General features: G+C 45.7%; 2 protein-coding genes and 1 pseudogene across 7 annotated transcripts; 2 read left to right on the top strand and 1 right to left on the bottom strand.

Annotated features, from left to right (window-relative positions):
- Nucleotides 1–16,035: 16,035 nt before the first annotated feature.
- Nucleotides 16,036–34,519, top strand: LOC149328744 (uncharacterized). The gene is made up of 2 exons (XM_089559721.1): nucleotides 16,036–16,336; nucleotides 33,153–34,519. Exons 1-2 carry the CDS (start codon nucleotides 16,055–16,057, stop codon nucleotides 34,314–34,316), a joined length of 1,446 nt encoding a protein of 481 aa, XP_089415847.1. The 5' UTR covers nucleotides 16,036–16,054; the 3' UTR covers nucleotides 34,317–34,519.
- Nucleotides 34,520–56,097: 21,578 nt separating this feature from the next.
- On the top strand, nucleotides 56,098–102,936 carry LOC149328743 (uncharacterized; annotated as a pseudogene). The gene is made up of 13 exons (XR_016285412.1): nucleotides 56,098–56,167; nucleotides 57,716–57,844; nucleotides 65,519–65,575; nucleotides 72,446–72,829; nucleotides 76,011–76,367; nucleotides 77,287–77,372; nucleotides 79,236–79,292; nucleotides 80,475–80,679; nucleotides 82,807–83,100; nucleotides 88,538–88,638; nucleotides 90,561–90,771; nucleotides 99,942–100,118; nucleotides 102,841–102,936. The product of XR_016285412.1 is annotated as an uncharacterized LOC149328743 (transcript).
- A 4,683-nt stretch (nucleotides 102,937–107,619) lies between these two features.
- LOC149328742 (ATP-binding cassette sub-family C member 1-like) lies at nucleotides 107,620–168,823 on the bottom strand. Of its 5 annotated transcripts, XM_089559716.1 has the most exons (30): nucleotides 168,639–168,819; nucleotides 167,888–167,964; nucleotides 161,653–161,829; nucleotides 158,904–159,029; nucleotides 158,334–158,471; nucleotides 156,715–156,852; nucleotides 156,571–156,632; nucleotides 155,165–155,293; nucleotides 151,049–151,213; nucleotides 149,376–149,550; nucleotides 146,712–146,966; nucleotides 144,489–144,692; nucleotides 142,388–142,534; nucleotides 139,927–140,011; nucleotides 139,045–139,238; nucleotides 137,976–138,152; nucleotides 135,826–135,993; nucleotides 134,577–134,821; nucleotides 132,422–132,620; nucleotides 130,978–131,194; nucleotides 130,033–130,177; nucleotides 127,277–127,442; nucleotides 126,475–126,674; nucleotides 122,098–122,224; nucleotides 120,851–120,952; nucleotides 116,805–116,951; nucleotides 114,128–114,286; nucleotides 113,337–113,503; nucleotides 110,406–110,600; nucleotides 107,620–107,820 (listed from the first exon to the last, which is right to left on the bottom strand). In XM_089559716.1, the coding sequence occupies exons 2-30, from the start codon at nucleotides 167,939–167,941 to the stop codon at nucleotides 107,709–107,711; spliced, it is 4,575 nt and encodes a 1,524-aa protein (XP_089415842.1). In that variant the 5' UTR covers nucleotides 167,942–167,964; nucleotides 168,639–168,819; the 3' UTR covers nucleotides 107,620–107,708. The 5 variants fall into 5 exon arrangements, 4 of the variants coding, with proteins under 4 accessions (XP_089415842.1, XP_089415844.1, XP_089415843.1 ...); XR_016285482.1 differs by lacking the exon at nucleotides 113,337–113,503 and having other exon boundaries at nucleotides 168,639–168,821; XM_089559718.1 differs by lacking the exon at nucleotides 120,851–120,952.
- Between the last annotated feature and the right edge of the window lie 112,097 nt (nucleotides 168,824–280,920).

The following is a 280,920-nucleotide window of genomic DNA, read 5'->3' as shown; positions in this document are numbered from 1 at the left end:
CTAGAGAGCATTATTAGTGATAAGCTGCACATATGGTACTGCATCATCATCATCATCATCATCATGAACCTTTCTACGCCCCCTGCAGGGCAAAGGCTTCTCCCGAGTCTCTCCAATTAACCCTGTTTCTCGCCAGTTGCGGCCACCGCATCACCGCAAACTTCCCAATCTCACCCGCCCACCTAACTTTCTGTCGGCCCCTGATACGCGTGCCTTCTCTTGTAATCCACTCCGTTACCCTTAAGGACCAGCGGTTATCTTGCCTTCGCATTACATGCCCTGCGCAAGCCCATTTCTTCATCTTCACTTCGACTAGGTTATTATTATCCCGCGTTTGTTCTCTTACTCTATCCGCCCGCTTCCACTCTCTGAACATTACACCAATCATTCTCTGTCCATGGATTGTTGAGTAGTACTTAACTTAAGCTGAACCCTCTTTGTAATGCAAATAATGGCTAAAAGAAATACTGCTGTTCAGACATAAAGGAAGTTAGAACTGCATGTTTATTTACGACTAGAAGTAAAATTCTTGTACGTTCAGAAATGAACGTGCATGTTGATTTACATTCATTTTATCTTAAGCTATTCTGCGGCACTGATGTAGGCGAGGATCTTATTGTTTTTCGGTATCTCCTGGGCCTCACTCTCCGCGCGGACCCCGTCCACCCAACACGGCTAGGAAAATCCGCGACACGGGACACGTGCCCAGACTTTTCCTTCGCTCGCAACATACGACACTCAGACAGGCTCAACACCGAGGAGACCCTCGGTAGCGACCACTGATCCTCAACACTACACTACGCACGCGCCCCCTCAAACTTCCCAGAACAAAAGCCCGTATCCCAGATTGGACGAAATTCAGGCAAAATTTTGACTCGCTTGATAATTAACCCATTTCTGAGCGAGGCGACCCAGCATGGTCCCAACAGCGGCTGACACACCTTTCCTCGCATGAAACACATTTCCAGCTCTCAGAGGTGGTCACGGACGATGATAGCTACCTTCCACACCTCTGGAAGGCCCGTCGTAGCCTCCTCCACCGTTGGCGACGCCAGAAACACCATAGAAAGCTCAAAGCTCTCATTGCCGAGCTTACCTAGAAAGCGTCAGAGTACGCGGCCCAACTCACTGACTCCAACCGCGTGGATATATGCAACACGGCCGCCTTACAAATGTCCAGCCGAAAGACGTGGCGTCTCATTCGAGCCCTAATCGGCCCAACCCAAACACGAACCGAAACACAAAACATTTGCAGCGAGCCATGCACGCTTTCCCTGGCAACACAACTCAACTCGCATAGAAACCTCGGGACCAGTCTCTGTGTACAACCCAAGACGCTTGTGGATTTGCGTAATCTAAAACAGCCAGAGTAAACACGAAGCTGGATCAACCTTTCCAGCTCCGTGAATACCGGGCAGCTCTCGCCAAAATGAAACACGGCACTTCGCCGGGAAGAGGTAAGGTCACCGCCAAGCTTTTGACGAGCCTGTCACACTCGGCATACCAGTCCCTTCTTGACCACATCAATGCGATTTGGCACCGGGACAGCACTCTGGGAATCGAGTGGAAAGTGGATCTGGTAAGCTCTTTTCCAAAGCTAGCAAACCAATTCACACAGGTAACCTCCACCCCATCTCTCTCACCACCTGTGTGTACAAATTATTGGAGACGATGATGCGGGATCGATTATCTGCATATCTGGAACACAAACATATCATTGCGAACACCATTTTCGGATTCCGCCCACACAGATACGCGTCTGCGTCTGAAGAGAGCTGTCGGTCGACTATTAAGCGCTAAGAGATATGGTGCTCCGAACCTCTTTTTCGGAAGCCTTAGCCACCATGGACGTCTCCATGTGCAGCAGCCCGCCTCTGATGCATCCCATGCATAAGGAGCCTCTCAGTGCAGATACAGCTAAGGTATCCGATGCGGAGGGTTAAGAAAAGATTATTTGGAAAAAGAGAGAAATCAGCGCCCTAAAGACTGCCAATTCACAAGCGGGATTTCTCGGCGGATGGAGTTAAAAAAAGTATTTTTTCAAAGTGGCGGGGCACACAGCTTTTGCACTCGCTACACTTAATGTTAGAGGACTACAAAACCGTCGGCGGCACTACTTGATAAAGCACCTGTTTCAAAGATGCACCCAGTGAATGTCGCTGCAATTCGGGCAACTAAACTCTATTCTGATTAGGAGAAAGAAACTCAAGTTGATCCGTTTGTAGTGGGCTTTAATATCATCGGCACCCATTCCAGACGGTTTTCTCTAGAGTACATGGTGTTTTCGGGTTATATGCTGGATATTACTGACCTCTAAGATTGCATTGAGGACAAGAGAGGAGTCATGTGTTGTGGTGTCACCACTTGGGTCAGCAGTGGCGAGTTACTATTGCGTATACGTCTGTGGACCAGCGAGATATAAAATTCTTCCTGTCACTGGCAAACCTCCTGCGCACGTATGGGAAAATTTTAGCGCCTGACAGATTTCCAATGTGTTCTCGAAAACAAGCATCGATCTGCGTATAACGGACGTTATGACAACACTTCTGCTGCTCTAGTTGACTTAGTGTTTTCAACACGACCTTGCTGACATTGGCTGATTCAAAAGCGGTACTACAGACTTCATGCATTTTCAATGCTCTGTTAATGCTCGATCTCACAGTATCTACGCTTCTTCTGCCGAGTTAACTTCTTTGCATGGCTGTTGGGTGATGCCGATATTTTTCACCGACCACTCCACGGTGTCTGAGGTAGGTACACTCGTAATCTACGCCAACCGTGTTGGATGTATTAGGATGATCTTGAAACCCCCTCAAAAAGAGAAGCGACGAGGAAGAAACCCAACATGGCTGAGTACGGATAGTAAACTAGCCCGCCTTTCTCCGTCATGCACGGTGTGGGGTAAGGAAACGAAATATATTTCCGATCTCTGAGAAAAATTTTCAGCGCGCTCTGGCTCGTTTGCTCGAGGAAACGTGGGTTCTTTCTGGTTTCATATTCTTTCAAAGGTGGGACCTATTTAAGCAGCTGGTTAGGACTTGGTTTCTTGAAGAATCATCGCAGATTTTATTCCTGACACGCGTTCACACTCGTGAATGTGGGTGCCTACGACAAACTGCAGGACTTGGAAAGAATTTTCCCGAAAAAGTATCTTGATGAAATAAAAAGGATTAAAACACAGAGCAGCTCAACGCAGAGAACTATCAGCGTGCCTTTACTAAGTCGCGAACGCGGAGATTCGGTTCGCGGTGTTAGAACTGAAATGAGGTGAAGTTCACAGGCTTCCCTCCTGAAAAACGTTCTGCGAATTTGCCCCGTCTATTTCTCGTCGACAACGTCGTGAATTACGAAGTAAAGGGTACCGATCCGTACATCTCGCAATATTGAATGGGCTTTTGGCAGCGGGAGCGATTGTGAGATTCTGGTGCTCAATTAAAGCTTGTTACCTAAGATCTCCAATCTTAATCTCTATCGCAAGCTTGGAGAACGCTTTCCAATTGTCTGCTCGATATGTCACAATAACATTGCTATTACGATTTCATCGGTAAATTGCGTGCTTTAACTTGATGCAGAAGGCAATAAAGAAAGCTATCCACTTACACTTTGAAGACAGCCTACCATGTGCTGTGTGTGAACACCAAACCTGAAAAAAGTTATTTCAAATATTGGTCATAAAGATGATTTAAACTGCATGTTCTGAATAAGCACGTCGTTACACATCTCCGAGGAAAACATATAATGAGTTACTTTAGAGAACTTTGCAAACTGAATCATATCACTGCGTAGCTTCGCCGTATTCATTAAGAAAAATATCACAGTTGGTTTTGAGCATTTATAATTTTTTTTTACAGGGAATCGAAAGGAATTAATCACGGGGGAGAAGCGAAAAACAGTCGCTTGGTTTGCAGAGGGAGGAATTTTGGGCAAAAAGTGCGCGTGAAAAGGGTGAAAATATCAAGGAAATCTCAGAAAGTGGTTTTCACACCCAAATATGCGAATCTGGTCTCAAGCATCCTTCTTATTTTAGTCAAATCGGCGTTTGTTAGGAGAGAAGAATATAAAGCAAACGTGAGAAATGCGCTTGGGATAACACGTGCTGTGCCCATGGTGTGTTCCTGATGCGAACTTGTTTCGTCTTGCGTCACCAGAACACACTCCAAATTCGCTATATCTGTGTGGATGGAGGTGTCCGGGCACTAACTGCATGGGACTGTCTCGCTAACGAGATAAATATATTCATGCATGTGAGATTTCCTAGAAAGAGCGAAGAGAATATATCTGGTTGTTTTTAAGACAATGGCGGCATTCGAGGTCACACGACCAAGTTCTAGCTTCATATGAATTTTTAAATGAGATAGGCAATTGTGTAACCTCAAAGAAATGGAGCTGAACCTTTGCAAGAAACATAGTTCGTTCGAAAATTCTTGTATAACATAATACTGAAAACGTCCTTTTTCTTACTTCGCAGAATGAAAGTTTGTATCGTCCGGTAGCGAAAAATGCAAGTTTTTGGAACTTGAATACTTATTATTTAAATGAAAGCAAACTATTCCTTAGAAGTGCTGAACAAGGATTTTTTTATGCTGCTGCAATAATTTATAGCAAAAATACAAGCATTCCTAGAAGTGTAATGGAGACAACCGCAGTCGTGGCCCAGTGGTTTGAGCGCCCGTCTCACTGACAACTAAATATATCTGCAGAATCACCTGTCAGGTTGGGATTGATAACCTAGTTAAGAGCGAGTCTTCACCAACCGAGCGTTTTTTTTTTTAACTTAGGAATACCGATAATTTGGTGTCGGCTAGTCTCCTTCCTAAGGCTGTCTTTCCATATTTAGGTCTTGGCGGGGGCTATCATAAGCGCAGACAAGGCAGTGCCTTGACTATAAGGGCCAACTGCTGAAATATCTTTCTCTTTCCGCGGTTTTCGTTAGTTCATTTTGGTCAATGATGTCGCCAGTCACCTTCAATTTCATCAGTATCATGCCTGACAAGACGAACTTTCGTCTAAGCCTAGATTACGTTTGCAGTCAGCGTTCGCTGTTCTCTTGCTTTAACCAAGCATTGACATTTCTGTTCCTAACTAATTGCTGTTCCTAACTAAACCACTGTGATACAATTTGTAGTCATTCTATTCGGATCGCTTCATTCGCCTGTTTGAGCATATGTTTGAACTTACAGCGAAGGCGCGGGCGAAAAATAAAATGCGAGAGCTTTATAATGAAGTTTACACAATACATCGCTCCCTTCATTTCCTAGATGGCTAATCACCACATAGGCACATCGTAATGAGGCATGCTATTACATCAATTTTCCTGTAACTAATGATGCTTTTCAATTCACTTTATATTTTTTCAGGGAAAGAATACGTGCTGGAGAGATTCAAGGGGATAAAAGCAGCTACGAATAGCATCCTTGGGTCTACGAAACTCTAATGGCTGTGCACAGCTGAGCGCACATAAACTGAATGAAGGCCGATAGCGCAAATATGTCTAAAACCAACAAGGTCGAAGTGTCCACTTATTTTTAAGAGCATGGTATAAAATCTGCACCTGTTTGAATTTGCACAACCTAAAATGAGTGAAAACCTACTCCATTGCAAGAGCCGAAGCAAAGACAAGCATTATATATACATGTGTACAAATAACAGTAACCAAGGCACACAACCTAGCTATAATTTTACATAAGATATTTTGAGCCCATTATCGGTAACATTCGCTAGGGAGTCGTATCGATTAAGAACAGACACTAAGTTGTTTAGTAGTGTTTATAGTCTATAATTCTTTGGAGAACATAGTACAAAGCAGAGTTTGGTGTTGCTGGTCCGGCTGGATTTGTTCAGGATCCTAAATGTGCAGTACTTATTAGTAGAATGGTAAAACGAGCGCGAAACTCTGAAGACACACTTCTGTTCTAAGCGAGTTTTTTCTAAATCTGGAAAGCCTTTCTAGCCTGAGAGATGAAAAAAATTTAAAAATGTTTATTTCTTGCGCATAACCTGTATTTTTGTTATATCTGCTTTGGAGGTGGTCTCCCGAACAAAGTTTCCATAATTCAGAACAGAAGCAAACAAAGCAGGTTAAATTTTAACTAACACCTCCGTGAGGAGGAACAAGCATCATGATAGCAATGCTAGTTAAAAATGAACTTTGTAGAAATGTTATTCACATGACGATCCCAATATATGTGAGTTGCGGAGGTAATGTCCAAAATTTTATTGATATTTACAACTTGAATTTCTTCTCCTGCTTGTTTGACAACGTGTAGTAGCTCCGCTAGCTTGTTACTAGAACGGAAAATTATCTTAGTTTTTGTCTGAATAATTTGGAGGTAATTAGATCGCGCTGTTTACTATGATCTACATTGCACCTTCTTTTGAATCTGATTTGATCAGGAACAGGGATATCTATGCTTCTATCATCCGCGTATGTAATAAATATCGCGATATATTCAGTGTGCCTGCCATTCAAGCAGACACCAAACAAATGGCCCGGAATGCTTTCCTGATGCACACCCTTTATTACAGCCAGAAAAAGAACTCATAACTTTCTCTATAGGCAAGTTGTTCCCGATTATTATAGTATGATTCATGAGGCTGAGAAGTGCTCTGCGAAGCTCAAATTCTCAGAAAGTTTATGATTTATTATTTTATGGTTAAGGGAAGCAAAGGCTTTACTGAAGTGAATGAAGAGTCCGAGAGTCAGAATGCCTGTTTCGATATTACGCGCTATTGATTACTTCAGGCATAACAGATCAGTTTTCGCCGACATGCCCTTTCGAAAGGCAAATTGAGAATGAGGAAAGATTTACAGTGTATTAAGCTTTGGTCACAAAATTGGTCTCATATATTATACATCTTATAGAAGCCTTTAAAGGCAACTGTCACCCTTGTCTGCTTCATTTTTTCAGGGACAACACCGGTTTCAACTAGCATATTCATTATACTTATAAGCAGACGCGACTTATGTTTAGTTCATGTTTGACAGCTTTTATTTCCTTAATTTTGACTTGTAATGCCTTCCTATTAGGTGAATTTGTATAGGTACAATGTACTTCCTTTCTATTCGTTAGGTAAAAAAAGGTTTTCAATGGGGCTATGAGATAAAAGAAGTTCGGATGATTGAATGACAGTTAAAAATTACTATTAGAGTGCTCAGCCAGTGCCATGCTAGATAGATCGAGGCTTTTGTTGAACATACACTCAGGGGGAGCATTTTGAGCCCTGCTGCCTAGCAAATTATATAGAATTTTCTATTGAGCGTCTGATTTTAATTCTGGCTTCAGAGAAGAGCTGTCGGCGATATATCATCTTAGGCAGTGTGAGCTCTGTATTCTATTAGTTTCTTCTATTTTTCAAATAGATTCGAATTTCTGGATATCGAATATATGATAGCATGATGAAGCTTGTTCCTGTAATTTTTTGAGTTCCGGTGTGGTCCATGGTTTTCTTATTCTTTTAGATTGCTTGACGCCTCTCAAGTGAAAACGCATAGCGTATATATCATCAAAAAAAGGAATGACCTCTAAATATGCCCCACTACATCTTTAATATTGAATAAAAATGGCCCATCGAGAGCACCATTACCACGCTTGAGAGATTCAACAGGCTCGTTTGTGAGTTTCGTATTGTGCACGATTGATATGTGCGACTTCTGTATTTTGCTTCACCTTGAAAACCATAAGTACAAGACAGCACTCAATAAGGTTATGTGACGGTTCATTTTTGAAACAGCGCAACAAAGACGGGACGTGGAAACCAAGGGCTCGGCCCTTGGGGCTCGGCCGAGTGCAAAAAATGAAAATAAAAATAAAAGGCCGGCAGTGGTTCCATATGCGCACAGCATGTCCCATGGGCTCAAGAAAGTGGCAGGCAGATATGGCGTTGACGTCGTGTTTTCTGCCCCGAAGAAATTAGGCAGGATGTGCAAACAGGTAAGGCAGAGGCAGGAGGGAAACAAAAGGGCTTGTCAGGTGCGCCATGTTTCCCCTTATGTACCTTGCGAGATAGGGGTAGTATACAAAATTCCCTTCTCGTGTGGCGCCACATATATTGGCCAAACAGGAAGATGCATCAACAAGCGACTCATGGAACATGAGAACACCAGAAAAAAAGACCCCCTGTCACACGTGGCGGTCCACTGCAGAAAGTGCAAATGTCAACACGAAAAAGATTACGAAAAAAGAAAATCTGAAGGAGACCCTCTCGCTAAAGGTGCATTCCGTTGCAAGAAATGCAAATGTACCCCCGACTATAAAAACACCAATATCGTGTTCCGCCATTGTGATAAGATGACGCGAGAAGTGATTGAAGCTTTTCTTATACGTGAGAAAGGCGCAACGTGCATTAGTTGCCCATCGGTCGCCCTTTCCGAAGGGGAGATTGGGTATCTGGCTTCACATGTGGCATGAGTTGACTATGGTGGCGATTACTCTTTCCTAACTCTGTCTATATATTTGTGTGTTTTTTTCAATAAACCCAGTTGTTAGTAAACAGCCCCTGTTTGTCTTTACCCCTTAGTTTTCACGTCCCGTCTTTGTTGCGCTGTTTCAAAAATGAATACATACTAACTTGCCCAAATTTCTGCTTTACTCAATATGTGACGGTTGCAGCATTCGAAAGTTCTGATGAAATATTTTTAATCAAGAGATCAAGATAGGACAACTTAGATATAGCATTTTGAGTTGTTTAAGGTATCACTGTTTGAAACCGGTCAACTGAAGCACGGCGGTGAAGTCGCATGCATTCGCGTTTTCCTCTAACAAGACTTAATCAAATGTCCTCTGTAAATTAGGTGTCATTTCTTTGCTTGAACATTATCAAAGTATTTTTCAAGAAGTTTATAAGCACCGCACAGTTCTCGTCCGACGGTTGGTAAGATAATGAAGAAAATATAATTTAAGATATGGTTTATTGTAGGTAGTTTATAGTTCTTAGTCTGTGCAAAACTCAGGAACCATACAGCATTTCGGCATCTTTAAATATAAACAGCAACACACTCCTCCACGTGTTTCTGTGCTTTCAATGAAGAAGTTGTTTCACGTGGAAGGACCAGCATTTTATGTTGTTATTTAAACAGGCTGCAGTTGAACCGCAATCACTATTCTTTGATTCACACTTAAACGCTCGTTCTGGGAAGAATAAAAGCGACGAAATTCTGGTTTTCCCTTCAGCAAATCCATTTAAACCGTAGTATCCTTATGCTGGTGGTTTGGTTTGGTTTTATGCAGTTTAACATCCCAAAGCGATCCAGGCTATGAGGAACACCGTAGTGGAGGGCTTCGGATAATTTCGTCCACCTGGGGCTCTTTTACGTGCACGGACACCGCACAGTACATAGGCCGCTACCATTTCGCGTGAGTCAAAATGTGACCGTTGAGGCCGGGGCGGTCGGTACCACGAATACTGTCGCATAAATGCTTGAGCAATGTCGGTAGTACAAGCATTTAAGCTTCTCTCTGTTGTGAAACTTCGCATGCGCGCAGACTAGAGTGCCTAAGAAAGTGATAATATATTTTAAGTGCATGATTTTCCGCCCCCTTGGTGTCGACAGAGTCAAATAGCCTAAATGAAAAAAGTATCTTTTTGATCACCTTTCTTCTTGCATTTCTTCTATTTGTACACAAGGCACAGGAACAAAATAATGTTTTAACAAAGCTAGTAGGAATCAGTTCTATGTCGAGACAGATAATTATCGTGTTTTAAAAGAAGATCTACGGACGTTTTCTTCTTTAACAGTTGCGCTAAAGAAAGGTGGAACTTTACCGCCAAATAAGGTTGTACTCACAGTGCAGCGACGACAAGGAGAAGCGCAATGAACTTCGAGCACTTCATCTGGATTTGAGCCGCCGCGGTGGCTCAGTGGTTATGGTGCTCGGCAGCTGACCCGGAAGACGCGGGTTCGATCCCGGCCGCGGCGGCTAGAATTTCTTAGGGAGGAGAAATTCTAGAGGCCCGTGCACTGTGCGATGTCAGCGCACGTTAAAGAACCCCAGGTGGTCGAAATTTCCGGAGCCCTCCACTACGGCATCATAGCCTTAGTTGCTTTGGGACGTTAAACCCCATAAACCAAACCAAACCATCATATGGATTTGAAGCTCCAGACCTTTATTTAAATCGGCAAAATATACTGCCGGATTTGGACACATATACTACGAGGAAAAAAAAAAGAAAAATGCAGATAAAGCTAATCAGTGCTTATTCATTGCCGTCATAAAGTCTTTTCGCAGGGCCCGAAAGAATGTTTTCTTAAGTAAATGGCAGGATCGCGTCTAATTTGCATATTGAATACCGACATTTTGATAGGCGATGTGGGGAATAAAAACTTAAATAAGCGTAGAGTATGCGAATTAGCAGCTTTGTTATTGCATGTATAACAAAAACGCAGCGAAGAAATTCCACCTACCTAATTTATATTTTCTTCGCGTGTAGCGCTCATAACAATCCAGTACCAAAAAAGCGCTTATCTCGGAGCCAACACCAAATGAAGACGTCTCGTCGGCAATTAAAGAGGCGCACTTTTGGCAGCGCTTTACCAAGTCGCAGATGAATGCACTGTAACAGGGCCGCAATCCTCCGTATAGAGTACGGTGTCACGTGGTGCTTTTATATTTCACCGGCTTTTATTTTGCCGCCTAAAATGGGGTACGCTAAGCCTATTTCCTCGGAAGAATATAGGTCGGGTCAGTTGCTTCCCGCTAGTCACCTTTCTTTTTCACACATCAGTGTTCGAAGTCGCATTTAAAAATATATTTTTTATTCTTCTGCAACTCATAATATAGGTGGGAAGAAAAATTAAAACTGGTACTTGGCATCAATCATGAAAACATTCGCTTCAATTTATTTTTGAAAAACGCATTTTAAAAAGGTTAACATGAAAAAAATTTTACATGCACCAAGTACGCCTGCAAATACGGCACACATAATAAGGAAATAGTACAGCAGGAAATGTGTAGGTCACGCAAAATTCGACAAAAAAACTGAGGCGTCCGCTCAGTAGGACGAAAAAAGTAGATGTTCTCAAAAACACAATTGTACATTGTGATGAACAGCACATTGTTTTAGCACGCAAGATTTCTTCGAAGGAATAAGCGTTGTTCTACGTATAGTCGAAAAAAAAACCTTTCAAAAACGAATACAGTTTTTACCGTTAGAAGCGCTCTAGTGCACATGCTGCCAACAATAGTTATTTCTCCACTCTATTGTTTTCAAATCATGATATAAGATAAGGTGTAATATCGGATATGTGGTATAAGGCCCAAAAGCTACTCTTTGAATAAGTTATGTGCCAGGCCTGAAAAATCCTGAATAATTTCGGCCGCTTTATTTTTTTAAGGTGTCTTCACACCAGATACCTTAAGCCCACGGTCCATGTGTCACGTGACGTGACATCTCTGCGCCGTAAGGCTTGCCACAACGCCTGCATGATAGTGCTCCTCTCACCTGATCGCTACTTGTAAGGATTTAGGAAGTGTGTTGTTCGGACTATTGCGCATGCTCGCGGCCATTCTCCACGAACAAGCCTGGCGCCGACACCACAGAGAAGTTCAACATCATCTCATGCCTGATACAAGCGGCAACTGTGCGTCGTGTAGATCCACCTTTCTTCTCGAATGGCTGCCGAAAGAACACGGGCGGTTTTCATTTCGCCTCTGGTGGAACGCATGTGCCGCGGCCATCCTTCCTTTCCGTGTCCATCTTGTGAGCAACCGAACATTAAAACGAGTGGTGCACCACAACTGGTGGAGAGGTAAAACATTTTATTATTTCTAGCATCTAATCATTTTAGTGAAATGCGACGCTTAAAATGTTTCCATCTACCAATTGGACTACAGAACAAAGCACGATTTTTTGCACGAGTAGCGACACAATGAAGGCTTGCTAAGGAGCCAATTTTAGGCCTACCTTTTTTGCAGAAAATTTTCCCCAATGCGAATGAATGCATCATACGACAAAGTTTCCCCATGCTCTCACTGTTCGCTGTTGTGAACATTTATCTATTATTGTTTATATTAACGCTATGTCAAGTGGTTTAATGTTGGTCACGGCTGCGAGAGATGGATAGGAGCCTGCCATCGGACATGTGCCGTTAGAAAAGAGTAAAACAATAATTATCCTGGCGTCCGTGTTCCTTAGCATGGTAAACCTGAAAGAGACTCCGCAAATTCAGCTCTTTCGTATCGGGGGCCAACCCAATTTGAAATATATCCGCCTGCAGATGCTTTCTGCATACAGTGTTCACAACGGGGCTCTTTCCACTGAGAGGTCAAGTTGGTGCGATCTAAGCGCCGAGTATGAACCGGCCTACTGCTTTAACTGAAACTTTAAGCGATGATTTGAAAGAAGTTCGCTTCAGATCATTACTGAGGTTTCAGCAAGTCGCTGTTCATCTCTGGCTTTCTTTATTTGCGAGCAACAAGGAAAGGAAAGGAGCATTGCCGCGGGAGGCAGGTTTAATTTATTTGATGTTGGAACGAATCACCGACCGATGGAGGCAATGGTTCTTCCAGAAACCTTACGCTAACAATTTTATTGTAGAAAGGCCAAGTGCCAGGCAGGTGTAAGCGTACACGGAATGCAGTCCTACTGTGGACCAAAGGTGGCTCAGGGAGTGAACACCGTCCGTTTCGCAAGCGAGGTGGACGCTCAAATCATAGGGCCGTTGCTGCTGTAGCTGAGACCCTAATGCTGGCTACAGAGCAGTCATTCTTGCAAAACATTGCAATCACCTTATTCCTCTTCCGTTCAAAAGTGAACTTTAGATTAATTTTCGTACAGTATGATACCTGTGTATTATTCTTATCACCTCCTATCTGTGACACATATTCATTTCAGCATTCTCAAACCATGGCATAATCTATTGCATCTTATCCTGTCGGTATGAGCACAAGCATGAGGTATGAGCACAAGCACAAGCATTTTTCGTCCCTGCTTTCATTTGCGGCGCAGTTGCTCAAACTTTCTTCCGTAATCAAGAAAAGAGCGCTCTCATTTCGAAGACGGCATGCATTAGCAATTGGTTTCGTATATTCTCAAATTTTACTCTGCAACAGCAAAACCGAAATTAACGATTCTATACATGTTTCCTAATTTGCATACAATCTCTATCGCTGATGCTCTACCTCCCTTAACAACACGAACAATGTCGGGCATAGCATAAGTCAAGGCGGTCGGGCGTAATTTGTGTGAATCATGTGGACCGCTTTATTGTGCAAACGAAAAAATCTTCTGGCATAAGCGTTCGACTTTTTGCGAAGGAGAGCCTGCTCCATCAAAAATACGTCGGATACAAAAAGCAGACCGAAATGGCGCTGAATTTTTCTTGATCCCGAAACACACAAACCAGCCGCGCTCTATATACGTCAGGACAGAGCTAGCGCACGAGAAAGTAAGAGAAACGGATGAAAGAGAAAAGGAAAGAGGATAGCGACAGCAATATTACGTTGCAGAACATGAAGGTAATGATATCATTAACCGATACTTCTACCCATGAAAGTATTCTGATTACCTGCGATGAATGCGCTGTGAATAGTGATGGTGAGACCCTGTATCCTTTTCTCTAATCCTTCCTCATACGTATTATATTACTCGCATTGCGATTGACAATGATCGCCGCGCAACTGCTATATACATTTACCAGACGCTGACACACACCTCTTCTGCACAGTGGTTACACTGTGCCTGCATGGCTAGAGAAATTTAGGCTTTGTCATATGTTTGTTCGTAATCTACAGACGCTATATATACAGGATTGCTTTGTTTTCGCTATTTTGTTATTTCACTGAAGACCGCAACATAGTTTTCTAAGCACCAACGTCTACCAAAGCCAGCGTGGTTAGACGGGAACGCGTGAGATGCTGCACCCGGTGATGACGATGGGAATACCTGGCAGAGGGAAATATTTATAAAATTTGCTTCCATAAAGCACTCTTGTATTCATCTAGTAATAAAAAATTGCCTGTCTTGTTCCACTAAACGAAAACAAAGTTTTACAGTGCTCCGCCTTTCGGCTTTTAACTTTTGCACTTTAATCTAAAGCACCGCAAGTGCCCATTGCAACGGAATATTTCCTCTCGCACAAGAAAAGCGCCAACAGCATATTTACTTCCTCATAGCACGCACTTAAGACGCGTCTTTTAAGCATCTTTTCTGCATAGTCTTTCCGCGGATTTTTCACGCTGTAAAAAAAGGTTATGCAAGAAAAAGAATAAAGCATAACACTACTTCGTTTTTGTGCATTGACTAAGCACTACACTAATTGCGGCATATACAGCACAGACTGTAGAGAAACATCATTCCTAACGCACGTGCTAACTATAGTGGCCGAATATTGAACCGCATACTCTCTTCTTTATTAGAGAAATATATGTATAGAGAGGAAAATGGAAGGCAGGGAAGTTAATTAGAAGGGTGTTCTGGTTAGTGCTGCTCAGGCGAAGAGGGATAAAGGGATTTATCAAGGAAAGAAAAACCTGTCGACAAACAAATGTATTGCTTTCGTTAAATGAGATTACTGTATTATTTTCTGACGTCTATTTTGATGCTTCTCATATTATAATATCAATGATATCCTGCTGCTTGAATAGATTGGTGATATCTCATTGTTTGGCCCATGTTTCGGGCTGTATTTGTTAAAATGCCTCAATTATGTTTCAAATGACATGTAGTTCACTTGTGCGATTTGGCGTTTGATTCCCATTTTATCACTCTATTGATTTCACTACAACGGCGACAGGGACAGCGGCAGGACAGCGACTTTTCCGCGGTGTGCATTTTGTATATCTCTCTTTTATGATGCTCATTATAATGTAATTCTTTCCTAAGGTGCAAGATAATTCAAGCCTATTTTTTTCCTTTTAAGGCTTTACAACTGCCACGTTTAGAATTAAATAAGTGTGAGTGAACGCTTGAAATGCGTTAATAAAATCCAGCTGTTGCTCGTGATGGATATGAGCCAGAGGTCAATGAGCCTTGGTTCCCAGGGCTGCTTTTGCTTTTTTTATGTGTGGGCAACACGAGAAGGCTTCCCCGAGGCAACCCGCACGGCAATAGCGTAGAAGCTGTGTAAGGAAGCAGTGCTTTATCGCCCTGCTGAAATATTGTGGGGCCAAGTTTCACGTTGCCTGCTATGCGACGTCATACATGACATGTCGCGATGCCTTTCGTCCTATTTCATATGAGTTAACATATATAGGTCGTGCGGCTCCATTGCTTAAATGCCCTAAAAACAAATACCGCTGGAAAGATAGAATATATGCCATTAAAGTGTGCAATGTGCGCTTGAACTTGTAAACTGTCCACAGCACGGGTGCCCGTGTTCGTTGGACTAAAGTATAAGCCAAATATGCATAGGTACAAAAGGATAAAAATTAGCTCGATACATCTCTTATTCGATGTATAAAAGCCAAGTATATTAGCTCTTCTGTAACTTTGGTCTATGCTAAGGTTACAAACAGGCTAGAGCTATTGAAGCAGCCTGCCGCATTTCTGTGTTGCCGCAATTCCCTTGTAGCAATTGTGAACGCATTTCGTTGGCCGTAGGCGACTACATCTTGAATCCAAAGTGTTCCGTAGCATTCCAGCCAACACGAGTAACTGGATTCTGCCTGGTATGCCCTTTCTATGCAGGCTTTTCTCCGAAGCTCTGCGGTTGATGCTTTCCAAGTACCTTGATTTATTGGCACACACGAAGGCCAAAGTAGAACGCGTCGGTTCCTGTTACGAGGGCGGCTTTCACATCGGTCATGAAGAGTTTAGTCCAAGCGAACTATAGGCGATTCTCTCTCACGGATCGTATGTATCGAAAAGCCGCAATACAGCATTTTAGTTCGAAGAGATAGATCCGAGAAAAAACTCGCTGATGCACTACAACGCTTCACTCTCGCCTCGTGCGCTCACATCTTCAAGCAACGGACAGGAGTACTACGAGATATCTACACGATTGTCGCCATGGCGATGAAAAAAGCAAAAAAGAGAAAGGGACGATAACAACGCCCGCTTGAGGTCTGGAAACGCCATTTCGAAGACTACGCCGCTTACTGAGTGCGCGCGGTGGGCGATGCCTCCTGCATACCAGCATCAGCTCGTAGGGTTCTCCGCAGAACTGGACTGGAGGCCTTTGAAGTTTGTGAAGCCTATTCCTTCATACAGGGTGTGCGGCGCCTGTGGACTGGTTCGTGTTAAAACCGCACTGCTTCCTTGCACGCACACACTGTGCGAATCTTGCTACCAGCAGTGTGCGCAGGACGGCGCCTTCGTCTGTCCTATCGATGGCTGCCAGTTTGAGGAAGGCGACGTCTACCTTAAAAAGTTCTGCGCCGAGGAGCTACTCAGGAGAGAGGTGAGTTGGTTGCGAAGGGAAGAATGGGGCTTTCGCGAATTAATTCCAATTTTTGCTTTTCATCCGGTTGGCGCAACAGGGTATGAGCTGCTTGTGTGCTTAGAATAAAGCGCAATTTCATTTCACATTCTTTGGTTCTCTCAGAATTGTCAAGGTTAGTACGGGTCGAAAAGATCCTGCAGGTGAAACGCCACGCAGAAAACTATAACTTGCGGTTAACTGTGTTGAAACGCCATCCATAGTTAAATAAAATGCAACGAATGTGCATGCCAAGTCAGGCGAACTAAAGGAGGGATAAGCTGCAACTGCAAAAATGATCACTTTCTCTAGCGACCGCAGTCGTAATGTACCCTGTTTTCGGAAATACCAACAGCGACGTAATCAAGCTTTTTTAACGGTCAGCCGCGTATATCTGAATGAAACAATTTAGTCTTTCCAATATTACAACTAGTTGGGAGGAAATGCTTCCAAAAATGTAAATAAATTCTTCGAAGCTTTGAACCTAATTGAGCAGCGCAGTTATGTACACCTAAACGCTAGAAATGGACACCGGTCGGGTTTCCGTGCAGCTAGGATGGGAGCTAATTTTACCTGCTAGGGAAAATAGTCCTGGCGCGCTATGCTGGAAGGCCCGAGTTTGCTGAAACTCGGAATCTTCCCGAGTTCTGGCGACGCCCTCAGATGAGTGAACTAATGGTAGCAAGACAAAATTCCACCCTCGTCACGCCTCCAGCTTCATTGGGTTATCTGGATATATTCCGTGCTTTATCATCGCATCGGCGCCACCTCATGGTCTTCTTGGGCGGTCTACAAAGAACGGGTCACGTGAGCCAACCGCCGGTGCACTTTTCATTTGTCTGTCGCTCCACCAAGTGCATTGCGTGTGCAATTCAACAAACGAGGTTTGTTGAATTTTATAATGCACTTAGTACACCTTTATAAGCATTTTATAGTGCGCAAGATTTGGATTTAAAGCGCTTTAGAGTGATTCATACATTATTAAATTTTCCTTTGTACCGCGAGGGAACGCTACCAACGCTACATCATGTGCAACGCTAGGGCTAGCAACGCTGTGAAGGCTACGGAAGTATACCGCAAATAAAATAAAGAGAGGTGTATCGCTCTGCGCTGTTTTGTGGCCGTGTGGTCTAACGCGTCGCTCCGGAGGGTCGACAGGCAATGGGAGCGCGTGGGTTCGAATCCCGCATAGTTAAACTTTTTTTCCCACATTTTTTTTTCATCGCAAGTTGAATTTCGCGTGAGTTGAATGAGAAAACTCGTTTTGTTCAGAATCGCTTGAATATTATTGCGTGCTCTGAAAGGAACAGGATGCATCTGTTCATTTGATGCATACCGCATACACCATACACCATGCATACACCACCTCGATATGGCCTGTTTTCTCGTGTTAAGTGTTAAATTGTGAACATAGTATTGATTCCCACAGTGACAGCAAATAGTACTGCCTCAAGAGTCAGCTTGGCTCGATTTCCCTGCTCTCCTAGAAGAACAGAAGCTGCTCAGGCAGGATTTTCATGCAGCCAGGTACAAAGAATTCCAAGTTGTGGGAGCGTCAAGTAAGAATGCAGAAAAAGTTGTACAACGCTAGGAAAAAATTTTTCAAAAGAGCAAACAATAAATGAGACAGGACAATAAAGAATGCTGACCCCGCAGTGTTTGCGAGAAATGGTTTATTCTGGAAACAGCCAGTGGCATGGATCACAGTGCACACATATTAAAGGACACGTGCAGTGGATTTACACCAACACACAATCAGTCAAGTGCTCCAAAACTGAAAAAAAAAATGTGGAGCCATCGAACAACACTATTTGATAAAACGAAAACCTGACCAATGTACTAACAAAGACGTGACTCGAAACAAATTCACACTACACTGAGCAAGAGCCAGCTTGAAATCATTCACACCTCCGAAAAATTAAGGACAAAACATACAGTACTGGCTGCCTCAACACAGGCACTGCATAACATGTCAAAACGACCAGAGATTGACGGTAATGCAAGACAGCACCAAACCAGGAATTCCTTTTCAGGACATGAAGATCAGAAACCCATACATATCATTCTCAACCCTCACACACAAAATGAGGCCAATGCCTAGGGGTTTGTGAATGTTCGAACTTTTTGGACAACATAATTGAATAAATTTCTGTTGAGTTAGTCAAACAAATCAAACAGTATATGTTCAAATTTATTTTAAATGAATCCAATTTACTCTCAAATTTTCATATACTTTCCGAATAATTCACACAACGCTTCATTAAGCTCCACCGTATTTTTCTGCAATTAAACTTCCAAAAACTGCACACATTGACGACGTGTACCAGTATACGTATTCTAATTGGAAAACAACTATTTGCTCTCCCTTACAAATTCTACTTCTCTACAGACACTATTAACATGACCACCTCAACACCTACACTACCAGTTACTGCCCAATACAATTTGATGCAACGAATTGCAATGATGCAATGATTTGATGGAAATGTTACAATTTCCTCGGTAGACTGATCGACACACAAACCCACATACACAGATATTTCACATTTCCACCCACACACGCACAAAGGTGATCACAGCAAGCCGATGAGTCCTCTCTCTTTCCTCGGTAGCATATGTATTACACATCAATTCGATGTCAGACAAGTTCCTCGATGCCACTCAAATCTTCATCACTGGAATTGGTGCTCGACTCACCAAAGGAGGAGTTGCACGAGTCGGAAATGCTGAAGACAACCGGTTCAATTTCAGCGTCAACAATCATAGCGCGTTGCCATGCTTCAGCCTTAACTTGCTCCACATGAACACAACAGTTATGCAAGTTTTCCTGGCTTACAGACGCCAGTGCTTCCGGCAGGAGCTTTTCCACTTCAGCCAAAGTCAAACATTTATTGCGACTTACGATTATGAATATTGCATAACAATGCAATCTTCCAAGTGACACAAATGCTACCGTTTAAAAACCCATTAAAATGCATGCATGAAATAGGTGGAAAAGTCCATGCACCTATTACGTGCGCAAACATGAGGTAAAAAAATATTATCTACACTGAGTGTAAAACTGCTCAGTTACTGATAAACGGAAGCGGTTTTTGAGGTTTAATATCCCAAAGTAACTCAAGCGAGGAGGCATGCCATGGTATTAGCATATGTATTACACATCAATTCGAAGTCAGACAAGTTCCTCGGGCTGCCAATAACTTCAACCATATGGGGTTCCTTAACATCCACTGACACTGCACAGTACACGGACCACTATCACTAATAAATGGGAGAACATTCCATTAACCGTGACATGCATGAGAGCAAAAACAGCATTCTTACAACCATTGTGTTCAATACATAATGTGCCTTCCTCGTGAAATAGTAGGCCTTCACCACGTCAGAGCTGGACTTCGAAGGGGCCTTTATGCCAATGTAGGTCCTGTCGACGCATCCCACGACGTCTGTGATGCCGCCGCGCAGAAGGAAACGCTCCTTAACATACGCACGCTCGGCCGCAGTCGTGGGGAAAGCAACATACCGCTTCTGCACAGCAGCGTCGATAAGCGCGTCGGAGACGTCCTTCACACAGCGGCTCACAGTGCTTTGGTGGCGTCCAATAAAACGGTCTGCGCCGACGCTCCCCTGGAAGCTCCCGGTCGCGAAGAACCGGAGGGGGCAGAGGACATGCTGTTCGACCGAAAGCGAATCAGGCCCGGTACGCACTCTCCGCAGGCGTGGGTCGTCGCCTAACTCTTTACACAACCATCATACCGATGTTTTGGAGAGGCGAAAATGCGCTGGAATTCGTCGTCGGCCATGGCAGTAAACGGGTCCATCCGGCCGTACTGACATTTGCCGTCAGAGGAAGCGATGACCCAGGCTGCTGCTGCTGCCGCCATGACAGTCCCGAGATGAATTCGGGGCACTTCACCGTTCACGAGTTTAGCTCCGAGTTCAGCTGTCAATCAAAACCATTGTTCACGCCCCCGGCGTGCCGTACATAAATTATAAGCGTACGCGCTTGGGTGGGCCACTGCCAACATCCCTGCCGGCTACAGGTATGCTGCGCGGCTGTGCTGATTGCTGACAGACATCGACGATGTTGACCATCGAAATATAACAGGCAAAACGGACGTCATCGCTGATTAATCTAAGCACCTCTGCGAAGGACACGCAACGTGGCGACAGCCGCAGATTTCTTCGCTCGCATACCAAGATTGCACAACACTATAGCCTGTTGCAACCACGTAAGACACAGCACAACGCTGACGGCGCGTCACACCTGCTTGCAAGGCGTCAAACACGGACCGCGATGACGAAACGGTGCTGGGAGCACGTCCTACTACAACAACATGGCACCACAGGTGTTTGGCTTGGCCGTGCTTTCATCGGTGATAAAGCTCAGCATCAATGGGTCAAACACATCCGGGATCGACAAACGGTCGCTGTTCTAGACCCAGTGCAATAAAGAGTAATTTCCAGCACGCAAGCACTGCGTATTCACAACCGTAACACCTTTCTCTGTTATAAGTCCGATTCCATTATTACAAACAGGATCCCTCATCTGCCCGAACGATATTATTGCGATGTCACTGCGGTATACAACGGCGATCGACGTTAGTGACAAAACCAGTCCGCAAAACCTTGAAGTGCACGATGTAAACAAATACTACGCAGATACGCGCGCCACCGCCTTCAGAGCTTTTAGTCAGCGTCTAATGACATAGGATGAGTTGTGTCGCAGGGTAGCATGCTCTTCGCATCCGCAGCGCACTAAAGAGGCGTCACACACAACAGGCATACGTAATGAATCATTGAATACAGCCAAACAGCAATTTTTTTCTCACACCGCATCACAGCCGCTCGCACGGCCAATTTCTACCGCTGAGATTCGCCAAGAGCGTACTAAAAGCAATGGTTGGCCACAGCGGGGTGCGGCAGCGGCCGTAGCAGCGGAGAACTCCACCTGAGGTCACTGCAGAGAGCAGCAGTGACGCGAGGGGGGGGGGGGGGGGGGGGTGCAATGCAGTCCAGTTTTTTGTTGTTGTGTATTATGCAAGCCAGAAGATGCATGACTGTTATATTTTGATATACGACACAATAAAACATATTATCGCAATGGCCGAAAAATAAGTCAGATTCAGCGTCTAGCAGTTGCCCAGTCTTTCCAGTCGAAGGCAGCGCTACCGGCGGCGTGTCAGCGCAGGAGCTCTCGTTTGCGGCACGGCCGGCTGCCGCTCTAGTTCGTATGCAAGCCACGCTGCAAGCAATGGTCTCAGTATCGCCACTAGCGGCAGAAACTGTCAAATCTTTGTTAATTTCCTAAAGCTATACTTTTCAACAACGCTTCATTGGATTCAGATTTTAAAATAAATTTGGAAATGAACAAAATGTTCGTAATATTATCTGTTGCCTTTTAACGTATTCGAGAGAAGAGAAAGGATTGATACAAGAGTGCACCTAGTGCGCACTGTTCGTCTTCGGAAATGGAGAGACAGATGGAGCCTGAAAGAGAAGACACGCCTTTGACGCCCCCGAAAAGGCGTGTCAAACAGCTAGCGGTGAGTGTGCAGATAGATAGGAGAGAAGTCACGATTTCGCGATTGCTGACATGGCGCTGATAACTTCAGGTAGCGCTGCGGCCTGGTATTGCGCAGTGTATTGTGTTTGAAGTGTGAAACGGGCGCGCAGGGTGCGCTTGTATCGCCTTTACGTGGCTTTATCTCTACATTTTATTGTCCGCTGCCTGCGCACGTTCCGCGCTATCTTCGTTCACTGACTGCCGTCATCGCAAACTCGGATGAAACTCGGGCGAGCGCCAAACTCTGGCCTTCCGGCATAGCGCCCCTGTTTATATTTATTGCAGCAATCAGCCTGAATGCGAAATCCTGACAGTCTCCCACAGCCGATCGATGTGACAGTGGGCTCATATCTACTGCTAGAAAATGTCTGGCACCCAGCACTAATAAGCACGGCTTGTGCGTTAAGAGAGCGAAATGTGTCAGGCACGGCGTTCAATGGCTGCCGATTTCTTCGTTCAAGAGCGGAATAACGGTCAGATTTTGAGTAGGAGGCGGGTATCTCGGGCTGTGCGCTGGGCTGTGCGGTTGACGTTCATCGCGTGATAAGATGTTGCCGAGGGCAAGGTTCACTGGTATTATCACGAGCTTGACGCCATTGTTCACTCTGCTTGATCTACGAGCACGTTTTCGGTTCGGAAAAATGCTACTCAGTGTTTACTTCGTTATCTTGTGCTTTCGGTGATTGTCTCAACCGTATTAGACTAACATCGCTCCCATGTTCCTTGGTTGATGCGGCCACAACGATGGCTCAACAGCTCTCACCTTCAGCCGCTGATGCAAGGGTATTTGTATGCAAATAGAGTAACCGATATCTGGATGGAAGCGAAGCCGAAAAACGTCAGGGTTGTGTCAGGTGTCTGCGCGTGAACGAATATCAAGTGGTCTGAAGTAATCCGGCTCACTCAACTGCGGCGTCTCTCATAGTCCATGTGTCGCTACAGGAAGTTAATGAGAATAATTTATAACTTAATTGTTGCTCTGTATAACCTCGGGTAGCCAGTTCTCATCCTTTCGAGTTGTTTATATGATCGGGCTCTTCCTCGGCAAGTGGTAATATCAAGCTGGACTGCCAGATGTGGATAAGTTTTTCTAGATTTAAGAAATTGCTGTATAAGCTCTGTATATTTCTTCGTATTCGCATGGCAGCGCTTCGGAGAACGTTAACGACGACAAAATAAGCGGCAGAATATGCGCAGCCTGAAGGAAATGAAGGAACTGGTACTCTAGGCGACCTAGCTCTAGCCAAGTTGGCCAAGTTTGTGGTAGCGTATAGGAGGTTGTCTTAAGTACATGGGCAACTGTGGTGGGAAAATCGGAGCAGGATACATAGGGAAAAGGACGGGGGAGGAGAGTACAGTGTTAAGCGTTTATCGCACGGTGAGACTTACAAGTATCCAGCTGAAGGTACCGTGAGAGAAGGGTACACGGGGAGATAGCGAACGTTATCTCAAGGCCCCCTAAAGTTCTTTGAAGCGCTAATTCATTGTATAGGCTTGTAGCGCTCATCGCTTCAGATATCGAGTACATTGTTTAGTGCATACATTCTAGGCCAAGCTACGGTAGCCTTTTATCGCCAGCGACGGCCTTCATAGCCTTTTCAACTCCAGTTCGTACCTCATCCTTCGTCCTCCTTTCTTCTTTATTCATTTAAGGTCCGAACTTAATCTGCGACGAAGGTTCGAACTGAGTTTGAATCAGTTGTCACGCCATTCTCTTGGTGTTAATTACATCTTCTTCCAAGCAATACGCGGAGAATACAGCCTTCCGATGATTTCCAAAAGGATGTTCTTGCGTATTTCGCTTTTTTAATTCCACTGCATTAGCTGGGTCAAAAAAGGGAAGAAGTGTCCAGTGTAGGTTGCCGCGTCAATCCTCCACCTAACAACTGTGACAGGTGGCACGATTACGGTCGGTAGGACTGTTAGGAATAGCTAAAGCATGGTCGGCAGGCGTAGAGAAGGAACTCCCTATCGCCACTGGTCAGAGAGAGGAGGGAGAAAGGTAATTCGAAATGACTCAGCAAAACTTACAATGATAACGATTGACTGCCCAGAATGGTGTCAAATTGAAGTAGACTGTTGAATGAAGAATATGGAACCGCAAATAGAATCATTAAAACTTTCTGTTGGGCGATTTGGCAGTTCAGCTATTGCTTATGAAGTTCATTTCTTATGCAGTGAACCCTTCTTTCGGTGTTTCTTCATCTTCTTGCATCTCTGACCTTCTACTGAGTCACATCGTTAGCGCTTGTGTCTGCGTTTCGTCTCTCTTGGCCGTGTCCTTCTTTGCGCTATAAAACCCTTCTACATCAAGATAAATATAATCAGTTGGTGGGAGAAAGAACGATAACTAAGGATGACCCGGGACATGGAAAGATGAAGAAGACGGCCTCATCAATAACTAAAGTTGCTCGAGCGGTGCAAACATTATCATATTTCCGCCGCACCAGACCCATTGATCGCGCCTCATTTTCATGTCATCCCTTCTTCATCCTCTCGTGAGCACAGCAATAGGCTTTATCAGCGCGGCCAGATTTTAAAAGGGCTCTAGACCCTCTCTTCATGTAATACATACACTCGCTCAATCGCCTGGTTTTCTTGTCATTAACACCTGAGCTAAATAATACACTTCCACACATGGTTGTGATTACCTGATATGTGACTGAAGATATTCTGATATCCAACTCACTACATCGTCACCCATCATGACCTTCTTCTCTTCCTCTTGCCGAATGGCGAGTAACAGGCTAAATTTTTATCTTTCCGGCCAATCTCTTCGGGTTCTTTTCATTAAACTTATCTCTCTCTCTCACTACACTTCTACACGTGGCAGGAAACAAACAATTGCAGGCAAAATCTGACTCGCCCTTTCTGACTAGTTTTTAATGCCCCCCCCCCCCCCCCCCCCCTCCTCCATCTCACTCTCCTTCATAACGCTGTTAAGAAATGACTATTAGATTCTTTTAGACGTCACGGAGCGGTAATAGCCACTAAATGCTAGCAGCGTCACTACGGCATGTCGGGAAGTTCCGTCCGCCGGGGAACTGCCGCGCACATAGGCATCCGGCGGTTGGCCAGACTAAGTACGGCCGGCGGAAGAGCGCTCAATTTTTGACGTGCCAATAATGCCAAGAGGACAGGAAAGGCGCGAAGACAACAAAATTAAAATTTTTACTGCAGAACACTCAGCTTCTACAAAACGCATTAAAAAATTCTTGCTCAAGGATATTAGCGTAGCGGCCTCCTTTTCCTTCCCAAGAATACCGCACCTTTATTGACACCCGCTTTCAGAACCCCTTTAAAAATAAAACCTTGTTCTTTTGAATTATTGGGTGGTATTTTCAGATATATCGAAATAAAAACATGACGGACAAATATTTGCCCATGAGAGTATGACGTTGTGGCATAATAGGGTGCCTACAGTCGCTTTACGGTCCACTGGCGCACCATTTTGTTGACATTGGCACGGTTGTTGCCGTCAAATGCTGCTTTATAATACACAAATTATTATTATTAATACTAATACAAATAATAATAATAATAATACCTTTGTTTTCCATCATAGTGATGAGGGAGGTAAGGAGAAAAATCTGGGTGATCGGCTTGACGACCTCCCCATCACCCGTACTCTAATTCGTAATGCTGATTAGTAGTCATAATTAACTAACTGCTCCCGTAATGCAACTTGTCTACTCTGCTGTGTGACGCGCTTGTACAATGCCTGCATCTATCCCGCTCAACCAACGTAGATTTAGTACACTCGGCTCCATGCACATAGGACAGTGGCTCGATTCCGCTTGACAGCCTTTTTGTCTTTTCTGGGAAACTGTTTTTCTACCCCTCTACGTTCTCGACCAATCAGTAATCTCCACTCACAACGACGCGTATGGTGGGTGTACCGCCCAGTGAGATTTTTCACTCTATCGCTTTAAAATTTGCAAGGTTAGAAATCTGTTTAAGGAGCGCCGGAGAACTGACGTAGTGTGTTATAGTTATAGGGGGGCGAATTGCTATAACAACCTCGCTAAGATGACATCGGAGAAGTCTGAAAACGATTGTTTTTACTGAACTCAAGCGATCCGTGCCGTGGCTTTCTTCATTTTTCTTGAATTGGCGTTAAGCCTGGCAGAGCTTTGGTGGTCCGGGCACCCTCTCTGTTTCTTTTATGTTTCTTTTTTTATTTTTTCCGAGAGGACCAGTAAAAAGTCTGGCTCCCTAGCAAAGACTGGTTAAAAAAGAGAACATCTGAAAGGAAGGTGTCGACCATGTCCTGATCTTTTAATCAGCCTCGTGTCATGTTAAGCTAGCTATGTTGTCACGCGAACATTTCCGCCTGCAAGTTACACCATCTCTGTATGCACAAAAAAGGGAGCCGGCAGTTGGTAACCGTCATTGTCAGCCTGTGCATCTTGTCCTCCTGTGTTTCGTCAGCACAGGTTAATTTGAATTTTATTTTTAAAAATCGCGCACTTATATTTCGAAGCCTAAACCTACTTGAGGTGCGCTTTCCTGTTTTCGGCACAAATGCTCTGAAGGGGTTTGCTTGCCCACATGTTGCTTTCAGCTCTGTTCGCTATAGCTTAATAACGGCGCCGGTTTAGTTGAAAATGGGCAAGGCGGAGGAACCAGCCTGTTTTATTCTTTTGTGAATGCAGTTGGGGCGTTTTAATTTTCTCTATGGTTGTTATGTTCCAGGCTAGTGACATCATGTCAGCTGATTGGAACGTAGCAAGGAAAATGGTGTCGTTACATCCCCAGACCGGATGTGTTGTCGCTTTCTGCAGAGGATTCAACAACTGCTAATTCCGTCGCATTATCAGCACGCAGTGAAATTAGGTGTCCGAGTGAATTTTTCTTAATGCAACCCAGGGTCTCCACCCTCGCTTCACCGCGACGTGATTTCCGGGTGCGACGTGACTTACGGGTGCATTCATTTCTAGAAGCAGTCGGGTTTCAATCTAGTCCCTCATGGCGCAGCCTTCCTGCTGCAAATCTTTAGCGAAGTGAGCCGTTTACATGGCATGGACACAAGAAAAAACGGTCTCGCTGCGACACTTAAGCTTGGCATGGCTGCGAGAGTGTCGCAGCCATGCCAAGCTTAAGTGACACTATAGGGAAATATCAAGCCCTGCATAGAGGATACATTATTCCTCAGAAACGTTATTGGCATGTTTTTTTTTTGCCCCGAATAGTGGAAATATACCTCAGAAAATCACAAATGAATGTTCGGAATGCATCTCTCATTCAAACGAAATGCGAAAAATGATATTCAGGGACCTCCTTGCTACAACGCATTTGCAACGAAGCTCTGCAACCCATCAGGGGCGCAACTTTCAACGACTGAAAACTCGGCAAGATACCGAAGTCAGCCCACGGGTTCCATGACCTATTGAGCTCGCCCTCACGGTGGCCACGTGCAAGTTCAGGCCGCCTCAGCCGTCCAACTCTGCCCCACCAGCACCAAATGGTGGGTTCTATAGTGTAGAGAAGGCTCCCAGCTCCATTGCGTCCGCCTGCGTCTCGTTGCAAAGCGCGGGAAGGGCAAATGTAGGCTCCGTGTATGCCAAACAAACAACGTAAAGTTAACGAGGGCAGCCTCAGACTGTAAACAAACTGATGATTGCGCTCACGCATGTACAACTTGGCGACGGTAACGCGAGCGTGTGGTTTTCGGTGTGCTGTGTGCCGTCGCTGTCATGAAGTGTACAGGTATGCTGTGAAGTATCCTAAAAGCCTGCGAGCAGCATTCACGCTCTAACGTAATAATTGAAACCACAACACAGTGCAAAATGTAAAGCGTATTTCAAATGAAACGGCTCACTGTGCTGCCAATTATCGCACATTTGTTCTCTAATACGCAGCAAGTGTCATCGCAGACATCTCTTACGATTGACTGTGCTGTCGTTTTTGCGATTTCCACGTTCGTGAATCGCTTCCTGTCGGCTGTAAGGCTTAAAGAACCACGTTATGTTGCGCCCAACTGCAGTCTGCCGCCTGTTGGCTGCAGCTGTCAGCACGAAATACGCGTATTCCTTACGAATATGCTTCAGTTCGTTAAACGCTTTTCTCGAGGAAACGCACGTGCCGTTAATACCAGTTTAACTTAAAATAACATCTGTATGCCACAGCTTCACCCTATAACATGCTCATTAGAATGTGAGGAGCTTAAGTCCTGTCTTACGAGCCGGCGCCTCACGTATTAGATGCATATGGTTTGTTGGCAATAACTTTATATTAGACCCACTTCAGTGGATCAGGTTAGGGTGGTTGAAGAGGCAGGGGAGTTGAACAGGATGTCGACGGGCCCTCGGGCCGCTCTGTATGACTGGACACTGTTGGGCCGCTGCGACCTTCAAGGCCCAGCCCATGATGCCAAGCTGTAGATGCGCCTCTGAGCTGCTCCTCCTGTGATTCCATCCCTTGGAAGCGAGGGTTCGTTTTGTTCTGGTGCTTGCGTATAAGTGACAGGTTGGCGATTTCTCCGCCTTATGCATATGGCCCGTGTTGGGAAACTATTTATTGATTCGAATTGATGTTGCATGCATGTGGTACTTCTGAGGTAATTTTCAGCATATCTCCGTGCATATTCGCCTTACCACTGAGCGCAAAGCATGGAATAGCACGCGCTCGCCACGGGCTTAACACGTCGATGACATGCATGCTTGCGTCTGTGTGCGTCGGAGCATACTAATAAAAAAAAACCCTGCAGTTCAATAACGCGTGCAGCCTGCACAAAGTAGCTGATCTGACAGCTTAACTAAGAGCGATAGCGTTTCACCGGCCACTTAGAAAGCACAATGCAGAACGAATACAGTTGAGAGCTTGCGCTTCTTCACATGCTGCTGCCGACGCTCCAAGCAACCTCAGTCCACAGAATGTGAGACGAAAGATTCAGCTCTCCTTTTTGCGTACAGTTTTTTTCTCCGTCGCCTGTTTTGCACCGTTTTTCTTACGAAACTCTTCTCATTCTTGGCCATACGCTCACACCGCTGCTTTCATATAATACTGACATAAGGTCCCTAATGATTGCGTATAGGAATTGCTGAGAACACGTATAATTACGTAACGCTCTACTATTGTACGAATCATCATGGGGTGGAGCTACATGTACAGTCTTTGTCAAAAGTAACCAGGCTGCATGGTTTGCTTCTAGCTTGCATAGTGGAGCCCTTGTGGCTTTCCTAAAGATGAAAACGTGTTGGAAGGTAAGAAGACTCCCAGTCCTTACCTTTAACGGCCATTTCAGTTTCAGGGAAGCTGTAAGGGCTCCATTGTACGAGCTAGAAGCAAACTATGCAGCCTAGTTACTTTTGACAAAGGCTGTACTTTGCTTTACTCCTACACAATTTTTTGGCTGATTAAGCCCTCGTTTTCAAAAAAAAAATTAATTTTCTATCACGTGAAGCTAGTATTCTGCTTTAGTATCCTTTTGAGAAAAGCGCGCCGCATTCAACATGGCGCGAATTGCTTGGACGTCCGTGCCGCTGTAATGAGGCCCACCCTGCGACCGTCGTACTTAAAGTGCTCACGACCCCATCCAGTGTTGACACCAGCTGTCGGGAGAAGCAGCACTGAGCCTCCACGTATTCAGTCAGAGTGACGCTGTGCAATAGGCCCGAGAGTGGAGCCCAAGCACGGGAGAGGGCTCCGGCAATCTTACAACAGCCGCTTTACAGCACCGTATCATGGGGGCTGCCGTCTTTAATCACGTGATCACGCCGCCACTACACGCCTCCTGACAGCTCGGCGCGCGCCTCGTCGCGACAGCTGCTGTGTCTGATGGATCTGTTCCTACAGACAATATTTCGTCTGGTACGGTTGTAAAATAGTGGGAAGATGACACTACGGATTGGCGAAAGCTTCGAAGGATGTGCGAGAACCCTAATTTGATCCCTTGAGGCGTGAAATTGTGATCGGGCTTCATGCAGCTGAGACCTGCTGAGCGCTCCGCCTCTTCGAGCCAGCGGATTGATCGCCTGAATGCTAGTCTTTGCATCCTCTGAAGGCTTTCCTTATTGATGTTTTAATGTCATTATCTCAAATGGCAAGGCTTAATGCTCCTGCGGCAGCACAGGTTGTTGTACGTATTGTGTACTTGCACGCAGACACCACAAAAAACGCTCACATACACATCGTGCGCAGTTGTTTACAACCTGTTCACAAAGCTTAAGAAGCCCAAAATATTTTCTACCGGTTTGTTTAACATAAAAAAGCGGCAAAAATAAATAGATACACTAATGTGGATTATCATGGTAGCAATACCATGCATCAAGCAGCCTTCACAAGATGGCGTGCAATCGTTTTGAAGGGTTCCACGGTACTGTAAACTAAAATAATTGTTATAACGTATGCATGGCAACGCGTTCATACTACCCGAAGGTCACAATTAAATCAGTCTTACATATAAAATTGTGGTACGCTCGAAGCTCGGCATGCAGACATGAAAATGCTCCAAGTCTCATTTGTTGTAAGTAATCAGCTTCACTCTAAGCCTGCGGAATCACTTTTAGTGAATGTCTCGCATGGACAGCGATGAAGTGACAACTACCCAGCCCAGCAGCCGTAACGCCATTCCTTTATACCGAACATCGTCCACAAAAACCGCGCTACTTCGAGCGAAGCTCAACATTAAGAAGGCGTGTAGTACGCCGACTGACGGTAAGCGTCGTCCGCTCGCATGGCTGCGCACTACACAACAGTAGCGGCATTTAGGAGCGTAAGTCGTTTTTTATCCCGTTTATAATTCGTCCCCGGCCGCGCCTTTTATTAATGACCTCACAACTTAACTTACGAGCAATGGGGTCTCAACACACTGCGCAGCAACTGAAAGCACGAGGTGACAGTTTGTTCATGCGGCTATGTTGTGCGCTTAGTCTCTCAAAATTTCCAAGATCGAAATCTTTCTATATAGGTCATCTAGCGCTCGCAAACGTATCTGTGGAGTTCGCCTGTTTGGAAAGGGTGCCCGCAGGACGGGCGCTAACCGGGGCAACATGGTCCTTGTGCATTTCGTTTCCGTGAAGCTTGCAAAAATCGCATACCACACATCAAAGGTTCAGAAAGAAAACAAACTTTATGCAGAAAAGAGAAGATACAGAGGATTTCACAATCACTCGTACGAGCACACACAAAATGACTAGCAAACCTATGTAATTCGTACAAGTTACACTAGAGAAAGATTAGAATGCAAAAGAATTATTGCACTTCAAGTGGACTAACCAAAAGATAAAGGCAAACAAACAAAGCACAATTTGTTCACCAGGCACACCGACAGCCCGATGAACAGAGGTTCATGACGGTGCTGTCCCGCTGACTAGCGCGTTGCCTCGTTGGACAGTGGCTGGGCGAGTGGTACTGTCCCGGGAGTTGAACGGGCGCGCTTCTCTGAAGCTTAAACGGCGGCTCGTGTTCAGAGACAGCGGTGAACGCCCTTCATATATAGGCAAGCTCCACGTCTGTTCGTTCTCCGCGCCAAAGCAGGAACGCACATACACATAGCACCAGCTGTGCCATTTCCTTCTCTCTTTCGCGCCGGGCGCGCGTCCCCATTTGTCAGGCGCGGACACTGGTTTCGAGATTCTTCGAGATCTTTCTTGTGTTGCGCCGCCTCTGGCACATGAGCGAAGAGAGAGAGGGCATCATTTAGCACACTCAAGGCTAAGCGCTCTCCGTCATCATGAAGTAGAAACTAGCCCGATATTCTAGACGAATCTATGGGGGCGAGGGCAGCAACACACAAAATGCTGGGTGCTCTCCGGGTTTTCCTTCTTCCCTGTTCGAATAGAGCGCGCTGGCGAGATCGCTTCGGCGCGGCGCTGGTTTTTTTCTTTTTCAGAAATGCGCCGAATGCGCCGTGCTCCACTACCACATAATCATGTTAGAAACCTTCAATGCGGCCATGTCCACGTATGTCGCGCAAACTTAGCCGTCTTCTCTCATGACAAAGATGCTATGGCGAGGGGGAGGGTGGCTGTAAACAGCGTCATGTTGGGCGTCTGCGCAGTAGCAGCGGTTCTAAGATTAGTGAAAAAGCTGTCTGAGGTGATCGAGTACATAAATCGCGTTTCGGATGCCTCATATATAAATGCGTCCGGGCTAGAACGTTAGTTCCTGAATGCTACATGGACGACGGAAGTCAGAACCATGCACAAACCCCACAAGTCGTACAAAATAAGAACACCCTCGGGGCGCGCACCACTAACGCGCCACACTCGAACATGGTCCAGTTTCTTCCAAAACTACTTTCACACCGTAGAGCAGTCCTTTCGGCACTCGTAAAGCACAAACACGGTCACCACACACATAGGTGTGTCAATGTGCGCTTAAAATAATCCTGCACTTTCAATATACAATGTGATCTAGTTAGCGCTAGTCAACGGCCTAACAGCCGGTTACCTCACCATATGCCATTTTTTCTCAGTGCGTCACTGACATCAGCGCGCTGCAAGCCTTGGGTATGATGCTTGCGCAAAAGGAATATTTCTTTGCCTTCAGCACTCTACTTATGGTGTGCAAAAGTCATAAAACGCATTATGCTAAAAATCTGTTTCTGCGACTGTATTCTGCAAGACATTCCTTGTAGTTTTATCGTAATTGTTTCAACCAGACTTACAGATGATGGAACGATACGCTTAGGCTTGAAGTGCTGATTTAGACATTAAGCGAGAGCTAGCGTAATCGCTGCGAATTTTTGTTCTTAAACTGATGCCCTTGTTTCCTCTTTGCTCACATATTTTTTTCATGGTTTGTAGGTTCTCACGTCACATTTATCTTTCAAAACTTCCGGAATCATCTCCCGACTGCGCGTCCGATTTGATGAAGATGAATGTTCCCCAAAGTGATGCTTGTGGGGCTTGAAAACTGTGGTCCCGTGATGAAATTAGGCGTTTCTCTAGACTCAGGACCATGAATCTAGCGAGAGGAAGGTGCTGGTTGTAAAGACATTATCTCAGGCTGAATCACGCGTAGTCCGGCGGCGCAAGCTTTCTCATTAGCAGATCTCGCTGAGCAATAGAGATAATCCTACAGTTTCAGCAAAAACCCTAAAATATGAATGTGTTTTATGGGAATTTAAACTAAGCACTCTTCCTGACGGTCAGTTAAAAATGCCTTAGTGGCCCTTTGTATCGGTTATACTAGATGCCTAAATTTTAAAAGACCATCACGACAACCGAGATCATACATCCTTAAATACGATGGCTCTGAAAATTCTCCTTTCTTTTACTCTCGCAGGTGAAGTGTTGGAACGAAGAAAGCGGGTGTGGAGCAGTGCTTCCTGCATCCAAAATCCTGCAGCACTTCCACCGTGAATGTCGACACCACTCTATTGGCTGCCCAAAGTGTTCGAATACAATTCTGTGCTCCCACATATGTGCACACTGGAGGTCGGAGTGTGGCACTGCATCAACGTCTCCCGCATCCGAAAGCGAAGGGGGTGCAAGCCGCGAGGACGAGACTGGAATTTTTACATCCATCCGAAAAGCCTTGCAACTGCAGGGCGGTCAGCTGAAGCAACTTCTGGAGCGGGTGCTCTTTGAAAGTAGCACCAACAGCGACCGACTGAACGAAATCAGTCAAGCGGTGAACAACTGCCGCGAAGCAGTGAGAGAAGTCTCTCAAGGCATGAGTAGCGTGAAGGACACAGTGGGGATAAATATGGCCCAAGGAACGATTCAACAAAGTGACTGCCTGAAAAAATATTCGGATGAAGTGGTAGCGGTTAGCCAAGAAACGAAGGAGCGTTTCATTTCAAGCAGTGATGCTCTCAGCACCATTTCCAACAATATACGTTCACTGGAAACACTACTGAAAGATAGGTGTGCAAAAGTGGCTGGAGAAAAGCGTGGCAACGACTGTCACCTTGCAGGCGACTCCACGAGGGCTACGGAGCAAGTGGCAGAAAGTAACAGTGCAATGGTCTGCGTAGACAAAGTAGTGCCCACATCATCTCCCCTACAGGCATCAGAATGCGAGTTTGTCATGCAACATGTAAAACTGATAACAGATATAACAGTGAAGCAAGATGTGGCTGCTTATAGGAGTGAGGCGGTATACCTCCGAGGTTACTGTATCTCCCCCGGTTTCTTTGTTTGCAATAAGAATGACAGTACAGAGCTGCGTGCACTCTTCATCCTGCACAAAGGCGTCATGGACGACGTTGCTAAGTGGCCGTTCAAGAAGGGGTTCAAACTTCTTGTCATGCATCCAAAGGGAGGCGTAGCACGTGTGCTAGTACGGCAGCGTACCGATGGCTCAGATCTTTGTTGCCAAAGACCGCGGAATGGACATGTACAATATCCATTCATTTCTTCGAAATGGCTGTCCATCCAAGATCTCATCCATGACGGCTACGTGCAAGACGACCAGCTTCGACTGAAGTTCGAGCTTCTACCATGAAATGAGTCTGAAAGTGAGTTGAGGTAATATGAGCATCGTCACACTCAAGCAACTTAAAAATATTAGTTTTCGAGACAGAGTTGTGTGCGTGAAATCACCAGTATTGGCTAAAGCTTTGCAGCCAGTTTCCGTACGAGTTTGTTTCTGGGCGTATTTCCTGTTTTGCTGTACATTAGTTCAGAAATAAAGTACCCTCACCGTACTTTCCAATTGTTGCGAGGATTCTGTTGTTCAATACACGAAGAAGAATTTTCATGATAATAATGATTGCAACTCTCTGTACTGCATGACTAATATGTATATCACTATTATTATGCTTCTGTGTGAAATTGGGCGGGTATTCCTTTGTCTACTAAGGTCTACAGGGAGACCTGGTTATGCAAAGCCAAAAGGGCCCCGCTCTAATTTCGTTGTTGTTGCTTCGTTATAGAGGGACACGACCTTGTTTCGCAACTTTGGTCTAACAATGGGCTTACCTGAAACTGTGTACATTTTTCGATACAATTTCTATGGTGTTTAATCTTTGTTTGATGTGTGTGTTAGAGGCTTGCACGCACGCTTCGAACACCCATGACTTTGTGGAGTTGGCGGGCCCACACAGAATGCGTCACATTTTGGATAGCTTTAGATAGAGGCTGCCGGCAACCGTCCACAAGTCAGTGCACACACATTTCACTGCCAAAAAATTGCAAACATAACAGCAAAAGAAACCAGATTTAACTACGAACCTCTCGGTGGACACCTCAAGCGCACCGTGAGGGAAACGAGCAAGATGGAAGTGAAAGAAGACAAAGACAAAGAGGTGCCATCGTACAAGTCTTTGGAATAACTTCAACCACCTGACGTTCCCTAATGTCGTTGTAACTCTGCATTCACCACCTACGCCGTTATGGCCGAAGCCCTGAGTTACCCAATTAGCCTTCGTCTGCCAGGCCAAGGGGGACCGCCGTCTACAAAGAAACCCCCTACTAGTCTGTGCCCGGGAAGTCCCTGGACCCTCGTAGCACATTGAAGCAGCCACGAAGGTGCCTTCCAAGTCAAGGCTACTCAATGAGCAGAGCACTCTGTAACGCTCAATGGCTGAGGCTGCGCCAGACCACACATGCCCTTCCCACGACACCCCCTGGGTTGGTGGTCTTGCAGCCTCGAGACAGCTCCATTCACCTGCCTGTTTTTTATCAAGATTAACGCCAGATGCTCACACGGAATACTATGCACGCCCATTGATTGTGTGGGGGTCGACGTGAATAAATTATTAAATGCAAATAAAAAGAAAGTATCCCAGCAACAAGCCTTGATATCAGTCGGGTTCAGCGACAAGGCGGCGCCCGTGAGCTCTCTTGCTTACTGGCCGAAATAGGTGCAAAACTGGAAGAATGAAATATATTTAACAGCACCCGCCTGTTTTGTCCGTCGTATTCCTATCATCGTTTTCATATAGCGCGAGAGGGTTAAGGAGCTCGTGTCGCAGGAAATCCGGCGTCCTCGTCGCGGTCGGCATTGGCGTCACTGATCGTGAATAAAAAATCCACGAAAATTTCCAAAAAAAGCAAACTAGGGTGCAGGCGTGCCACCTGGATCACGTACGGTTATGGTCTCATCACAACGTTCTCGCCGGACCTTGAGCAAACAACACACCGTGGTAGATGGCTGTTAAATTGATGATTGGTCGCGAGGGGTTCCCCGGGTAGGCAAACCTGGGGTGCACAACCTTCGACGATGGCAGCAGCGGCCAATACAGGGCAGTGGATCGTCGCTTAACCACTGCACCGCTCCGCCAGGAGTGGTGGGAGGCTTTCCAAGGAGCTATGAACGTAAAGTAGATAATCAACTATTGTGCATATAAGGCCATTGACCTATAAAAGCTATCGCCTTATTTACTTATAGTGGGCTGGTTCCTTCTACTTTATTTTTTACTAGATGTAACTAATGTGCATGTACTTCTTGATTTTTTCTGAACCTTTCTGTTTCCTAGTCCTTAACATGCGGGGAAAACTCTGCGGACCAGAGCCACAACAATTGGTGGCAGTGGTGGGTGGAAGTGGAGGAGTTGAAGTTGAGTCGACGAGAACGACCTCATGAAAGCTGGGAGATCGTTAAAGAAACAGACCAGCTGAGGACGGAAAGCGCCAGCAGGTGTAGGAATAACGGAAGCACAGATTTTCAACTTCGTGAAAAGCAACCTGAGGTGAAAGGCAGTTGAAAATCCAAAAACTCAGTGTAGAGCTCAAGAACTTTGAGCTCCTTGAGGTAACGACAGGGCAGCCCACAGCAGTTACACAGTTTAAATCTCGGTAGGTTGTGAGCAAGGAAACCTGAGAATTGAGAAGAAAATTATCTGATGCTTTTGCTGCAAGGAGCCAAGCCACCTCGCATGTAGCTGCGAAAATGAAACTGTGCAGGAAGCAAGCAGATTTGGTTGCAAGAGCTCGGGAGTGGGGCAACCGGAAAGAGCGGTCGAGAGAAACAAAGTTTTTCAACTGCTTCCGTTGTCGCCTGGGAAGAAATTTCGCATCAGCGTGCGCGAAAAATCCGGAACGCATCGAGCAAAGCACAGAGAAAATACGAAGGTGTAACACCCAAACTCCGGTAAGTGGCTGTCTTGCTGATAAAGTCAAGGGAGACGCTCCATTAAGTGAGTTTCTGAGGCAAGAACCTGCCAAGAGCGATCCATTTAAGTGGATGCAGATAAGCAAGGTACAGGATTAGATGAGCTGCCCGAGTCAGGGTATGTCGTCACGGAAGTAACTCGCACAGTTAGGCTACCCTCTGTTCAGCGTCCTCACTAATCGAATCGCGCCACGCTGATCAGATCAACTTGCCAGCTCAAATCGCATTAAGGAAGCAGCACATGTGCCCACATTCTACCATGACGGGAAAGAATGATCGTCTAATGAAGTGAATGCTTTCAAATGTGGAAGAAAATTTTCCTAGCCAGGATTTTAAATGTGCAACGCTTCTCCAGACGTTGGTGGTGATGAAATGTACTTACAAATGGAGAAAAGAGAAATGAACGTCTAAAATCTTCTGGGACAGAAAACAAGGCGCTAGAGGAGAAGTCGCTCAACATAGAAAGAGTAATGCTTTAAAAAGAAGCAACGGCAGCCTGTGGGAAGGAGCTGGCATCAGGAAATATAAATTAGGATCAGCATCTCCACGTGCAAGCACGCCCCTGAGAGAACCACATTTTGCTTTCGGTAAAAAAGGAAAGACAATAACTGTGAGACGCTTTTACCACATGCAAATTAATGAAGCCAGGAGCACTGCCAAAGCATCTCCGCAAAGGCTTCGTCAGTGTCGCACCGCAGGATCAGCGGTAAAGTGCTCACATCAAAAATGAGCATACACGCCAGGTTCCCTTGTCAAAGCCCGCCGCATAGCGCTTGCAAGTCAGAATGAAAAAGCTGCCATGCACGTTAAGAAAGAGGAGAGAGGGACTTAGGTTTTTGTGCATTCGTTGCCCTCTTTTCCTTTTTACTTGGCTCTATTACCTTGTGATTTCTAGGAGGAAAGAAGCTTAGACCCGAGAAAGGAAGTGACAGGCGAATTGGCTGCGTCTGATTCTGAAGCTTGTACATCCCGAAATGTTGTCAGAACGCGACCAGAGAAAACAAGAATGAAAAGCAGCAAAATCTGGCAGATGCTGACTGCACAGCATTCAGTAAGCAGCTCGAAGCACAACTTTTTCCTATCAATGTTTCTTCTTTTTACGCTGCTAAGAGAGCGAAAACCCTATGTTAAGCTGTTTAGCTGAACTGCTGCATTATTCCAATGTTTTTTTTTTGTCTCTCATGGCGTGAAAGTAATGCATATTTCGTCGCGTTACGTATTAGTTCGAAACTACCCAATCTTTCGAGTGAGAATCACAGAGGCAAAGGGCATTTGAAAGAGTCATGTCGATGCCATGTGTTTCATTTGAAAATATAACATGTTTCGATCGAAGCAATCAGCCACTGTGGTGGCTCAGAGATCATTTTGCTCGGCTGTTGACTCGAAAGAGGCGGATTAGATCCCGGCCACGGCGGTAGAATTTCAACTGTGGCGAAATTTTAGAGGCGCGTGGTCTGTTTGATGTCAGTGCACGCTAATGAAACCCAGGTGGTGGAAATTTTGGGTGCCCTTCATTACGGCGTCTGTCATAGCTAGCGTTGTTTTGGGACGTTAAACCCATCAAACCAAACCACATCGAAGGAATCAGAATTGTAAAAGCTGCCGCAGTGGCTCACTGTTAAGGTGCTCGGCTCTTTATTCAAAAAGGAGGTTAGACCCCAGTTGCAGTCGCATTGCGATGCAGGCGAAATGCTGGAGGCCCGTGCGCTTCGCGATATCTTGCATGTAATGAATTACAGGCTTATTCGCGTTTAGATCTTAAACTCCGCAAAATAAAGCAAAAATAAATTTAAACATTAAAATTGGCTGCACAATAGTCTGTGGTGCGATAGGGCGCTTGAGGTTGAACTGTGCAAAGAAAGAAGTTCATTTGCTGGTTGCGGTTATGTTCGTCCCACACCCCCATCCTGCTCACAAACCACTAGCTCTCCGGTCCGGCCTTAGCCCATGCACTAGCAAACTGAAGAAAAGGATGTGGTACAACTGATTGGAGCCGACGACACCGCTGTTGTCCCGATCAATCTTGGGTAGGCACCACTGACTCCGTTCGGACGCCTTAACTACACAGGAGAGCAGAAAGTTGGACTAGTTGGTTGATATGCATACTGAAAAAATTGCACAGAAACACGAGGACTAAGCAGAGAAAAACACAAGGACGAGCGCTACTCAAAACTGGAGTTTTATTCCCAACTTCAAACAAATGCATCCGCTAGACTTCCGTCTGCTTCTCTGATAGGGAGTTCCGCTTTCTGGCCAAATCACTCGGATATACAAGGGGTGACATGTGATGTTCTTGATGATAGCTTGCTCTGGTCTTGTTTTGTTTTTCCCGTTATATTTTTATGTGTTTGGAATAAAACTTGAGTTGTGAGTAGCGCTAGTCCTTGTGTTTGTCTGTGCTTAGTCCTCGTGTTTCTGTGCAATTTTTTCAGTTAACTACAAAGCTCCACGACTTGTGTTTTACCCTTTCCCCACCTATTCACAACTCATCCTAGATGGCCTCTCCCAATGCGCAGCTCTCTGCGGCGTTCGCACTCTTAGACCACCAATAGGCGCTGTCCCAAAGAACCGCAAATCTAGCTTAGGTGAAAATCAGGCTATATACCCACACTTCTGCAGCCTCTCCTACTGGACAAAGAACACCTTCTAAGCTTCAGAACATGCCACTGTGAAGATAGCATCCTTCATGCATGTTGTAAATAGTCAATTAAAAGTCTACTCCAAAACTGTTGTAAAAAACAGGCCTTCCAAACATACTTCTTATGTCCCTAAGTTCCGGCGCCCGAAGAACCATGGAACGGATAGCTAGTAATCATCTTGAGGCCCATCTTACTGTGCGGATTACTTTTCGATCAACAAATTTATTTTCAGAGACGTCTATCAGATACAGACCTTTTTTTCCCTGGTCAAACAAAAACTTGATCCTCTTCCACTTTCCAGATGCAAACTCCAGTTGTCCGTTATACCCAAAATGCATTCGACAATCTTTTCCATAATACCCTTCAAAACATCATTGCATCTACTGCCTTGATGTCCAAGATGTGCAGCTGTTAATAATAATTGGTTTTTGAGGAAAGGAAATCGCGCAGTATCCGTCTCACATATCTCGGTGGACACCTGAACCACGTCGTAAGGAAAGGGAGGAAGGTTGGAGTGAACCGCGCTGCGTTTCCGTGTGATCAGGCGGTCATATTCCGCCTCCCCGAGACAGGTGCCTGCTCCCTCCCTCTCACACAGAGTACTGCGCAAGGCACCTGAGTAAGGCCACTTTATCTCGTATTCTTGCATCTGTATCACACCTCAAACGTACCTTCTAAGTAGGTGAGCTTGCTGTTTGGTTAGTCTCTGGCTCTCCTATGGCAGTGAAAGGCACAGCAAAGCATCGATGCAATCACTTGTGTGGGCAGTGTAGACCTCTCTCTCGTACCAGGCAAATGCGGTTTACTTCGCATAGAAAAATTGGAGGCTTATCATGGTTAAGCCCAGTGGATGCGAAGCATGTTAAGCAGCTGCCTCAGTGTGGATGGGGCTAAGTAACGGAGACGTGGTTTTATGTTAATCGTCGTACTTTATTCTTTGCAGCCCGACAAACACACTCTTATGGTCCGTAAATGCATCACTCTTGATTTGCACGTCACTTATTCTTCGCGTTCTTCCTCGGTTTCCGTAGCACGCTGCAGCCTTCGTTTTGCATTCCTATTATTAACGTCCTTAGCGTTTGGAGGCATCTTGACCGCATACACGCCCGGCGCAAAGACGCTGGCGCGGTTGCGGGCACAGAGCCTGACGCGACGGCGGGCGCGCGCCGCTTCATCCCTGGCGTGACGTCACATATCACGTGATGCAGCGATGGTGGCGCCACCGCCGCGTCGCACGCGACGGCGCGAACCGCAGCGTGGAGGCCTCCGCCGGGCGACGTCCGACTGCGCGATATGAGGCCCCATCTGCAGCCGGTGTGACGTCATCACGTGACGTCACATCATGTGATCTCACTTCAAGGTCAATGGTGGCCACCGCCGGGAGGCGACCGACGGCGCGTTATGAGGCCCCATCTGCAGCCGGTGTGACGTCATCACGTGACGTCATGTCACGTGACCCCACTTCAGGGTCAATGGTGGCCACCGCCGAGCGTCGCGCGAAGGCCCGAAAGCTACGTTAATATGCTTCGCATAAAAAACAACCGCTAGCAGCTATCAAAAATCAACTATCCATCTCACTATAGGTCCTCCTTTGAAAGGGTGCCATCCTGCTTAATTATCGAGCTTCATACCCACGAAACATCCAAGCAAGACAATTTTCCCACCACCATGAAGTCTGCGATGAACTGCGGCCTCTAATCTGTCACATTGCCAAGAAATGCGTCCGGCTTCACCAGGTCAAGAAGAGCAGCGAGTGTACTTAGCTCTTAATAAAATTCGGTATACAGTTCCACCTCGGTTTCTAGCCTTTTTATCAACATCAGATTTACGTTGCACTTCATGAGTTAAAAACCCCCGTTGATGTTCCCATACACACATCCACAGCACCTGCATTCCACGGAGATTTTGTCCGTGAAAGACTTCCTAAACCTACACTGTCTCTGTCATTTGGCCCATATTTTCCGCACCAAACAAGAGTTCTCGATACTTCAACAGGTAGTTCCTAGTCACATCGAGCCGTAAATAAGTCGCGCCATGCCCTTCTGCCACATAACTGCCGCGTCACGCTATATTTAAAAAAAGAAAGATGCCGCCACCATCTAGAAGACGTTGAAGTAACGAGCATTAGCTGTTGGTAGCGCCATCGATCGTCCATGTGAGGTATTGCCACGTGATTAGGCTACTTTTTATACCTTACGGAGAGCGGGTGCCTACCGCCTTGATGTCGGATATTTTTGACGAGTTTTTCGACTCTTTGTAGAGCCATCTTCCTTACCTCAAGGCGGTTTGTGAACGATAGCCACGAGGTATGAAATTGTGAGCTGCCGAGTGATGACGACATGGCCGCCATGTTAAGCCTAACCATAAGTAAATGTTATCCTAATAACACAATATTGGTGTCTAACCTGTCCTACTCATCGATCCCGTAAGGAATAGCCATTAGTTAGATCAAGACGTTAATGGTTAATTAATTACAAGCAATTAAATATAAGCCTACGTATAACTAAATGTCATCTTCATTAGTTAATCTTGGGGTCTAACCTATTCTACTCATGTAGAGGATTAGAAATATCCAATTCGTTTTATGATGCCTCATTTATTACATAGTTAAAGCGATTAAACAGTCATGTGACTAGTTAATTATGACGACACAAAATTAGTGACGTCACCAATCACCAATTTGATATATTAATGACGTCAGTAATCTATCGCCAATTGTGTTGCTACATAGATTTACTATGAGGGCTGTCATTTTCTTCGGTTTTAGAAAATTTCACGCCGAAGGGAGGTGGTAGCAGACCCCAAGAAATCGAGAAACGTGCTGAATAAGAGCTAACGCTCTTAAAACAAGCTGCGGCCGACGCCCGCTCCGGCGGTCGGGCTCCTCGTGTTACCCAGCACAATAATCAATTTCATTCGATCATCTACACAGACATTTCATATCCTCAGATTGGAGCTGCGGCATAGTCATCTGCGTGTGAGCGCCGCGCATTGACTTACCCTTGGGTCATCTCACTCAACCGCCGCCTATCTCTACCCTGGTAGCCCTTACAATATTCACCGGTATGCGAGACCTCCTTAAGTAGAGATAACCTGTTAGGCTGTGTGATATACAGCGTTCAAGTGCAAGATGTAAGCACAGTTCACACATATTGTATTCGTGCACAGCTCCAAGGTTATCTACAACCGTCCCTTGCGTGAATTCTTCGTCGAACAGGCACACCTATTTTCTTTCATCTATGAGGCAATCTTGAAACCAGAACACTTGGGATACCCCAGCCATATCGACCATCGTGGTACACCACTCACCGTCACAAACATGAAATAAATCTTCACCATAGCAACATTAGGAAAACTGTTCGCATCCTTACTAGTTATTACAAATCCCTCACCACTCCACATTGTGAACTCTACAGCACATACACTAAGCCCAATCCTCACCCCAGCCCGTTCTGTACTCTATTGTGTCCACCCCCGCGTAACCAAACAGCACAAGTTCTACGCTAATCAGTATTCCCTGTTCTCTTGTGCTGCCACTCAACGTTCTTGACATTGAATGAGATACCGTGATCAAGTATTTCTCTGTCTCTCTCTCTCTCTCTCAGAAGCTTCTTACTCAAAGGGCAGAAAAGCGTGACCAAAAATCATACTATATTTCCAGTTCTCTAAAGCGTCTAAGTTTAAGGCCCCAAGTGGCACAATGGTCAACAAACAGTATACGAATTACTGGCGTTTGCCTTTAGTGACGTGTACAACCGGTAGCAAAATAAGTTGGGGCAAGCGACAGGCGGCCCGAATCAAATAGAACTGCATCGCCGCGCCGACTAGTGTGGCTATTCTGACGTCGAGACATCGCAGTGCGCGCCCTTTCATGCTCGCGGCCGTATCTTTTATCTCGCTTGCGTTTGGCTAGCTTATTAGATCCAGCTTTTGGCGTTAGGGTCGCTTTCTTTATTCACTAGGTCACGCTCGCACTTCGGCGGGCGCATGGCAAGGGTGAGGCGAGCTGCGAGCGTCACGCTGTGAATAAAGAAAGTGACGCCTATCGCCAAAAGCTGGATGTAATCAGATAGCCTGCTTCTGACGAGAAAAAAAGACACGGCTGTGAGCATGAAAGGACGCGCACTGCGATGTCTGCACGTCAGAAATGTAACGTCAGATGGCGCGGCGACGCAGTTGTACCTGATTTCGGCTGACTGTCGCGTGCCCCGACTTATTTTGCCGCTGGTTGTAGAAAGAATTTGCTTCCAAAATCATAGCAGCAGCGCAGAATGGGCCCGCACATGCGAACATTATTAGCTGTGGTTTAGCTACTCTTGAATTCGGTTAGACAGAGAAAGCTACGGTGTATCGGCAACTAGACGCGGCTTGGCGTTTGTGTTGTTGAGCGTCTTCTGGACAAGTTGGCTACATGCCAAATTGGAACATCTGTAATTTGACACTCATAATTAAAATTATTTATGAACGCCTCAACACATAACACGAAGATACCTTGCTGAGACCTCTGCGGACGGACGGACGGACGGACGGACGGACGGATGGACGGACGGACGGATGGACGGATGGACGGACGGACGGATGGACGGACGGACGGATGGACGGATGGACGGATGGACGGATGGACGGATGGACGGACGGATGGACGGACGGATGGACGGACGGATGGACGGACGGTTGGACGGACGGATGGACGGACGGACGGACGGATGGACGGATGGACGGATGGACGGATGGACGGATGGATGGATGGATGGATGGATGGATGGATGGATGGATGGATGGGTGGGTGGGTGGATGGATGGATGGGTGGGTGGATGGATGGATGGGTGGGTGGATGGATGGATGGATGGATGGATGGATGGATGGATGGATGGATGGATGGACGGATGGATGGATGGATGGATGGATGGATGGATGGATGGATGGATGGATGGATGGATGGATGGATGGATGGATGGATGGATGGATGGATGGATGGATGGGGCGCCCCCTTTGAAACAGGGTGGTGGCAATTGCCTCCATGCTCAGCTTTTCTTTCTTTACTATTTTTTGTTTACTGTGTTGGCAATTCTCATTCAGATTCGCCATCACCTTTACCTACGGTTTCCTGCAATTTTAACATTTTCCACATCTCTGCTTTTCAGCCACTAATCCTCCAATCGCTTTTTGCCAACTTCCACTGCAGATTTATTTACATGACCATTGTTATCTTTAAACCCTAGGGCCTCAGGAAGAGTGACTGTGCCTGCATCGACATCCGAATGGATACCATCACATTTGATTATGAGGTGTTCAATTGCTTCCACAGATCTACCACACATTGCACATGTGTCATCTTCTTCGTTAAATTTCTTTTTGTTGCTGCGCATTCTAAGACACCCTGACCTAGCTTGAAAAAGTAGGGCACTGCCTCTTGAGTTATCATAGAAAAAATTCTTTCCTTATCTGCCTTTTCCAGTATCGATATAGTTCTACACTATGTTTGTTTTCCATTGAATTCATCCAATTTTTAACTTCCGCATTTTTAACCTGTCGTTTAATGCTCTTTCTTTCTACGTCCTCATGACCGGCATACTTATTGGTTATTTTTCTAGTTCTTTTCCGCCACTGTGGGTCAACGCTCTTTCTGTATAAATATTTAAATACCTTAGCTGCCCACCTGTTATCGTCCAATTTCCTCAGGCGTTCTTCATATAGTATATTACTCTTAGCTTCCCGTGCTTCGAACGATGCCCAACCCATATCCCCTTGTACTGCCTCGTTTGTGGTTTTGCCCTGGGCACCTAGTGCTAATCTTCCAACAGCTCTCTGATTTACGTCTAATCTCGACTGAACTTCTGCCCTTAAGCACAGAACCGCATTCCCGAAAGCAAGTCCCGGCACCATTATTCCTTCCCAGACCTCTTAGTATTTCATATTTGTTGCACCCCCATAATGCCCTATGTTTCATTATCCCGGCGTCTCTTCGTCCTTTTGCCCTAAAAGCCTGTTCATGCTTTTCCGTGTATATCTGCCCTTCGTTTAGCCATATCCCGAGGTATTTGTATTCGGCCACTTTGGGTATTTCGTGGCCTTGTATTGTAAGCAATTGATCAGTTGTATCGTTAAAAATCATCACACCTGATTTAGTTGCGCTAAAAGTGAATCCTGGAGCATCTCCTTCGTCTCCAAAGCAATTAACCAAAGTTTGTAAATCTTCCTGGCTATCTGCTAACACTACAATCTCGTCCGCATACATTAAACCCGGGAGTCGCTGGTCAACTACATTTCCGCCTAATCTGTACGACAGATTATAACCTAGATTACTTTCTTCTAGCCTTTTTTCCATATTTATCACATAAAGCATGAACAGCAGCGGTGATAGAGGACAACCTTGCCTTAATCGTTTGTACACCCCCATAGTTGTACTTTTTTTCCCTTCCCATCTAATTTAAACTTCATTATCTCGGTAGATTTCCAGTAGAAAATCAATTACCTCATGACCGATACCTAAATCTTTCAATATGCTCCACTGTAGTTCCCTGTTCACGTTATCGTATGCACCGCTTATGTCCAGAAAGGCTAAAAACAGAGGTCTGTTTTCCCCCTTAGCTATTTCTATGCATTGGTAAGCACGAACTGGCTATCATCTAAGCGCCTACCCCTTCTGAACCCATTCTGAAGTTCTCCGAGTATCCGATTACCTTCTACCCATGACTGCATTTTTAATTTCACCGCCTGCGTTGCCAGCCTGTATATAACAGATGTTATCGTAATCGGACGGAAGGATTTTATGTTCATCTTATCTCCTTTCCCTTTATAAATCAAATTCATTTTACTCTGTCTCCAGCTGTGCGGAATTTGCTGATGTGTTATGACTGTCTCCAATGCTTTTATCAGCGCTTCCTTGCTTCTTCGGCCAAGTTTATTAATCAGCTTAATTGGAATTTCGTCTATCCCTACGGATGTGGTTTTTGTAATATTCGCTTCCACCTTTTCCCAGTTAAGACTAGTCAGTTGTAAGCTGTTCTCTATTATGTTTCCCTGTGTTGCCGCCTCACTTGGGGAGATTACCCCATTGTCGTTGCTCAAAGACGCAGCTATAAATGACGGAATGTAGTTCACAGCGCCGCCTCCATCTAAACATTTTCCCTCAGCATCTATAATCTGTTCCTGCGTTCTTTGATTTGTTTTTTCCCAACAGCTTATATGATTCCAGAGTTTCCTTGGCCCCCCTTTATTTGCCTCGCGAACTTCAGCCAGCCATTTATCAAAGGACTGCTTCATTTTAGCCTGGACTAGGACCTGAACTTGCTGTTTCTTTTGTCGATAAGATTCCCATTTTTCGCCAATTTCCTCTTCAGATAACTGCGCCTTCTTTGCTTCTCTGTGTTCCCTTGAAGCCACCCGTCGTTGTTCGATGGCCTCCTTAATTTCCATATGCCACCAGCTTCGTGGCTTCTTCTTTCCTCTCCAGCTGTTTACTCCTTTCACTTGTTTCATTTTTGTAGCGATGAGCAGTTCTAACTGATTGTAATCCCACTTTTCCATGGGGCGTTTCTCGATTACTTCTATATCTGCTGATATTAGCGCTATTTGTTCATCGTTTAATTTTGCGTTGCCTTTTTGACTTCACTGCATTTCTCTTTCGACTAGGGCTCCCAACTGTAGGCTAATACGTTCATGATCACTGCCTAGGCTGTACTTCCCCTCTTCGTCTATTTCTATTATTGCGAGCTTGCTATAGATGCCCTGCGACATTAGACAGTAGTCAATGGTTGTTTGCCTGTTACGGAATTCCCACGTGATTTGTCCTTCACATTTAGTTTCTCTATTGACAATAACTAGGTTGTGTCGCTCATACAAGTCTAGCATTAACTTCCCGTTACAAACAATCAATCAATCAATCAATCAATCACTTTATTTCAGCTTTCTTTTTACAAAAACTGAGGGCGGCAAGAAAAAAGCAGTCATTACGACCGCTTGGCAAGCCTCGCCACCCCTACAAAGAGGCAGTTTGGTAGCGACTATGATGGTTACTTCATACACTGGTAACAACGCAAGGTACACGGAAAGACAAGGTGTGTAAATATATGCATAAAAGGAAACTTTTTTTTTAATACGTGCATAAAAAGAAACTTTTTTTTTGAAATACACGCATGAAAGGAAACTTTGTTCTTATTTTGCATGGACAAGTACTAATTCCGCACAACAGAATAAAGGTTTTACACAACATTTAGGGTTCAATGCAATAAAGTTCTATACACGGGTACACACACTGTGGGACCTAACTTGAAAACACATTTCGAATAGCCGAGACAGACATGCTGAGCAACGTGGCGCAAAATGGCGCGTTCAAGTATTTGGGAAGAATGTATTTTAGTGTGGGAAAGCCATAGTTTGTTCTGCATCGTGGTAATGAATAGATCATACGCTGTCGTGTCATATACGGTGTCCGATGTGGTGTAAGTGTCACAATGCTAGAAAAAAATGTGTCGTCTTCGGCTATTATTTTTTTATAGAAGGACGCAAAGCTGTAATCGAACATTCTTGTTACGGGTATCATTCTGTATTGCTGGTAGATAGGACGTGTCGGAGCATCATACGGTACATTAGCAATTACTCGAAGTATTCTTTTTTGCAGCACTAGAAGCTTCTGGATGTTACATGCTGTGGTTTGTCCCCATACAAGGAAGCAATACGATACATAAGAATAAAATAACGCATTGTACACCTTAGTTTTGGCGGGTAAAATATGTTTATTCCGCGAAATTATCCCAATATATCTGGAAAGGGATAGGCACACTCTGCTTACGTGGGCGTCCCACGACATAGTAGCAGTAAATACTACTCCGAGTAATGTGAAGGTTTCCACGTACTCAATGGAGGCGTTGTCGAAATAGAGTAGTGGCGCACTGCCTATATGCTGCCCCTTCGGATGGAACAATAAAGCTTTAGTTTTTAGTTTGTTTATTTTTAATGAGTTCAAAGATGACCACTCAGATAATGGCTACAAAACTGTATTTGCGGTGCTAGTTAGTTCTTTGATGTCAGGTCAGCACAAAAATAGACTGGTGTCGTCAGCATATATGATGTATTTAACTAAATTACTGGTGTTGCATACGTCATTAATATATATGTTGAATAGGAGCGGCCCCAGAAGGCTGCCCTGGGGCACGCCGTTTGTGATTGCGAACAAGTCCGAAGAGCAGTGATTTAAAGCAACATACTGGCGACGAGCACTGAAATACGATTGAATGAGACAGAGGGCGTGGCCACGTATACCGTAGTGGTCGAGTTATTTAAACAGAGTTTCGTGATTCAGTGTATCGAATGCTTTGCTAAAGTCCACAGAGACGCCTAAAGTGAGGTGTTGAGCTTCGAAGTTGTTTAATATGTATTCTTTTTGATCAAGCAGAGCATGCTCAGTTGATCTATGCTTTTTGAATCCATACTGATAGTTGGCTATTACACAGTGCTTCTGTAGGAAATTGTAGTAACGTCGATGCATTATTCGCTCTAGCCCCTTGGAGAAAAAAGGTAGTACAAATATTGGCCTGTAATTTCCTAGAATGTTTTTATCGCCTTTTTTATAAATAACCACATCTTTGGCCACCTGCATGGCAGCGGGAAAACTTCCGGTGCGAAGCGCGGTATTGTAAATATGTGTGAGGCATGGCACGATCAAAGGTAGTGCGTATTTTACAGGTAAACTTTGAATATTACTTGGGTCAAGAGTTGTCGTGTTCTTTACTTTAAACTTTTGCACACCGAGTAAACCTCAGCTTCGTCGGTTGGTTCAAGAAACATCGATTCGATTAGCCTGTTGCCCAAAAATCGACACATACCTGGATTGTACTGACTGCTTCCAACTTCAGTGAAATATTGGTTGAAGGCATTTGCAAGGGACGGCCCAGCGATTTCCTTGCCATGCATAACTAGGTTCGCGAGGTCCTGATGTTGGTTATTTCGATTTAGCAGAATATTTAGGCGTCTCCACTTTTCTTTCGGGCGGTCTGAGATGCGCATTATAGAAGTTATTATAGTAGGCAGTCCTGGATGATTTAATTTCGCTATTTAAGCGGTTCCTTAGCGACTTATAAGTGGCTAACACTGCGGGGGCTCTACTTTTTATGAAAGTCGCGAAGAGCTTGTGTTTCTTTTTTACCAGTCGTACCAAGCGAGCAGTCATCCATGGCTTTCGTGCTTTTTTTGAAGGTTTTATCTCAACGATAGGGTAACACTCATTATAAATTGGGAGAAAAAGCCGAAGGAGCTCACTGTATGATTCATCGGGTGTTGTGTGATGAAAAACAGGATTCCAGTTCACAAGTGAAATACTGTTCCTGAAATGGTCAAGGCGGCTTTGGGAAAGTAGCTGTCGACGGACATTCAAGGCTGTCTTGGCGGAAGGTTCTTTTTGAAGACGGACGAAGATAGGAAGATGGTCGCTAATGTTTGTAGCGATACGACCAGCAAATGACTCATCCTCGCGATCTGTGATTAGTAAATCCAAAGAAGAAGAAGAATGTGAGGTAACACGTGTAGGTCCGCTGATTTCATTTTGGAAGCCAGCTGTTTGTATGGTGACTAACATGCGCTCTTGCACTGAACTGCTTGTGCTCATATCTATGTTGAAATCGCCCCCGATGCACGCCAAGAAGTTTTCAGAAAGAAAAGATAACTCGTGTTCGAAGCTGCCAAAAAAATTGCCTATATTGCAATGTGGGGGACGATAAACAACGCAAAAAGCTTGACCGCCACACCTAAATGTCATCATTTCTATGTCATCGTTACTTAAGCAGTGATCAGATAAAATGTCACAGGAATAGTTTTCTTTGATCAACATTGCTACGCCTCCGACCCGCTTCGTAGTACGATTAAGAAAAAATGATCTGTACCCGGGAAGATGGATGACGTCAACGTCTGTGCGATACCATGTTTCCGTCAATAGAATGACATCGAAGGGACAGGTTAAGCTGCATAAAAAGTATTTTAGTTGGTCAGTTTTATTTACGGCCCATTGCATATTCAAATGTATGATTTGGCATCATTTGTCTTTGTTTTGGGAAAAATATGCGTTGAGCTGTGAAGGTGTTAAAAGTAGCGATTTATCCATTGGCAATGTTAGAAGAGCTATTTCCACATGTGCTGCTTTACGGCGTCCCTAATTTATCTTCGATAATTCTGATTGTGAGTAAATGTGAACCACCGAAGAATCGTCAGTTTGGCGGGTTAGAATAGTGCCGTTCCTCGTCCACACATGTTTCCACGAGACCTCCTTCTTTCTCGCAATCGCAGCGCCTAGAGGCCTTTTGTTGTCTGGTGTCAAGTGTTCATTTACATAACTCGTTGGTATAGGCAAAGAACAATCTACACTGATGTCCTCATTTGTCAGACCTACTTTTTTCGCCTTTTCCAGCACTGCGTCCCTTTTTACACTGGATTTAAATTGAACAACGATGTTTGAATTATTAGGGTCACGAGTGGGCACTCGGTGGCAACACGCTACGTCGGACTCAGTGATAGGTTCATGAATAGCATCTCCAAGGTTTGTAACAAGATTAAGAACATTTTCCTCGTCTTGCTTCAGGACACCTTTAATTTCAATGTTCGACCTTCGTGAATACTGTTCCGCATGATTAAGCTTTCTCTCAAGCTCCTTTGTCTGCTTTTCCAGAGCAGCACACGTCACGCTCAATTCGTTGGTTACTTGCTCCAACTTGGCTTTCTTTTCCTTTTCATTTTTAGTTCAATTTTCAGGTCCTCAATTTCAGCATGCGCGTGGTCAATGCTCTTAATCATCTCAGTTTGCTCATTGCGAACTGTTCGGATTTCATTGCGCAGGTTTCGTTCGACAGATTCTCGTGAAGCTTTCAATTCCTGCTTTATCTCTTCTTTCAACTTTGACAGATCGCCTCGCATTTCATCCTTTACTTTTGCCGTGTATTTTGATATTTTCTGAACAACAGGGCACACACCAGTTGGCAGCAGCGGCGACGGGCAAGAAATGCAAAATTTTGATGTGTAAATGCCAAGCACTAACCTGCGGAACCGGGCAAACGGAGCGTTAGGCGTTGTTTTCCGTGCGTCATCGCTACTGCCAAGTGATGAGGGTAGCCAGCGATAGCGGTTTTATAGCCGGGTTGCGGTACGTCACTGCTGCTGGTGATAGCAGACGCCTCTCGTCGGTGACGATTACGTCCCCTGGTGCCGGTTGTCCGGTAAAGGGCACCGCGTCCAAGCGGGGGGAATGCTCGGTCGGCTAGAAACTGTCGATGCAAAGGGGCGGGAACGACCTGCGGAACCGGGCAAACGGAGCGTTAGGCGTTGTTTTCCGTGCGTCGTCGCTTGCCAAGTGATGAGGGTAGCCAGCGATAGCGGTTAATCTGTGTATCCATCCAGATCCTCGATGTGGGCGTTCATGTCTCCAAGCAAAATAATATCGACACCGTCTCCAATCTGCTTTATATCGTCATTGAGGCACTTAACTAGATCCTTGTTTCCTTGCCTGCATTTGTCCCCGGTCCCTAAATAAGCTACCCCTAGCCATGTCCTTTTGCCAGCAATTGTACCTGATACCGAGACATGTTCTTTGCAAGTTGATTTTATTCTTTGCCAATTTGTTCCGTGATGTATCAGCATACCTGCTCCTCCTTTCTTTTTCTCCGTTGTTGTTCTGTTCCACCCTTCCCAGACATAGCCATCGATTGAAGGTGGATCTTCTAGATCCTTCAGATGTGTCTCGCATAGAGAGTACACACCTACTGCTTCGTCCTTTAACTGCTGTTTCATTTCTAGCCATTTCGCTTTCTTTCTGCCCCCTTTCATGTTTATGTAACTGATCCTGTCGTTAAATTTATTTTTCGTAGTTCATTCACTAGAGGGGCGCCATCTGCTGGACCTTTGCCGTACATTGCGTATTGAGGTTTCAGTGAGTGCCGCATGATGGCGCTAGGACTGAACGCTATGTTGCCATCCTTCAACCAGCCTCAAATAGCAACTCCTGAAGAAATCATCCGCGAGGAAGTGTAACATGCGCTCGGCTCCCCGTCATCTTCGCCTCCAGCTGAAGCTCCAGCCCTCACCTACGCCGCTCCAGTACGTATCCCCAGCCCCAACTACACACCCCAAGTTCGCCTCTTCGACGTGAACTCCACCCCCTTTACCCCGCCCGCCCAACCTGCGAACGACGCTCAAGCCTCAGGAAATGAACGAATGAAGGACTGCCTACAACCGCCCTCTGTGTTTGCATTGCGTTGAAACCGGCCACATTCTTCGTCACTGTCCATACCGCCGTGTCGGTTTTTGTGGCTTTGCGGTTCGCGCACGACGACGGCCAGCCTCCGCAAGAAATCGACGAGCGTCTTCGTCGAGCGGAGTATGCGTCGAACTGCCTTTAGCGCTTGCCATCGCTGTCGGCCTCGCATTTTGTGCCGCCACACCTCAGCTACGCATCCCGAGTACGATGAAGGTCTCCCCGCCTTCGTAGGGGAAAATAAAGACACCAACCTTTGGAGCTAAAGGCGCTCGCTGTCTGAATGCCGAATATCCTCCAACGACCAAGCCGCATGAAGACGCCACCCCCCGCACGCTGACACCGCATGCAATGACAACTTCGGCCACGACGCGAACCCCCTTCATAAAGACTCCGCCACCAAGAAAAGCAGCGACGACATGCCCTATCCGCCATAAACATACCCGACCAAGCCGTGACCCGACACCGAGGCTGACGTTCAACGCAAAACCCAGGACATCTGTCTTAGAAGTGGTTATCGACGGCCGAAAAGTTGCCACTCTAGTCGAGATAGGAGCGGATTATTCGGTGATGAATGGAATATTCGCTGCGCAGCTGAGAACAATCACGACCGCTTGGGACGGCACAAAAATTCGCACCACAGGGGCCACCTCATTACGCCATCTAGACGATGGAGAATGCGAGCGACTTTGCGGGCACATATCTAACCCATGACCCTCGTAACGTCGCACAGGTAAAGTGTTTTGCTAATAAGCCATTTTCACTGTCTTCCTAATTTCCGGACCCACCACTACCTTAGCACATATAATTCATGAAAAATCACCTTATGTTACGCATGCAGATGATGCGAGCTAATTTTTGGAAGGCACCTCTTTTGATTTTTTTTTTCTAGTTAGAAATGATGCACTGGATGGACTAAAAAGTTTGGTGAAATCAATGCACTGCTTTTGAATGCTGAATGAACTAGAGCAGTTCTTGTTCAGACAAGGCACTTAGAAATTAGCCTGAATTTCGACATAAAGATTGGGGAGACCACCATACATTTATAAACATGACGATAACGCTGTTACATAATCCCAAGAGCGGAACCCTCAATTACAACGTGCTGGCGCTCATCTGTCAAAATGCGCTGGCACTGTTGCTAAAATGCTATGGTTCCTGTTTCAGTCGAGGTGTAGATATACAACGTCTTTTTGTGTTTCATGTAAACTTCTGTTAGATGGGTTTTTTCTCTAAAACAGAAACAAATAAGTGCAAAAGCTACATATTGAAAAAAAAACTGCGTTACACAACCAGTGTAGATTAAAATGCCGCCCCCGATTACCTGTTTTCACACTACCAGATTATGCAAGTTCATAGCTTGTATGAATATTATTTAGCAACCAGATACAAAATATATCTCGGAAATATAATAATGAAGAGTCTCTATTCTTAACTTCTCTCACACCAACTATCCCTGCTTATATCCTCCAAAATACAGAAAAATGGTTTATTGCTCTTTGCCACACTAAATGAGGAAAACAGATTATGCGCTGCAACAAGCCGCACTACTAAACCAACTACAGTGTATGAATTTTGATATTACAAAATCATCTCGCGCAAAATTCTAGCCACTTTAACTGTGAATAGAAACGTTGTTCGGATGCAGTTTTTGGTTCATATGTAAAATGTTCTGCATGTGTAAACTGTTTGTAAAAAGTGTTGTGCGTATTGTTAGCCGATCATTTATATGTGCAACGTGCTGTTTCTCATTTTGCTGTGGTACGCCATGTAAAGGGGGTCCGGGAGTACCTCAAGTAATCTTTTTACCCATGCCGACCCTCTATGATGTAAGTAAACAACCTGAAAAATTACTCTCGTGCTGCTGCATGGGTGCCTATTGCACTACCGGGCACGTCTACGGTTCACGGAATCCATGGTAAGCAAGAAGTTTGCATAAAGGCGCTGCAGTTAACACCTGTTTCTATGAGCCCCTACAAAGTGCACCGTGGCCTAGGAACAGAAGCTGCAGTGCTGTGAAGCTAACGACGAAGCCAGTGACTGCGGGCCTCTCGAAGGTTCGCGGAGCGCTGGACACAAAACATGCTGTGTGAAGAAGTTCCGTAAAGAATCAGTTATTGCTGACGTTATGTAGTTCTATGGCAGCTGTGTGGTCGTTATAGGTATCTTGCAGTATTTCACACAATCCCTAAGCATCGTTGCTAAAGTTTCGATTCAGCGAAAGCTTTGTAGTAATAAGGAAAGGTTATATATAGCGGTTGGTTATACTTTGTGCATTACTCTATCACCTGGCTGCAAGTGGGATCATGATATCTTGCCGACTACCCTTAACAAAGGCCTGCCTGAACGTTTGTTTGATTGAAGTATGACGTTGTTACGACTGTATTAGCGATTACCTTAGTAAATAACTTATACGAAACGGTTAGTAATCTGATCGATATTTAATTTTTGAAGCACTTGTCGCCACCTTCCTCATGGATTAAGATCATGTTAGCGTTCTTCCAAGCTTCTGGTACACTCGAGTTCATAAGGCATTGTGTACCCAGGGTGGCTAGTTTTTCTACCACAATTTCCTCTTCGTCTTTCAACAGACGTGTTGTTAACTAATCCTTACCTCCTGCTATCCCACTGACAACAACAACAGCAACAACAACGGCTGTGTTGCAGATTAACGCACGGCGTGATCGGCTGCGACGATACCATAGTGTCTTCACGCAATGATCAGCGTAGCTGCTCTCTTCGCACCGCCACGGATTCAAATCCCAGTCGCGGAAGCGTGCATTTTATTTATTCGTATAATCAAAGTCAAGATAACTGTTTTATTAATGGCTTTTTGCGGCGCTAGTCGTGAACTAGAGATTCCGCTCTAAAATGCATAATATTATGAGATACAGCCACGTTATAAAAGATATAAGATGTTAATTTTCAAACTATAAGTAAAATTCTTGCACAGGAATAAAGTTAGGATAGTTCGCTTGAAAGAAATGAAAACTGACGCGGCAGTAAGCCATAACTACTCCTACTCGTTATAGCAATGTTAGCCGTCGGAAATGCTTGCTTCACGCCTTGTCGTCATGGCCAAAACGGCCGAAACCTCTTTATTCAGAGAACCCCGCCGCAAAAATCGAGTTGGCGTCTCCGCATACACTCCGGGAACTCGAAACCACGAGACCTTATCAGATAGACGTGGGGAGCGTCGGCCGTCGGCACCATATATTTTCCGCCGCTCCCGTGTCTGTCGGACAGTCCTCAACCCCGAAACTAAGCTCAGCACACCCGGAGGAGCGCTGAAGGAAGAGGCAACCGTGGACCGCTGAGAAACATGAAATGTATTCTCATTATCGCGTTCCTGGATGCAGCTATAGGTGAGGTCTTTGTATATTACCGCGTGTTGTTTCTTTTAGGCTTATACAGTGCTACTGAAAAAAGGTTTCATATAGAGGAGCCGAAGAACGAACGTGTTTGAAACATACCCAGGAATTGTGGAGAAAAGCATTCTTAAACGGGAAAGAGTTTAAGAACGCAAATATTTTTCACATCTTGTAAGATTGCACTTTAACAATTAATATATCCCGTCGGCACGCTCATATCTTTTTGCTATTAGCGTTTTTACGATCATCAAAATCGTTCACCATTGGATTGCTAGGGCCATCTTAACTGCCCCATGCGAACGATTGAAAACTATAATAGATAGATTTGGCTACGCATAGGAAGTATGAATCCGTAACTTCAATGTATACGTAACAGTATCTTCAAATAATAATATATTTAAATTGTTGTCCAAGGATGCTGGACATGGTTTTCGAAAAGAGTAATTTTCTGTGAACTGATTATAATCTTCATGCATACAGTTAATCTGCATTAGAATCCATGGTACAGGAGTGTTAGAAACATTCCCACACGCAATTACCCCAGCACTTTCGGCACACTTTGCAATTTATCTAAATTAAGAGCGCTAACTTCATCTGATTATTAGCAGCATTGCTTTACTTAGAAGAACTAAAACGTTTCAAAGTAGTCAGTATCTAGCTCTTTACGGAACAAGAAATACCATAGAAACACCTTGTTTAAAATTTTAGGTTCTAGTTTGACAACTGGCGAAGGCTTTCTTCAACATTTCGATTCCATGCAGTGTCCTGCAAGAACGTCGAGGATGGAAATTTTGTTGCGCTATAAAAATTGCGCTGTGCGATGCAGCAAGCAGCGAGAGGGAAATTGTGGATTTTGCGGTTATTTGATAACATTCAATATTCATTAGCATTAAAAATACGAAATCATTGAATTATCCAAACATTTCTTGAAGTTCCTAAGTTCTCGTCGCCAGAAAACAGACTTTGCGGGAAACTTCCCTTTGGAATAGCACTTTATTATATGTAGTATGCAGCAATGCACAAAAAATTGTGCACTAATAAGCGATACGGCTTCAACTGCGCTAATTTTTTTTTTCGTGTTTTCGCACCTTTAAGAACTGCTTTACGACTGCTTTGTTAAAAATGTTCTGTAGGTATTGCTTTCGATCCTATGATGGGAAAAGACGACTGTTTCACTTGGTGCAGCAATGGCTAGGGCAATAAAGCAGCTGTATGAATGAATGTCAGAGTGTATAGCCCGCTTAACCTAGACAACAACATATATGTACGAGTTGCACCATGGTTGAGCATTCATGGGCTGCTGAACTGGCCTCCTGACCAGCTCTGAAATCAGGTGTGCTGCGCAAGTCGCACCGGGATGATGTACACTTATATCTCGGAAGGATTACTGCGCCGGTCGACAGCTTTCTGTTCTGATTGAAGGTGTTGGTGTAGTGCAGAACGCATGCGTTGCCTGGTGGCAGGGTAAACTTCTGCTGAAAACTGAATAGTTTGTGAAGAAGTGTAAAACTAATACAGAGAAAACTTTTTGCCTCTTTTCAGCCCTCGTATCAAATAGCTGCTCTTATTCTGGTGCCGTAATACCAAAAGAATTTCGGTGCCAAGACGACCGCAAGTACATCCCGGTTTCCAAGGTTTGTGATGGAGACGAAGACTGCAGCCCCAGTAGGAGTAAGAAGGAACTTCTTGTTCGCTTCTGATATATATTCGGAGTGTTTTCTGCACGACCAAAAGTTGTGACCACCAATGGCGCACTTCTTAAGCGCGCATCTCTGGCTCTTCAACACTTCTTCTTCGCAATGAATAAGTTGAGCTATGTGCATCGCCACACGAAACCACATGGAGTGCAAAATGACGTTGTCTTTTGTCAGCGTTAAGTAATGTAGTAAAGAAAGGGAAGGTCTAAAAGACATTCAAAAGCAATATGTTTTTTTTTAGAACATCTCATTCGAACCAGCTCTACAACTAGAAGTTTTCGATTTGGTTCGGTTTGGTTTATGGGGTTTAACGTCCCAAAGCGACTAAGCCTATGAGAGACGCCGTAGTGGAGGGCTCCGGAAATTTCGACCACCTGGGTTTCTTTAACGTGCACTTACATAGCACAGTACACGGGCCTCTAGAATTTCTCCTCCAAAAAATTCAACCGCCGCGGCCGCGATCGAACCCGGGTCTTTCGGGTCAGCAGCCCAGCACCATAACCACTGAGCCACCGCGGCGGCCTAGAAGTTTTCGATTTCGTGGCGATGAAAGAGGTAACCATAAAAGATTTAACAAACATATATTGATTTTAATTTGCCTTCTGGGAACGATAAATGCTTATAGGCCGAGGATGTTAAAATTTCAGCGAAGCGCATGAAAGTTCAAAACAGCAGTTGTATTTTCACATTTCGAGACGAATTGTAATATTAATAAACACTAGAGCAATACTGCAACAAGCTATTCAGAGCGGCTGCCTGAATATAATAACCAGCTTAATACTTGCCGCGGTCGAATCAGAAATAAGCACCTCAATTCAAATCGTCCATTAAAACGAGGTCTTCGGTTATGAGGAGCAAGAAAGTTGCTCCGGATCGCCGATTCGAATGCGCCTTAAGTTTATTTAGACTCAGTATATTTTCGCTTGAAATGTTGTTTATTCTGTTTATTTAAATGCCTGTGGCTCTCTTTTCGCTTCGTTTCCGGTATCTCATAACAGTTAGCGATCTATTCGCTTACGGAATTTGTTCATACTTTTTTTTCTCAATTTCTTCAATCCTATCATCAAAGCTTTCTCTTTCGCTCTTATTCGCATATTGCGATGAGGCGGTCACACTAATCATCATATTTTCAGTGGTCTTGTTTCTATGTTTTTACACGTGTAAATTGCTGCGTGTTTCATCAAAGTTAGTACGCTTATCATTACCTGGGTGGGAGGCTAAAGTTTTTTTGTTTGTGTGTTGGGCAAAAAATTTGCGTGTATATTGTAAAATTGGCTGAACGCTTGAATGCAAGCTTTTGCTTAAGCACCATAAGCAGTTTTTACATTAGAAAATTTTAGCTGTTTCATTTCTGCTCCTAACCTTAAGAAAGCCATTAGTGAGAGCAGAACATAGCTGTAGCTTTAAGACGCGTTTAAGTTTACCAAAAAGAACGTTGGATGCATCACCATCCTCCAAATATTTTTATCAGGGTCATTTATCTCTACAAAAAGTGTTGCATCCATGCTTGCACACTTCACTTGCTATCATCATGCTAAATTTGTGTACGAATAAGTGAAAAATGAGCGAGTAACTTGAACATAAATGACGTAATGACCTATGAAATTTGAAATGAAAATCTGTGAAGCCACCGCTCAGCTGTGCTCTATGCAAGCCGGGCAGTCAGGTCTAGAAACACTTCAGAAAAGTGGAAAAAAGCAGCCTGTGTCCGCCAAAATGCGACAGCACTGTAATGTTTAGCGTTTCTGCAGTGGAAGGCTCCCTCTATCTCCGTCGTTCTTTTATTTTGCCCTGGATGCCTTATTGTTTAGTTTTTTTTTTTTCCTGCCGGTCCCTTACAGCAGAGAGAGAGTGCGAACTCGAGCTGTATCGCCGGTATCGCGCGGAGTGAGCCGCGGACGCTGAACGCTTCGTTCCGCCGGCTGTCCGTAATAATCGTGATAACCCGGCGGCACATCCCGTGCTGTCGAGAAAACGAAACTTTACTCGCGTCGGAGCTGCGTCTCGGACCTTTCGCGACTTGTTTACTTGCCCATCCCGTGCTGCCTCGAAATCGAAACTTTATTCGCGTCGGAACTGCGTCGCGGCGCCTTGGGGAGTTGTTTACTTGCCTTCAAGGTCTTCGCATTTGCTATAGGGTGTCGACACTTTGACCTACGTCGGCCACTGACGGCAAATTGGCATGATGGTCACTGGGTGAACCTACATGCCCTTGCCGCTGCACGATTGTGTGATCGGCCTCACTTGTCAGTGGAAACTGCCGTGTGCTGCAGCCGTTTTGCAGCACCGAAATAACGTGCGGGATACTCGTTGATTTCACTGCCGCGCTGTTTTCTTTTTCTTTCTAACGGATCATGCACCGCGCTGACCCTTTTCGTCGTTGATGGCGTGCCGGTGCGCGCTTCGGCCAATTCACTGACCGTAATTTGCATTCTGTGCGACAGGAATACGCTTCCGCTTTCCACAGTCAGGTTTCGTCCGAAACGTGCGAGGATCCACCGCTGGCGCACACAGGCTCACGCAACGAAAAAATGCGATCTCGCGGAGTAGCAGCTACACACTTCAGAAATGCCGAGAAGTCGGAAAATGCGTGCATGCATTCCGCTGCAGCACACTGACTGATAAACAGGGCCGACGAGCAGCCACACAAAAGACGCGCTGAGCGTCACGTGGCTGGCCAGACCAATCGATGCAAAGCAGCAGCTTCCTGAAGTAATCCTGAAGTAACTTGGCTTGTATCGGACATTTTTCTGTCTATAATTAAAATATCTTATAGATGCTGATATGCTGTTTTCTTAAATCATTTCTTTAGATTTCCACGAATTCATCCTTGCCTCAGCCCATGAACGCTTTTGACTAATTTTATACAGCTTCTATATGTCTATATCAATTATAAATTTATTATGTTGTATTTCCTTTGTGCACATCACATTTACTTACTGTGCCATTTGTGTTTTGCCGCGGGCAAAGGCAGTTGCGGAAGCTACGTTGTGCCAACAACCGCTTTGTGTTTTGTAACAAAAAAAACTAACAATTGTAAACGAGAAGAGAGCCGCATTATTATGAGGAGTTTATTTAACGGCACATGCGCTGTTTTCGAAACCGAATTTCACGTGTGCCCTTGCTAATTCTTCAAGGTATATATTGTTGTGCAGAAAAACCCCACATGCGTGCTAGGACATAAGCGCTTGCCTAATCTTCACAGCTGACTACTGATCAACGTAACGCCATTTTATTTGTAACTACTTGTAAAAAAGACCAGGCGCGGCTCCATTTTTTTCACCTATCAGAGTGGGTGCGAAGTAGGCGCCGGGAGTTGGTCGAAGGCATCGGTTACATAGAACAATGTGGCGTGGCGCGTCTCAGGAGAGCATGAGGATGAGGAATTTGCTCCTTCCCAAGCAACCTGGTGTGCGAAAGTAAGTGGTTCATTCTACTGATACACACACACAAAAAAAACGATTGGGTGCGCCCCCTCCTTGTGCCAGGCCTATGTCGCAAGCACTCCGCCGATAGAACCTCCGAAATGCATCCTTTTTTTATGATTAGCTTCAAGCTGAGTAATGAAAACTTCAGGGGGGCACATTGTTGACCAAAAGTGCGGTGAGGCGAAAGCCTTTAGCGAGGTGGTGAGTCTTGTGTCACTGATGTGTGGTTAAGATGTTAATTAAGTACGCAATTGTTTGTGAATCTTAAAGGCTGGAGACAGTGGGGTGCGTTTGGGAGGCATCTGTCTGATTCGATGCCTTCCAGCAAACACTCTCCAGCGTCCTAGACAAGGAGAACTACATATTCGTTGGCAGGAAGTAGCGCCGCCATTAGCACTCTGGGCTGCGGAACAGAAGGATGGTAGTTCGAATCCCATCGTGCACGAAGATAGTGCTAAAAGATATTGCTACGGTTTCGGACTCCTCGCACCGAGCTTTCCTATGACAACCGTTCAGGCATGCCCCGCCGTTTTCCGCCCCGACTACCTGCTAACCAGTCAGATTCGGCCAACAATCTCGCCAGCTACCGACCACGTCGTTCTTCCCGCTCTCCATCTCCACGAGGCCGTCGTTTCCTATCCCCGCAGCCCCTCGATCCTCGGCTGCAGCCTCATACGACCGCTCTGACATGGAAAACTAGCTGATGCAGCTCCCGGAGGTGACGCTGCATCCACGACCAGGCCCGCAAATCCTTTACATACCTCCCAATTGAACCAACTAGACGTTTGTGTTGATGGTGTTCCCGTGCGTGCGCTTGTCGATACTGCAGCGCATATCTCTGTGTTGAGTGCAAACCTTCGTCGTCGTTTAAGTAAAGTTCTCACGCCTGCTCCGTCTCGGGTGCGTGTCGCGGACGGCGGAACAGTTAGTGTTGACGGACTCTCCACTGCACGCGTTAGTTTTGCTGGCCATGACCTTCCGGTGCAGTTCAATGTTTTGAACCCTTGTGCTCATGACCTCATCCTCGGCCTCGACTTCCTATCAGAACACTCCGCGCTGATAGACTGCTCGCAAGGCGTCCTGCACCTCGACCTCCCAACCATCGATCTTGAACCCTTGCATTCTCCCCGACTGTATTCGCCCGAGCAAGATTCTCTGCTCTCGCTAGCCGCCTCATTCGTTACCTTACGTCCTACCTCATCAGTCGCCGATGGTGAGTACTTAGTTGCACCCATTTCAGATCTCTTGCTGCGCCGCAACGTTGCACTGCCCCATACCGTCGCTACAATCAGGGGAAACAGTGTGTCGCTACCCTTCATCAATTCAAGCTATTCATCCCAAGTGCTTCCACCTGGCATATGCGTGGCAACGTTCTCACCTATTGACTCCTGCCAAGTTGCCCCTTTGGACACTGCCCATGCCACAGCCCGCTTCTTCGTCTTCTTCGTAACAATATTTTTTTCTGGTCTGACTGATGTGACCTCTGCTTAACAACTTTCTGCTGCCAACCTTCTGTCGACAACAATGAGGCATTAAAGGCTTTCCACTTAAAAAAGGCAGGCGCACTATTTTTTGCACCCAAAACTTTGAACTTACGAATGGAAAGCAGTGCTTGCTAAATAGTCAGATTCCCAAAAATGTCGTTTATTTTAAGAACAAGACAGTTCGGCGTTGAAGGTCATTGGTTCTCGGGTTCTTAAAGTCATTTCTTCTTAGCTGCGTCCCACAACAGAGGCAATGTGGCGAGAAAAATTGCATGTGAAGTAATATATTCAAAGCATAAATTGGCATTAACTTTTTTTTTTTAATTTAGAGAGACAAAAATATCTGCTTTCACGGCCTTCAAGGCTTCAAAACATTGCCTTTAATTCCTGGAAACAGACATTAATGATTTCAGTCCCGTGTTGTTCGGAACAAAGCGGCATCAATTCACGGTACAGTATGCCCACGGTGCGAGGAGGTCATTTTCTTTCTTTCTTCCTCATTGTTGCGTCGTGGCCCCACAATTTTCCTTTTTGTGGATCAAACAGTTATGTATGCGGATACAAGGCAGCCTAGACTAAATTTTTGAGAGTCTATGCTTTCAAACGACTGTCAGGGAGCCGCAGTCCGCTAGCCAACATTTCGACAAAAGAACCATTAGGGCTCTAACTCGAGCTCATTGGTGAAGAAAAGTGCCTTTCACTCCAATCGTTAGTTGAATGGTTCTTTCGTCTCGTTCAGTGCCTACGTTAGTGATATATAAATCTGTTCTTGAAATGAACGCAGACACTGCCATATTGAAACATAATCTTTTACTCCATATTCTATTAAAACCATAAAATATACTTCTGTCCTTTCCTTGCTAAAAAGATGGTTTGCTTGTTTTGGAAAATATACGCTAAATGGCTGACCAACTTTCAATTAATGTCTCGGTAAAGGATAGAAAATAGCAAAGACTTGGCATATTGGTCCTTAAAGGTAGTACACACTTCTCACTTATTGCTCCTCTCCACATTCAGAAACTATTCTTGTGATAGTTTCTGCGGTGCACTACCTTAGAAGCCAAACAGCTTTGGTAAGGTGTCTCGCTGGCAAACGCTTTCTGTCTCACCTACAACGCAGCATACGACATGTGGAAGTCGTTTCTTCTAAGCATCTCAACGACATGGGGCTGTCTTTTCAAATGCTATCACCTGATTGAATACTTTCCCATACTTCATCTTTTTATAAAGGGCAAAAACAGAAAAAACTACCGTAACGCTCTTCTATCTATCTCCTTTTTCTAATGTGTGTTGCCTTGTTTTAACTTATCTGCCCCTCGAACCTAATACTCCTATCATTCACACAGTTGCTAGTTCTTGTGCTACTCTGGTGAGGTATTTGGAAACTGCGTCGTCGGGCTACGAATCTTCATCTAGCTCTTTTCTATTGAAAGAAACCCTCCTCTCACTGCACAGGTTGTTTGCGCATTCCACCTTCGGGCGAGGACTCAACGCACTGACTCCATATTCTTGTAGATCTCCCTTCATTCCTAGTGCCTACGGCATCGCTAGATATTTCAGGGCTTAAAGGCAAGCTGCCAGTCATATGCGCCATAAAGTCCAACACAATATCAATGGTCAACCGAGAACATGAAAGGAGAAACCAGATATAGATCAGCGCAGCTGTGTTAATATCCATCACTGTTGTAAACACAACAATTCGCTCTGAATTGCATCCGCGCTAAAGACATCCCATTCAAAAAACAAGTTTTCAAGAATCCGCGTGATAGACCTTCCAGTTCTTATGGGTGATACTGCGTCCAGTTCTTTTGGATGATTTCTGCGACAGCCATGATGGACGCTCGGAATTGTACACAGATGCCGAAATTATGACAACGCTTTAAGTTTGCACGTCGCTAAATTCACATGGTTTGCCATTAGTGCTTCTTCTCACAGCTGGACAAAGCATTAACGCAGTATCATTAAAGGTCCGTTGTTCGGGAAATCTGGTGTCAGCGATGTCGGCGTTCTGAAAGAAAAATCACGGGGATGGCTCTAACAGGTCGGCCCCTGACGGAAACCTAGGGAAGCAGGTAGGCCACTTAGGTCACGCGACCTTGCGGCGTTATCGCAACCTGCCCATCAGATAGCGAGAAAACTGCTCGTCGTGACAGGTGCCAGTCGCAATATTGATTGGCCACTCGGAAAGAGCAACATCGCTCGCACAAGGCCTACCGCTCAGAGCACCTGCGATCGAATGGCAGTAGCACATCACTTGACCACTGCACCACTGCGCCAGGAGGGGTATGAGGACTCCCAGGGATCTATTAATGTAAAGCGAAGAATGACCTGAATATATGGCCGATGCCGCGTCATACCCTTAAGCGGAGCGTAAATGTTTTTTGCAATTTTTATTCGCTGGCTTATTTTCTTTGCTTTCCCCGTCATTACACCTGCTGCTGCTCCTGCCCCTGGCGAACATTGCCGACGGAGTTCAGGAAGTGTGGTCAAATCTCTTCGCCCGTGCACATAAAAAAGAGGTGTAACGTGGTACAGGGTTCTGCATACGGAGACCATTAGGATAGGAAAGCATCTTTCAAATCGAACATCACTGTAGCAGCGCGTTGTGGAGCTGTGTCTTGTCAGGCTGTTGTGGCAGTGAAATAAAATGAGTCGCCAAGTTTTTTACCCACCCTAAAATGATAGCAACATTTAAACGATCCTAAGAATATGTGCACTGCTACTTTCCGGTTTCAGATTATGACCGCTACTCGTGGAGCAGGACAGCGCAGGACGAGGATCCCAACATATGTGGTAAGTCGAACTTCCCCGCAAAGTCACATGCGCGCCTTCTATATCACTCCTTTCTCGATTATACCGAAAGCACATGAATAACTCCAGCACCTGTGAAATTCATTTTTCGACTTATAATGCTTTTCACCGGCAGTCCGGACAGCAAACACCAAAAGAAAAGGTGTACAAGCATGGTTTCACATTCATATGGAGTTTGCATATGTATCTGCACTCGTTTAGCGACAGAATGCCGTTTTTCGAGAACCCTATATTCAAAGCGAAATTATCAGAGCACCTAATCAGCTTCAACAATGCCGCGTTCATTTTGGAATGAGAGCTAATATTTATTGGTTTCTACGCGACCGCCAAAGCGCATTTCAGGACAGCTATTCACGGCAAGTGCTGCCTAGTGTTGTCCGCCCGAATTATTTCTCGTGCAGCTAATTAAATGGAAATGATTTCATTGGTAAGCGTAACCGAGCCACAATCGTTCAGTCGCAAAAGTGGACGTGAATCTTAAGAATATCTGTGTTATTAGACCATGCTATTGCAATTCTCATATATGACAGGCTTTGAGGATTCAGTTAAGGAAGTATATTAAACATTTGTAGGGATATATTGTGCAAAACCTACCCTCCGGTCTCACCGACGTAAATAAACGCAGCAGGAAAAAGGCCCTACAGCAGCGCTGGCCATTGGACAAATTAATTTTCGTTGAACACAACATGAGCTGTTTCTTGAGGAAGTTAGCAAGAAATAAATTCCTACAGTTGAGAAAATCTACAGACATAATCAAGGCCTTTCTAAGGGCGAGCGATGGGGTAGAATAGCCCCGTGTAAAACTGGCATGTAGAGGTATCTGAGCCGGTTTTGAACCGGAGCCATTGATTTTCAAGCATCGGTTATATTATCTTTATACGTTACAGTACTAGGCGTTGGGCCAATATTTCAACCCTAATTTCAGTGTTGCCACTCAGCAAATTAAACAAAATTAATATTGTCACCGACAAACGGGTGAAGAAATAGCCCAGGTTCTAATTAGACGAGGTGGGCGTGCCAGCCAGCAGGCAGCTCGAGCGAGGAAGACGACGATCTTCGATCACCTCGAATGCCCAAGGCTTGGCAAGTCCCTGCTTAAACAGTTCGGCCGCGGTACGGCGCCACTGATTGGTCGGACGGTGGCATTGCTCCCCCTCTCTGAAGGGCACCGACTCGGTGCCGCAGCAATGGGCAGCGCGAAGAGAAGGGACGCTGCATGTGTCCGGCGGCAGGTGTAGACATGCCTGTAGCGCTAGCGGGCGTGGTAGGGCTTCATCCGTGCGACATGGACAACTTCGGAGGTCGGCCGTCTGGAGGAGCGAACTGTTCCTTGGGGAAGGACCTCATAGTTCACCTCACTTACTTGGCGGAGTACTTCGTAGGGGCCGAAATATCGGCGCAGAAGCTTTTCGGAGCGTCCACGCATGCGGATTGGGCTCCAAACCCAGACTTGTTCGCCGGGCTGGTAACTAGCAGCTCTGTGGCGGAGGTTATAGCGGCGAGCGTCGTGGGCTTGCTGGTGCCGGATGCGCTGTCGAGCGAGTTGGCGGGCGGCCTCGGCGTGACGAACGAAGTGGTCAGCACCCACAACAGTTGAGGTAGTACTAGTTGGAAGCAACATTGCATCCAGCATGGTGGTGGCTTCGCGACCATGCACTAAACGAAACGGAGTGAAACGCGTCGTTTCCTGTAGTGCAGTGTTATAGGCGAAAGTGACGTAAGGGAGTATGGCATCCCAGTTCCGGTGGTCTGCGTCAACATACATGGAGATCATGTCGGCGATCGTCTTGTTGAGCCGTTCGGTGAGTCCGTTCGTTTGAGGGTGGTAAGCGGTTGTTTTTCGGTGACTCGTGCCGCTAAGGCGCATAACCTCCTGTGTGAGGGCCGAGGTGAACGCCGTTCCCCTGTCAGTTATAACGACGAGGGGGGCACCATGACGAAGCACAATGTTTTGAACGAAAAAGTTCGCAATTTCGTCAGCGGTACCACGGGGAAGAGCTTTAGTTTCACAGTACCGGCTGAGGTAGTCGGTGGCCACCACAATGTACCGGTTACCCAGCGAGGACTGCGGTAAGGGGCCGAGTAAGTCCATGCCGACTTGGTGGAAGGGGACTTGTGGCGGATCAATGGGCTGTAGTAGTCCGGCAGGCTTAGTCGGTGGCGTCTTGCGACGTTGGCACTCGCGGCAAGTTCGAACGTAACGCTGTACAACTGCCGCAACCCTGGGCCAGTAGTACTTTTGGCGTATCCGCGCCAAAGTGCGAGAAAAACCGAGGTGACCAGAAGATGGGTCATCATGGCACGCCTGCAGGACTTCTTCGCGCAAAGCCGCAGGTACGACGAGCAGATAGACAGCTTCCGTCGGGCGGTAGTTTTTCTTATACAGAACGCCATCGCGCAAACAGAATGACGACAGACCACGTGAGAAGAGTCGCGGGGGCGACTCTGCGCTTCCTTCAAGATACTCAATGAGAGGCCGGAGTTCACTGTCGTCTCTTTGGTGTTGAGTGAGGTCGGACGTGGAGATGGCGCCGAGAAACACAGAATCGTCGTCGGGATCAGCTCGGTTGTCCTCGACAGGGGCACGAGACAGACAGTCGGCATCACTGTGCTTCCTACCGGACTTATAAACGATGGTGACATCGAACTCTTGAAGACGAAGGCTCCAGCGTGCAAGCCGCCCCGAGGGATCTTTCAGGTTCGCTAGCCAACACAGCGAATGGTGATCACTGACAACTCGAAACGGGCGGCCGTATAAATACGGACGAAATTTGGTCACTGCCCACACAATTGCCAGGCATTCTTTTTCAGTAGTGGAATAGTTCGCCTCCGAGCGTGACAAGGTGCGGCTTGCGTATGCGATTACGCGTTCGAGACCATCCTGCCACTGCACAAGGACCGCACCGAGGCCGATGTTGCTGGCGTCTGTGTGCAGTTTTCGGGCTTGAGGGAAAGACCGGCTGAACGAATGGCGGCGAACACGGTGCGCAGGCGCCTCAGGTGCTCTTCGAACGTAGCGGAGAAGATGACAACGTCATCCAGGTAGACGAGGCAGGACTGCCATTTTAGGTCGGCAAGCACGGTGTCCATCATTCTCTGGAAGGTGGCAGGAGCCGAGCACAGTCCGAAAGGGAGCACCCGGAATTCGTACAGACCATCTGGTGTAATAAAGGCGGTCTTTTCCCGGTCGCGCTCGTCCACCTCGATCTGCCAATAGCCACTACGTAAATCTAGTGACGAGAAATACGTGGCGTGGCGTAACCTGTCCAGGGAGTCATCAATCCGCGGCAGAGGATAAACGTCCTTTTTGGTGACTTTGTTGAGACGCCTGTAATCAACGCAGAACCGTAGGGTGCCATCCTTTTTCGCCACAAGAACAACAGGCGATGCCCACGGGCTCGTCGACGGCTGTATCACGTCGTCCTGGAGCATTTCTTAAACTTGTCGGCGAATAGCGTCACGTTCCTTCGAAGAGACCCGATAAGGCGGCTGGTATAACGGTCGCTGGTTTGCGTCAACAATAATGCGATGCTTTGTGAGCGGAGTCTGCCTAACTTTAGAGGTCGAGGCAAAACAGTCGCGGAAAGAGTCGATAATGCTCTCCAGGCAGCGTTTCTGATGAGACGGGAGGTTCGGGTTGACGTCGGTCTTTATGGGAGTGGTCGGTGCCTCCACTGATGCCGGGATTTCTGACAACGCGTGCTGTCCCGCGACCTTCCTCAGGGCCGCGGCTAACCGACTGCTCATTACAGAAAAATCGGCGCCGGTATCCACCAGTGCAGTAACGTCGTGGTTGTCAGCGGATACCGGAATTTCGGCAGAAACCAGTCGGTCGCAGCGCGTCGTTGAGGTCGTCGGGTCAGGTCGTCGTCGGTCGGAGCGTCGCGGCGAATCTTCGAATGGAGGCTCTTGACATGGTCCAGTAGCGGCGGCCCTACCCCCGGAGGACGCCGTCTTCAGTTTTCCCGACGAGGGGACGCACCTCTGAACTGGCCAGAGGTCGATGGGCGGCCGGGCGAAGAGAACCGCCTTGGGGATGGCGATCTGGACTGGCGCCACTGCGGGGTCGAGGACTGCACGTTATCAGCCAGGTACAGCTCGATATCGCGTGGCCTTTCACCGTAGCGCGGTCGAGGTGCGTCTGGTGAAAACCCTCTTAAACCCATTCTGCGGTAGGGGCAGTGGCGGAGGATGTGGCCGGGCTCCCCGCAGTGGTAACAGAGCGGCCGATTGTTTGGCGTACGCCACACGTGCGCTTTGCTCATGCGGGGCCTGTACTCCTGCGGCACAGATGGTACTGCTGCGCTCGGGTACTGCAGTGATGGCATTGACATGGGAACGACGGGGGAAAAGGCTTGCATCGCTGGCCCAGGACTTCGTAGTGCCTCGCTGTACGTCATAACAGAGGGCGCCGGGTGTGGAGCTGGGGGCGGCTGCACAGCTCGTCGGATTTCGTCTCGGACTACGTCCGTTACGGCAGCGACACTGGCCTGTGGAGCTTCCAAGCGAAGTTTCGCCAATTCCTCGCGCACAACGCTTCTTACAAGCTCCCGAAGCTCCTCGGCGGGCAGCGACGTAGGCGTGCACTGGGAAGCGGCTGCTACAGTAGCCTCACGTCCGTAGTGCGCGCCCCGTTCCTGCAGAGAGCGCTCAATACTCGTTGCCTCCCTTGTGAAGTCGGCCACTGTTCTTGGCGGGTCACGGACAAGTCCGGCAAATAGCTGTTCTTTTACGCCGCGCATTAAGTGGCGCACCTTCTTCGCCTCTGGCATAGCAGGGTCGGCCCGATTGAATAGACGCGTCATGTCCTCGACGAACATCGCGACGCTCTCGTTGGACTGCTGGGACCTCGAGTGCAGAGCGCGTTCAGCCTTTTCTTTTCGTTCGCTGGTGGTAAACGTCGCTAGGAGTTCTCGACGAAACACTTCCCAGGTGGTAAAGGAGGCTTCGTGATTTTCATACCATGTTTTGGCTGAGTCCTGCAGCGCAAAGTAGACATTGCGCAATTTGCGCTCGCCGTCCCATTCGTTGAAGCCCGCCACTCGGTCAAAGCTGGCCAACCAGTCTTCTACGTCCTCGAACCTGTCCCCGTGGAACGGCGGCGGCGTCCGAGGTGCGTGAAGGACGAATGGCGGGGCATTCCCGGAATGCTGAGTCGTCTGGCTAGCCACGGTTGAGGTCATTGCTCTTACCGCCCTTACCGGCGCGGTCAGTTGGCTGAACTCCGGTTGTAGGCCTCGCAGACGGCGGCTCGCTTTGTGGACGGGTGTTGTGTCCACGCGTGGAGAACAGGTGTCGAGAGTGTCCTCGCAATCCGAGTACATGGGACGTTACCCCGCACCTCCACCAAATATGTCACCGACAAACGGGTGAAGAAATAGCCCAGGTTCTAATTAGACGAGGTGGGCGTGCCAGCCAGCAGGCAGCTCGAGCGAGGAAGACGACGATCTTCGATCACCTCGAATGCCCAAGGCTTGGCAAGTCCCTGCTTAAACAGTTCGGCCGCGGTACGGCGCCACTGATTGGTCGGACGGTGGCAATATACAGCACGCACGAGCTTGTTTTCAACGAAAAACTTCTTCAGCGCTCAGAAATTTCTGTGATATGGTCTGTTGTAGACAGCGCTCAAATTCAAAACTTTGCGAATATGTATGCTATTCTAATATGGCGAGCTGTCTAATGCCTAACTCTAAACTTTTGTCCATTGTATTCTTAGAAATGGCCAAAGAATGATCAGCAAGCGTTATTTATAGCCGAGGCATCAAAAAAGCATGAAACCGCCAGATTAGTGCGAGACAAATTAGCAGACGCAAATTGATTTCCTGAAATGAAATTCTCCTATTGTATGGTCGTAGCAAAAGAAAATTGAGAGTGCTTCAAGAAGTCTAAGAAGCACGCTTCGTGTCCTGACAAAAAAGACAAGGTATGTTCATAATTTCCGAAATTGTACGCAGAACACTTAGACGATGCTATATCCAAAGCCTTCGCTTTGCAGGGCGAAAGATGAAAGCACTCTAATAAAAACACGAAGATATGGTGATCGTCGGCCACAAAAAGCAAAGCTTTAATACACAGCCAGAACCTTTAACTTTTACATTCATAATAGAAGATCAGTTTTGCATGTTTAGTTTGCATGACTCTATCGTAGATAAAAACACGCAACTCCGTAAGAGATATGAACACAAATACAGCAAGGACGGCGGGAGCATCAAGGCGCTTAGCCACAATTTCGACTGGAGGACTTGCCTCTGTCTTAGCAAAGCGTTTATCATTCACGGGGCTTAAATAGGTCTTTTGCTGCAGGCAGCAAGTTCCTGTGGAGAAGGAGGCAGTGATGTAGGATAGGTGGGGGATGGGGAGCATAGTCGGGCGTGAGGGAAGGTAAAGTCTCACTGCTTGTAGCGTAATGAGCACACGGAGCGTTCTGCTAATGGTGGTAGGAAAAAGTTAATATTTCAACGTCTAATTAAAATACATGTACAGTCGGGGAAAAAAACTCTCTGGGCCGCCTGCTCCGAGAGGGAAGCCAATACCTCTGTTATTAGCCGTCGGCTGTAGACCATATTGGTTGGGGTGGAATAACAAAATTTCTGCTTTCACGTCCACAAGCTTAGTCTCGAGCCGGTGCCTAATAATACAGCTATCGACTTCTGTTACAAATGACGCTGTCCAGAGGACTTCTTCTCCGAATATACATTTTTACTGCATACTGGCGTTTGCGCCATGTTGGTGAGGTGTTCAACAGGGTAAGTACTTTGTTAGGCAAGATCTGTCGTACTCTGTAATACGCTTGTATAACTCGTTTCGTAGTTTATGGGAGCCAACAAAATTTCTTTCATTTTTTCCGAACAGCAAGAATTTTTTTGAGGAAGACACTGGACCTCAGCAGTGAGAAAAATCCCAACGGGTCACTCACGCTATCGTGGACTTGGCGCTACGGCGACTCGCCGAGTATCTACTACCTGGCTGGCTACTACATGATTGGACGCTCTGCGCACCACAACTTCGAAGTCACTCTTTCCCCAGCCCAGACTTCGTACACGCCGGACTGCATGCTTGTGCACACAGAGTACGAGATCTCGCTGTGGCCCTTTTACAAACGGCAACCTGGAGATCTCAGCAGTGATGAGCTACGACGACACATGTCTGGCTTTGACGACCCGCGGTACTTGTCGCTGGTTCAGCTGGGGAAAGTAGGGAAGGCTACTGTGTTTAAAGTTCGAACGCCGGCTTCGGGTGAGTACATTCAAGAGAGATACCTCGAGCGTTTACCAAGAAATTGATAGTGTTTATTGTCGTGAAGACTGCGTGTAAGCTCTATTTGCATTGTAGGAGATGTTTAGCGCATTCTACGGCTGATCACAGTCGGTGGTGCCCGCTTTGGAGTAATGAAGAGCTTTTTTCAGAACCTTTTATTAGGTGGAACGCGCGCTCCTCCTCCTTTCCCGCTTTTTGTGTGTATTGGTGGCAGTCATAGTAACCATTCACGTGCGGAGATGAGTATGTGATGCCAGCATATGCTGCTGCGAACTATTGAACCTTCGCATTAACCGGACACCTCCAATACGTCGATTTCCGCTTTAATGCAACTCCAATATCAACGCGATAGCCTTACATGTCCCGTTCGGCTTGAAACCCGGTGTTAGAGAGGCTACTGATGTGGAAATTCAGCTTAGCTCAAAATAAAATGCTGGCCATGCGGAATCAAACTGCAGCCTTTTGGTTCAAGGCGGGGAACATTGCTTTATTGGAATAAATAGAGACTTTGTACGAGAACGACACACAGCACTGTAGGAGAAGTGCTATCGCGGACAAAATTGGTATACTCCACATGGCGAGAGCCGGAGCAATAGAAAACTGCGTTGCGACGTCATCTACAGACGGAATCTGCGATCGAGACAGCCAATGCGCGACCTTTATTATGGGCAGGTATGTCGCTTGGGTCGTTTCAATGTTTACTTGAAGGAATTGGTGAGCGCTATAAAAACACGGAAAAGGGGACGAACACACAGGACAAAGCGCTTTCTAACAACAAGCGCTTCATCCTGTGTGTTCGTCCCCTTTTCCGTTTTTTTATAGCGCTCACCAATTCCTTCAAGTATGTATTTCCAACTAGCCCCAGTAGTAGCTCTTTTGTTTCAATGTTTCTTGCTTTAGCCCGCCAATATGCCGCAGTTTTCAGTTGCTCCGCATGTTCATTTTTAGAAACGACCGAAAAAATTGCTAAATTGTGGCTTTTCTTCTAGGGTTACATTTCTCAGCTCGCTTTCAAGCACACAAATATTCCTTTCCACACAACTAGCTTGAACTTTTAGGCAAAAGCTTTTTCTACTAAAAGGTAGGAGTTACAAAAAATATTAATTATATTCATTTTCTTTTTGATTTTCATATCTTTCTTAACGACTTCTTTGTATATTTCGAAAATAATTTGTTCTTGTCGCAATATTATAGCGTATAGAGCTTATTTGCTTTTTCAGTACTTCTTTAAACCGCCCCCTAGCACTTCTTCACTTCTTTAAACCGCCCCCTAGTTCATTAAACGCCTCCCCCCCCCCCCCACCCCCCTATAAATCTTAGGGCAGATTTTTCCTGCCAAGGGGCAGCAGCTTGATACGCATTACAAAATATTTTGTTCCTCTCTTGCTCACAGATTTCACGGTGTTATCACGTTTTAAGTGGCTGTATGATTACTGCAAATATAATCTGTGTATTGCAGTTAAGGGCTTCCAAAGGGTTGCATTTGAGATCTGCGATATTGGTAAATGGCATACAGTCTAGCCCGTTTATAACGAAGCCACTTATAGCGAAATAGCGGTTATAACGAAGGGATTTCAATTTCCCATTCTCATTTTTGCATTTTCAATACATTTTGGGTCCGGTTTTAACGAAGTAAATAAGAGCGCGTCAGCGGATATAACGAAGAGATTTAATACCAACCGAAAAATAATCTGCCAATCAACACATTTTTGCGTCCTTGAGGCGATTTTTTCCGCGAAAATAAGAGCGAAATTCGGCTGACGGCGTCCTTTCGTGGCATCGTCTGCTCTCCTGCGGAGCGAAAGGTTGCTTCACTGCATCGCATGGCACGCCGGTCTCGTGTTGCGCCGTCCTTGAACGGCGTCACGGCGTAGAGCGGTAGAGCACGCCGCGCAGGGGAAAAGTGTAAAAAAGCGCGCGCTTTGTTTTATGTCGGTGCCGCGGTGCGCAAGGCAGAGAGAAAGCGCGGCAGCATTGTGCATGTTGGAAGCGTGGCTCATTTTTATCGTTATCGCGGAGTTCGACCAGATCTTTGGTTCCCAGTTGGATGGTATGGAAGCCGCAATCCTGAAGTCCGCACTTGCGAAACGTGTTCAGGGGACGCTGGACGACTTATTTCAGCGGCAATAAATCGGTATGCCGAAGTTTGCATTTTTTTTTCGTAGTCCACATATAACGAAATAGCGGATATAGCGAAGTGATTTCCGATTCCCGCCGACTTCGTTATAACCGGGCTAGACTGTATTAAAATAACTGGGAATAATAGATTATGTGAGTAATGTTTCTCCGCTATCATTAAGATGAAAAATACTCCCGCAAAAAAGAACACGGTTCCTTAGTAGAATGAACTATTTATAAACTGCAGTGTAGAAAGAGAAGGCTTTCCAAAATTCATACCAAAGACAAAAGATTTTGTGAGGTGGAATGATCCCTAGAGCATATCTGAGCTGGGGAGGACAGCGGTGTTAAGAGGCTCATGATAACGAAGGTGGAGTAGAGCCCCAGAATGTAGCACAATGGCTTTCTTTTTTTGAGCCTTTCTTCCCGCGCCACATTTTTATTAAATTGAAAGCATCCTTTCTCACTTTTTGCTTGAATAATACATAGGATACATAGAAGTAAATATAAAAAGTCCTCAGTAATGTTACTTTAATTAATGCTGCAATGTTGGCAAGCTATAAAAAATAACTGTTAAATTCACTGCCGCGTTATTCCGCGCTGCTAAATAGTTAAGCCAATATACTTAGGTTATCCTCAGTTGTACATCTCTATCGATGCGGACCATGCGAGAATGTATGATACTGATATGGGATATGTGTTGTGTGCTATGCGATAGATAGGAAAATGTGAATTGCATTGATATGTGATAGATATTTCAATAGCATACGTATATAAAGAAAGAAATACAGGCGCTCTTAAGAACACCCATTTGGTCATGCGTCCAAGCCCGGTCGGGGGGCGGCGCATTCATTGCGAGCAGTGCTTTGACTAATTTGGCACCTGTCATGGTTGCCCCAAACAGCACAACAACACATAACAGGGAGAGAAAAGAAAGCTTTTAGGAGCGCAAAGAATCAATGTGATTATAGGTAACCATATACAGCTAAAGAGTATTGCTGGTTTGATTTCATCCAAGAATGCCGAGTGCAATTTCTTTCAGCACCGAATGCGGTGGACGAAATCCTTCCACTGCTCACCGAGCACGGCGAGGGTCAATTGGCAGGGAACCTCGTTGTCCACATCCGAGGCCCGGAGGAGTGGAACTCTCAACCCGCCGGCATCCACCTGCGCTGGAAACAAGTTGGAGCTGAAGAGACGGCTGAGAAAGATCTTGAGCTTCCTCGGCTCGCCTATGATGGGTACAGAAGAAGCACGCAATTGATCGACTTGAAAGCCACCTTGTCGCTGAAGCCGGGACGTCAGTACATAGTGTACGCGAGTGCGCGAGGCCTGGTAGGGAGAGGTGAAATCTTTGTGGGACCCGAAACTTCGGCGCTGGTGGAGATTCCTCCTCTAGGTAAGGAAGATGCATAGCAGCAACAAGTTTTTTAATCAAGGCGGAAAGCTGGGCTAGTTGGTTTGACATAGTTAATTAAAAGACTAGCGCAAAAAACTAGGACAAAGACAGAGAAGGAGACAGGACGAGCGCTAAACATCAAGTTTTTTAAGGACGGTGTTGTGTTAAACTTAGGCATGGGGCGAGGAGGAAATAAACTTGAGGAAGACAGACCAGTAGCCTGAAAGAACTTTATTTAGTGACAAGAAATGCGAAGTAAACCTTCTCTTTGGGTGCGTGGCGCCAGCGCAGTAAAGCACTGTTTAATCATACAGCGGATAAATTAAAGGGTTCAAGGAATAATTTGTTTCACAGGTGGTGTTCCCGTTAACAGCCTGATAATTTTATGCTTGCTGTTAGCCTCTTATGTTAGCCTCTTATGGAACTCACTTTTTGATATATGCTCCAGTTACTCGTCGTTAGCAATAGTTTAAATCTAGACCACAAAAAAACATGTACTGCTTAGTAGTGCGGATTTTTATGTTGGATGCTAGACATAGAAAACGCATTTCTTATATGCTGTCCAAATGTATCGGCTGTTTCCCATCTTAGTGCCATTAATTTAAACACCTAAATTCAAAGAAATGCTTCGTGATAATTACGCTCTAGCACCCTGTCGACTGTTTTGGTTTCTTAAAAATTACTGTTATATTGATTTCTGCTCTTCTAGAGTTGGTAGGTAAACAGAAGTTAATAAAGCGAGCAATCTCAAGATCCGACTACATTTTAGTATTTTTATGGAAGCTTGCTATCTTATGGAACCACACCTTCTGTTGAAAAGCGCGAACCGTGAAGATCTTTGTTAGGTTATTCAAACATGTTGCGTTATATATTTTCATAACTTAACTTAAAACGCGCCGTCACACCTTTTTTTTTGCAGTTCCCGTCGACTTGGTAGCCAAAGTAATTGATCCTACCAAGCTTATTCTTTCCTAGCGTGTTGAAAGTCCTACGAAAAAATTTGCTGTAAGTGAAAGTAATGTGAGTCTTCTGAGGGTGTTTTTGCGAGCGAATGATTATTTTGTGACAAGGGCATTATAGTGGCATTAGAGTATTACGAAAAGGGCAATATAGTATACTGGCTAGTTTGCCGAGGGTGCGCGCTCGCGTAGTCACTGTAGTGATGCCTGGCCGCAGTCACCATGAGGTGACGCTGCCGAAGGTGCCACCGCTCCGCGTTCGAGGATTAGTTCCGGCTAATGGGGCAGGCAACTACAATACAAGCACTCTCGCTGCGAAGCCTGTGTTTCTCCTTGCTTTGACAACACGTTTGCCTAAACCTTCATTGACAGGTGGAAAACTTGCGGGCCTAGCACTGTTCGTAGAGAATCCTCGACTGAAATACACGCAATAGCACAAGCCTGACAAAGCGTTTTTCACGTACTACAGGTCCAGTCTGCTAATTTTTGATAATTTGTTTATTGTGTTCAACTCCCCAGGGAGTGAAACACAAAACACAAAGTTCAATCCCCAGTACCCAGCAAGAGACCCAGCTAGCGAACTTCGTATAAGCTACGAAGCTTGACACGTTGGTCGCAATAAGTCATTTTGAACGAACAGTTGAGTTCGATCAGGGCTCGTTTTCCGATTACATGAAAATTTCGATTTCAGTTTTACTCGATCTGGCCCAATCGACTGCAATTCGCGCATTGCGATCCCGCATATTAGTCACAATCGTATGCTGTCGTATGGTCGTCATCCGGACCGAGCACAACCAGAGATATAAGCTGCCATTTTTATTCCGGATGAAAAAATTGACCCGGAAAAGATTGATGAAGATCCAGCAGAAGTGCCTGTGGTACACTGGTATTGAAAAATAGCATTAATAGTTTTTACAAAGGTCATTACATCAGCCTTGAATTCTGTTCGCGTTCTTTTTATGACCCAAGGGATCTCGGATACCAATGCTTGCACCGTTTCAGCAGCCGAACCGTGTTTACTGCAGTGTTGTATCAGTCAAATGACGTTTAATAGCCCCATATATACGCTAAAGTAAAGAAGTGACACTTTTGCTCTTTCCTAACATGTGGCATCTGTTTTGTTTTGTTTGGAAATCACAGCTCAATTCATGCCGAAATATTTATTGCGATTCTTTTTTAAAGAAAAAAGAGGAGGAAAAAAGAAAATAGAAGCTTTAACACTGCTTCTAATCTAGAAAGGTGTTTCATGCAGCCCGAACTTCACAAAAAGTCAAAGCGAAAATAAACAACGAAAACGTTTTCCCGTCATTGCTTAAGGTTTGTAACAAAATAAGCATCACACTGAAATGTTTAATAACGGAAGAAAGAAATATCTGAAGCTAGTTCCTAGAAAAATGACTGCTCCAGTGGCGCGGTCTCTTTTTGGAGAGCTCGTTGACTGGTGAAAGTTTTAAGCATGTCAAGCTAAATAATACCGAAATAAATAAATAAGCTATCGAACTTCGCGAAAGCAGCACAAATGTAAGGTTATTCGTAATGCGTTCAAAAAGTGTGGCATAAGAATTTTTTAATGGAGCTTCAATGTCGCTTCCAAAGACCGTGCAATCAAAGGTGACTTGTTTGGGGGGTTTGTCATGGCAAGTGTTAACCCATACTGAAACATTACGGTCGTGATTTCCAAGTTGCATCTAAAACATCACCGTAAGCTTCGTAAGTTATCGTAAAACAGACTCAGCCAAAGAGAGCTTCCCTTGTCCTATATCAAGCCCCCTATAGAGAGCTAATAGGAGTGCATAGTTCTCAATAACCCACAGTCCCTAATTCGCAACATATTTCTTGAGCGTCTGGTGCGCATTAGTAAAAGGAATCTAGGAGCGTATGAATAAAGTATATCTTTTCATTTTTTCAGGTGACATATAATAGGCGAAGATCATTGGAGCAAAAATGTGTAGAAGAGCTTTGGTCGGTAAGTTACTATGTTTCTGTATGACAGAAGCCAACAGCCACAGAAACCAAGGGGCACAGGGGATTTTTTTTTAATTAATGTATTTATTTTGTGGTGTTGTTCAATTTAGAATATTACTGAATATGTCATCGCTTAAAGCTAATTGATGAGAAAAACAGAAGAAAAAACAACCACACGCCGCCGGTGGGATCCGAACCCACGACCTCCGAATTACGCGTCCGGTGCTCTACCTCTGAGCTACGGCGATTTTTTTTTCTTTATTGTCTGAGCTACGGCGACGGCTGTCAAACCTTCTGCTTTCGGGGGTATTTATGTTTAGCAGTAACCTAACCTTGAGAGTATTCATCAGCGCCACCCACGTTCATAAGCGGCGGACGTAGAACGTCCTGAGTTACCGCAGGTGTGACGTAGAACGTCACCGAACTGAGAGGGTGGAAGCTGTGTGAGAACCCTCTTATGCTTCCTATGGCATCAAGGCTGCCAGAATCGAGGCCCTCGCTAAGCAATTAAGCAAACAAGGAAGGGGAATGAGGGGCTCGTTGTAAATATGACAGAAGCCAACAGCCACAGCTGTGGCTGTTGGCTTCTATGTTTCTGTATGGCATCTGCGGGGCAAAATTTCTAAATCAAGTTCCGTTTTTTTGTTTTGTAAATAATTTCAAGGCAGCTGCGGTTGCAAATGCAAATGTGACAGATGAAACATTGTACAGGGTGAGGGCTCTTTTAAACGCCGGAAACGGGGGTAATATCGATTTAGAATAATATCAAGCGAAGTGTAACGCAAATCACACTTTAAAGCAGAAGTACAGCTTTCCGCCACTTTTGGTATCAATTCTTTAGCAGCAGTCGCTGTGTGAAATTGCACTGAAGAAAGGAATGCGTAGCGGCATAACCATCATCACTATACCGAATAGAATGAATGACAGAGGTCTTCAAAAAGCAGAGTTCACAACACACTCCTTATTGTTTTAATTATGGAGCTTGTAATTTAGCCCCGCTCTACTCAATTCTCTCGGCCGCCTAATCAAAAACAGGTAATAATACACGTTAACGATGAGCAGGTTTAGTAGCGGCCTTTCGGTCCATGTTAGTCAATAAAAATTCTTGTTTTTACGACCGATCAAGGAGAAGTTTGACTGATTAATGAGCGGCGAATAATCGGCCGTAATACTTTCGTCGCAGGAGCTGCCAGGATCACCTTATTGCACTGGCAGCGGTGCTAAAAACATCATCCTCCAACTCCAAGGCAGCGACGAGGAGTCTTCCGCGTACACGCTTCCCGTGTTTGAACTCGACCCGTTCAGCGAGTACGAAGTCCGGGTCAAGGCTTGTGGGGCCTCCGTGTGCAGCCAAGACATGGGCGTCGTCTTTCGGACGCCTCCTTTAGGTATGAAAATCACTCTTTCCAACTCCTTAAGACCCAAAAATTCTCATTCATAGTTCGGTGCATGGTAAAATATTTGCATTTCACGCAAACGTTGTATGCAAACCTCGAATCTTGAAACAGAATACGGCTGGAGGAAAGGAAAAAGAAATATGAATATTTTTTTCTCTAAGAATCACTTCGCATGCAACGCCTACTCTAGCATTATTTTGTACAAATGCCTACCTCAAGGGATGAATAAATTGAGGGCAACCGCTATGGCCTGCCTCTCGCAGATTGCATGCGAGCATTTATACATAACAGCTTTTAGCTTCAAGGGCTCTGTACAGAACCCACAAAGCAGCTGGGCAAGCAACTCTATTATTGAAGACGGTTTGCCTAAAAGTTAAAAAAAAAGTGTAAACACTTGTTCAACTCTTCTCATTCTTCAGGTCTTTATTTGAGTATTTGTTTTTTATTCTTTTTTTGCGGAATCCTGTGCGCTTTTTAAGAAAGACACGTCACTCGCCCTATGTGCTAATGAGTACAAAAACGAATTTATCTCGGATTCGTGCATCAGCCTTCTACAATACTGCCTTTTGGACACACCCTCCGATAGGCTGTCCGGCGTAACTGGCATCGGCATTGAGTATGCGTAAAAGTAATCTCGGACAAAGAGTCAAAGAGCGGAACGCCCATGGGGTCATTCAGTACAAGCATGCGTAACTCCTTCAACATTCGACCGTTCCTTCTATTGGGTTACACCGGCTGGCGAGGCAGAATGCATCGCCACATTGCAGGAACGTCGCGGAGGCTGCGACCATGCAGAATGATCATGACGTCCTGTGTTATCGTTGACGGTAGCCAGTGTGCGCCTAAACATATTTTATAGCGGCTTAGCTTTTCATTATTTATTATGAATTGGTGGTCATAGCATCGAGGTACTGAAAATTTTAAGTCACAGAAAATTGGTCGTAGGTGGCCAACCATTCCACCACAACAAAATAAACTCCCAGAGTAATAGATGTAAGCCCGCCCCATGTAAGAGCGCAAAAGAAAATTCCGTACAACCGCGCCTGTAAGTACATGAACTTTATTGCCGAGTACTCGAGCGATCCTGAACAGTGACAAATCCCACTGTACAGTACAGGTTACACAGAAGAATATGAGCACAGTAGGATAAAATGCGAGCCGTCGGCTAAGACACGCAAGCTGGGACTAAAGCCGTGGCTACGCTGTCGATCTTATGTTGCGAAATGTGCATGTGTAGCAGTGACATGCGTAGTTATTGTTTGGTGTGCGCTGTTTTTGGCGTTGGAGATGGCGGTTAGGGGGAATTCAACAAAATTTGCGATTTCGTATTCATGGTAAATCGAGTGCAAACTGTATGAACCCCCTTATTCTTGTAACTGGACGCGCCAACCACTTCCACGACATCAGCGATTCAAGGCGAGCTGCCAAGAATCCTTCATCGCAGACGTCGTTTTCTTCTTTACATGCAGATATAATTACCTAAACAATTAACTTTGGTCTCTTGATTTCCTGCCACCTCATTAAAGTGATCTACAGAAATACTTACGCTTACAGAGTTACGAACAACCTTGTTTCCATAACTGAACGTGCAGCACTCTTAAAAGACACCCAAACAAAGAACTGAAACCGCATAACTCTTTAGGAATAAAGAGTTAATGAGGAATGAAAAAATGACGCGACAACTGTCGCACTCAAAAAGGATGCTTAATCAGCTCCGTAGCATAAGCCAATAGGAGGAAAGCAACAAGTGCGGGGGAGAATAAGAAACCAAAGTTAAAAGCTTTCCGACAAATGGCTCGAAAACACAATGCATGGAACACTACAAATAGTACAGATTAGAAAGTGTGCACTTTGAACGATTATTTGCCGTTTCCAAGATGTGCAGCCTCGTAAGGAAATGACATGCCTTTTTGTCTGAAGCCTTCAGCCAGCTGACACATTGCATTATAACGACCTCTGAGACTACAACGTATAAAACCAACTAAAATGAGAGAAGTTTAAGGCAATCGGCAAAAAAAGCGGTTTTGAAGAAGAGGTTCTAAGGCTTCAGAAGACGCGTATAATGTGGACGACTCAGCTGTCTTGATTCAGTGCATTTCGTTCTTTGAACCTTTTCAGAAATTCCCTCGCCCGTGTTCACGATGGTCCTATCAAACAACACCAGCTCCGTCTACCTCGAGTGGGAATGCGGGCTCTCTCACGAAGCCCTAGAAATGAACCTCGGATTCGAGTTGGTGCTGAAGACGAATGCCTCCTACAGGATTCTTCCAACGGCTGTCACATCAGTCAAAGTGGATAGCCTGCTTTCAGGAACGGAGTATGATGTAGAGGTGCGCGCATCTTTGGAATACCTACCAGGGAAGAAGGAGTATGGCCCCGCGGCGAAAGCCACCGTCAGCACTTGGCCAGTTGGTAAGAATACCTGTCTCTTCGTCTACATTGTTTAAGTCCGAGAGCGTTGTCACAAATGACTAATACAATATATGAGCTAAAAATTCTTTTAATAAGCACGCTTATATTTGGTCCCATTAGATCGGCAAATATAGTTCAGGTTTGGTAAAATTGTTAGGTAGGGCTTGCAATATGTTCTGTGCAGAAAAGGGTGATGCCTAAGATAACAAGGCGGCGTTACGTCCCCACAGCTGCGGCTTTAGCCTTTGTAATCCTTTTTGACCGCCTTTCGAAATTGCTTAACAAAGTTTGTTTTATACTCTTAATCTACGCTCCAGTCAGTTAGCCTTGGAACGTGATAAAAACCATTTTCCATTATTTCGACGGCATGTCTCAAAGCCTAAGACGTACTTTGGTGGGTTTTCTCTCTTTTTGTCTTCTCATCTCTTTTTAATGTCAAATATTGTGCTTCAAATCATTGTAACATCCATAGTGCTATTCAGCAGGATACGTTGTTGGGCGAGTTGGTTCATGACAAGAGGAGCACTCATCCCGTCCCGTCTCTTCTCTCGTGATCGTCCTTTTTGCGCACTTACCTTCCTACCTTCCCTTCATCCATAATGCTGTTACTGCATTCCTGACCTACGTCATATTATCCCGAAGTTTCACTGCTCAGTAGAAAACCCTTAAGAAATAATGACGATTTGCTTAAATAATACAAGTAGTCACTACCTCCAGTAAGTAGATTTTGTTTGCTATTTCATCTCTTGTGCATTTACCGGGCAACTGCTAGCTTTCGCTCTCAGAAATTACTGATGCTTAATATAGTTAATATAACTCGTGTACCCTTTGGAGATTAGCACTCAGTGCAAAATCTTCTCTCTTCAGAACTTTTGACGCTCGTTGGTATTTTCTTTGAAGCAACCGTGAAATACATTGTAACAGGAACAAAGCATCAAATAAAAAGCTGACCTACCAGAAATATGCGTGAACGCATAACCATGACATGCAAAGGGAACGCATCGACTCTCTTCAAGAGTGAACTGGAGTCGTAGTTGAATTACGCTTGCAGAGAGGCATAGAAAATGACAAAAGTTTGCAAGAGCAGCATGTAGTATTGTGCTCAGAGCATTGTAGGAGTTCATGCCTAATTTATGATGCTTCGTGGAGCGGTAGCCATGAGCTCGCAATTGTTGTAAACAAAGTAAAAGCTGTGTTGCCACCAAATTGTGCGCCAGAGTTGCAGAACAACGTGACAGGGACGTCATAGCAGGGTTGGCGTCATGCTCTCCCAGTATGTAGTTAGACGGTGCCACTCCGATCTGGGATGCTGCTCTGAGTTGCATGTGCCACCGAGAGCTAGACCATTTAGCTCGTATGGATCCGGATCAATGTGCCGCAGAACTTGTGCACCAACGGCGAGCCGCAAAAGCCCGTATATACTCACACGGATAGGCTAACAGCTTCCATTAAATTTACTCATTACGTCTTAAGCAAAAACATTCGTGTTTTCCTTTTTACACCAGAGCACTCGGTGCGCAACTGTCACAGGTATAGTAGCAAAGCAAATCAGGTAATAGGATCGGATAGCGCTCGTCCGCCACGAGGAGATCCCATTGAAATAAACATCGGAGACCCAAATTCAAAGTGAGTGCGCCCGTCCCGACGCGGTGGCTCAGTTGTTAAGGCGCTCGGTTGCTGACCCAAAAGACGCGGGTTCGATCCCGGCCGCGGCGACTGAATTTCGATGAAGGAGAAATTCTAGAGGCCCGTGTGCTGTGCGATGCCAGTGCACGTTAAAGAACCCCAGGTGGTTGAAATTTCCGGAGCCCTTCACTACGGCGTCCCTCATAGCCTGAGCTGCTTTGGGACGTTAAACCCCTATAAACCAAAACAAACCAATCCAAGTGAGTGCGATGGGAGTACGTTGCGATGGGAGAGAGAATGGGAGCTTGCAGCTGCGGGATGGTGCGGCGAGGGGGTGATGGTGTGAAGGTTCGGCGAAAGACGCTCACCTATGCACCAATGTCGAGAAGAAAACGGACGCTACAGGTGCGGCGACCAATGATGAATAAACGGCTGGTCTCCGTGCCGACACCGCTTGCCGCTTCTAGTGGTGCCCGTTGAAATTTCCCTGAAAAGGACAGGGCTGAGCACACCGACGCGCTTCTTCCCAGAGGGTACGCTGGTCAGGTGACTAAGAGAACGAGCGTGATCAATTGACTGTGCGATGAGCTGGTCAGAGAGACGGTCACGCTGGGCATGGAGCTCGTAACGGAGGCCATTCAAAAGGGAAGAGGTAACGGCGGGGTGAGAGGTCACGGGACAGCGCCGAGAGAAACCAGGGAACAAGACACAGGACATCTTCATGCTAGAATCCAAAACTCGGCAAGCTGCTCTATAGACAAACCGTGGGCGGTTACGAGCAGCATGTGGACGGACGACGGAAAACGGTGAAGGAACACATGCAGGAAGGGTTGGTCGAAGGCGGCAGCCTTGTTGCCTAGGAGTTGTTTGAGCCGGCGCAGCATCTGTGTAAGTTTGTGCTCCCCAGTTCTTCTTAGGAGATGATCTCTTGCAGACAGCTTGGATCTCAAGTTCTTGCTCGCTTGATGAGCGAAGTAACAAACGTGCCAAAGGGCGCCGAGGGGGTTGGCCCTATGAGAAGGTGGTTTTGGTGTACATTGGAGGCAATCTCAGGTGGGCGCGACAGAGTGACGTGATGAAACTTGTGCGTCTGGGAGGGGGTGCAGGCAATGGTGAATTGACGGCTTACTTTTGGAGCCACAGTTGACGATCAGCAGCAAAGAACGGAGGAAGGCGAGAGACACAGTAGAAACGCCGCAAGAGCCATTACCAGGCAGGGCGGGAGCGTGGCCATAGGTGTTGGCCTTGCTGCGCGCGGGTGTTGTATTTTACGCCCGGGTCAGCAGCCTCCTCGTAGAAAAGTATGAGGACTGGGGAAACATCGACTGATTTTTTGCCAGTAGGTACAGGGCTCAATGCGCTGCATTGAGCCAGCTAGAACAGACTCGTACGAGGCTCCAACGTGAGGAGGAGGCCCAGCTAGGATGGTTCTAGATGTCGCCATCGGCGACCCCTGCCTGCCACATGTGCTGTGTGAGGCCGGTGCTGTTGCTACATTGTAGTGACTTTTTTTATTCCATGAATAAAGCGAGCGTAAGTCCGCATACACTCTACTAAAATCATCTAATGACTGCCAAAAGGATGATCAACCATGCACTACGACCGAAGCCCTACCCGAGTCACGAATAAGGTAGCAGCTCTCGTGGCGCGCACTGATTCACGTGCACAGCCATTACTTTCCTCCTACCACGCCGGGGTGGTTCCTGACGCGGGGTGATATAATAATTTTGCCTACTGTGCGCAGTTGTGGGGATATCGAAATCAATTCGTTTACACGACTAGATGTCACAGAAAAATATTTTCATGTTGTTTTTCTGCGCTCAGGTTGAACATCGTAAATCACCAGGGAAAAAAAAATGATCAGAATGCGTGCGTGCGTCAACAGCGCGTCAACTACAAAAATTGGGGTCAGGTATTAAAGTTACCAACAGTATTGTGATAAAAACCACAGCGAAGTGCGCACTGCTGCCCATGACGGCTAAATCACTGGATTCTCTTAGCTAAATGTTAATGCTCCTGTTTTTCCAGGCAGGCCCGCCAGTATCGCTTTAAAATAACCATTCGCGATACTACAGACCGTCTGTGCTGCAGCACGGAAGAGCGCAGCGCAGGCGAGGTAGAAAGCCTTACGTGAAATTTGCGGCTTGCTATTACGAGGGCTGATGGGTGTTGCTGAGCGCGCGCCATATACTATCTGGAATAAAAGTACCCTGGACACGCGAAGGGCAACCAATGAGAATCCCTTTGCTATCAGCCGCGTTTTTAAAGCCGCACTTGTGGAGGCTAAGTTTGTGAGGTCACTACTCTGTGGCATTGAAATCAACTGAATATGGGCGCTCTTTGCACATAAGCGCCAAGATCGCCGATTCCGCGTCCTGGAGACTTTTGTCGCCAATATTAGAAGCGGATTTGCAAAGCCGCGTTGAAGGTCAACATTTTTGCGCAGGAAAAACTGAACCAAGTTTTAAAAACCGCCCAGGCTGATCCAGGTATTGCTAGCGGCTAGGTATAAACCTCTATTCTCAACCACGTGCCTTAACTAATTGCTTAAAAATTAAGCGTTAATATTAATTTAATCGGATTACAAGAAAGATGATTCGCTTTTCTTTACCTATATCTGAAATGACGTGGTTTGAAAAATTAGTGCGAGGCTTCCTTGAATCTCCCTGAAGCTACAGCGTCATACCCTACACGCGGAGCTTTAGTGCCCCCTCAAAATTTTTTACGCTGTATACTATTCTTCTGGTTGGTTTATAAGGTTTAACGTCCCAAAGCGACTCAGGCTATGAGAGACGCCGTAGTGAAGGGCTCCGGAAATTTCGACCATCTGGGGTTCTTTAACGTGCACTTACATCGCACAGCACACGGGCCTGTAGAATTTCTCCTCCAAAGAAATTCTAGCCGCAGCGGCCGGGATCGAATCCGCGTCTTTTGGGTCTGCAGTCGAGCACCATAACCACTGAGCCACCGCGGCGGCTACTATTCTTCTGTTCGCAGTTCAATGTTCGACTTGCAACGCTGCACTTGTGACGGCACAGCAATGCCTACAAGCCCAAGCCTGTTGGTTTTCTATAGAATAACACATGCAGATTTTTGGGGTGGGACTTTGAAGACATGTTATGCTTGCGCTTATCACTTGTTATTACCAGTAGGACCATTCACCGCGCGTACGAACGTTCTGCGAAAAATATTTTGAGATTTAATTACTGCCTTACCATCAGACGAGTTCCTTATTCGTTTCTCTGCTGTATGCGTGTTATAATTTGGTTTAGCTTCTGCAAAAAAGTATCACTTTCCAATATTAGAGAGCAAAATGTTAAAAATGCGTACAGTAATCAACTCTCCAGATTCTGAAAAAACCTCCAGTCACCCTTTCATTATGTTGCAGAGCAAAAAAAAAAAAAGGGCTCCTCTACAGGAGGATTTGAAAAATGTGCAGCAGTAGCACAGTGAAAAATCTGCAGGAAAATCTCTATACGCCTAAACTTCTCAAAATTTGGGATCCGTTGATCTTCATGTCGCGCAATTTATAATAAGACCCATATTTCCATGTTTACCTGAAACATGCATTTGGCCTGGACAAAATCTGGGATGCTATTTGTGTCTAGGTGTTAAGAACCTTGCCATAAAAAACTAGCATTATTTCCAGGTGAATCTAAAGAGAAGGTCTGGTCGACTAAATTTTAGGGACACCTTTATGTCTTGATGTCATTGAAGTTGTCAAGAGGAATGTTACGTTTTAGAAATTTTGAAAGAAACAGCATTTTCTGAACGTTCTTGCCTAATTATTTCATTGTGGTACGTCATACAGTTCCGTTGGCTCCAACGCTGTCGACAGAAAGCTTTCAAACTTCTCCGGATATTGCTGTTGTGTTTGGAGAGTTCGTGAACAGCACCGTCACCTACGTCGAGGTAAGCAGTAGACTCGAATATCTATGTGTTCTAGTTCAATTTATAAATCGATGATCCGATAGAACGTATGAAGTATTTTTAGTCGTCCGTGCGACAACAGGCTTACAACCCGACATCCCGTACTTTTTTTCTTTCTGGCCATCTGCTCTGTCAGGGCGCTTGACACCTTTCATGGTATTTCCTTCTCGACCAAAATAGGCACTCGCTCCACGTAGTCTTTATCGTGGCGCATCTCAGGCCGCATTGTGGGGCGGTTCCACTACAGAATTTTTAAACAGAAGACGCTCACAGCTCGAAACAAACACATGAAATAATTTTGTTTAGTCTTCGTTGCCTGCGCTGAAAACAAAGAAAAATTTCAACCTCTAGAATCTATTTCGCTTGCGTGTAGGGTATATTGGGGGCAGGAGCATGCAACCGAAACCTAAAGATTTCCGTGAATAAAATAGAGAGCAAATAACTTCGAGGCACACGTCACAGGCTGTACCCTTCTATAGATACCTGGTGAATGAACACTGCAGCTCTCATTGCGCTGTTCACATTAAGAAGTTGCTATGACAAGACAGGTATAGAAACGAAGAGCTGTCCACCGAACTCGCTATGCTTACGTGCGTGCCTGGTGGAATGCGTCCGATCTTCATCTGGCGGTAAGCATTTGGCGGTAAGCATTTCACTGATGCACATAAAACAAGACCAGCGCTTTCATCGGTGAAGTTCAGTACAGGGCCGGTGTTCTCTATCAAAATCGTTGAAGCTATTGTTCCTCAGGGGATGTTAAATCGAATACACAAGTGGCCTGCTTTTGTACTAGGATGAGTCAGTACTGTGTTCGGCTGCTGATCCTGATCTTGCTGCATGGATGCGAGGTAGCTTAAGGCAGGGCATTGCATTGAGGGCAAAGAAAAAATGCCCTCCTGATGCGCGATACCTGGGCACAGTAACAATTCAGATGCCCTCTATACGACGACTCTCAAGTCCCATCAGAGCCTTTTGGACGCTGACCGCGCGTTCCCTACGAGTGGTCTTGTTCTGCAAGAAAGCTGCACTGCTGAGGAGCTTCAGAGACATATTCACCTTAGGTAAATCAATGCTGAGTGAATGTGAGCACGATGGGAGGCGCACTGCTATATACTGTGGCTCATAACGATAATGTAAGTCGAATGTACGAGTACTTGAAGCGCTAAGAATATCACAGTGGCAATATGTTTCACCACTTTTAAAAATCTCTAAAACGTATAGCACGGTAGAGCGAGCTATGAAAAATTGGTTTGACTGATGCACCATATAGCAAGACAGCATCGTTGGTAAGCGCTACAAGTGTCTTCATTGTCATCTAAATATGCCTTCACGCCATGAGGTTGCTCTGATACGCAAATGAAGTTTACTGATACGTAGAGCAATCAAGACTCAAGGAAATTAAAAGCCGAAGACCGGAAGAGCACATTGGTATTCTGGATTTCCAGCGCAGCCATAACACGTCCCACAAATCGCACGCAAACACTAATTTTTAAATTTTCTCACTACCTGCGTGCCATGCCCAAAACTCAAATGTGATCGTACGGCTTTGTGCAGGAGAATTATGTTTTAATTGCATGCTCCCATTATATGTCAGATGCCGCAGCCCCGACAATTGAGCTTACTGCAAATGAATAGTCATTCAAGTGGCGAACCATGAAGTGCCCTCTGTTCTTTACCTGCAAAGTGACATGACTGTTTAATGAGATCGAAGGTTTACTTTTAGACTCTGAAGACAGGGTATTCTGGGTTAATTTTGCTATAGAGACACAATCGACACTTGAAAATGTGTCATTTTAGACGTCACATCAGGCAAAGATGCAAGAATCGTCGCTTTCGATCCACTATCTGAAGAACTAAGGCTTGATTCTTTCGTCTGAGATTTTTTTTGCATTCTCTCACGATAGGTTGCAACAGACAACGGCGAATGGCTTAGGTGTGGAAGTTCGCCGGACTGCAAGATCGTAGCGCTGGAAGGATGGACACCGAAACAAACAAAGGGTTACGCAATCATATCCGGTCTTGAACCTTACAGAAAATATGAACTATCTGTGAGAGGATGCAATGAAAACGGGTGCGGCAATGTTGCAACAACTTTCATCATGACGGAAATGAGTGGTAAGACACACTGATGCCCATTGGCCAATCAAAACCTCTTTGTTTTCGATCGCACTTAGTAGCGACAGTTTTTCTTAAGGAGAGCTTATGTTAGATATGTTAATGTGAAAATGGGTACTTCATAAAAAAGTAATGTCAGAATTCTCTGAAACGTGTTTTATCCTCACATGTCCAACATGCTTGGCCAAAATTTTTGAATATATGAAAATTGTAGGATACTGTCATGGAAATACTGAAGGTAATGGTCCATTCTTCTGATATGTGTCAAAATCTCTCAAAATGTTTTCATCGATAGCATCGAGCAGTTCAGACTGCCATAGAGAACCAAAGGGGGACGCGTACCCGCATCGTTTGCTCAGTTGTTACGGCGCTCGGATGGTGGCCCGAAAGACGCGGGTTCGATAGAGGCCGCGGTGGCCGAATTTCCATGGAGGCGAAATTCCAGAGGCCCGTGTACTGTGCGATGTCAGTGCACGTTAAAGAACCCCAGGTGCTCGAAATTTCCGGAGCCCTTCACTACGGCGTTCCTCATAGCCTGAGTCGCTTTGGGACGTTAAACCCCAATAAACCAATAAACCAAACCAAAGGTTTGCTTTGGTTTATGGGGTTTAACATCCCAAAGCGACTAAGGCTATGAGAGACGCCGTAGTGGAGGGCTCCGGAAATTTCGACCACCTGGAGTTCTTTAACGTGCACTGACATCGCACAGTACACGGGCCTCGAATTTCTCCTCCAAAGAAATTCAGCCGCCGCGGCCGGGATCGAACCCGCGTCTTTCAGGTCAGCAGCCGAGCACCATAGCCGCTGAGCCACCGCGGCGGCGTTACCAAACCAAAGGGGGCGCTTTTGGCGACAGCAAAAACATTCGCAGAAAAAATTACCGACGATTACGTTACTTCCTAATGCGAAATTTGAGCGCAGCAAATAAGCTGTTTCACCTTTGCGATAGATTGAGGCAAAGAAATCGAGCAACACATGTATGCGCTATCACAGAATTTTTTTTTTTTTTCACACGCATTCCTTTAACAAAGACTCCACTAACAGTTCTTGACAGTCATGAAGGAAGCTTTGTGGTCGGAGAAATAGAGTGATATATGTTCGAATTGGTACACCAATGCTTGATTCTCAAAGACGAGATCTATACAAGTGCCTCGCGAGGTTGTCACAGCCGTGGGACGCGTTACGAGCGAGAGGAACGGGATGTTCTTCCGCATAGGTGTTAGGAAATTGCTGTTTGTCTTTATGTCAACATTAAAGTCCCCCACTACTAACATCGGTGTGGATCGATGGACGGTTAATGCGAGTTGCAGGAAGTGCACGACGTCTTTCGTGAGTGCGGTAGGGGCGAAGTAGGCAGCTACTACCAGCAAGCCGTTGGGCAACTTTGCGGCGCACAGTTCGCCAACTTCATGTGACGTGCCAAACATTTCGACTGGTATTGCAGGGAGACCTGTGCGCAAGTAGATAGCGACTCCCGCCGCTCTGTTGTGGTCTCTGCGAGCACCACAGCAGTATAGGAAATCTATGATTTCGAGAGGCTCTTCGGGATCCATCCAGGTTTCAGCAAAGCAAAGTACACCCTATTGAAAAATCCGGTATCGCGGCAAACCGTATTTTACCGGAACATATCGGTTTCATACCGGTCCGGTATCACTCTCATACCTGCGAGACCCGTCCGGTTTGATGGCTATACCGGTTCATACCGGTCCGGTATCGATCCCAAACCGGACAGACCGCTCCGGTACGGAGCTCATACCGGACAGTCCATTCCCGGTTCGAAGCTCAAACTGGACAGACCAGTCCGGTACGGAGCTCAAACCGGACAGTCTAGTCCGGTACGGAGCTCAAACCGGACATACCAGCCTGTATTCAGAGCGATATGTGCCGCGGTTTTGGTGCTTGGTCTGCAGATTGGTCTGCAGATTGGTCTGCAGCTCGCATGAGGTGGCTGTAACATCAGGGGTGCCTCAGGGATCCGTCTTGGGCCCATTACTGTTCATAATTTACATGAATGACATCTTTTCAGGTATTTCTTCATACATGCGTCTTTTTGCGGACGATTGTGTATTGTATAGAATTATTAACGATCAAAGTGACTGCGATGCATTACAACAGGATTTGTGTAAAGTGGCCCAGTGGTGTGAGAACTGGAGAATGCATATTAACTTACAAAAATCTGTACATATGTGTTTCACTAAAAAGAAGGTTCCCCATATTTTCACTTATAACATAAATAATAGCAGACTGCTTTCAGTGTTGGAATTTAAATATCTTGGTGTATATTTAACAAGTTCAATGTCTTGGCATCGTCACGTGCATTTCGTGACTGCCAAAGCCTGTCGTGTTTTAGGTTTCCTGCGACGTAACGCTAAACTTTTCCCTTTAAAGACTAAAGAACTGCTGTATAATACAAATGTTAGAAGCATACTTGAGTATGCTTGCACAGTCTGGGATCCGAAAACCTTGCTTGACGTTCAAAAGCTAGAAAGAGTTCAGAATTTGGCCGTTCGTTTTGTTTTCAATAACTATGGGCGTTATTTTAGTGTAACGAGCGCGAAAAACTCTTTGGGTTGGGACTCACTTCAAAAACGTAGGAAAGTACTGCGTTTAAAATTATTTCATAATATATTTCATTCTAGAACTGGAATAGACAGAACCAAATATATAGCCAACCCTGATTACGTGTCTTTACGTAGAGATCATTCACTTAAAGTTAAAGAATACAGGTGCCGGACTGACCTTTTTAAAATGTCTTTTTTCCCCAAAACGGTTTCGGAATGGAACAAGCTGCCTGAGGAAGTAGTGTCCATATTATCAAATGATTCATTTTCTTCCATGCTGTGACATTTGTTTGTGTATAATAATTCCGTGTTCTTTCTATCTCATTGTTATCTTCTTTTTTTGTAACCACCTGCACGCGGTGGCATTTGTGTACTTTTTCTTCTACCCCCCCACTGTAATGCCAGCCAATGGCGCTGTGGGTATGATGATAAATAAATAAATAAATAAATGTTGTACGCCAGCAGATATTTTTTAGGGGAAAGGTGGGGGCAGCGCGCGCATAAGTGCGATAATCAACACATACGTGGTTTTGTTGAAAGGGCTAGGAAAAGAAAAGGGCTAAGCGTGAGCTTCGCAGTGGCAAAACATGCAGTTTGTGCATGATTTGGTGATTTGAGGGCAACCGCCATATTGGCTTCCCGTGCAGCACCCTGACAAAGTCAAGGCGGCTGTGTGCGGGCACACGGCTAGTATATATCCGCCAGCAGCCTTCGTAAGTCCTGCGCAGATTACTCTGGATTTCACAGTGCAGAACTTCACGACTGGCTGATAAACATGGCGAGCCTCCGGTGACTGCGCCAGAGGCTCCAAAAGGTTTGTTACTGTCGCGTTCATTGCAGCAGCTGTTCGCTAGCGGCAGCCTGTAGCAACGCATCGATGAAGAAAGAAAATTCTTGGTTTTCGTGCAGGAATTCTTTGCACTTCTTCTTCGTCAAGTGATTGCCCATTGATAACGCAACTTGTCCAATTGCCATCCCGAGCGGCCCCACCCTTCACTTTATCAGGAAGGCATACTAATCACAAATCACCCAGAACATTTCTATCGATGAACAAGATATCAACGGAGCCGGCAGCTTGCGGTGTTCCCTTAAGGGCGACGCTTCGTGCTAGCTAGAAGATACAGCGCTCGAGAGAACAAAATAAAAACAAAAACCACCTGTAGAAACCTTACGCGAGTAACCCGTCTTTACGCAAATTTTTTAAAGCTTTTTTTTTTCTCTCATCACCGCCTTCTCTGTTTTTCCTGGGTCCGTCACAACAAAAAAACCTGCGCATTCCTGGTCTTTCTATCGGGCTTTGTTCCTTCCCCTTGGGCTCCTCTGTGTCTGTCAACCCACGACCGAACATTTTAAGCCGCCCTCCCGACCACGCTTCCAGCGACTTCCATGAAGTGGCGAGGAGGTTCCGATTCTACTTGTTCACTGACCCCGGCAGCTTCGCGGTGACTTTTTGCAAAAGTGCCCCCCCCCCCCCCCCCCCCCGCCTTTCCTGCGTTTGTTTGGAACAGGTTTTTACTTCTCTCCTGCGGCTGGGTTGAGTGTCAAGCGATGAAGGTAGCTGGGAAAACACGCTGGCACTCGCTCGTTGGCGTTGAATTTGTGTTATACAATTTTTTGCGAATTTCTTCGTGTTGCCTTGATCAATCCATGATCAAAGATGACATCGCCTTTCATGCGTACGTCCAGTGCAAATATGGTGGAACCCTATCATCCTTGTCTCAGTGATGAATGACTTCGCTCCGAAAGACGTGAGTGGTGAACATTTGACCGGTGGAGGACGGTGGTGAACATTTGACCGGTGGAAGGCAGATTTTATGACGGCGACGTCGTGCTGCTAGGACGTAAGTACGCATTTTAAATCACTCTGTTCTTTAAGTACTGCCTCCGTCTCGGTTATATGCTCGGCGTCAACAGAAACGTTCTAACTGTTCAGTGTCTTTTTAACTAAAACTTTGTAGACTGCACAGCGTAGAGGGACGAAATAGCGCAAAATTTTCTTTCAGTTACATACCGAAATTGCTTGTCCTTCATGATAGCACGGCTAAAATTAGTTTTATAGTTTGCATTATTTCTTTACAGAGGCACATGGTGTATACGTGCGAGAGCAATCATTGATAAGCGTCCTGATGGGGAGCGGCTCAAGACCTTGAACAAACATCACGCATCGCATCAATGCTGCGGTATGTGCCGTAAATAATGGAGGATGACCACGCAAGCATCGCAATCGTCTGAGCAACCTGTTTACACACCAACAATGTTACGACGCAGATTTGCAATACATTATTGATTCAAATATGGAAGGCGGTAGGTGCATTCATGATACTGAGCATTGCCAATGCTCAGGGCCTGGCGTCTTGAGACGCCTGGCTTGTCTGTGGCTTGTCTGGGCCCACGGGGGCCCGCAATTCAGAGCCCCGTTTGTGCTACTGGGGTATGCATTTGTTATTGCATACAGGTCCACCTCGGGAATGGAATTTTTATTCCTTCGGCAACGTGCGCAGCAGTTATGGTGGCACCCAAAGATTCGCGTTTCTGTAAAGACGCAGCCTTTGGACGACTCCACAACTCCTGGAAAGGGGCGTTACAGGGCAAGCTTGCCATCGGAACCTGAAGTCAGAAGCCTCCACAGTGGGCAGAAAGCCAATGACCCCTGAAAAGCTACAAGCCATTGGCCGTAAGTTGCATGTCACAGTGCTCAATGCATTATGTTGTGTGTCAGTGCGCAATTAAATGATAAGCTGGGGGCATTATGTACTACCAATCATATTTTCTTTTCTGCAGGTGCTTTTGACTACTTCATTGGCCAGCACCCTGTAGAGACCCCAGCGCCGCTAGATCGTCGCAAAGAGTTAAATTATTACCTTAGTGAGCTGGTTCAAGACATGCGGCAAAAATAAACATCTTTTGGAGTTTTTGATGCATTATAATACTCACCAAGCTACCAATACTTTGGTAAAAGGTGGGAGAAAATAACACAATGGCACATCGACTGCAATGCGAGTTGCTGATAATCGCAGATTACCAGTTTCTGAGGCTCTGTATATTTCAGCATTTGGCATGTACACTTATGGCCCCAGTTTTTGGGCAGATTTAGTCCAAGTGGGATATATTTGAAGCATTTTATTCTGCCTTTGTCCTGTGATACAGGGCCCTCCTGTATAATACGGGCCTAGGCTGTTTAATACAGGACTGTCCTGTATTCCGGTATGAATTTTAAACCGGAACCGCATACCGGGCTATTGTACAGGATTTGCGATACTGGAGTATCCTGTACAAAACAGGAGAGTCCTGTATTATACAGGACTGTCCTGTTTTATACAGGATATTCCAGTAATCCGGTATCGCAAATCCTGTACAATAACCCGGTATGCGGTTCCGGTTTAAAATTCATACCGGATTTTTCAGTAGGGCAGAGGAATGGCGCAGAATGTGATCGTGGTGTACGTCCTTGGCATGTGCGGCAAGGGAGCGTACGTTAAGAATGTGGTTGTGAATGATGAATCAAGTGCTGCCAGCGAATGACGCGTCCATTGACTGTCTGCGTGTGTTACTGATGTGTGGTTAACATGTTAAGCTTCGCCTGTAAGAGTGGAACGCGACAGCGTCTTGCAACGCTGCCAGGGAGTCCACAGAACGCCATCGCCAAATCGGCTGTACGCCTTGCTGGACGGTAAATTTATTTTTTGAGGAAAGGAAATGTATCTCTCTTGCATATCTGGGTGGACACCTGCCCCTCGCCTTAAGGGAAAGGGGGAAGATGGGAGTGAACGAAGACGCCGTATTAGCTAGACGCGCCTTTGTTCATTCCAAACCATTCAGCTGGCATTACAGAGTGGCTAGCGTGCTCGCATCGCACTCCGGAGACCCTGGTTCGATTCCCCAACTCGACCAATTTCGTTCTCGGTTTTATTGATTTATGCGGTCTAACTAGAAAGGTTAATTAGGCTATTTCATATTTATATTATTGTATTTCTATCCATCGTGTTCTGTCATTAACCTGTCAATTGTTGGAACTGTCTAGGATGTTCGACACAACGTATACGAAACGAGCAACGTCTTACTGAGTGGGGAAGTGCGTGGTGGTGGAGGGAACGCGGCTTCGTACTTATCTGTTTTTTTCAGCAGCGTCTCCTTCCGCGGACGCTGTTGTCGCTGCGGCGCGCGTCTTTCTTTTCCTTTCTTCTGACCTCTTCATTCTCCTCTATATTAATTAGGCTAATTGATTAATTAAGCATTTAACTAAACTGAGTCCAACTTAGTTGCAGCATCACTATACGATCCCTTTGATTGGTTGCATGGTTACTAGCCAAAGTACAATTGGCCCCATTTGAAATTCGCGCACTGTGACGTCACGAGCATTTCGACCAATTGAAAAGCGTGACATTGAAGGCGGAGCTGGTTACGAGGCCGACGACGACTCGAAACCCAGGAACGGACGCCAAAGAGCTGCGCTCTAAAAAGGCAAAACTGCCGTTGGGTGATCTGCGGGTATATTGAGTGTTCTAGTGAAATCGTCAGTTACAATAAAAACTTGCGGTTGTCATAAACTGCTTCTCTCTCAAAAATGCTTTTGTCCAGAATTTTTGGGTATGAACATGCTCGTTATCTGGTGAGCAATTTCTTGCATTGCATTTTGTCGCCTATAGTAATCCTCTATAGCAACCGCATATAGAACACTGAAAATAAGGAATTTTCTGAATAATCACTAAATTTTTAAAAAATGAATCAAGCTGGAATGTTGGGACAGCTCAGATCATTTTGACAATGAAATAGATGCAAATTCGAACAGATATTTAGTTTATAGGGCTTTAACGTCCCAAAGCCACTCAGGCTATGAGGGACAGAACAAGTATTTAGCAGCAGGGAATAAACGCAGCTGAAAATCTTTCACTGAGCAAAACATGCTTAAAAAGCAGAAGAGCAATGCCTACGAGCAAAGCCCTTGACACAGGAATTAAAACATATCGTTAACTTCTTAGTTCCCCATCAGAAGGAAACAAAAATTTCTACCTTTAGATGGCAAACTTGAACTTGAAATCAGCATGCTTGAGTAAAAATGGGATAAATGTGATTTCTGCATGAAGCTTGTTCTGTTTCGCAGTCGTTTACGCTGCAAGAATTTTTTTCATGGCAGAGAATATAAATTTAGCACCTCAAAAATTGCAAGGCGTGCCTCCATGGCTCAAGCCGGGAGCAACGCTAACACCTTCACGAAGTGCTTTTAGGGCTGATTTGTAGGTGACTGCGTTACATGTAGAGTGGGTAAGAGCCACTTAATACAAGACAGCCTGAGGAGTCCTCTTCGAACGTATTGGCATTTCTCAGATCTTTCTTCAAAGGGCACTTCCACCTCCGAACTAGCTTAGGACTCTAGAAGGAACCTCGTTAACGCGATGCCAATAGTGGAAGACAAGAAGGGATCTCCATACCTTTGAAAAATTCTCGACCCTCCGCTTCTATGCTAGTCTAATGCTGGAATATTTTTGCATCATTGAGGAGGTCAGCCGCTTTTGAGAATTCTCAGAGGTGGTAATACGTGCAAGTTTTGCCTTGTGAAGCTTGAGCAGCCATGTTTTAAATCCTTACACCCTGTATCCTAGAAACAACACGCTCCCGTGCACGGAGCAGATAGCTGGGCAGGCTCAAACGAAATACAAGATCTCTGTTTTAGGTAGCACTCAAAATAAATTGTTGTAAAAATTCAGGAGCACGACGAACACAGTCGTTTCAACTACTTTGAATGCCGCCACCATCTCAACATATTTTCTGCAGCACTTACTTACGAGTACTGCGTTGACATGCATTTCAGTCGATTAAGACAAAATTGCTTTTTATTGCATTGCGCGGTATCAAATTAAGCGAATCTGACAGGAAAGATCTTCTCCGCTACGTACACCGGCCTTTGGAAATCTAAACACCAGACTGCTTTTGCACAGAGTCTATTTGATGTCTCCTGGTTTATATATAAAATAAAAGGTAATCTCTACAAATCAAACGTGAATTATTTACATCTCGCTGTATATCCACCGAACGTTCATAAATTTGCCGTTTCTTACAGTTCAGAAAAGTTAAGGGCATTGCTTAGACCTAGGCATTGCTGATTCAGAGTCCGCCGTTCGAATCAGAAATGTTGTTATGACATCATTCGCGAAGTTGCTCGCTGTACCTTCTGATTCACACCTGCAGTAATGCATGGGATCGTTAGACCTTAGCCACTAGTCCCTGTCACCGCCACGAATTATTAGGTAAACTTTTCGCGAGCATCTAAGACACCATAATTACTGCAAGAGAACGTCTGTCCAAGTAATCTCCAATTACCTCTTGCGGCTGCCGGGTTTTGTCCCCAGAGACATGCTAATGACTGCTGCTTGAACGACTGGCGCCGTGCGAAGTATCCCGATCACTTTTAACACCCCTTCGCCTGAGAGACCTATAACTTGCTCTCAGGAGAAAAGGTGCTGTCAGCAAGTGCTCTCAGAGGAAAGCAATATATCGCTTCTTAGCTCTGCGTATAATTATCACCTGCTCAGTTTACTCAGTAGGAAGCGCAACACATTTATTGAACTCATTCTGATACGAGCACACTGTTGTATCTTGGCTTCCGTTCAGAACCAAGCGAGCCTGCATACCTTTCTATGAATTCTACGGAAGAAGGAACAGTTACCCTTCACTGGGATGTTCCAGTGTTGCCCGCTGGCCCGCTCACTGGTTATGCCGTGTTTGGAGAGTGCGACAACGCAGGATACATGGCTACGACAACGGTGGAGCGTTTCGTCGATCTTTCTGGTGAGAACTGCTTGCCGCCGATGGCATCTACGCATCAAAGAACACGCCTTCTAGCCGTAGGCACAAAATTGAAACACGTAATTCCAAATGCAGAGCCAAGATTTCAGTTTATCGGAGTTCAAACAAAGTTTTCCATATAATGCTCTTGTTAATCGGTTATTGCTCTTTCAAGTAAATATGACCTTCTCAAAACCTCCAGCTCCAATGCGAGAACGGCTGGTTGGTGACTGAAAACAAATTTTGGCGCATTTCATTCAATTCGGTCCTATTAATTTGTGTCTATAAACGAAAAGTTCGTGAGCACTCTGAAATGAACCTAGAGGGTTCTAACAAGCACTGAGTATCCTCAAAACCACGTAGTTGAGTCAAAAGCCTGACGGAAATTTTTTTGTCGGAAAATAGAAATCAGCGTAAAAGACGTTTAAAATGAGCCTACTTCCATTGCCTTTTCGAAAGGGAAGTTTACTCTATAAGGCTATGGAGTGTTGTCGACTTTACCAGAAAGTTGTCAGTCCACTTTACCTACCCTAGCTACATTCTGTGCTCTGTATTTATTTTCGGCGCATTTATTTCCTTTCTCTACAATTTCGTTTCATTCTCCGTTCCGCTCATAGCGTAGTTAAAGCCTCGTGAATTAAATATCTACCGCGTCAATAATGTCATCGGAACAATTTGCTCTCACCTCCCAAGTCCGCAGTCAACCCTATAAAAAAAATAGAGCAACTGCTGTTTCCTTAAGTAAAGGTACAGAGGGCAAAACGCTTGCCTAGAACACGTTCTGGGCGTGTTTTGAAGCGAACACTCTCTATCTGGCAATAACATTTGGTTTAAATTACTATGGATATAAGCATGTGCAATAAACGTCATAAGATTTAATCGTTATTTTTTTCCTTCCTTGTCGCATCGGCTTTAGGAGCTGGGGAAAACTTAGTTCGGTCGTTCTAGACATGTGTTTTGCATTCTGTACATACTTAACCATGAATTTCTTATGCTCCGCTTTAGGAAAAGTTGCCGTTTGAAGCGGCTTCACCGCTTCTTAGTATGAAGTCTTTGCTTGAAACGTTCTAGTATTTATAGTGTTCAGATATGAGGCTGTCATTCCATGCGTGCTTTTTCATGAAACTAAAAAGAATTGGGGTAAGGTGTCTTCGTTCAAACTTCCTTGAGCTGCTGTGTATTTGGTGAACAGCTCGAAGGCTGACCTCTGAGGTCGAGTGACACGTACAGTCAGCACGAGATTAAAGCGATCTTTGCGTGAATATTTTTGTCCTTGAACATGTCTGTCGAATGTTCCCGTCCTATATTCCTGTGGAACAGCCTTTTGGATGCGAACAATTTCAAATTACTGATCTTTCGGGATCCAGGTATTTTCTTGATTCACGGCGTAAATCAGCGTCTGAAGAAGCAGTTATCAACTTCTAAACTTTCTTGATTTAGCGCTTTAGATGTAACGGTTTCGCATCATATTTACCGGGCCAGGAACCAGGCTCTTCAGTTTGCACAGGCTTGTTCGAGGTCGCTGTTTAGCATGACAGCATTTACAGCATGGCAATACGGATACTCAGTTTGGTAACATTACAAAATATTTCCCACCAGAAATGCTAGCAATCGAAGGTTAATGCACATTGCATACAGCATCCTTGCAGAGCAGACGTCTTTCAAATAAAACAGCGGTTTTAATCATCCCTGTAAACTGAAGCGCTGCCATGGAGGACACCTGTTTTAGTATTGATCATAGGACACACAAATTAAATAAGCGTAGAAATTAAAGGCATGAAGAAATAAAAATTGGAGGCTTATCAAGGTTAAGCCCAGTGGATGGGAAGCATGTTAAGCAGCTGCCTCAGTGTGGATGGGGCTAAGTAACGGAGACGTGGTTTTAGGTTAATCGTCGTACTTTATTCTTTGCAGCCCGACAAACACACTCTTATGGTCCGTAAATGCATGACTTGGTTTGCACGTCACTTATTCTGTATTGTCTTTGAGCACTTCTACACAACACCAAGTCTAAACTGTTTCCCCACTGATTCGTTTTGCATTCCTATTATTAACGTCCTTAGCGTTTGGAGGCATCTTGACCGCATACACGCCCGGCGCAAAGACGCTGGCGCGGTTGCGGGCACAGAGACTGACGCGACGGCGGGCGCGCGCCGCTTCATCCCTGGCGTGACGTCACATATCACGTGATGCAGCGATGGTGGCGCCGCCGCGCATCGCGCGCGACGGCGCGAACCGAAGCGTGGAGGACTCCGCCGGGCGACGTCCGACGGCGCAATATGAGGCCCCATCTGCAGCCGGTGTGACGTCATCACGTGACGTCACATCATGTGATCTCACTTTAAGGTCAATGGTGGCCACCGCCGGGCGTCGCGCGAAGGCCCGAAACCTAGTTAATATGCTTCGCATAAAACTACAATTACAGCAGGTCGCTCACAAAGACCAGGAGGTAACTATGGCTGAAAGTAGGGACCGCTGAAAAAAAACATTCCTCGCTCAGTTGCGGGCACGACTGTTAAGAGCAATGTAATGGATTTTCCAGCACCCTTCCAACACTGCAGTTTGTTGGACCATTTGGTGCATAAGGTTAAGCGAAGGAAACCGCTCAAATTATAAATATTTCACACGACTACACAAGCTACAAAGTGCCTGTGTAGTCGTCTCGTGTCTCTGGTTTTCCTTTCTTTCCTTCCCTTAGCACCTTTCTGACTTCTTCACTGCGCAGGTCTTCCGTCTGCAGCGAAGGAGTGCACATTCAATGTCAGCGCTTACAACGTGAACAGTAATGGCAGACAACTGCGTGGACCAGCTGCTTCGATAGTGACGTCGCCATGGCCCCCAGCGCTGTAACTGTCACACTTCACTGGGACACGAACTGGTGTGTGGCAAGCTGCAAGCTGCCGCTAAAAAAACAGCGAATCGTTAAGCTGCTCTGTATAACAAGGCATTTAGGCTACTTTATTTTATAAACGCACTTCATTTCAAGAAAACCCCTTGTTAGCCTCTCCTTGCGCCTTCTCTTTATGCCATCTCTTTCGTTCGTATACTCCTTGCGCCACCGAGTCCGTGGAGGCGCGTACAACGAGGTTCCTCGGAAAGCTTTCTGACCACAAAATTACTTCTGCATCAAAGCCCATGAAACTTTTTTTTCCACATAGCGTTTGCTACATAAAGTTCTGCATGTCCATAAAGGGGTTATATACAGATCATTTTCAACGCACTATGCTAGTGACGGCACTTCGCTAGCTTGACAGAAAACAACGCATCTAAAAGGGTGCCAAACAAAGGCACCGCATCAACACCGTAAGGCGGTCCGGTAGAAAGTCCTTCTCGTCATGAATGTCTCTTAGTTGGCGCATCATTCGACTGAAATGTCTAATGGCAGAAACAAGAGGTTTATAGCGTTGCGGTCCTGCATGCGCGTTTTTCGCAGGCTATGAAGTCCAATGAGGAAAAACATGACATGTGGTTCGCAATCAGGTTGAGTAGCTACAAGGTAAGGAACACTGGAGGATTTTAGAACAAAGTCTTCCTTTATCGCCCTCTGCAACACATCTAAAAAAAATCGCAGCCTTCCTGTTAATAAACCACTGTTAGATGGTTTTAGGTACATTGCAGAGGCGACAGTTAACAGAGGGTGCAAAAATAACTTTCCTATAGAGTCGCGTGTTAACAGTTAGAATTTTGATGTATGATTTGTAAAAAAATGTTTTAGTCTATGGAGGCACAGCCATCTTGTACACTCCCGTTAACACATCATGACCCTTGAGGCTAAAGTACACATAACTATACAATGGCGGCAGAAAGAGCACCTTTATCAAATTCATGTACAAACTCTTACGCGAAACAGAACATACGCACTCGTTGGAAAATCGAAAGATCCAAAACCCCACAGAAGCAAACTTCCTGCATAAAGCCTAGTAAAGAGGGGCGCTCAGTGAAATTTCAAGATGCCACTAAGTATGGAAACAGGGTCCTGAATACAATATGCCAGACACGCCACGTCACATCGACATTTGAAACTCAATAAAAGTGCGTGCAGAGAATGCAGACTTTGAAATAACTCATGTTCGAAATACGTACTAAGGCCTACATGAGTAATTATGAGCATGTTAGATGAGTAGCAAACAAGCGAGAACAACATTTCCTCCGTTTCCGGTAAATTTCCTCCGTGCTTGGCGTGCAGTCGTAGCGCCATCATGCGGCATCAACTGAAAACCCCTCTCCCATTGTACGGCGCTGATCCAGCAGATGGCGCAGGTGGCGGACCTCTCGCAGCTCTCGCATTTCACATTTCCGCGTGTGAGGAGACTTAATTGCACCTCGTAACATTTTTGTAGCAGAAAATCTTCACGTGAGTTTTATTTCTGGTCGATGTCTCTTTAGGATAGCGTCGCATTCTGTTATCTGTGTTTTCCGGATACTGCATTTCATCTCTAAAAGTCCCGACTTGAAAAGTTCGAGCTGTTAGGCTTTTGTAAAACGGCATAGTCAATGGCAATTTAAAATGATCGTATAAAAATCGTAAGCGTGCCTTGTGCGTCAGATACTTGCGCAAAAGATTATATTACGGTTGACGACAGACATCAGCATCAGAAAATAAATGCATTATGTCAGCTGTAAAAATCCCTACTTAATTTTAACACTCGGCTTATGATTTTACTTAATTCTAACACTCGACTTATGGTTTTTTACACTTTCAGAACTCGATCTGATTAGCGCTGTACATCTCGGGAAAAGTGATTTCGGTATGTTTTGTTGAATTCCTATTGTATTCGGATCATAATGCATTCTAGGTGTTACAGCTCATAAAACAAAATGCGACGATGTGGAGACTTCGTTCGGAAAATGGAATGTGAAGTCCATCTACTGCTCTTAGGTATAGGCAGGCCACCGCAAGCAAATTAAGGTAGAATCTTGAAATTAAAAAAAAAGGGACTGGAAAGTATTGAAGGAAAGTAATGATGAAATATCATCTCGTCGAAGTGAGCGCCAGCGGCTTATTTAGCCCAAACGCTCCTCACAAAACTTGGTTTGGAGCGTCTATGTACCAGAATGGCGCTACTGCGTGTTTTTTCTTTAATATATTTGAGTGGGACTCTTCAAGTCGCACAAAAGAGGACTATGAAAAGGTACTATGATTCAAGAAACTGGACCGGCTGAACCGCCCTTCAGTTTTACGACACGCGCTAGGGCCAAAAATAAATACAAAGTTTTCGCACAAATATTTACAACTTTTGAACTAACTATGCGGAGTTTAAACAGCTATGTGAATTTTCCCAACATCACGGCGAGCAATATAAATATGACCGCCTATCTGCACCGCGGTGCTTTCTTTAAATTCACTGCTCAAGTTACTTTTTGCGCCCTGCAAATGTGGATAGCTATCAACGGTGCCAGTGTCGCCGTTTTTAGTACGGAAAGCACTAATTGTTCACAGCTGGCCTACTGCGAGCGCTCCGATGATGATGATGATGATGATGATGTCCTCAGGCTGAATGGCATATACCCACGGCGGGGGATTGGCCCCGCGGCATTGCCTGCTCATCGTCTTTTTCAACGTTGCAGTAATCCGGCGGTTCTGATCGCAGCAAAACCGTCTTTTGCGTGTCAGTCGTTGTACTAGCGCAAGCGCTCCGTCCAGCGGCACTGTACGCTTATCGTCATCTTTTACTTAGCAAAAATCTGTGCTTTCGCAACGATTCGAATGTAGTGAATATTGCCACGTATCATTGTAGCGTCCGTTCGTTCACGCACGGCCGCAGTAAAGAGGTGTTATCATTTTTGTTCGTGACGCGAGAAGCGACCGGACTAATCTCGATTGATCACAGCCATGCCGAGCTGCATTTACGTGTTTCCAGATTACTCTAGATGATCTCGACCTGTTATCTCGAAGTTTCCTTGCCGGCTTTAAATTGAACGATGCCGCGAGCAGCGGGTATTCGTAGTTCGACGACTGAGGAGCACGTTTGTTGCTTACGCCGCGGCCGAGTGATTCAGTTCTTTTCCGGGCGCAAGTCAGCCCAAATACAGAGCTTCGTTTGCAAGAATGGTTGGTGTCTTCCTGACCGCTGGACTGCCGTCACTACAACGTGAAAATATTCTCTGCAGTTTATCTGTTATTAGAGTGCAGAAATTAAATATGCTGGCAGGAATGAGCATAGCAATAGAACATTTTAAAAGTGTTCTAACTGCTAGCCAGCTCCTCGAAAAACGCAATTCGCCTAAACAAAATACTGGAAATGTTGAATCCACGGCTTCCGCGTAATCACAGCTCAAAACACTTTGTCAGCCTGCCTACGAGATCCACTTGAAATAAAGAGGAAGTCTTACTAAAGGTTAGTGATTAAAATCCTTACAAGACAGTGGAAATAGCATGTTGACATTAATAGCGCAACAAATACATGAGAACAATAGATAAAACAGCAGGCAAGAATTGTTCCCTCCGTTGTTCAATTGTGTTTACTGCGCTATAATTGTTAGCACTTAATGACAACTCACCCGGACCCTAAAACAGCTATACAATAGGATGTGAAGCAAGTTCCCAGCCTTATCGGCGGCATTTGTTTGAAAATAAGTACTGCCATCACAGCAGAAGAAAATCCAAGAAAAACATGGCACCAACTGTAAATGCATCATCACCTACTGAAAGTCGAGCGTAAACCGTACAGTGCAAGACAAAAATATGCCGAAATTTTAACGAAAAATTCTCACGATAACCGCTTCAATGCAGTGCTCTCAACAACAGCAACATACCACCGTGCCGCTAATACTGAACCCACATATGCAAATGCGCCCAATATTGTTGAGATAGCAGTGTTAAACACGGCTACAAGGAAGGCTGCTTCGATGCCCGCTCTTTCCCTTGCTGCATAGGGTACAATTAAGCTCCCCAGGCAACGTGGCCCGGAACGTATTGCGCCACGCGACTGTGCCTCGCTGTTACCAGCGCTACGACTACAGACGTGAATAATCCGGGTTCGAGCGCTACACGGTGTTAGCTAGGCGGCTTGCGTTATTCCAACGAAAACGTTTAAAGTTTATGCAAATCATCCTGCACGCTGGAGCACCGATGGGTGCACCGAGCAGTGCATTAGCCAGCCACAGTTTCCATCCGAAACAGTCAGAAAATTCGATTTGCTTCCATTATTATCTCAAACACACTGGTCATGGAAATTAACGCGAGAGATGGGCATGACAGATGTACTGTATTAGTAACTCGTTTCTCATTCAACGCTTGGAAAATGACTGTCGATAAATGTAGTCACCCCCCACCCCCTCCCAGCCTCCGTTGTACGCCCACGTTAAAACATGTTCATATAGCTCCTGTAAAGACGTATCAATTGTACAAATTGATGAACCCAGAACCGGACGAACACTCTATTTTCCTTTTATGCTTTTCAGAGTGGTCGTACTTGAATACAGAATATTTTGAAAACACAATTTCAAAAAAAACTAGAGCACAGCAGCGCCGCGATGCATAGTTTGTCTAGATTGACCAATATTTGCATCATGTTTCGTCTTTAATGTAAGCAATAATCGCCACAGGCAGTCCGGGCCAGCAAAAAAAATAAAGCGTTCTCGAGGTGGCAATCAAACGAGGTTAGCATCCTTGGCCAGCTGGTAGAATACCGACGTCTCCCGCTTGAGCAGTTCGCGCGGTTCTTCGAACTCCACAATGCGGCCACGGTCGAGTACCATGATCCTGGAAAAAGCACAAATCCGAGAAGTATGCTTTCTTCTTTTTTCAGTGAAGCATAATTGACAAAGACCCGAAGTCACTATTACACGCCGTTCCGATTAGAAGCGCTGATTGTCGCGATATTTTGTGCCTGCTGGTGTACACAAATGTTTGTACAAACAGCTAAAAAGGCCCGATAAGGGCTACAAGCATCACGAATCAACTTGCTGACCTTCCCGTTTTATTCCAGTACACTAATGTAACATAAACATTTTTTCTCTTCAGGCCTACGCCGTGTTCAATATTACTTTATTATTACTGAATTATTCCTTCTAGTGTTTTTCATGTGGACAGCCTGGGAAAAGCCCGCACCTCACTAAACCGCGAAGGTGAAGTATGCCTCGAAAAGTGAAAACTGAAAATGACTTAACCGCACGTGGAAACACAAGCGCGAAATAATAAAGTAGGAAGAAGATAGATGTTTGCAGAAAATTATAAGGATGATTTCGATACTTCATAATCCAAAATTCGATTGCAGCTCTTTCTGCTTCAGCGGCTGGAACGGCAGGTTCCTCTCGGCCGCGGCGCCCAGCCCCTGCTCGGACAGCTCATTTAGCAGTAGCGGAAAACAAAGTATTCCCACCGGGTGCGTCGCTCATTCTTCAGAATAAACTGGCCGAGGCTATTAAAGACAAACCAATACTTGCACCATAGAGCGAAAGCCTGCCTGTGTGATTGAGAACTCTCGCTGGAACCGGTAAAGATCTGGACCTGTCTACCTTCTATGAAGCCTATCCAAGAACCGCATAATAGCGTACATCATCATCATCACCAGCCTGACTACATCTACTGCAGGGAACATACCTCTGACATGTCTCTCCAATTAACCCTGTCCTTTGCAGTTGCGGCCACCGTATCCCAGCAAACTTCTTAATCTCATCCACGCACCGAACTTTCTACCGGCCCCTGCTATGTTTGCCTGCTCTTGAAATCCAATCCGTTACCCTTATGGACCAGCGGTTATCCTGCCTTCACATTACATTCCCTGTCCAAGCCCATTTCCTCCTCTTTATTTCGACTAGGAAGTCATTAACACGCCTTTGTTCCCTCACCCACTCCGCCCGCTTTCGATCTCTTAACGTTACACCTATGATTTTCGTTAGTGACTGCGACATTGCAACTAGCGTGGAAAGCACAAGGACAGCGACAAAAGGAACGGACGGGACAGCACGCTTCGTTGCATAGCTCGCTGTGTTGTCCTTAGCTTATGCTTCTAGTTATTTCCCTCTCATGGTCCGGACCAGCGGTCACTACCTGCCCTAAGTAGACATATTCTCTTACTACTTCCAGCACCTCGCTTTCGATTGCAAACTGCTGTTCCCTTGACAGACTGCTGAGCATGACTTTGGTTTTCTGCATGTTAATCTTTAGCGCCACCGTTCTGCTCTGCCTGTCTAACTAATTGATCATTCTTTGCAGTTATGTCCTGAGTGACTTAGCAAGGCGATGCCGTCAGCGAATCGCATATTACTTAGGTATTTTCCATTAACTCTTATCGCCAACTCCTCTCAATTCAGGACTCAAAATACCTCCCCTAAATATGCGGTGAATAGCGTAGGTGAGATCGTGTCTACCTGCCTGACACCTTCCCTTATTGGACTTTTATTGCTGACTTTAACGAAGACTATGGTAGCAGTGCACTCGTTATCGATATCTTCCAACATTTTCACATAACACTCTTCAACACCCTGATTGCTCAATGCCTGCATGTCAGCTGAGTTTTCCACTGAGTGAAATGTTTTCTCGTAATCACTGAAGGCTATATATAGGCGTTGGTTATATTCTGCGTATTTCTTTAGCCCCTGACTTATAGCGTGAATATGGTATAGTGTCGAGTATCCGTTACAAAAGCCTGCCTGATCATTTAGTTGACTGAAGTCTAAGGTTGTCTGGACTCTATTAGCGATTACTTAGGAAATACCTTTTAGGCAGCGGACAACAAGCTGATGAGTGTGTAATCCTTCCAGTCTTTGACGTTAGCATACAAAACGCGTAAAACATGCATAGCATACATGCATGCACACTTGCATAGCATACAATAAGCTCCTAAATAACCAACTCCAAAAATTGTACAACCAGGAGGCAGCCTTGAGAGAGTAAGGAGGCGCCGCACCCAGCGTTGTGGTGAGTCACTCTACCCGTGTGTTCTCGAGAGGGCTCACACCTTCTTGAACGTCTGTCCACGCACGCCGCCTCACCAAGGTGGCGAAGAGAGGATGGCCGGGGCCTTGCACTGTGACACGCCAGCGGGAGGGAGCACCTCCCGTACACATCTCGCACTCCTCACCTTCGACGCCGATGCGGCTCAAACCACAAACCGGTGCCTAATAGCTGCACTCTAAAACAGTCTTTCTTGTACGTTCCTTGTCTGCTATTATGCAGTCCGCGATCATGGAACCTCAATTACAGTGACTTGGAGGGTACTGCGGCGCTCAGAGTTGTGCCTACAGGTACCGCTTGCACATGCCAAGAATTGTTGGGTTAAAAGATTTGACATTACCTGAGAGGCTTGCGTAAATCGATACCTTAGAAAATCCGGCCACACTCACCTGTCGTAGTCTAGGATGGTGTTGAGACGGTGCGCGATAGTGATTACGGTGCAGTCACCGAATTCTCGCCGTATTGTAGCCTGAATGAGGTCGTCAGTCTCCATGTCAACGGCCGCCGTCGCTTCGTCCAGGACCAAGATGCGTGACTTTCGCAGAAGGGCTCGTGCGAGGCACACAAGCTGGCGCTGGCCGACACTGTACAAGCGCGATGGCATGAAGTGAAAGCTTGCCTTGAAAAGTTCGACAGTAATGATTATGCATGAGATCTTTCAGATCTAGACCCTTGAACATACAGCTACTCCATTCGTAATTTCCTAACAGGCTGCCAGTAAATTGTATTACATATTAGGAACAAGCACATGAAATGGCATCAGAAAAAGATGCACACAACGCTCTACTGATACACTCGATTTTCTTCGCACCTAACGCGGTACAGCTTTTCACCCTATGCGTTATGGTCATGCCATTACGTAGGCGATTCCTGGCTACTGAATGAAATAGGTATTCTAAGAAACCCTCAGAGCGCCTTAAGCAAAAGAAAGTTAGCAGATAAATTGCTCGTAGACGATGCTCACATGTTAACAATTTGCACTAAGGAAAACTGACGCAGTAATGGACCAGCTACTGCCCATCCTCAGGTGAAAAGGAATTTCCTTGCACCTAAAAGCGGATAACATGACCTAGTCCAAAATACTCATTTCAGTCAAGCTTTGCGAACCATTTGATAAAATTTGTGTTTTTGGATATAGTATTTGGTCTCTTTGCATTAGTAGTGAAATTTGTTAAGCAGACAACGCATGGTGTGAAACTTTCCACCCAACGAGACCCGCTCTCTGCAAGCTTTGATAGCATATGCATTACCTTGCTGCTCCACTTTTCCGTACAGTGCACATTAAGCATGTAAGAGTCAGCGACTACGCATAGATATTGCTCATTACTTGGATGTTACAAATGACCGCTCCAACTAATGGCGTTATCAGTTATATAGTTCAAAATGTGAGCTTTCAGTTTCGATGAAATTCGTAACTAAACTACGAAGCGGTTTAGATTGGCGAGGGACAAAAGAGCGATATGCGATACTTTGCTTAGCATGCAAAAATTCTTTCTTATTCAGACCGTCTTGTAAAGTCTCTCGGTTTCGTGTATATTTTTTTCTGGGGGGGAGGGGTGGAGGGTGGTGGAGGCCTGTGGCGTTTATTTCTAATGCTAGTAGTTGGAGTGAGCTGGGGATGACGTCAAATAGTATAGGTATAATGTTTGCGATGAATGCCTCAATAAACCAGCCCGGAACATCAACAGTTGTCGTCCAGGGGCCATTCGTGTCTACCTGCTACCGCTGTACTAATATTCCCGGCCACCTAAGATGTTATAAAGGTGTTTAGAATTCTACTCATCCATATCTGCCACCTGTCTACATTACATGACCAAGTTTTAGTACCACCATCTGTAAAGATACCACCATTTTGTCAGAAAATTAAAAGAATCTTAATTAAGTTGTCTTGAGAATGAGTAGGTTTTGAGACACCGGATGTTCGGCGCAGTCCGCATCTCGCGCGCCATTTCATGGCGCAGTGGCGTACTCTGCGACGCCTGTAGTTTTAGCGGCCGCCACATGTCGGCGCCACTTGGACTTTTCAAGGGACTTTTTTCTGCCCCAAAAATGAACCCGACTCCCATAGCCACGTCATGTCACTGTGCAGTGAATACAATTGCACCCGTGCGGTGAAGAAGGCTGGATATTTGTTGACGAGATGTAGTGATGTTATGGGTCTCTTCTTAAGAACAACGTGGTAAGTTTTCAGGCACTTCAATAAATACGTCTGGATGCTAATCTCGAAAAAGGAAACTCGAAACCAATATAATGACCCATAAAAGAAGTTGCAAGTGCAGAGGTGCTTAGTTCAATCCGCTGCTGATTGCCAACAAAATTGTCGAGATCTTATTACTGAATTCCATCTGGGGTGATGGCAGCTTAGTTGCTGGTCGTTTCTTGCCAGGGTATTTTCCACGAAGAATTTTACTTGCCTTCAGCGCTTACTGGATGTTTTTACGCGTCTTTCAGCATTAAGGACCTATTTCGCGCAACGGCACATGAGCCATTGTTAATGAAGGTGTTCTTTTGTAGCTGAAGACAGAATCAGTGCGCAACTTTATTTTATGCGGAACATTTACTCACTTTAATTGGAATCATTTATGCACACAGGATGCAAATTTGCTAGTCTTCCTTTAACTACATTCCATTTCATCCTAACTTTTGTTCTAATCTTCGTTAGATTTTTCCGTTCTGGAATTTATCTTGTTATTACTATACCGCATATATTCTTTTAATGCTTATTGTGCAGCAAAACTGATATTTTTAGATATTCTTGCACTGTCCTGCATTTAAAAAATTATTTTCAGCAAAACTGATTGCCTTGGTAACACTTCCAAAAATAGCTTTGTTTTGTTTTATAGATGACGGTACTTTATAGATGCAGATGATTTGTTTTATAGATGACGGTATTTGTCAGCTAACATTTGAAAGTTGTGGCTGCTTTATGCAATAAAACAAGAAATATTTTACATTTCGTAAATTCTAGAATCCTTACCCTTTTCGCGTTAGAAGCCTCACATCACAAAATATCTACTGCAGTTTTCAGCAATGTTCGTAAAAACAAACAAAATTTCACATGACTATCTAATATTTGTGCTTGAAATTCGAAACTTCAAATAATATATTTTCCTTTCATTATGATGTGTTGCATGAAATTGTAACTAACGTATCTCGTTAAATTAAAAACAATAAATACAACCTGCAAAAATGCCTATTTTTCTAATTCACTGCAGAGAATTTATACGCTCGAATGAAGCGTTCAGTTCACTCGGTTGTGAACCGTTTTTTTTATTAACATGCATGACTGTTATGCTGCAAAGTGAGACAATCTGGCGTACCTGACGTTTTCTCCACCTTCCGTAATGTTGTGGCCAAGGCCTTTAACTAGACCAGTCACATAATCCTTCAGGTGTGAGTGCTCAAGCGCCTGCCAAAGCTCTCCGTCGTTCATTTGGTTGAACGGATCCAGGTTAGAGCGCAGAGTACCGCTGAACAGCACGGGGTCCTGCCAGTCGGAAAGAACTCACAGTATCGAAAAAAAAATTGATATAGAAAATAAATTTTATTGCGCAAATCACTACTGCGGCAGCTCGGGCACTCCGATTCACCTGGCCTCATTCACACGCTGAATAAAACTTCATTGAGCGGTCAAAGCTATATTACGTATGCCACATCTAATTATACGCCTACTGTAACCAGGATATGGTTCCTTACATAACCTTCACCGCTCATTAACACACTATCGATACTGCAGGAGCATCCCCAAGAAACTAGTGACAAACAACTTTGAAAACTTTCGCCATGAATACACAATCAGTTTCTTTTATTGCTTAGAAGGGTTGTTTTGTAGGCCAGTTGGTGATCCACACTTCAAGAAATGCTTCGGCGCTCTGTGGTGTGTCTTCTACGTTTTGTCCTTCTCTGCCGCGCCGAAGCATTTCTTGAAGTACAGTTACTTTTAATGACGGCACGCAATGTGAAAGATTTTTTTCCTGGATTATAGCCAACTGTAAGCTTCATGAACTTATTATGCCACCTGACAGCTGTTCTGGGGGGCACATTGCAAGTGTTTTTGGTTCTTTCCTATTATGTGTATGAATGTGAGGCCAAGCAGCATATCCAAACATACTTGAGGGATGATAGTGAGCTTGGAGCGGAGGTCGTGCAGGCCGAGGAAGGAGATGTCAATGCCATCGATGCAAATAGCCCCTTCTGTGGCCTCGATGAGCCGGAATAGGGATAGCGTAAGGGAAGATTTGCCGGCGCCCGTCCGGCCCACGATTCCCACCTGACGTGCAGTGGAGAGAAGGACAGAAATAGAGTTGCGTTCCTCACGGTGTCTAAGGGCAAAACTGCACAGTTTACTTCCTAGTAGGGCTAATGACATTGTAGCATATATAAGCCGTGCAAAACTCCAAAGTTTACTTCCTCCTAGGGCTAATGATATTTTGGCATAGAGAAGCCGTCATCACGTCCAACTTACAGGCTTGAAGCAATGGGCTTATTTTTCAAGCAGGAACTTCAAAACGAAAATGAACGAAAACGAGAAACTATGCTCGGCTCACAGATTCTACTCTGGAAACTCTGCCTGCATTTTCTTTTCTGCGCTCAAAGGGCAATGGCTTGCTAAGAAAACCGAAAATGAACTCCGTGATTAACCGCGTCATTCGCAAACCCAGAAACAGGGGGTGCTTTAAGATTTTTTAGTACAGCATTCCTAGGGCGACTAAAACAAAACGATCAGCCTCGTGGCTATAGAGGAAAAAAGAATAAAAAAAAACAGAACGCTTTGCTGGTTCATCACACTGCTCTTTGTAAGAGTATGTATGGCGCCAATCTACTTATTAAGAAAATGAAACTCGTGGAACTGAGGCTAATAAGTGTAAGCCATAAGGCAAACAAAACAAATTTCGTTAAAAAGAACAGTATACAGCGCAGTCTGGACGCAAACCCTGTATAACATTTGAACTGCCAGGGAACTCCTTTTGTCTAAATGAGCTGGCCTGAGAAACAAGGCAATCAGCATGCAAAGGGAGACAATCCTTGTCTAGCCTGGAAAAGCATCATAGAAAGCAGTTTACATTTTCAAGCAGAAGGCAAAGCTATAAATGCAGATGCTGAGAGCTGCATGGTCATGATCGCAGAAGTTCTTGCCCTTAAATACAGTGAAAGCACAGCTACCACGTGAGAATTAAGTACTACAAATATGAGACTAAAGCACCAGGGACAATAAACCGGTATGCAGAACTTTGAAGTAGCTGTCTGAGACCTCTACATAATATACTTCAGAAATTTGTTTGAAATTAGCTCAAAAGGACAAATAATCTGATTATCAGTAATTGTTAAAATGGCGCGAAAAGAATGAAACTGTCCCATTTTTTAATAGGCACGGGGGTGTTACGATTATTCCAAATAAATGCGGATGTCAGAAGCTGTTTCTGTCTATCATAAAGGTCAGCTGATCATCCGTCATGCTAATATAAAATTTAGCGTGCCGTATTGGTGCGAACAACGCTGAAAGCGTTGGTGACGAGCGTCTGAACTTGTGAAACTTAATAGATTGAAGCAGGTTGACAGTGCGGTGTTCAGTGCGAGTGATGCTTTGAATCACCTAATCTGAGGTGAACTCGTCACGCTGCCTTCCTGATGACGTCGAGGTTGTTTATTTATACTTACTGTAGCCTCGGTGAGGCTATTGCAGAAGTGGGGTAAAATATAAAGAAACATCAATAAAAAGGAGATTACAAAGAAATAAAGAAAGCAATCACGCACCACTAGGATCAAGCTTAATTCTAACGACAATGAACGGATGTTGGCAGCTAACGAATTCCAAACTTCAATGGTATGAGGGAAAAAGCTCTGCTTAAAAAATTTCTTGCGGGTTTAAAAGGGCAAAATCGTTAGGCCATTGTACCTCCTTCACGTGAAATTTATGTTGCGCGAGAAATGAATGAGCTAACGACCTGACCCTTCAATGGGATCAAGAGCGACTACTGGGACTTCTGCATGAGATCGCAATTATACCTCTGTGCATAAATTATGGCCTGTTAGAGGTCTTTTCTTCTTAAAATTCACAAATTGGTGTTTCGCTTATATTCTCGGAAACTTGCTGCTCGTAGTAATGAACGATTAATTCAGTTTCTCTTTATTTCCTCATGAAATATATGACGCATATGCAATCTTTGGTTGAAAGCTTCTTCGCTACCGGTTCTCGTAAAATAAATCTTTTAAACCTTCAACTGATGTGCCCATCTGTCCTTGACGGCCGGGCTCTTAATGTTATGCCAACCAAAGTGCAACATGGGATAGCGAGACCATTTTGCCACTTATATGACGAGTAGCTCACAGCATGGCGTAGGTCGCTGGTAAAACGGGGGCAAATATTCTTGCTGCAGAGTATGTGTTACGTCCAACAATGAATTCTATCTCAAAACGCAGCAGCGCTTGTCGTTGTTTCGGCTCCTTCGCTGATGTTACACGCGGTCTATCACAAAGAAAGCTACTAATTCGCATCGTACATGCGCATTGGCTTCGCCTACGCGTTGGACACTGCTGTGGCGGTCGTGAACATTTTTTTTGTCGGGGGGGGGGGGGGGGGGAATGTATATAACGGAAATGTGACATCTACGCAAACGCAGGGATTGGAGTGTTCCATCGCACAACACATCTCTAGTGTGTTCCGTAGAGGTTCACAAAGTTTGGGAGGATTCCTAGGAAAGCCAGTGCTGATATTCATAGAGGACACTAGCCTTCTTAAGACCCTGTCTTCTTGCAAGTGTCTCTTTTATGGATTGAAGTTTTCTTGCCTTTTCTCCGGCATTGATGTCGCAGGTAACGTCTTTGAGGACGAGTTCGAGGTCGTCCCTGTAGCGGGTGCAGAAGTTCTTGAAAATCACTCGTCCAGCCTTCGGCCACGAATGCTCAGGCTTGAAGTCTCGCCTCTCCCATGGAGCCTAGAGCAGTGGACACAGGGGCATTAAAAATCATTAGATGGGTCACGCAGAATGATTGTCAAATCATGAAGTGCACCGCAAGCAGCGGCCCACACCGCGCTGCAAGCATTCCCCATAACTGGTGTCAAGGAATAACGCGTTGCACTATTTGTCACCATACGGCTGTGTCTTTGTGCATCATTCTTCGACGCACCGGTGCCCCAAGATGTAATCTGAGCATCGGAATGGGGAGTCAGCTTGTGAAATAAGAATAGATAACACTTTTTTAAACAATGCTGGAAACAATTGTCGATATAGGTTATTGAGCATATACTGCAATCCACACTGTGTATTTTAGCGGGGTAGGATGCATATAAGTAAACACAACGTGTTAACACAATAAAAGAACATAAAAGAAATCACATTAGCACTGTTTCAATACTTTGAAAATTGTATCGTGATGTGATCTAGGATCAGATTCACGCATTACAGCGAGATCAGCCGCCAATACATGTGAGGAACAAGTCCTATGATTTTTGTGCTCGCATTATTGCCAGCGTATGTGGACAAGCAATCATTGCAACAATGGGCGTTATCAGCCCATTTATGAGAAGCGAGACATTAGGACCAATCATCTGAAGGTGAAAAAAATACGAAAAGTGAAAAGAGCGAAATAAACACAACATGACATGGTCTTGTGTGCCTTTCGGTTTTTTTCTGTGCACGTTTCATCGTTACTAACGTGTAAGAATTTTTCACTGCAGTTACAACATACTAGCAAGGTTGCGACAATCTCAGTGTGTGCTGCTTCTCAGAATCATGCTTTGGCAAAAAGAGCTAAATCTTTAGATTGATTCCTGGCCTTTGCGACGCGACGTGCATAGGGGTTGCTGCTATTTGCCTAGCGGCGCCGGCGCCAAGTCCCTAAAATACCACTTTTTCAACAAGGCAAATCGTAGCCAGAAGTTAAAGTTACATCATGATTACCAAGACTATACCGCCCGCACTTCGTTAACAAATTCAGGGATCTTGTGGTTTCCTGCGCAGCACTGCAGATTCTCACCGCTCGCCTGATCTGTTGAACTCATTCGGTGCCCGTGTTTCTCTTTTTCGCCCGAAGGAAGAAAGGAGCCAAGTTATGACATTGTTCGCCACTGCTTTTCATGCAGGACAACGCAAGTCTAAGCAGGCAGGGAGTTTACAGTAAAATTGACGCGCTAACGTGCTGGGCCCAGGAGTGTGGAGGTAGGCTAGTTGGTCCGTCTTATCTCAAAGCCGCGTACAACATAGAATGCCACTTGGCTGGTACTCTCCCGCTCCAGTTTGTTGCTAAGACTAGCCTGCAGAGGAAGAAACGCATCGCTGTTGCTATCTATAATTGTTTGGTTATGAAAGAAAATTCTCTTTTCATGTGCAGTATTCGAATTGTTTTATTCACACACCTTGTCGCTTTATAGCATAGATGGTCTTTTCCTTTGCTGCATGGTCTTGTAAATGACGGCCTTCTCACTTGTATATCGGTGCAAATATTCTATCATCACTCTCACTTCATGGAGCAGCTGTATATTCGTCAGGGCTGCTTTCAGATTATCACATCTGGCATTAATTTATGTCTGCAGTTATCATTAGTTCTGAAACTAGTTTAGCCTTAAGCGATATATACGAGTATTGCTCAAGTGTACAGAACTGATGGCTAAACGAGTAAATATCTGCCAGATTTTCAACAGAACACTTAAGACAAGCCAGGTTTCTTAAGTACATGCGGTACAGAATTAATCGACGATAGGGCCGCTGTTCAAGCAGCAGATAAACCTTCAGTGTACAACAAATGACAGGTTGCTTTGTTTCCAGATGCAAGGTTCTATTTGTTACACACATGCGTAATCAGTCGCTGTTTATATCAACTGTTGTTAATGTAAATGTTGAGTGTATATTGAAACAAAACGAGAGAGCATTGTTATACTTACTGCCTCAAATTTTCTACGCACGAAATAGCGCTTCAATGGCTAACGAGAGTAAAATTCTCCGTTTATGGCTTTGTTTGCGTTATTTCAAAACACTCAGCTCAATTTTTTTATGTAATCAGAGCCGCTCGCATTGAAGTAGGCTAAAAGGATTTCAGCAGCATTAATAAACATTGGAATTCATTTTATATATTTTCATTTTTGATGCACCGCAGCATAATTCTTAAACTTTGTGTGGGCTGTTTAGAAGGAAATAACGCGTCTTAAAATGGCGTACAACCCAACCTTTGAAGATAGTTTAAGAATTGCCGCAAATTGCAACAGCTGCCATACGTAAATTACAAGCATGCAACCACAATTTTTTTTTTCGGGAGGCGCCCAAGGTAATTTATTCAAGTATGCGGAAGAGGTGGAGAGAGGGATGTATGCAGCAGGCAGAACACAGCCAAGAGACCCAAGGGGGTCGAACTTGATTAAAATGGGGAAAGGGATAATGCTCCCCCTAAAATACCTGCCCGGTAATTTATCAGTTACATAGGTGCGGTGTTCGCGGGTCCCGGCAAGTAAGACGCGATAGAACACTGCGTAGTACTTTATTGGGCAACAGCTGAGATGCGTTCTCCCAGCGCTCATGCGGGTGCTCGCTTTTGTAGAGCTACTGCTGACGTCACTTGGCGCGTCATCACGCGTCTGACACAGAACGCCGGCACGGCACGCGTCTCACTCGGCTCACACAGAACGCCGACACGCGTCTCACTCGGCTCGCACAGAACGCCGGCACGCCTCAAAGGGTAATGTATTTTTGCCGTCCCAACGTGTCGGCCTTTCTATTTTCATCTATTTTGGTAAGGGAAAACGAGGTAAAGGGGACCACAGCACCCTCTTTGCCTTTGAAGAATTCCGCATAGCATCACTATCGCAAATGAATTAGGGGAGGGCTTCTTTCAAAACACCATTTTAGAATAAACCTTTAGTATACAAATTATCTTTTAGTAATAAGCATCCTCTTTGGTAGAACCAAAATATTTATTTGCAGTGTTGCCATTTCTGACGGACGTAGCTTTTATAGTTGAATTTTGTAAGGATCACTTTATATGGCCTATTGTACCTAGCGCGGACGGGGGAAAGCGGAGGCTCCAGCCGCCGTGGTTGAGTGGTTAGTGCGCGCGGCTTGTGAGCCGGAGTACCGGATTCGCAGCCCGGCTGTGGCCAGCGCGTTTCGATGGAAGCAAAATGAAAAAGGCACCGGTGAGCTGCGTGATGTCAGTGCACGAGATTCTAGGGCGGCCGAAATTATTCCGGAGCGGTCCACTACGGCAGCTCTTTCTCTGCCACATACTTCCCTTACCTCACGGTGCAGTTGCGGTTCAAATTTATTTAATAACGCATATAATAATAGTCAATACAACAAAATCTGTACAGAAGGAAGTACACGACTCTCAGGGGGACCTCCTAGGTGTCCCCCGAGAAGTGAGACCGTTATAGCGCCTTTACTTTCCTGATAATCAATCATCATATAAAATGGATTTGCCGTCCCTGCACCACTATACCTTATGTGAGCATCACCACACAAAACAAGACCTTTTCACCCGACTACTCTAATGCTGTGTTCTCGCTCACACCATTTGGATTGCTATTTGTGGTAATATGAGTGCAACGTAAAAGGAATGTAACGGCATAAAAGCAAGAGATATTTCTTACTGTGCGAATAATAGTTAATATCTTTGACTGGAATCAGAATTTCGCCCCAAACCAGCTGGCAATGAAGTTGACATTGTGAAAGGAGGAACGGCCGATGAATGCTCCCGTCCGTCGTTTGCAGTGCTCTGTAACTATGTTGTACGCCGTGATACCCAATGAACTCACGCACTTCTATTCGCCCCTATACATTTGCATATGTTAATAATTTTCTTCCTTCCCTCTAAGCATCACGAAAGTGCGCGTCGAAGCTTTCACCTCCTGTGGTGTTCGTGTGTACTCGAAGCACCTTTCCACGGCCACCAGATTGGTCTCCATGTTGGACGTTGCTCGAACAAGCATGTTCAGAGTGGAAGTGATCTGCACATAGGACCATTGCAGAGAAAGATATTGCAAGTCACCCCAGGGTTATGAGAAGCCGATCTTTTCTACGAACGCTGACAAAGTGTAGTTTGAAAGAATAGAAGAATAAGATGTTTAGTCACTTTTCAGCTGTTCCATAGGCTAATGTCTTTTCAAACGGTTGCGCTTAGAGGAAAGTGAACATAAGTATCTTCTGGCGGGCTAGTTGAACATACCAAATGAACATACCAAACATAACAAACCAAATATAGTTGAACATACCAAATATAAGTGAAAATACCAAATCCTTTTGTGGGATTTCCGAGCAGGTAACATGCTGCATTTCTAAATAGAAAAATGAAGTCTAACGTCCTCATTGAATGCAAGATAGTCGAATCTTTGCTTTGCTATAAGTTGTAACAACTATAAGACATTCCGCGTTACACTGCAGCTATCAGAAAAAGATATTTCTAAGTTCTGAGTTTTTTGCACGCATGAGGGTCATATCTTGCGCTCACGTTCATTGAGATATACCGTAATAAATTGCAGAAGTATTTTGCATCATTTCCGATTTTGAAGTGTACTAAAACGTCAGATTGTGTAGTTTTCGGACATTATGAAATTCTAGCACAACACACGCTGCTCTACAACTACCATGCGTGAAAACCTAAAGCTTATTCGTTGCTTCATAAAAGTGAAGGAAGATATGAATGAAATTAGCATCAATGTGTGTTCCTCATTCGGAACCTTTCATTCCTGTCACACGCTTGCTTTCGTAACTTAATAGCGTTGGGAAGGGAAGGAGGAATAAATGATACAGAAGACCAAAATGGATGACTTTGAAGGTGCCAAATATTCACATTTGACGGTTCTGAACAACAATTTCAACTACGCAAAGTTTCTACACAAACGTCTACTTTCTTCTTTAGAAGACAACGTTTGTACCACCGACTCGTACACATGAGCTACAAAACAAGACGGGATACCAATGTAACCAGATTGCCTTTCTTGCTTTTTATGCTCTTAAAGCTCGAACTGTGTCACCAGTAATAGGCGGGAAATATTTTAGGGGCAGCATTTCTGACGTAGCATCTTCAGCATCATGCCTGTCGCCTCATGTGGCCAATCATGCGACCAGTAAGAAGCAGGGTCATTGCACCTACCGCAAGGGCGTAGCTGACGGAGAGACCCGCGAGGCCTGGTGATAGTGTTTCCCGGGTGAACACGGCCAGCAGCGCAGCTATGAGCACGATACTGTAGCCGAGCGCCTCCAGTCGGACGGCCATCCATCTGCACAAGCAGAAAACAAAGCATTTCTTCTATGGTGCTCTTGCTTTCTATTCTGATTATAAAGTATATTGTTAGGAAGCCTTGAATATTATGATGCGGGCGTATGGGTTTAATTATTGAAAGACATTAAGGGAGATGCTCGTTATAGGACTTCCAGACACCTTTTCGACGACACCGTTTTTCGATGCGACTATTAAAGTTACTGTTTACCCCTGACTAACAAAAATATAGCAATTAATAAGGTAACCGCTGAAAATTAACGACCCTGGATAGTATGCACAAGTAAACACTCATCAGTATGCGGTGAATTTTGGGAAATAAAGTGCAGAACGCGTAATACGGGGTTCGCACTGGCTAAAGCGAATAACAGTATGAAACTCGAAGGTCTTAATGCGTGAAATGTTCGTATTCTGAAAGGAAAATTGTGCATGTGTAGAGGCTTTCATTCTGCTATAAAACCTAATTTTAGCACCTTCTTTAACCGCGAACACACTTTTTAAATTCCGGGTTAAACCCGATTTCTCAGCGGAATGCCCTTCTAGACAAAATAGTAGGGGATTGAGTTGCTGGCTACCATATCTGTATATGAAAGGCGTAGAGAACGTACATTTTCGTGAACAAAGGTGCATGCACCAAACGAAAACTAGTGGATTTGCCGTCGTTATTTCAGATGAGCTTTTTAAACCTCTTTTAAAGCTTTGTTCACGAGGTGGCTTAATTTGAGTGTATGATCAAAAAGAGACGTTAGAAACGAGAATTAAAACACCAGTATTGACTAAGCTCCTATAAGACGTCGTGTATCACCGCTATTCATGACATGTCCTGTTCGAGGGCTCTTGCATCTCTAAAATAGTGTATTGATGTTAAATCAACGTTTTCTTAGAGTACAAGACAGGCAGATTTTAAATGCAATCGAAGCTCTACATAGCGCGGTGAAAGTTTACTTGAAGAAGTGATTTAATAGATGAAAAGAAATCTAACTTCATGAACTGCAGTTCGTGAAATATTCAGCAATGAAGTGAGGAATTTTGCGTCCCGCACAAAAAGCATACCTTCCAAGTTTGTTTTTTTTTTTGCTGCAAAAGAAGGGCCCAAAAAAACCCTAATTGTTGAAGTTTTGTACAATAAGCCCATTTATACCCGAATTTGAATTTTGAAACCTTCATCCGAATTCTAGCAAAGATAAACACCGTAAACAAAAGGAACTATGTATGTGCCGTCTTAAACAAAAACAAAAAAAAAACAAATGGGTGAACTCCTATACACACTCCACAGGGGATCTGCTTATTACAGAAAAGGTGTTGCAAAACACTTTTAGCAGCTCAAGAAAGACAAACGACGCCCGTAAAAAAGGCTCCTATATATAACAGGATCGTGACAAAGGCCTTTTTATACTCTTGGCTAAAGAACAATGCGAAGGCCAATTTTTTGGTTTTATTTAGTTTCCGCGATGTCTATAAACGCGGAATTCTAAGAGGTCTTCTGGATACGTGCATGTCTCTCACTGTTTCTTTTTTGTCAACGCGCTTTCAATTTAAGAGCGATCATATTCTCTAGAAGCAACACTTTTTCATGAGTGCCGACTGCGTGTGCTTTTATTTCTTGGTTTAAGCAATTTTCTGCACTAATTTTAAATCATTTTTGTATACCTTTCGTGTATGATGTACTGAAATGAAATATTATCCTCAACGCAACACGACTTAGTATACACGGTAATAAATCACTATAGCATTTTATTATTGCATTACCGTAGTACAGGGACCTGTAGGTATTCGTTTGATATTTTTATGAAAAAATGTTCGCGGATTTGTGAACCCTCCCTGCTGGCACCGTATGACATATGATTCAGCTAAAAGCATGTGGCACACATTTATGCGCTGCAGTTTGACTCATCATATATCTGAACAAATACACCTCCTTTACAGCAAACAAGATCATAGAGTAAATGTTCGCCAGTTTGCATGTCAAAAACGCTTAGCAGCTGCACTAACACGAAGTGGCTCTAGGGTAAGACAGCCTACTGAAACGTTCCATATGAGCTGCTTGCATGGAATTACGGGAATATGATGTCAAAAAGATATTAAAAAATATATGGAATCTATATTTTATCTGTACGGAGGCCGTAACTATTCCGAATAATTCTCATACGACTTCCATACACTGAACAGGACGTCATACGGAGTCCGTAAGTTTCTAAACGTGCTTCTGCATAGTCCATAACGGCCCTATATACACATATTGACATCATCAAATTGCTATGGAAGCGTATGATATCTTGGTACTCATCATATAGAAACGTTCAGCAGCACGCTTTATTAATGAGCCTTGGGCACTGTCTTGGTATAGGAAAAAGATATACGTGTTGCCAAGCTATGCACCATAGCGCCTTGATCGTAAGTACCGTATTCACCTTATTTTAGCTTTGAAAGCAAAATTCAAGAGAAATATTCAGCCGAAACAAGAACTAGGCTGCACAATATCACGCCACGCATCAGCATTTAATTTATTCGATTTGGCTGGAGAAATATGTTAGAAAAATTCATAAACTCTCGACAGAACCCTTATTGCGGAAAATTCAGATGCACGTGTTACTAATAATGCTCCTGAGGACTCTCAAATTCTTTGCGGGAAAAAAATTCTTTCTCATATTTCAGACTTTCATCGCTCCCTTCATGAAGATTGTATAAGTTTTTGAACACACTTTTTCCAGTTTAGGAATAATGTGTTCCATCTAATCTTATGTTTAGTGCCTGCGCGTTATAAGCAAGAGACCAGGCAGCTACATCACTCTGTATTTGTAATACGTAACCGCTTGTACAAAAATACACTAGTTTGAAATGAGGACTTATCACTAAAGCATTAGCAACCGACCGCATGTATCGGCAAAAAAGAAGCTCTCTGACATTTACCGAGTCTTCATTTAAAGAAAAGCAACAAAATTCCCACTGCTACTTGGAAAAAATTCTAAACTTCTATCCGAAACAGTACCTGCCCAGGCCACCGTAAGCTATGCAAAACTGACTGGCGTGGGTACAGCAGACTAGCCCCCAAAATATTCTCTCGAACTGCTATTCCCCGCTTCTCCCCTAATTAGTAAATAAAAATAGGCTATAAAAAGAACCATCTATATATCAAAACGAGGGACCAGCTCTAAGCCCTCGCGACAAAAACAAAATTACAGGATTGCACTTCAGTCTGTTTAAGTGCGACAGTGCGAGAGTATTTCCCTGTCCTGTTTTTCTCCATCCATTTTTATTATTTTATATTTGAATTTTTTTTTCAGATCACTGCGCTGACCCGCATTGGAGCAGTGCGAAAGCAAAATGACCACATACTAAGACGTCCCTTGCTGTTCTGACGTCCATGTACTACAGCGATGCCCCTGGCTGTTCTGGCGTGCGTGTACTAAATTGACAATCTTGGCTATTTTGACATCTAAATGTATATTTTGGCGTTTAATTTATGACAGAATTACTGGCCACAAACGAAATTTTTCCCACGGCAACCGTTTACCACGCACTATGTGTTACAATCACACTTTCACACACCTATCTTCAGAGAACGACGTTATCGTGCGGACAAAAATTCCGGCCACTTTTTGGTGATGCGACAGAGTCAATAATGCTCTTGTATAGAAAAGAACAACGAAAAACTAGTTGTTTTTGAATCCTCTGGCAACTACTATCGCGCCTTTTAGGCAGGGTCATACACCGAACCATAAGCGTCTGCCGTACTGGGAGCTTTCGCGGTTGCGTGCTTATAAAAGACGCGATCAACGAATACGCGAAAACTGGCAGCGACAGTGTTTCAAAACTTTAAGCCATGAGCTATTCCGCCTGGCATCACCGCCCCCGGTCGTCCACAGCGCTGTCTCGGCCTTTTTCGGGCATCTTGCGCTTTCACTCTAGTTTTTAATTTGTTTAAAGCAAACGCAAGCGTCGGGACAGAAACTGAGAATAAACAAATAAATCTAAATAATGGCACTTTACAATAATTTGAATTTCACATTATGGGTTTAAATCACCCAAAAATGCATACTGGTGGAAGCCCTATCTGCACAAGGTGAGGCTTGCTAACCTCGTACTTTTTATAGCAGCAGTATATCTCCACCTAGACATAGGCTGCTTAAAGTATCGCCATATCCTACAACTGCTGCGTCTATATCAAATCTGGCCTTTTATTACTTAACTTCCTCGCAGGAATCACCTCAAAAAGAATGCAACCAGTCATATTTAGATATAAAGGCTCACCGGGCAGCCGCTATGCTGGGAAAGTAGCTTCTGTGGTTGATGTCGGTAAGTTCGTTGGATCTGGCCACAAATTTCTCGCCGGCTTGGTACGCTCTGATCGAACTGCAGCCCGACACCGTCTCGGAGAAGTGAACGTAAATCGGGGACCGGGAAATTGACTCGAGGCGTTTCAGCTGGCGCGAGGTAGCGACGTAGAATTTCTGCAGGAAGTAGAGTGCGGCAATCATTCCTGAAAAAACCTCTGTGGAAATCATCATCATCATTAGCTTAATTATGCCCACTGCAGGAAAAAGACAACTTAGCATACAATTAGCCCGTTTCTATGCCCGCTACGGCCCCCTTATTCATGCAAGCTTCTTATACTCAACCGCCAACCGAACTTTCTCCCACCCTCTGCTACGCTTGCCTTCTCTTCGAATCCAGCCCGTCACCATTAGCGAGAATTTGTTATCTTGCCTTCGCATTACACGCCCTACCCAAGCTCATTTATTCTTCTCAGTTTTGAACAGGAAAGTGTTTATGCAAGAGATATTTCTCGTGCTTAACTCAGCGTGAGCCGCCTAATGAGTTTTAGGGATCGGAACATTTATTTCTTCTAAGGACGTAACTTTAGTCAAACATGCCCCACTGAACACTTGTAGTGTCTATCAACATTGATGCCTTTAAGCCACATCTTGTGCTATAAAGCTTCAGATTCGTCATCAGAGTTCCTAACAAGTGGGGCCCACAACACACCTTAAAGACTGCTGACGGCAAATATCATCTCTGTCCTTTTTAGAGCAGGTAGAAAATGAGATGGCACCTGAACAATGGAGTAAATGATGAGAAGTGGAATGACCGCCGCCAGGAAAATTGGGTTCTCCATAGAGATCAAGACGAATGCCACAAGTGCCTTGAAGAACTGAATCAGAAGCATCCTCAGGTTGAATCTCAGTGTCATATCTGTGGTGTCGATGTCTCTCGAAAACCTGTCGAAGAGCAATGATTACACGATATTATTGCAGTCTGATTACTTTTCAGCGACGTAGGTGCGAGACACTAGGTTGGATTGCTTCTTAGGCTTCCTTACTCTTGACTCCATACGCACAGGGAATCGAAAGAGAAAATTTGGACCTGCCTTCGTCAATTATCATGTTTAAAGAGGGCCGTCTATTAGTCATGTTTACGTAATACACGTTAACGTTGTGAAAACGTTAACATCACGAATATGTATCAGGTTATTTCTGAGAGCTCTTGCAAAACTAGTAGCGCGATACAGATTTCAAGGTTTTAGACAGGCAGGCAGGTTTGCGCTTTCGTATCTTTCGGATGTGAGAAAGATACATATCCGCGGTATCAAACTTCTGAAGGAACCAGCGCACAAAACACAACGGACAAGAAAAAGGTGGTACACGACGGACAGGAGCGCTGATCAGCGCTCCTGTCCGTCGTGTACCACCTTTTTCTTGTCCGTTGTGTTTTGTGCGCTGGTTCCTTCAGAAGTATGTATTACCAACTAGCCCAACAACAAGTGTCGCGGTATCAAATTCTCGCAACCTTGGTGAGCGAACATCATGACGTGTGTGAGCAATGTGACGTTTCTTTGCTCGAAAAATATGTTCTTTTTCCCCTGCAAGGATTGTATTCGTGTTCAAAAAATACTCCACACGCACTTGATCAACCTGGGTAGTAGCAATTCCCAGAGTAGGACGGCATGATAAACAATTACTGCGTCCGAACGTGTTATTCTGTGGGGCAACATAGGTTTACAATGCACGGGTCAGGTCAATTGTTAAGGGCGCAAAAGAACTTCTGACTTTCTTGCCGGTGTCATTGCTTAATTTTGTGGCGAACTTTTCTTCGAATGGAACTGACAAATCTCGGGTGTGTAAATGAAGCTAATTATTTAAATCCAACAAATCCATTGTTCCGTTGGAAGTGCACAGAGAGGCTAAGAACGAGTACATGGTTGCTGGGCTCTCGGGTGTGTGCCACTTATGCAGTGGAAAAAACCACCAAATGCACTGCGAGCATCCCTGATAACTAAAATATTCAGGGGCTGCAAAAAGCTGCGAATACCCCAGGACGATAACACACACTTGAGTGCCTTCTTTGTTTTTGTTGGTTTACCACTTGTCGACATTTTCATATTGTCGCCGTATTCATGTTGACTTGGCAACTTATTAAATAAGATACCGGCGTCCCTCATAAAATAAGTCGCTTTGGGGCGTCAAATCCCATAAAAAAACAAACCAAATAAAAGAGTCACAAAAGTTACTTTTGCGCGTTCTTATTGATAGCTTTTCATATAGACTGATGTTCAAAATTCTCTGAGAAAGATTTTGAACATAGGAAAATTGTAAGATACTGTCATAGAAATAGTGAAGGTAATGGTTCATTCTTCTGATACGTAGCAAAGCCTTTTTTAAAGTGTTTCCATGGATCACATCGAGCAGTTAAGACAGCAATTAAAAACTAATAGAGACTGCTTTGAACGATAGCATAAATGTTAAAAGAAAAAATTTGCCAGACTACTTTCGGGTGTTCTGCGGATATAATGATTGTTATGGTTAAAAGTTACATTATATGAAAAAACTTTTGTTCATAAATGGTTTCCAGCTGAAAAATGCTTTTGTCCTCAATTGTTGGGTATGCCTATATTGTGTTATGACCTTTTTCAAGCACTGGTGCACTTGGGAATAAAAAACAGTTTCTGTTAAGCTTTGCAAAATATAAGTAAGTTTTTGACGCGTGCATCAGGCATTCAAGTGGCAGGCAATAATAGAGAGCGGTCTCAGAAGTAGATCTATCGATGTATTATGTTTGCTTATTTCCAATAAATATTCTCTCGTTTTCTAGTTTACGCTAGCCATCCTTGAAGCATAAGCGAGCTTCCTGTCCACCTTACCCACTATAAATGAGCAGAAAGCGAAGAGTTAAATATAGCAGAATAATACCTATCTCAGTTACGCACTGTACAGAGGAAATATGCTGGCAGCGGATACAGTGACTTGAGATTCTCTAAACAAAGTCGTCACAAAAATGCAGAGCTAAGACAGGCTAGAACAGGAGAGCAAGCTGCCGGGCTAGTTAGTGACGCATTTTTCGAAAGAAGTTAGAGCAAAAAACGGACAAGGGACAGAAAGAAAGGACACAGTGCTCGTGAATGTCTTATGTGTCCTTCTTCCTGTCCCTTGTCCGTTTTTTGCGTTAACTTCATTCGAAAACTATGACAGGCTAATCATTTGCAACAAGGTAAAACTGTTGTCGAACTGATCAGATTTACAAGACAAGTGCACTGAATAAACTGCCCCAACCAGAGCAAATTAAGCTAACAACAAAAAATCTGGAAACTGAAAGAAGCTATTGGATAAAAGAGTCTGGTAGTTGGTTTTGGTCAGTGGTAGAAATGCAAGCGTCAACAATTTAGAGATATACATAAACAACGTTCCCACCGCACACGTTAAGTTGTGTCGCGAAATTTTTAGTGCGGTGTCTGTAGCGCTCCATTTCTAACAGCGGGTATGCCTCTTACATTCGAAGCGGCATTGGCGTAAAAGCGAGTGACAAAGCACATACCTGTTGAGAACTCTGCCCATAGGTGTAGTATCGAAGAAGGACATCGGAGACCGCAGGACCCGCTGAAGCATATCAGCGTGCAGAACCTTGCTGCCTTGAATGGCGGCCAAGTTGAGGGATATGGTACCCACCAGAATGAAGGCAGCTGTGAGAAACGATGGAAGATAATTGAACAAACTTCCACGCCTATTAAGTATAGAGCATGCGTTTCTTGCAGCATGACACACTAATATTTCTGGATTCGACCTGGAACGGGGTGTGGCGTGTCACTCTAATCCACAGCTTCGATAATATAACCCGCTCCCACGGTCTGATCCCGTCAGCAGTAGCGGCTGCTCTGTCCTTGGAGAACGCTGAAGATAACCGATACTCTGCAGCAATTGTGGCGACTTATCATCAACAATTTTTTTAATAAAGCGAGACACCTTGAGCCCCCCAAATACATTTTTCTTGTCGCCGTTCCGGCTAAAATAGAGGCAAGAACACGTCTATGTAAACAAATGAAAGCATGATCGTGCTTCTGCGAAACACAGTGTGATATCATGCGCAAAAGTCTACGTCACTATCGAGCCGCCACACGAGAAAGGAAAGCAAACTGGATAAAAAGAAAGCCAAGATTAACGTACTCTGGTAGGTGGGGACTCAAATGCAACGGCACTTCCCCTCATTAATGTTTTGCACGTAAGCCACGAATAACAGCGACCTATAGGTCGTTACTGAAACTGATATGCAGTATTATTCGCACGCTCCGGTTTCAAAGACTAGGTTTAATAGTACGAAAGAGGCAAATTGACTGAAAGATAGATAATTATTGATCACAAATCCTACATCTAGCTCTGGCCTCTCCGCTTAACCATGAAAGCATACTACACTCCTGCTCTCTAACACTGTATAAGGTTCATCTGCCCTTTGGTACGCCAACTATCCCTCAACTTTCATACTCACTTTCGGTGAGGCCGTACATGGCGTACATGCCGAGTCGGAAATTGCGCTGCACCGGATCCGTAGCGAGCCCGGGGTCTAGGGCATCGTTGCTCCAGAGGCTGAGCCAGTAGCTGGTCATGATGTTGAAGGTGTGGGAGAACACGTACGACACAATCATGAGTGCTGTCAGTCTCTTCCCCATGGCCTTGATGTATGCCAGGTACACCCACCACTTTACCTGCAAGGATGGACGCGCACCTTGACACCATTACATTCACATCGCGCAAGAAGCATTCCCTTTGTGGCAGAGAGAAACAAATCCTTGTCGCGAAGACCTGGACATCAGCTAGCTGCATAACATAGCATGTTTGTGGTGCATACATTGCGAATAAAGATTACTATAACACAATGCTGCCGCCATAACAAATTCCCCAAGAACTTTCTAGCGTTGCTCAGGTGTGTTTGCGCCCTTGAGGAGCCCATGGCAGACGCATATGCAAGGAAGAGCCAGGGTGCATGAAAAACGAGAGGGAACAAAAACACCGTTCACGTAAGCCAATAGCGAGCTTAAGGGTGAAGCTGGGTGTAGAATGCCTGAAGATTGGTGGCTGCTAGGAGAAGCCGGAAAGTGTGTAGCGCTGTGGCTGATATGCCACATCCTCACATCATAGGCTGAGACGTCAAATAGTCTTATGTCTACTCGCGCAATATTTATGGCGCCACCACGCCTTTGTTACCCCCAGCCATAGCCAATCGTCTGGTAATGTCAATAGCAGCGCGGAAAGAACGGGCTGTTTACATATACCAGCCCCTCATCTCTTGGAAGAATTACTTCCGATGAATATTTACTTTATGAAACACAGACAATAGCCTGCTGCTCTAAGCACCCCACTCGAAATATTCTAGTCATAGAAAACCACTCATTTCATCTCCATGTTTGCATCAGCTGGCAAGTTCGAAGTCGAACAAAATGCTTTATTGTCAACAATTAGTGCGAATAAATAACAGGAGTAGTTGCGCCATCTCTTTCTTTTACATATGAACACCTACTCTAGTTCTTAGGTATCCCCAAGATGCATGGCAAAGCCGAAATTAATACGCATGGCGCTGCCATCTGAAAGTATTAGCAGTGAAGAAACAGCGATAATGACTGTTGGTCTAACGTTGCGTCATTGGTTTTGACATCATGGCATCATCTAAAAATGGGAACAACCAAAGTGCAACTGGTTCTTCTATCGCTCTGAGGTCCACATGACTTATGTCGGTATGCAGAGAACGCAATCGAATGTCATCTGTGCGCTTTGAGTACTATAAACAGCCTATTGTTTACTTCCCGCTCTACTGGTATTTCTATTGCCAGCGCGGCAGTGGACAAGGCTGGTGCATTTGGCAGCTCAGCGCTGCCGGCTGCTTTTTTACACTCCTTCGCTTCGCGTTTACCATGCATTTGAGCGCTTCTGCTCACCGAGCCTACTTGAGAACTCTCCTGCCCTGTCAGCTTGGCTCCAGCTGTAAGAGGCGCTTCCACGGAAGTGACAGGTCGTCTTCCGACGAGCACAGGATCGTCGCGGCCGCTGCGGTTCGAAGAACTACGGCGACGCCCGCCGCAGCGCTCGGTTTCCGAAGCGGAGTCACTATCATGGCCGCTCAGCCTGGAGAGCTGCCTACAAGTTGAGGCGGGCGAAAAGTGATGATCTGTGGAATGAATCCTTCCAGGTACGCACACATTCATTTGAAAACCTGAATGTCTTTTTCATTGTTCTCTTTTGATGCGCATTATAGGCAGTACGAAAGTATTTGGTAAATCATTGCCTACCGGAATTCCTACTCCGAATTCCGCATCCATGCACTGCAGCGCGAAAGGCAAAGTGTTGCACTCGCATGTTAAAATAATTCTCAGGTGTTAATTTGAGTCTTTTCAAGATTTTATGTTACTACCTGTGATCCCATTTAATCTGTGTAAGGTATTTTGTGCATGAATCAAAGAGGCGACCGTTATTTGACGTGTATCGGAAGTAGATCTGAATGCGTAGAGGGTACTTGCAGGAGAAGGAATCATACAACGGCTAGACGCAAAATTCTTCGCGAGAAAAGCACTACGGACACAAGGGGGTAAACGTAAACCCAGCCATCGGAGATTCACAAGTTAGCGAAAAGAGAGAGTGCAGGAGTTAAAAATTTCGCCTGAGAACTGAGTTTCCGCCTTAAGAAATGAGGACAAGTTCAGTCCATTGACCGTGAATGGCAAGCTTAAATTCTAGTAACGAGGATGGGTTTAAGAAGTTTGCGGAGATATGGTGGCCGCAACTGGGAAAGGCTAGGGTTAGCTGGAGAGACATAGCAGAGGCGTTTCCCTGCAATGAGCGCGCAGTGAGGCTGATGATGATTATGATAATGATGAAAGTTATGGTATACAGTAGCTGTTAAGAATGCTGGCAAAATCTTAGTATAGAAAAAATTTTTTATAGATAGCGACAAAAAAGTTTCCCGAACACACTAGATCTATCGTGAAAGCACTCGAAAAGATAAGGAGCGAGAGTGAGACGCACATACAGTGTGCTACATGGTGAATGTACCATACTCGTGAACCAACAATCCCAAACGCTGCCGGTGTTGAAATACGGTAGGTAGAACGAAACCAGAGAAAAGTGGGAAAGATAACAATGGGGTAACTTAACTGAAATAAGAATGCATATATTGTGAAAAAATCGAAGCTTGAAAAAAAATCCTTGAGAAAGAACAGTTGGCTCATAAAACAGCAGGTTTTCGCACAAAGGTGCACAAAACATATTGTCCTGCGTTGCAAGAATAAAAAAACTAAACTTATCGGATGAAGTGGCGATGGATTTACACAAAAAAAAAGTGTGATGGCAGTGACGGGCACCGCGGTGCTGTAGAAATGGATACCCAGCAGCTAAACACAAAGAAAATGACCAAAGCCTTGCAATGAATGGAAGCAGCAAAACTAGTGCGGAAGGTCAGGGAACAAGAAAGCAGCTTAAGGTCACGGAAGATATCACGACAAACCTTGCCACTTCCTATACACAAGCTTACTGAAACCATGAAACAAAGGTAAAAAAATATTTCTATAAGAAATGCTGTGCTAACGATTTCAAAAAATACTACCTAGCGGATTCTGTCTGTTCCTCACAGAATAATGCAGTGCCAACTATTAACTACGTTCCAGAGACATAAAGTAGCGCGGGCAGGAAGCAGATATAAATAAAAAAAACATTGCCCAGTGGACGGAGGAGATTGAGAATAGCCCGGCGTCATTTAGCCGGAGCTAGTGCAGCATAAGGATAATTGGAGGTAAATTCGGCAACCATTTGTTCTGCAAGTGGTGCAGTTGCGTTGACGACACAGTTCTTTATGGTGAAATAGAACAGCGAAAAACAGAACCTTTCCGCCAATGCCTAAGCTATTCGCGACGAACTTAGTAAACATTTGATCACATCTGAAAACGGGCGAGGCTACCAGAAAAGATAATTTTAAGGTGTTTTCGCCAGCATATCTTCTTTTTCCTGTGTCACGCACGCATTTTTACTTGCAGCATCTGACCTTTCTTTTTTTTTTTCTACGGAGTCATTTCCGCTGCCGTGCGAATGACCTTGACGCACCTGACTAGCTCTTTGGATATGCCGACCCGGGATGCGATCTCCCCAAGTAGCTGCATGTCCTCATCGGGGACTCCCCCGATCACCTCTTCTTCCTGCAGGAACTGCACCAGGAAGTCGGAGAAGGCACCGCCGCGCGTCAGCAGCTCCTGGTATGTCCCCATGTCGGTTATCTTCCCGCCATCCAGCACCACCACTTTGTCCACTTGGGGCAGTACCGCGAGCCGGTGGGTCACCAGGACGCGGGTCTGCGTGAGGTGCATGCGCACTCATCACGACAGTATTGAGTATACTGCGTGCTTCGATTCTTGCACAAGAGCAGACCCACGTGTGTTTGCTTGTGTGCTTAAAGAAAGGCGTTTCGACCTGCATGCGACAAGCTCAGTGATTGAAGTCTGGGCTGGAAGGGTGAATCTCAGCTCGTCTCCTGCGCAGTCCGAAATAAAAATCTACGAGCATATCATTTAACACTTGTGTACTCTATCATCGCAATGAAAGTTGATATTTTATGTCCTCAGTTCACAACCTTCTGATTATCTTAGGCTCACGCCAGAAATGTGCGGCAGACGGCTAGAATTTTCTCTGCCGTCGTTTGACAGCTCGAAGCGCATATAAGTATTACAAATGTTGTATGTTCTGATAGAACCTTAGTAGAATTCGCCTTATTAGAGGAGGTGTAATTCGAGATCAATATTCATTTTTAGACACCTGTGGGGTACCCATGCGAGAAATTTGCTAGCAGTCAGAAAGCTGTTTATGAATTTGTTGCTTGCTTTAAATAGGCAAGGTTACGTGTCAGTAAGCACTCTCTAAGATTTTTTGCAAAAAACAGCTAAAATGCAATAGAAGGTTAGAAAAAGGCACATGAGCCACGGCGGTATGCGGCATTTTAATGCAACAAAAGATTTTTCCCTTCCGGAATATGCAAAATGAAAGAATACGGTACTTTTCGGCGGCTGCGATCCGCGTGCGAAAAATGTTTTCGTATATAATCCATGTGCCTGACTTGGAACAAGACGCTCATCTACCAAATTTCGCCGCCGTTCTGCTCCTGCCACGCCTTCTATTTTAAAAGTATTTCATCTGTCTTTTATACTCTATTAGTGTTCAAACTTGTGCTTGCCCAGTGTTTTCATGGTACGTGTGTTCGTAAGCTCGGAATAGGTACCTGCTGGTATTTTACGTTCCTACTAAGGTGCTCAGTGAGACGACATACGTCCTGTCAGTGGTTAAATTAACCAGTCCTGCATACCTTCTCTCTCAGCAGTCCCTTCGGTCCTATGACTTTGTCCAAAATGTGCTTGCCAACGTGTGAGTCCACAGCGCTCAGGGGATCGTCGAAGAAGTAGATATCCGAGCCGCTGTAGACCGCCCTAGCGAGGCTGATCCTCTGCTTTTGGCCGCCGCTTAAGTTAATACCCTGTCAAAAAGAAAAAAAAACTACCAGGTGGCTTCTTCTTGCTGGCACTGCTATCATTTACTGGACTACTCTTGTTCCTCCCGCTTCAGGGTATTCAAATGCTTCCTATTAGATACAGTCTAGCCCGTTTATAACGAAGCCACTTATAGCGAAATAGCGGTTATAACGAAGGGATTTCAATTTCCCATTCCCATTTTTGCATTTTCAATACATTTTGGGTCCGGTTTTAACGAAGTAAATAAGAGCGCGTCAGCGGATATAACGAAGAGATTTAATACCAACTGAAAAATAATCTGCCAATCAACACATTTTTGCGTCCTTGAGGCGATTTTTTCCTCGAAAATAAGAGCGAAATTCGGCTGACGGCGTCCTTTCGTGGCGTCGTCTGCTCCTGCGGAGCGAAAGGTTGCTTCACTGCATCGCACGGCACGCCGGTCTCGTGTTGCGCCGTCCTTGAACGGCTTGAGAACAAACAGCGCTTACAGACAAAGGACCAGAACAAGAAGGACACACAACTGCGCTGTTGAACGGCGTCACGGCGTAGAGCGGTAGAGCACGCCGCGCAGGGGGAAAATGTAAAAAAAAGAACAGAGACGATTTTTTTTTTTCGATGACGTCGCAGAGAGCGGCCGTCTTGGCCAATCTCGGTTCTCTATTTCTCCCAGGCAGTCGGCGCCACAGCTGGTCTGCAGTCTGCAGGAGGTGTGGCAGCGCGCGCTTTGTTTTATGTCGGTGCCGCGGTGCGCAAGGAAGGGAGAAAGCGCGGCAGCATTGTGCATGTTGGAAGCATGGCTCATTTTTATCGTTATCGCGTTATCGCGGAGTTCGACCAGATCTTTGGTTCGCAGCTGGATGGTATGGAAGCCGCAATCCTGAAGTCCGCACTCGCGAAACGTGTTCAGGGGACGCTGGACGACTTCTTTCAGCGGCAATAAATCGGTATGCCGATGTTTGCATTTTTTTTTCGTAGTCCACATATAACAAAATAGCGGATATAGCGAAGTGATTTCCGATTCCCGCCGACTTCGTTATAACCGGGCTAGAGTCTTACTAGAGTCTTTGGCTTAAGTGTAGGAGGCATTTTCCCACAGCATGGGCCAAAAAGAAGTGCTAGTGCTGGCGTTAATTCCTCTTTATATCTCAAGCACTGAAGTGCTTTACATGTGCCGTCTTCAGAAACTGAAGTTTCGGAAATTACATTTTAGTTCCAATATTACACTTTTATCAGCCAGCATGCATAGTACAAATAACATACTAATACTGGATGTCATACTACACCATGCAGCCATGAAGAGTCGGTCAATTTCATCGTACTATTATAGTATATAATAAAAAAGAAAAGTACATATGGAATACATTGCACGCGGTTCCTATAATGGCTACAAAATGAGCAATCTAAATCGGAAGAACGCAGTAAATTATGAAGCAAGAAGTACACAATGGTCTGTGCTAATATTTAAAGAAAGATTAGATGCGCCTGAAACCACAGATGCAATAAGCGAGTAATTACTCATTGGTATCCACCCGAGCGCAGCCTTACGGCTACAAAGGAAAGCTATACAGCTTTCTCAGAAACTTCGTAGTTAAAGAAAAATTCGTCCTGGTCCGGGGATCGAACCCAGGACCACCGCTTCACCGGAACAGTCGCTCTACCAATTCAGCTAACCAGGACTGCAAGCTTTCCTTTGTAGCCGTATGGCTGCACTCGGGTGGATGCCAATGAGTAATTACTCCCTTATTACAAATCTACTCCACCTTGGGGGGTTCCCCTAAGCATTTGACCAAACTACAGATGGCGACGCCTGACACCACAGATGAGGAGCAAAAGAAATCCTAGCAGCCGGGCTTCCTCATAGGTGGTCTGGTTATGGCTATTGGTTATCGGCACATATGAGCATCTCTCGCCTAGGAATTGGTGCCTTTCCGTTTTGTCCTTTGTGCACGAAATGTGCCAGAAAGTCAGTTGGTAACTGCCGACACACCTTCTCGCCAACCTCTGTGTCGTCTCCTCCGGGCAAAATGTCCAAGTCCTGCCTGAGAGCGCAGGCTTCAATCACTTGTTCATAGCGGTCGCCGTCAAACGGCTGGCCAAATGTGATATTGCTCTTGACGCTGGCGTTCTGGATCCAGGCTTGTTGTGGGCAGTAGGCGACAGATCCCTGCAAGTAAAAATAAAAGTTTCAGTGCTTTAACAGGGTCGGCTTTTTAGCCTCAGCAGTATTTGTATTAAAAACTGTCTGAGATCAAGCGCACATTATGTAGGTGATACAAGTAAAATATTAGACGAATAATTGGTTATTCTAACCGAATGTTTTTGGTTTTTGGGGCGAGAACTATGCGAAACTGATAGACGTGATCATTATGGGGGGAACTCAGGTCTAGAATATTGCTGAATCGGTACCGTATGGAAAAGCCAAAGGTGGGAAGTGCGCCTTTAAAAATTACTGTTATGGCCATCCTGTGTTGGAGATGTCTAGATTATACGTCGCTTTGTGTGTATGGGGGGGGGGGGGACACATTTCAACTGAAATTATCATTCCTTTCATGACAATAAAATTTAGTAACGGTGGCCACATTTGCTGTGTTAGAAATCTAACTAAAACCCTTTTAATAGTGTGCAATGGGGAAAAGCATACTGAACAAACTTTCGAAGGCTAATAGTTCTCAACTAATATTCTGAACCACAAAGCGGGCTCAAAAAATATCAAAATCGGCTTCACCTTCGATTATGGTGGACATCAAATTCGCATTTAAATCTCGTGCGTTAAACAAAAGTAAGAATGTTCAGTGAGTTTAAATTATTCTTTGTACTGGAACGTACTGGAGCGTACCTACGACGACAGAACCCAGAGCTTTTCTTAAATTTTAATCATAGAAATGGGTAATGTTTAACAAAGTCACCTCTGTAAAAATGAAAATTTTAACCACATAGCTTTTGCCTCTACCTGCACTCCTCCCCTCAGCGAACAGCTACAGTCAGGCTGCTTTTCCAGTAACGTAAGGCTTCCGAATAACTGAAACCGTAGATTCCTTCTATTCTTATAAACTTACATTAATGATGACTTGTCCCTTTAGCTTCACCATGTCACCGAGAAATGCTGATAGCATGGATGATTTTCCAGAACCAACCGAGCCGACAGCAGCCGTCAGAGAACCCTTTGGGATGCAGATATTCAGATCGTCCAAAGTTGCCTGGTAACCTTTAGACCACGCAAAGCTTGCGTCAGTCATTGCCAAGCAGTCGCCTGCAAGAAACGGCAGAATGAAATAGGCAGATATACTAAGCCTGACATTCAAGTATTTTAGCAACTCATAGCATCGTCACAAAATACTGGACCTGTTGCCAGGAGGTCTATTGAAGCGCATGAATCTTAGAGCATGTATAGAAGGAATGAGTGGAAAAAAAGATGCCCAGGCTTAGCTTGGTTAAGCCAAGATTGCGTTGCATATTGCGCGGTCTTTTTGCGCGAGGTATTGCTTGGCGGCAGTCGATTTTCTCAGCATCTTTTCCTCCGTGACGTATGGATGGATGTATGGATGGATAGGAGCGCCCCCTTTTAAACGGGGTGGTGGCAACCGCCACCATGCTCAGCCGTCTTTCTTTCTTTCCTTTTCTTCTTTTTTTTTTAGTTTCTTTCTTTCTTTCTTTTCCACGTGGTCTGGTGACGTCACGTCACGTGGTTTGGTGGCTGCTCGGCCGCGCCCAAGGGCTGGACTGAGTGATTGCAATATGCTACGAATAAAAGAACGTGAAATCTTTTTTTTTACAAAACAGTCCTCAAGACATCAAGGGTGCGCAAAGCGGCATTAATAATTCTGGCCGGTTGCTTTTGTGTCCAAAATGGTAAAACTGGCAATCATCAGTGACGTTTTTTGACGAAAGCCGATAATTTTGTGTGTCTAGTCTGTATTGAAAAAGTGAAGTGCACATACCTTCACCCGTTTTCCGTCGTACAGCGTCCGGATCCAACTCGTCTGAGCGCAGGTACTTGTTGATTCGGCCCACAGACACGAAAAACTGCAAGAGAGTATTCATTAGTAGTTACAGACACCAGTGTCCCTGCCAGACTCAATTTACATCAATATTGATGTCCTGCACGACGGGGGTTCACGCTTGCCTGCGTCCAATTATCAGAGCTCTTGAACCCTACCGCTTCAGAAGCTTCCCATAGTCAGTGAGTGTGCAAAAACTTTGTTCAGACTAGAGAGCATTCCACGTCGAGTCAAGCGGGCTTACGTATTAAAAACGACGGTCTGAGCGGGCACAATATCTGAGCTTTACGGATTGTCGCGACGCTCTTAGCCAATAAACTAAGCCCTTTGAGTTACAAGCTGTAATTCTTAACAAAATTACAATAACTTGTCAAGAAAAAGTACAGAGGGCTATTACGGAGAGCATGACTTCGGCAGAAGTTATGCTTCTGATCATGACAACGGATTTTGGTGGCGCCAGGGCTGATTTCGCCGAAGAACGCCTGGGGGAAGGTATTTTTGTTAAACAAGGTGGAGTCAAAGACCCAGCAGAATCTGAGCCCCAGGCCAGAGGAAAGCTTGTACTAATTGCATCAACCAAGCGTACCCGGCACCTCTTGCATGTCAGGTGTATGCTTAGACCACTATGCCACCACAGTGGCACAGGTGATGTTTTCTGTCTACTTGCGGGAGTAGCCATTACCGATGCAATTAGAGGTGACAAGTTTTGAGCCGCGCTGACACCTTAGCTTCAAGGAAAACAAATAGCCCCCAACAGTGGCGCTAATTTCTTTAGTCCTTTGATCGTGTAAGCCCCGTAGAAAGTAAGCTTTCCTTACGGGCGCCGTTCCAACTTCTTCAGCTCTACCTGTCATCAAGACATAGACAATGTGTTGAAGCTTGCTTATGAACTCTCCCTATCTCGTGAGGGTAAACGAAACCTTCCAGAAGATCATGTGGAATTCCTTGTTGCTCATGCATTATTTGCGGTTATCTTCAATATTCTAATGAGGTACTGTGCTGAATATAAAGCAATTGTTAACATAAATTGAGGTCAATCAATACCACGTGGCTTAAATTATATCTAGCCGCCCTCTGCTTCGAAGTTTGCCGTGTCCCATTCGCCTAACTTCGCAGGTGCACAGTGTACCAATGGCAGCAACCTCAAAAGAACCAACTCAGTCTCTAATCAGTTTATAGAGGTTCATTGCAGCGTGGTGAGCACAGCATCGTTTCTTGAGTAGAGTTCCGACTGGTCGCTAAATACTTCGCTTCCATTGTAAAATATACGGTGGCATACAATTGAGCGCAGCTTCAAATACTAATGGTGATGACCATTTCGTCGACGTAGTATCGGACAGAGCTATACTCTTTTTCATCTGACTACAGTCTCAGTGCCCAGGATTTAAGGTCGCGTGAACAAGAAGCAAAACGAATTTTAATGCGAAAAAATTTCTCGTCTCATGGGTGGCGTGTACAGGAACTGTCGGGAGAAGAGTGTGTCCGCACGAAAATGACCATTCGAATAAAGAAACTCGCCGGCATTGTGATTGGAACCCATGCCATCTGCGATCAAGGTGGGCACGAAAGGACATTTTTTTTTTCATTACATAGAAGTACACCTACACTCACAGCCTTCAAGTCCGACTTAAACATGTCGCGAAAGTTTATTTTTTCTCTATCATGCCATTTACTACACGAGTTTATGTATGTACAGAAGGGGCTATAATGCAGGTTATTTACAAATTCTTCAGATAGTGGCGTGGCAACAATAAGTAATCAACGTGACAACAAGCACGTGACAGCAATAACTTGTAAAAAAAGTGGTTCACGTTCCAACGCAAACGCTTTCGCATTTCTCCAATGAAGCAGACTGAAGGGCTCTCCAATTTTTTCCTCCGTATTCGGCACCTGAACCGTACTACTAATCGAGGCAAGATAAGGGCTAAAATCATTTTATCAGATGCAGTAATTTTGTTTTTATTCTTCTGAGCTGCCAAGATGGCTCCGTGGTTATGGTGCTCGGCTATTGACCTGAAAGCGAAGGGTTCGGTCGCAGCCGCGGCTGTCGATGTTCAATGGTAGAGGTTCGTGTACAGTGCGGTGTGACAAGATGTTCAAGAAACCCAGGTGCTCGAAATTATCCAGAGCGTGCCACTAAGGCGTCCTTTTTTAGTCGCAGTCATTTTCGGAGGTTAAAACCCAGAAACTAAACCAACCATCCCCTTTACTTCAAATAAATGCTCACAGCACACGTGGGTTTTATTTTTTCTTTTGGGGGAATTCGACAAAGATCAACGATCATGATCTCACGGTCTTTCAGGAGATCTTAAAGTCAGCCGTTTTTTTTTTCGTCTTGGCCTATACAAGATAAATGAATGCAAAACCCTGCGAGTTCCATCATAAATCCAGATGTACTTACCATGGCCGTGAAAGTAATGAGCCTAGGCAGGAAGCCCATTGGGACGCGAAGAATGTTGAACAGTGAAAGAGACACAAAAGCCTTGTTTGCGTCCAGAACATTAGCTGTATCGATGGCGATGAATACACCGAAGCTGGCGAGTGCAATCTAAAAAAAAAGAAAAACCTAATTAGGTGTCTCACCACTACGAGCATACCGAACATGTCAGCATAAAACGCGCTGCTTGTTTGCCTGCCTACGTGCCTAACCAGCGCAGAGATATTTTTCTGCCGGCAAATCATTGCAGATGCAAGTAAAATCTGTTCAGAGTTGTTTCACTGGAGCTAAACAGTTTATGTTCTTTCATTAGGCGCTATAAAATTAGTATTAAGGGTTAACGCAGCAGTAGCAAACCCAAAATATCACCGAAAAGAAAAAAAATCATATACTCTGAAGCAATGGGTTTGTTTGAGAAGGCTGTCTGCGCAGTAAGTGGCTCATAAAATTATGACTTCTTCTTGCTACAGCAGACACAGGAAAGAAGCAGTAATATTAAAAATCATTTTAAGAGCAGTTCAACTGCCCTCACACTCCTCTAAACGACCATGCAAATAATGTCACCAAGAGTGAAATAACCTTATTTTTGCAGAGATTACAATTTTTACGGGACAAATTAACCCCAAACAATTATTGAAATGAGGAACGCGTATCTTCGAAATAAGTTCGAAAAAAAAGGTCGTGAGCGCTGACTGTGTTGTCGGACGAAGTTCTAGGTTGATTGATAAATCACAGTGTTAGCACAACTAGCTTCGTCGAATATGCATCGCTCTCCTTAGCGAATAACCTATTTGTGCTGCTCTTCACCCAGACACTTTAGTCAGCTGTAGCCTCAACTGATGCCAGTGATTTTTGAAACAATTTCCGATGGGAGGCTAAGATATTTAATACTAACATATTTCATTACAAAGAATCACCATCATCGACAAAGAAAAAAAAAGTCCGTCCAGATCAGGCTATGCATTAGACAGGTAGCTACAGAATAAATTCATTTCAACAAAATAAAATATTACCAGCGATGTCTCCTTCACCTCACATTCATTGGTGCTATTGATCATTCTTTTTTTGTCGTCTAACATTGCATCGAAGACATTCCCACCCCCGAAAAATCCGGGACTTAGAATATGCCTAAAATCATGCGCCAAAAAAGTAGCAGTTGTGTGCATTTCGCAGAACTACTTGTTCCACAAGGCTGCATCATCAGAACGGGAGGATAGCTCCTAGAAATTGATATACGAATAACGGTTTGTACCTTGCGGCACAAGTTCCTGCCGACCTTCTTAGTGTTGTTTATAAAGTGCATTGTTCTCTCACTGATCAATACTGGACACCCGCTAACACCTCGCACAAACAGCAAACCAATGCCACAGACTGTATCCAGCCCTCTTGTTTGACTTAAACAGTACGAACAACCAAACCAAACGCGTCTACATTTTCCGATAAGCTTGGAGCTTCAGATGACTGGCTCCTAAACTCTTTTTTTTTTGTTCTTCGGAAGCGCGGCGGAAATAAAGGCCAACTTTTTAGTACCTGATTTATTTTTTTTTATTCTGCGACGCTGAAGAAGCAATTCCAAGGCACTTTTCAAGCATTTGCATTTTGTTTTGAACACAGCATTACGAAAACAGTATGTGCAAAGGCCTTAGTTCAGCCGTCGCAGAGCAATTTCTGTAGACAGGAGATCACGAGTCTAACAGGTGGTAGAAATTTCCGGAGCCCTTCACTACGGCGTCCCTCTTAGCCTGAGTTGCTTTGGAACGTTAAACATCCATAAAGCAAAGACCATAAACGAGTCTAATACGACTACTAAGGTTGACGAGCGCGAAGCGTGTCCGAGAAACTCCTTGTCATCATTCGGAGCAGGTCTTCACTCAACGAGACACTTATGGAATTAGTATTGCGTTAAAGCTGTAAAAAAAAAATAGAGTGTAATAAGATGTGGCTCCTTTGGTTGCCCTATCTTCCACAATCGCCGATGTGCACTGTGGTGGCAGAACAATCTGGGACACCCTAGTTGCCACGACATATAGTTTAAATTTAAAATCCAACAAATAACAACACTCACCAAGAATGGGGCGCTATGGAAAATAAAAGTAACGAGAGAAGTGAGATAGGCCTGCACCCTCAGAGACTTCATCTCTTCTTCTCGAAAGTCCTGCACGCGCTGCTGGAAGGATTTCTCCCAGGCGTATAGCTTCAGCACCTTTATGCCGGCCAAAATTTCATTCATCAACTTCAGACGCCTGTCCTTGTCTTTCATGAGTAGGACCTGAAAACAAGACATGTGGTGCCAACAAGATATGTTAGGCTATGTTTTTGGCATTCAGTTTGTCATCAACACCAGCCTTGTTCAGACCGCTACACAGTAGAACAAACTCTCCCACGGACGACCAAGCCTACAATACGCGTAAAGCTTACTTCGCTAAGAGGTTCTTCTTCGGCCGATGATACTTGCGCTAGACTTACTGCTGCCATCGTCGCGCAATTGTGCTGGTAGTTCTAATATTATGCCGCGGATTGGAATGTGGATAGAAGAGTAAGGAGCGTGTAGAGTAGGAAAGCGGCCAATCAGAATCTGTAGGCGGAGTCATGTGGACAGCGGGGGTACCAATCAGAAACGTGTAGATGGTGACAGCACTGAAATGCGCTTCCTCTAAAGCCGTTGGACTTGTACCCAGTGAACGATATCAGGTAAAACCGGCACCATGAGGGAAAGAATAGTTAACGGATTGTGTTCGTTCGGAGAGCAATACAGAAGGATGTACAATATGAACTGGTGGGTGAGTTGGTTCTTACATATCAGCGCTGCGTTCGTCTCTTTCTTCACTTTTGCCCTTGCCGTTGCGCTGCTTCACTAGAAATACAGAAGGATGGATAGCAGGACGGGCTGAGCTTCAGAGGCGTATACCTGAGCGTCAATGGCTGTCTGGGGATCAAGCCATTCAGTGACAGAAGGATGATGCTTCAGTGGATAAGCGCCCGAAGCAACGAAGGCAGAGTGAAGGCGAGATGCAGCGCCTTTTAGGTGCTAAAGCACAGTTCAGTGGTCGCAAACACCCAGCAGACGCGCAAACTAAGGCATAAACCGCTGCTTGAACCCCTTTGAACGTTTGTGATTTTTTTAACGTCTCAATTTGAACATGGCAAGGAAATCCGTGCGGCTCCCGAAATGATACAACGCAATCTTAGAGAATCAGTTCCTCGCACCCCCCCCTCCACAAGACATTCTTGGAAGTTCAAATAAATGCACGACAACCTTCAATAAAATGCACGAAACAGACTTTTGATCGTTATTGCATTTGTTAATGCAGTACACAACTTATACTTCCCTCTTCCTTCTATTAAAGGACAAAAAATGCTCCCTAATGAAGCTCGCATGTATGAATCGCATTTACTCTCGATAATTAAGGCGAGTCATGTATAGAAGTGTATGAAAGAATTTGTTTATTAGTTTCGGTGACAACTACAACTGGATTAGATCCCGCCGTCGCATTTCGCGAAATGTGAGAGGCTCGCGTACTGTGTGATGTCAGTGCACGGTAATGTTCCCAAGAGGTCGCAATTCCCTGGAGCCTTCCACTACGGCGTCCATCAAAGCAATTGCCGCTTTGGTACCATAAACCCCATAAACAAAATCAAACAAACAATTTATGAGGCATAGCACAAGAGGTAAGCAATAAAACCTACAGCACGGAGACAATTTCTATGGATCGATATCGCAGCACAGTCATTTTATGTAGTTATTTATTCGATTGAACTTGAGCAAAGACTGTTTTTCGCTACATAAGCTGTACATTTTTTTTTCCTGCAAGATATAGGGCTAAATTTAGCATTGCATAGCTCTTAAGATACAACAGGAGAAGGAACAGGGAGTTCGTGAAGATGCACTATTTTTTAAATTTTATTGCATGTGGGAATCTGCTCAAAGTCATAACACTTCAGTCGCCTTTACACAAGAAAAAAAATATTCCGAAAGCTTTGAAGAGACACAACAACCACGTAAATGAAGCTCCCACAAAAAATTCGGCGCTTTTGGAATAACTCACTGCACGCGAACTGGCCGTATTTGTTTCCAGGGTAAGCTCTCAAACCAGGTCACTTCAATCAGGTTTACACGAAATTCATTTCTTCGTTATGCCACAACAAAAAACTCAATACGGACACTGTAGTTACGCAACCAACATTTTTCTTTATTCTTCCTTTTAGCTGTAACTTCCTTGGTATAGTTCCGATTTTCACTGTCAAATGACTGCAGTTGCTGAACAGCGACAAAGTAGGCTGCACCAACCTGGTACTTTTTGACGTATGCTGTTACCACGCCGTTTACGGGCAGCAAGATAATCATCACAGCAATGCCTCCCAGTGTGGCCATGCCTAGCTGCCCCCACAGCAGCCAGATCGCGATGCAGATCAGCAAGGGAGTTACCCAGATGAGGTTTAACAGTTCGACGTAGTCCATCACTCTTTGAGTGTCCACAGACATTAGGTTGACGATCTCTCCCGTTGTGTAGAGACCCCTCGCGTTGCTGGAGAGAACCAGAGTCTGCGTAACCAGGTGGTGCAAAACCACCCCAAAGGATGCAATCGATATAAGTTACTGCGACATGTAAACCACCTTCATAGCGTTCATCGTCGCACAGTGCAGCTGTTCAAAGAAAAAATATTTGCGTTCACATTCTATGCTTCTAAGGTATGAAGCATCATATTAAAGGTTTCCTTGCTTCTTATTCAAGTATGACTTGATTTATTATTGCAAAAGCATTATTAGGCTATTTCGGCGGCTTTCTGTCACCAAAACCCTTTCCGCAGCGATTGCGGGAAACTATAAAGAGATATCGTCTCAAAAGTGGCTATCTTCAAAGGAGGATGATGCGAGGATGCGGAGTAAAAATTTTGGTGCCGATCGAATTATTATTTAATTAATTAAGCCAAAAAGTGACCAAAAGCGGGCGTGGTCGGGCCGGGAGGGGCGCGAAATTTTAATAGCCGGAGTGCAGTGCCACGTGACACACATACCACTTGATTGGCCCATGTGACCGGAAAGATGGGCGGAGCCAACGCGCGGCGCAAAGTTTGAATGTCCGAAATGAATACCGATGTGAAACGATGGGGGCTTTGGAGTTAATTGAAATCTAATCAACAATAACAATTATAGAAACGCTAGTAGTAAATGAAGATGAATTAAGAGGCATTAGAGTGAATTAGGGCGAACTACTTATAAGTTAAGGTGGAATAATGTGGCTATAATGTGACTTAATGGTACATTGGAATGAATTAAAGGCCATTTAGTGGAAATCAATTGCGAATTAATGTAAATTAAATAAATCAATTCCGGAATAAATGAACTAGATTGCTTGCGTTAAAATTGTGAATGAAGTGTGAATGAAATAAATTAGTTATTAATTAAAGGTGAATTATTTATAGAGTAAGGTGCATTAACTGTGGTTTAGGTGAAATATGTGATTCGATTGTCAGACGCGACGACACAATCGACATAGAGGCATTAGAGAAGCAGTTAGGCGGCGAGGAGGCGCCAATGCATTCGCATTACTCCAATGCGGTTTCCGCAGTTGCCGCTAGAGATTTTTTCTTATCCCAATTTATTTAACCCGAAAAACCCTAAATATATTCAACTTAGATGAAAAAGTAGCCTAGGCTGGAAATATGACCCTTGTAAACCGTTGAACGTCAGAACGGAGGTCAAAATTAAACAATCTAATAGTGCAAAAATGATTTCACATCGGCAAAGCTCCTGCGTTAGACGATTCCAAGGGTTGCCTAACTTACAAAAGCACAATTGCGCTCCAGCGATGGCTTGTCTCTACCCCCTTCCTCCTCTTCCCCGCCCACGCCCTCTGGGCATCTCGACAGGCGCTCAACAAAAAATAAGAAAAAACGCTGTAGCCGCAAAGCAACCGCTGCGGCCTAGCGAATGCCGACAAGGGTATGAGTCGGATTCGGATTGACGCAAAATTGTTGTGCTTCTATTCAGTCGTCCTTAGCGGTGTGACCTTGACGCGGTGGTTTCATAGGGTTGCGCTTATATTCCACTGCAAAAGCCGTTAATTACGCCACGTAATATATTTGCTTCAACACAACAATATTCCCTCTGAACGGCCAGTATTTTAAGACGTTACCGTAGGAGCCTGTAACAATAAGAAACGAGATTTGGACGTTCTTACGTTCGAGGTAACACGTAATATCGCGGAAGGCTAATAAAACGTAAATACACATTTCGCTGATGACATCCAGCAGGGTTGGGTACTGAGACCGTTGAGTTACCAAGCTCAGCTTGGGTGCACGACCTTCTGATAGCCCTGACTATACACGTAGAAGATGCTCATTGAAACAACTAGTTGGAAGGTCCCCGAAAAACGCGTCAGCGGGCCGTCCCCGGCGCCCCAAAAAGAGAAATAAGTTCACAGTAAGGGTGGGAGGTTAGGGTCTCAGGGTGCCATGTAGGCACTGAACGCAAGAATTAGTAGAACACACACTCATGTTTCCTGTGTCATTAATTGATCATTCTGTATTATAACACTTCGGTTATTAGATCTACACGAGAGAAACATTACTAAAATTGTGCAGCAGCGGACGGCTGCTTCAAGAGTTGTACTACTGCTCTGCACTCGAGAGGGCCTCTATGTACAGCAAACCTTTTAGTTACAAATAATATGCGAACATAAACGATCGTTTTAGTGGCCCGTGCCTAACCCAGTGGTCCCTACTGCTTAAATTCATGAAATGCTCGACAAGACTTGGCGTTAGGCCCTTCTTAAGGAGCCCTTGTAGCTTCATGTCCTACGCCCATTTCCTCTATATCAGTAGAAAGAATTCAGTTTTTGTTATTCAATACAATTCAATGTTTCACTCAATAAAGCCCATACAAGTACTCAACAGATAGATAGCTGGGACATTTCATGAAGCCTGTGAGGCAGGAAGAGACCGCAGTTACCTTCTTATAGATAGCGTTGATCATTGCTGAGCGCATTCGCATGGATATCACGCATAAACGGTAGTCGTACTGGCCATTTAGTACGGACTCCAGCATGGCCGAGAAGAACATGGTGAAGGCGAAGAGCAGGCCACGCCACAGGGGGTCGTTGGAGCTCACAAACGAGATGAGCATGCTGCGGGGACGAGAGGAATGTTTGTTTTTTTAGGACCATTTTTGTTGCGACAGCAACACTACAGGAGCCCAGCTCGGCTGGTCGCGTATGCTCGTGGCGGTGCGGCTACCAAACGACCTTGAGTCGCCGTTGCCTAGCAACCGCTTCAGCTGCGCTCCAACAGATGGCGCCTTGCCGCTGCCGCCTACACACCCGTAGGGCACCACCCTTGCAGAGGCGCACGTACGATCTTGTGCCGTTGCCTAGCAACCCGAGCTTACACGAGTTACTCGGGTAAGCTCGGGTAGTAACTCGGGTAAGCTCGGATAAGTTCGGACCAGCGTGGTGCCGCCCGTTTTCTTTTTTCGCTGGCAAACGTACACATGATTACGGCTCGTTTGCAACCAAGCTCACAGTAAAATACACCTAGAGCATCAGAAAATCATCACTCGGGCGTCGAGCAGCCCAAAACTGAAATTGTACGTCACGGTCGAGTAATCGGAGAGTGGCTTTATTTTAGTGGGATGGGCCAGAAAACCACGAATCTAAACGTAGTGCACACCTTTGCGGGGCAGAAACTAAGTGTGGCTATGGCTTGCCTTTCATTTGCGGAGTTTTAATCACTGCTCGGCGAACGCCAGCTGAACTCATCGCTTACATCGTTTTCCTTTAAAACACGTTTTTTGCAGTAGCGTGGTGGTGGTGGCGGTGATAAACGTATAATATTAAAAAGCGATCTTTGCGCCCCCTCCCCCTCCTCCCTACACGCACACACACACACACAGCTAACTGGAAGGGGCCATTAGTGCAGGGCTCCTACGTTCTCTTAGCAGCCGCTGCGAAACCAAACAATTGGCATCGCCATTTGCAGACAGCGTCGCCTTATTCAGTCCCTCTTATCACGCGGCTGTCTACCCCCGCTCAACGCAAATGGAGTGCTGAAGAGCATGCTCAGGCTATCGGGGAATTCACTTTACTATGCTGGTAAACATGTGTTGCATTGTTCGGTTGCGCCGTCATCAAAGCGTCGTCGTCACTACATAGCTCAATCTTTCGAAATCTTGTCAGCTAAAATGCCGCAGCCACAGTTGTCAATCATTTCTAAAAAAATGTTTTGAAATAAACTTGTTCTTGAAGCGTCCGCGAGATTTTCGGCTCGGTATTTAGCTTGGTATAACGCTCTCATTTTTTCACGGAACAACTGCCCACCTTTCACCCGTAGCGAAGTAAATAAAATGTTTTATTTATTTATTTATTTACAATTAGTGCTGATAGATTTTGTGGTGGTGGAAAGAGGGCATAGATTAGTCAACAAGATAGCGGTCTGGTATTAACGTGAGCATTCAACAGATCAACATTAAGATAAAACAACAAATATAACTCAAATACAACAAAGCTATGACGTAAACAATAAAATAATACATGAAACAAAGCTAGTGCCAGTAGCATTGTCGCAGAAACATTGAAAGGAGAAACGTAATGAACGCTGATGTATACGACATCTTGAGCGAACACTCACTCAAGGATGAGCGGGTTGACGAACGTGAGCAAGCTAGACACAAGCTTCACAAATGCCACGAGGGTAAGCTCCAGCCAGTAGGTGCGGAACAGGGGTGTCATTATTCCAATCATGGACACCACAGGGCGCCGGCCATCTGCGTCGGCCTTCTTGCTCACCACTGCCCTGGGCCAAAAAGAAAAAGTTGAGAAGTCTCTGAGAATTGTTGCGTAGATTGATAGACCAACGAAAGCTGCTTCTTAGCCGCTTGTCTTCTAGAATGGCTAAGACATTCCGTAAAGTCTACAACGCGCTAACTTTGAGGCCACCTGTGTTTCCACAATGATCGCAGGTGTGGGGATGTCAGCGGTTCTGTCACTTATGACCATTTCCTGACGTTACTGGTCACGCGATGGTTACTAGACTGAGTGTTGAAGGTCGGCTCTCAGGTTTGCCAAGGGCGTTGTATAAAAGTTTTCACTCTCAAAAAGCCGTCGTAACTGATAATTTTGGGAGGCGCAGCAATAAGCTTAATTTTATGCTTCTTACCTAATGAAGAGCCAGGATTGATGCCCTCGATAAGACAAAAGCCGCTCATAGAGGCACGAATCATGAGTGACTATCTTAGTCCAAATTAATGTACCGGCCGGATGTTTCAGGGTACACTTAAAATTATTTCTGAAAATATCGGGTTCAATATAGCAAAAAAATGGGTGTAGGATCACACTATCTGCCCTGGCGGATGCAATATGCTGCAAAATCCCTCTAACAATGTAAATAATTAACGAAACCCTCCAATTAACTTTTTAATTATCGTAGCTGGGTGCTTAGTCCCAATTGAGAGTTTGATATATCAATTTTGAAACGATGAAAAAACTCAATTTCTAGAGTCTTGCAGCGCCAAGAAATCCGGCGCTGTTTTCCGCACGTGACCGAAACTGAGTGCACGAGGTGACATCGGCGGTGACAGAACATCGGCGCTTAGCTTAGACTGAGGCCTGCCTTATCGACTGCTTCGTCACTCGGAGTACGGAAAATTATAGTCATTGTCAGTTACGGGAACGTCGATTTTGATAGCTCTGAAGGTCGCATCTGCAGGCGCATTTGTGCGTACGTGCGGGCGTGCATGTGTGTGCGTGTGTGCGTGTGCGTGTGCGCGTGCGTGCGTGCGTGCGTGCGAATAGGCGGGTGGGCGTGAGGGCGCGCGGCAGCACGCAAAAACCAGAAGGCGCGCGCCTGCTCACTAGATTGATCATCAGTTTTCTTATCATCTTTGCGCATCAGGAACCACGTCCGCAAAAGAAAAGCTTTATCAGCATGGAAAGGAGAGCTTACACGGCAGTGACTGTCTGCTATCGGGAAGTTGTTCTTGCGGTAGGGGTAGCGGCTGTTAGCTTTAATTTCCCCAATAGAGCGCGGTCGTTTGCACTTCAGGTGCTCGTCTTGGAGAGGCACGTGTGACAAGGCCAATGCAGTGCCAGTGTTTCAAATCACTTGAACGTGTGGAAGTGGCGCCTACGATTAACACGTCACGCCGCATTGTGTGAATTGTGGGAATGGCCGCGCCAGCGTGACCCCAATCTCCACTGCCGAGAAGGTGGACAGTGTAATCGCATCGGTGATGTGAGAGCGCAAGTGGACGCGGAGCTGGCTTCCTGAATGTATGCTGCCCAACATCCTGGTCGTAGTGCGCCGACTCGTCCCACGTTCGTATCGATATTTAATCGATCTATGTCTACTGGATTAGTTTATTTTCAGAAAAGGAACAGACCAGAGAGCGCAGCCGACGGTTTTGACATTTATGTCCTCGCGTACGTTTCTGTCAGGCCAGAAGGAAGGGTCAGGGACGCCAACGAGTACGAAGCAAGTCCAGAATCAGTACAGAAACCACTATCAAGGCACAGCTACCACCCCAATCATGTGTGCCTTCACCAGGAAGTGACACCGATTGAGTTTCAGAAACGGCTCGATTTTCGCAATTGGTGCCTAATTAAATGCGATGAAGACCCGGAATGCCTGCACAAAGTTCTCTGGACCGACAAGGCTCAATTTTGTAGAGACTGCAATGTAAACTTTCACAATGCGCATTACTGGTGTTACGAGAACCCACATTGGCTACGCCAGCACAAGCACCAAGTAAAATGGTGAGCAAATGTTTGGTGTGGCATTTACAACAGCCGTATTGTCGGTCCTTACTTCATCGACGGGGGCCTCAATGGGAAAAAGTACACAGACTGCATCCTAAAAGGCACCGTCTCTGAATTTGTCTCAGAGCTACAACTGGACGGGTTGAAAAAAATGTGGTTTCAGCATGACGGAGCCCGGCCGCATTTTTTTCGTTCCGCGGTGAAATTTATGGAGAGCACCTCTCCCAACCAATGGACAGGCCTGAGGGGGGGACTTCAACGTGGCCGCCAAGATCGCCCGATTTGTCACCACTCGAAACCTTGCTCTGGGGATACGTTAAGAACGAAGTTTTCAATACGGAGCCAGCGAACCTCGAATACCTGAAGGAGGGTATCAAGATATCAATTAAAAAGTTTCTCCGCGAAATGCTCATCACTGCTGTGAATTCCATCAAAGAGAGCAATCTACTGTGCATCGCAATGGACGGCAAGCATTTTGAACACGTGATGTTATAACGGCCTCTTTTCATCCCATAGACTAGTTCTTTCCTGGAGTGTCCAAGTGGGGCTACACACCAACTAAGTCTATAAAAGGTACAAATTTCATTCATTCCTGTTTGCGCTACAACTAAAGAGCGTTGAAAATTTGCGGAGAAGGTTTTCTAATTAAGTATTGGCGTTTTTTACAGCACGGAACGTGTCTGATCCAGCACATGGCAAACGTATTGAATAGCCAGCCGGTACGTAGCACCTTAGTGCTAAAATTGCAGTGTTTTCAGTTAGAATCTTTTCATCTACCAAGTAAATCTCATTTATTGTAGCAGTCAAGCCGATACCGCATTAAATAAATAGACGCTTCACAAAAATAATACAGCGTATGTCGGTATACCGGCACTATTTACCGTTAAACAGCAATCTGCACACTGTCATAGGATAGAGCCTTTATTACTTTCATTAAAAGTAGTGACAAAAATAAAATATATATAAAAAAAGTTTCCGGAGTTAACCAGACAAGCAGAGCGCCAGGTGTGCTTATCAGTGTTGCCAAAAGCGAAGCGACGGCCGCGTAGCAGACGATGATACAATTTTCCTAACTCCGAGCGACGAAGCAGTCGATAATGCCTACCGTGGTCTAAGCTGAGCGCCGAGGTTCTCTAGTGAGGAAGGTTAGCACACACGTTTCAAAGTGGGCGCTGCATTGATTGCGGCACGCTACCAGCGGACGCTTCGCTTGCGCCATAATTCCGGCGCTCCTCGTGCGCTCAGTTTCGGTCGCGTGTGAGAAAAAGCGTCGGATCTCTTCGCACTGCAAGGCTCTATGAATTGAGTTTTTCTTCGTTTAAAAAGTTGATATGACATCGTTCTTATCATGGCATCCAACTGCCAAACGGGGCTAACCACCCAGCTAAGATAATTAAAAATTAAATTAGTGGGTCATGTTAACCACCTCGGTAATAGAGGGGTTTTTCAGCATATTATGGCCGCCAGAGCTGAGAGTGGGATCCTACACCTTTTTTTTTTGCTATATTTAACCCAATATTTTTGGGAATTTTCGAAAATGTTCGCAGAAACAACCGTATGCGTCTAACCGGCATGCACATTGACCAATCTTTCGGAAACCGGAGCTCTTCAGATTCTTGACACAATAAATGATGCGAAATACAGGACAAATGCCAGTAAAGATTAGGCAGCATAGCGTTTGTTTTGTTAGGTTTTTTGGTGCTTTTATTTTGTTTCACAGTGGAGAGCGCTGACAAGCAGGGACGCAGGAATCATTGAAGGCCCTTTACTCTAAACGGGCTAGTTTCTCCCGTCGATCTGCCTAGTACAACCGCTCTATAAACTATCAAATAAAATTAGAAAAGTAATCAATTTCATTTCTTCACTACATACTGCTTCACTGTACATTTTTCAATAGGCGCTCCGCAGCCTTCTTCAGCTGAAGGATTTTGCACGCTGCGATGCGTAGTTCTACTCGCGAGGTCAAAATTGCGAAATTATACGCACGTACCCTCTCTTCTTCTTCTCTTTCTCAAAATGGTAGGAAAATTCCTCCGAGATCTTGGCTGTCTGATTGGATTGATCGAGCAGCCACATATCTTGCATCTGCAGTGGTCTCTTATATCCCAGTATGATCATTCTGGAAAAAAAAAGTAGAAAAGCATTATGACAATCGGATGTTTTATAGATGAATAAAAGTTTAGGATGAGAGGAAAGTGCTGAAATTAGGATGTAGGCTTTTTGTATCCTGCTGAAGTGTTTCATACGGGCCACTTGTATGGAATTATGCGAATATGGAGTCCATAAGATATCGAAAAATATAAGAAAATCCATATCCTGTCTGTGCAGAGTTTATAAGCATTCCGCATAATCTTCATACGACTTCCATACGTGCATATGACTTCATATCTAGTCAGTAAGTTTCCGCACGTGCTTCCATGTAGTCCAGATGCACCATGCTGACTTTATAAAATTTCTAATTGTGTACGTATGAAGCTATAGAACTCGTCATATGAAAACTTTCACTAGAGTAAACGCCTCTGAGTGAATTATTGGCTCAAGCAGAGCCAATAGCTAATAAATATCAGTGAGAATGTTCATCACGGCAATCAAACGACAAATCACAACGGTTCTTCGCGATCCACTCCTGCAAATGAGAGGGCCCAGTCGAAACTTAAAATATTCAAAACTCTACAGAATCGCGGCCTGAAAATATTCAATACCGACAGCTTTGAGTCTCAGTGGTATGTTTTGGACATGACGCTGCTTTTCTGAGTATTAACGACAATGTTCGCATCAGTTGAAGTTTCTGTTCTCTGCAGCCGTCAACTCCCAACGAAAGATAGATTGCATTTGAAGTGGACACCAGTTCGGTGAAGTTATTGACTGAAAAAAATATATTTCTGAAAGCTACATTTTTTGAGTTTCTTGAAGTTGTCAAATGCCTCATCTTGTTTAACTATTTGTTATCAAAAGGTGAATAACAGTTCTTGGGGGCAGCCTTCGAAAGTTTGATGGCTTCAAGGCGTGCACGGTTGCCGCAGCCCACAACTGCGCCGCCATACTCAGCGTTTAGTTTTCAATTACACTTGACGGTGCGCGGGGAACGCCGAACATTACTTGGTTTTCAAAAATAGTTTTAATGAAATTTCTGTTTCATGAAAGTAACACTGGGTAACTGCAGGAAACTGCATAACAGCAGAAGATTACTTGCTAGCAACTATACCAGGGCGCTTGCTGTCTTCAGTGGCCACAGCTATTCGGTTTGCTTGTAAAGTCACAGCAGGTTGTAAGCTATGCATCATGCAAACCTAACCATGCTTTCCGCCTTGAGGAGTCAATATCAGGTTTAGATACAACAAAGAAAGCTGTGTCACATTCGTCGACGGTTAGAATTCATCAAACGCAGAAGCGTACCTGTTGCACCACCAGAAGAAGAGCTTCGACAAGAACGATGCATTTCGTTCGGGACACTGGTTCTTGAGTAAAAATAGCAGAAAAAGAAACGTTATTTCATTGCAGTGCTACTGCCCACCACCTGCAGTGAGGTCGGACACTCACAGGAGCCCTTTTTGTGCTTGTTGTTTTCGTGGCATCAGCCAAGCAGCTTAAGAACAACTGCGCCACGATGACAGGAAAGTAGATCACGATAGTAGTGAACCGCCACTCGATCTCGTCATCCGATATCGATCCCATGTCCTACGTCCACGACACAAAGAGAGATAATTCGGATTACTAGGTTATGCACTTCTACCTGCTGCCGAACTGGAAGATGTCCTTGAATATTTTTATGGTTTAAAAATATGGCTCCCTCGTTATCATATATGGGGTATTTCACGTAAATTGAGAGAACCCACTTTACCACTCGCCCTCCCAAAGAGGTAAACGTTATCCTTTTCTCTCTTGTCGCCCACCGAGTCTCGATCCCTTCCTTTCCGTCCCTCGGATAGGCCGAGGAGACAGTGGTACAGAGGCGCCATCATCATCTCGGGGGCGGCACCTTCTTTCTCCTTCTATTCTGCGGTGACCGCACGTGCAGCGCACGTGGAGAGTCGGGAAACAGAAGGGCGGCGCGGACGGAATGTAAGGATCCTCTTTTCTGCTGCCGCTGCAAAACTGAGGGAGTTCACCCAGTAAGGAGATGCCTAAATAGTTTTCCTGCGGTCTATTACTCGGTGTGTTGTTTTCCGCAGTCACGGGTGGGGTCCAAGCGAGCGCACCAAATCTTGGCCCTAAGTGTGGGATTCGCCTCCATCGAATTTCGCCTCCATCGAAATTCCACCAGCGCTGCTGGAATTGAACCCGCGTCTTTCGTGTCATCAGCCGAGCACCATAACCACTGGGCGACCGCGGTGGCTCGCTGCAATGTGGTAACAACTGCGCAGAACGACGCGATTATTATTTTTATATTTCAGGGAAATTCTTTGAATGCTTGTAAAAAGCACGAAACGGCAGTTACGTGAAGACAAAATTTATGCGGCTGTTTAGGAACCCTCTCAACCACTTACCTAAACGCAGTCGCCTCTGAGGTGAATAACAAATTTTTGCTTAATTTTTTTTCTTAAGTATTAATCAAATATCTATACACTCTGCGGAGCGCCATATGATGGCTAACAATATCATTATTTTCTGTAACCTCTTATATACCTCTTTTTTTCATTCTTAGCCTGAAATGACGTGAAATACATTTATAAATTAGCAAGAGTAGCCGTTGCACCAGTAGCACTCTTACACTGAATTTGCAATCCTGTTAAGCATATTGCTCTCTCAAGACTCGTCACAATGAATTCTTGAATCTCGCCATAGTAATAGTTCTTTTTGTTCGTTTTCTAACATTAACCCAAGTAGCACGGGTCATGGGTCCAACATTGCGAATGAATGCTTTCACCCTGGGGGTTTGTAGGACCCTCCTTTACGAATACGTTTCGAATACTGGGCCGATTACGTTTGCTGCTTGGGAATGCTCTGATAAAGGCGGTGCGTGGTCTGAAAGTCGCGTGCAGGGGGTGCATTCAGTATGAATGCAATACAGCGGTGAGAAATCATCTTAAAGACGGATCCCATCACAGCACATCTCTGTTCTTTTGATCATAGCTGGACTACCTCCTTTCAGAGACCTTCAAGCCATATTACTGCGTGAAAATTCACTGCCATGTGCGGCATTAGCTGAAATTCCTTACCTCACGGAAAACTTCCAGCAGGATGGATCGGTACCGCACAAAAGAGGCCAACGACAACAGCAACCAGAATATGAACAACGGCCCGGATGTGCACACTCCACGTCGACGAGCTGTCGTCATCAAAACTAGCGCCAGAACCTGAGGAGGGGGAGGAATTCGGAGCATGGAAACTGTATGTTGACTGTCATTATTAGGTTAAAATTCTTTGTGAAATTTCTTTCGGCACTTTAGACTGCGTGTTCCGGCCTCGTAATTAGGGTTTGGTGAACCATCGCCTAATCTGAGCAACTTTCACATAGTAAGATGTAATTGCAAACAGTTAGGTTAACGAATAAGTAAAACATCAATTAAAAATGTATTATATTAATGCATTTGTTGCGCTCTCTCGATATAACTGGTCTCCAGGATTTGTTTCTCTTTTTATGAGATCTGAAAGCAAGAAAATAATCAAGGCCCACATCCGATCTTGATAAAGGGTCATGAGTGCAAAAAACATGTCTTGCAAAAAAGCGAATACACTAGGCATCGTAAAAATATTGGATCACAAAAAAGTGGAATGGTATCACTCACGAATGTGACCACGCGTAAGAGTGGAGAGTAGTATTCTACTGGAAACACGATCAATCCTTCGGCATACCGCACCAGTGCTTGGACAACCTCCCCCACTGACACAAGAATAAGGATGAGTGAGAGGAGCTGAAAAAAAACGAAAAAAAAAAAATCAGTGTTAAGAAGACATTGTTGCACAATCGATGGAATAGCCTGGCATAGCAGTGAATAATTGTTGGATCACAAAACTAGTGATCGTTTTTGCTTTTGCCGGACTGCGCGACACATGGGGTGAATTTTGTGAACTGTAAAACGAACCGTTTACTCAAAATTATTATGCTCAGAAGACGTCGTATTTGCTACAAACAGCAATGCGCACGGGAGACGGGAAGTTTTAACTGCAGGGGTGACGGGAAAGCGCCTTCTTTTTCTTTTCTTGGTTTCAGTCGGACAAGCTGAACTATTTACGTCTTTTATGAATGAGTTAATAGAGTCTTTCGAAATTGTGCCTAAAAAGCATAGACCCTCTCCACCCAATTCTTTCTTACCATGATAGGAAGGGCTGCAACGAATTAGCCGAAATTTTAGTACATCCAGCTGACTATCGGAAGCCAACCGTGATATAGAAGCTGTTGCGTAATATGTAAATATTTCCTTTCTAAATACTATATGTTAAACACATCCGTGTTACTATAACGACTAAAATGCGAACCAATGACACACTGGGGTAATAATACCGCTTTTTGAAAATATTCATAACATGGAAATTAATGTTTCGTGGTCATGAATATTACTCAAAGAAGACAAGAGTGTTTTGCTGACCTGCCGGTCATCTAGTGATTTGGTGCAGGGGAACTGACGTATCCTCTAAGTGTTCATAAAGTTGGACCCTGGTTTTATTTACTGTTTTGAACTCAATGAAAGCTAATCCTTCATCCTCTAACATGTGGTCGAGCTCATATTTAAAAGTACAAAATGATGCACTAGCGACGCACATATTCCGAGCAACAGAAAATTAATTTCACAAAACCTCTATTTAAGGACCTAGTTAAATAATCTGTGAATTTTTTTTTTTCCATGTATAAGCTGCGAGCCTCGGCGGAGACCGCGAAGACTTTTCCTTTCAGTGAGTACTTGCGCATCCTTCATCGGCACTGACCTCGCCCCTTACTTCAGCTGTGTATTTATGTGCCGTAGCAGTTGAGATCAACGCCTCTCTTTATTCGGACCTACAAGAGTGCTGTCATTACCTAGCTCTCACTTCAAAGGACACCTGCGGTAGATGGTCAGTTGCATTCGTCCATGAATGCACTGTTACTCGCTGTAAAATGTATTCCTTTCTAGCAGCTTGCCGCTGTTCAGTCGCAGTTCTAGTTTCACCCTTGCAAACTAATATAGGAATATTTCGGTGAAACCTTTTCGAATATTGCGGTGAAACCCTTCGTAGAGACCTAACGCATAGTAAATAGCGCGAACAGGCCTCACACCATGCTCCTAACCTCGTACCTTAAGTTCTTTGGCCCTGTTTTCAGATTCTTGCAGACGAGGGCTTCAAAATACTGTTTTTTTTTCCCCAAATACCCAAAAACAATGGCGTTCAGTTATCGGGCCAGGTGAGGCAATACATAACAGGTTCGGTCGCGCCAACCATGCATAAACGCTATAAATGAATCTTGCATAAGCGACGCTTGTAACAAAACATAAAATCAACTGTTTATTACCAAGAAGAAAAAAATAAAATGAGAGCAGTGTGACGCGCGAAAAAAAGTTACCTACAGCTCGAGGTGTCGCATTTGTTAGCGTTATGCAACAGCAGTGTAATTTGCAGCTGGCTTTTCGATTGCATTGGAGAGGGCATCCTCTACTCTGCTATTATCTTCCGCAGTACTGAAGTCCACCCCCCCCCCCTCCCTACCATCCATCACCCTGCACCAATTAGTTTGCATCGCGAAATGTTGACAGTAATCAAGCTGCACTCTCTAATAAGAGCCGCACTTACCTTCCACATATCCAGTGCCTCTCCGGCCATTCCACGGCAGCAGCGAAACGCTGTCCGCTCCCCACTAGAGCATGCGACGCCCCGATAGCACTGAACAATGATAGACTATTAGCTAAACACCTCTTAGAAACAAGGCAGAATTCTAAGAGGTGTTTACACCCTCTTTCACGCCCATGACCTTGTTCAGGCAGCAAAACAACTAGTGTCATTTGGTAGTCATGGCAACGCCTAATGGAAAAGACGCCACCGGTTCGAGCCTACCAGCACGAGCGAGCTTCCATGTCTCTCTCGTGAAACGCAACCACGAGCAGACCATCGCGTTTGAGAGCCTGCTCTCGCGGCTCTGATTAATACAAAAATTGCGACTAACTAAATTTCGCTGCTTGTACCATTAAGAGGCGCTACCGTAAAATGGCTTGGCTAATGATTGAAAATGAGAACGCAGCACAAATGTCACAGTGTGATGCCGCTGATTAGAATACTAAACCAAAGCGGCGCGCACATTCTGAAAACACCTCTGAAACTCCGAAAACGCCTTCGACGTCCGTTCAGCCAACATGCTATATTTTTCTCCGCACATGGCTGTACGCGGCGCCCCGCTAGACGTGGATGCGCATAGTTTGCATTTGCTAGGCACAGAGGCGCTGAGATACACTAACCATCTCCGTAGTGAAACACACCTCTAGCGGGTGCTGTTTGCACCTTGAAGCTTATGAAGCAAAGGAATGGCAAGCCCAAGCGGAAGCGCTCATACTGAAAAGATACACAGACCACTTTGGTGATATTGAGGAATGTCCAAGGCAGTGGTGGTTGATGACTCCTCTTAATGGCAGCAATATCAAAGGCTGAGGTGACCCAGAGAAATAGGCAGGGCGCCCACAGCAACACTGTTTCCTGGAAGCAGCGTGGAAGGTCCGGCGTCTCCGTGTACCACGTCAAGGAGGCGTCCTGCGGATTAAGAGAGGAACATAGCTACTTTCTATTTCCAGGGTGGCAGCAACGAATAACGGCACTGCCGGGGCACCATTCACGGGCATCACTCATTTCGCAGTTTGGCAACGTTCACTTCAATCACTAAACTTGGTTAAAACGTATCCAAGGCAATTGTTTACCTTGCAAATGAGCTTTAGCAGTTTTATGATACTATCATTCCGGTAACATGAACACGTAAAACAATATATTTTTCGACCGTACAACGAGCCATTGCTTTCCAGCTATAGTTACCAATGTGTATCTTGGTGCCTCTTTTAAATGAAACATCACTCACACTCCTTTCTCTTTTAAATGAAACATCACTCACACTCCTTTATGCAATGACTAATAATGTGAAGGCAAAAAATTTTGTTCTTTTCACAAAATGTTTGGTGGCTACCAAGCAAGAAGCCTGTCAAGTACGAGCAAGCCATGTCATTTTCGCAGAATAATGATGTGTCAAGCACATGATTTCAGCGAAAAATGAGGAACGAGAAGCACATCGGAGACAGAGTGCGCAGCAAGTTGGCAGCATGATTTATTTCAAGTTTTAGTGGTTAGTTGCAGCAGTGTCTACACTTATTCCAAAAAATATAATTTTGGCTGCAAGGATGCCTATAGTAGGTCTCGCTAATTTATTAACAACGCAAAAGGCTGAGGTGAAGGGAAGGAGTTTATTCATTCATGGTTGGACTGATATTAGAAAACTGGTGCCATTTACTATTTTGTTCATTTTGTGCTCCTCGGTTCTGGATGTGATGGCGAATTTCTCTCTTTGTCGAAAACAGAGTTTACTGCAAATAGCTTTGCGGCTAAACTGTCACCTCAGGTACTACTATTACCGTTAAAAACCGCATTCGCGTCAGATCTGAGCACTTGGAACTCCTTAAAATACATTTGATAGTTAACGCTGATAGTCATTTAGACCAACTCATTACATAATACGACCATTCAGATGAATTGTGTTCCCAATACTCAATTTTACAGTGCATATTTAAACGTAATGGTTCAATTCTTTGAGGAAGCAAAATCTATTGATACTGCATTGATATGTTCTTTCATGTCGAAAGAGTCGGCCTTGTAGAGCGTTAATCTGTGATTTATCTGTTGCGCGAACGATCGTTGCGAATTCGATGCTGCTAGACAGAAAGAAAATTCATTCATTCAAGGTGTATATACAACTCTGTCCACGGCGCACGCTTAGAGGGAACTTCAAGGATTCTAGCCACTTATTTTATGCGGGTTTGTTGTCTCCTAAATTAAAAACTGACAGCCCAGCTTGCGGCCACAGTAAATATGCGCATGAAATTCACTGCAGGAGAGGCGTAAGGTTTCTTAGAACGGCTTATAGATGTACGTAATTCGACTGGGATGTCGGACAGGTCTTTTTTTTTTTTTTGGGGGGGGGGGGGGGGGAGGGGTTCTTGTTTTCCGTGCCTTCGTTCGCTTTTGGTTCTCGATCTGGGAAGCGGTTATTATAACCCTGGCTGCTAATTTCGGTTTGGGAAGCCACCGAAAGCGGCCCATTTTCCTTGCTCGATGACGCGTGGTTATTCCTTATTCGGTTTTTCTCTTTTTCTGTAACCGCGTTGAGCCGTTTGTTTTTTTATGTGCGTGCATGGGTCTGTTTGAAGGGCACTGAGAGCCCGCACGGGATTTTTTTTAAATTCGGGTTCTTTAGCTGTGTTCCCTATTTCGTGTTCCGCAGCCCTCGCGCACACTTCTGTGGCCTCAGCAAGCTTTCGTGGTTTTGAACGAAGTCGTGGAGAATGATGGAAACGATAGCCTCCAGACAACTGTGTTACAGATCGCCAGTTCAAGAAAACAGTGGCCAAACCTGCGGCAGTGGCTGCGAGGTCTAAGGGGCATAGAGAAACAAAGCTGGTTGGTTTGCGCCATATCTTATCTGAATCCTGCTCTAGAACAATCTTAATGTTAATTTCTTCGTTTTATGTTATCATTAAAAAGAAACAAAGCTGGTTGGTTTGCACCATATATTATCTGAATCCTGCTTTAGAACAATCTTAATGTTAATTTCTTTGTTTTATGTTATCATTCCGACAGAAATGATGGCATGTTGCCTGAATAAGATCGCCCCCATGTTCCGGTTTAATTTTTCTGCAGTTATCAGCTGATTTTCACCTTTATGCGCCAAAAAAAAGAGCTTCAAGAAATTCAAGCAAACACCGCAATAATTAAAGCAACCTTCGAGCCTTTCGGAGCCCACTCAATCTCAAACAAATTTGGTGCAGGTAGTGAAGAGATATTAAGCTATTATGCCAAGGCATGTATTGAGTACAGAGCAGAGTATTTCACCAGGGCCTACAATAACAGCAGAAGATAAACATTTCATTTACTTCTGCTGACACACGATGGTTTGAATCGTAATGCTAAGCTACGTCTTTCTATGAGCCACATTGCTTGGATCGCATTACATAAATGACCCATGTTATTTTCTCGAAAATAAATTTCTTCCTGTGATTTCCACCTTTGAAGGAAACCTCTCCGCTCTTCAAGGACGGCTTCGCTGTCGGCGCAACTTGCATCGAAATATGTGCTCAAGGATGTAGCATTCTTTTCAAACATCTTTAAGGGCTATTTATAGCCCAGGTGAAATTTATCACATTCTTATATGGCCTTCGATTCCCAGTAACTGCTGATGGTGATGCCCACCTCCTATATCAACGTAGAGGGCAAGGACACCGAACGATAGCGCTGAAAAAAGAAAAGAAAAGCCGGATTTTTCAGCCTTAACCATGCTGCCACAGTCACGTGTGTGAGTACTTCAGATGCACATTTTAGATGCGCTGTTGTACCTGATATATAGAGGGCTATTAAGTGGTCGCTGAGTTATAGGCTGCATCGACAGTTTGCATTGAACACGGGGAAGTTAACGCAGCCTCAGTATGTTCATGTGGGCAGTGATGCAGCTACCGATGAAATTCTGAGAATTTATTTAATTATTTGCCTACATTTCGCCTCCATGAGGCTATTGCAGTGGTAGTGCAATGAGAGTTGAAGTTAGCAAAATTACTACAAGCACAAAATTCAGAACACAATATCACACATTGCCGTTCAAAAGCTCATCCGCCGCTCAGTGGTTATGGTGTATGGCTGCTGACCCGAAAGACGCAGGTTCGATACCGGCTGCGGCGGTCGAACTTCGATGGAGGCGAAACTCTAGAGGCCCATGTACTGTTCGATGTCAGAGCACGTCAAAGAACCCCAGGTGGTCGAAATTTCCGGAGCCCTTCAATACGGTGTCCCTCATAGCCTGAGTCGTTTTGGGACAATAAACCTCATAAACAAAACAAGCAACCATATGTAGCAGCTCTGAAAGCTTCTCACAGACTGACAAAATGAAGCTATTTAATGAAAAACAGAAAAAAAGAACATAAAAAGTTGCCTTTGAATACCCGCTCAAACGCCCACGCATAGCGGTTCTTGTTCACTAGTATCATGTGTTGGGTGACTTCGGCAGTGTGGTTCCTCAGTTCCTTAAGATGACCTAATTACCTGAACTTCTTTACGTTAGGATCCAGCCACGGTAAAGCTCTCGCTAGCCTTCCTCCGAGTCCTAACGTAAAGCTCGCTCGCATTCGGGGCGACTTTTGTGAAATTCTTCAGGGCACTGCTTCGGGCGAACGATCTTCCCTGCCATAGTCGCGACCGATTGACTCCATGCTTACAGGCCGTGCACTACGAGACACGTAGGCACTGGCCATGCCACCTAAGAGTAAATGGATGCCAAAGTGACGTAACCTCCCCGTCTTTCCTGGTAAATCTGCCGCAGAAAACAATTCTCTAAAACTTCCGAGCAATATACCGCAAAACAGCGGCCTACCAGTCAAACACTAACATGGCATTCACAGACCACTTTAACAAAACCATCACTGATTTTTCCGCTAATAATAACAACGTCGAGCTGAAGTGAATCATTTCCATGTCGAAGTTTCCTTTCAACTATGCTACGTAGGAAAAAATGCATTCGGCGGTCGCCAAGATCGTTTACGGTGGATGAGCTACGGCAGTCAATGCGACGCAAGCGATCAGAACCGAAAAAGCCAAAGCAATTTGTCACCGCTTATGACAATGATGTGTACAGAAGAAGCATGATAACTCATTTTCACGCATCATCATTCAACAGGTAGCTGATGCAGGATGCTAAGGCCTGCGATATTGCCTGCAGCTGTACAAATTCGAACGCTATGGACGACTACGTTCTGCGGAGAATTCTGTGATCTCTTTTAACATGCGATGTTGTTTAGTTCTAAACAATATCGCGCTTTTACTTCTTTAGTGTGGTGAATATGGCCCAATATTGTTGTTCTTTACGTTCCTTCTTTATCATAGCCAGTAGGCGCCCTTGTCATCCGCTGTTCTCAGCAAGGACAGTTAACGTATGTATCCTCTCTGGACGTGACAAGATTATCCACAAAGGCCTGCATTATCTCGCGGCAGATTCCAAGACGTCGTTGGATCTTCTAGACGGTGCACGTCCCTTATCTGTGCAGTTATCTATTCCGCTTGAGGAGGCCGCGGCCAAACTGTTATGGTGTTTTCCATTCCATCGCCAGGCAGGTGTGTGTTATTATGGTAGTCGCCGAGGACTCTTATGGTACTCGGCACAAGTTCTCACATTAGTATGATGCATTTCAGCGTGTTTGCCTTTCTGCTTTCCTGGCCCCGTAGGTAGCCGTGGCGGAAACTTGGTTATGTAAGTCTTGACATGAAGGTCGCGTGTAACTGTGAGAAACGCTGCGACCACGCGTTCCTGTAGATATTTAGTAAGGAAAACGCTCGAAGCTTTTCATTTATGTCATAGATGTAGAGTTAATGCTCTCAGGTGTCGCACAGTTGCTACAGCTGTCGTGAGTTGGAGAACAATCCACCTGCACCCAATATCTTAACTGATTTCAAGCGCCTTAGTTTAGTTTAGTTTAGTTTAGTTTATGATGTTTATCGTCCCAAAGCGGCTAAGGCTATGAGAGACGCCGTAGTGAAGGGCTCCGGCAATTTCGACCACCTGGGGTTCTTTAACGTGCACTGACCTCGCACAGTGCACGGGCCTCTAGACCTTCGCCTCCATCGAAATTCGACCGCCGCAGCCGTGATCGAACCCGTATCTTTCGGGTCAGCAGCTGAGCACCATAACCACTGAGCCACCGTGGCTAACTCAACCGCCTTCCATTCCCACGTGGCGAAGCAGTAGTGGTAGCATGTCGACAGCTTTTCGAGACTGTCAGTGAAATCCAAACGGGAGCAATCAGTTTCGTATATTTACGGGGATTAGCTGCGTCGTTATGCGGTATGCGGGCATGAAAAAGTTCTATTAGGAATTCACCAGACGTTCGGAGAACATCAACTATAGGTACAGTAGCAAATGCTGAAGTGGGCCCTCATTATCTATGAGTTGCCTTTAAAGAAAAAAACTAGGGGTGTGCGAATATCAAATTTTTCGAATACGAATCGAATACGAATACTTGGTTCCGAATATCGAATCAAATATCGAATAATCAAGGACAGACGCATTTAACCAAAACAAAACATTTATTTGGGCACCCAAAAACATCACAGTTTAACTATCGTTGATTAAATGAACACAAAAGGTGTGCGTGGCTGCACAAAAAGTATCAAAGTCTCGAACTTTATTCTTAGAAGAGTGGAAATATCAGAGAAGATGGCTAGTACACAGCATTGATTAAGGCTAGCTTGCCATCAGCACAAAAGCGCGTTGCTGGGATGACGTAAAAGGTTGTCGTGAAGGAAAACCAGCTGCACCACATAGTCAGGCAGAAGTAGTTCCCTTCTAACTGAAGCGACTCCTCCAGCCACAGAAAATGCCCTCTCACTTGGCACTGAACTGACATGTATTGCGAAGTACTTCGTGCACAGCTCTGACTATACCATCTTCAGAAAATGCCCTCTCACTTGGCACTGACCTGGCACGTATTGCGAGGTACTTCGTCACCGTGTACTTCGTGCACAGCTCTCACTACACCAGCTTCGCAGGTATAGCCACAAAAAAGCTCACCAGCGCAGTCAGGTACGGCATGGCCCTTGGAGGAAGAAAGAATTTTCCTTCCATATAGGCGCCGCCATGTTATGTACCTGTCGATAGGGCATGCGGACCGAAATGAACGCTGGTGCTCACAATGAATATTCGGCTAGATACGAATATTCGCGTCGAGTCGAATATTCGAACCAACACGAATACTTGGAATTCGAATCGAATACTAAAAATATAATATTCAAAATATATTCGAAAATTTCGAATATTCGCATACCCTTAAAAAAAAACACAACAGCTTAATATCTGGCCTGGTGCGACCCCACTGAGTACACGCACTTTATTCGCAGCACATATCACCGTCTTCAATCTAGCTGTTCCCACCAATATACAGATGAATCAAGCATTCAGAGTCTACGGAACTGCTCTTCTAAACTGCCCTTTCATCTTTATTCGGTCGTCCTTGGTTACCTAAGCGGCGAAAAGCACGCATTGGCTTCTGGGAGGAATTTTTTGCGTGGACGTTTAGTATGTGTGTGTGGCCAAGTGTGTGTAAGTATATAGTATCATGCCAGCACTCCGCGTTGCAATATTCTTTCCATAATACCCATTTACTGCGTTTTTCTCTGTCCCTGATTTTTCCATCGGCAGCTCTTATCTCCCAATTAAAAGTGGCAGGTGAAACTTGAAGCGATGTCCCAGGCTATCCTGAAGGCTGCAAACATTCGCATCAAGCTCTTGGATTCTAAAGTCAAAATTTCGCAGTTGCGCTTACCCACAGGGGTGATCCGCAGAAAGCATCCATGTTCAATGTCTTAACCTCTGTGGTGCACGACGTATTTCTGCGGCACTCGGCTTCATGGGAGAGCCCAGCACGGAGTCTCCGGATTCAAAGCTGCCAATGTACACATCGGGCTGAGCATCTGTCGATCGCGCATTGAGACAGCGGCGGGGTGATAAAGGTGACGTACGACTGTCGCAAGGTTCCTCATCACCGCATCTCTCCGGCAAAGATGGCACCAAGATAAGGTTCGAAGAACCCGCTGTTTTCGAACCGTCTGATGTGCGCGCTGCCTATTCATTCTTTTATTGCTTTAGCAGCTATTTCGTAACAGGCATACTAATACCAAGAAATATACATGCTGCCTCTTGAGGAAGAAAATGTCAGATAAACGAAACTCGCCAGTAAGTCCAAGTGAATACAAACTGCATCATTACACGTAACGAGAGACGAGGCTTGGGCATGTTGGTAAGACATACTTAAGGGAAAAAAATAGCGCACACAAGAAGACGGAATTAAGGAATAAAATATTTAGTAGAAAAATTCCTTAGCAGTTCTATGTTTATGACATCGCTAGTATTTCGATAACTTGCTTTGTAATCACCAATTTCTCGCGGAATGATTAAATATATCATTTGCTCTGAAATGTCTGTGCCTGAGCTAAGAACTTTCCCTTTCAAGATACACGCCTAAATATCTAATAAAGGAAAACAAATTTGGAGTGCGTGCCAGTCTTGCGTAAACTGAATGGATTCGTCGGAAGCGCCGCTTAGAGACAAAAATCCTGGCTGCGTGACTGCTCCAAATGGTTGACCTGGATCCGGCCGTTCTGAAGACCTCCGATTATTCCTTTCCCCTTCATCTATGTTTCAGCTCTGTGTAATTGAGCTACTGTGCAAATATTTTTCTCGCCACCCCAGATTCAAATTGCTGGTTCGCTGTTGTGGTTTGGTGGACGGGATTGTGCCAGATCACGTCACAGCAGGCCAATCGCATGACTCATACAACAATTCTCGGTGGTTTACAGAATCCCGAAACGATATATTACGTTACCTTTCCGACGGCTTTGACTGATCTTCAGAACTAGAGTAGCCATCACCAAAGACATATTTGAGACAGCATTCGCTCCACCTCCTTAATTCACTCCTGCCGGTTCGATTGAGCGTTACCAAGTTACAAATCTGCTTTGCAGCTGTGTAAAAGGCCAACCAAAATAGAGTCGAAGATAAATGCCCACAGGCCACCAGATTTTCACATCAAATAATTTACACCATCTGCACAGCTAAGTTATTGACGTGAAAGCCGCTTGGGCAGAGGCCCAGAAAACACTCCGCCGTTGGAGCCGCTGGTGTGAACGCGGCGCGTCTTCACCGCCTAGTCCGCAACCTGAATTCAGCTCAGCGCTCACTTTGCAAAGATCTAACGACGAAGAAAACTATAAAATGAATGGATATCTAAAGAACAGCGCTGCAGTTACGCATTACAAAGTACTATTGTAATCATCCGCTCTTTAGTTTTCGTTTACTGCTGACATCTGTTGTCGTCGTCGGGGAGTTCCCAAGGGCTCAATACTAACAGATAGCGATAGATGGCAGGGCCATACAACGCGAGGAGCTTCGAAGTACGCAGCGCCAGATTTCTATGTGCGTGATCTACTCGGCAATAAGCAATCGTCAAAAAAAGGATATACATCTCTACTTTTCATTGTTTTCTCTATTAGGGTTTTCGAGACTTCCCTCGTCAGTTTGTTCATTTTATTATTACAGTAGTTATGGGTGCCTGGAAAATGAAAAACACAATTGTTCAACTCGAACTGCGTCACTTTTTGTCTCTATGCACCACATGTGTTTCATTGCAAATATCCGCTATAAAACTAAGTATATTACCGACCAAAGCTATTATTTACATCAGAATGTTATTTACTGCTCACCTTTCGTAATTGAACGTAACGAGATCTCTTCCGTCTGCAACACTGGTAACTTTGCATTTCTACCTTTCCTTCATCAAAGGAGATCATATCTCCTGGCATATGCGAAAGAAGGCGCTGCTGTGCACTCAAACATTATATGGTTCACCGACTGGGACTCGGAGTAGGAACCGAAATTTCTACTCCACCAAGATCAGCGGGATGTTCAACAATTAACAATGAATATTATGAACAATTGTGCGCTTGAGTACATGCGGCAGGTGGACCGTTTTTATTTCCCGTAAATTATTTAGTGTTCTTATTCCAACTCTACTCTAATACTTTCTTAATAAATATCAATGTTTGTTGGGATGCTTCAGTGCTCAGGACATTGACGCCGACACGTTTCTAGCTAAGGTCATTTATTCAACACTTTCATGATGTGATGTTAAGAAGTAAGGTGATTTAGTCAGGCCAGCTTGTGAGAGTTATCAGGTAACCATTAATGCCCCCGACTGAGCAACAGTCATTATATCGGTCCTTCGTGTTTTCCTCGGTCTATTTTTTACATCATGAATCTTCAAAAGACAAGTCAATCATACACTGTCTCCTGTGTAGTCGCAATGCGCGTAATTCAAAAGTCGTCATGTCATAATGCCTTAGACAAATCCTTGCTTCCCCGAGACTCGAAATAAGTGTGGGTGCTTTTTGTTCCGGACGGTTTTTTAACGCAGATTGAATCCAGTCGATGCATTGCAAAAACATTTCAGGGTTTTCCATGTGTGATTATTCTCAAGAAGAAAAGAGGTAATCGATAGTTACCTGTTTCGGTGCAGCACGGTGCCAATGGAATTTATCACATACTACAATGGTCCTGGTCCGGGGTTCCAACCCCGGACCAGGACGAATTTTTCTTTAACTACGAAGTTTCTGTGAAAGCTGTATAGCTTTCCTTTGTAGCCGTATGGCTGCGCTCGGGTGGACGTCAATGAGTAATTACTCCCTTATTACAAATCTACTCCACCTTGGGGGATTCCCCTAAAAGTATTTGGTCTACAATGATAGAAGTTTTTTTTATAAGCACTGTTGTTGACCCGTGGCATCAATGGTTATCTCATAATTTTTTCAAGCTCGCCTGCCGAAACAACATTAATTGTTAACCTCAGATTATGAAATTGTTGATTAGAAGACCTGCGCTGCTTATTTGCGCCGTGCTGTCTGCCCTTTGTGATCCTTCGCGGCATTTTTTATGTCATGAAAGCTCACCAACTCGCCCAACTTTCCACTTTACTTAGCCTACTGACCACTACGTGATCTTGAAAACAGAGAGACCCGTCCCGTCTTCCTATAAAACACGTTGTCCTCCCAGTACTGTCGATTGCTGCTTTGATTAGTCCTGTCGGGCTTAAATGCCACTCCGTTGTTAAGCTCCAATAAAAATGTGCCACCATATTCAGCAACAAAGAAAGATATTTATTTTTTTCAGAGCCGCAATTAGTGGGTCATTCCTGGCGTATCCTGTGGAAGCGTAATCAACGCTGTAATTGCAGCCAAAGACGTGAGGACCGCCCTGCGCTTTACCCTGCGCTGTGACATCAACACGAGAATTCAGCACTCTCTTAAGCCCTATCCCGTCACACCCTATTCCACACTCAGAACAAGTGACCCCTCGACGCTCCTTACTGGCTGCTCGACAAGCGTCCGCATTGAAGGTGGCCAAGTTTATTGAAGAAGTAAGTCAGAACAGGCGAAAAGGGGTTCGTAGGGAGCAATTGGTGCCAAAATGACACAACAGGATACCAAAGCACATGCGGTGACTGCGCGACCACAGACGTCTAAAGATACGCGTTGGCGAACGCTCTACTCGTTTCGAATTTTCGTTTCCCATAACGGAAAGCAAATTACAGGTTCCATTTCAATTCATCTTTTTCATGCATTTAAACAAGAGCTTCGTTGTTCGCGACGCTGGAGGATGGGATTTATGTGACCTCAGTGAGAGCATAAATCCAGCATTCACGATTAGTTATCATCTGTGGGAAGAATTGATGGATGCGTTTAGCTCGTTGTCGCTTTTCCAGCAGAAAGACATTTAGGTTAAGAGTTGTGTTGGACCTCTTTTCAGATATCTGTTCAGGTACTTATGGATGTCTCTCTGTGGTATTAACTCAAGATGGAACTCTTAGTAGTTTTACGAACGGAGCAGCATAAAATTCTCTAGTGTTTGAGTTTGTGCGACGAATGTGGGCTGTCGTTACTAGCAACGGATATCCTCTAAGATAGTGGTTGAACTGGGAACGTGTCCAAAGCAGCAGTAGAGGCCTCTGATAGAAGTCATTAGGATTTCGTCCCTAAGCAAGGTAAAGGCATTTAAGAGTTTTTGTTTTAGCGTGTTGGAACCTGAATTATTTGCAATAGCATTTCTTCTCATCAAAAGGGCACTGCTATATACGCTAAAAAAATGTTGGGACGATTATGGGAGTCATTAATGTGGAACCACAGTGTAGTTCTCTGGAGTGTTCATGCTACTGAATGCGACTGAATGAATACTGTTCTATGCTCATATGCAGCGCTTCATTTAGCTCACAGGAAAAAAATTCGTGAGTTGGCGGCATGCGCCATCTTTTACACCCATAGTGATTATGTCACGAATTCTAAAATTGAATCAGAGGCGTCGGAAAGGTCACGTGAGTGCGGGCGTCATGAATCCGAGAACGAATGAAAGCCCCGAAGGTCTAGTTCTTGGTCGCGGGATTGGTAAGTGATCGCATGATCAAGTTACACCACCAATAATTCAACCTATGCTCAAATGATATACTTTCCGTCAACAGCTGCGCTGAAATACGGCAATCTTTGATGAAGGAGGCTTAAATCAGGTCAATAAGGACACCGGGAAGTGTTTCGTTACCTGAGGTTACTCCGCTCTTTGCAAACGTTAGCCAACACGAAGGGAGAAATTGCGTTAACAGTCAACAATAGTCAGCACTCGTGTATCGACCATTGCCCCCTCGATGGGGGCCAGTGATATTTTTTATTTGTACATGAAAAGCAACGGCGTTTCACTTCTGTATGAGTTGCAATTCGCTGCACGCTCCCCGAAAGCTGCCAGATCATGACAGCAGCCTGTTGCTATCATTGTCGAATCTTACCGGATCGGGACTAAATATGTTTATTGATAGCTGGGGAGTTATCATTATACACAATTTACCGCTGCGCGTCCACCCGACGTGCATAGCAACAACCGACCACACAGTGACGCCGACTGCAAGGCTAAAGCGTGCATCACTACCTCTCCTCTTCTCGTTGTTTTCTAAATCATGAGGTTAGGTGTCCATGGTCATCGGTAAGTAAATGTCATAAGGGTACAAAATTCTTTAATGCGATTTGTTGAGGAGAAGATGTCCAATTGCGGTGGTCGCGATGTGCCAGGTACAAGCAGCGGTGGCAGCGATAGCGATGAATAAACGTACAGGTATCCGCAGCTAGGTGTCAGAGATACCGTTCCACTGAACGGTGTCACAAACTACTTTCGCCAGAACATAGCTGCGAAGCCTAAGTGTAATACGCACCTTTCGTTTATAAAAGAAGCCCCGCAGAATTCGGGAACACAAAGAGCGGCCTTTAGTGGAGTTGATAAAATAGTTTGCTAATGGAATCCGGACAAATATAAATATATAAGTATATACGTAAAGACTAAGTCCATGCTTTCACTGTATGCGTCTGTGAGGTTTATGAAACACGGCACTCTATGCAGCAAGTTTTCAAGGCTCCTAAAGATGTTTGTTTATATTTTGGAAATTTTCTGTATGATTTTCTGTACACAACAGCGATCCTCTTGGACCGGTCATTTCTAAAATTACTAGAAAAAGAAAAGGGCCGTCCCAGTGCTCTCAGGACCGATCCGGAAAAAAAACGATGGAAAGAAGTGTGACACTGCTTTCATTTAAAAAATCTGCACACTTGTGCTACCGCACGACATGTGCCGTGCCAGCGCCGGCTACGTGCCAGCGCATACGAGCAGCGCAAAACAGTTCAAATGTAACTTGAGCGATTGTGCCGCGAACTCGAAGCAGCTAAATTGTTTATACAATCATGCAATATGAAAAACAACGAACGACGCTCAACGTGCTTCGAATAACAGTGAACAATAGTTGTAGATGGCGAACGCTTCACCTACTGACAACTGAGCTCTTGAATAATGCTAAACTGAGCGTTGCTCGGACTTAACAAACGAACGACTGGAATAAAATGTGAAAATTGAGCAAATTCGATTTCGCTCCTTCCCTAATATAATCAAGAAACGGCTGGCGAAACCACCGGGGGCCCCGGAGTAATATTTTAGCCCTCCTAACAAAACAATAAACAAAGAAATGCATTGCAAAGCACGCAGCAAGCATTTCAACGGGCCTCGTGAATTTAAATCTTCCCCCCGTTCTTTTCCTTGAATTATGGCAGTGGAGCGTACGAGCGGGTTTGCAGTTCAGAACAGTAAGGAACGGCCTAGAGAAAACACTCGCTATTTCGGAGAAGGCGGCTACCAGAGGCTGACGGGGAAGATTTTGTTTTCTAACAGCTCTTGCAAACGTACCGAACTGTCTGTAAAGAAAAGACCTCTAGTGCGGCACAAAAGCTTGATCTTGCTTTTTCAGGAGTAAACATTGCTCTGAAAGCGACAGTTTCGCTGCACTTGCAATCAGAGTGTGCTAAATCATAGCAACGCAGCAATATGACTGGGCACGAACTGACTTAAAGGCAATGATAGCTTAGCCAGAAATGAAGGAAGCCGTGCTATAATTGCGGCTAGTTGATATGTCATCTTCAGGTTGGTGCGATACTTAGGCAGAAGGAGTAGTTACAAAACACAGGACAACACAGGAACGTTCTCACATAGCTGTGTTGCCCTGTGTTTTGTGACAATACCCTGTGGCTAAGTATAGAGCGCCAACATGAAGATGCAAATTACGTTCCGGCACTGACGTTGCGGCAGCGATCAGATACTGTTCATTTTGAAAGACAATTTCACGTACTCTAGTGAACATATATTATTTCCTGCGCACTTACTTTCACGATGACTCCTTTCCCACTGGGGCTGTTATGCTTTGATGCAGGTATTGCTCTCTCTTTTTGTTCTTTAATCTATTGAACCGGTCACATTGATCCGTTCTTTTTCATTTTTCGCTTCCTTTCTCTTTCCGTTCATTTCCCCTTTTATATTTTTGCCCGCTGCCATATCCCATTGGCTTAAGCGCAGGGCTGCTGATATCAAGCTCCCGGGTTCGTTCCTGGCTGGGGTGGTCGTATTTCGAGGTACGCGTTAAAAAAAAATATTGCGTATTGCGCAATAACTGTGGACATGAAAGAACTCTAGCCTCTCTCGTAACCCATGTCTCGTTTAGGCGCGTTAAACTCCGCATACCAAATGCAAAAAAAGAAAATAACTTTTTCTCTATCGCAGAAGTCACATAAATGGCGCCTACATTTCATGGGATTAACACTTCTTTTTGGGCGAGTTGGTGCATACTTGATTTGAAGAAAATAGCGCCAGAGCATGCAAACCACGAAAAGACAAGGACGAGACACAAAGCGCTTTGTGTCTCGTCCTTGTCTTTTCGTGGTTTGCTTGCTCTGGCGCTATTTCATGGGAAACAAATAAAATCGTACCCTCATCAACAGAAGTATAGTAAAAAAATGTTTACCTCCGTAATGCAAAGATGGTTCGCTGAAAGCCGTTCTCCCATGTGTAAATGTCTGTAAAAAATTCAGCTAACGCCATTTATTCATAACGATTTATTTTACTTTCAAGAGCATTTGATAACACGCAGGCCTCGGTTTTAAGGTCAAACTTTGCTGAAGTGCTTCATTAGTAAAACTGTCTTTTAATATTTAAGTTTTTATGAAACACGGAATGGCTGCATAACAGAAGCTGGCTGTGCTCATCGCCCATTGGAAGCCACGCTCTCTCGACTTTAAGTATTCCTTAAATAGCCAGCCTTAAGATGAAAATTCGGGAACTAAAAACGGAAGAACCGACAACGGGCTCTATTCTTGCTTTTCCTTACAATTCCTGCAGTTCCATACATACGTATTAAGGGTAATGCAAGACCACAGACCAAGTTACTATCATATGACGGAGCACAAGTAGCAAATTGAGCACTGCACTCTCCTTTTAGGTACGATGATCAATCTCGTGGTTTTAAGCAGCAAACAAGCGCACCGTGAATATGAACTCCAATCAAGCCAATTGGTGTCCTGATACGCTAATACTATAGCCAACACAGAGGTTTCAAACTAAACACGTTCCTCAAGCGGCAATAAAGATGCAGTCTCTTCCTTTATATGGCACTTTACTGCCCGATATTTTTCTTTTCTTTGGTCGCAGAGAAAGCGAGGAAGACTACCGTCCATTCGTGATGGATTTTTGTGGCACAACGGCCGGTTTGTTCAAAGCACACCAGGGCACAAGGCATTTGTGTCAACACAAGGTTGGGCAAAAGGTCCGGTTCACAATTATTTCACTCTAGCAAAGCTTAGCAGCAGGTCAGGAGAAAGGTGGTAGCCATTTTATAACCGGTGAATGCCCAATTGCATGGGGCACCGAACCATGCTACTCGCGAATTCCTCCTGTACGCGTTGTATGTGCACGCACAGGATGTGGTTTGGGATTTGCGTAGTGCGAAATTCGTGCCTATAAATTCCCGGAAGCACCGTGGCGTACAGTAGCTCAATAGTTTGTTGTAAGGGTTCGCCAGACTAAAGGGTAGTTCGCATACAACGACTACAGGATAGGGTACATCAACAATGTGAGCCAGAGTTGTTGTGATCTATTAGTTCATTAGCCGCTCTTTGAATTTCGGGAGATTCCGCCATTGCACTCGATATTACTATTGTTGCCTAGGGCCCTATACTGGTTAGCAGTAGCTGTAGTTTTATCCGGGAAGTATGTGGTCCCTGCTTGCTTTCCTGCACCAGTTGTTTAGTGTTTGAGGTTCTACGTATTTTTATACCCAATTTCTTGTTTATATTGAAGCGCCGTTATTTTTCTTCCACAAACAATGATCAGCAATCCAGACTAAGTGAAAAAATGGGGCACTAGTTGTCGACGAGAAACATCTCACACTTAGATAAAAAAAGCTACTTATAATACAAGGTAACGACAGCCTCGAATAAAAAGACGTAGGGAATTGTGCAATCGTTTTCCTCATCGGCAAAGTTTCCGAAGTAACCCCTAAACCAAGCTGAATTATAGGAAGGAAGCCAGTAATAAATAATATTGATACATGCATTCGAAGAAGAGACAGAAGTAGCGCATGCGCTAGAAGAGGAAGAAGTTAGTTGGCTCTCTCGCGCGCGCTCGAACCACTAGGAGACCGCCGCAGGTTTTTTCGTCTCTGCGCGGGTTTTCTTTTTGGCGTTGCACGCTACAGTTTGGTGGAGGTGCTGGGTACGCTTCCCGACCTGCAAACTCCGTACAGCGTCACTACGGACCTCACACCGGTTCACCAGCGACCCAGCCGCCGTCTCCGCGGAGAGTCGCATGAATTTGGGCCCCTTCCCCCGCCAACAAGGACGACGCAGCCTCGACCGCCGAGTCCAACTGACATGGCCACTGACACCAGGACCCAGCCGCCGATCCAGCCTTTACCGTCGAGTCCAACTGCCATGGCCGCTGACACCAGGCCCCTGGCGCCGATCCTTTGCCACCCACCGCGAACACCGCCATCTTTTCACGGTGACGTGTTCGAAGACGCTGAGGACTGGCTGGAGACGTTCGAGCGGGTCGCACGCTACAACGGCTGGTGCGACGAGCGCAAGCTGAATAACGTCTACTTTGCCCTGGAAGAGTCTGCTCGGACGTGGTTTGAAAACCACGAGGCTACACTTCCCACTTGGGAGACGTTTTGCCGGAGTCTCCTGGCTACGTTCCCCAACGCTGACCGCCGGGAGAAGGCCGAAGCTGCGCTGCACTCCCGAAATCAGCGCACGAACGAAAGCGTGCGCATGTACACCGAAGACATGGCCCGTCTTTTCAAGCGCGCCGACCCCAACATGACAGAGGAGAAGAAGCTGCGCCATCTCATGCGTGGGGTTAAGCAGGAGCTGTTCGCGGGCCTCGTGCGCAGCCCACCCCGCACGGTGGCGGAATTTCTAACCGAGGCGACCACGATGGAGACGACGCTGCAACAACGGGCCCGCCAGTACAACCGGGACATCAACTGCATGGTGCCCGAAGGCTTTTCGTCGTGTCTCGGCGGCAGTGTAGACACCTTGCGTGAACTAATTAGCTCCGTTGTCCGGGAGGAACTGCAACGGATCCATCTGCCTCAGGTTGCACCTGCGCCGCTGGCAGCGCTGTCCGAAGTTGTCAGGGACGAGGTGCGACAGGCTGCGCAGGCACCTCCTGTCCCCGAAGCGCCACCCCGGTTCGATGACCGACCCACGTACGCATCTGTTGTACGTCGCACGACAGGCTACGGTCCCATTACCCCAACGCCTGGCGTGAGCAACATCGGCACATGTCACGCAAGCGTGCCTGGCTACGGTGTGACCCCGTCGACCTCCGTGAGTAACATCGCCACGTATTCTGCAACCGCATCTGCTACAGCTGGGCCACGCCCTCGCAAGTCGGATTTGTGGCGTACACCGGACCGCAGGCCTCTCTGCTACCACTGTGGGAAGCCTGGTCACCTCTACCGCGCCTGTCCGTACCGCCAAGTGGGCCTTCGCGGTTTCCATCCCGACGCACCCTGCCCTCAGAACGGCGAACGACCGCATGAGATTGCACAGCATCTCTGGGCACGCCAGAACCCTGCCTACTCTGGAAGGCGCGAGTCCCGTTCCCCTTCGCCTCTCCGTTATCGCTCTTCCAGCCCTGGCCGCCAGAGTAGCTCTGCTGGCCGTCGCTCGCCGAGTCCGCGTCGGGAAAACTAACACCAGCGACCTCTGGAGGCAAGGCCGCTGACGTCGGGACGTGTCAAGATCCTCCATCGCGGAACCCTCGAGCCGACGATACCCGGACAGAGAGAGGCAGCGACAGTATCAGATACGCTGCATCCGATTTGCGTGTGACAATTGATGGCACTGACATTACCGCGCTGCTCGATACCGGTGCTGATTACTCTGTTATGAGCCGTGCCTTCGCTGGAGAACTTAAGAAGGTTCTGACACCGTGGACGGGGACCCCCATTCGCACCGCTGGTGGCCACCTAATTTCCCCTGTGGGCAAGTGCACGGCTAGAGTTGGGATTAGTGGTTTTACGTACGTTGGTGAATTTGTCGTACTCCCTGAGTGTTCCAGAGACTTGATTCTGGGGATCGACTTCCTGCAGTCGAACGGCGCTATGATTGACTTTCAGGAGGCACGTGTCACGTTCTCGACCAAACAGGCCGTGGCGCGCTTTGACTCCCGCGATCCCTGCAGCAACGCTCTGCGCATTGTCGAGAACGACGTCACGGTGCCGCCGCGGTGCAGTGTTCTGGTGCTCGTGCGGAACGACCTCTTTCATGACTACGAGGGCCTAGCGGACAGCCATAGTCCACTGCTGCTTAAGCGGGGACTTGCCGTTGCAAGAGGTCTCGTCCAACTACGTGACGGCCGCACCCACGTCCTCCTGACTAACTTTGCCAACGAATATCAGCACCTGGCCAAAGGCATGGCTATTGCCTTCCTCCACGACGTTGCTGAGGTTCCAGGTTTGTGCACCGTGGGAGGACCCTCTCCGGAGTATGCTGGCCCACATCACGTTCTTCAGTCAGTCAGAATAAATCCTGCCTTGCCGTCGGTTCAGAGGGATCTTCTGTCGGCCCTCTTGGCAGAATTTGCCGACTGTTTCGCTACGTGCTCGAAGGTCGGCCGAACTCCACTCGCCAAGCATCGTATCATCACTGACGAGACTACGCGACCCGTCTGCCAGCGCCCATATCGTGTTTCCCCGGTGGAGAGAGAAGCCATTCAGAATCAGGTTGCCGAGATGCTTGCAGACGATGTCATTCAGCCGTCCACCAGTCCGTGGGCATCGCCTGTGGTTCTTGTCAAAAAGAAGGACAATACTCTGCGTTTCTGCGTGGACTACAGGAAACTTAACAGCGTGACCAAAAAGGACGTTTACCCGCTGCCCAGGATAGATGACGCGCTCGACCGATTGCGGAACGCCAGATACTTCTCGTCATTGGATCTTAAAAGCGGGTACTGGCAAATCGAAGTGGACGAGAGAGACCGGGAGAAGACGGCTTTCGTGACGCCTGACGGCCTCTATGAGTTTAAAGTGCTCCCATTTGGTCTGTGCTCAGCACCGGCTACTTTCCAACGCATGATGGACACTGTCCTCTCCGGCTTGAAATGGCAGTCCTGCCTGGTGTACCTGGACGATGTCGTTATATTTTCGCCCACCTTTGACCAACACTTGGAGCGGTTGCGCATTGTGCTACAAGCGCTCAAATCCGCGCAACTCACCATCAAAGCCGAGAAATGCCATTTTGGCTTTGAGGAACTTCGCTTTCTTGGTCACGTTGTCAGCGCACAAGGTGTTCGCCCGGACCCTGACAAGACTGCTGCCGTCTCAGGTTTTCCACGCCCAACTGACAAGAAGGCCGTTCGCCGGTTTTTAGGCCTGTGCTCCTATTATAGGCGCTTTATTCAAGATTTCTCGAAACTCGCGGAACCGCTGAACGCACTGACCCGTGACGACACGCCCTTCCTGTGGGGGACCGACGAAGAGGCTGCATTTGTCGAGCTTCGCAGCCGTCTGCAAAGCACTCCGATACTCGGCCATTTCGACGAGCATGCTGCCACGGACATCCACACTGACGCCAGCAATGTTGGCCTTGGTGCAGTACTGATCCAGTGGCAAGACGGTGCAGAACGGGTCATCAGTTATGCTAGTCGGACACTTACGCGCTCCGAGACCAATTATTCTACGACGGAGAAAGAATGTCTTGCAGTGATATGGGCCATCTGCAAGTTCCGACCGTACCTCTACGGACGACCCTTCCGTGTGGTAAGCGACCACCACTCCTTATGCTGGCTGGCGAGCCTCAAAGACCCCTCAGGACGCTTGGCTAGATGGAGCTTACGCTTGCAAGAATACGACTTAACAGTAGTTTACAAGTCTGGCCGCAAGCATCAGGATGCGGATTGTTTGTCGCGCGCGCCTATCCCAATCAATACCGAAGAAACCACCGATGATTTTCCTTTCCTGGGCTCTGTTAGTACCACCCAAATGGCGCAGCTTCAGAGGGCGGACACGGAGTTGGCGCCGCTCATCGATTACCTCGAAGGCAGTGAAGCTCCCATTCCGCGTGTTTTTCTTCGAGGGCTTCACACCTTCACTTTACGGTCTGGTGTTCTCTACAAGCGCAACTTTGCCAACAGCGAAGAAGTGTTCCTACTTGTCGTACCATCACAGCTGCGGTCTGAGATCTTGAGTGCCTGTCATGATGCACCATCCGCCGGCCACCTTGGAGTCAGCCGTACACTCGCGCGGATTAGACAAAAGTATTATTGGCCCAGGTTACTCCCATCGGTGCGGGCCTACGTCAAAACATGCCGTGAATGCCAACGTCGGAAGACTCCTCCATTGAAACCGGCCGGATTTCTTCACCCCGTCGATCCACCGAAGACCCCTTTCCATCAAGTGGGCATGGACCTCCTTGGCCCATTTCCGAAGTCTTCGTCTGGAAAGCGTTGGATAGTCGTTGCGACTGACTACCTCACACGGTACGCTGAGACCACGTCTCTTGCCAAAGGCACTGCTGCTGAAGTGGCGCAGTTCTTCGTCCACAACATTGTCTTGCGTCATGGAGCACCCGCCGTTGTTGTTACTGACCGGGGAACTGCTTTCACGGCCCGCTTAACCCAGTCCGTGATGACTCTGACGCACACGAGCCACCGACGTGCTACGGCGTATCACCCGCAGACAAACGGGTTGGTAGAGCGACTCAACCGCACACTAGCCGACATGCTATCAATGTACGTTGACGTCGAGCATCGAACTTGGGACGCCATTCTGCCGTACGTAACGTTTGCGTACAACACCGCCCTGCAGGAAACAACCCGACTGACCCCCTTTCAGCTTGTCTTCGGTCGCCAGGTGACCACTCCGTTGGATGCTATGTTGCCCGTCGACCCTTACTGCGACTCTGACGCTGACATCGACGTAGATACCTTCGTTCAGCGTGCTGAGGAAGCGCGTCAACTGGCCCGCCTGCGCATCCACCGTCAACAGGAGGCTGACGCCACTAACTACAACTGTGGACGCCGTTTCGTCAGTTATGCTCCCGGCGACCTTGTGTGGATTTGGATACCTGTTCGTCGCCGCGGGCTCTCTGAAAAGCTGCTGCGCCGATGCTTCGGCCCTTACGAAGTAGTGCGCCGCATCAGTGATGTGACTTATGCAGTTGCTCCCGCCCCGACAGCTTGTTCATCGCGCCGGTCGCACCGAACTGAAGTCGTACACGTTGTTCGCATGAAGCCTTACCACGACCGGCTACCTGACTGAACTGCGGTCCACTGCAGCTGTGTTCTACCCTTTCGCTGACTTTTCACTCCCAGCCGCATCGTGTCGATGCTGCAGAAGAGGGGGGCAGTGATACATGCATTCGAAGAAGAGACAGAAGTAGCGCATGCGCTAGAAGAGGAAGAAGTTAGTTGGCTCTCTCGCGCGCGCTCGAACCACTAGGAGACCGCCGCAGGTTTTTCGTCTCTGCGCGGGTGTTCTTTTTGGCGTTGCACGCTACAATATATTGTGGACTAATCCAAGGGATGACAATAGAAAAATAAAGTGCCCGTACCGAAATACACTCTTTCAGAATAAGCAAGGATTCAGGCTGAATTTCTCCTAGAGACAAGTCCAGCAATTTAGGATGGTTCTCTTAAGAAGATACTAATGATTGCTGGGGACAGCTGAAAATATATCGAAGCGCAGCCAAATGAACAAGAAAAAAATTTTTTATTTCATTTCTTTTCGCTTTTATTGCTCTTTCATGTCATAATCTCGAAAGAATGCCTTCTCTTCATGATTTATGACTACTTCAGAGCAGAATGTATTCCGTTCTTCATCACTTTTCCTCGACAGTGAAGCTCGTCTACCAGAAAAGGACCCTATACCTGTCATGAGGGACCCGGACAAAACATATGAAAGCCAATCTATATGGAGGAGCCCCATACATAAATGTTTATCAAATCTTCATTAAAATAGCACTTGATTTAGATTAGATTTTGAATTCTGATTTAGAATAGGCGCGTGTTTGCTGAGACTGAGTTTTAGACGCCCGCTGGACTTTACCGGCTTTACAATAATTACGTGGCAAGAATTTACTACGGTATGCATTACGTACTTGAGATTTGGTATTCAGTCTCCATCTCCACTTTAATAATGACGTACCAATTAATACCAGTGGCCTGACCATTCTATTCCCTTTCTAATGTGGAAAGAAAGACTCGATTATGACTTTTAGTTGGGCCGACGTTCTGTTTTTACATTTTTTGCTCTAATCTGGAACTGTCTTCTCTTCTTCCGTCCTTCAGTTAGGCGTTACTCATTAAACGATCTTTCCAAAAGCCTTTATCTTCCACAATTGACCAATGTTAGTGTCGCTGTCCCATACAGCTAGACTAAAAGCAAAGAACACGCAGAGGGCAAACATTACCTCTGGTTATACGCGTAATCTCAACTTCATAAGATCTTCCAGCGCTTTTGTGTGTCCTGTATGCTGATATCAATTTCTATTACGAAGGATCTCGAGCGGCTCTCATTTTGGCGGGCACTTCATTAAGCTCCAGTGCACAATGCTGCGCTCACGACGCCATATTATCAATGGGCCTGCTCGCTAACCGTTCCTGTCGACTTCAACAGCCAGGCAGTAAGACAAGGGAACATGCTTTGAAACAAAGCCAGCTATGAAAAAGAAAGACGAAGGTAAAAATTCCTCTACTCCGACGAATATGCCATGCAGTGTTCTCCCCACTAATAAGCTCCGCTGTTGCCCCCGACGACAAGGCCTTAGATGGATCGGCTGGGTCACACTTCACCGCTTCTGTTCGAACAGCCCGAGATACCCACTCCAAAGCATTACTGTGGAAGAATACAGAAAATAGTGTTCGTGTTTCTGTCTTTGGTTTCGCTTGCGGCCCGTAGGAAGAACTGAGATCGCAGTAATACCAGTGGTGTTGCGAATGGTACGCGCTAGTTTGTCCAGATTGCGTTTTTTTATTCGTTACATATCTTTAAATGGTTCTTCTATGCATGATTATGTGAAATTTGTGTTCCTGTTCTTTTTTGGACGGAGGGGGGCTGAAATGAATGCTTTATAGGGTGAGAAATAAGTTGGCACGGACCTGAGCGCCTTCTAGTGCAGCCCGTTTGCCGGTGCTGTTCCGACAGCGTTCGTCCTTTTTGTGACCCGCCCAGTCTGTCTTTCTTGCCTGCGGCATAATGAAGTGATCAGAGCACGAACGTCAAAAATGCTCTCATCTATGGCCCTCCGACCTCACTGATGTGCACATTACCGTTAGTGCTTTTATCATAAATGCTGCGACTGTAACATATTAGATTAGATGTTTTTCGTCAGAAGTGCTTCAGTGCGTTTAGCGGCTTCTTTCTTCGAACTCGCGCCATACGTCATAACCTCGAAGTTTGGGTGAGGCGCGATGCATGAAGTGGACAAGGAATCGAGGTCGCAATATACTGACGGTGGTTGTCAGAAGCGTAGCCGCTGGAATTTGCCTATAACAGCACATGTTGTGAAATACCCAGTGCCGAATCAAAGCCCCCCTCACTTGGGATGCCGAAGCTTGGAGCCTAACGGAAAAGCTTCAAATAAAACTGCGGACGGTGCAGTTGGATATGGGAAGAAAATTGAGACGCGCAAAGTTAAGAGGAAGATAGCGAGAGAAACCTGGATTGTGAAAAATAGCACCACGCTCGCTCAGAGCCAGACGAGAAAATGGTTGTGGCCTTCATGTATTGCGGCTAACAGAGGTGGTCTTGCGTAAAACGCAAAACACGTGGAGAAACGAAGCCAGTATAGATTGATTTGGGGATTTTTTCCTTGAAGTTAAGGTTTACTGGGAACAATAACAAAAGGCAAAAATGCTAAAGAAAAAAGTCCCGTTCTGAAATACTGCAGCGGGACCTCTGTTAAAAAATAAAGTGAAGTCAGGAACAAACATTTCTTTTAATAAATTAACAACACCAAGCAGCGAAGAAAGCGTAGTAGAAAACCGGAAAAAAATACAAATATTGCCCATCAACACATAAGCAAAGACCGCATTTATTACGCAACAATACTGACTAGGAAAAAAATTGCACATCAATGTGTACGATGGAAATGAAAAGAATGTAATCAATGAGGTAAAAGATTCCCAAAATGAATCAACGTAACGAATATTACGGTCGCATAAGAGACTGCTCATAGTTAACATTAAGAGGTGAGCTATCCCGATGGCTAACTGCAGACTAACCGCAGTGAATTTAAATGTGTGTGACACGTAACCTTGCGTACTTTTTTATGAGACTGATGTTATGTAGAGAAAAATCTCTGTTTTTAGGACTACTGGGTCTACTTCTTGCGATATTGTAAACAATTTTATAGTTACAGATGAATTAGAATGCAGTTGTTTCCGACTTATTCTTGATTAGAAAATCTATTACAGAAATGTGTATTTAACCAGCAAGCGGATCGACGTAATAATTACAAGGACTTCGAGCATCAATCGTGCAGCAGCAATTTGGATAGACTCCAAGAACTATTGCAGTAATTCAGTCAGGAGACCAATAGTCTCCTTTTGTCTTGCCTCGTGGCAATACTTGTATTGCCTAAACAATGAATAAATAAATAAATAAACAAGGCTAGACAAGGAAATCCAAAGGGAAGTAGTTACGTGCTTTCATGGGAGTCCGTATTCCGTACGAAGTATTTTTCTTTATTATGTTGAAACAAGTAGCAAAATTCAGAGAGAGAGAGAGAGAGAGAGAGAAAACTTTTATTTGAATTGAGGAAGGTTGCTCGAGCAACTTGGGTGGCACCCCTAGTCCAAGGCGCCACTGGCTTTAGCTGACTGACGGACTTGCTGAACCAACTTAAGTTGCTGATCCAGGGTCTCGCTGGTCAGGGCCACCTCCCACTGCTCATATGTCGGGTTGGATACAGTTAAGTGTTTTGGTTTCGTTGTACATTCCCACGATATGTGGTAGAGCGTAGGGCACACCAAGGGCATGTATTCTGATATTGAGTGGGGCTAATCTTGTGTAGGATGAACAAGTTAGGGAAAGTGTTGGTCTGAATTTTCCTCCAGTCTATGGCTGCGGAGGAGTCTAGTTTTATGAGAGGGGCTGGGTATTTTCTGCGCTCCAGCCGAATATGTTCTAATCTGTCACCATAGGTGCTAGGCATGGGCGTGGGGTAGGGATGAGGATCCGCCCGGTGGGTTAAATCTAGGGCTAGATCGTAGGCTACCTCATTTCCAGCTAGTCCTTCGTGACCAGGTGTCCATGTTAGTCTGTAAGTTTGGCTGAGATTGCCAAGTAGCTGTGTTGCTCTTGAGGGAAGCCTGCCATTAAGAAAGTCTCGGCAGGCTTGTTGGGAGTCTGTTATAACGTGGGAGGACTCTCCTCTTTGGTCTTTATGTTTGATGGCGAAAGCTATTTCCAGAGCCTCTGCATAGGAGGGGTTTCTGCATAGATAGAAGCTTGGAGAGCCGGTTTTAGTTGGTGGTCAATCGCAGCGACTGAGAACTTTCCTGGCGTGGGGTAGGCCCCAATGTCTACGTAAACGGCTGTACGGTCGCTTTATAGGTGTTTCTGAAGTGCATTTGCTCTCGCTTGTCGTCTGCCTTGCTGATGACCATGATGCATGTGACGTTAGATTGGGCTAACGGTGATCTTTTCTCGGGTTTGGAGTGGAAGAGAGGTTTTACTGCCTCTTGTCTCCAGCCCCGGCCATGTCCCTAATTTAGTCAGGATCGTCCTTCCCGCATTGGTTGTTAGAAGGCGTTCTTTTTGGCTTTCCAAGGGGGCTTCTTGGAGCTCGGTAAAAGTGTTGTGCAGACCAAGCTCTTGGAGTCGTTCTGTAGAAGTGGCTATTGGAAGATTGAGGGCAGTTTTGTAAGCCCCTCTTATGAATGTATCGATAGCTCTGGTTTCCACAGTGCCCAGTTTTTGGTAAGGGAGGCCGTATGTTATCCTGCTCAGAACTAGGGCCTGGACGAGTCTAAGGGTGTCCTCTTCTCTCATACCCTTGCGGTGCCAGGTAATGCGGCGGATCATTCTTGAGATTTGATTAACTGTTGTTTTGATGGTTCTGATCATATTGTCGGATCTGAGGTTACTTTGAAGCCAGAGCCCCAGTATCCGGATCTTGTCCACTTCATTAATCTTGCGTCCTCCCAGGAAAAGCTCAACTTCTCCTGGGGATGTGTAAGGGAGTTTGTGGAGTCTAATGACCTCAGACTTCTCCGGGGCACACTCCAGACCACTTTCCGCAGCAAATTCTTCAACCGTGTGTATGGCTTCTTGTAGGGCTTCTTCTTTTTGGGCTAAGGAGCCGTGTGTGGCCCATAGAGTTATATCATCGGCATAGACCATGTAGCCTATGTCGGGCTGCGTTTGAAGCTTTCTTGCTAGCTTCAGCATGGCAATATTGAAGAGGAGGGGGATATTATAGCCCCTTGAGGAGTACCCTTGTTAGGCATGGGGAAGGGATGAGAACGGACCTCACCAATGCCTATGGTGGCGGTTCTGCTGGAGAGGAAAGCCTTGATGTAGTTAAAGATCCTCTCTCCACAGTTTAGACCACTCAGCTCCTCTAGGATAGCCTGATGGGAGACGTTGGCAAAGGCTCCTTTTAAATCCAGGGCTAAAAGAAGGTTTTCTCCGTGGGTGGGTATTGTATTAAGCACTTCTTCGCTAATCCTTAGGAAGGCATCTTGTGTACAGAGACCTTTTCGGTATCCCACCATAGTGTAGGGGTAAAAGTTGTTATCTTCTATATAGTTCTGGAGTCTGGTGTGTATGATTCTTTCATACAGTTTGCCCAGACAGGAGGTTAAGGAGATTGGGCGGAGGGACTCTACTGCCGGGGGTTTCCCGGCCTTTGGAATCATAATGATGTCCGCATGGCGCCACTCAGCTGGAATCTGGCCTTTCTCCCATAATTCCTTGTTAACGAAATTCAGAAATGTATCCTGCAGCACAGAGAGGAATGTAACACAGTGATTACAAGGTGTATATTAGGAGAGTTGATAAAAAAAAAGACTTGTGACCGCGATTCCTGCTTCCCATTATAAAAACCATATACTTCATCTTGGAAGGGTGCATTAGCGGTTTGGTTTATTTATTTAGCAATATGCTTTTATTTAAGTTGGTCATGATTCAGCTGATCTGTTAATGCAATGCTGCTATCAAGGGAGATATACAGTTCTGTAATCTAAATATATAAAGACTCTGCGATAACTATAGCGCTTTGTGTCTCGTCCTTGTCTTTTCGTGGTTTGCATGCGCTGGCGCTATTTTCTTCAAATCAACCATATATATCACTCATATAAATTAGAAAAAAATAGCACTAATAATACATCCTTGAGGAACGCCCCTCTTGTTAATGACTTTAGAGTCGGATTGAAAGCATAATAATTTTGTGATTATTTTCTTTATATTCAGCAAATAACGTCGATATAGTTTTGAGGCGAAGTAGCTAAGCCATGTTTGTGAGCTTGCTCAAAACAGTTTTATGATAGATTGCACCGAATGCTTCGCCTAGGTAAAAAAAAAAACAGTAGTTAGTGTAGTTACTGGAATTCGCTTAATTTTAAACGATTCCCAAAGCGCGCACCTTTGTACTGAGAAACCGAACGGGATACCTGGTGTCATCATTGAAGACATGTTTGCAATGAGATGCGCCAAGTGCCATGTAGTATTCACGTGGCAGCGATTTGTGCTGAAAAAATTCAATGGGGCACTTTGTTGTCCTAAAGTGCTGTGAGGCGATAGCCTTAAGCACAGCGTTGCTGATTGTGTCACTGATGTGTGGTTAAGATGTTAAGCTTCGCCTCGAAGAGTGAAACGCGACAGCGCCTTGCAACGCTGCCAGGGAGTCCACAGAACGCCACCGCCCGTTTGGCTCTACGCGTTGCTCGTCGGTAAATTGGTTTTTGAGGAAAGGAAATGTATCTGTCTGGCATATCTCGGTGGACACCTGAACCTCGCCGTAAGGGAAGGGAGGAAGATAGGAGTGAACGAAGACACCGTATACACTAGAGGCTCCTTTAGTCATACCATACCATCCAGTTGGCATGGCGGAGTGGCAATAAAGACAAAAAAAAAGCTGGCATGGCGGAGTGGTAGCGTCCTCGTCTCGCACTCCGGAGACCTTGGTTCGATTCCCCAACTCGGCCAACCGTACTCCTAGTTCTATTTATTTATCTTGTCTGACTAGAAAGGTTAATTAGGCTAATCTGTAAGTTAACTAATTAACTAAACTCAGTCCCACTTAATTGGAGCATCATTATACCATCCCTTTAAGTGGTTGCATGGTTACTGCCAAAGTACAATTGGCCCCGTTTGAAATTCGCGCACTGTGACGTCACGACCGTTTAGACCAATTGAAAAGCGGGACGTTGGTTTGGTTTATGGGGCTTAACGTCCCAAAGCGACTCAGCCTATGAGAGACGCTGTAGTGAAGGGCTCCGGAAATTTCGACCACCTGGGGTTCTTTAACGTGCACTGACATCGCACAGTACACGGGCCTCTAGAATTTCTCCTCCAAAGAAATTCCAGCCGCCGCGGCCGGGATCGAACCCGCGTCTATTGGGTCAGCAGCCGAGCACCATAACCACTAAGCCACCGCGGCGGCGCGGGACATTTCTGTCGACAACTCCTGCTTACAACGATGAGGCATTAAATGCTTCCGCCTTAAAATGGACAAAACATGCATGAGAGCGCTTTCTTCTAGATTCGTCGGCTTCGCCACGCATTACTTACCCACGGAGGAATTGGAGACCTACAAACAAACAAACAAAAATTCGCAACTCATGAGCCAGCTTGCAGATGACTGAGCCGGCTTTCGGGTATTGCTTTCGATATGCTACCACTCTGCTGTCTTTCGATATTTTACGCGGAAGCTATTTGTGACCAGGTAGACAGTACCCGATGCTTATGTTTGTTAAACTGGAAGCTTCTGTTTCGTTAAAAAAATATACTTGACAAGCGCGCACACACGCTTATTCTCTAGATTTCGCAAACGGCTTACTTTACCTCAAACATACGCAAGTTTGCTGACGACTGTGTAATTTATCGTGCTGTTACTAAACACGCTAACCAAGCATCTCTTGAGAGTGATATTAATGCTGTCCAGAACTGGTGTGACCAATGGCTAATGGAACTTGACCCTCATAAGTGCAAGCTTTTATCTGTCCACCACCGTCGTAATCCTCTTATTTGTTCCTACGTAATCTCTGTTGTGTCCATAGAACCAGTTCAGTCCTACAAGTATTTAAGCGTAACTCTTTCCACTGATCTTTCCTGCAGTTAGCATGTCAATAACACAATATCATCAGCCAACAGAACGCTAGGATTCCTAAAACGTCATCTTCATCACGCTCCTCAACATGTTAAGTTACTAGCCTATAAATCGTCCGTCCGGTCAAAGTTGGAATTCGCATAACCAGTTTGGAATCCTCATCAAGCTTATCTCATTAATTCTCTTGAGTACGTCCAAAATCGCGCGGCCAGGTTTATTCACATATCCTCTGCTTTTGACATAAAGGTTTCTGCCTTGAAAACGGCATCCGGTTTACCGTCCTTATCACTGCGTCGTAGCACTTCCAGCTTATCTTTATTTCATAAAATCTTCAATAGCCCCATGCACACCGCTCCTTATATTCTTCCTCCCCCAGCACGCATTTCACTCCGCACCAGTCATCATTTTCATATGGCCCGTCCACTCTCGCGCACTGTCACCTTCTCCAATTCCTTTTTTCCCCGAACACTGCTGACTGGAACGGCCTTCCAAGCGACATTGCCACCATCATCTGCTCATCCAGGTTCAATGAAAATCTAACAAATTATGTACAGTTGTAAGAACGTTTTCTTTGTTAGTTACCACCCCTTATCTAATACGCCAGACATGGGGCCTTTAAGGAAATGAAATGAAATGAAATGAAATACTTTCCAGAGAAGAACGGCTCAGTGCTTGGTTGTTCCTGTCCACTGGAATTACCGAGATCCAAGCAGACTCACTAACACAGTAAAGCGTTCAGTCGAAGACCCCAACGTTATTTTCTTTAAATAATGAGGCGCCAGTTTTCTAGAGAGGGCCTTCCTCTCGTCCTCTTTTCTTGTCCCATGTCGCGTGTTTCACTTTATGCACATCAGCCGTGGCGGCGTCAGTTATAAAGATATCATGCCTTCGAGTGCACCGAAGGGAACTCCACTCAGAAGTCCTCCCTCCAAGTGGAGTTTGGGAGGTGCGACAAGTGTAGAAGGGTAGAACGTAAAGAAATCTATGCGCCTGGTTTTATGGCGTCTACGTAAAAACTAACGTCAAAGAAAGTACTTAGGCATACTACGTGTGTACAGGTTCGGATGACTCAACGGCAGTAGGGTGTGACTGTATTGTTGGTCAAGTTCTTGGCCGGTGGTGCCATGATACTCTACTGACCCACTCAGCCAACTTCCTGCCTCTTAACGTTATACCTATGATTTTTTTTGCACAGCTTAATGTACGGTCTTTATTTAAATCCAATGCTTCTCGTTGGTTCCGCCACTACTACTTACTAATTAGTACAGGTAGGGCACAGCTGTTATAGACTTTCCGTTTAAAGAAAAGAATACGGATTAACTACCATCCACGATATATGAGTGCATGCCAAATGCACTTTATCGCAATCTTATTTTTCTGAACTATTTCGCTCTCTGGACCTGCAGTCACTACATCCTATATGTTGAGTTTTATTTCCTGACCGACTGTAAGAATTCGAAATTGTCGTTCTCTTCTGATACTGATGAACAGTACTTTATTTATCTGCGCATTTATTTTTACAACCCCTGTTCTGCTTTGCCTGTCAAGGTCCTACTCTTCTGAGTTATTTAGAAGGGCAGCATCGTCAGTGAATGGCAGTTTTCGAAGTATTCCTCGTTAAACTTGACACCCAACTCTTCACATTCTAAAATTCTGGATAACTTAACATAACGTACGTCGATAAGCCAGGTAAATATATTAGCTTCGTTTACCCGCAACTGCACGCAGCGCAGGCGCTGTTTGATGCACTTCGCACAATGCGAGCTCTGCGATCATCTGTTGCTAAGAGGTTGGAGTAGATTATAATTGCGGCTTTGGTGTGCCCCGAGGTGCTTTAACACCCCGTCCATCGAAGTGAATTCAGGCCATTGCATCTCACACCCCGAACCTCTGGACCTCAGCTCCTTTTTATGGCTTTTTGCCGTCCTTTTCTTGATATAACCTACAGTGTGCCAAGAATATTCTAGTTTATAAGATCCCCGGTTGATGTAGTGCTGCTACGTTCCCCATGCAATTCAATCTCAATGTCGGAGATCCTGTTTGAATTCCTAGGAGTCTAAAAACTTTGTTTTTTTTTAACGTTCTCCGCTGCTTCCCACAATTCTGCTGACACTCCCAGCACACCACTTTCATGTTTTGTTGCTGGAGAACTACGCTTTTAGAAGATTTCTTCGCCTTAGAGGTGTGTACGTCGGCGCCGCGATTTGTTCAGCTTTCCGTACAGGGTCGCAGGAGCATTCTGTCTAACTGCCATATTTAGGGGATATATTGCCGCGATATTTATAGTACTGTCCACAGTCCGTTTTATTTGTTTATAGTCTCCTTATTTGTTCTAAAGGGTCGGTTCGATGCTTCTTTCAGAGTAGAAAATTGCCGCAAATCTCTGTACTATTTGTTTGTTCATTCTTCAAAGTTGCCGCCGCTGGACTTGATCGCTTTCTTTGTGGTGCAAGACGCGACAAGAATTATCTCGATATACCGCATCCAGGCGGAGCCGATTCCAGGCTGTTCAAGACTGTTGTGGTAACTCTGCACGCCATATCTTGAAAGTTCGCTTTCAGCTTTAAACTGAACAGGTCCGAGAGTGGCGGGGCTTCAGTTCGACGGCAGCCGAGTGCGCTTGTTTCCTTCGTTGCCATCGAGTCATTGAGTTCCTTGATGGCGAAGGTCAGCCCAACAAACAGTTTCTTTTGCAAGCCTTCTTTCACTGTCTTCCTCACTGCCTGGACTGGCGTTTCCCAGATGCTGTATACTCTTAGGTGTCGTGGCGGCTGCGCATGTCGGCGCGGCACTGCGACACATTCGGCGTACTGACTCCTTCACTGACGGCAAACGTTATATCTCGAACCCATTGTCACCATCTTTATCTGCCAGGCTAGGCCTCAAGGGTGTAGGCCTCATCCCACAAGTTTCCACCCCTGTACCGCCCGTCCATCAGCGGCGAGTCAATCCTACCAGATTTTCTTCAACACACCACGGGACCTCGCCTCTACAGGCTGCGTTTTTACGTCGAGAATTTTTACTGGAAGCCCACACGGAGGCATCGTGTAGCGAAAAACCGTTCTGGTTGTTGTTTACGCAGAAATCCGCAAGGCAAGCCAAGAGAGAAAAGTACTGACAAAAGAAGTTAGCGAAGAGAAAAAAGAAAACAAAAAAAGAGAGAAGAAAAATTGGAGGAGCCGAAGAAGACCAAGTAGAAAAGGAGGACGAAATATAAATAGCCGAAAAAAAGCTGAACTAGTAAGGGAAGGAGATTATAGTTCCTGCAGAATGATTTAATAATTCGTCGCCAAGTTTGTGCAGTAGCTCATTCGCACTTGGAATAGACCATGCTTACCTAAAATGCAACGGGTTCCCTATTGGCCAGACCAGTGGACCCACCAAAATAGAGCTGGAATGAAGATGGTGATTCAGCACCGCCACCAACGACGACGAAGCGCAAGCGCCGCCCGTGAAAGGCTCGTGCTGGAGAACTGCCGCTTGTGTGCCGGGCTCTCGCCTCGCTGGTTCCTAGACGACTTGCGCCCGGGTCTTCGTTGCCGGCGCTTCAACGTGCCAATAAACCACTCTTCATTTGGTGGAGGTTGCCGCGTTCACCGTTCCCCATCACCGTGGACCTTCGCAGGCGCACCATCCCGATGTCGAAGACCAGTCAACAGCCCCCCCCCCCCCCCCCCCGCCGCAGCCCGTCATCTGCTCCGGTGCCGTCCGGCAGCGCGACCCGGCAGCGCGAATAATTTTTCTTTGCGCTCATATATTTCTGAATAGAGCCTATTCGCCAATCTAAGCATGCTACAGTGTGTCTGTTCACGGTGAGATGTTATGATTATCACTCATCACATGATGATAAGATATAGCTTTTTCTTTGCGTAGGTGCAAAAAATTTCAGGAAGAAGCCTTAAGCTTTTGCGAGACATGTTTAAAATGATTGCTTCTAGATCAAGCGGTCCGCATAAAAGCAAGCTGGTGCTCAGCTTTAGACACAGCCATCAACGCATAGAGCCGCAAGTTTCTGTGTGGTTCTGCGATAGTTCAGCGAATAAGTATCGGCTGGTAGTAAAAACAACCAAGCCATCCCACATGCTGTAGCCAGTGGCGCCACCTGATAACCATCTCATCTAAAGGTGTGTGAACCTGCATTGGCCTTATGGTAAACGCCGACACGCACATGCCATTTTGTCTTCCTCCCATCTTGCATCCTCTGCACTGATGAACAGCACGTAGTCTGGTCGGTCGTAAACGGTGGAATAGAACCAGTTGTGCAATCTGGGCGACAACGCACACGCTTGGGACCGAGGTATATTACTGGGAGCTCCCTTCTCTGATGGATGCTTTCCTATCTCAGTATTCCGCTCCCATCGCGTTTCTTTATAGCTTATCCCTTCGGCAGTCCTTTCCTGCTTGGTTCCTGCCAACTCTAGCGTGCTCGTTGCCTGCTCCGATGGGCAGGCGGGATAAGGCCTAATGAAGCAGGCGACGCAGGCGAGTGGGCCGTGACATATATCTTTCATGTGCCTTCGTTAGGGGCGCGATACGCTGTTCTTGCAGCCCTTATCTTTTCATTCAGCTTGCTTACCAACGTGTAGTCATGAAGTTGTGTATGTCTATGCCGACAGCAGAGGCGCGTGACTGGGCAGCGCTAACGCCTCTGCGTTATTGCTGCCCGACCTCTTCTTCTCGTACGGTGCGTTGTCCAGGCGTCAGGGTCGAGAAAGAGAGAGAGAAGGAGGAAAAAAAAAGAGAGGTGAAACCTGGGCGACATTTTATTTTGTGCGTGCCGTATTCTTTCACATCGATATCGCTTGTTCTTTTTCATCGCGGCCAAGCGAAGAAAACGTCATTATGCGACGGCGCCTCAGCGTGGAAGTCACATGGCTTTTGTGTGGGAACCTACTCAGTGATTGCTGTCTCGTTATTAGCAAAGCGCTCGTATTGAGGCCTTCTGTCAGGAAGTACGAAACCAAAAGTTGCTCTTTTTTTACTGCCCGGCTTTCTTTCCGAAGTTGTTCAATTTCCTCTCCAGACATGCTTCGAGTTTTCTTCAGAAACTGTCCAGTAAAGTAATGCTTTCATGCCTGCAGTTTCTTATCGGGTCCATGTAGAGGGAAAATAAATTTGGCGAGCTTAATGTTTAGAGAGTTAGGTCGCATTAGCTTATTCCTTAGTTTTGAGCCGTCGTCGTTGGCATCGTCGTAGTTGGCATCGGCTTCCGCAGCGCCACCTATTACCTACCTCGGTTGAAAAGTGGCGAACTGGACAGAGTTTAATTCTTCGTCCGACATTTAGACATGACGAAATAGAGGGAATATTGTAGACGGATGAAGAGAACTATAGGGGCAGCGGGTTGCAAATTGTAGAAAAGTAAGTCCCCTTTGCCACTTTTAGGGGTAGGAAAAAAAAGGGAATTGGTAGATGAGAATGGGAGGGAACGGCAAGCCTCAAGCGTGCGCCTCGGCTGCGGTAGGCGTTGGTTTGAAAGCCCACTGGCGGTCAAGGATGGATAAAAGTGTCCCGCGGCCTTGGTGCTTGCCTTCTTTCTTTTGCGTTCACACCGCAAATAACGCTCAAACGTTCGCGCTAGGGTTTCCTAACCGCCCTGTGCTTTTCAGTGGTGACGGTGGTGAAAAGCCTTTATTTAATAAAAGAGGTGAGGGTCTTTAAAAAGTCCCGCAATGAATGGAGTCCTTGTACCGGGACGCCATTGGTCGAAGCCACCAGCTTAGCCCTCTTGATCAAAGCCTTTTGAACCTGAAGGTCCGAGAAGCCAAGCAATCCCATTCTTCTTTGACAGGGTTGGGGTGGCGGGAGAGGGCTGAGTTGCGCTGGCAAGCCCAAAGAATGTGGTAGGTGTCAGCCACCTCCCCACAGTGTTTGCACCTGCCAGGGAACACGGGATAGAAGTGTTTTAGTACTGTCGAGAACAGCATTGTATTCGTGAATAATCGGAGCAGAACGCTTTCGTTTGCTTTCCCCAGTACCTTTGCAGGGGTTGGGCACAGCGAGAGTAAGCAGCCACACTCAGGTTGCCGGTGCTCAGGAGCCAATGGGAACGCCCAGTGAATGAGGGCTCGGGCGCCGCGTCTCCAGCTTCGTTTCCTGCTAGGTCATAACAGCCCGGAGTTCAAGCTATGCAGCGGGGAGTAGGATCGGTACCTCGGCTGCCGTTCCTTAGTATCCGTTCAGATAGTGGAGTTATCCAGCCAGCCTCATATTTGCGGCACGCCGCACGCGAGTCTAATATTATGTGTTTGGATTTTGAATCAGAAGCGGCTAGGGCGATGACAACATATTCAGCTTATGCTGTTCCTGGGGCTCGAAAGGAGAGCCCATCCACCAGTATTTTGGGAGAGCCCATCCACCTGTATCCACCGCGGACTTGTACCACCCCCCGTTGTTCGGCCCGGCTACATGTACGTAAAAAAAACCATGCTTGTTGTCATAGTGGCGCTCTAAGGCTTCCGCCCTAGCTTCGCGACGACCACTAAGAGCGCTACCCACATTCAGCCATTGCATGTGCGCGTGTCTGAAGCCTGTTTTGTTGCAGGATACCCATCGCCCCTGCCCTAGTATGATGTCTATTTCTTTTTTAGCCTCACCATAGGGGCTTTTCCATGCCCACTTTGTATTTTCTCATTTACGGAAGAAGAAAACCATTATCCTTAACTTATTTCCCTACAAACTCTACTAATAACTGTCCTCTGCTATTCCTAGTGCCTGCTTCTTTCCTACCTTGACATTGATGTCACCAATCAGAACTGTGTACTGTAATTTTACTTTGATCTTTGCAGGTATCGCGTCTTCATAGAAGCTTTCGACGATTTGGTCATTGTTGCTGGACGTAGGCGCGTCGGGCTGTACCACTTTCAGTCTGTAGCTCTTACAAAGCCTAATTCGATAACTTCCATCCTCTCATTCTATAGAATTCCTCTATATTGCCAGCTAAATCCCAATTAATGGGGACTCCCGCACCAAGTTGTCGTCCGTCCGTTAATTCAAGATAACGTAGCTTGTGACCACCCCTTAGCACTGTACATGCCCCATCTGTCCTTGTAACCTCCTTAAGCCCTATGACATCTCACCTAATGCACACTAATTCCCCGAACAGCACCGCCAGGCTACTGTAGTATTACTGGATAAAGTTCTTGATGTAAATGTTGCCAGGTTCAGTTTCCAAGGCCGGCCTGTCCGGAGCCAGGGATTCTTAGCACCCTTCGCTACATGATTGACCTGATCGCCGCCTTGGTGAGTTTCTCCGCAACAGCTTGAGACTGATGGCCGAGGGTTAATTGTTTTAATCATATGAGAGGTTGTAGTGAAGTACTGTAGTGAAGTGGCCAAATCCTGTTCTGGCGAGGGAGTACGCTGTCGGTTCTTGTCAGCAAAATTAGGCTACACACCAGGCCTGGATATGCCATTCCGGTAGAGAATTGCCGAGCACCGTGATTCGGTACGGGTCCTCTTGAACGCGAGGTGGATGCTCTAGCTCTACGCCATCGCTGCGTCGCTGCAAGCAGAATTCTGGATATGGGGTGTAAGTCTAATTGGTATTTTTCGTTTTTTTTTATTGCCTCTAATTTGTATGCTTGTAGTAATTTTACCTGGTTCGTGAAGAAACTCGCGTGATATTTATTTGACGAACAAGGCATGCATAACATCAAATTTCTAGCATGGAATAAATAATGTCTGATTCTCCCAAACATTTGTGTTACTCTCCATTATTTTGCATGTCGGGAAAAAAAATACATTATCTGTTGTACGGGCATCAATTTCTTGTTAAGTGTGATACCGATTTACTTGCGTAGGCATGTCGCCGCTGTATGTTTCGACGTGCATTTTATCACAACTACAAAGGCGGCAAATAGGGTCTTCTTCATATTGCCTTGCGGTGCTCTTTCCGTGATACCCAGGAAAAGATGCGGATTGCTCGCCGCTCTCTCGCGAAATTAAAATTAAGTTCTGCGTTATTAACTTAAGCGCTGGCGCCTGGAACAGCGGCCATATCCAGGAAGAGATAACAGGGAAAGTAAAGTTCGAGTACCCGGACTTGAAGACACCGGGATTTATGACAATGGCATAGTGTGCAGCCGGGTGTAGTTAATAATTATGGCTGTAGGACGATACCAATCTGATTCTTCATTAACGGCAGTCTTGCGCATTTAGCATGGAATTCAGTTGGTGTGAATTTCAATTAAGGTGTCAGTTTGGACTTGATGGCAGCACATTCAAACGAAAATAGCGCAGGAACAGTCCCTGTTCTATTACTGCGCTGTTTTCGTTTGAGATGTGAATTTCCAAGTATTTTTGCCGCCGCTCATTGTTTCTCGCCTTCTACGGTATGCCTTCCTTTCCCTGTTATCCACTCTGCTACCTAACAGACCACCTAGTGGCTCTTCTCTTCATTACGCACTTCGCCCTGCCCATGTCCTACTCGTCTTCTGATCTTTGACGTCACCAAGCACACAAGGAAAACAAGTTTTAATCTATTCGAAACAGAGTTCTAATGTGCACTTTTCGGGGGGATGTTTCTTCGACCCTGGCGGGAGCCGTGGTGGAAAGGATCGAGAATGCAGCAAAACGAAGTTTTTGCTTCTTGTTCGTCTCACATGTTCGATGCTACTTGTTTGTGCAATTTGTTTGGTACACTTGTAAGTTGTTTTTAACCACTTGCTTAGGAACATTTGTTTCCTGCTTCATTTCCATTGTACAGATGCAGTCAATAGTAAATGCAAGGCAATATTACCAAAGAAAATATATTTTTTCGCCTTTATTTTATGCATTCTAGAACAGGTATATGACACTAATTTTGATTTTGGCGGTTACACAAACTACCAATAAATCAAGATTATTATGCTTTGGTTTCAACGGAATTATATTTTTTTCGCCAGAGCCCCCTTCCATTTACTTTTGACGGCGGGCTTACGTACATTCTTTATTGCCACTTGGGCATCATTATGTTCATCATTATGTTGGCCATCATTATTGTTCATAACTTCTTGTTCGTTGTCTTTTGATTTCTGTAACTTGCTTCACTGCTAGTAGCCAATAACGGTTACTGATACTAGACCAAAATTTCCAGAAGGGAGACCAATGATGGCCACCTGGTCCCGCCAGTGAAAGGCCCCCAGAACAGTCGTGAAATGCTTATTGGATAATGCCCGCAACACTTCAAACGCTTCGATATACTTTCCTATTTGGATTTGAGTAGAGCACGTGGAGCTTTCCTATCCGTTTCGCACACGTAAAATAAAGTGCTGGAAATGTTTTGGAAAATGTGTTTCTTTTTGCTGAGGCTGCGTTAGGTTGCCTGGCTTTACACGATCTCGTCTAGCCGTCTAGTAGAGTCAGTCTGGGTTTTATACAGCGGCTGGATTAAGTTACGGGTTTTGAAATACCATAACGAGCAGATTACGAGGCTTTAATGGCGTCGTAAATGGAGAAAACTATTTCTGGACGCTGTGAGACTAGAGCCTGCGCATTTTATATTGCTCATGGCGCTTCGGACTTCACAATCACCTTTTTCATTTCAATTTCTTCTTCCGTGATGCGGTGGGCGTTTTTCTTCGTAAGACACTCTTGTGAAAACGACGCAGTCTTTTACAGTTCTTTCAATTTTTTCTGAAACTTCTATTTGATGAATGAAATCTATGTGTGCGAGTTGCGAGTGGACTCTTTCTTTGTTCGTCCATCACGCCGTTTCTGCTTCGCTGCACTTGTATAGCAAAGTGTAATGGTCCGATTTAGCGGTTGCTTCTCTTCTAGTAATAAAAATATGCTTTGAAGATCATACGAACAGGCGAGGCGAAACTGTAAACAGCTCGTTTCTGCTTTCACGTTTCATTGATAACCTTCTTTTAGCATATTTTAATTTCGCCGTTACGTTTTCTTTCCGCGGCAGCTTGAGTTTTTTGTGTGTGAAGACTTACGGAAGATCGAGATGGGTGAAAACGGTGTGAAGGAAGCCGGCCTTCTGGAGAACGGAGGTGGGAAAAGGCCTTGAGAAAGGTAAATGTGATTGCATGGCTTCTCCCATGGGCTAGGTAGCCTCCTGAAGGTTTCGATACTTTTTTTTCTCACTCGCATAAGTAACGATTTTAATCACAGAAACGCCAGCAAAGCAGAAAAAAACACGCAACATTAAGAGGAAAATGAAATTTTAACGCAGTCGATGATTGGCCTGTTTCGAGGTGCATTAGCAATTGTTAAGAACCCCATTCGCTCCCCAGATACATCGCTATTTCTCTGGTCCTTTCTCTGTTAAGTTGGCGGTTTAACGTAACTGTATTAAGGGTGCCTTTCACGGGAGAAATCGCCGTAGTTGGCGCTGGCGTTTTGAGAAAATCTGGATAATTTGAGAGGGTGGTGAGGTCACAACCATATCACCTCGCACGGGTAATTCAAACACTGCACAAAGAACACACAGAACAACAGTGAGGGCGCCCGTAGACTATTGTCTTATTGTTCTACAGGTTGGTGACACAAAGCACCACCATTACGTTGTGCCTCTATGAAATAAAAGGAATGAAAGAACATCACTGTCGAATTCTTGTGCTTTGTACAATACTCTGTCAGAGTGGCTTGCCTTCAAAAGATGGCAAAAAAGCATCACTGAGACACTGTAGTTCTCTAGTGGACATGGCGCGTGCTTTAGATTCCCGTCTCTATTTCCATAAAAGCTTCATTTTTGTGAAATTTGGTTGGCCTATGGTTTTTACTGCGAAGTAATCAACTGGTAATGACAAAATAAATTTTATTCTCTATATCTCTATAAGATTCTTGCTTAACTTTGAATCTAAAGGCGGCAGTGACCGGTCGCTTCTATCCGGAGGTTGAAAGGATGGTGCCATGCCTACTACCTTGGCACTCACTTACTTTTGGCCACTGCCGCATTTTTGCTCTGCTATATTTGTGTGGTCGGCACAATTCAGTGATCCGGCTGCTCATCGTGCGTGGCTGTCCAGAGTTTTGGCCTAGTGAGGGCGCCAAATATCGGCCATTGCAGCGTGTGCGTATTGCTTTGAGCAGCACTCTCCTGTGCGCACAGCATCATCCTCGTAGTAGGAGCGGTGCTGCATCCGCAGAGCTGTTGGGAAAGCACCGGTTTTACGATGGGAACAAGCTTTCCGCTCGAATGGTTCTCATCTCCTCTAGCATTAAGTGCTTGAAAAATGACCTCTCATCAAGTAATTCTTGTGCCACTGAAACTAAGTGCCATTATCGTCAGGTATCCACACGTGGTCCCTTGAAAATTTTCACAAACGCGCACTCTCGAAAACAGTACATTTGCAGCCATTTCTCCCGAGAGAGCCTGCGAGTGGTCTCCTCCCTCCTTCCCAACAAGGACCAAGGCTTGAGCCGGACAGGTGTCGCTCTGACACCTTAACTTTAGGAGCCGGTGATGAATCGGGGCGTTTAATCTGTTTTTTTTTTGCGTGTGTGTGTGTGTACCTCGTCTTTGTTGACAGCTTTTCACCTACTTCTTGTAGGTGAAAACCCCACCATCTCATACGCTTGTTCGCACCTTTTTAAGCTCTCTTGTAATCTCATCTTCACGCGCTCCTGTGTGTTCTCTCGCAATCGGTCAGCATCTAGGGCGTTAGGGTCGGCACTGAATGATAGAGCAATGCTTTCTTCGAAAAAGTGCAGGTACAGCATCGTTAACATCGGTCTGTGAGAGGGTGAAGGAGGTGGCTTTTCCAAGCGTATAAGAGGAAAAGAAGTGCTCTTGAACCTGGAAAAATAGGAGGACTGGAAACGACATTATCAGTTTAGGTTACTGCAAGCCGAAACTTTGTCTCGCTACTATCCTCGGGACCAAATTATTAAGCCTACAAATGAGAGGAACAACATAGGAAGAAAAAAAAAGACAAGGAAAGTTTTCAAAGGTTCTTTTTTTTTGTGTCCATCCGGTCATACAGCATCGGGATATCTCATAGCCGGACGCACGCTCGAGCGCGTCAGCAAATGAATGTGCCGCTCCTTCGCGTAGACTGCGCTTCTCCTCACCTGCCCCTCTTTCTCTTAGAAGGCATCTTTCCAGTCTACTTCTCTCTTTGTGCTGCCTTTTCTCTGATATCATTTTTCGTCATTTTCTCTTGTTTAAACAGGCCATCCTGGCAGGTTCGTCTTCATTGCAGTGTCTCTGTTGTTGCTCCAAACTTCATTTCCTCCTTTTTTTTTCCTGTTTTCTTTCTTCCTTCCTTAAAGCTACTGTAAGAATATATCTTGTCAGTGAAAGGTCGGTGCCATGGACAAAAATCTGGCCACAGTAGTCTTAGGTAGCTAAAAGCAGCGAAGATTTCCCCAGGAAAAAGAACATATATAGTATATCACCATGTGTTGCGGGGAAGTATCCCGCAATAAAAAAAGGTTTTCTGCTGTGTGCAATCTAAACTGACATCTTAATTTTTTTTTCTGTATGCCTAGACCAACTGTTCTGTTTTCCATCCTATATTCACTACTTTGCCGTGTAATACCTGAACGAAAATTGTTAACGTTGCATTTCAAGTAGTGCTTCTAGGAACCCAAAAGGAATTATTCTTCAAAAAGCCCTTTCAGAGTGCCGTAATGAAAATCTATATTATGTGGTTTGTTTAGAACATGTTACCTACCCAAATCTAAATTTATGCTCAAAATAAAAGTTTTAACCTCCTCCTTCAGACTATACCAACCTGGCACCAGAAAGAAGAGAAAACTGCAAGAGGACTCCACCTACACATAATCGCGAATAATGCAAGCTGTGAAGAGTTTCTCTCTGTCGATGACACTGTATTTGGACTGTAGGAGTCAACCAGGTGACTTTTATGCAATCCACGATTTTAAAAGCACTGCTAGTAAGTCTTGAAACTTGGGAAAAAAACCCACCTAGGCGCAAATGACTTTCACGACACAAAAAAAGACGAGGAGACAACGGACAGGCGGAGACAGGGTCTCTTTTTGTGTCGTGAAACTAATTTGCGCCTAGGTGGGTTTTTTCCCAAGTTTCAAGATGAATAACCAACTAGCCCGTCAACATGCCTTACTGAGCTGCTAGTAAGTGTACACTATAATGGGTGGGAAAAAGTCTCGCTTGGGATAACGTACGACTGTGGCTTTCGGATTTAGCGTGAGGTCGCCAAGATTGGAGTTTTCCTTTCAGATATAAAAACGAGTGGGTACATTCGAGCGCGGCTTACAAGAAAACACGAACTATGCTGCACGCCATATCCAGGAGGCGAACATGTCGGGGGCGCACATTGGCTTAAAGAGGTCTGCTCACCTTTTATGCGCCACGATATCTCATGGTCTTGATCTTTCACAGCGATTTGAGCCACAGACACGTTTGTTCAACAACACTTCAGGTTTCGTTGGTACTCATTAAGGGACTTGTTTATAATACTCCTTAACTGTTTTTTAGCACTTGTAACGCTCTACTTAAAACCTTTTTGTCACTGTGGAGCAGCCTTTAGAGCTCGTTTTTACGCCGTTTTATAACTATATTTGTCATCCTTCAACAACATTTCTTATTTAACCCCTACTCTTCTCTTCGGAGCTTTTATATGCCACAAAGAAAGGCTGTTGTTTTCATTTCCAACGTTTATTTTTAAATTTTTGTGTGGCTCCCAGCATGCCAGAAGAGATGTGCTCCGGTTGCAATACCTCGCCAGCACTGGCAGCACTTTCCCACATCTCTCGGTAGAATTAAAAGCATCCCTTTGCTTTGAGGATGTGGGGCGTTCGCCTTGTATTTCGTGTGTGGTTGCGTGCCATTTGCGCTAGCTTTAAGTCTTTTACTGTGCAGTTGTCTTTTGGTTATCCCTCTTCGAGTCAAGAAATATTTTATTGAAAAACTCTGCACGGTTGTTGCCTGTGACTTTTTTGTTTTAGTCGCGTCATCGTTCCTCTTTTCTTCTTCAGACCTCTTCAATTTACTTTCAAGTAAAACCCCTCCCCCCCCCCCCCCCCCTCCTATCCCTCCCTCTCTCCTATTCATCGCGTGACGCTTCAAGCCTTTCTACAGCCTTCTGACCGATCGCTGTCCCATTCTTTGAATAGTTACCGTCCGCATGAAACTGCGATTCCAATTATTCTTCCATCTTGGACGCTTCGCGTTCAGATGGGTGCTTGTAAACCGCAGTTTACAACGCCATGCTTATAGATGTCTATCCTGAAGCGCTCTTTTTGCGACTCCGCAAGCTGAGGGTCTCCACAGGCTCACTATTTTATTCACCTCCGGGTATTAAAAAAGCAGCATTTCTATTTTGCGTTCTGCATAGTTCCACAGGCATAGAGTGAGGAAATCTATCTTCTTTACTTCTGCTCAGATTATCATTTCCTTGCTTTCCATGCCTCCCCCTATTTTTGTTACCGCGTTCGTCACGCACACAAATGGCAATGGTACATACTGTATGACGCTCCTACGTCGCCATTCATCCCTTGCGTCGTGTCCGTGGCCGCAAAGCCGCACACACAGCGAACGGTATAACATCTCCCTATATCTCCCCTGCTGCTGCCCCGCTGATCACGGCAATGTCGCAGCCCATTATTATCCTCTATATATTGTCTCACTGCGTTCGGCAATGCAGGCGGTCTTTTTGGGTCGGTTCGACAATCCGCGCACCACCTTTCCTACATCCCCTTCGCTTTCACCCTTTGGCACTCGTGGGTAGTGGTAACGTTCCCAGCGTCTGTTGTGTCTCCACCGCGTCTTTTGTCTTGTTGTCGGAGCCTTGTTGGTGCCTGTGCATGTTTCTTTTACTTCGTCCTTCTGTCTACATGGCCTTCGAAAGGTGGCCTTGCGCCTTCCTCTGGCTTTCTGCTGCTATCGCATCCTGGCCGCTCCTCCAACGACGTCGTTTCTGATTCTTGGTAGCCAATTCCTTTTTACTTGGTCTCCCTCTTCCAGTCCCATTGCAGGCATTCCTGCTCGCACGTAAAAGTTATGTGGTGCTTACGTTTTTCCAGTCTTTCACCTTCTGTCCGTTTCTCTTAGGGGCCTCATCGACCAGTAGCCCGATGTTCGTTTTTTCGCTCTTTGATCTTAGACGTTACATTTCGACCTCGACACCGCATTTTCCGGCACTTGGTACAGCTGCAGCGGAAAAAGAACGGCACAAGTGAATCATGACCGGAGCGAAAAAATCGCGACACGCGGCGCTATTGTTGCCGAGTACACCGATAGCAAGATTGCCAGGAACATTCCATTTCCTAAAGTGGGGGCGGCCGGCAGAAAGCAGCCCACCTAGACATTCGCCCATCAGAAATGCAACATCTTAAACGAACGCCTGTAGATGTCTTATCAGCCAAACCATGTGCTAAGGTGGCTAAGCACATAATCTTGTTTTATTTTTTTTTTGCGCTGGCGTGGCGAGCAACGTTATCTTTATCATCGTTTTCTTTTAAAATGTTCTGGGGATGCACTGTTAAAAGTGGAGATGCACTGTCAAAAGTAATGTGTAGCAGTGCCTGCTTTCGGATGGGCTGCTTTCTGTCGGCCACCCCCACTTTCGAAAGTGGAATGTGCCAGGCACTCTCGCTATCTGTGCATACGGCTACAATAGCGCAGCGTCTCGCAATTTTTCCGCTCCGTTCATCAGTGACTTGTGCTAATCTTTTTCCGTTGCAGCTGTACCCTTTCTGTGCCACGTAGAAACGTTGGCCCACAGGCAGGGAAAGCAATGCGTCGTACCAAGAGGGGACAGAAATTTCTATTTCAAGTTCTTTCTGCTTTTCCCTCTAAGGGTTTCTTTTCTTTTGCAGTCTTTATTCATTTGGTCCGGTCTCTCCGCCTATTTTTCCATCCTGTTACACACCTGTTTAAGCAGTCTCCTCTTTCTTCATTACTTCTTCACTCCTCTCCGAACCGCATCTCTTTCTTGACTATAGTTCATTGTTGCTTGCGGCAAATTTCTTTTCTTTATCTTTTTCTCTCCATTCGATTCTCTGGCCCTCTGACTCCTTGTTTTTCGCGGCGTTGACTCCTTCTCATCTGTTCGCCCGACCCTCTTCCGGTACCTGTTTTCTACTTCCTTCTGTCTTGTCCTTTTACTTGAGGTTATTCGCCTTTTCCTTTGCCCCGCCGCGGTGGCTCAGTGGCTACGGCGCTCGGCTGCTGGCCCGAAAGACGCAGGTTCGATCCCGGCCGCGGCGGCTGAATTTCTTGAAGGCGAAATTCCAGAGGCCCGTGTGCTGTGCGATGTCAGTGCCCGTTAAAGATCCCCAGGTGGTCGAAATTTCCGGAGCCCTTCACTACGGCGTCTCTCATAGCCTCAGTCGCTTTGGGACGTTAAACCCCAATAAACCAAACCAAACTAAACCAAGCCTTTTCCTTTCGCAGAAACAGAGGACATAAGCTGTCTTTCGCTACGACAGTTCTTACTAGCGTATCGTTATCACTGCTCTGTTTTTTCCTCTGTGTCACCCCTCCTTCCACCACGCTCTCCTATCATTTCTACACTGGTGTCTAGCAGGTTATTGGCCTCCTGAGGACCGTCGAGCGTTGCGGACCAGAGTAGGCTGTCTCATGTATATTTCTTATTTGCTTTTATTTTGTTGTGCACTACTCATATTTTCGTCCTCGCCAAAAGGGACAAATTTTTATCGGCCATTTGTTAATGCGTTGTAGTCCTTGTTGTTTTTTCTTTGTGCGTGTGCGTGGCTTTAATTATTGGCTTGTATTTGTCTCTTTCTCCTCCATGTCAGCTAAAGCCCCAGTAGGGAGTGGATGAACATGTTTCCTTTCTCTCCCTGCTTTCTCTGTTGTGTTCATCATTATTGGAAACATACGTTGTCCGAGCCGAGCGCTGCCTTCTGATGGCGTTGCCCACTCCTCTGGCACTCGAAAGGGGTGTCAAGGCATTGTTCTGCACGGCGGTGCAGTGTTTATTTTTTGTTTTGTTATCTTTGCTCCTTGTAGCCTATGGAAATTCCATTTCAGAAACTTTGGAGCTGCAGTGCTTCTTCTTCGACATGCCCGCTTGCGCAACTGTCCAGCTCTTTCAGGCTCGGCTTCTTAATGCCCGAGTAAAAGTGTGAAGAAAGGCGGACTGCGTGTTCCGAAAGCTGTTCTATCAGCTAGTGCCCTCGAAAATGATTTCGGTCCTTGTCTGGGCGAGTAATAAGGTTTGTACCTTCTATTGGCTGTTGGTTAGTTTCGTCAGCCGAGGTTGTCAGCAGAACACTTTCGTTAGATGGCGTTAGACGTCATGATCACGTGAAAGCCTGTCGGCGCGAAGTGCGTTGCCACTCCATGTGAGGAAATCTAGTTACCGCCGCTTCTGCCCATTGGCTGTCTCTCTCCAGCGTATGAGCCTATTTTTACTTGCACGGAGAAGTTGTAAGAGCAGTTCTGCGATGCATCAGAAGTTTATCGCGTACTAGCAGCAGTCTTCCACGGAGACGTTTGAAAAGAATAAGTTGCTGCCTTCAGTTGCTCTTTGCCTGTGATTCGCCTTTCTCGACGATTTCCGCTCTATTTCAATTTTCTCCATCATAAGCTCGGGCTCGAGATTCCGCAGAAATGACGTTTAAATTCATTCTGGGCCTGATTTACAGAAATTTCCACACGTGTATGCCACGATTTCTGTTTTTGTTATGAGCCGGTTTAAGGAATATTCTTGAGCGGTTTGTATGGTATGAAAAAAAAATGGGGCCGTCAGTAATTCAGAAGTGACCAGGCGTTCCCTTACCTTAAGCAGAATATTGTGCTAAAGTGTGCGCATTTCAAGTCCTCCTATAAAATAGACCAATCTCGCGTGGGCTGCTGTAAATGGTGTCCCGGAAAGCATAAATGTTTTCCCTCAGATAGCTTTAACTTTCTTTGCCGCAGACTACTCTTGTATATAGCTTTTACGCATGAATTAAGTTGATGTGGTAACAATAATCACAAAATATGCCAGTATTTGGAGTAGCCAAAGGAAATTCAACAAATTATTCTACGAGTTTAGCACCGATATCTCTGTAGGCTATTTAAGAGAACTAGTTAATAGCGAAAACACTTTTTTTAGGCTATAAAAAATTATCGTCTCTAAACAATAACAACCATCCTTGGCAATACTCATTTTCATCACCAGCGCGGCCACTCCAATGAAACCTGTGCGGACAGCAGCGTGCATTCCGTGAGGGCAAAGCGAACTGCAAGTTCTTACATTTATTTCCTGCTGTGCTGACTTCGGTATTTTCTCAAATTATAATTCGGACCTTCTTTTTTGTCGTGTCTGCTGAATATTGGCCTGACACATTCGCCATTGGCTCCTCTGCTTCCGTTATCCCTCGTGTTGATTGGTGATTTGGGTGATGTGAAAGGAATAAGCCCGGAGAGGAACGTGTATACTGTCGACTATGAATAAGTCGAAAGTGACTCAAACCTTCCTCGTGTAGTAGCGTTCCAAGTCAGAAGTATTAAATGTATTTTTATTTGAGGCGACGAAAACACTAGTTTGAATACACTGGCGGCAGGGTCCATAGAAGTTCTGTGTAACAGGATTCCATTCTATTACCTCGTTTTGCTCAAGAACGTTTTGTTGCGTAGGCGAGCTGCTGAAATCTTGGGGATCGTCGCGGGGTTGCTGCAGGTTCTGAAAAAATGAAGAATTTCGGCTATTCACGCCAGATTCTTAATCACAGTATTGGTCGTCCTTTATGTTTTGTTGTGGTTATTCAACGTTAGGGTTGCAAAAAATGCGGCTAGATGCAATTAGTTACGGCGCAACCCCCGTTTTGTTACCAGCGTCTAAAATTCTTCGCGAAATGCAGCAGGGGTCAACGCTAGCAAAGCAGATAAAAAAGAAGCTTTTTTCGTGCTTTTGCTCTGAATTTATAGTCAATCAAACGCTGAGATCTTATTTGTTGTTTTGTTTCTTTCTCTCTCTGGGGCTGTATCTCTCTGGAGCTGTGCGCATGTGTCGTGTTCTTTGTTACGCTTTGTTAGTTGCGCCGCCGTTTCGCTTGATTTATGCGCCAACTCGCCAGCAATCCTTTATATCAGGAGGACATTCGAGGTCATGCTTCTGTCTTTCCTGCTTGTGAAATCTTTTTTTTTTTTCATTTTATATCCCCACAACTGCTTTCTCATTGCGTAAATAAGGCTTCGGCGGCTCAGTGATTATGGCGCTCGGCAGATGACCTGAATTAAGCGGGTTCGATCTCGGCCGCGGCGGTCGATCTTCGATGGAGGCGAAATTCTAGAGGAATGTGTACAGTGCGAGGCCAGTGGTTGTTAAGGAAGCCCAGGTGGCCGAAATTTCCGGAGCCATCCACCACGGCGTCTTTTATAGCCTGAATCACTTTGGTTGGATGTTAAAAATTCAAAAATAAAATAAAATAAAAACTAAAGCCATCATCGTTGGTTTAAGTTGGGAAAGTGAAAGCGCGATGGAAGGCTGGCAACTGCCCCCTTTGGTTTCGCTTTATCACTTGCAGTTGTTTTAAATCACTCCTGAGGATCAACGAAATGGTTCAAGTTCTTGTTTTAATGAAAGGGCACTATCCGGAGAAGCTTGCTTCGCCGAACATTATCACGCGCGCACGGTGCTGCGCTAGCTGCAGTCTGCCTTCCTGTTCTTGTCCTTGGGTGTCCTTCACGTCGCACTTAGCGGCACAGTACGTTAAGGAACCACTGTTCTGCTTTTTTGTTGAGCCATGCACGCAGCGATAGGCCTCCAACGTCACGTGCATTCGATTCTTAGTCCGCCTTTTCATTTCGTCCTTGGGTGTTAGTTTTAGTCCTCTTGTTCACGCCCCATCGAGTGTATGGTAGAAGTTTTTAATTTGGACTTCGACCAGAATAATGGAACTCGAGCCGACGAGAGGGGGGAAGGCGGGACCTACCAAGAGTAAGAAGAGACGATTCACAAGGAGGGGGCAAAATAAAAAAAACAAAAAGGCAAACAAATATACTGAGAACACTACTGAGAACACGTTGATTGGATGTTAAGTAAAACCTGCCGTGTCGTTCTTCGTGTGCTCGCGATATTGAGGTTCACGGCGGCGGCTGTGCTTCGGATTCAATAAGAGCTCGTATGAGCCAACGTCCCATTATAAGCCGTTTTCACTTTTTCCCCCTTTTCCGAATTCGTTTAGTTTTATTTCTGGCCACGCAGGATTAAATTGGGCCACGATTGCGGAATCGTTACCGCCGCCATCACCGTCACGGCTTTAGAAAATTTCGCGCCGCGTACGTATGCACGGACACTGGGCGTGAAAACAATCTGTCTGCCCATAGGTGGAGAGCTGTCGCTTCGCTGGACTGAGATAACCTACTCGCTCTGCTGGACTGCTTAGCCTACCATTTTTTTTCTCCTGTTTTGCGGTAGGTTGATTAGAAAAAAAAACGGTGTTATATTTTAAAAGGCGGTCTTTCTTAGATTTTTCTCTCCTCTTTATAATTTTTGCTTCGCTGGCGAGCCACCGCTAGAGCGGCTAATGTGCCGCTCATGCCTTCTCTGAGATATCGCTCTTGTTTCTCTCCTTGATGCACTTTCGATGAAATGAACATTTACCGCCTTTTTCGGGGCTCCTCTAACGGAAGCTTGGTTTTTAACGGGTGTGAACGAATGGTTCTTTCTGGGTATGTAGCAAAGCAAATTCGGATATGTAGGGAAACAGGAAGAGCCTCCAGTAGTGGAAGGCGGGGCTGGCGGCCAGCTCGGCCACCTCGAGCAAACGTCAGCTGTTGAAAAGTGCCTAGAGGACGTCAACCGCCCTTGGACTCCCGGACCCGCCTATGCTGTGCATCTATACTGAAGAGGTCAGTAAAATGCTTCTCTCTCCTGCTGGGCTGTTTATAACATTTCGTATTTTAACTAAAATACCTGCACAAGTCTTACCAAATATGCACTGAACGTCAGTCACTCTTTCTGCGAGAGTGATGAATGGCAAATTTTTACGGGGACGATGGATCGCTATCGCCGAATGGGGAGCAAGAGGAGAAATGTGGAAATTTTGATGTATCGTCCCTTCAGAGTACAGGAGCGGAGGGGGGGGGGGGATAATGCAAGCAGAATGTGAAGGGGAAAGTACTTTACTCATACACAATCAGCAACAATAAATGATATACCTAACAAAAATAGATAGTATCCATAAAATCTTATGCCCATACATACTTTTTACCGATCCCGTTTTCATTAACAGCCTGAGAATCAAAACATGCCTTGTCTTTCTCTGTGTGTGTGTTTTTTCCTTGCAAGCTCCAAGAAAGCGCAGCGAAAATTCCTCCAGAGCACACTTCTTGTTGAGTCTCCGATTCTTTGTAAGGTTCACCTTGCTAATGCTAACTTGCAGTTATTTACTCACGTATGAATGCTTCTTTTTTTCATTTTTGAGGCAAGAAGTCTTGTCTTCAGCGCGCCGCCGCTGGCATTAGGTGGCAGTTGAAAGTCGAAGCCCGATCATATGAGGCTGTTTTAGTGTCCTCACTTCATGTTGCTGGGCAGGGGGACGTTGTGTTTTTGAAGGAAAGAATTGCTTAACGATGTTTCTTCCTGCAGTCGCTTCCTCATTCACGCCATTAATTTCAAAAATTCAATGAAACCTCTCTATCTGTAGAGTGATACATTGTATAAAAAATAATAAAATGCTCGAGGTGGGGGCATTTATAAGCGCTGCTGCTAGTTGTGATGACCTTCTGCTTAGATGAAAGTTAAGCGTGCTAACTGTCAATTTTTTAAATATGGCTTCAAGTTGAGCTACGCACGCATACCTGAGAGCAGCCACAGCACGTCAAAGCTTTACAGGGAAAGAAACGGAGTCTCTTTCACCTACGAGAAATCTGCAACTTTGAGAGGCCCTTATGAAGATTGCAGAAGCCATCATTACCGCAGATCACATTTCACGAAAATAAGGTGCGAAGATCTCGCTAGAAGAGGGACGAAGGCCAAACGACTGGCATTATGGATGGGAACATGGTGTATGAAACGCATAACTGGTTTATGGTTTGTGGGGTTTAATGTCCTAACGCGACTCAGGCTATGAAGGACGCCGTAGTGAAGGGCTCCGGAAATTTCGACCACCTGGAGTTCTTTAACATACACTGACATCGCACAGCACACGGGCCTCTAGAATTTTGCCTCCACAGAAACTCTGCTGCCGCGGCCGGGATCGAACCCGCGTCTTTCGGATCAGCAGTCGAGCGCGATTACCACTGAGCCACGGTGGCGGCATTAAAAGAAATGCATAACTTAAATATCAGAAAACAACCGCAGCGCTCTGTTACGTTGGGTGGTCTGATCACTGCATCGGAAATCCTAGAGTCACCTGGTTCTTGTGGAAAAGCCTGCTGGCAGCAGAGCATAAGCACACCCCGAAAACAAACCTGTGACAAGCAAACTTCTGAAATGTTCTTATGGCGTTCAGTCGACAATTATTTTTCCGGAAGACGAAAAAGTTTCCAGTTCTCAGATCTTTGAGATACCGGCGAACATTGCCGGCAAGGGTTTTTTGACTTTAATATGCATTTCGGTAATATGCAGTTATACGGTCCTCATAGAGCTGCGTAGGACATCAGTGTTTGGATCGCCGTAACCTTGGTGATGCGACTGTAACACTTTTTCGACAACATATTTGCCCCTACGAACCAAAGAGCTCTTGTACAGCTCAGTTTTATTCACCATGACGGCTAAGTGCTTTTGGTGCTCAGGAATTGACAACTAGGCCACAGGTTCGACCCCTAGCTGGGAGCTGTCAAATTCATTGCAGGCAAAGCGCCTTTCGCTCGATTATCGATCCAGGCTTTGGAGCATGACAGAGACACCGAGCCGGCCAAAATTATTCATTTGCTACTAACTTTATCGTGTCTTGTATAATATTAAAGATACAAAGAAACAGCTTTGCTTGCTTCTAGTAAACATTTTGAACACGTACCACGGATTCATTTGAGTATTCGCAGTACATACGAGGCTCTGGAAGTGAGCCGAGAATATATTGTTCATTTTGAAAATCTTTGTTTTATACAATTCCTGGGCCCATTGATCTCGCGTGGTGACGGATTTTGCAACCATTTCTCTTGAATCCCTACGCGAAGATTACCGGTGGTGTAAGGGTGAGTTGCCGCCGCGGTGGTTCAGTGGGTATGGTGCTCTGCTGCTGACCCGAAAGACGCGGGTTCGATCTCGGCTGCGGCGGTTGAATTTCTTTGGAGGAGAAATTCGAGGCCCGTGTACTGTGCGATGTCAGTGCACGTTAAAGAACCCCAGGTGGTCGAAATTTCCGGAGCCCTCCACTACGGCGTCTCTCATAGCCTTAGTCGCTTTGGGACGTTAAACCCCATAAACCAAACCAAACCAACCAAGGGTGAGCAACAGGAAGATCGGCGCCACCGTTCCCTGCAAGCTCGCCGTCACGGCTACACTTCCGGTAACGGGAGAACCTAAAGATCGCTTGATAGAAGATTTATTGACCAGCACCACAACTTTAACACACCTAAGTGAAGCTATAAGAGAAAGCAAGTACTGTGCTATGCCCGCGCTTCCTGCTGGCACAACGAACTTAAGTGACCATCCAGTGCCGTGGTATCTACGGTCTATGAACATGGTCGGACTGCTGACGTACTGAAGAGAAGGGGGAGAGACTTGCGTGCGCCGCCGTCTCCAGGTTACCCGTACAACGGGCGAGTCCTCTGATCCACTGCTGGGTTCGCCGCCATTCAGGAGCAGGCTTTTACACAAGCAACACTTATAAGGTTCAAATCCCGTCCCAGTTGTCACTTCCAGGACTCGTACATTGAGATGCGGCTCCATACAGCGCTTGCAATAACCGCGGTGAAAATTACCCAAGTGATTGCAGAGACGGCTGGGTAAGCAGGTGCAGCCACCGGAAGTAATGAAAGAGTCCTGATGTGTTTTACTATTTTTTTCTGCCTTGCTGGAGTCTGCGAATAGAAAGTTAGAGGTGGGTAGTCATATTTACCAGTGATATCTATTATCTATGTTATTGAGCTAGCTCAGAAATCCTGCGGTGGGGTGACGGGTGATCGAGCACCTATCAGTCGGCTGCTGCTTTGAGCCGCCGCAATTATTGCTTCATTGCCTTTTAACGAGCGCAAAAAACTTGAACGCTAGGGAGGAGGAAGGAACGAACGTCAGACCTTTGCTGTCTTCTCCACTTGTCTCTGTATGCTCTTGCGCAAGTTCATACGCTTCGCATGTGGACTGCTAAACTTATAAAACCAAGAACCTTGTAGGGCGCACTGGAGGCTCTTCACGGAAATCTAAACACCTTTTTCAATTTAGCAGCACTTGCTATATCTTGGTTCACTTTCTATTCGCTATATAATAGAGCTGCTTTCAAACATACATCACTGCTACTGAAAATTCTCTTCGTGTACGTGCATGCCATCATTTTGAAGGACTTCGTCGCCTCCTCGTCGCTTTCGAAAACAACGACAGTGACAAAAGGCTGTGTGTGTTTTAGTTGGTGGAGACGGGTGTATTGTCTTCAGAGCTTCGTGTTCAGTCGTGCTCACTAATATAGCCACGTATTTCTGTCTCTTTCTTGTTCACGCTTTGTTTTGCAGCACTTCTGTTTTTTCTTGTTTTGCGGTCTTATCGGGAGAGGAGGCGAGGCGGAAGGCTGGATGCATCCCAATCATTCGTTGCGAAGAAGACAAAAGGAGCACAGCTACCGATTCTTCACGAGCGAGGCACTGCAGCCAGCTGCGACAGTAGGCACAGCGAACGGCTGGGGTACACGGTAGTAAGGATAGAAGGTGTCGGGAGGGATGACAACCCCGAATACGTCGAGAGCAGAGGCGCAGTTCACATAGACAAGCACAGCACAGCACGGCAGGATCGTGGCGTCGTCAGCCACAGTCAGTTTGTCGCACGTCATTGTGGTAGCGCCTACCGGGTCGTCGCCAAAGGAAAAAAGTCGGATTCACTTCCTTCAACACGAATAACGCCACAACCGTTATTACTATTTTTTTATTTTACTCGGCTCCGGTCGTACATATTGCGTGCGTGGGCGTCCTATAGTACAGGCAGAAGAGGAGACACTTGCGTGTAAACAGTTCTTGGAATTGAAGGTTGTTCTGTTTTGGGCCTGGGCCCGCCTGACCGTTGGCCGCCCTCTCGATCACCTTTCCTCCTCGCCGATGTTACCGGCTTCGGATAAAGCTCTCTCTCCTCCCTCATGAACTACGGTGCCTGTAGTGCAAGAGGAGGTGGGGGCGGGAGCGGGGGCGGAGGCAGAAATGGACATAGTTATGTCTTTTCAGAATCCCAACCCCTGCTCAGTGCAGGCCATTACCTTTTTGTTTTACATCACTGCCCTTCCGTCTCATACTGCGTATTCGTCGATATTGTAGGGAGTGGTAGCGATTGTCCCCGCCTTTGACGCGCCATTCGTCATGTCCGCCTCCAGAGTTTTCCGCCTCTTCCCTTAGTATGAATGCTCTCAGCAGATCTCTGAGGCGCACGGAGGACCGCACAGTGCATTACTTCTGAGGATGGCGTATACAGCCTTTAAAACCGCAAGTATATAAGTGGAGCTGTCGATGCGTCATCGCCGTACTGATTTGTGCGGAGCGAATTATCATTTCAATAATCGCAGAGCGTAGGCCACGATGCCTTGCTTATTTTTCCATTTGAAAGCCTTGCTCGATGATGGGAGGAAATCTTTGATTCTAACTTGTTTTTAATAGCGCGAGAGCATTAAAGAGGGGATACAGCGGCGGCAACTGACAAAGGACAAGGTTAATTGGAGAGACATGGGAGAGGCCTTTGCCCTGCTGTGGGTGTAGTCAGGCTGATGATGATGATGATGATGATTAGACAAAAGAGCAACATGACTTGCATTCTTTTTGTTCTGCAGAGAACCTTTCTCTGCTAGTAGTTCACACCAAAAAGGCCAACCATGAGGCCAGAGGAAATCTGGTACCCACTGAAACGCTCTTTGTAGCGCATGATGCTGGGAATTGAACCTCGCAGCATATCCCCATTACGAAGTGGATGTGCGATCAATAAACTCAAAAATGCTTCTGTGCTTTCTTCCGAGGTTGCACGGCTGCAGAACAAGTGAACTCACGCTGAAGAATCTAAGCTGTAGGTCTGTCCCTGATTTCTTGGTCCTCTAGAGGAGATTGTGAAGAGTGGAGCGCAGCTTGGATATGGGGCGGCTGGATTTTGTTAGGCAATCGAAAAGAATGCAACTGGGTCATTGAGTGCTGCTTGCGCGGTCATCGACACCTCACAAAAACCGACAGGATTTCTTGAATTATTTTAATAATATTATTAATCAGCACTAGCCGCCAAAATACGAGAAACAGGACAATGCACGCATCAGGATGTGCCCGTACCATGTAATAATTATACAGTTGTCTACAGCACCTTGAGCAATAGAACGCTGTGGCAACCTGTCACAGTGCAGTTAAACTCAAACGATTTCATCGTCATTTTTTGCCTGTCTAGTCGCAGCGGCTTTCGGAGCTGCGGAACACACATGTTGATTGTTCTAGACATGTGTTTTTCCCTCTGTAAAAACTTCTTTATTGTAAAATGCCTAGAAAATTGGTCTTTAGTTCCAGTTTGTGTAGAGCGAAGCACCTGATGCCATGGCGCTCTTTCACCCAGCTCCGTTTAGACCATTCAAATTCACCGTCATCACTTTTCTTGAAGGAACGAAAGGAAGTGTAGCGTCGGTTCTTAAGAAAGTTTTTGAATCAATTCTAATTTTGGTATTAATTATCGAAGTCTGATGTTTCCTATAATTGTCGCTTCCTCGTTCTCTGAAACATTAACACACGTATGTGTATAATTTCAGAGCGAAAGATTCGAAACGTTCTGGTCTGCGGTTTCATCGCCTCTTGTTGGATCGAATATTCAAGGGTGATCATACTTTTTTTATTGCACTGAAAGTCGCATTCACGTTATCTGAAAACAATGACCTACAGCATTGTCATCTGTTGCATTACTCATACTCTGCCAAGTAACCAAACATTCTTCTTCAGTGCCATCTTTCAGCAGTGTTCTCACCCCCTGTCTGCCTTAGGCTCCGAAAAAATGTACCCGAAAAAAATCCCTACGGAAACTTGTCCCCATTTTAAAACAAGGAAAAAAGCTAGAAATAAGTGCCGCAAAACGTCCCGTAGCCACGTTGATTTGAACATCCGCCTCACGTGCGCGAGGTGGGGGTTGAGCTGCAGGGCCGCCGGAAACCAAACCATTTTCTAATGGGCACAAGCTTTCCTTGGCCGGGTTGTGAACTTAGCTTACGTTAAGTGCAATACCGCTATGCTATGCGCTCTAAACTGAATACTTGTCCCCGCTCGTGCTGGGTTAAACGTAATGGCTGTAGGAGTGCTTTAATTGTAAACCGTTCCCAAAAAGACTAATGCCAAAAGCTGCCCGAGAAGTATAGACTGCTTGGTACATGATAGGCTTCAGGTACCTACAGACGGGGAAACAGCTAAAACATAGTAACTTTCCAGCGAATGCCTCCGGCTGGGGAGCGTTGTGGAGCGGCCATACGGCTACTTTTGATGAACGACAGAGGATCAACACTCATGGTACATTGTACGCCAAAGGTGTTCCATCCATAAGTAAGCAATTCATTAAACAACGAACAGATTCTGGGTGTTCATTCCCGTGCTGGTGCTGTGACATGCGTAATAGCAGGAGTCGAGTACACTTATATGTCGCGAACGAAGCGGCAATCAGTGTCACAATGGCTCTTGAAGTTTTTAGAGGGCGTTCTCCTTAAATCACAGTGGACGTGTGACGATCATTTAAATCTATGACTCCGGCGCAGTAGTTGTGGACGGCCAGCTGGAAGTGAATGGCTTCTGTACATTAACACCACCCTCACCCTCACCACCACCACCTACCCACCGTTGAGCGTCCATAAAAAAAATTATGGTGACGGAAAGCCACAGTGGCCGAGGCCAAATGAGTCTCTGAATCTTTAGGCACTTCAGTCAAGACACCGATGGAAGTGCCTTGTGGTGTGGCTTCAGTTGGCAAGACATGCACTCAGTGATCATAGTGCGATATAGTACTGAAAAATACTTCATGCTTAAATCTGTTCTCAATATGAAGGAAAAGTCCAAAAGATAGGGCAACTCTTTGTCAAGTTCTTTGGGTTATCCACTTGGGGACTTTCTACGTGATTTATCTCGAGGACTTTTTTTTTCAGCGACAATTTTTCCGGCACGCTTCTTCCGGGGACTTTTTTTCCTACATTCTTCTGCCATAGCCTTCCAGCGGATTAAAAGCGTACGCTTACTGACGGCTAGCTTTCGACTTGGTTGAGATTAACTTATTGTGGATTTCCTCGCATAATTTTTCTTACTCTGCCATTGAAGCGATCTTAAGTACACTGCGAAGTTAATATTGCAATGTCGTCATCGCTGCTGCCGGTTGCAGCAATACCGAATGCACTTCGTCGATATCAAACACTGCCGGTAAGTGGGCCACTTTCCTACATAATGTGCTTTTCCACTGTGCGCCTTCCAATGCAGTGTAAAGAGAGGCATTCGTACTACGGCCACCGAGACATATCAAAACTAACAATATGAGGCGCGCGAGTAGGTGGGTATTACATTACAGCCACGGAGGGGAAAAAATGGCGTTAAAATTAAAAAAAAAAAGACACTGGTTAGCTGATGTCTTGCGCTCTTTGACTCCTTGTCCGTCTTTCGCGCAGGTTACAAATGCCAAAATAACTCTTTCGCACGTCTTTTTTTTCTGTGAGGAGATTGATAATCGCACGTCAGGGCAGGCAGGAGTCGAGCAGCGATAGAATTTTATTTTGTTTCATATTTCCCCCCGGGCCTCCAAGTCAGACATGTTAAGGAGGTCGCAATGGGGTCACAGAAAAGGGGAAGTTGGGTCTTACGACAACGGCTGCCTGGGAAAGACGGCCCGGCTTGTCTTTGTCGCCTTATCAGAACTTCCGGCTCCCATTGTCAGGAACTCCTCATCAGATGCGCTGTCTACTGTGTGAGAGAAGTGGCACCTTTAGTCAGGACTCTTTTGCTTTCGTGTCGGTAGGAAAAGTGTGCAAGTTACTTTCTACTCTCTCTGTCTCCTTCTTTCTCCCTCTCATTCCTTTTTTTTCTTCATCCATTTTACGTGACCGTGGCAGCACTCAACGCACTACAATGTGCGCACCTTTATGCGGACCTCTTCGTCTAGTAGATATCTGAGCAGAATATAGTCTCTGTGCCGCTCTAGTGTGTGCCATGTCAGCGTGTCTTTCCACCAGCTCTTTTCTTTTTCTTTCCTTCCTCGCACGGCGTGGTACGATCAATACAAAGGTGTGGTCTCCTGCGGCCCGAAGCGCGTCTCTCGTGACACATCTCGTTTTTTAGAAAGGCACGCCTGTCTAGAATTGCGCAGTCCGTTGACTGTCAATGAAACCCTCCTCATTTTTATGTTTAATCGTCGCGAAAAGAGGTGAAGTGGAAACGGATTAACAGCTACCGAAAGAATTTGGCCTGTTGATGTCTGTGTCTACATTTTGCTTCGTGCCATATGACGCATCTCTTTCCACACGTTCGCTGCTGATTCGCTCCCATCTGTATTTTATTTATTTTTTTCTGCAACATCGCAATCTTGGATTCGTGAGCAGCGTCAAAAAACGTATAAGCGGGGAAATAATGGCTGAGTGCACAAAGCAGCATGCAGGTTCAATTTGTGGATTCACGTAAGGAGGTAAGACGTGAGGCAAAATATCTTGAAGTTTGTGAAACGACATCGTTAGCCATTGTTATGCCGTCCACTTGTTGTGGCAAAAATTAATACTTCACCAACTGTGCCCTTTCACTTTCTCTGTGTATTCCTCAAGTGGCAAACCCAGTAGGAAAATCAGTTACTGACATGTAATAAAGCACCTGCTACTTGTTATGTATTATTGGCACCGAATTAGTTTTGGGCACGAGCTCAGAGAGCGAAGTTCTCCGAATTTTATTAACCTAAATCCAACATGCCTTTTCTTGTAACCCTTCTTAGTCAAAGTCAGATGTTAGTCTCAAATGAAGAAGAAGAAATCGGTTTGCGCAGGGCATGTAATCCTAGTTGAAGACAACCGATGGAGGAATGTACTGGATTCCAAAAGGAGGCTAACATGTCAGGGGGCGTCAAAAGTTAGGTGGGTGAATGAGATTAAGAAGTTCACAGGGATAGGGTGGAAGCAGTTAGCAAATGACAAAGCTAATTGGCGAAACATGGGAGGAGCCTTTTCCCTGCAGTGGCTTAGTCAGGAAGACAATGATTTTGATTTTGACGATGCTTCTTAAAGTGGCAGCCTAGGAGGAGTGTTGGGCGGTGGGAGTAGTCTGTGGTATATCGCTGAGCCAGTAGCCTACACATTAAAGCTGAATACCGTGTTTTTTCCATCCTTCAGGTGCCTGGAAAAACCCCTTGTGGCAAAGCGCAGTAGAGACTGGAAGTTCCTGACAAACAAGCTTCCAAACTTCGACCGGTTGCTTCAAGCGCTACACAGCGACAAATACGGCTCTGCATAGAGTTCGCAGTGGGGTGTGCAGTGTATATATAAACTAGTGTCGAGCCAGGTAGAACAAAGTAAACGATGACTTTATTTATCACGAGCCGAATATTCCGTACCTTAGGGCAATGTCGCAAAATCAGTATATTTCATGGATAGGCCCCTTTTCGCTCCATTTCCCAAATTGTTCGCCGGTACAATTTTTAGCGATATGAACGTGTGAGCGCGAAAATTCAGTCCTGTACAGTACGCGGAAGAAATTTTAGCGTTAGCATTTCAAGAGAAAACAATTTCAAAATTCAAGAAAGCACATAAGACAAGTTGCGTGTGATACTGCGAAATCATTTCTGCTTGCATTACGGCGCCACCTGCTGTTGCAGCGTCGTACACTGCGAGAGGATTTTTGCTGGGTGCCGCATGATGGCGCTACGACACGTCAAGCAAGAAGTAAATTTACCGGAAATGTAATCTTGTACTCGGTAATTTGCGACCCCTGTCATTTATACTGCAAAGGTGTTTATTGGAAGCGCAGGTCGGTGAGCGCTGGTCGGTGAGCGCTGGTCGATGAGCGCCACAACGGACACACTCACAGGCGTCACTCAGGATCTCGACTGCACTTTGTCTACCTTCTCGCTGCGCAACTTGAACTGTTGCCGGGCGGTTACATTATAGTGCGCTGATAATTAATCATGTAAGCTTATAAAACAACTCTGAATTAACCAGACACACCTTTATTCAGCTGCAAACGGCGAACCATCCTAAGAAAAAAACATCGTTGCGCCGTGGAATCATCCCCGCAGGCCCGGCTTTGATTCCCCGCCTAGCGCCAAATTTTCTTTTCTGATTTTTCTTCATTGACAGTTCGTACTTTTTGGGATAATGGATTGGATTGTGGATTGAGGTTTTCCTCGTTGAATTGGGGATTGGAATATAGATTGGCTTGTTGCATGTCTATGGATTAAGTTGTTGATTGGCCGTGGACTGATGAAAGCTTGACACACCCTGTCCACGCCACCCATGAGCCATAGAAGGATCTTGCCTAAAATATCTGCAGAACTCAGATCATGAGTGTGTGAAGGACTTCTTGCTGCAGCGACTGCGTGCGCCACTGGTGGGGCTCAATGAGCGTTGTTTGCGGTTTTCGGGCTTGCTACTGATTGCGCACTGCATTTACTGCCACACTCTGTATCATAGTTGTCCCTATGTCCTTACCTTACTAGCATAAGACACATGACCTAGTTTGTTTCCATCGAAGCCGAGTAAAATGTATGGCATAGTGAGCATAGTAATTGGTTTATACTTAATCGCCATATTTTTTTATCGTCGATACGAGCGATAGTCGCATCAAGAAACAGTCGTGGGTCCTACGCAGTATTGCTCAATGCTGTATCGACGCCCACTAAGCGCAGATCGCTAAACTTTGACCTGAGTAGGGGTCTATGAGAAAACACAGACGTTCGTCGTAAAAAAATGCGCTGACACTTTTCTGGGTACAGATTGCCAATGTTTGTTTAGCGCCTGTTCACTTGAGCCTTGCACAGACGGTGTTGGGAGTCAAATTTTTGCGGCTTTTCGCCTCGTATTTGCCCTACACATCGTTTCCTGGTAGTGGCGTTTTCATAGCGAGTTCCTGGCTTCGGCCCGCGCTTCTCGGTACAGGTCGCAACAGAATTGATCGCCCAGTAGCCTGGGGTGGACATGCCCCAAGAGGTATATCTCTCCTCATTTTGCTCACCAAAATGCCTGCGGGTATCGCAAATCGTTCCGAGAAAGTGGCCGCGGAGCGGTCCTGGCTGTTATTTCGTTAACGATGCCTTTCGGAGAGACTCTTTCGCGCCTTGTTCTACTTTTTAGGATACACGCTACCGCTCTCTTTATCATGCTCGTTCGCTTCGCCCGGTTGGACAGCACAGACGAGCGGGGATCTACGGTTTCGAAATGCCAGCCGCCGTCTCTGTCAAGTCGGTTTTATTTGTCTTCCCCTACTCCCATTTCCTCCACTTCGCCGATATTCCCCGAACGAGCGCGAACTCGCTAGTCTCGTAGGTTTCACAACTTCGCATTCAACCCGCCAGTTTACACATCGTTCATTCGGTGTGTCTACTCATTTCTCTCCGTTTATTTTCCTGCTGTTTTCGTGCTTTCTTTGAACTCCTTTTTGTACCTCTTTTTCTTTCCCGTATCCTTTCCTACTGTTGAAGCCCTGATTTTCCCCCTCACTCTCCTCTTTCTATCACTTTAATTTCCACTGGCTGCAGCTCAGTTGCTTCTGGATACAATGGCCGATGCCGCAGCCATCAAATTCTTTTCCTTTGTTTTCATATTCTTTTTCACAATAAACTACTTATAGTATTAAGTCTTTCACGCCCGACTGATTTACTTGCTTCTTACTCGTGCCTTGACATGACAGTTTTTTTCTTTGTGCAAGCTAAATCCCGCGACTTTCATCGGCTATGTTACTTTCAGGTCTGCCTGTGTGCGTGCTGTTGGTGCATTTTGCTGATTTTTGTAACCGCTTCCAATACTGATTGCTTCTTCCCATTTTCTTGCCGCGCAGTTCCTTTGGTGGCAGAGTGGAATTCGACGGACGGTAATCATCTCCCACGATGAGCGTGCACGTCTGGGGCTGCGGAGGTTCTCTAGTGCCGCGTGCGGTTATTGCTTGAAGTTTGTGTGCCTCCTGAATATGTCCGCATGACAAGCGTGTTAGCAGCTTATTCCTTGGGGGGATACTTTTATGATGCATGGGTGTACGCTTTATTTTTTAAGATGTAGTATACTGCTAAAGACCACTTCTAAGCGAACCTGCCGATCAGCGCGTATTTTGTGCAAGTGAGCCACTTGAGAATCTTTTAAGGGGCAAAGGCTCTCTGCAAACTTAATGCCTTACAGTTTTAGCGCGATTTCCTTTACAGACAGCTAGTGGGCGTGTCTCTATCAGGACCAGAAAAATGCAATTGTGTATACAGTGTTCATAGACGTACTACAGAATCGTGCCCGACCCGCCGTAGTGGCTCAGTGGCTATGCCGCTCGGCGATGGAGCAAATTTGGATGAAGGAAACATTCTAGAGGTCCGTGTACTGTGCGATGTCAGTGCACGTTAAAGAACCCCAGGTGGTCGAAATTTCCGGAGCCCTCCACTACGGCGTCTCTCATAGCCTTAGTCGCTTCGGGACGCTAAGCCCCTATAAACCACACCAAGCCTTCGTTGGTCTTTCAGATTTTATACGTATTTCATAGACGTGTTTACTATTAGTTGTGGAGTCGATATCTCTCCTTTACAGATAACCAGTAGGTCCCTCCTTGGTCATCTCTAAACGGTTTTATGTGGGAAGTCTCTGACAGCCTTTACAATTGTGGTCTTAGACTTCCAAATTATTTTATTCTATAGAGAGCACATCGACCGTTTTTTTTGAGGCCATAATTTAATGGTGACTTCCGGATCTACAGATTTGACTGCCGTGAAGAAGGCGTCAAAATTTTGAATCGTGATTCAGATGGGTCCTGTGTGTGGGCCCGGCCAGAGGGACCAGATGTGAGCTTGTGAGATTTGTCATCCCTTCCGCTCTTCGAAGGTCGGTGCGAGATTCCTGGGACCTCCATCTGAAAAGACAGCCGACGGCTATGAGGAGAGTTTTGGGGGACAATTCGGCGGCAGTGTGTTTTCCTTGAACCGAGTTACCGATTTAAGCTCTAGGAAGGATGCCTTGTTTGCTTTCTTTTGCACCTTTATTGCGCAATGTTGATGACCCCGCGTTGCGTCCTGCGTTTATTATTCCAGCAACTTACGTAACCGGTTAGCCAACAATTATAAGCAATGGAAGTTTCACGTTGTTTCAGTAACAATCTGCACATGCGGCCGCCTTTTACGTAATCCTACTGAAATTTCTTTGCCTGCGTCAAAGTTAATTCACTATCTTTTACTTTCCTTCTTGTATTCTTTCTTTCACGCGGCTCTTGTGCATATTTCATGACGTCGGTTGCATCACGACTGTCTACCTTAACTTTGCCTCTGATTTCGCTGATGCAATCATGCGCAATGTAACTGGCGCAAGAGGCATGACGAAACGCGAATAAAGCGAGCTCAATTTCTCTTTAAACTATCGTTGCAAGCGGCTAACCGCAGTGGCGCAACTGTGGTTTCTAGACTAGGCTAAATCGGGAAATAATGCGTCCTTTCACAAGGTTTAGGCACTGCAATCGTTACGGCTTTAGAACGTACAGTTTGAATTTAGCTCGGAGCAATGCGCCTTTTATTGTGCCAATTGTGATTGCAAAATAAAAAGCTCGCGGTCTAACAATAGATCTCACTTTCCGTTCGTTGCTTTTTTTTTATTTTGCCTTCGTTTGCCTCAGTCGTCGTCACGCTGTTTTTTAACAAGTTCGCGCAGATATGCCGGGGTACTCCATTGGTACATCTATATATGACGAAGAATGTTAGATTTGGCGACAATTTAAAGACCACCTCGTCTTTTAGAAATATTCGCTCATATAATTAAGGGAGGGCGTTGACCGCTTTTCAGTCGTGAATCCGCAGATTAAACGAGTGCGCAATGACTTTTGGCGGCGTGTCAAGAAAATGCCGCAGTGCTTACGTAAACACATGGTATATATTTGAAGCTTTTAGTTAGAGTGTCGAACTGTGTTCAGAGAAGGTCGACACAGAGTCTTTTAATTCAGGCTGGCATAAATGGAAATGCAAGCACTCTTGAAACTGACATGAAGATCCAGTGCGCTAAGGAATGAATGCGTGGTTATTTCTCAAGCCCCAAATTCCACTGTGTGTTTGATTACAATGGAAACTAATAAGTTCTTTCTTTCTAAACATCATAGCTATGCAGTTCTATAAACATAAATATGATGCTTTTCTGTACAGCTTAGGAATCTCTAAATTACTACCGGTTCACTCATTTCCCCTAGCTAAATGATATAGCAACATTGGTCTTGTTGAAAAGTCTCTCTTCCCTTCTTTGAAGGTATGTGTACCGAGTGGTAGAAAGTAATGCTCAGCATATTTACGGAAAACCTTCAAGGTTTACACTGCTATCAACTATATGAACCAGAGTATTTTAATTTGGTATTCGAGAGAAATGGGGTGATTTTATCCAGAGCGAAAGAATTTCAGGGTAAGGTTAAGGTACATGTCTTCATGCTGTGGTTCGTGGCATTTGTTATCTTTTTATTTATCCTCTCGGACGAAGTGCTAGAGGAAAAAAAATGCCCAGGAAAAGTAAGGAGACAAAAATTTGAAGGTACGTTCGCGTAGTATCATACGAATTTCAGCGTAAGCTTTATACCTGATTGAAACGTCAACGATTGTTGACAATGAAATGCGTTAGCATTGAAAAACACTGCCACATGCTCATGCTACCGACCGCGCTGTACAGTGACGTTATTTCATAGCTACGATAATTGCAAGATATCGAAGAGTGCTGGGTGAATATTTCGGCCTTAACTGCGGTGACTACATAATAAACGCGGCCATGTAGAGTGTAACTTCCGCTGTATTGGAGTCTGTTGCGGCGGACCTGGGATTCTATTATTTGAGCAAAAAGTGGTTGCCTGACGACCTCCCTGTATATTGAACTCGGACTCCTCATGCCTTGTCTGATTGAAAATGAACATTACGTCGTGTCTGAACTTTGAGTCCTCAAGTACTTCCCTTCCGTCTTCTCCCCAGGTTGAAGGTTGTAACGGCTAGCCGAAGCAAGACGACAGGCGAAGACGATGTGATAGAGACCGCGTGGCGCCGAGGACAGGTATAATGGCCGCTGGTCGGGGATTCTCAGTGTGAGTTGTTTTTTTGGGGGGAAGGGGGTGGAGGGGGTGGTGTTGGTAATGCCTACTTAGGCCCTGGCAATATATTACCATTAATAGAGTATTCTTGAACAAGTCGGCATGAATGGCATCCTTGCAGCTAGGAAAGCCTTCGGGAGGCCTCACTATCCGACCTGCATGACAAAAAGTACGCCGGAAGTCAGGAGTTTTTGCAAGAACCAGAGTCTTTGGCTTATAGCGTACCCATTTTAGGTTTGCGGGGAACGGCGCCGCCTATATCATCAGTGCCTCTGTCGTTGCCGGCGTCCTGGCGCGGCACAAGATTTTCTGCTACGCATGCGCCAACACTCTCATACAGCATCCAAATAGCGACTGGTAGCCCTAACGTGCGGCTTGAAAAATTAGGCGTAACGAGTTTTCTTCAAATATTTTTTTCCATGAGGGTATTCGACCACCCTTTCATTTAAGTAACCACCAAATCGAGGTTGGCAGAACTGCCGTGCTGAAAAAGCATTCTATGATGCAATAACCTTATAGAGGTTTCATCATAGAATATCATACAAATTGTATGATATTCTATGCTGAAACCTCTGGGAGTTCATTGCATCAAAGAACTTTTTTTCAGCAGGGTTAGGCTTGGTGATATGATATATTTCAAAGGCCCCGTCAGCGCGATCTTATTTCGTCGCTGCGAAAGCGGACTCAGTATTTCGACAGCCGCTAACCACCAAGCTGGGCAATGCGCCACGCGCTATATTAGACCTTGAAAAAAAAAGCAGAAAACCGAAATCAAAGTGGCCAATTGCAATTCCAGTTCTTGACTTGGGTAGGATCAGAGATGTCTTCGGTTGACCTTAGCTTTTCACGACTGATGCAAACAGCATCAGCTTTCTTTACGGTGAACGCGGCCTTCTTTTATTACTGTCCCCCGCGAAAGGGGCAGAAAGAGTGTTAGGTCTCCACGGTACTAGAAATAAAGATACTCTGTTGTATCAGCACAGTTGGTTAAACTGAAATCGTTATCTGGCCGCTAATTTATTATGCTCATCTATATCCTTAAAAGTAAACGCGATGGCGCTTATATACCAGCGTGGGGCGCTCAGTAACTGCAGTGAAAGTTTAAAGCGGATATTTTGGAAAACTGTTCTAGTGGGAAAGGAAGAAGGTTGTGGTTTGCCCATACGGGGATTAGAGCGTCACCCATTGTAGGAGGGCCAGAAGCCAACGTCAGGCGTTGCAGCCGGTGTAGAGAGGATTAAGTGAGCGCAGAGGAGGCGCGCAGGAAGACGAAAGGAAGTTTTCCTGTCTCCTCGCGGACACTGGGCAGTGAAAACCACTCTAGTTTAACGGCTCCTTAGCGCCATGGCCGTGATCGGATTCTCCTCTCAAGCGGCCATATCCGCCGTCATATCCGCGCTGGCTTGTCTGCTCGCCCCCTCTCTAATTTCATTCCCGGCCATTATTTTACTACCTCCTCCTGCTGCCGTTCCACCGTGAGCTCTGTCTATTGGCAAGTATTGGTACGTGTGTTAGAGTACGGGTGCTTTGTTCTTTTTTACCTGTGCCGTCTCTGACGAGAGCCCGGAACTTCGCTCACTGCTTCACTTTAGCGCCTGTATTTTTGGGGTCCTTTTGTGCTACCTCAGTCTCTGTACTAAAATTTCTTGGTTGGGAACATGAACCAATACATATTATTTTGTTTCCCAAAATTATTGCGCAGGGAGTGTTTTTAAGATTGTGGTTTAAGGGGGGTGGGGATAGTCGTGCTTCATTATGTAAGCGGGGTGGTGGTCTCCGGGCGTGAACACCGAATACAGAATACAGAATCTCAGAAACAACGACATAAATATGCGCGGCGCTCCTTGGTTTGTTGCAGGACGAACTTCTCGTGGTGTGTTTCCATGTGGTAGAGTCCACTATAATGCAAAGCCAGTCGCCGTCCATTTCTCCAGGACGCCTGAAAGGATGCGTGCCCCTAGACTTCAGCTCGGCAGCTGGTATACCTGGTCACGCAGGCTGCGCAAGCGTGCCATCTCAGTTCGCCTCATGCGTGTAAATCGGACGAGAATTGCAATGCTTTTTACAGGTCATTAAGAATAGCATTTCCTGGCTACTCACAGATCGTGCTGAGAACTGCCAGCTATCCTTGGGCTCCCTTTTAGGGTCAACTGCTCGTTAAGTAGAAGAATGCATTTACAAACCCGCTCGTCCTCTGCTAAAGCGAACACAAATGGCCTCTGTGGTGCGCACTCACGAATTAACCAACAACAGGCTTTGGGGGGAGTTGGCTGTGATGTTTGTCGCGCTGTTTGCACAAGTGTGCATAGACGTCACTGAAGCGGAGATGTGATGTAACTCCATCGCGAGCTTCGTTATTCATTGCATACCTTAAAATCCTGCGCGCACTGCGGCGGGGTCAATGTCGTGTCTACTACGTCAAGCTCTCTGACAATATTCCTTCCCTGCTGCTTCGAGAATGAAACCTTGGGCCTGTACTCGAGTAGTGGTTTGGGCTTGTTAGCCTTAGATGCATGACTACAGGAAGCAGCTCGAAAAGACGAGGACGAACACGTAAGATGTCGCCTCTCCTGTCAGCTAATGTGTTCGTCTTTTCGCGCTGCTTCCGCTGGTCATGCATGCTGGTCCTGTACTTTAAGGGTATGCGCCGCTTGTAAAGCCAGCCTGGGTAGTACATCTTCCCTCCACCAGGGGCCGGAAGGCAATGAATAATAATGCATCCTAGGTATCTAAAGGAACAAATTGCGAACCTCGAATGATGAAAGGAATATAACAACGATTTAGTACTTTTATGGGCAGAAATCGGGCATTGTTGAAAATAAAAAAAAAGAGACTTATTTGAAAAGAAATCGAGCGTCAGTCTGGAGAAGAGCAGTTCAGACGACTGTGTTAATTTTTTGTTCCTTTTCAATCGGAGAACTAAAGGCAAAGGGAAGAGTTCAGTGTGCGTTGAGGGGTGTAATATTATCTGGGTTGTCGAAACCGAGCTGGCTCTCGGATGTTCGACAGTCCTTATGGCCTCTGTTGTTCCTCGAAACAGTTTCAGAAATGGAATGGTGCGTACGTTTTATAAACAGGAGCACTACGGTGAAAACGCAGTTGCTGTCGCCGCTCGGCCTTATTGCTCACGGCGCGACGGTTTCAATTTTGAAGTGGGCGCCAGTTGCTGTTGCGAATAATGCTTTCACTGTCTTCCACCTTTTGCGGAGGCTGTGCTTGACCTTCGCGAAAAAGACATTCCGTCATCGCCTGTTAGACGGCTGGCGCCGCTAGACTTCCATTGGCGTTACTTTTTCGTCTTGTGACCATCGACTTGCTTTCTCTTTAAAAGGCCGGAAAACGCTTTTCATCGACAGTGATGCTTCGCAGTGTATGCGACTTAATTTATCCGCCAGCTGAACTACATACACGTCCTAATAAAAGGCTGCGCATGACGCTGGTCAGAGTTTCGTAGACCAAGCAGAGCCGTTAGCGGGAATCCAGGTGGGCTTTTCCAACAGATACTGCCTGGCCTCGTGACACGACAACATAAAAGACATTATCGAGAAGCGACGCGGCGGTTTCCATCTGGTTGTAAATCTCTCATAAAATATGAAATTACCATATGAAGGCAACTCCAGGCACTGCCGCCTTTGTCTACACCGGTGGTTTATGCGGTCGTTTTCTTGTACCTGCCACCCTCACTGCACCCTTTACGGGCAACGTGCAGATAGACGTCATTTTTTTGTGGGTTTGGCCTCAAATTCAACAAAATCAGGCTTGCTAATAAGTACTCCAGAAAAGTGGGGGGTCGTTCAGCGTCGGTTTGTCCGGTGAGTCGAAGAGGTGGTCAAAAAGCATGGACTTCTGAATAGAAGCGTCTCGGAGATTCTCGAAAGGGAGTGTGTTTTGGTGCGATAGAGGCAAAAATTTTGGGCACACAGCGTTGAGGATAACTATGCTTTCAGAATTCTTGAAACGAATATGGATATTCCTTAACTACTCGATATTATTTAACTCAATATGATTTACTAGTTAGCATATCTTAGCTGTATTTTGAACCGCTACACCACTGACATCGCTATGCCGAAAAAATTGCTCGAACTAACGATGCTACTTTTAAAAAATGCGGAACATCTTTAGGGAAACCCACGGTATTGCCACACCTAAGCCCTCCAAGATTGTCAGAGGTAGGGATGACAGTTCTTACTCCTACACAGATTTTCACTTTCCGGTATCGCGCAAATGTCCCACTGCACGGCTCTAAAGCAGACGCTGTCACCTGGGAAGTTTTCACGTACCCTTTACATGCCGGGTAATTTTCTTGACGTTTAGCGATTCTTATTTCAAAACCTAGGACAGATAGGTCTGTGCGGTCTGTTCAAGGGCATTTTGCACAAAGGAGGACATTTAATTTCTGCGTGTGGGAGCTACATAATTAGACGGAAACATAACGAAATGCCCAATAAAGTGTCATTTTCAATTTTAGAGGGCGCGATTAGATTGCAAAATTCAATGCTGTCAACAGCAACGATGATCACAACTTATCAATTTTTCTAATTTGCATCCTTCTTCGAGAAATATAACGTTCAAAATAGGCATTTCCAACTCTCGTTGATTGGACTTTGCCTCTTAGCACACTTATACATTTCTGGCGCTAATATTTGTATTGTATCAAATGCAGACACCGCATCTCTATTTGATAACGCGGCAGCAGTTAACGTTCCGGCGACGATATTATGCACAGCGCCTCAGTTTTCTTAGAATGAAACGGGAGGAGGCCAACAACACTAAGTCTCAAGGGCGTAAGTTTAGCGTTCTAATTTCGATATCATGTTGCCTTAAAAAAACTTTAAAAACTGGTCTGACTTCTTAAGTAGCACTCTTAAATTAGCAATTTACTCTTGCACCCTAAAATAAAAAATAATGATCTTGATTAGTCCGGTTTAGTTAATTACTCGTTGCATTATAGAGCTTTGTCAAGGAGGAAACGTGCACCTTGATGTTCAGTCCGCCTGCAGAAACCACAACAGCGTATATGTCTCAGCGTTTACTATAAAAATCTATAAAAGTAAAGAAAACTAATCTGATATGTGCACTATTGTATAATTGGTGTTTATTCATTTATGCCGATAAGATGCTGTCGGTCTGCCTATACAAAAAAAAAAAAAGACGTGGTATCCGTAAGCTATAAGTAAACAAAAATAGGGAAGTTTAGGGGTCACGCAGTAAGAAGCCGCACACATTTATACTAAAAGTTGGCGAGAAACCACTGCAGACGTAATATGCGAAATTCAACAATGCAACTGAGCTGAGGACCACGAAATGCATACTGGTACTTTTCAAATCATGTTTACAAAATTTGCTTTGTTGATACGTCAAAACGTCGCATTCATAATGTTCCACCCGCGAATTGGGTCTTTTCGGAGCAACAAACTGGCTACCCCGCGGTAGCTGAAAAGTGGTTTCCAGTAGGGTATATTGAGAGATATGCATGAATAAAGTGGTCGCGGCTTGAGCCTTTGGGCTGACTGGAGCACTATGCCGGGCGTAACGTGGCTGGTGACCCCAGGTATACCTTAGACGCACTCATATCCATTCCAATAACGCACCTACCCTTCAGCTCAGTTCAATAATTTTCATACAGGTCAGCAGGTAAACGTGCTTTAATGGTCGCTGTTTTGCTCGGAGAGAAGTCCTTTGCACTTTTTTCTCATAGAAGAAAAGTCTGATGACGTCAACGCAAAAAGTCGTAGTAAGTGTGTATAAAAGCAGCTGCAACAAAGAGCTGTTCAATCCATTTTCTCTAAACCTTTCGGAAAAATAACCGCAGTAAACAGCTTTGAAGCCCAGCCCTCGTATAGGTCACAACTTCGTATAGGTGCTTCGTATAGGTATAGGTCGTATAGGTGCTTGGCCCCTTACTTTTCCTAATATTTATCAACGATTTACCGGATTCCATTTCTTCCCATATCAGACTTTTTGCTGATGATTGTGTAATTTATCGCAAAATTTATTCTAACACCGATTGCCAATCCCTTCAATCTGACCTGGATTCAGTAACAGCATGGTGCTCAACCTGGCTTATGCAACTTAATCATTCAAAAACTAAATTGATGTCTTTTACTAACCGAATGTCTCGAATTCAAACAGCATACTCCTTAAATAATAGCTCACTCGAGCTAGTCACCACGTATAAGTACTTAGGACTTCACCTTCATTCAGACTTAGCATGGAACCACCATATTAACCTTATGCTTGCATCTGCTAATCGGTCATTAGGTCTCTTAAAACATAACCTAAAGCATGCTCCTCCTCACCTCCGTGCTCATGCCTATACCACTCTAATTCGACCTAAAATTGAATATGCCTCGGCTATTTGGGACCCTTACCAATCTTACCTAATAAATAACATTGAATCATTGCAGAACCGCGCCGTTCGTTTTATTTACTCCGATTATTCACGTAACACCAGCGTCACAGCCTTAAAGAAACGCGCAGGTCTCCAGGATTTATGTCTCCGCCGTAAAATTGCACGACTGTCACTTTTTCATAAACTTTATCATCATCCATCACTTCATAACGACTTTTTTTCTTTGCCTACTTCGATTTTTGACCGCCGCGATCATCCCTTTAAAGTTAGACGTTTCACGTGCAGGACATTTATCTATGCGCATTCATTCTTACCACGCACAATATCTGACTGGAACACTCTGCCTTCACATATCGCAACCACCACTGATCCTGATAAATATTTTAAACTTATATCTTCAATAACTACTGCTTAACTCTTCGCATACATTGTTATTTTATTTGTTCATGGCTTCCTTTTTTGCAGGGTTTGTTACTAAAAAGATTCATTGTATTAGTGTTCTGTTTGTATAATTTTAATAATGCAGTAATCTTCGTTCTTTGCCTCGCCGCCATTCTTTTGATTCTTTTGCTTACTTATATGTCATGCAACGTGTCTTATTTCTGCTTTTGATTGATTCTTTTGCTTACTTATTTCATCCAGTGTGTCTTATTTGTGCTTTTGTTGTTTGTTTTATATTTGTGTTTTTTTTTATTCTGTTCAATTGCCTGTGCCTCCCCCTATGTAATACCCTCTCGAGGGCCTTTAGGGGTATTCTGTATAAATAAATAAATATAAACTGAGATGTCCCTCACCCGGAACACTTGTTCCGCAATTTACGACAGAACATGCGACGACGAAGAGATCCTGGCTCCGAGTGGGTCCACCCCTCTTCCCCTGCCCTCCTTCCTTCTCTTCCCTTGTGGGTACTTTTCCTCACTTCGATTTTATCGCCGTGAGCTTGTTGTGATGTCCCTAATGGGGACATTTGTCTTTCTATTTTTTCCCTACACAGCGAAGCGTGCTAAGCGCCTGCTTCACATCAGATTTATTTTACGAAATGGAACACAGTCTAAACAAGAAAATGGGAAAAACGTGCTCTTCTAGAAATGAGCTACAGAAATTAAGAACACCGCTGAAGTAAACACGGCCGCAATGAAAACAAAGACTCCAAAAAGAGAGGATGGATCACATTGTGCGTGGGGCGATTTGGATCGGGTGAGGAGGCGACCAATTTTTTGCTAGACGGAGCCCTAGAGACCGCTGAGGAGGAGAGGACTCAGTATAAAGAGCTACGCGAACGCACGAAAAAATGGAAAGAAAGTAAAAATGAGAAAAACAAACACAAGAAATAAAGGATTAAAAACGACTGACCAGCAAAGAGTCCCTGTAAAGCGAATATACATGTATTTCATGGTCCCGTTTATGTTATTTTAGCAAAGATAGGAGTCTTCTTATAAGACTTCTTAAATCGGGAATCCATGCAACTTCATTTTAAGAGCAGTTCTTTTTGCAGTTTTTCGGATGCTGTCTCGTAATTTTGGCGCATAGAGTGCTGAATGTAAGTGCTCGGAATGCTCGTACAGATTTGCGATCGCTGGAGACACACTTACTGGCCGAAGAATTTTTAAAATGTCTATATTTTTAAATTGGAGCGACAGGGATGTACAAATTTTTACTAAAGGTAGGACTGTAGGTATTTCGATAGCTCTTTCTCCACTGCGCTCAATTCATTGCCATCTAAGGCCTTTTGCTTTTCGCGGAATCATTCCGTTTGCATTGTCCTTAAAAATCGCTGTTGTACAGCCCGTACAGCTCGGGAGAATTTATGAATCCACAATCCGAAATGACTGCTCTGATGTCGATGACCGAATCGTTGTTTCGGGACTTATAATCGCTTTGCCGTTGGAGGTAAACGAGAATGACTTATTGCCTACTTTTCAGGCTTGTGCGTGATGTAGCCGCAGAAGGTAAAGAGGTCCAGTAGGAAAATACTGAATAAACAAATACAGGGAAGTGTATCGACAACTTCCACATGCATGGTTTAGGTCTTAGCTTTAGATTTAAGGATATGTGCATGGCCTAAACCGGTGTGTCTCTTATTTTCACTCGACCAGTAGTTGTTTCGAAATTTAATTACGATGCTAACGGTAGATTTCCAGGCTAACTATACCCAGTGATCACTGAGGCCATTTGTTTCAAGAGCCCCCCATTAAGGCCAACCTAAATATGGTTCTTGACCACCTATATGTCGGCTCGTGTTCGTGCTTGGGCCGTGCGACGGCGACACCAGAGCCATGTACTGCAACAATCAACGGGACTAAGTCAAGTGCAGGACAAAGGGCTCTCCCAGATCTTTAAAATTAACCCGGCCCTGTGCCAGCTGCGGCCATTTCATCCCCGAAGACTTGAAATTATCATCTGCTCACCTAACTTTCGTCTGCTCGCTTGCCTTCTCTTGGAATGCTCTTTGTTATCCTTACGGTCAAACATTTAATTTGTCTTTGCATTAAATGCCCTGTCCAAGTCCGTTTCAAGGACGTCATTAACCCGTTTTTTTTTTCCCTGAGCCACTCTGGTCTCTTTCTGTGTCATAATGTTGCCCCTATATAATTTTCGTTTCCATAGCTCGCTTTTTTCTCCTCAATGCCAGTCGAACCTTTTCATTAGCATTCAAATTTTTGCTCCACAGGTGGGCACTGATAGTGTACTGTTGCCACATACGCTTCCCACCAGGGGTTTTGCTAAGGTGCCATCATGATCTGAAAGTACCGGCCAAATGTGCTTCACTCCATTCCGATTACTGCAGATATTTAATTCCTGTGGTGAGAATATGGGGTGAATACCAGCCCTAAGTAGATATATTTTCTTACCACTTGCAGCGCCTCGCTACTAACCCTAAACTACTTTTCCATTTAAAAACTCTTGAACGTTGCTTTAGTGAAATTCGCAATTAACTCTTGCCCCGTATAATAAACATAATCAAGTGGATTAACTCGCTTTAGTTAATTACTCGTTTATTTATAGAGGTTTGCCATGCACGTAACGTTCGCCTTGATGTTCAATCCACCTGCAGAAACCACACCAACGTATATGCCTCAGCATTCAGCAAAAAATTTGTGGAAGTAAAGAAAGATAATCTGATATGTGTTCTATAGTTAATGAGGTCCTTCTGAAGACATGAAACTACGCAGGAGATAGGACACAGAAAAGATGCAGACAGGACGAGCGTAGACTAGCAACTGATTTATTGGACGAAAAAACGACCTTCTTTCAAGAGCAACGCATGCGCAACCAAACTTAACGCCCAAAGGAAAAGTACACAATCTTATCAACCCAAAAAGTCAAGTTCCTTCTGATACAGGTGAATTGATGCCTCGCTAGCACATTTTTCAGCAGCGTAACTAGCAATTTGCCAGGCTTCAAAAATGTCGCGTGCCTTCCGGTCCTTCTCGCAGCCTATAATCTTCGTTTGCTTGAAAAGCGGCGCACAAAATACATTTTTCTTCTCGTCATTGATCTTACAATACTGGCAGTGCCTTGCTAAATGCTGCCCACCGTGCTGCCTCAACGAGTTATTGTGCTCCTGAAGGCGTTTATTAATGCAGCGCCTCGTTCTGCCCTACATAAACGGAACCACAGCTGAATGGGATCTCGTAGATAACTCCCATCTTACAGGCTACAAACTTAGGTCTGTGGTTGACTCCGCACCCTACTTTCTTTTGCAGGTTATTGTTAGTTAATCGGCATAAACGAGACAGTTTACATTGGGCGGAAAAGAACACGTTGACACCTAATTTCCCTCCCACCTTCTTCAAACCGTGCGAAGTCTTGTGCACATAAGGAAGGACTTCAAACTTCCTCCTCTCGCTTTCAGTGAGTTCTTGTTGGTTTTGCTTCAACCATAAGGTTTTCAGCAAAGATTCTGCAACAGCTTTCAGAAGAGCAGAAGGAAAACCAGCAGAGTAAAGCCGGTCTACTTAACTGGTAAAACTACATTTCACCATGTGCGGACATGACTTGACAAGCGAGGATCTTAAACATGAGGTTGCGATTCCCCTTTTTACGAGCTTTGAGTGGCACGAATCATAAGCTAGAAGAGCCTTCTTAGATCTTGGTAAATAGGCCCAGCATAGATGGCCCTTTGTATGAAAAAACAGTTTTAAATCTAAAAACTGTAAACAAGAGCTTTCCGGGAGCTCAAAAGTAAAATTCAGATTAGTGGCTGCGGATTTGAAGGTCGCTAAAATTTCATTCACAATCATTTGTAGACTGTTGCCACGATTAATATTCAAAAGGATTAAGAAATCGTCAACGTATCTGACCACATGCGTGATCCGGTCATCAGTGAGAACGCACGAAAGTTCAGTGTCAATTTGAGCTAAAAACATCTCAGTTAAAACAGGCTTCACGCTCGAACCTATACAGATACCTCGCCGTTGTACATAAAACTTGTTCTTAAAGGTTACAATGGTAGAAGAAAGATAGAGCTTCAGCAATTCAAGAAAGCCATCGATTGAAATGCCACAAGAATTCTGGAAGGACACCACTCCCGAACGTTCGATGCAGTTGCGGACCGCCAGGAACAACTTGTCGTGGGGCACTGAATAGAATAGTTCTTCAATGTCTATTGAGAAACCTGAGTTGATACTTGACGAGTTCTCACTGTCGCTTGTGTCGCTGAAGTTCTTCTGAAGTTTTTTTCTGGTTTCAAACTACATCTCTGTGTACCCATCAGTTCAATCGTAAATATTATAAATTCTTTCTACAGTGTGCTCGTACGCGATCTGCCACCGTTGTATGCATGTGTTTATTTTATTATTTTGTAATGGCTCTTAGATGAGCCACAGGCATTTTCAAGCTATTTTCTTTAGCTTTTGGCCTGTGGCTCATCCTAAAGACTGTATGCACGTTTGTAAAATAAAATAAAGTTTGGTTTGGTTTGGTTTGGTTTGGTGTCGCTGAAAAGCCGGTGTCGGCATTGTGGGCCGTTTTTTGGCTCCGCCGTACTCACTTTCTTCGTTACCTTCCTCTCCAAAATTTTAGTAAAGTCATACAAAGGCTCTAGAAATGCGTCATTCCAAGGTATTATTACCCAGACAAAAATTGCCGATGGCCGTACGCAGCAAGAAGCCTTACACGCGGTACAAGAAAGGCTTCATAAAAGCCATGGTTTCTAATAAACGTTTCTAAAGCAGCAGCCAAATATCCAAATATGATGTATTTGTACATAGTGCATACTGCCGCCCTACCCCTGTCCTTGCTTCTATTGCTCCTCCTTTTTTTCTCTCACCCTGCGCTCTCCCAGTCATTTTATTCCCGCTAGCCGCAGCTCACGTGCTTCAGGTTTCGAATGTAGATGCAGCGGCTAGCGACATCTTTTCTATCCATTTTTAATTTTATTAATAAATAGTCACTAACAACAACATAACATACAAAGAGTAAATCGACTGCGTTCAGGAGTGGACTCTAACTAGTATTTGCCGATTTCACGAGTACTTTGAATTACAAATTATTCAGATTGCGAATAGCACATCTCCTGAAGCGTCAACGCAATTATTACTGAATAGTATCCCGCTCCGTCAAGTAACACTTAATGATTGTAACTTGAAGTCGCCGTGCTTGTTAGAATTAAATCAAAATGACAACAAATAGAACAGTTCTGGAATCTGCAATCATCGTTTCTTGACTCTTAGTAATAAAGCGCTATGCGCTGCGTGCAACTGAGAAGTCTAACGGACCTTATTGTAAGACACGTGAATGGAAAGTCGCGAGCCGCCGGCTGCACATTGCCGATCAGTAAGAGAGGCCTTAAGAAAAACAAATTCTCAAATATGTGCTCCTTCATGCGTCCTGTGGAACTAAACAAATTAGGCCTTACTGTAATCTTGACGCCAAACGTTCAATATTCGCAGCACCATTTCCTATATCCACAAAGCAGCAAAAAGAAAATCACTTTCGATATGCTAGCTAACGTGTGCCTCTTAGAAAGAAAATCTAAATGAGAGCAGAAATCTCAACAATGTCTTTTTCTATTTGTCCTGAGAAAATGTAAAGTTATGCCCTGCATGTAACCTCGACGTCAGACGTGCAGCGTTCAGAGCACCGTATCCTGTTATAAACTCAGGCAGCACAACGAAAAGCACCTGGCGGCTAGCTACGCCTGTGGTTGTGAAGATTACAGCCGAAAAACATTGAAAATTTCTTCACTCTGTGTTGTCCCGTTCGCCCTCGGGCAATAAAAAGTTAAGCACTGCACGTCACCTTGACATCGAACTTCAATTTTTAGGAAGCCATATAATGGAAACACTCAGGCAGAAGATTAGAAAGTCACTGCCCCTAGCTAACCTTTGCCTCATAGGAAAAGAGCATCGATTGAGAGGAAAGTGTTTATGTGTTCTTCCATTTCTCAAGATAAAATACATAATTAAGGAGTGCATGTAATCTCGACATGAAACGTGCAATGTTTAGAGTACCGAATCCTGAAAACACTCAGGCAGCATAACAAAAAGGCGCTAGTCGCTGGCTACACCTGTGCCTGCTAGGAACAGAGCACCTAATAAAAGCAAAACTCTTAACTACGTGCAGTTACATCAGACCTTGCGCCATAAAAATTTAGTAACTGCATGTAATCTCGACTTCGAGCGGGCACTGTTGAGAACATCATATTATGTAAACACTCAAGCATCAGAATTAAAAGTCGCAAGCCGCTAGCTACACCTGCGCTTCTAGGATTACAGCCATGTATTTCAACGTTGTGCTGTTTATGTTGGCTGGCGAGCGCATGAGAGCATCATATCTAGAGAGACTATCTCATCAAACTCGTTCTGTGCGCTTCATTTTGAAAAAGTAAATAAGACGACGCCTGAATACATCGTATAGTGATGCTCCAAGTGAGTGGGACTGAGTTTAGTTAATTGCTTAATTACCCAATTAGCTTAATTAACCCTTCTAGTCACGCCAGATAAATAAATAAAAATTAGGAGTAGGAAATTAGTAGCTCTCCGGAGTGCGAGTCGAGCATACTGACCACTCCGCCATGCCAGCTCGATGGTTTGGAATGAACAAAGGCGCGTCTACTCAATACGGTTGCTTCGTTCACTCCCATCTTCCTCCCTTCCCGTTATGGCGAGGTTTAGGTGTCCACCCAGATATGCAAGACAGACAGATCTCCTTTCCTCAAAAACCAATTTACCGACGAGCAAGGCGGAGAACCGAACGGGTGATGGCACTCTATGGACACCCTGGCAGCGTTGCAAGACGCTGTCGCGTTTCACTCTTAGAGGCCAAGCCTACTAACATCTTAACAACGCATCAGTGACAGAAGCAGCAACACCGCGCTTAAGGCTTTCGCCTCAACACACTTTAGGTAAACAAAGAGCCCCCCTGAATTTTTGCTTTTGCAATAAAAAGCGACCGCAGTAGCCAAATACAACAAAACCGCGCATGCGGGAAGCCCTCCACGCGAAAAGCGGTTCGAGGAAGCGGCAGTGGGCTGGCCACAATGCTTTCGCCAAGCACACTTTAGAATTTCTAAAGTGTCTTCGGTAATGTTTTGTCGCTCACTTTGATTTTTTGTTGAGGCGAGCTCACGACGATTGAGTTGGATGTCCCGTTAGGCTTGGTGCGGTCTTCTTCCCTTTGTGCATGGCTGAGCCCTGCATCCTTGTTTGTTTTGCGGTCGGCGAGCAGTGTTGGACTGAATAGGCCATGACAGAAGTTTATTTGGACCCTCGATCAAAGAGGCATCCAGGCGAATGAACAAGCTGCCTCCACCAATAACTGACGAACGAACCAAATTCCAATAGCAATAACGCCTCTCAGCATTATTTAACAACCCAAATATACCTGGACCTAATTTCGGAACCCCGGCCGTACAGCCTTCATTCTTTTGTTCTGACCTCGGTATACAATGCCATACGTAGGGTTTGTCAAAGCGCAACGAATTGTTATTTCCAGTCACATTCATAATGGAGCCGAAATATAACAGGAATAAATGAGCAAAGAAAATACTTCAATAGCTCTCTCTCTGCAGCTGGCACAGTAGGAGGGCCGCAGGCGCATGCTTGGTTGAGCGTTTCACAGGAAAATGCCATTTACGCGTCTCACAGGCCCGTATAAGCGTCTCATTGGTCAGTTTTGTCTTATCGCAGCCTAGTGCTCAGTCTGGTGTCCCACGGGTGAGGTGCTAGAAGCGATTGGCTAGTAAGGCGTATCACGGGTCCTTTTCAACCATTTCAAAAGGCCCGTTTTGAAGTCTCGTGGATGTATGGATGGAAAACTTATGCAAGCGACTTTCAACCCTTCAACGGCTCAGTGCCACCATAAAGCTACATGGGGCCCCGCAATAGTTGGGGCCCATATAGCTTTTATGAGGCCCCACTATCGCGGGGTGCCGCATGCACCTAGTATTACGTGGGGAAGAAGTCCATACAGTCATATCCCAATCATCTCTCTGTGCCTGTTTAGTCGGTGATAAATGTTTTGTAGCGATAGAAATTACATGAATGCCAGGATAGGTCGTCACGCGCTCCGTATACTCCTCGCAGCGAGCGACAGAATTAAAAACAAGGAAGAACAAAGCGGCAAGATCTCACACAAAACTGTGTGGGTACCGGGGCACACGGGGGTGGCAGGGAACAAAGAGGCCGACAGGATAGCTCGAGGATACATTACTTTGCGAGCATCTGACGAGACCGCGGAACTCGCGCCAGCACCCAGGGAATACTCGGCCATATTACAAAACTATAGAGGCAGAAGAATGCAATATCCCCTACCGCACAAATCTCTCAACAGAGAGGACGCTGTCACTTGAAGACAATTACAAACAGGCTCTTTCCCAAACCTACATATACTAAACAAAATGCACCCTACGATATACGCGGACAAATGTCCGTGGTGAGACGAAAAACCTACTCTAATTCACATCACATGGGCCTGCCAAAACATAGACGTGGTCCCCAAAATACAAAACCCGAGTACGGTTTTGGTACATCGAGGTCTGGTACATCGAGCTCAACGGGCGGCAGTGGCCAGCGGAGCCCTTGGCTGAGGGCAACCTACCATTGATTAGAGGCGGACGACTTCGACAGAGAAGGCTCCTTGGGGTAGAACCAAGACGTTTCTGAAGATGCCCCCAAACCGCAGGAATAAGCATCAGCGAAAATAGTTTTCTCTTCCTTCCTTCCACTGCGCCGGCGCTAATGGTGCTTTCACAATAATAAAAACTAGTATGGATATTACGATTGGCTACAAGCCTCTCAATAAACGCCTAAGAGTAATAGTTAAAAATTAAACTATTCAATATTATTCAACCAGCCTCCTATTCAGCACATCGTAGGTGTATTCCGATGTACTACACCACTAACAGTGCTGAGCCACCACCGCTGGCTGAAATGCATCGAGCGTCACCATAGTCACTTAGTGGTCCAGGAATGGTGCGTCCATTTTGAGTGTCAAGTGGTGCTATCAGGAAGCGTCTGTTCCTGAGTTCAGCGAGCGGCAACCCACACGATGAGTCCACAAACTTGCGCGCTTCCCGGCGTATGCCGCCGATATCAAGAAGTTCCGGCAGACTGCATTTATTTCGTAGCGAGAGCTACACAACGCCAGCCGCTTCGCGAGGTCGGCGCCGCTGCACGCTGAGCCGTGGCACCACCGCTCCGCCAGCTGTGCGCATGCGCGAAGTGACGTCATAGCCCTCAGCTGGTGAGCCCGCCTCGCCGCTGCGCCGACGGCGGAGCAGACGCCGCCCTCCTCGTCAGTTGAGCGCAAGTGTCACTACTTTACCGATCACCGGAGCGTCTTCATCGGTATAAGCAGCAAAGCTCAAGCCGTTACGTAAACCGCGTGTCGTACTTTAATGTGAAACCTAGCGTAGCCACGGGTATGTAGATACAACTCGCTGCTCTACCGGGTTTAACCAGAGCTATACCGCGGCCAATTTTTTGTCGTAGAATTGATTCCCGCATTAAGACGACAGTTTGGAGCACCAATCCAGATACATTCTTAGAGAAGCGCCCCTTCTCGCAGCTATGAACGCGGCGAATAACAATATATATCGCCGCCAGTCCTACGTTTTTTTGCGAGCGGCAGCGCGTCGTCGCCGATTTTGTCCCCGATACTGCATGAAATGTAGTAGTTCATATTTTGTTAATGAAGTCTTAAAAATTACGAGGAACTTTAGCGGCTAAACTGCTGAAAGGCGAAAGCCTGAGTGCTGCATTCTGCTACGTGATTATTCACTGCACATTTTGTTGGTGCATTAATTAACTGCCAATTAATGACGCTTAAGCTTCGCCTTTCGGAGTGGAACGCGACAGCGTGTTGTAGCGCTGCCACGGAGTACAAGGAACGCCACCACCCGTTCGGCGCGATGCGTTGCCCTTTGAACGCAACGCTTTTTGAGGAAAGGAAATGGGGCTGTAATTCTCTGTCATCTCAATGGACACCTGAGCCGCACCGTACAGGAAGGGAGGAAGTGTGAGTGAAAGAAGAAAGAGGGGCCGTAATGAAGAAAATGAAAATTGTATTGTAGGAAAGGAAATTACGCTTTAACTGTCTCACATATCTCAGTAGACACTAGTCGAAAATTGTATTTGAGGTAAGGAATTTGCGCAGTACTTGTCTCACATATTTCGGTGGACACCCGTCAAAATTCTCGCGCGATGACGTCACGACAATTTGGACCAATCTGAAACGCGGACAATTACGCCTTGCTCGTCGGTAAATTGGTTTCTGAGGAAAGGAAATGTATCTGTCTCTCATATCTCAGTGGACACCTAAACCTCACCGTAACGGGAAGGTAGGAAGATGGGAGTGAACGAAGACACCGTATTCACTAGGCACTAGACCAACACCACCTAGACTCCTTTGTTCATTCCAAACCATCGTGCTGGCATGGCGGAGTGGTAGCGTGCTCGACTCGCATTCCGCAGACCGGGGTTCGATTCCCAAGCTCGTCAAATTTCTTACTTGGTTTTATTTATTTATCTGGTCGGACTAGAGAGGTTAATTAGACTAATTGGTTAAGTAAGCAATTAACTAAACTCAAACTTACTTGGAGCATCACTGTACGACCCCTTTACTTGGTTGCATGGTTAGTAGCCAAAGTACAATTGGCCCCGATTGAAATTCGCGCACTGTGACGTGACGACCGTTTCGACCAACTGAAAAGCGTGACATTTCTGTCGACAACTGCTTACAACGATGAGGCATGAAAGGCTTCCGCCTTAAAACTCTAAAGCAACTTCTAAAGCAAGTTGACCATTTTTCTAAACATTTGCTCTTTATGAATGCTGTGCGCTGATTCAACGTTTTTGCTCGGTTGCCTATATCTCGCGTGTGTACTTTTCGCTCTGTTCGTTCTACACACAATGAATTGGAGCATTTCTTTGAATAGATACCTATTGCGTATAGCCAGAGAAGTATTTACCGCCACATGTGCTAGTTCCGAGAGGAAGTAGATTCCTACTCTCGTTATGCTGTCTTTGATTTTATGCACCTTTCCCGAGCTTTGGGGTGCAGCTTAATTAATGATGTCAAAAAATACAGTGGTGTGTTTAAGATTAGAGTGTTCGAGGACACATGATAATAGCACCGACGCTACTTGTAAACAAATAATGCGCTTTACCGGACGCGTATTCGCCAACTGCAGCCTGTACAGCGCAAGGCTTGAAACCACGGTGAATTGATCACGGTGACTGAAGATTGTCACTACGCCTTACCTAAAAGGGGTAATAAATCCTCTTAAACGGCGCTATATGCCACTAAGCATCACGATTTGCGACCTAAAAGGGAAATAATTGGAAAAAATGAAATTAAAAAAAACAATAAAACTACAGTACAGAGAGCGGAGTCGAACGGCCGACCTTCCATACGCAAAACGAGCCTCTAATCCACTGCGCCATAGCAGCGATGTCAAGCTGTCGTTCTGAATGAATATTTATAACCAGCCTTAATGTGGCTGCTACCTGCCGGTGGGCGGCGCTGTCATCGCTGGCTGTACCGGCTGCATTTGGCGAACACGCTTACCGGACAGCCAGAGCGAGAGAATGTAACTACAATAAGATCGTTGAACTGCTCTCCTGACTTTCGGATTGTTGTTGACCGTAGAGGGCCGATTATTCTGAAAAAGGGTGGAGAATATTTACACGGATAAGCATGTGCTTTCATCTCTGTAATGCATTTTATTTCAGTAGTATGTTTTCACGTAAGGAGCAAAACCCGCCGTCCAACGTCACAAAATTCGGTAACTGATCGATAGAGGTCAGGTCACCTCGTGACATAACAAATAGTGTCGCCCTTATGGCAGGCAGTTGTTAATTTAATGATTGCTCGAAATAGGTCGCAGGGTTTCTTCGCGTCATCACCACCTGTATACCGGGTTGTGAGCTATCTGGTTTCTACACAGTCAGCGGATTAGCATTAGAGTTCACGCCACCAGGAGCTACACGGGGCCGTCCGGTGGCACGAAATTCTCTGACTGATCGAAAAAGTGTAACGTAACATTGACACGTGACCCTAAAGACACTAATCAATGATCAATGCCCACGGGACCCAAGCTGAAAAATTGTTCAAATCGATACTCGTTAAACGATTCACACTGTATTATTTGCGATTACTGGACGGGCTATGATAGAGTACTAGATAGAATAAAATTGATTATTAGACCATATAGGAAGGAAAAAATTGGTATCAGGTCAATGCAGAATGATAATACCGCCACTCCCGCCACCGGTTACAGATAAAGAAGAACTCCACAAAAACCTCTAGGCACCCTGAGAACACAACCACAATTCTTGTCAGATCACCACCTGGTGCTGAAGATGTATGGTTTAAGAACAATACGACCTCAAGGACAACGAAGAAACCTACTAGGTCGAACTGCTGCTGTTTTGTGCGAGTGCAGTCGTGTATGCGAAATAAAGAATTCCAAAACAATTTTATTTATGCCAATGTGGGCACCTTCACCACAGAGCGCTTCGTTCTACTGTAGCCAGCAGTCCGAATATGCCAGTTTACATATTCACAATTGCAACGAAACCGACGCAGGTACTCACAAAATTTACAACGGAATCTGGGACAAATATGAAGTCTAATGGTACATGAATCTACTCTGAAGATGATTTCAGTGTCCGCAGAGTTTCTGAGCTTTAGTTTGCGGCTCGGAAGCTCACGTTTTGGCGGAGCAGTCGACGCATTCCTTTTTTTCTGGTCTATATTACACAATCATTTTATTTCTACGTTCTACCAAATTTCGGAATGTGTTTCCTCGCAAGGACGCGCCGTGTCACTGCCTTAACGGACGGAAGCTCAAAGATCAAACTATATGGCAAAGCACCGAAGAAAAAAACAACACCATGGAACAGGCCTGTAGCGACATCGCGTCATTGTACATTTATTTCGTTCACGGATAGCTTCATATATCCTGTCCACGAGGTGTACAAGCTCAGTGTACGGAGTATGAGGTGTACGGTCTACGAGTAGGTGTAAATGAATACGAAGCCTTCAACTACGGCGTCTCTCATAGCACATATGCCGCTTAAAACGTTGAAAACCCACATACCTTTCTATTGCTTAATATTTTGGACGATAGCGTTAAATCATTACTTTGAACAAAGTGAGACGAAACCTCTAAGAGACAGTGCTATGAGTAATCAGAGCTGATGTATGAAGTTTGACTTTTTATAGCGGTCAGCGTCTGGTGTGGGGCCCAACATAGAAATCTGTCACTGGAGCATGTCGCTTTGTAAAAAAAAAAAAAAAAAAAAAACATGTGTGGCGGTCCAGCATCGCTAAGCTCAATATACTGCGCTAAAACACTTTCTTTTTGCAGGTGGACACCACCATCACGTGCTTCAAAGTACAAATGACTTATTCAGTGACCCATCCAGCCCGTTGCACTCGCACTCAGAGGCTTCTGGCAAAACTCTCCCGCCGGAACTCGGGGAGACCTCGCCGCGATGGCTCAGTGATTATGGTGCTCGGCTGCTGGCCCGAAAGACGCGAGTTCGATCCCGGCCGCGGTGGCGGAATTTCTTTGGAGGAGGAATTCTAGAGGCCCGTGTACTGTGCGATGTCAGTGCACGTTAAAGAACCCCGGGTGGTCGAAATTTCCAGAGCCCTACACTACGGCGTCTCTCATAACCTTAGTCGCTTTGGGACGCTAAACCCCATAGACCAAATCAAACCAAACCGAAACTCGGGGAGTGCGGCTAGAGGTGCTTTCGCACTAAAACCTCCCAGACTTCTCAATCTATTTCTAGGCGACAAAAGGGAAGTAATATTACGTATGCTAGGAAGTTGGCGCGTTGCTCAGAAATACAAAGACAAAATAAAGGATTTCAAGGAGTGCGCAGCAGATAAAGCACAACTGACAGTTGTCTCTAGCACGAACAGCAGCTTGGGCTCGTTGGTTTTCTATTCTGATGTTAACAGCGCAGAACGCAGACGGGACGCGAAGAGAAGTACACACAACGAGAGCTCGTTGTGAGTGCTTCTCTTCTCGTCTCCCGTCTTCGTTATGTGCTTCTAACATCATTCTAGCACGAGCCGTGCCGCACTCGATAACACACCGCACGTTTTAGGTTGCCGCTGACGACCCTGGAGAGAACTGCTCTTTCGAGGGTTGCCTGCATTCAAGCAGCAATCTACGTCAGCGGTATGATTGTATGTTAAAAGTATGCTTAAAGACTCTAGGACACGGTTAGTTGGAGAGACATGGGAGAGGCCTTTGCCCTGCCGTGGGTGTAGTCAGGCTGATGATGATGAGGCATTCAAGCAGCAGTCTACGTCAGCGGTATGATTGTATGTTAAAAGTGTGCTTAAAGACTCTAGGACAGGGTTAGTTGGAGAGACATGGGAGAGGCCTTTGCCCTGCCGTGGGTGTAGTCAGGCTGATGATGATGAGGCATTCAAGCAGCAGTCTACGTCAGCGGTATGATTGTATTTTAAAAGTATGCTTAAAGACTCTAGGACAGGGTTAGTTGGAGAGACATGGGAGAGGCCTTTGCCCTGCCGTGGGTGTAGTCAGGCTGATGATGATGAGGCATTCAAGCAGCAGTCTACGTCAGCGGTATGATTGTATGTTAAAAGTATGCTTAAAGACTCTAGGACAGGGTTAGTTGGAGAGACATGGGAGAGGCCTTTGCCCTGCCGTGGGTGTAGTCAGGCTGATGATGATGAGGCATTCAAGCAGCAGTCTACGTCAGCGGTATGATTGTACTTTAAAAGTATGCTTAAAGACTCTAGGACAGGGTTAGATGGAGATACATGGGAGAGGCCTTTGCCCTGCAGTGGGCGTAGTCAGGCTGATGATGATGATGATAATGATAAAGACTAATAATGCACAGGTACTCAGGGGAGCGTCTGGAGCATGCCGGGTGGGAGGTGCCCATGTTCTATGGCGGCTGGAATGCCGAAAGTATGGTGAAGCTATAGAAACGAAGAATAGTAGCTTTTCTGTCTGTTCTATATGCACAGAGGCAAATCACCGTTCGCGGAGCCATGGTGCATTGGCGTTTCCCCAAACTATGTCCCGTTAGCGCTTAACTCAATTTGCAATTTTTATAAAGGCCATTTCGGCAATCCACACATTCGCTGAGTTGCGGAGCCAGCGTTTAGGGAGTGGAGTGTGTTTTTGGTTCGAGAAAGCATCGTGCGTCTTCTTCCGGACCCATCGTGAAATATATACGAAAATGTGGTCGAGTGTTGTTGCGGTCGGGAGCGTCGCTCTCCTCTGCCGGCTTTCTCCGTGGCTGGCCATTCGCGGGCTCTTCGAGTTCGCTGGCGCCGAGAAGCCGCGAAGATCTTTAAAGTAAAAAGTTGGGATTGCGGGGAAGGCACGAGGAAAGAACGCAAAAGGCGAAGGCGAAAGCGAGGATCGAGAGCGTGAGCGGCACTCTTGGGAGGACTTCGTCTACCAAGCCATATCCAGCGTTCTTCTAGCCGCGACAGTAATTAGTTTAAACCCCCGAAGTTGTAGGCAATGGGCGGCGGGACAAAAGGAAACCTGAGTTTAAGATAAAGGAAAATGATAGCTCAGTGGCGCTTGAGAATAATGGGGAGCGGAGGTTATAGGGAGGCCGAGAGCGTAGACAGTATCCAAGGCAGCAGGAAAGCGGGGGAGGGGGGGGGGGGTAGCGGGTAAAAGTTGGGAATGTTTTGGAGGTGAAGTGGAGGGTTTCGCGCAGAACAAGAACTAACAGGGATGCTATGCTGTTGATGTGGATGAAAGGCATATAGAACGGCGGAGCCAGGAGATTTGAAAAATTGTGGTCGTATGGAAATGAGATGGACGAGGGTCACGTATTTGATGTTGCATGCGAAGAGTGGGGGGTGAAGATCAATACATGGAGCAATCGGAGCGAAAGTAGCTATAGCTATGATTTTTCAGACACTATGATGAAGGCTTGAACGAAGAAAGAAAAAGAAATAGCGAATTTAGGATTGATGGAGGCAGTTATGAACTAATAGAGCGCGAGGGAAAAGAAAATCTCGTAACGACCCGGAGTGGTTCGGTTCTATGAAAGAGTAGGAACAGCGGCTACGTGCATTTGAAATCGACGGAAGGAGGTGTACAGAAGGAACCGGAAAAAAAAAGGGTGGAGTATATGAGCACCGCACATTTGGACAAATATTAGATCAGGATTACGGTCACTGCAATCAACAAAAGCAAGGGTCAGTGCCGTAGTTGTGACTACAGGAGAACTATATTGCTATGTGATTTTCCTGCCATCGCACATTTTCTTCTTCCCTTCAATATATCATAAGGAGCTGGCGTTCCCGTCTTCATAACGTTATTAACAATTTTATTAACTTATTTTATATTTTTATCGACCTACTGTAGTCATCAAGTAATATTCCGTGCCTAAGAGAGGCAGCGGGAATTTCACGAGGATCTGTTTCGTTCTTACTGTCATTGTAAACATGCCGTTTATTGAACTAAAGCCACGAGGTAAAATTCAGGGCACGGCGGCTGCATTTCAATAAAGGTGAAATGAAAGCTTGCTAATCGGGCGTGCAACGTTGAAATACCCGAAGCGACCAAAATTATTCGGAAGCGCCAACCATTTGCGCTACAGCATCCCTCTTAGACTAGATGTACTTCAGGATCTTTTAGCCCACACACCATCCTGTACCTGCCTCTCAGTGCAGATCTCGTTAGCAATCAAAGTGGCATTGCCGGCTACAAACTTTGGGAAGCTACTAACATTCACCCGAATGTTACGCTACGGTCACGCCCGCGCGCACCTATGCATCTGTTTTCGGTCTGTACGCCTCTTCACCGCCGGCTTTCTTAGCTCTCCTTTCTCGCGCGGCTCCTCTTGAATTACGTGTCTCTAAAGTTCATTTATTTTCGCCTTACAGAATGCGGAACAAGGTGCTTGTTGAACTTTCGACTTTTTTGACCATCCCTTACTCTACCGTCTTATTATTTTCAAGAGCACCATAGAAGGCGCAAAGCCTGGAAGTAGCTTATGCTAATAAGGGTGTGCTATGAGGTAAGACTTTAGGTGAAAAGGGCACCGTCAGCAAGTCCTGCCTTTCCAATATAAGAATGCGTGGTTAGCGGCTTTCTCTGGCAAGCGGGCCCACGGTAGCAGCTGTCTGGGCCTTCGTTCGAGTGGCGCTCATTAGGAGTGCGGTGCCGTGTTTAGGAGTTCAATTAATTCACCCTCCATGCACGGCCACCGGCCAAGCGATGGCGTGTCATCACAACCTCCTACGGCCTGCTGCCGGTAACCGCTGCGACGCCGCACTAAGCGCGAGCCCATGCACCGCAAAGTGGGCGTTGTAAGGAGCTGCGAGAGAGGTGTGCGACCTCGTTGTGGGGACACTAGGGAGCGCTGAGAACCGAAGGCCGACACGCAGCAAAATGCTGAGGGAAGACTGTAGGAAAAGCGTGGGAGCCTTTCCCTGGTTCCTTCGGCTCTGGTGGTTTGCGACGTAAGCGTGACCTTCACACTATGGATATATATTGTGCGCTAGGGCGAATGAGTGGCCAAGGATGGTGCTGTTCATAAGGAAACGTCTTAAAGGCGCAAGGCCTTTCTGTACATTTAAGACACATTCATGTTGTGATTTCTATTAACCTTCTAATTTATTGCGGAATCTGCTGACCGGCCTAATAGAAATTCACTTTGTATACTGATTGATGCCTATGGTTTCGGTTTTTCGTATGTCGAACATTGAAATGTTAAGTCTTGGAATTGCCGCAGCATCAACAGCTTCAGAATAGCCTCGTGCATGCGCTTTCGGCGGCTGGCAGTAACGGTTCCTGTAGCGGTACGCCGTAACGCTATTCTAAAACTGTGTAATGAGTTGCATACACCGCGCTGTTCCAGGAGCGCAGTATGGCGAGGAAGACTTGTGATAGAGATGGAGCAGGTTGTTGCGCTACCCTGTCTAACACTTCATACTGTGGCAAAGCGTAGATGTTTAAAAGGCGTTAGCATTGAGCTTACTTTTGCGTTGGGTGCTGTTAAATGGACGCCAAATTTTCCCACCTTCTTTTGCACCAAAGAACTGAAACTCAACGCTCCCAAATATGGAAGCGGCCCTTTTTACCTCTTGCCTCCTTGCTCACAACAGCACCTTTGCGTGATCGAATTGGGCATTGCGCGATTTCAATCTTCGTACTCTTCTCCGCTTGTGGAATTCTAAATTGGAGTTGACACTTCGAAGGCTTATCAGTTCGTGCGTTCGAACTGCATGCGCTGCGTCCGCACTCCTTTGTCGTCGTTTCAAAGGCGTCGCAATATTGGGAACATCAATAAACGAGGACGCGATGGAGGAGCTGTGTCCTCGAAATGCCTTGCGATTTGCATACGCAAGTTGTTTCGCAAGCCGCAAGGTCCCCGTCGCCCCTTCTTCGATATATATTTTCTTTTGGTTGAAAATGCACTTTAAGCCCATTGGATCAATTTTTCCACTGAGCTCAGCTGTGTACACTTGTATTGTGTTGTGAAAGCAGCTATTGGGGTAGTGCACAGGAGGTTACTCAGTGCGCGGTCGCTGAGAAAAAGAACTGCAGAATCGCTCAGTGATTCGGCAGGGCTTGCTACGGTCTTTTCGTGGAAGATGTTCCTTGCTGCATGCCCGACTCTTTCGAGAAAAGTCGAGATGCATCGCGGCAGATGCACCCATGTCGGGCTCACGTGTCAGTGAAACAAATTGAAAGGAGAATTGCTTGCTGAGCTTGGAAAAGCTTTTTTTTACGCTTCACCATGAAAAAAGTGTGCGCATGTACTCATGTCGAACCACCCTTCACGCGCTGCAGCTACTATCTACTGTGCAGAATATAAACGACTGACCCGCGCTAATGTTGTTATAATTCGACCAAACCTTGTTATATTGTTGAATCTGTATTCACATCAGTGTTTATTGCAACGTGTCCTGCTTCTTAAAAGCAGCTAGAGAGGAACAGTCGAGGTAGTGGAAGCCTCAAGGCTGAATTTCACCACCAGAGGCTCTGAAACATGCTATGACCTCCCGTGGCACATTTTCATCTGATACATCATCCTCAGTTATTCAAATGTAGCGATTTCGCCTTCATCAAAGACAAAGGGTGGGATTTAATCTAGGGACCCTTTTCGCTCAGCCCACAAAGCTGCTTTATCACTGAGCTAGCTCATCTGGTTGTCTGGTGGTTCTGTGGCATTCTGGTTGCCGGCATCGGTGGGGAAATTATCTCTGGACGTGGCCTGTTTTGTGAGTTCTCACTTTAGTATACCTGTCTGTCAAATTATGATCACTAGTCCAACATTCGTTTTCTAGTCTCACGCGCATGCAGCAAAATAACGAAAATAGTGGGCAAAAACCGGCAATGCTTGCCGGTGCAGTGTTTGAAGGTAACGATCGAAGCTAGGGCTGTGTAGCGCTATAGATAATAATTAGAACTCGAGTTTTGAGATTTTCTATTTAGGCTTGCGATTCAAGATTGCAGTTTTATACATACTTCCCGCTTCGCGTCCTTCTAAGGCTGCGCTGCGGTTTTGGTGCGTAAAAGTATAATTAAAGGAATCAAGTTCGCCAACATAAGTAGCTGAGAGATTTGCCTCTGGGGCTTAGGTATACCTAAATGTTCTCCTCTGTTCGGAACCACTTGCTATTGAAAGAAAGAAGAGTTGGTGTTCATTTGGAAGCATCGGATGTACTTTATGCGCACCTTTCTAACAACGTGCTGCACGTCTTGCAGTTCGCGCCTGGGTGTCGAAGGTAGCGTCCGATAGGGAAGCCAGTTAGTGCCACTTCTTTGAGTACGAACACCGCTATTGCACCAGTTATTGCGTATATACTATCACTGCGTTCGATTCATTGGAAGTGCTTCACAATTGTTTAAATACGCACAGTCTATATCTGGAGCTCCTGGCACCTTTTCAATTAGCTATGTTAATGAGATCGCCCGACGGAGGCAAGTCTTTTTTCTGTTTGCTGCGACAGCACTATGGCTAAATGTCCATCTGACATGAAATACCACGATGATGGTATCTGTGGTTGGGAAGGCAAATACATACCATTGGGAAGCAGATAGCTACGCGGATGAGGTTCGGAAGATGTGATGACCACAGCTCGCATGAATGAGGGAAGCCTCAGTTTTGCATTTAACACAGCAAGACCAACGACGACAACCTATGATAGGAAAGTTAAGAAATGATGATAATAACATGGAATAGGGGGTTACTAGTTAACTTTCCATATACTTAGAAAACATTACGCCGTTCGCGTTTCCTTTTGGTGCCACAAGGGGCTGAAGCAATGGCGTCCAGTGTTGTTGCGTTCATTCTAAAAAACCATGTGCAGTGGTTTTCTGCGCCATGCCTGTCATATTATGTCATTGTTGCTTTGCCACACGGGCTAATTCATACACCTATTCTATTAAAGCTCTAATCTTGGCGAGTTGGTTCATAGCTTGAAAGAAGTAAGTACTAGCGCGAAAGACGGGACAAAAACAAGGAAACACAAACGACATGTACAAAGCGCAACTTCCAGCGGTGTTTCCTTTCTTTGGATGCAATATGTAAGAAATCTTGCTTGGCAGACCGTGCTGGCAATGAAATTAACGCACGTGATAACCAACTCGCTCAGGTTAGAGTTTTAATTGAGTATCTTTCTCCTACATTGGGCTCTCTTCTGTCCACTCAGAAGACTCTGGAACCGGCCATCACGTGCGTTAATTTCATTGCCAGCACGGTCTGCCAAGCAAGATTTCTTACATATTGCATCCAAAGGAAGCAAACACCACTGGAAGTTGCGCTTTGTGCATGTCGCTTGTGTTTCCTTGTTTTCGTCCCGTCTTTCGCGCAATTACGTACTCCTTTCAACCTATTCTATGTTCTTCGGGACCGCATTGATCTCAAAATATTTTGATCGGCCGCAACCGCTATGAACGGCGTTCGACGCTTTTCTGTAGTGAAGGATGTTTAAACGAACGCCTCTCATTTTTACACTAGGAGGGCTATCGAGGGCTGTACGATCATTCAGACCAACCCTGGCCTTTGAGGGCTCTTGCTCCTGCCGTCGGGGCCCATTTCTTTTCTGTATTCTGGTGAACATTCACCCAATTAGCACTCTGAGTTCTGCGCCAGCCTCTTCAGCAAATGATTTCGCCTTGCATGTTAAATTGTTTTTTATTGGTTCGAAGATTTTGCAGTAGCTGGGGGACACACAGAAATGGGGACGAGAGCAGCTTAGGATTGACTTGGTGCACTGCCTGTCGCCGCACCGATGTATCACTGCGAAGGGAAAGATTTTTTTAACACGCAGGCAATGACGCTGGACCAGCTCTCAGTGTGAAGTTCGTTTTTTTTTTTTTGTCTGTGCACTTTTCCCCGAGAATCATGTTTTCTTCAATGCATTTTCTAAATAAATTTGAGCTAGAAATAAAAGCCCATTCGGTTATTGGCGTAAATTGTTTGACGCAGACACGTCTGGTTGAAGATAGACATAGAGAAGAAGGCATAACTTTGACAACTGAAATGACTCCTGGAAATTTTGGACAGCACACGACATGTATCAGTTTAAAGAAATGAGCGGTGTGAGGTTGAGGCAAGCACACCTTTCATATTTCACTTCTTGACCACTCTACGGAGCTGAAACGACTATTTGAGGAGTCTAGCGTCGAAACGCGGCTATAGCGCTGCACGTTCGCCAACTTTGAAGAGCTGCAAGACGATAGCTGCAGCTTCGGTAAAAAAAAGCAAATAAAAAAAGATTGCGCATCGCAGACGGTGGGAGCGCCGACCCGCACACCCTAGCACAGCCACAAAGCCCATACGGCTCAGTTGATTTATAAAGTGCATGCGCTTCTTTTTTGATTGTGTTTCTTTTTTATTTGGAGCTTTCGCTTTTAGAAACCATCCGGGACCAGGTTACGAGTGTGGTGCGTTTTTAAGAAACCACCCAATGAGTGAGAAATAAAGTGTATTGCGGGCAACGCAGCGGCGAACAGCCTCACCAACAAATCTTTGCTTACAGATCCGTCAAGAAAGCTCGCCATAGATTAAACGAGATGCTTCATAGAAACTACGCTCAACCATTTCCTATCCCTGTGGTGCGCTCCCAATCAACTCTGTGTGATCAATGGATTTAAGGGACCTCAAGCCATTCTTTTCCAGCTCATCCAGAGGTGCTCTGCTCACACACCAGCTTGGATCAATAAATCGACTCTGGTAGCGTCAGCTTTGTGTACGTCATGCGTTATGTGCGAGGATGTAGATTATTACATTATGTACTGCGCAGATCACATTGTGGAAAGGTGGATCCTACTCGTGTCCCTAGAGATGGCAGGAGTGCCACAAAGATGACATCAATGTGTTATTTAACCGCGTCGACACCGGAAATACAGGAAGCAGGCTTTCCACCTTGTTCTAAAATCATTTAAGATCGACATGACTGAAAACAGAGATAGCAGCAAATGGGGATGAATACAGTGGACGTTTGTTTGCGTGCAGGTGAACTATGATGGCTGTCAGATTATTTTCAATACGGTTGCAACCACAGTCGCTTGGTTCAGCTAGAGACATCGGTTCTCCCGATTCTAACCACCCTCCAAGAACAATCAAAGCAATTGGAATCCTTCACTACTACACTCCACTCCCTGCGTGAGTCACTGCCCCGGGCCAAAAAGGAGGAACGCATACTCTCACGAGCCTCTACCTCTACACTATCATAATGGCTTTTGGCGAGGACCGCGAGATTGTGCAGTGGAACTGCCGAAATCTGTGCCACAATAAGACCCCCCTCCACCAGTATCTACTCGCCTGCCCCTCCCTGCCCCATTTTCTCCTTCTGCAGGAGACCCGGACAGCCCGCACTGTCCTTGACTACCGCGCCTACCATGCCACTACGTCCACACCACTTGCGTCTATTTATATACTCAGCGACGTACTCGTGGAGCCACTTGACATCCCCTCCACCCTCCTTAAATATTTAGTTGGTGTGGTCTATTACCAACCTTCTTCCCGCGTCTCCCTCACCCTTTTGTCTTTCTACAACCCCCCTGTCACCTCCTCTTTATTCTCCGCCCTGGGCAAGTTCCTTCACTCTCTTCCTTCTAACTCCTATCTCATCTTTGGTGGTGATCTCAATGTCCCTCATACACTCTGAGGCTAGCCTCAAACCCGGCCGCCTCCTCCACTGTCTGGCCCAGGAACGCCACCTCACCCTTATTAATACTCCTGGCTCCCCTACTCGAGCGCGCACTGCCTCACTGCGCCCCACGACACCTGACCTCACTTTCTCTCGGGGTTCAGTTTCCTTTCACTGGCAGGTTACAGCCGAAACACTTCTCAGTGACCACTTTCTCGTCCATGTTCACACCTCTCTTTCCCACCTCCCTCGATGTCATCCTGTCATTCGCACTGAGTAGTGCGCCTTCCGCACTGATCTCGCCTCCGACTCCTTTCAATCCTACGACGACTGGACGTCACGCATCACTGCAGCGCTCACGTCCAGTAGCCGTAGCGTTCGCACTCGTCACACAGTCCCAGACCCAGATCCTTATCTTCTCCGTCTATGGCGTCGCCGTAAACGTCTTTACCGCTCCTTTCGGTCTCAACCCCACAATACCCAACTATCCTCCCGGATCACTCACTGCTCTGCGGGCCGCGATCGTCACCCACTGCGCCTCACTCGAGCACTCTCCTTGGAGTGCTCTTTGTGACCACCTTGATTCTGCTTTGCATTCGCGATCCACATGGTCTCTCTTCAAATCCCTCCTTGGCACAAAGGCTGCCCTTGCTCCCACTCTAGCTAAACCCTCACTCAGGGGACTCCCACTGATGTTTTTGATCAGCTCGCCTCTCTCTACCTCCCTCCCCCTCTGGCACCCTCCTACACTATGTACTCTGGAGGACCTAACCCCGATCTGCACCACTCCTTCACTCTCCGAGAGCTCGAATCGGCTCTGGCTGCTAATGCTACACGCTCGGTTCCCGGTGAGGATGCCACTACATATACCACACTTCGCAACCTTCCTGACTCTGCCAAAGAATTCCTCCTTCAATCCTACAATGAGGCCTGGAACAGCGGCTGCCTGCCGAGCTCCTGGACCTCCTCCCTCATTTCTGTGATTCCAAAGCCGGGCAAACCTCGCTCTCTCTCAAACCTCCACCCAATCTCCCTGACATCGTGTGTTGGTAAGACACTTGAGCGAATGGCCCTGACTCGCCTCTCTAATTTTCTCGAGGCGAGGGAGTTCTTCCCCCATTCTCTCATCGGCTTCCAACGCCGCGTCTGTGCACGGGACATGTGTCTGATTCTACAGCACACCTTTCTGTCACCTACCCCCATAAAATTCACCCACTTGTGACCGTCGATGTTCGCAAAGCCTTTGACGGTGTTTGCCAGGACCACATCCTTTCCCAACTCGACTCCCTAGACTGTGGCCCCCACATGTACTCTAATATTCGTTCATTACTCTCTAAACGCGTCGCTCGCTTTCGAGTAGACACCCATCTGTCCGACCCCCAGCACCTCACCCGTGGCACTCCTCAGGGTGCTGTTCTCTCTCCTACCATTTTCAATCTTACTATGGCCCCTCTCGCCTCGCAGCTAGCGGAAATTCCCGACCTGCATCATATATTTTACGCCGATGACATCACTCTCTGGAGTTCGTCAGGCTCTCCCGGTCACGTACAGGATACCCTGCAACGTGGCCTCGATCTCACTGACTCCTTTCTCACCACCGCTGGCCTCTCTCCTGCTCCTGAGAAATCCGAGCTTCTCCTTCTCAACCATTCCTCACACCAGCGCTCACACAACCACTTCGTCTCTCTCCAACATTCTGGCTCTCCCATTCCCGTCGCCACGCAGTGGAAAGTTCTTGGCTTGCCTTTGCATGCGGCCAAGAACGTGCAAGCCCTCCCCCACGCTGTCACCACCTGCCACTCGGTAACTCACCTCCTGCGGCGCGTGATCACTCGGCGCTCAGGTCTCCATGAGGCTCATGCGTGCCGAATTGCCCACGCGCTGGCCCTCAACAAGGTCTTGTACTTTGCACCCTACATTTCCTTCAATCAGACTCGAACTTAACACTCTCTAGATTGCCCTTGTGGGCATCTACAAGGCAGCTCTCAACCTCCCTATCACTACCTGTACCGCTAAGATCTTTGCCACAGGCCTCTTTCATCCTCTCCGTTCTCTTCTCTCTCTCCATCGTGACTCGCAGCTTGTCCGGCTTTCCCTTACCCGTCAGGGTCAGTGGTTACTGACTCAAGTGGGTATCTCGCTGATTCCCATCGCCCCTTTTACCTCTCCTATTCCAACCCCTGCTCCCAATCTTCGTATCCCCCCCCTCCCGACCATCATGTATCCCGTCCTCCACGCCCGCCGTCGTCATGTGGCCGCGGAGCACCATTCCCCTCTCTTTGATACCCAGGGTGTAGCCTACACGGATGCCTCCTTCGTGGCTCCTCAAGGTTCCTGCGGCTGCGCCCTGTACCATCCCCACTTCTCCGCTCCTGAAACCCACACCAGCGGGCCGTATCTACACCCTCCGGATGCATTGTCCCTCGAGGTTCTCGCCATTGCGCATGCCCTCCAGTCATTTGCTCTCCTTCGCCCTCTTCAACAGTACACAGTCTATTCAGACTCACAAGCCGCTATACACCACATAAAGAAACGCACCCTAACCCCTTCTCTCCAACAGAAGGTCGAGCGAGCGGTCTCCGCATTGCAGCCTTCCATCGTTTTCCTCCACTGGGTCCCCAGACATTCAGGGATTGACGGCAATGAGCTGGCCCATCAGCTCGCCCGCGACACACTTTTCCGGGCACCGTTGATTCCCTGGCCCAAACCCTCGGAGGTCGGTGGGAGGCTCACCCTTCGCCGAACCATAAAAGAGGTCTACCTCGAGCTCCGCCTAGACAAACGCCTTTACCCTCCCCATCATCCATCACTCACGGTGCCGGACGCTCGCCTTCTTCGGCACATCGAAATAAATACAGTTATCACCCCGTCTCACCTCTTTCTCTATCGCTATCGATCGGACACTTTCTGCCCCAACTGCTCCAGTATCTATGCGGACCTGGTCCATTGCCTCTTCTATTGCCCGAGTACTCAGCAGTAAGGTTCCTACCCCCCCTCCCCTTCTTTATCCATCACCACCTGGCTCGACTGGCTTGGCGCTGAAGGGGAGGAAGAACAGCGACTTCTGGTCGCCCAGGCGCTCGACATGCTCGGCCTGTAAATTATGGCCGAATTAAGGTCTTGTACTACTACTACTGGTTACGGTAGAACCAATGTAGCTGGAGTAACTGCAAAGAAAACCCAGCCAACAGTTAACAAAAACTAAAATAAACTGAATATCATTGCGTTGACCCGAACGAAAAGCACTATGTGCATCATATTTTCAGAGGCCCATAAAAAAGTAGACAGAGGTGGGTGGGGGCTGCATTTTCTGTGTAGTAAGGTTTTTTCGATTTTCGCAGCTAGTAGTGCTTGGTTTGGTTCTGTATGCTCTTTAGTTCCGCGAATATAGGTTGGAGCTTGCTAACTTCCGCGGACCAAGTCTGGCTTCCACTTAGGAAGAGGCTTGTTCAAGAACTGAGTCCGCACCATGTATACTGCCTCAATGCGGGCCTCTCATACCTTGGCGGACTAAACAATGTATGAGACGATCGATCCGTCCCCGTACAACTCGTTTCAAAATGCTCAATGCTGAGGTTAAGCAATGAGACAAGCAAATAACAGAGCGAATGGCCAGTCAGGTTTGTCAGTCGCGCGGCCTTATACATTGCAATCAATTCAGCTGAACCTATCCCTGCGTTGTTTAGGTTTTGCGGACGGAGCCCCGTTTAGTACATTGTTCAGCTCGTGATACCCCAGCGCTACTCTTGCTCGCTGTAACGATATAGAGCGTGTGCACAGGTTGTGTCTATTGTATGGTTTCTGAAACGATATTCTAGCCCATCGCGGACCACACAGACAAGAACACGTTGCAGGAACCCTTCGTGTCCTATTTTTCAGCTCTTTTTGTCGACTCGCGACTTTAGAAGGAAAGGAGAAACCCGTTCATAGCCCTATCTACATGGACAGTCGTTCCTGCACATGCGCACATGATGCCAAATGGCTTGTGTACGCCTGTACATTACCCATGTATCGATCACTATTGATCCGTGTTGTCATTTTGCTCAAAAGTGTGGGCGTGTTTTCTTTTTGTTCTTTTGGCTCGTGTAGCTTCTGCCTTGAATGCCTGGCTTCCTAATCAAATCTCTGATGACATCGAAAGTAACTTCTCCGCAGGCTTTAGTGCTGGAGGATATTATTAATAAAAAAAAACGGGGTGGAACTTTTTTGAAGAAAATATCTAATTTTCTGGGAATGCACTTCTGTGTTTACTAAAAAAGAAAAAAAAATACTCATTCGTTTCCAGGTAACAAAAGTAAGCTCGCGTCGTTTTTCCCTGTCTTCGTGAAGAAATCTTTTGGGACTAGTTGAAAACGAAGTTTCGCACAGGCATGGAAGACAGATGCGCCTATCTTGGTCCAGTCTCTTTCACCCGACCAGGGTCTCGGTATTTTATTTGTCGCGTTCTTGCTCTTACTGCACGTGCCCTGGTGTTATTCTGCTGAGCACGCGCGTTGACTTGCTAACATTTTTTGGGGATGATGATGATGATGAAAAGCCTTTATTTAATAAAAGAGGTGAGGCTTTCTTAAAGAGCCCCGCAATGGGTGGAGTCCCTATTCCGGGACCCCATTGGTCGAAGCCGCCAGCTTAGCCCTCTTGACCAAAGCCTTTTGGGCCTGAAGGTCCGAGCAGCCAAGCAGGGCCGCCTCCCATTCCTCTCTGGTAGGATTGGGGTGGGGGGAGAGAGCTGAGTTGCGCTGGCAAGCCCAAACCATGTGGTAGGTGTCAGCCCCCTCGCCACAGTGTTTGCACCTGCCAGTGAACGCGGGATCGAAATGTTTTAATACTGCCGGGCACAGCATTGTATTAGTGAATAGTCTAAGTAGAACGCGTTCGTTTGCTTTCCCCAGTCCCTTTGCCGGTGGGTGTCCCTTTCTGGGATTCACGTGGACCGAGATGTGCCTGTCTGTATCACCGTGGGATAAAGCAAATAATTTAGACGCATTGATGAAATTGGATTTTTTAAGATAAACAAGAGGAGGGCAGGAGAGGCAAAAAAAAGGAGAAAAACCCGAGACGCGTATTTTATGTAAGCTGAGCCAAACCAAGGCAAGGCGTAGTCGGAGCCAAGAAATGAGCGCGGGTGGACGGATGATGGCGTTGGAGTGTCGAGAAAAACCTCGTTGTTTAACCTGAGCGAGGCCCTAGCCTTGCGAGTATTTTATTTAGTGGAATGCTTAAAGCGGTATTTGATGCCAAAATCTGCTTATTCATTCTGCTTCACCTGTGTTTTATATGGTTCAAAAGGGTTAAATGTTGGGCTAGTTGGTGTTCAGACTTCACAGGCATATTTTAGCGCAAAAGACGGGACGACAGAAAGACAAGATGAACACGGGCGCCCGTGTTCGTCTTGTATCTCTGTCGTCCCGTCTTTTGCGCTAAAATAATTTATGTGGTTCGTTCTTATCTTTGTTTATTAGGTCTTGCAGCAGAGGCGGAGATAAAATAGCTGTACCTCTATGCTTAGCTTTCGGTAAGCTGTTCCATTCATGTTGTTGGAGGAGAGCATATTATTGTGTGGGCTAAAAGTTCTTGCTCCCTTCAAAGAGAGCGAAATATATTCTGTATTTTACCGAACCCAAGTAAGCGGGCACCTCTCAGCTCAATGGGCTGAAAAATGATAAAAATACAAAAGAAAAAGCTACCTTGAAATACGCCACTCCACTGCTTTCCTTCCTGTTTGCTTTGCCTATGCGATGGTTCAGTAGAAGCTCCGTCTCAACTGGCTGTCGATGGCCTGCTTATCACTTATCGCAGATCACGGCGTGCGCTTTCCATTTTCGGGAAGAATGTGCTGACGCACTTTCATGGCACTGCTGAGGGCGGCATCGGCCGCTCACTTTCAGACGGTGAGCATGCATGCTTCGTTCACTCAGGACCCGCTTGGCAGCGCTACAGTACGGTAGCGCAAGATCGCAATCACGTTTTTTTTTTTCATATTTCACGATCTTTCTATATATGCTCAAAAAAAGGACCACGTAGAAGATACTTAGCTACAACAACTGGATCGGTTGTTGCGAAACCCCCTCTAGAGTTAATGAAACGCATGTGACCCAAAGGAAATATTGAAATTTTACGTAACTAATCTTACCTAATTAACTAATTAAGCGGAATATAAAACAAAATACTCGGAGGAGTGCGACATGACAGAAAACATTGCCGATTGGGTTTTAAGTAACTCCGGTGCGCCACTTTTTTTAATCATTGGTTCAGGTTACGTGAAACACCCTGTACAGCTAGACATATGTACGTCGTTCGTGACAATGCCAGCTAGTCAAGACAATGCCACCTAGTCAACACTGAAGCACGTTTTTATGTAAGTGCATTATATCCTCGCTAGTCTCTTTATTGCAAATATGGCAGTTGCTTTTATGGCGTCGTAGCCGTCACATAGGTTGGCGTATATGTCGCTCCTAGTGGCTCTGGTCCTTGCAAATGGCGTCTCCTGGCCGTCCACACAATATACTCAGTGCTTTTGTTACATTCTATTATTTTTATGCACAGCGCACAAAATACGGTAATCACGATTCTCTTTTCGACGATTTGAAGTCTCGTTATTTCAGACTCGCCTAATTTCGACTACCCGTTTATACCAGCCGCCGCTTTCGTGACGTCCTCTGTACTGAAAATGTCGCTAGTGAACACGTAGTTCCAGCAAACGTTCGGCCTCTTAAGGCGCGTTCACACTAGGCCGACGAGACCCCGATGCCGACGCGGCGGCGACGCCGACGATCGGCGGTCGCGTCGGTCAACCTGGCCGTTCCCCGACTAGCCAGTCACACTGCACCGACGACGACGACGACGCCCCCAACGTTCAAGCGTCGTCCTAGTGTGACAACGTCGCCGACCAAAGATGCCGACGAAACCCGTCGGCCGACGTGTCTTGGGCAGATCGGTGGCCGAGCGAAAACATTCGCCGACCAAAAGCGAGTACCGAGCTCACAGCGCGAAGTGCAATCATTACGTAGACAAATAATGCACGCGCAGCAACATTCATCACGCCATATGACTACTTGGCCGACGCGCAGCACCGATCGTCGCTTGCGAACTGCCGCCCCACTGCAAGCAGGGACACACGGAGCGGTGAACATCGCTGCGCAGCTGTACCCAAGATCCGCCCACAATCGGTGTCGCACTTCGCCGCCGTGCAGTAAAGCCCCTCGAAATTTGAAAGTAGCGACACTCTCCTCCACTCCAGCGTTTTCCTCCTTGAATATCCTCCCCTGCCGGCTGCGCGCGCTGCACACGGCACGCTTTTTTGGCCATCGCTCGCTCGCCGTCCGTGCAGTTGGCTGGGACATGCGCGCGCTCCTAAGTTCGCGCTTTTTCCACGCTCTGTTATTGAATAAAAACACGAGAAAGACATGCGACACGCGTGACTGCCATGAGCCACATAAATTAGCGTCTCGTACGCGCAATGAAAGTGCCATTTACGAGCGCTTGCGGCACGAACAAAACCACTTGCTGCATACATCTCACATTCTTTTTGACTTTTCAATACCGCCTGTCTCAACACGGCATAGTATATGAAGCATAATATTTACAATATATTTGAACATTCCTGAACATTTTCAGCATACCGATGTTTAGTTCAATGTAGATTCACTTCGAACTAATTATCGCGGAAGTACTGTTTATGAAGTTGTTCACGAGTGGAGTTTCAGAAGTGGGATGGTTGCTGGGAACAAGCTGGGGCATTTGCTTCGATGGACGTCCTAAAATTTTTCATTAAGGTTCAGTCTGAGTTTGGCACCGCGCAGTGCACATGCAACGGCTTAATCGTTTTTGTAGTTGAGAATTTTCGCGGCGGCTTGAAAACGAATATGAACTTTTTTCTATTAAGCATGAAACGACTTGAGCTCCCGCTGTCTGCGACCTTGAGGTGATGTCGAGCCGAAGCCGAGAGCCAAAGATCCGCGCCCCGATTTTCTGTCACCCAAGGAAAGTGTCCGCACACCAAAATTTGGCCCTCTCAACCACCGAAATTTGACCTTGTGCGAATTTCATGAAAATTGGTGTCAAGCCTAATTTTAATATGACCAATTCAATGGTGAGCTCCAAAATTAGGTGGGCTACCCCCAAAATTTGTCTCTCTGGAGCTCAGAAATTTGACGTCGTCCATATTTGACCAACAAGGGGTTCAACCTAATTTGACTATGGGAAACTCAGTGTTGTCTTCCAAATTTAGGTAGACCACCCCCAAAGTCTGGCACACTTCGGCATTTTCCGCCCACATTCTATTCCTTTTTAAATCCGCTTAAAGAGATGTTACGTTAGGAAAGAAAAAAACTGACAGCAACGACCGTGACAAAACCCAAGAGAAAGTTATAGGGTCTTAGCAATTTGGTCAGCCACAATCAAGGCTATCCTAAAGCAAGTGCCTTACTAATATCAGTCTTGAGTATAAATACAGTCACAATATGACACACAGTTTTTCAGATGCGATGTTTATTACAGATGAGTCGTGTAGTTTTACGTCGAAAATATACATAAAAACCACGAATGAGCCAGCTGTGGACATTTGTCACTCGTTGGGTACAGTCCTCAAAACAAAACACAAAAACATACTTAGTGAAATGAAACACCTGAGATGTAGGCCTATAGTTTTTGAGCGGAAGATGTATCCAACAAAAGGCTACGCGACCATGCTCAACTAAAGCAAATGATCACAAACTGTAGCAATGAATATACAAAAATGGCATGCGTTGGATATTACAATACTTGAGTACATTCAGGCAACAATGCAAAGCACAGAAGTGATTAAAAAATGAATTATTTATGTGAATGCAATATGAGGTCTTTTCCGAGGATGTGGCATTGATAATCTCACCTGGTAGAAGCGTAACGGTTCAGCAAAACAACAAATAAGCGTAGATCGTTATACAAGTTGCATTCATAAAACAAAATCTAGGTTAAATCTCGCTCGGGACATGCGCCGCATTACTGCGATGTGCGCCATTACCAGAGGTTCGAAAAATTTACCGCACCGCGGATACAGCTGCACGGATAACAACACTTTTGCTTCCACACTTGCTAACACATGCACACACATTGTATGCATCAGCATCCTCTATTATAGCACGTTGAGCGGAACCATGAAGTGACAACAATTACACGCATAACGACGCAAAATGATCAGTGAATTAAGTGAGGTTGTTGGTTTTGTGATGCGCATGCATGCAGTTTCAGTATACACAGTCGTTTGGAAGAAATGCACAGTTGCTCGCATAGGTGGGCAGTCTGCGTCGGGGTAAAGTTCTTGCGGCCGATGTTGTGCAGCCGCTTTTTTCTTCTAATGCTGTCTTTCTTGCCGCTCGGAATCGCGAAAAGAACAAAGGCTTTTTCACGCCGGCTTGTGCACTGAAATGCGCAGCAACTCGGCATAGAGCTGCACTAAAAGAGCGCGAATAACGCGAAGTACAAGCGCGCAATGCGAGGGAGCTCGGTCGTAGCAGCGGCGGCTGGCAAAAAAATGGCGCCGACGAAAAATGAAAACACAAAAAGAGCGAGCTTTCCGCGCGCTTTTCCCGGAGACCGGCCGCGGAGCCAATCACCGTTTTGAAAATTGCGATGGGAGAGGTGAGAGAGGAGGATCGGCGAGGGTGCGCGGCGCGGCGGCTTAGTTCACAGAAAGACGCTACTTTCAAATTATCAAGGGGCTTTACCGTGCAGCAGTGCCTGTGCGCTGCTTGGGATGGTGTACAAATGTCACAAGAAAAGACAAGATCGCCTTGTCGTCAGAAAGACTGCTCGAGCAGCGATAAAGCATGCCTGCTTATATTTCCAGCTTTCGGCAACGGCACCGCTCGCGGGCGCTCCGGGCGGCGAGCTCTGCTGCTGCCAGGCTGCCGTGGTCGTCGCTAGGCCTATAGCCTCTTTCGCATCGGAGTCACAGCGGCCGGCGCTTCGGAAGTCGCCTGAGCTATAATAAAAAGGCCTACTCTACACATCGCTTTACTGTCAACAGTATCATCTCACAATAAAATAATAGTATGGTAAATTTCCGCGACGTCTTGAGCAACGAAGCGAGCGGGCGCAAGGTGAGCCGGACCCCAACGTCAGGCCGGCGGCTCCTGCGAGGCGGTTGTGGGAAGAAGTTTGCTCGTATCACAGTCGTTACCTTTGCCAACAGCTCAGTATTGGTCAGCGATCCTCAGAAATGAAACATTTTTCACATTTCTTATCAAATGGTTTAATATTTTCGTCAAGAACACTCTTCAGCTCGTTTTTATGACGCCGGCAGACGGGACCCAGCCTGGCCGGCCGGCCGGCATGCTCGGCGTAAACATGTACTTCACGTTCGCACAAGAAAATACGAAACAGCCGTGAACCAGAAAGGATGCTTCCTAGATTAGAGCAACGATAATGTGCCTGTGCAAAAGTGGATCTTTCGGCAACGACACCGCCTGCGGCAACGCCTGGCGACGAACTGTGCGCTGGTCCCAGGCTGCCCTAGTCGTCGCTAGGCCTAGGTGGTTTCGTATCGACTCCGCAGCTGACGGCGCTTCGGAAGTCGCCTGTGCTCTAATAAAAGGCCTACTATTCACATGCTTTACTGCCAACTCGTCCAATAATAAAAGGTATGTTCGATTTCCACGACGCCTTCAGCAACGGGGCTAGCAGACGGGCCGCGAGCACGAAGCAGCAGCGTCGAGCTGTCGGGATAGGACAACGTCGGCGTGAGGTCGGCGCTGTTGTCGGCAGAGTGTGACACGCGGGTCGGCCGACGGCTGCTATGTCGCCGACGCGACGGCGATGCGCTCGTCGGGCGACGATCGGCGCTCGGTCGGCGTCTGCGCAGTGTGAAAGGCGCGCCGACGGCACGAAAATCGCTGCCGCCGACCATCGCCAGACCGAAATCGGCCGATCGTCGGCCTAGTGCGAACGCGCCTTCAGTGTTGAATTATTCAGGGTCCACTCAACCTGATCAACCCCAAAAGCCCACGCTTGTGTCGTGCAGGAAAAACGCCTCTTCCACTCACTTCCAAAGACCCTGTCCTGTTTCTCCTGTGGCCACATTATCCTTGGAAACTTTTCAGCCTAATTCAAATTTATTGACCAACTATTCTTTTACTTTCCGCACACCACTGCTGCGTTATGTTTTTATATGCACATTTAGTTACAGTACAATATCCTGGATAATTTGTTCTCAAATTGCAGCACCCTTGTCTGCAAATCAGTGTTCCCGTTATCCTCCTCAAGATATAGCGTGATGGCCATAGTGTACCTGTGATTGTTCGCTTTTTCATTTTGTAATGCTCTTTTAACAATTATTTTGCCTTCTTCACTGTTATATCCCAAATGTTCCTATTGTTTGTGATTTCATTTTCTTGCTCCCCCTTATGTAATATCCCGCCTAGGGGTCCTTAAGGGAAAATAAATGATGATGATGATGATATTACTTGTTCTTCTGTTACTTTTATTGCGGAGACCGACTACTGACGCGCCACTGTTGCTGCAACGCCGGCGCCCTCTCATGCCAGGGCCTAATCAGGAGGACATCTGACCTCCTTTTGCCCACCCTCAAGGGCAAGAACTTTATATTACCTGAGTAAACAAGAAAACTGCCTAGAAGGCCTCACTAACTGTCCCCGTGCTGCGTTTGCATTCTTTAGAAATCATTGCCTTTACAATGATGATGATGATGAAGAAACTTTATTTCGGCCAGAAGACCCGTGCCCCTCCGGGTGCGCACGCAGGCGTCCAGGTAGGGGCAGCGTCGCACCTGGAAGACTAGCAACGATATAGTCGCGCAGCTTCTGCTGCAAGGCGGGTAGCGTATCGTTGTATCCTAAGGTCGGCACTTCTGAGTATGGTCTCTCATTCCTCTGCGTTATTCATTCTGCCATATCCTGGGGCACTGGGGCATCTCCATAGTATGTGTTCGAGTGTAGCGGTATGCCCGCAGAACTCGCACACCTCCGCATCCTCCCTCGTGTCACCTCCTGTCCAGCTCCTCCAGAGCGAGGATGCGAAGTTTCTAGCTTGGAGTCTTCTTCAGTCATAGGCCTCAGCCGAGCTAAGCGATCTATCCGGAGGAGGAGTGACCACTGCTTAACTACACTTCGTCACTGAAAACTGCACACAAATATTCGCACTGAACCAATCAACCAATCTATATTTCAACACTGTAATGGTAATGGGCACGGTGAAAAAGCCAGGAGAAGGCTTGAAGAGGAATTTGCCCCCTGTAGAAGGCGTAAGGCATTACGACGGTGGCATGCATTTGAAAATTGTAAAAATATGTTTATCTCGAAATTACGGTTTACAAATTTTAAGCACAATAAGAACATTATGTAGCAGTCCTCTAGTGCAAAAGATTTAATATTACTGAAAGGTGTCATGTAGCCACATCAATGGACTGTAGAAAACTAAGAGGGCCATGGTATTGTTTCAAGCTCATATCTTGCCGTTTAAGAAACGCAAAGATTGAGGAACCACAACTCGAACCATTTGGCGACCTCAGTTAGTGCGGGAACGACGTATGAACCAGTTGTCAGTATATTCTGCAATGTGAGGCTGGCAGTCAAGAAAGCCAGAATGTTAAAGAACGGATTCCTGATATTACGGTTTGTTTTATAACGACGAACTAATGGGGTGTTGTGTTAGTCGAAATGGCGACGCGTGGATTTCGTATGAAACGTTGTCATATGAAATCTTGGCATATTTTCCAGTTTTACTATGCTGAAGAATGTTGTTCTACCCCCTACTAACGAACACTACGTTATAGTGGAATCAAGTAAAAATTGTATAATAACAACTTAAGCCCCTGGGGCAAAAGGAAACGCACCCTAGGTATAATTCATACTACATTTGCAAGTGCTCTGACGACATGTATGATACGATTGTCTGAAATGATGCTTTCAGGAAGTAGGACATCGTTTTATTGAGGAAGCAATTTCAAATATATTGGAGCCGGGTGTTAGAAGAGAACTAAAACCAAGCCGTTTGTTTTTCTGCCGGAGTATAAATACCTTTTGATTTGGTGGTATTAATTATAAAGGAGGAAGATATGCTCGAAATGAGTAGCTCATCGAGCATGTTGTTAATCCCTTTTTCAAGTTCATTCACTTTGGATGTACTTTTGGTTGATGGCCTGTAAGTTCGTAATTTGTTCTGGTCACCAGTGTAATTATGTTGGCTATCTGCATAGTTTTCCCAATAAAACCTGAAGAAAAAGAATGCGTACTATATTCCAAGGGTGGTGCGAATATTGACATGACGCCACTGAGTGCATCTGAAGACCACGTACGTCACAGCTATTACTATTTTTATTAACTACACCACGTTAATAACCTCTCCTTTTGTACAGGGGCCAGGAATGGGCGGTGATAAGTCTTCGGCCTCGTATATTCTTTACAGTCATGATAAGAAGGACTTGAAGTGAGAGATACGACAAAAATATTGCAAATATTTTCCAACTCAGCCTAAGACAGCACTCTGATTGGCAGTTAACTAAGCAATTGTCGGCTTACAGTTCGTTTCCCTTAAATTATAACAAACATTACCAAACAATATCCGCATTCCTTATTATCCTCAAGTTAACTACATGGTTTATATATTGTCTTCTGGACTTCGGTATAATAGTATTTACCTTATTTCTGTAGGTTTTGCGCCACACTAAGAATTTCGCCCAGTCGCCAGTGCTGGTGATTTCGACGTCGGTAGAACCCGAAAACAAGGCTGGCTGAGGGCATAAACCTCTGGAGCCAGCTATTTATCAACAGCGCATGGGCACTTGCTGCCCAGGGGCCAGTTGCGAAGGCACACTTCGCTCCACGATGTCATCTCTACCTGCGCTGTTGGCAGTGAACGGTACAGCGGCAAAGGGGTACAGTGACGGTGTGTTGAAATGTTTCCTTCGGTTCTCTGCCTGGCACGTCTAATGCAATTTCCCTCTTCCGCCAGGGCTTGGAGAAGAGCAGCCTTTTCAATGGAGAACATGACACTGTAATATATTTAAAGTGGCGGAGGAGGAAGAAGTGGACGGAACGCGAAGGGGGCGCCTTTGAGAGAGAGAGAGAGAGAGAGAGAGAGATTCTTTAATGAAATACAGAGAATTTAGCCGCCGTTTAAAAATCGCTGGCATTCTACTCTGCGTAGGGAGGGGAATTTGGGAGATAAAGACAGAAGGAGAGCAGTGTGGAAGAAGTAAAAAAAAAACGAAGATAAAAAGCGGCGATGAACTGGGTACTAAGGATGCAATGGCGAGTATTGATGTAACCTATGGAATGATGGAGTGCATAGTCCGACTAATGGGCTGACGAAGTTCACTGCATGAAGAATGCATGAAGGTAACGTGCAAGTGAATTTAAAGCTTATTGAGATGTCCAATGTCTTTTAATTATGTAAATAGAAAGTTCATTGCAAGTCTCTGTTGCCTAAGGGAGGCTAAGGGAGCTAAAACTTTGTCCTTTGTTAGGGGCACTGGGCACAGCTTCTGCATGCAAGGTTCATAGTACGCACGCTCGTTAGCATACGCAGGGCATTCAAGCAGGATATGTTCCACAGTTTCTATAGAGGCACAGTTGTCACAATGCGGACTGTTCATTTGTCCGAAACGGTATCGCAAGCGGTTTGTATATGCAGCCTTCAGACGAAGTCTATGATAAAGTGTTTCCAGATGTGAGTGTGTACCATTTGTGTGCTTTATACGTTTCGATGGGGAGTGAGCGCGTAATCACATGTGAATATTTTGCCCGCCCGCCATTGTTTCGGTAGTGTTTACGCAGAACTGAAGGCGAGAAAGGGGCAGGGGAGGATGCAAAACGAAGCGTGACTTGTTTGCGCATTCCGGAAGGCGCGTCGAACTGAGTGCTTATTCGTTCGCTGCAGAAGAAGTAACTGCACATGACGTACACGATACACACACTGCCTTTATTTACCGCCGCGTGAAGCGTCAGCGCAAGAGAAGTGTGAAAGAATGCAGTAACTGAAGAAGAAATTCGAAAGCAGAAAGACAGTCACAAGGCAAAAGCAGAGACGGCGCTCTGTTGTGCACACCGTTATGCAAAGGAGGAACGGGGAGAAACAGACTTAAAGGGACGTACATGTGCTCCTAATATGTCAGAGGCATCGGCGGAAGAACAACATTAGTACGTTTGAGCCGAGTGTCGGAGATGGTTCGCTGAAGAGAATAACACAACAGCCACGGAAACGAGCCTGACGCTCAATGTTCTTTTTTTTTGTTTTGTTTTCTTTCTTTTGTTCTGTTTGAAGAAACTCGAGCTCGGCGGGTACACAACAGATACAGACAGCAGAGCGTGTGGATAGCCTAGCCTGTGCTTATTGAGTGCGCTGCTGACAGAACATTTTCGCTCGCACAGGCGTCGCTGTTTTAACAGGAACTGAGGGAAAAAGAGCGGTGCGAAAGCACGGATGACGCTTAAAACTTAGATTACGGCACTGTGACGAAGAGAGGAGGTTCGTATTTACGCTTCCGGACAGATCAATTCCCCTGCCGGAAGCAACATATCCCCCTGAACGAGCTTCAGCGTGTGCGTCTAGGGAAGAAAACGTCCCTCGAGACAAACGCCGTTCCGTTGCGGGTCAAAGCAGGTTCGACATTAAAATGGCTGCTAATGTAATCACTACAGTTACGGCTTACTAAAGCGGCTGTCGACTCCGCTAACCCAGCAAAGAAGTTAGTTGAATGCGCATTGCTTTGTTTCATAGCTGGCTCGCGATGTTACGGAGTGCCGAATGTTCGGCGCCTGATTCGCCTCACTCGGCCAGTTGGGAATTTTAAACATCGGAAAACAATCAGCAGGAGAAAAGGTCGATTTAAAAAAAATCTAATAAAAATACAGGAACCTTCTCCGACGGCTAAACAAATACCACCAACAAATTCCGCTCCTGACCACGAGTTCTCCGCTTCGAACCATGTCGGGGTATTTCTGTTCGTTTCCTGCTTCCTCGTTTTTGCCCTGAGTTCTGTTGTCAGTATCCAGAAAACAGTTGTACAAGGATTTAATCTGTAATCTCCTCCCGGCACCCATACACCGTTCTATTTATTTTGGTTTACCGGAACATGACGTGCTCAATATAATACGTAAAACCCCGCTCTCTCCGTGCGCCAATGCATTTTTTATGACCTACGTAGTGAGAAATTGCATGTTAAAACAAGGTTAAAAAAAGGGAATTTTTGTGTCCATGGTAAATTTCCGCCATGGCAATCAATGCTCCAGAAACGAGGCCTGTGTCTCTGTGTCTGCCACCGAGCGCCATGTTATCGAAGAGCAAGTTGATAAAATGCTCCAAGACGGCGTGATCCAGCCCTCCAGTAGCCCTTGGGCTTCGCCTGTTGTGCTGGTCAAGAAGAAAGACGGCTCCATCCGATTTTGTGTCGACTACCGCCGCCTTAATAAGATTACGCGGAAGGATGTCTACCCTCTTCCGCGCATCGATGACGCTTTGGACTGTTTGCAAGGGGCCGAACTATTTTCTTCCCTCGATCTTCGTTCCGGATATTGGCAGGTCCCCATGGAAGCGGCCGATCGCCCCAAAACCGCTTTTGTAACCCCCGACGACTTATACGAATTTACAGTTATGCCATTCGGCCTTTGTAATGCGCCTGCAACATTTGAGAGGATGATGGACACCATTTTGCGGGGATTAAAATGGAAGGTATGCCTCTGCTACCTCGACGACATCGTCGTCTTTTCAGCGGATTTTGACACCCACCTCCATCGCCTGAGGCACGCCTTGAACTGCCTTTCTGACGCCGGTTTGCAGCTAAACTTGAAGAAATGCCGTTTTGCCGCTCGTAAACTCACTATCTTAGGGCACGTTGTCTCCAAGGAAGGCGTTTCTCCAGACCGAGCCAAACTTCGAGCGGTCGCTGCTTTTCCCAAGCCTACATCTGTCAAAGAACTGCGCAGCTTCCTTGGCCTGTGTTCCTACTTTCGTAGATTTATCCGAAACTTTGCATCGATTGCTGCCCCTTTAACACAACTCCTATCCAGCAGCTCCAACTTTTCACAGTGGTCACCCGCATGCGACAACGCGTTTTATACCTTACGCCGCATCCTCACCGCACCACCTATCCTGCACCATTTCGACCCGACGGCCCCTACCGAGGTCCACACCGACGCTAGTGGTGTTGGTCTCGGAGCTGTACTCGCGCAGCGCAAACCTGGCTTTCATGAGTACGTTGTCGCCTATGCAAGCCGCACCCTGACGAAGGCAGAGTGCAATTACTCAGTGACGGAAAAAGAGTGTTTGGCTATCGTTTGGGCTCTTACCAAATTCTGCCCTTATCTCTATGGTCGTCCCTTTGATGTCGTGACGGACCACCATGGGCTTTGCTGGTTATCCTCCCTGAAAGACCCCTCCGGCCGCCTCGCAAGATGGGCTCTTCGTAGGCAGGAATACGATGCCCGTGTAGTTTATCGCACCGGACGCAAGCACCAAGATGCCGACGCCCTTTCTCGCTGCCCACTTCCGGTTGAGCTCGCCGGCCTCTCAACACTCGACGACTCCCCTCCGTTGCTTCACGTCAACGACACGCCTTCAGCGCAGCGCATGGACCCTTGGATTGCGTCTCTGCTTGATTTCCTCTCTAACACTACAGCGGCTTCTCCATCACGCGCTCTCCGTCGCCAAGCTCCTCACTTCGCCATTCGTGACAATCTCCTTTACCGCCGCAACTACAGCGCAGATGGTCGCAAGTGGTTATTGGTTGTTCCTCGCCACCTCCGCTCGCAAGTCTGTGATTATTTCCACGCTGACCCACAGTGCGGACACGCAGGAGTATTCAAAACATACAATCGGATCCGGCTGCGTTACTACTGGCGCGGAATGTATAACTTCATCCTTAAGCACATCCGCTCATGCCTGCCCTGCCAACGTCGCAAGCGCCCTGCCCACCCTTCTGCAGGCGAGTTGCAGCCGCTACCTTGCCCACCACGCCCATTCGACCGCGTAGGCATTGATTTGTATGGACCTCTTCCCTACACTGCAGCCGGTAACCGTTGGGCTATCGTCGCAGTTGACCACTTGACGAGGTATGCAGAAACCTCCGCCCTTCCATCCGCCTCAGCGTCTGACGTTGCCTCCTTCATTTTGCGACGGTTCATTCTTCGCCACGGCGCACCGCGCGAACTTCTGAGTGACAGAGGCCGCGTTTTCTTATCGGAAGTTGTGCAAGCCTTGCTCCGCAAGTGCAACATCATTCACCAAACAAGCTCTGCCTATCACCCGAAAACTAACGGCCTTACAGAAAGATTTAACCGTACCCTCGGCGATATGCTCTCTATATACGTCTCATCAGAACATTCCAACTGGGATCTCGTCCTTCCGTATGTGACGTACGCCTACGACACCGCAACGCAGTCGACTACTGGCTTCTCCCCGTTCTATCTTCTTTACGGCCGTCATCCTTCTGCTCCACTCGATACCATTCTCCCATACCAGCCTGACGCATCTGAGTGTACTCCTATTTCGCAAGCTGCACGACACGCAGAAGAGTGTCGCCAAATCGCCCGTTCTCTCACAACTGAGGCCCAATACCGTCGGAAATCCCGCCACGACAGCCAACACACGTCCCCGCACTTTTCTTCTGGTAGCCTCGTGTGGCTCTGGGTTCCATCCAGTACTCCAGGCCTCTCCTCGAAACTTCTTGCGAAGTTTCATGGCCCCTACCGAGTTGTGGAGCGCACCTCGCCTGTTAATTACGTGGTGGAACCGCTGATGCCGTCTCCTGATCTTCGCCGGCGCGGACGCGAGACTGTTCACGTGCAGCGCCTAAAGCCGTATTATGACCCTGCCATCTCACCCACGCCGTAAGTCGCCAGGATGGCTCCTCTCCTTCCCGGGGGGGGGGGGGGGGGGGGGGGGGGGGGGCAGTTGTAACGACGAAGAAGTTCTTGTTCAGGCGAAGACGACGACGAACTTCTGACCGTTGTGTTGAGCGGCATTGCCATCGCTTTGTGTGTGAGCTCTCGGTGCTCGACCTGTGTGTCTACGAGGCCTGTGTCTCTGTGTCTACCACCGGCGCCCTGCTCCTCTAACCATCCCAGTGCCCATCTTACAATAGCTTTATCGATTACAAGGATGCAATGCACTTCTGGGATATCTTGAAACGTACATTGAAAAAAAAAGGCTTCATTTGATCCCGCATTCTTTGCGATATCTCACTGCACTGCCATCTGTTGGTATACCTTTAGATCTTTCTGACTGCACAACGCAGCCTCTGGAAAACGCGTATCATGAACCGAGACTGCGAATCTTGTTCCTACAAAAGACCACTTTACCAGAATGAGTTTTCCTCTGAAAAAACGTTATACCCACACTGAATTTTACCTAGAGTAGGAACCACATTTAGTATTGTGCTCTCGATTGCCCTTTTTCTAGCGCGCCGTTGCTTTGATGTATCGTAATATGATGTGCCCTGTGTCGTAAAATTCACTGTGCTGATTTGAGATGGTTTTGTTTATGGTTCGTACGGATTTCATGTACACAGTGCATTGCTTCAGGGTATAAATACCATGTTTAAAAAAAAAGTGCCGACGGCCTAGTGCAGTTGCACAGTGCCAAGCGAAGGTGGTCTGTTAGCGGCGTCGGGGCCTTTGTGACGGGTTTACTGAACTTCGTTATAAGTTTCATAATCCATTGCGTCTTCGTCTTTCTTGTTATCACCTTGCCCACATAAGTTGATCGAAAGTCTAAGAAACCACATCGGGAGCCTACGCATTACTGATTCTCCTTCTCATAATATTTCAGCTGCTTGCGAGTGTCTAAAGAAGAAAAGAAGGCGTAGAAAGAGAAAAGAAACTGAAAAACGCGAGTGTTTCCGTAACTACATCACATATCCTAAAACCTCAAGAAACAAACTATACGCAACAATTAAATCGTTTCATTTTCAGTACCATGCAGCCTGATAAATATTTGCCCGGTATTAAGAAGGAAGAAGGCGACGCGCAATATTAAGCTCGTCTCTAAGTTCACGAAATGCTTTGTAGGGGTCGCTCATAGCATTGCGCTTACGTGTAATAACTTCAAATTGGCGGAACACGAGGTTTTAATCAGAGCTCAACAACACTTCAATTTACTAAACAGTGGTGTAGTAGGTCATCTTGCTGTCCATTGTTGGAAGTCCAAATGCCAAGCCATGTTCAACAGCATGCAGATTCTGGGCCACGCTAAGCACAAGCTGGAGCGCGAAATCATTGAAGCTTTCTTTACCAAGAAGGCTGGCAAAAACTGTGTCGACATGCCTATTGGAGACCTGCAATTGGATTCTGTGTCGCCAACGTTTAATGAATTCAAATTTGGGATCTGTTCAGTTAATATTAATGTTCCGCCCCGTCCTGCATTGTGTCCGCGCTTGTTCTGCGCAGCGCATCAGAGAGAGAGTAAACTTTATTTGAGTCTGAAGAGGAAGGCTCCCTTCTAGCGCAGGCGGGTTCCTGCCGCTTGGTGGACTTGATCTCTTGGATGTCGGCGACCAGGTCAACCGTCTCTGTGAGCAACTTTTGTTGCCACAGGCCCGAGCTGCGCAGCGCTCTCCGACTGCTCCTCTGTGGTTAGTCGGAAGAAATGGTTCTTGCGGCAGGCCCACGTGATGTGATTGAGGTTATCATACTATCCGCAGCTTTTGAATTCTGCAGAGTGTATATCTGGATGAATTTAGGTTCATACTTCGGGGCATCGGAATGTGTTGGTTTGAGATTGCCTGAGAGTGGTTGCTTGTTCTTGCGTGACCGTTTTGTTGGGAGGGGGATACTCCATTCTGCACCTTTGACAGAAAGCCGTGATTTCACCAAAGCTTAGCAGATGGCCCCTGGTTTACCTGGCCCCGTGGTTTGGGAAGGCGCCTGGTCATGCCCGGATAGTTAGTTCGCGGGCTATGTTGTTAAACTTTCCGTTCCGGCGAGGCCTCAATGCGCAGGGATTCATAGTTTGATTCGAATTCCTGGGCGCTATTTGCTAATTAGTTTTGCTGCCGGGGGGTGTTCTCTGAGTTTTATGAAGTTATTTATTGCAGTTTTTGACTCGCTTAATATGGTCTTATCTTTCGAGACTTTTATGCACATGGCCTATTCTATAATAGCTGCTTCTGCTTCTTCCGGACTTTTCGCTGGTATGGTCGCAGCTGCTAGGGATTCTCCTTTGTTGTCAGCTATAGCCACAATGCATGTGCTCAGCTTCGTCGACATACAGCACTGAGTGGCCGTCTTTAAGTTTATAGTGCATATTTACCGCGTGGGCTTTCCTTCTGCTGATGTGAGAGGGGGGAATGTTTTTTGGTAGGGGTGGAATTATGATACATCCCCTTATTTCGCCATCGAGATCAATGATTTGAGGTGAGGTTTGCCTGCATTTTACGTTTACACTTTCTGGAGTTTTTCTCGCGGCTGCAAATTTGAAGATTCGTGTTATCTGCGCTGTCAACTGCGCGTCAATGAGTTCTTACGCCGTATTTATTACGCTTAAATTCATGAGCCTATAGCTGTTGGGGTATTGGATGGTAGTCTCAAAGCCTTTTCGTATGCCCTCCATATTAGGTCGTCTATCCTATTTCTCTCCTTTTGTGTGAGTCTTAGATTTGGGAGTGCGTAGCATATGAAGCTCAGCACAAAGGCTTGCAGTAGCCTTTTCGCTTTATTCTCGTTTAGACTTTTTGTTTTTGCTGGATACTCTATTGATGAGCCTAACTGTTTCGCCAGCATAGTCATATATCTGATGAAGGTAGACTGTTGCCTATTGCTTTGCAGTCGCATTCCTACGATCCTGACTTCGTTGACTGTTGGTATGTCATGGTTGTCTATTCTGAGTTTGGTGTTTTGATGACTTTCCCTGCCCGTGGGGGGTGGGGGATGATGAGCAGCTTGGATTTCAAAGGAGAGCAGGCCAGTCTGGCTTTTTTAGCAAATTCGGTTAATATTCTGGCACCTGCATGTAACGCTTCTTCTACTTCCTCGTCGCTGCCTTTTTTTTTTTATCCATGGCGTAATATCGTCTCCGTAGATGCTGTGGTATATTTTTAGCATCTGTTTTAGGGGCTGTGGGATCTCTAGCAAGGCTAAATTGAATAAGAGCGGTGATAGTTGCCCCTTGCGGGGTGCCCCTGCTACCTAGTTCTATAGTGCCTTTAGCTAAGTCCGCTTGCCTGTTTGAAAGGAAGTCTTTAACGTAGTTTTATGCTTTTGGCCCGGGTTGATAGCTTGTAACACCACTAGCACGGTTTCGTGTTCTACATTGCCGAAGGCTTTCGTCCGATCCAACGCTAAGACGGCTCTGGTGTCTTTAGCCGGGGTATCAGGGACCAAAATGAGTTCTTTGAGCTGCAACATGATGTCCTGCGTAGATAGATTGCGTCTTAAGCCTACCATGGTTGCCGGTAGGAGCTCGTTTCCCTCTATGTGCTTTGTGAGCCTGTTTAACACTACATGTTTTAGTAGGTTTCCTAAAGAGAATGTCAGAGAGAGTCCTCATCTAGGTTTTTCAACGTTTTATTTGTGATTCCGTTTAGTCCAGCTGTCGATCAAGTTTTTAGTTCCACAGCCGCAGCTCTTACTGCCGTTACAGTTACGTCCGCATCTATCTCGTCGGTTTTTCTGTCTTTGTACTCTGTTCGAAGTCTGCTCAGGGGTTGGGGGACGTACAATTTTCCATGTGTGCGAGTAACTCTGCATCGGTTCCATCATACTGTTTTGAGATGATTGTCAGTGTTCTGCGTTTCATATTTGTTAGCGTTTGGGTTGACCAGATGCCTCAGCAGCTGCCCGGTTTGACGGTGGCGTTGTTTAGCTCTCATTTGGCTGCATATTTGCTTGCTCCCGCTGCTGTCTGGTTAGTTGCCCGCTGTGTTCCTCGATTGCTTTGTCTAGCTCCACTATTTTGAGCTTGAGTTTCCTATCTGTCTTATTCCACTGCCATCTCGCGGTTATTGCTGCTCTGCTTTCCCAGAGTTTCACTAGCCTGCTGTATACCTCAACTTCTTGTAGCTCCTCTGAGATTCCTTTGCTACAAAGGTCTACGTCCTTTGCTAGCGCACTTGACCAGGTCTGGATGTCCGCGATCTTCGAAGGCCGCCCGATTTGCTGCTATTGTATTAAAGTCCTTATTTCACTCCAGGCTGTTTTGCGACGTGGCTTTTTTGGCCTAACCTTGGGTGTGCCTTTGGTCATAGTTATCACGTAGTGATCACTATCGAGCGTATGTTCTCTACGCCTCTACGCCTCCAGTCAGGTTTGTATACCCCACGACTTAACGTGAGATCCGGGTTCGTGCCTCTAGACACACCGCTGCCTACTCTGTTTCAATAATTCGGGTCATTTAGGACCGTCATACGTGTTTTTGAATGGTGTTCCATAAAGCCCTGCCCTTCAAAGTGGCTGTTATGCTCGTAATTCATGCTTGATTCATATTGCAGCGAAGAAGCACGAACACAAGTAGAAGGAACACGCAAAAAACACGGACGAACGCTGCTTTTTTTTTTTTTTTTTTTTTTCGACGATTCAGGGCAGCCAGGTCTTGAATAGGTACCGTGGGAGGTAGTCCGTACTTAGGCCCTTTGCTGAGTAGCCTGTGTATATCCTTCGGCACGTCTGCACCGCCCAACACCGTGAGGCTTGAGCTGGACCTTGAACATGTCTGTGAGTCACGAGGCTTGAGGGCTTCATTTCTTGTCCTGTACTCCTCCGGTTCCCTGAGGGCCAGCCCAAGCCAGTACTTCCACCACTGCTCG

Source organism: Amblyomma mixtum, chromosome 9, assembly GCF_055824585.1.
Source record: "Amblyomma mixtum isolate Tamu chromosome 9, ASM5582458v1, whole genome shotgun sequence".
In the NCBI taxonomy this organism is placed as follows: domain Eukaryota; kingdom Metazoa; phylum Arthropoda; class Arachnida; order Ixodida; family Ixodidae; genus Amblyomma; species Amblyomma mixtum.
Note: the sequence above shows the minus strand (reverse complement) of the source record. Positions and strands in the feature narration are given on the sequence as shown.

Bases quoted from the DNA above. Each gene is read 5' to 3' on its own strand.
- LOC149328744 (XM_089559721.1), top strand. From the start codon at position 16,055: ATGCCTCCTGCATACCAGCATCAGCTCGTAGGGTTCTCCGCAGAACTG. The intron at 16,337-33,152 runs GTGAGTTGGTTG...TTACTCTCGCAG, and splicing joins AGGAGCTACTCAGGAGAGAG to GTGAAGTGTTGGAACGAAGA.
- LOC149328742 (XM_089559716.1), bottom strand. From the start codon at position 167,941: ATGGAAGGAAAATTCTTTCTTCCTCCAAGGGCCATGCCGTACCTGACT. The intron at 159,030-161,652 runs GTCTGTGTATCT...GTTTTTTTTCAG, and splicing joins TCCTCAATATCACCAAAGTG to CTCCTCTCACTCATCCTTAT. The intron at 126,675-127,276 runs GTGCCATCTCAT...TACTTCCTGCAG, and splicing joins TCATTTACTCCATTGTTCAG to AAATTCTACGTCGCTACCTC.